General features: G+C 37.6%; 2 protein-coding genes across 12 annotated transcripts; both read right to left on the reverse strand.

Annotated features, from left to right (window-relative positions):
• Nucleotides 1–5,320: 5,320 nt before the first annotated feature.
• On the reverse strand, nt 5,321–122,674 carry DNAJC13 (DnaJ heat shock protein family (Hsp40) member C13). 9 transcript variants are annotated; one of them, XR_001625255.2, is made up of 59 exons: nt 122,334–122,666; nt 119,443–119,486; nt 110,187–110,267; nt 99,294–99,369; nt 96,379–96,528; nt 96,029–96,070; nt 94,120–94,320; nt 91,753–91,959; nt 91,563–91,658; nt 91,091–91,182; nt 86,919–87,085; nt 86,724–86,803; nt 86,474–86,643; nt 85,945–86,044; nt 84,888–84,995; nt 83,636–83,791; nt 82,764–82,820; nt 79,386–79,507; nt 77,685–77,760; nt 77,344–77,439; nt 75,316–75,459; nt 73,342–73,356; nt 72,635–72,717; nt 70,745–70,898; nt 69,163–69,266; nt 68,916–69,075; nt 66,970–67,032; nt 65,231–65,332; nt 63,255–63,359; nt 59,025–59,227; nt 58,033–58,117; nt 56,343–56,497; nt 56,073–56,118; nt 50,563–50,717; nt 49,723–49,924; nt 48,492–48,607; nt 44,829–44,907; nt 43,109–43,244; nt 41,513–41,697; nt 40,662–40,736; nt 39,448–39,567; nt 37,837–38,016; nt 35,667–35,834; nt 34,476–34,589; nt 30,799–30,915; nt 29,256–29,433; nt 27,072–27,163; nt 24,112–24,211; nt 23,794–23,868; nt 23,498–23,610; nt 21,924–22,093; nt 21,704–21,746; nt 20,909–21,082; nt 17,452–17,631; nt 17,058–17,198; nt 13,682–13,825; nt 12,837–12,936; nt 7,306–7,414; nt 5,321–6,215 (listed from the first exon to the last, which is right to left on the reverse strand). XR_001625255.2 is itself a non-coding variant. In XM_056800236.1 (59 exons), exons 4-59 carry the CDS (start codon nt 110,252–110,254, stop codon nt 6,118–6,120), a joined length of 6,738 nt encoding a protein of 2,245 aa, XP_056656214.1. In that variant the 5' UTR covers nt 110,255–110,267; nt 115,802–115,868; nt 119,443–119,486; nt 122,334–122,617; the 3' UTR covers nt 5,321–6,117. The 9 variants fall into 9 exon arrangements, 7 of the variants coding, with proteins under 7 accessions (XP_056656214.1, XP_016281917.1, XP_056656218.1 ...); XM_056800236.1 differs by lacking the exon at nt 7,306–7,414 and adding an exon at nt 115,802–115,868 and having other exon boundaries at nt 122,334–122,617; XM_016426431.2 differs by lacking the exon at nt 7,306–7,414 and having other exon boundaries at nt 122,334–122,674.
• A 71,600-nt stretch (nt 122,675–194,274) lies between these two features.
• Nucleotides 194,275–247,817, reverse strand: ACP3 (acid phosphatase 3). 3 transcript variants are annotated; one of them, XM_007505099.3, is made up of 12 exons: nt 247,549–247,723; nt 231,106–231,201; nt 228,528–228,614; nt 227,870–228,022; nt 220,912–221,010; nt 218,866–218,958; nt 215,588–215,720; nt 212,887–212,969; nt 211,467–211,570; nt 203,274–203,443; nt 198,256–198,415; nt 194,275–198,160 (listed from the first exon to the last, which is right to left on the reverse strand). In XM_007505099.3, the coding sequence occupies exons 1-11, from the start codon at nt 247,657–247,659 to the stop codon at nt 198,300–198,302; spliced, it is 1,245 nt and encodes a 414-aa protein (XP_007505161.1). In that variant the 5' UTR covers nt 247,660–247,723; the 3' UTR covers nt 194,275–198,160; nt 198,256–198,299. The 3 variants fall into 3 exon arrangements, with proteins under 3 accessions (XP_007505161.1, XP_056656221.1, XP_056656220.1); XM_056800243.1 differs by lacking the exon at nt 247,549–247,723 and adding an exon at nt 234,495–234,710; XM_056800242.1 differs by lacking the exon at nt 203,274–203,443 and having other exon boundaries at nt 247,549–247,817.
• Between the last annotated feature and the right edge of the window lie 17,828 nt (nt 247,818–265,645).

Here is a 265,645-nt window from a genome sequence, read left to right on the forward strand (position 1 = left end):
TCCCAGGCTGAAGGACCCTTGAGGGGGGCTTCTGGAGTTAAGCTGAGAGACATTGGTGGCTTTGTGAAGAAGAAAGATTTTAAACAGTTGTCCTCCATCTCTCTAATTGTCCCTCTGTCACAGTTGTTACTGGACTGATTTCCCAAACCCTCAAATTTTTACTATAGATTAGGAAAACTCTCATCCCTCTTTCCTCAGTTTCCCATCCTTTTGTTTCCCAATAAACCCCTTACCTGAGAAAGAAAAGAGTATCTTCCTAGCCCACTCAGGGGGGAGGGAGGAAGCCAAAGGCTTCAAGAAAGTGGGTGGTTAAGGGAGGGAGGGAGAAAGAGGGTAGGAGGAGGTTAGGAAAATATTGATCCATTCATTAGTCATCAGTAGAGATCAGTAGGCAAACCCCAGAGCATTCCCCTGTAGCAGCATCTCTCTCTCTCTCAGTATCTATCTCCATTGTAACTAAGACATCCTCAGGGTGTCCCCTACCAGCTGCTCTCTAGTCACAAGCCAGAGTATATACCAGTTACCATAACCAGTAATAGTTTAACACAGATTGCCCATTTATTACCCCACCCTCCACTGAGACTCTTCCAAAACTTTTCATTCCCCCCAAAGCTCCCAGCTCTTCTAGCTGAGAACCTTCTCATATTTTGCAAAGAAAGTTGAGGTCACTGGCTTTGAGGCCCCTCTTCTCTGTCTCCTGTCAGTTGGTGCCTTCTGTCACTCTTTTCTCTTTCACCCCTACCTCAAATGATGAAGTGATCTTAACTAAGGGCTTTTTCACCTCTCCCAATTTGGCTTTTGACTTTAACATTCCAGTGACACTGCTCTCTCCAGTGACCATGGATCCCTCTGAGGGCTCCTCCTCATGATCACCCAAATCTAACCATGGTGTCCCTCAAGGTTCTGTCCTGGGCCTTCTCTTCTCCCTCTTTACTCCTTCACTTGATGCACTCATCTGTTTCCATGGTCTTTATTACCATCTCTGCTGAGTCTCAAATCTACTTTTCCTGCCCCAAACTCAGCTAACTTTCCAGGATCATATCTTCAATTGCCTCATAGATACTTCAGACTAGAAGGCATCTTAGGCTCAATATAGCCAAAACAGAAATTGTGATCTTCCCCCCAAACTTCCTCTCCCATCCCATCACAATAGGGGGCAAAACCATCATCCCAGGACCTCAAGCTCACATCCTGGATTCCTCACAATCTCTCCCACCCCCTCAATCCAAACTGTAGCCAAGGTCTGTCTTTTCAGCATCTCTTGAATAGGTTCCCTTCTCTCCCGACCCTGCTATTCCCTGGTACAGGACCAACAGCTGCAGAGTCTGTCTTCTTCAAGTCTCTCCCATCCATTCTTCATTCAGCCATCCAAATGACTTTCCTGAAATACAGGCACTGATATCTCCCATATTCGCACTCCAGTGGCTCCCTGTCACCTCCAGGATTAAATACAAAATGCTCTGTTTGGCATTCAAAGCCCTTCATAATCTGGCCCCTTCCTACCTGTTTAGTCTTCTTGTACCCCACTTCCTGATCTGGACCAGAACTCTTTGAGCTAATGTCAGCTTTATGATTGCTCCTCGAACAAGCCCTTCCATCTCTTGATTTTGGACATTTTCTCCATCTGCCCTCTCAGTTAGAACATTCTCTCTTCACTAATCCAACTACTGACCTCCCTGGCATCCTCCAAGTCCCAACTAAAATCTCACCTTCTAAAGGAACCCCTCTTAACATCAGGGTCTTCCCTCTATTATTTCCTATTATCCTGTACATAGTAGCATGCTTTGAATATATTTGTTTGTCTCCCCTCTTAGACTGGTAACTCCTTGAAGGCAGAGTCTTATTCCTCTTTTTGTATCTCCAGGACTTAGCACAGTAAGCTTAAAAAATGTTTATCAACTGATTGAAAGAAACATTTATTTAAAACCCTTACCTTCTGATTTGGAGCCAATACCGTATGGGGGTTAAATGACTTGCCCAGGGTCACACAGCTATAAGTGTCTGAGACCATATTTGAAACCAGGACCTCCCAGCTCTAGGCCTGGCTCTCAATCCACGGAGCCACCCAGGTGCCCTTGAAATAAACATTTATTAAGCTCTTATATGGGGTTCACTTGCAGCAGGTACCATTTAGGGGTTTTCATTATTATCCCCAGGGGCCTAAAGTTATTCTGGATCTAGACAATCATCCCAGAGGGTAAAGTACTCTAAAATCAGGAAAGAATTCTTGGCTGTTCCAGAACATGGCTACCATCCTCCAGGAGGTCCCACCCAGGCCCTAGACTTTGAACACCTTTGATTTCGAGGGCCCAGAGGGCAAATTCAAGCTGTCTGTGAGCCCCAGGGAGAACGTGCTTGCTTTGGGGACAGGGAATGCAAAAAACGTCCTTGGCTGCTGTGAATGAGCAGCTCCCGGAGGAGACAAGGGTGCCAGTACTTTGCCAACACTGGTCTAGACCATTGGTTCTCCCTCTTACCACTCTATAAGATATAGGCTTTTCCACTTAGCATCCATTCCTATCATTTAGAGCTTGCCAGCAGATGTATCAGACCCAGCTTTGAGGAATTATGGAGGCCAACATACAGCAGGAGGACATTTCAGGGCAGACTCCAATGGCAAACCCTCAATCCTTACTCTTTGGCTGAATGGGAGTGATGCAATTCCTTTCACTTCTTTCTTTCCTCGGGGTTTAGGCATTGCTCCATCCATCCTAATGAGCATCTCCTGCTAATCCTCTTGGATATATCCTCTCCCAACTATCTTTCCAACTCCCACCAGGCTCCCTGGTGACTAACAACAGACTATGTCACTAGTTTGAAGATGCCAATATTCTTCAAGAAGACATCACAAACAGTCGAAAAGGGGAAGATTAAAGCTAGTAATCTCTATTGGCATTTATGTAGTTCTGCAAAAAACTAGCTAATACCTCTTTGTAACTGGAAGAATCAATTCTATTTCCTTTTCCTTTTTCATCATCCATTCTTAAAAAACTCTACAAACTTTGATATATTCAGAAATCTCTATTAAATACTAATTTAACCTAAATTCTTTTCAAAATTTAAAAGTATTATTCAAATATTAAGTGCCTTTTAGGCACAATGTATTAGTGAAGATGCAAACACGGGAAGGAAAAGCCTCATAACTAATTTCTTTACCTTAAATAAGCTAGCAATAAGAGAATAAGACAAGCGTATTATACATCCACGCTTAATACACAATTGTAAGGACACAGATGATGTCCAAAGAGGTAAGATTTGGAAAACTAAATTTAGGAGACATTTTAGAGACCAAACAGGCCAAATCCCTATTTTACAGAAGGGGAAAGTGAAGCTCAGACATGGCCAATTATGCAGTTGGTTAGTAGGGAAACCTAGTCTCAAATTCATGCCCGTTTTCTCAATTTGGTGCTTTTCCCAGCATACCACATTTCCACTAAAAACATGGCTGAGTTTCTCAGGCATGACTTTTGTCATTACTGTAAAACCTCCCTCTAAACAAGATTAAACATCTCTTACAGTTTCATGGTTGCCAGACATCATCTGGTCATTAAAAAAATCTATTCCTTTTGTGTGAATCAGCAGAATGGAGAACCGTTTCTTCTGATCCCCTCACGATTTAGAAGTTGTCAAGATGAAAAGGTGGGCTCACATTGTTATGCTCGGCAAGCACCATCTTAACAAGTTCCAGTGTTACAACAGTCTTTGACTTACCCAGCTCAAGTTTCTGCCAGAACCTTCTTGAATCAAAGGCTGATTCTTTGCCACCATATTCTTTGGAGATTTCTTTGTACACAAACTAGTTATTTACCTTATCATATAAGATACTGCATGTGACAGTATTTTGCAAACTACAGAAAAGGTTATTTACTACCTTTCTATAGAGCATGGCTAAATATCTGGGTTTCTTGCAAGTAATCCTCATTTGCAAATTAAAATACTTTATCTTAGTAATTATCAAGAATTACAACTGGTTTTTAATTTCAAAGTAAGGGGTGGGAGAAAAGGGTGCTTTCCTAACTTCAAGAGCCAGATTTTAGATTATGTCTTTTGTCATTGAGTTTGAACTACATGATCTTCTTTCAACTGTCATTCTTTCAACTTTCACTAAACATTTTTCAAAGAATTCCCATATTCTAGGTTTTGTGTGTAGCTTGAAAAAATGGTTTCCATCTGGCACTTGTGATTACACCATAGATGGTCCATGGGGCCAGAGCGGCATTCTTCCAAACTATTGGCAAGACAAAGTAGATCTGTGAACATTACAGGATGACCATTTGTCAAACTCCAGAAAGTCCTTGAATATTGAAATAAAATGAACCAGGTTGGGATCCTTTAGGGTTTCCTGGTGTCAATTATGGTTGATAAGCACAACTGATGACATCTCTGAAATCTGAGTTCAGTCCTTTGCTACATCAAGTGCATCTTTACAAAGGAAGTGCTAAGTCTGAAGCAAATGTCATGTTTTACCACTGTGAAAATGGGATTGACTCTCCCCTTGCCTATTTTTTTATTAATCAACCAAAGCTTGAACACATCTACTTGGCACTAGGTGGGGGAGTTTGCAAGTCAGAGAGTTCCACCCTTTCAACTCAACCAATCAGAAACTTGTGAATACTTTGATAAGAGTTTACACCCTCTACAAACACTGACTCACTGGGCAGTGCTAAGCAAATTAAGACTGCAATTGGTGTCATAAAGTGGAGGAAGTGACAGGAAGTGATGAATAAAAGGGACTATAAAAGATGATGAACTTCCTGTCCAAGAGGTCTTCATCCTGAATCTTGGGATTGGAGGAGCTTGGACTAGGACTGTGGCTCTTGGACTGCTTCTGGTAAGACTGCTCCTGGACCTTCTCCCTTTGGAGCTTCTCCTGGTGAGCGAAAAGTTGACCTTCCTTTCCTGGCTTCTGGAGAGATTAGTTCTGGAGAGGCCTCCCCTTCTTGGAGGAGGCCATGTGGGTTGAAGCCTTGTTTAATTCACCACCAAGTCCTTTGGCTGAGGGTTAATGAGCCCTGTGTGGATTGAGCTGGGAAGCAGAGCAACATTTAGGGTGATAAGCTAGACTTCTTACTTTACCCTCTTTCACATTTCTCTTTCACTTGTTCCACCTCTTTGTAAATAAAGGTACTGAAAGTCATTTTGACTTGGGCTGTATTAATTTTAAAATTGGCGACCACAGTATTATCTTAAAATTCTCATACATTTAGTCTAACCCTTAATTTAATTCCTTATACCACCATTCCATTTAGGACAGTGCAGTTTAAAGTCTGTTTGGTAGATAATGGCACTGAAAGGAAGAGATTAAGTGAGAACACATCTGTCTCATCAACAAGGCATCAATTCCCTTTATTTTTAAAATTTTATGTACACATCTGAATGATCTGTATAATGTACATTCAATATAGAAAGCTTTCTATGCGGGGTAACAGAGGGAACATTTCACAATCCCACCAGGCTCTTATATAACGTGTCGACAACGTCAGGGCTGGTTTTTGTTTTGTCTTTTCTTTTTTTTTTTTGCATAAGCTCATCCTTGTTCATTAATTTGGTAAAGCCAGGTACACAACAAACACGTTTACTGTGAGCTCTTGGGAACATAACGTTAATGATCAAGGACATCAGTGAACTGGTACAGAGACAGAACCTAATAATGCTGGATGAAGAGAAGAATATCACATCAGACTTGGTGCAGAAGGAAAGACCCTTTTATGGGAACAAGTGATTTAGCCCAATTCCTGTAGACTGCAGTTCAATACCACAGCTACTAATTAAAAAAAATATATATAAAAACTTGGGAAAAAGGTTTGTCTTTTTGATTCACAGTCTTGTAAACAGATACGAAGGAACAAAATGTGCTTTTGTACAGCAAGAAAAAAAATATTCTTGTGTACCCATTTAGGTTGATCCACAGAGTGCTTTCTTATGTTACAGCGTGATACAATTAGAATCACTGACTTTTCTCCTAAATAAAAATATATTTATAGAAAAAGGGATAACACTGTCATGAAAGAAGCAGAAAGGCAGTTAGGAGTTTGCTTCAATGTATCAGATGGAGGAATGTGGTTCTCATCACTGGCCTTTCTGCATTTTTTGTAATTCATGAATAGTTTGAGTCTCTTAGCCAATATCGCCCACTTCATGGTCTACTGGAGGTGGCATACTAGATAGTACTGTTGGTGATGCCCCTGCAGTAAGGTAGCCAGCAACTCCAGGTCCTAGTTAAAAGAAAAAGAAAATGTCAATTTTCTAAACACTGTATTAGCCAATGGAAACATTCTTTACAAGACAGTTTGCAAATGTTATGAACTCAGTTAAGTGTTCTATCATGTAAAACCTAAAGGTTTATTGGAATTCAGAATAATTTGATTATTTAGCTTTTAAAAAATGACTCCTAAGTCTTTGATAATGCCTACCCATAATAAGCCATTATTGCTAAAGAACAAATATTGCAAAATTAAAAAGTTCACTATCCCCAGTGTGTGTTGGTTAGGGGATAGAAACAAGACAGGAAAGAAATAACTCTGAACCTGCCCCTATCCCTTTTTCTGGAAGCTGAGCTTCTGAAAATACTGGGTAGGGAAAGAGGAAAAAAATGTCAAATGGAAACAATGAGGGCATATAGTAACCAGTTTCCTAATAAAGATATTTTTATAATCAACATTGAATCAGTGGAAGGGTATTATACAAACTGCAAATGAATAATGCCCTAAGTAGGGCTAATAATTAAAATGGGGATAGAAGACAGTTCTCCTTTGAAAATTAGGATTCTATAGACATAAAAGCCCTAAGTGAAGGGAAAAACCATCAGAATTACCATTGAGCATCCTCAGGCACATATGCAATCATGCCATAAGCCAGGTACAAATTCCCGTCAGGATGTGTGTGTGTGTGGGGGGGGGGGGCAGACCAATGGACAGCTGGGAAAATTTCTACAGAGTTTAGAAGTTCCACTGGAAAGGTCAGGGCTTGGTATAGATTCCTTGACCTCTAAGCCATCTGGTGTGACAGTATTCATTGGTCCTGAATACAGAAGTATGTTGAAGCAAACACTTCTCAAAGTTTCTTTTTTTCTGAAACACAAAATGGTTTCATTCTCCCTTATTCTAGCTGTGTATTCTTTTACACACTCAAAACCAGCATAGTAAAATACACTGTAATGCTGTCTGTGAGAAGTGCTCTGGTGATTATTAAGCAGTACTTCGAGATCAAACTATAGGACACAAAGGCAAAGAGCTGAGGAGCATTTGAAGGGTCGGGGCCAGAAATGCAGTGGAAGCGACATGCACTTAGCAAAATGGTATCTACCTGCTTCAGAGAGCTACACAGAGGTTAGCAAGCTGCCTGGCAGAGCAGATCTAAAGCCCACTTCTGAGATGAAGGGGACTGCTGCCAGTGAGAAGGGAAGGAGAGACACCTGAAGGGAAAAGAGAGATATAAGAAGCAAGGGCAGTGCAGACAGCAGGGCAGTTTGATGAAGGCTGAGGATCAAGGCAGGACAAGGCAGGGCTGTAATGAGGACTGCTGGCTTCTTGTTTGGTGTGTGCTTCTACAGAGAACGAGCACTGCGGCCCAGGTGGACACTGCCCCCTCCCCCCCAACTGTTCCCATCTGTGTGCTGCCACAGAGGGAGGAGCCTGGGCCCAGAATACTTGGGGAAGAGAAGTGAGCAGGAGCCAATAATTTATCACTATTGCAGGCTTGTGAAGAAGCTGAAATTCATTTTTAAAAGGCAACTAGGAGGCACAATAAATAGCTGTAAAAAATGGGGTGTACACTGACTTTCCTGGCCTTGTCCTCTGCCTTCCACAGACTGCTCACAGAAACCACTAACAAGTCAATGAATCATCTCTGACAATGGAATCTCAAGGCAAAGACACTACATTTTAAAGCAATTTACTGCAGCCAGACCGGTAATCATCCTCAAATGACAGGTAGACTACTTAAGAATTTAAGATTTCAGCATGTAAAATGTTAGCACTATCTCGGAGGCTATCACTGGAAGAGATGTCACCACCCCCAAATCCACAGTCATGCCCCTATATGTTCAGAAAACGGCATACTGCTAAGTTTCATACTACCAGGCCACTATGCTGGGACTTGAACATCATTCGGGGACTTTAATAAACTAGGCATTAACTCCAAACATCTGAAACCCAGAAGAGATCTCTAAAAGTTCATCTTGTGATGGGAAGTTCTAGTCTGCTGTTCTTTTTGTACTCAAGCTACTTCAAAATAAAACTGCTGATGAGCATTTATTAAATATCGGAGACTCCTGAAGATATAAATACAAAGTGAGGATGATACACATTCATAGGGACACAGCTGGGGATATCAAGGTTCCAACCCTACCTTGAAGACTTAGGAGTTGTTATTCAAGCAAGTCACTTACCCCTCTGGAAAGCTCAGACTCTAAAGCCTTTACTACAGAAGGGTGACAATATCCACACTGCCTGTTTCACAAGGTTTTTGGAGGAAAGAGCTTTGTCAAGGTCAAAAGGCTCCACAAATGGAAGCTGAAATGACAGCTAAGGGATATGTATAGGTTATGCTGAAGAGTCTGGCACATCCTAATGCCTTAAAAAAATATATCTTGTGCTTAATTTTTTAAATTGTTAATTTAAGTAAAATATTGTTAATTTAAAATATTAAGTTTAAATTTCCTTGATGAATAAAAATGTTATTTTATAATTGAGGTTTCAACATGTTCACATCTTAAAATTCTCTAGATGCAATTGAGGTTTTACTACATATTCATCTTATGAAAAATAAAAATCCGTATCTGCTTGCGCAAATGAAATGTGCTGGGCATGTCTATGGAAAGAGCACAGGCTGTCAGAACCCAGGACTGAAAACCACATAAAAGGTCAATGTAGGTTCACTGTCACAGAGGATCTTGCTAGGGAAAAAGTAAAAGTCCTGCCTGGAGCTCACTTGGAAAAATACTGTTATCAGAGGCAAGCACAGGAAGTACTTTGGGAAAGCAAGCTATGGATGCCATTTAGTTATCACTGACACCATTCAAGCAAAGCAACCACAGGGAAGGAAATGGCTTGGAGAAAGGTCAATCCTTTCATTGCTACAAGTTCTTTAACTATTCTTTTTTCTCAACTCTTCCCTTCTGTTTTAGAATCAATACTAAGTGCCAACACTAATAGAAACCAGTGCTAATTGATACCAAGTATTGATTCTAAGCTTCCTCAGGGTCACACAGCTAAGAAGTGTCTGAGGCCACATTTGAGCCCAGGACTTCCTACCTAAGGTCCTGACTCCCAATCCACTGAGCCATCCAGCTTCCCTCGTAACCTATCCTCACGCCTGTCATTAATGGTCAATGACTATGAACTTGATGCTGCACATGACACTTCACTCAGTACTTCTAAGATCTGTCCCTTGGGATGTGCACAATTCTACTCTCTTCTGAAGTCTCCCCGCAGTTCAGTCTCCTCTCCTATTGCTCTTTTGCTCTTATCTTTCAATGCTTAGGTGCTTGGAAACATTTGTTATACAACTTTGAATAGGACACCAATGAGTTCTTATTAAACATCCACTACTCTGTGCAGGGCACCCTGTGATCTTCAGAGGCTACAAACACAACCTTGTTCTCAAAGGGCTCACATTCACCTCACATATCCACAATATGAAAGTGCTTTGGAAATCTAAGGCATTCACATCCCAGGACAAAAAAAAGGCTGCTGTATCATGAAACAGATTTAAGTATTTTTTGGCTATTTTCCAACAGGAATTGTGGGCAGAGTAAAGCTGATTTCTTGGGGGTGAAGGGGAAAGTTGGAAGGAATGGCCAAACAGTTACTTCTTGTTAATCTTGTTATAATTCTCTACAATGCCTGTTTCTGAACAGGTGCTTTCTCCAGCCTTACCCACATGGTCTAAAAAGGAGAAGGTGGAAGGGTGCTAGCCTTTTTCTAACTGTTTCCTGACACCAAGAAGTAGCAGGTGCCCACCCTTCCATATTCTTCTCCCATCACCAATAAAATTCCTCAAAATACTTCCCCAAAGAAGCCACTTAGAAACTTCCAGGAGACAAGAAAAAAGGCCAGGGAGATCCCACAATTCATTCTCTTATTATAGTTCTCTTCCCTTTTGGGAACAAACTTCCCTATGTTCAAGTCTAATCCTACCTCAACTCACTTCTCATATGCTCCCCAACACATGTTGACATGTAAGTCAACAAAATGCCTTTTCTCTGTCATCAGCATCTTCCAGGAGGGTAAAGACTGTTTTGGTTTGTCTTCAGAATCTAGCAGTGTATCCACTTCACAGAGAGAATTATTTCATTCTTGAAATGAATTTAATCATAAACACTACTTTCTTCTTTGACTTAATCCCTCTTAGCACTTTCAGCTGCAACAAACTCCATTTCAATCTAAGGTTCTAAATTTCAAGTTAACAAAATCTCATGTCAACAAGCATTTCTGTTCAGGGGCTTTTATGTTTCATTTTAAGTATTGTCCACTCTGCTGCCAAACCCATGGCAGATGGTATAGTGATGGGAAAATTGAACATCCAAGTAGAAAACAATGAACAAGCCAAAAATAGAGGCCATGTAACCTAACCTAAAGGATCAGGTTACTTCACCGGTGTGAAGTACCTTCAAAGAGGGTAGACTTGCTGTCCAGTTTATCTTTCAAAGTTTAAACTTCTGTCTCATGGAAAGAACATGCCTGACAAGACCTCATTCCTGAGTGATGGAGCTGAGTGTCCAGTCCATAGCCTCATAATCCAGCAATCTGGTGAGCTACCTACTGACAGTCCTACAAGGCTGTACTGGGTGGAGCTTTGTCTTGACATGGGTCACTTAGACATAGGGACACCCCTATATTTGTTTTGATTACTACCAATAAAAATGTTCAGTTGTATATTGATTTCAAGGATGGGATACAAAATAATGAAGTATGGAGAAGAGAGAAACCCTGATCAGAACCAACCAACAGTGGTATGAGAAAGCAACAGGTAGGTTAACCTCAGGGGCTAAGGAAAAAAGGGCAATGGGACACCAATTGAGGACCAACTCTTGGCTTATACCAGTGGGTTGTCTCAGACTCCTAACTTTAGCTTTGACTACCCCAATGTTCTGTCCCTTAGGATTCTGCCTAGCATGTAGACCATCTGTGAAAGAACAAAGGAACTGCCATCAGTGGTGTAGCATGTGCATATTGGGGGTGGTCTCCTTTCCTAGTGTCTACCAAGTATGGATAGAGTCATTAGGAAGTCCTTAAGTCCTCTACAGCCAAGAAAAAACATTGTCAGTATGCTAAAGTAGCATTCTGTATTCTCCCAAAGAAGTGTTATTGTTATATAAGGTCTTTCAATTCGGTAGTACATAGAGAGTTGAAGCAGATCTCCCCACCTCTGCTACCATCTCAAAAATCTTGTTTAGAAAATATGATTACTATTGAGCTGCAGATAGATGTTTAAACTGATTTGGTAGCTTTAAATCTATACATTCTAAGAACTTCTGTCCTTAGAAGACCAGAAAGGATACTCAAATGAAGTGAGTATAGAGGCGTGCCTCTGTCTACCAGACAAGTTCATTAGGGCAGGGCCCACACATTTAATGTTTCTATTTCTGAACCTCTTGGTTCCCAATACACAACAGATACTTAACATATCTGTTAAAGAGAATTATAGGCTGACAATCAAAGCACTCTACTCTTAAAGAATCCCAAATATATTAACATTCACACTTTGCCTTACAAAATAAAAATGTATTAAAGAGTGTTAATGGTGGAGGGAAAAAGTAGCAAGTTCAACAAAAGGAAAAATTGCACTCATGAAACATTTTTCTAAAGTGCTTATTTCCTCAGTCTCTTTGCTACAGTCACTAAATCTGTATTACTGGAAGATAGACAATAGCTAAAACTTAATTGGGAAATACCATGGTAAAAACCAATAGTACATGCAACACTACATTGTCAGACTCTTCTTAAGGACTGGCTAATTCAGCTCGGCCAATTTTTGCATTTGAATGCCCCATGTAGATTTATTTCCACATAATGCAAGAAATAAGATGTGGTTTCAATATTCATTTCCATATGAGTAGAGAGAATCAGAGCAACAGTAATAATATGCATATCTTTGCATACCACATTTATGCAATGGAAGGAAGAGCCCATTCTTAAATAAATTCCCTTGAAAACTCAGCAAATTCTTAATACAAATTATGATCTTCAAACGCCACAAAATAGGGTATCAGCAAGTGACTATAGTAACATGATCTTAGAACAGACATTTCTAATAACTCTTTAATCTGTCCTCTAATGTGATTCTCATTCTGGGTATCTAGGTTTTCCATTGAATAGGAGCCTAAATCACAAAGCTTTGAAAAGCACCAACCAGTCCCTGGAAATTTAAAGTTACTATTTGTTTTTCTCATATCAAGAGATCTAGATACTGTGTCCATGTTCTTAATAACAGAGACCTTCATGTTTTTGATGTATCTATTGTTTCTTTGTGCCATTTTTTTCTAAGAAGTTCAGGGGGAAAAAACCTGATATTCTTACTTGAAACATGGTGTGTAAAAGTGCTACTTTATACATAAATAGTCCCAAACTGACCAGAGTATATATATTCTACTAAACATGCTATTTTCCCTTGTGTATTTTCACAATGTAATGTGCTGACAAAAACAATGACGAATTCTCAGCCTTAGTGGTTACATGAAAGCATCCTTGCCTACAATAAGGGGAGTTGCTGGGCAGTATAGGACTGACCCAAAACACGATTTTATAAATATTTTTGAGACCTAATTCAAGTGATGAAGCATGGGGTTTGTTGTTTTTGCTTGTTTGTTTACTATAAAGTCCAAAACTGCTGACCTGTGAGGTATCCAGCTGTTTGTGTCTCAGAAATGAACAAATCATGTTTCTGATCTTTGAAGGCGCTCCAAATGGAAGAACGAGACAGGATTTCATTTACCTACAGAAACGTAAAGGGCATTTATCACTTTATTTTGATTAAAACTGTCCCAGGGTAAGTTCTAATTAGTCCATTTTAAATCCATATAATTTTAATGGAGAAAAGCTATGAAATCATAGTGTATTAAAAACTATGAGGAATCACTGACTATAACAATCTCCAATAACTGAACCTTCTTTAAACCAGTATATAAAGTTACAGGACAAGAAAAATGCAAACAAAAACTGAAACGTGCCCTTACTGTGTGATAGTCAAACTACATAGTATATTGTAATTAAGTAGCAGCTACAAATTCTAATTTTTCTATTGCCATTCTGGCTAGAGAACAAGGCTTTAAAGTCAGGCAGAGCTGGGCCCAAATTCCACTTCTGCCCTAAATGGGCTGTGAATTCCTGGACAAGTAACCTTAATGTCTCTACGTCCAAGAGACTTTTCTAAGGAGAGCCTACTGAACCTTCCTGGCAGAATGAGGGAATTTCCTTATCCAGAGATCTCTACCCAGATTTATCTAGAGATGACAACACTAATGGTCTTCCACCAAGATCTGTGAACTTGGCCTGACCTGTCAGCTAGTTAGTTAGGAAAGAAGTGTATTACTATTTATTCATATTCTCTTCTCTAGCCCCACTTGTGACAATTCACTTGAGTCTCTAGTTACAAAAAAGAGAAAAATTCCAAAGCTATCTGTCCTGAGCCTCCAAACCAGGGCCACAGTCTCCTTGGAGCCAGGCACCCACACACTTACCTGTTCTCCATACTGCAGGCTTCGGGTCATCGATTTTAGGGCCTTAACAATTTGAGCCTTCGTGGCTGCTGGGCTTTCCAAATTTTCAAGGCCAGTGCCCTCTAGCAACTTTAAGAGATACTGAACCAAATCTGCTTTCAGGGCCTGTGGGTATCAGAAATATGTACTTTTAAAAAAGATTCTAGCTAAAGTTAAACCATGAAATCAGAGGATTTTCATTTGGTTCTAAGAGCTGAGGAAATGGCAACCAACAGCTAGGCTATTACAGAACAACTAAGTCACCTAAATAGACACTAAAATTCTCCTCGATGTGTGTGTGTGAGAGAGAGAGAGAGAGAGAGAGAGAGAGAGAGAGAGAGAGAGAGAGAGAGAGAGAGAGAGAGAGAGAGAGCGAGCGAGAGAGATATGAGCGAGAGAAAGAGAGACAGAGACAGACAGACAGAGAGAGAAGGAGGGAGGGGAAAGAGAAAGAAAGAAAACAAAAACCCTGATTTTTAAAAGATGGGTACAGCTAGGTGGCTCAGTGGATAAGGAGTCAGGTATTAAGACAAGAGGTCCTGGGTTCAAATCTGACCTCAGATGTATCCTAGCTATGTCACTTAACCCCAATTGCCTGGGGCAACAAGATAGTTATATAGAGAAGTAGTGCAAATCTCCATAGATGAAAAGAGTTCCACTTAAGAACTAAGGCAATTAAAAGCATTAAGTACGTTATTTGATAAAATTCAAAATATAAATTACTTGGAGATGGGGCTGTTTTGACAGCATCTGCTGGGAAATCTATAAAGCAATTTGGCAGAAATCAGACACAGACCAACATCTTACACCACAAGCTGCAATGAACTTGAAATGAGTATGTAACCCAAATATAAATTAATAAAAATTATATGAGAATTCAATTAAAATAAAAATTAAACAACTTTGTTTTTACAAGATTAAAAAGTTTTTGCATGATGGGGGCAGGTTGGTCCAAGCTCTGTCTCAGATACATCAGGTTAAATCAAAGACCCAGTCTAGTTCTACCTTCAGTAAATGTCTTTGCTTTAAACTTAAATGTATCTTTTGGCTGATGAATAAAAAGACCTCTTTCATGAACAAAATTAATAAAGACATAATCAGAAAAGGAACTGTTCTGTGTGGGGAAAATACTTATAACAAATATCATCAATAAGTTTGCTATCCAAGATATGCAAGAAAGTGACACCAAAAGTATTCCTCAATACATAATTGGTCAAGGGATATGAAGATATCATTTGCAAAAGAACTGCAAACTATAAATGAACAGGTTCCAAATGACCAATAGTAGAAGAAATGCAAATCAAAACCATACTCAGGTAGTTAACCTTCATCTTAGGCAATCTGGCAAATGACAAAGAATATAACAATCCAATTGGAGGGGTTCTAGAAAAACTGGCACATCAAGATAAGCTGTCTGTGATCTCTGCACATACCCCAAAGAAGTCAAAGAGAACAGATTGAATAGCTACCAACATACTCAAAAGAGAGCTCTTTGGAGTAGCCAAAAATTGGAAACAAAGGAGGTGACTCATGATTGAGGCAACTGAAAAGTAAAGTATGATAGAATAACTGAATACTATTGTGCAGTAAGAAATGACAAATTAAGAATTCAGAGAAACGTGTGATCGAGAATAATGACTTGATAAAGAGTAAAAAAAGCAAGAACCAAGAGAACAATACATAAGACAACAACATAAACGAGAAAAAAAATATTAGGAAGCTGAACTGTAAGCAATTTAAATAACCAATCAGGTACCTGAGAAAAGATAATAAAATATCTCCCTTTTCATAACTGAGAACTAGGGGACTAAACAGTGCACAATACTGTCCTTTTGGTATGGATGGTTTTTTGCTTTATGTCACTAAGATCTGAAGGTGGTGGCAAGTGGGTTTTGGTCAAGTTACAATGACTAGTGTTGACAAAAATATCAATATAACAATATGCCTAGAATTGGGATGAAAGCCAAATCTTTATTCTAATAAAGCCTTACATTCTAGACATAGGGTAAGTTCTGAGAAGTCATAGAAATCTATTTAGTACATAAAGCTGAAATACAGAGAAAGCATTAGCTAAAATCCTGGGAGTAGGGGATCAGAGAGTGTCAAGAAGACTCCTATGGGCAAAAATTCAAAATGACTCATTTAAATGGGTCTTTTGTTGGAGGTCGTCATCCCAAGATTGCTCTTCCAGGAGTCCTGTTCAGAGCACTTCCTAACATCTAATCAATACTCCAATCCCCTAAGTATAGGTATTTCTACTGGGCATTAAAAGATTAGGAGTAAACTGGCTCTTTTGAACTGATTACAATATTTCAGTGTGAGTCACACCTCAAAAATTTATTACCTTAGAAATTACATTAGTGCACACAGAATTTTTATTTGACATTTTCAAAACATTCATTTTTATGATTTAAGTACTCTGTCAGCTTAAACTTTTCAAAACTCTTGAAGTCATAAAAAATTAATGCAAATGTTACTTATATCATTAGAAAACACTGCAAAGAATGCTTAAAAGTGAATATACCTGAGGCTGATATTTTAAACTTCAACTTCACATTAAAAGCTATTAAGATTAAAAGGTGAATGAAAAACTTTAGTGTTTATTTAAAAATCACACACAGGTTACCTTTACAGTTCAATTTACTATACAGAAATCATGTTTTTATATTCAGTTAAATTCTGGATTGAGATGACAATATTATAAACAGAAAGGATAGTAACATTAATTCAGTTCTTTTTAGGACATCAAACTGAAATTCGTAGGTTCAGAAATTCAATTTCTATGGCCAAAAAAAAAAAGTATTTATACCACTACTATAAAACAGAGCTCAAGTTACTGTTCTGTGTATTGTCTAAGCTTAAGTGATTAAGGATTAATAATGCAGATTAAATATAAACATACATAAATGACTTCCATATGCCAGGTTATGGGGACATGTTTTTATTTGTTCTCCTGGAAAGCTAGGTGCTAAACACTAACAACCCTGGTAGAATTTAAGACAATGTGACTGATAAAATAAAAAATTGCTAATAGGAAAAGAGGTTGCTAATGCCAAGTCAAGCCAAGGATAGTTGGGAGTCTCTCCATAGGCCCTCAAGTTCTCTTTATATGCACCCTACTTTTCTTCTATTTTCTTAATTTATGAATTTTCTAAAACCTGTGCACCTTCAACCCAAAATGGTTCCCTTGCAGTGGTAGGGGTGGGCCAAGGACAACTTTTTCTAATATAAAGGTTATTTTATAAGTCAGTTGTTTATAAGAAAAGGATTGACTACATGTACAGGCACCAATAGGAAACTGCTCTACTAAGCTAGAATTGTTAGGAACTAATTTTACAATACAAATAGAACTGTTTACCTGGGCTACTAAATCACTTTGCTCCTTCTGAAACATTCGATTAATTGCTTCACAGGCTAGACCAACTGTGTCTGATCGCCTTTTCATTCCATTTATCAGTGGACCAATGGTGTCCAGAGATGCCATTGCACGAACACACAACTATACACATAAAAGAGAAATTGTATTATTATTAAACCCTACTCTTGTATAAGTGAATATGGTATTAAAGTAAACTTGAACATTGTGTAACAGATATATAGAGACCAATTTCAATCTATCATATTAAATGTAAATTTTCCATACCTGGTTAAAATGTTACCAGGACAGATCAAATTTGAGGAACGCTTTGAACTACAACTAACTGAACTCTACTGTATGTTAACACAACTGACTCTCTCAAAAAGGAAAATACCTCATTATCAGAGAGCGAATGTAAGACTCGAATGGCACTCTTAGGGACGGCATTGTTCTTGTGATTCATTGCTTGGATCACTTTAGGCAGATGACCCAGTGGTGGAATTTGATCTGCTAGCTGGGGCTGTGCACTGAAAAGACAGACTGCTGCTGTTGTTAGAGTTTCCAGGGTTTCTCCCTTGGGGGGAAAAAAAAAAGCAAAATTTCAAACATACAATAATAGGCTAATAATTTTACATTTATAATTAAGGATCATAGAGCTAAAGTATGAAATTAGACAGTCAATTCATAAAACTAAGGCAAAAAGCATATTTTTCCATTTCTTTGATTTTTAATATTTAAGAGAATATGAGAATAAGAGAATATGCACTTTCACTTAAACAACTATTCGCTAAAGTAGAGGACTATCACTAGAGGTTATTTTTTTAAAGTATAAGTTTTCAGCTAGTTTAGAAGTAATCAACAAGTGTTGTAGCAATTCTCATGTCAGGAGACATTGATAGCCTGAGAAAAGCTAACCTACTGGTTATTTTCTTTTTTAAAATTGTGTATGTGTTGTATATATATACATATATGTGTGTATATACACATATATATTTCAATGAGCAAAAATACATCTTTTCACTCCCTGATCCTTGCTCCCTTTATTAAAAGCAAAACCCATTACAAACACACAGAGTCAAGTAAAGAAATTCTTGCAATGGCCATGTCCAAAAAAAAAAAAAAGGTCTCATTTGTCATTCCGAGTTCATCACCTCTACCAGGAGGCTGGGAGTAACATTAGTCCTTTGGCATCCTGGTTGGTTTTACAATGATATAAGTTGCTAATTTGGATACAGTTGTCTATCACATTGTCACTGCATAAGGTGTTCTCTATGTTTTGTTACCTTTGCTCTGCAGCAGTTAATATAAAGTCTTCTCAGGGTTCCCTGAAACAACCTTTTTGGCATTTCTCACAGCACAATAGTATTTCATCATACTTATATCCAACAGCTTGTACTGCCATTCCCTAATTTATAAGTACCTCCTAAAAATTTCCATTTTCGGCCACCTCAAGAAAAAGGCTAACTCTCTGTATATCCACAAGTGTTCCTCTCTACCCAAGACTGGCAACCCATAAATGTGTATGGGCAATAAATTTGTTAATCAGTGCCAGCAAAAGGTCCCTAGTGATCTCCTAACCCTAACCCTTACAGTCCCTGGGCTGAGAATTCCTGAAGTTGATGCCTCCAGGATCTGCCATCCACCTCAGTGTCACAGACTTCCCCTTATGACCACTTAATTTGTCTTAGGCTGGAAAAAGATCTCATCCTGATGTTTTGTTGACTCTTGAGCTCCAAAATTAAATTTATGGCACTAATTTAAGGTTTTCTGGAAGGGAATGTTGGAAGTATTCAGGTCAGTGACTGCCTCTCCTCTGACATTTTGGCTTCTCTTCTATTTTTCCCCCAGTCTTTTGATGTTTTAATATTTCTAATTGTTAAGAGTCACTGGCTTCTTTTCCATTGATAGCAATTTTCAGAGAACTTGTTATTTGAATAAGGTTCTGTAACTCTTGTGCAACCTGTTAATTTGCTTTTCATTTTCTTTCATAATTTGTATTTTTTTCCAAAAGCACTTTTATTTCATTTATAAAAGTCTTAATTCTTGCTTTATATCTTCCAAGAATTCTTATTGATTTGTGTCTGAACTATGTTTTATTCTGAGGCTTCTATAGATGTTTTAAAATCATTTTTCTTCTTCTGGGTATTTGTCTTGAACCATCATAGCTTTTTAATGATTTTTTTTGCCTGTTCATTCTACTGGCCTGCTTCCTAATTTGGCCTTGATGTTAGGGCTGGGCTCTATGCACTTCTCAAGAAAAAGTCTGCACTGAGCTTGTCATTGTTTTCTGGGCACAATGAGTGTTACATTATTCTAAGATTTCAAGAACTCAGGCTAGGGATCTGCATGTTATCAGTGCTCCAGGGCAAACTCTAAGTAGTAGTCAATGCTAGGTTCAGTCATTATCAGCCAGCCAGGAAGCTCTGTTATTCAGTGACAGGGCTGCAGGTTCTTCTTTGGTCTGGGATTCCTGCCCTGGTTATGCCTTTGCAAACTTCAGAGTAACTGGAACTAAAACCTTGCCATCTTCCTGGTGTCAAGAGTCACACCACTGCTGTTTGCATCTGTACCTGATCCTCTTAGCTCAGTGCTTGTTGCTACCTCCCTAGCCAAAAGTGCCATCTTGGGTGTAAATCCCCTTTCCCAATCTTCCCTGGGTTACAGACAACAGAGCTGGTCATTGGCACCTATTCCTGCATCCCGCCGTGTCCCATTATGGGTTTGCAATCTTTTCTTCTTCTGGTACATGAGCTTTTGGAGTTCTACATGTAGAGCTATTCTTGGTCAGACCCATCTTCAGTATCCAGATTTCTCTGTCTCCCAATGCTGATTCTAGTTTGAAAAAAGACTCCTTGTGACTTTGTCTTGAACTTGACTCTTTGGTGCCTGTTCTAGAGCGTCCTGCTTTTTTACCATCTTTGTTTGCTCAACCCCTACCGCCCTATTACTTTCCATTTTTATCACAACACTTATTTGTTGTAGTTAGCAAATATGTATTATCAAGAAGACTTTCTGAAAAGGGCACTTTGTACTTCAGAAGTATATTAAAATAATGATTGGGGTTAATATATCCAGAAGGAAAAGTGGCAGGCCAAGGAAAATATAACCCTGCCCTCCTACATTTGTTAAGTTTTAGGTGCTTAATGAATATTTCCAGCATAAATAAATGTCAATATATAAGTTACAACATAGGTAAGTATAGCCCAATAAGGAAGAAAATGTATTGGTAGATACTTGTCTGCAGGGAGGGGGAGTAAGGGGAAAGAATGGCCATGGCCCAAGGATCATTCTGGTATAACACCAAGTCAAAGGCTTCTATCACACCCACTACTATAAAGGCCTTATTAAAAAAACATAAGCAACTTTTAAGGGGTAGTATTTGTAGTCCCTGTCAAATGTTCTTTACCTGTCTGTCCACTCAGTCCACTCTTTATTTACCTATAGAAGGAAAGCAAAGCAAATACCAACTAGATGAGATTTCTACAGTAAACTACAATGACTTTCTTATTCCTAATGTCAGCTCTCCCTCCAGGTTACAGCATTATTCTAGAGGAATCAAAACTTCCTTGAGGCTCTCATATTATAAATGAATCTTTTAAAGATGAATATTCCCTAGCTCCCTCAGAAATGATGCCAATTATATACCTCTACTTTTAAAGAAGCCATTAGAAGAAACATACTGAATATTAAGGTTTTTTTTCTTGTCCTGAAATAGAGCTCATCATAAGGTGGGCAAGCTGAAGCAGGAGCATGAAGATTTCATTTTCACAAATAAAAAATTTGATTTTTCAGCCTTTTACAGTTGGCATTCCTATTTAAATACTTTGCATGTTAGAAAGAGCAATGCTTACATGAGGGTTGTTCTTTTCCAGTAATTCAGTTAACTTTTCTAAGAGTGCAATAAGAAATTCCCTTGGTTTTCTAAGAACCCAGGCTGGTTGTGCAATAAAGATCCTCAGGAAGACTCCTCCAACAGCAAGCTCCCCGTCTGCTGCACCATACACAACAGCAAAGTCTTCAGGCAACTAAAATGGGAATGCAAATCAAGATCAAAGTCACAATGCCTGGGAATCTCAAAATAGAGAATGAAATTAAGAGTTTCTAATAAAGAAATGTACATGATAATGTAACTATTTGTCTACATTCCTTCCTTCCGGTAAGAACAATTACATTCTGAGAATGTGATGCCATCTTAATGTTAATAGAAAGTAAGAAAGTGATGGTTTTGATGAATTAGTATGCTTGTGTGTGTGTAGACACAGACATTATACCTGAGAGATATAAATAATAAAAATGGACTGTTACAGATATACAAATAAACCACTGTGTATTGACCTCACATGGCAAGAACACATTTTTAAAATAAAGGGAATTAAAAATTTCCTACTCCTTTAGTAATCTGATAACCTGAAGAAACCTGGGGTTACCAAACATTTTTAAAAGCCTCCATCTTTTCACAGTGGCAACATAGAATCAAACTCTCAGTATAAATATTACTTCATAAAATAGCAGTGTTTTGAAGCTAGCCAAACCAGCTTGTAGACTTTTCCCCCCATCTACAAAATGGGGATAATAAAAAATGTGCTATCCCTAGCCCACAGCACTAGAAATGTGAATCAAATGAGCTGTTAATAATTTTTTTTTACCTTCCAGTTTGTATCAGGGTTGTCTCTCTGATTTTTAAAGTGCCTTGAGGGAAAAAAAGGGGGAAAAAATCAAACTTTATTTAGAAAATGATATACACATTAATATCAAATTCCAGTTCAAAAGTATTATGGAAGAGATTAAGAGAGGTAAATGTTTTCCCCTTCCCAGTCACAAATATTTCATTTAAGGGGACAGCTATTACCATAAATCTTTACATACTCTAACATCATTTCTCGAACTGTTGTGGATACTTTATCTCTGGAGTTGTCATTCCAAATTAACTCTGGATTTTCATGAGTTCCTTCAAAAATGTGAACAGCAGCTTCAGGACTGTCTCTCATGGCATCCATGAATACTCCTGGTAGAAATTTCATTAACGTAATTCTAACCTGCAAGTAGACATTTGAGAAAGAAAAGAAAAATGCATTAAGTATCAGAATTTTTCTATTATAAGTTAGAAGTTTTCTTATAATAGAAAAATTCTGAAACTTATACTATAAAAATAATTAATTTAACATTAATAGAAAGCAAAGGTCACATAATGGGAGAAAAAACACCAATCAAAGGGTATGAAAATATCACCTTGAACATAAAGGTTATAGAAAGGAACTAATGGTATTAAATTTCCACTTAATTTATTTTTTTTAATTCCATACTTTCTATCTTAGAATTAATACTATGTATTAATTCCAAGGCAAAAGAATGCTAAGGGCTGGGCAATGGGTTACGTGATTTCCTCATGGTCACACAGCTAGGAAGTGTCTGTGGCCTGATTTGAATCTAGGACCTTCAATCTCTAGGCCTGGCTCTAAATCTACTGAACTATTTAGCTGCCCCTATTCCACTTAATTTTAAACAATACTTTTGTTACTTAATTTTTAAAAAGTTCATCTGTTTTGAGTTGGGTGGAGGGGACTTCTGCAAAACTTAAAACACTGGCAGATAACACTCAAAGTTATCACTCACTACCAAAGTCAGTTTTATAAATGTGTAACCATCTTAACTAAATTATGATTTAAAAATTGAGCTGTTTTGTTACTCTTTTTAAGGTTGAGGTTAGTAATACACTGATGAGAACAAATTAGGTTTTCTGAGCATGATTTTCTCTGCAATCCCTCACATCTGCATAAAAATACTGTTAGATGCAATTCCACAGGTATTACTTTGTACAAATTACATATGAGTCTATTCTAAATTATATTCTTTTAAGGTATCATTTTAAATTAATACCATTATTGGGATGGTTGTGTGTAACCGAGTTGAGTTTATCCTCCTCCTCCAATTTTGTTCACTGCACTTGGCAACCACACTGATAATCATGATACTCTCTTTAGCATATAGTTTCAACAATTACCTTCTTTCATGATTGTCACCAGGTGTCAACATTGACATTTCTGCCATCTCCCTTCCTCCCCCCCCCCCGGACTTAAAAGCAATATTAAATATTTGTTTCTTGATTTTTACTTCAGTGGAAATGGGAGAATGGTGTGTGACCATGCTTCAAAGACCACTTTTCCCTTTTTATTTAGATATTTTGATATATATTTAGTTTGTAGAAATATCTTGAATTAAATGCAAGTTCCTCTAATTATAATTTGCTTAAAATCACTATTCAGTACAAATGGATCATTTCAGATTAAATTTTCAACAACTCCATGATCAAGTTGTTTTCAGATCTCTTCTCATTTTGATTAGCTTTAGGAAAAATTATATGATTAAAAAATTCATCTGCTTTCCTTCCAGATCTAGCCCTTTAGTCATTTAACATGATTCTGGGTATTCAGGGGGCTTACCTTTGGCCCTATCAGCTTATCTGCTGTCATTTTGGCAAAAAGCTCAGCTGTCTGGGCTCGGACTTGTGGGTGGGTTGAATTGCAGAACATGTCCAGCAAATAAATGAGAGCTCCTGTGGGGGAATGGAAAATGAGTTCATCTATCAGAATTAGTCACCCCACTGTGTCATCAAGAGGGCAGCTTCAACCCCTCATTTATGACAAACCATGAATGTGTGTGCCCATTATTCAAAGGGGCTTCAAATAAGCTTTTCCACCGCAGCAGAGGGTATGGAGTCATGGAACGATGTTACTACCTTTGGCCATTGCCTCTTTGATTATTTTTGTACTTGATGTCAATGCATAGAGAGTTTCAAGAACAAGCTGGCGGCCTGCAGAGAAGCAGCAAGAATGACCAATTACAATTCATGCAGTCACTCATGAAAATATCTTGGCACTCTTTAGAACTAAGTGACGCAGCAGATGATAATTGAAAGTTTATCTGGAGGTCATGGGAAGGCCAGAACTAAACAATTTTCCAAATTACTAGCAACATGTTTCCACAGCCATTAGTATAAATAAGTAGAAGCTGACTATGCTCTGATTTAAAAATGTTAACAAAAAGCTATACGCACTTGATGGTAATGAATGCAGAAGGGCCAGTAAGTTGGACAACACTACTGATTCTGCAATATTGTTGACACATTCTTGATTAGATGTCACTATGTTCACAACCTGAAAATGAATTAGACTCAGTAAGTTATGAAGAAATGATGAAGAACTAGTTTTCAACAGAATACTTTAATATAGATCTGAAATAAAGTCAAGTAAAGACAGTAGTAAAATGGGAAAAGGGAAGATTATGTAACAAGTATTTAACTTTTAGAGAAATTTTTCATTTATTCAGAAGATACTTCCTGAGCTGTGTGATCCTTGGCAAGTCACTTAACTGTGATTATCTAGTCTTGCCACTCTTCTCTCTTAGAATTAATACTAAGAAGATAAAGTTTAAAAAATTTTTTTTAAAAGAAGTAACAAAGTTATAATATTTGTGAAGATTTAACAACACCATCAAACATATATTTATAGTACACATCCTAGAACTAATTTTTTTTTCTAAATTATAATTAAGGGTTAGTAAAGACATAAGTGGCTTCCAAATACACTAAAATATTTGAAATAACATGTGGTCAGTAGGCTAATAGTAACAAAACTGTTTTAATGTATTTTAAGGCCGACACCAAAGAGTCAGTACCACCTTGGTAAGTGACTTGAACCTATTGTAAGCTTTACCCAATTTAGCCAAGTGCTTTGCCCTTTTCAGTCTCCAACAAAAACCAATGTAGTTCGAAGAGTCATGGCTCCTAAGAATACTAACTCTGCAGTCAGGGGAGCTAGGTTTTAACCCTGAAGCACTTGCTACCCAAGGAACCCTAGGAAAGTCACAAAGTCTGTGAGGGAAGGGCCTGTTTCCTCTTCTGTAAATGGTAGGTTTGGTCTACAAGGCCCCAAGCTCCTTTGTAGCTCTAACTCTTAAGATTCTGTATCTAGGATATTAAGACTCAAGTAGGAAAAATATTCCCTCTTAGGACTAAGATCCTAGATGGAGCTAGAAGGGACCTCAGCAGCTGGTGTATAAACCCTTAATTCTCCCCCAGTTTCCTCATCTTCATTTATAATGAAGATTTATGTAATAAACACAAAAGGAAATACTTCTATGCCCAGAGAACAGAGAAATCATGACTTTCCATTTCATACTGCTAGTTTTCAAGAAAGAGAAGATAAATACACATTACACTCAAAAGAAGGGGTGGGGTGGGGGAAGCTGTGTAGCTTAGTGGATTGAGAACCAGGACTAGATGTGGGAGGTCCTGGGATTCAAATCTGGTCACAGACACTTCCTAGCTATCTGACCCTGGGCAAGTCACTTAACACCCATTGCCTATCCCTTATTACTCTTCTTCCTTGGAACCAAAACTCGGTATTGATTCTAAGAGGTAAGGTAAAAGTTTAAAAAAAAGGGGGGGTGGGGTGGGAGTGGAGGAGGAGATACTTGCCCAAAAAAGTCAATGAAAACAAATCAACCTAGCATCCAAATCTAAGAATGCAAGTGTTTTTCACATGTGCCATTGTCACTACCTGTCTACCAGAAAGGGCTTCCAGGCTTCATCCCGAGCTGAGTCCTCTGAATTTCCCAGAGGGCCCAAGCCTTTCCATGTTGTTTTCCTTCCTGACATTGTGATCCTAGTCAAAACAGGATTTTTATGAGGTCACTCCCTGGTTGTCTTTTATGGTACAGGAACGTCCCATGTCCCCTTCATTCAGGAATTGTCCAACTGCCCCTTGGGGTACCCTCATTCTGTCCTCAAGAAAGCTTTTCTTTCCTTCTTTAGGATCAGGATGTGTGTTCTGCTACTACAATATTGTCACTGGCAATTATGCTCCCTCCTAACCCCTCTTCCCATACCTTAACTTTTTACTGTTGAATGAGGTGTTTTTCAGACCAAATTCGTGTGTGTGTATGTGTGCATGCACAAGTGCACGTGTTTCCAATCGTTTCAGGAAAAGGAGGAGTTCTTTGGCTACCCATTCCCTGTACCTTTATCCATCACAGTTTCTCTTTCTCTCATCACAATTATGAGGAAGAGCTATCTCCCCCCCTCCCGAAGCTCCCAAGGCCTCAGTGCTTGTCCCGAGGGGGTCCCAGCTTTCTTGATATGAAGCTGTGCAGACCGTCCATGATGCTGGTAACCTGGGGAAGCAAACTTCTGCTGGAGCTCCTTTTTAAAAGCCCTCTCTCCTAATGTCCTTGGGCTTCTGGATAACCTCTAGAAAAAGTCACTTATGCAATTTCTCATTGGACTTCTTGAGCAGTATTCATCTTGCTAAGAACTCTGGGTTTTCCTCAATCAGGTATCCAGGAACTAGGTTATCTGGTTCCTGTCCAGGCAGCCTTCTTGATTGTTTTCCGCAACCCCTCCATTTTCAGTGAGGATACTAAAGCCCCAAACAACAAGGAACTGCTAGTGCCATAGTGGATAACATGCCAGTCCTGGAGTCAGGAAGATCTGAGACCAAATCCAGTCTCAAACACCTACTAGCTAGGTGTATGATGCTGGGCAAATCACTTGACTGTTTGCTCTCAGTTTCCTCATCTGTAAAATGAGCTGGGGAAGGAAATGGCACAAACCACTCCAGTATTTTTGTCAAGAAAATACCAAATGAAGTCACAAAGGGTCAGATATGACTTAAATGTCCAAATGACAACCCTAAGACACAAGGAAGTTAGAAGATTTGCCCAAGGTCACACAGCTAGCCAATGAAAGAGATAAAATTTGAAACCAGTTTCTGACTTCAAAGGTAGTGATTTTGCCACTAAATTATGTTATATCTTATGGAATGAAGCAGGAGGAAATTGAGTTTTCATTTTTTAAAAACAACAACAGCAGTCTTTTTATAACCATCCTGTTTTGGTAGGAAAAGTTTTAAACTCAAATTCTACTCTGCAAGTTAAAAGAAAAATGACCAATAGGCACTTGCATTAATAACTTTCTGTGAAGGAAACACCACATAGCATTAATGTGGGAGATGTTACCTCTAAAGCCAACTGCTGTACTTGGCCAGCTCCATGGACACGGAGAAGAGAAAATAGCAATTTGAAATGACCAACACATTCACACTCTGAACCTGCAGAAATAAGAATAACATTTTGATTCACACTTGGAAGCATTTCCTGAATTAAAGATAACTTTTAAAAAAGCATAATATCATTTATTACAATCTTGAGTCTAAACTGTTTTACAAACTAAGTGAAACATATCTCTGGCCATAAAATAAAATGTTTAATTTTAGGAAAAAATTGTAATCTGTAGTTGCTCACTGGTTTTCTGAGATTTTGTTTCTCTTTTCCATTTTTCTTCAAAGCAAGGTGGCTGTTGTCTGCCAAATAAATCTTGATTCACAGTGCCTTCAAAACTCAGAACATTCAATTAACTACCACCTCTGGTATCTCATGTCCATGAGACACCATGAGAAACCACTGAGGCTCCCTGGGTCTGAATTTCTCAAGGGTAAATTAAGCATTTAGATTAAGCCCCTTGAGCTTTTCATTTATGAAGTTCAAATTTAGTTCAAAATTTAAAGTATGGGTTTTAGTACTTCCTCTAAATTAAGGAGCCTTTCTTTTCAACAGCATTAAGAAACTTCCACTTGGATTTGGATTAAACTCATTTTGAGAGTCAGATATTCTTTTGGACATTAAGTCATCTTTAGTGTAGAACATAAGGAAAAGTTATCATGATAGCTAGTGTATAGTGTAGAAAGGGAGAAAGGGTGTGATAGAAAGAAAGGGGTACAGAGAGAAGAGACAAGAGCCAGAGCCCTAGCCAAAAAAAACCCCAAAACCTCTCTTAGAAGAGCAGCCCTGACCAGGAGCCCTGCCCCGAGAGAGATGAACTTCCTCAGACCTCCCATCCTGCCTACTTCAGGAAGCAATGACAGGAAGAGAGCGGAGTGCTGGGAAATGAAGTCCAAGGCTACAAAATTCTATTTACACAATAGCAACAAAGGCTATATAAAGAAAACATTCATTAGCCCTTTGAATAACTACGTAATGTTAAATTATCATGAATAAACTGAGTTTATGAAGTTCGAAAGCTAACAACTCCTTTCTATTTTGCAACACTATTGCCGATTATGGAAATTATTCCTTGTGAGGTTTAAGACCACTCCTTATATATTCCGCTGGTTTTCATTAATCGACTTATCTGTAAAGGGTTCTTTTTCAAAAGAAGAAAAGCCCCGTGCCAGTTTTAAGACCGACTATAATAAAGCTCTTTTTAGATTGACTTGGCTATGATCTGGGCCTGTTATCTCACTAATGTGGTCTTCCGGTCTTGTTCTCTCCCTCTCCAATTACTGGTTCAGATTGATATCTACGGAATCTTCCCAATGTATCTCAGCATTTCCTCCATTCAAAGTTTTCTGCCAACAAAGAATATATATTCTGGCTCTCATGGCCCTCGAATCTATACAATTTAAGGCTTCACATATGTTCTTGGCCAAGTCAATTTCAAGACTGAGAGAAAAAAGCTTACAAAAGTTATTTACTTTATTCACCTTCTAGTTAAAATTATATTGTTCTAAGGCAAATGTTTGCAAATTATGGCCCATGTGCCATGTACAGTTCACCACCTGTACATTTTTTACATGTTGTAAAAAGACACTCTTAAGTCATAGGCTATAGACAGACAGTGGGCCATATCCAGCCCATAGGCAAGTTTGCCAACCCCTTTTCTAGAGTAATGTGGGTTCCCTCTTCAACTGGAGAGGGAATGGAAATCTACTTCTTCCTAGGACTTTTAACCTCAAAGCTTGCTGGGTTGCTCTTTCAACAAACATTCCTAGTACCCAGGAGTCTGTGCAAGTTACTGCTGGAATAAAGAAAGTAGCTTCTGTCCTTTAGGAGCTCACAAACTGCATTTGATCTAAACCTTGTTACCTTTAATAGATCCTTTAGACCACTTTTTCTGTTCCAGGTTTGATCTGTTGTAGCTACTTTAATCCATTTAACTTTATTGTTCTTGAAATGCAGTGGACATTCCAGCATGATTCAGATTTCCCTCCTCCAACTCCCAAGGAATGGTCTACTTTGCCCCACCACTCACTGTGTACATAACCACATCATGTGGTAAATCTCCCCACAGTGTCCAGACAATCAGGGACTAATTTTTTCAAAAGTTACAAAAGCATCTATTAATTAACAAATACATCTCCACACCTGGGTTGTGTTTTATAACATTTCTCAGAGCCTCCAAAGCCATTTCAACTCTTGGTAACCGATCTCCATGCTGATCCGACTCCACTTTTGCAGTGTGGGTGATGGCCATGAAAGTGTGGAGGTACTGGGCTTGGGAACCTATGTAATCCAAAAGACTTGCAGCAAATGCTTTTGGAAGCTAAATTAAAAAATGAAATATTAAAAATTATGAATACTTTACAATTCAAAAGTATATAGTATTTCAAAGTAGGATTACAAAGAGTAATGGTTAGAAGCATCTTAATGATCATTTTAATTTGTTTTCCATAATTAACATACCTAGTCTTGTTATAAAATTATTTGTTTTTCTTATGTCATATAAAACAAAGTCTCAATTCCTGACTGTAATAACTAAAATTATGAGGCTGACAGTAGCTTAATAACTTTATTAAATCAAAGTAATAAGAGTAGTAAAGAGAGGGAATGGTAGGAAAGAAGTAGGGAGATACTTAGCTTTCTAATCTATTGGCTGCCATTATGGGCCTGTGGCTAAGCTCAAACAAGGATTCCTTCAGCTCTCCAATACTCCAGTTAAAAGACCCCAACAAGCTCCTGGTCTGACCTTATAAACCCTTTTCTTCACCCACTAACTCTCACACATCACATATTAGGGACCAACCATAGTTTCTTAATTTGCCTGCGCCACCCCGGGGTGGGGGGTGGGGGCAGTGCCTGTGGAATCAGTTTCCTGTCTGGTTGGTTCCTCGGTTCTTTAACTTCCTTTCTCTGAGGATTTATCTGTACTTGAATTTACTCAATGATATTTGACCTCCAGGTCACCGAGAGATGACGTTAAAAAAAGCAACATAACGGAGAAAGAAATTTGTTTTTGACATGAACAACCCCACACAAACAAGAGAGTATGTTTCCAAGTATGGAGAAAAAAACAAACAAACAAACAAACATTTCTTAGGTCTCTTCAGGGATTGGGACCCAAGTGGTATCTATATCCATTCCACCACCTCCATCACCTTCAGAAAAATCTTTTCTTGAGCTGGCATTATATTGCTAAATATAAAAAAGTCACTAATTGGTAACTTGTTTGTTAGTAATAAGGACTACAGATTAGACACTTAAGTATACCAGGTTATGGTATGATGGCTGGACAAACGAAATACCAGGGTCATTTGAGTCTCTGACTCCACTTGCATTCCCAAATAGGGTCATTTGGTGAGGCTAGGTTTTACTTATACCCATACCCACCCAAATATATTCCATAGATACTAAGCCCCAAACACAAGAAAGAGCTTATGTGGGTTTTACCTAGCTTTCTCTCTACTGTATGGACTAGAGAATCTGGGAAAAAATATATCTCTAACACTGCATCTTTTATTCCTATCTTCACCTCCCCAAACATATTAATGCTATAAGAATATGTATAAGATCTATAGCAATGTACTGTATTTTATTCTTTCAATTATTTCTATCAAACCAAACTGATTCCAAAATAAATGTTCTGGCATTAAACTAGATTCAAGTACAATGCTTATCATAGAAAACTTACCTCTAGTTGAAAAGTGGGGACTTCATTGTATACCCTGACAAAAATTTCTCCCACAATAAGTTCTTTGGCATGATCACTGTAGACAAATTCTGATCCATAAGTTTTGTCACAATCACCCTTTGAAAAGTAAAATGCTTTTTAGTTATAAGCATATGTAGATAGTTCTATATTCTTAGTCTGACTTCCAATTAGTTGAAATAAAAACATTAATAAATCTCTTCAACAAGTGGTTTTACCCCTATAATAATAATAACCTAAGGGCCTTTGGAATCAACTGTCTGTCCAATTTACTACATTCTTTTTTTCCACTTAGATCCCATAGTATCCTACATACAGATTATACTACAGAAGGTCTTTCTTTATACACCAAAGGACCTAGGGTAGATTTATAAGAAAACCCCATTCAAACGACTATTAATTAGTTGAAGGCTATAGAAGCAGAAGCTAAATTAGGGGATTGGGTGTTGGAGGAAGGTCTTAGATAAAAAATCCGATAGTGGTTCTTGGTGGTACAAGTAGATGAGATAAGGGGAACAGAAGTCAACTTGGGTTTGAAGAAAGGCGTTGAAGCCAAGGGATGCTTGCTACCACTGGATCTGTTGTCAGAGATCACATCCTAATCAAATGAGAAATTTTGATAAATAATTTATCTTTGTTTCTCTTGGCAGAATGCATTCAACACAGAAAAAAGAACAAGTTCCATGGGAATTTGGTGGAGCCAGGGGAAAGTGTTCTTGGGACCTCTTCTCTTTGCTCTATATTTCATTTCTCTTCTCTTCTCTTCTCTTCTCTTCTCTTCTCTTCTCTTCTCTTCTCTTTTCTTTCTTTCTGTAGTTTCAATTATCCTGTTATACCTCTATCTCCCAAATCTAGGTCTGTAACTTGAATCCTTTCGGAACTCCAGTCACACACTATTAACAAATGCAAGCTGAACAACAGTCACCTGAATGTCTCTTTTGTATCTCATACTCTACAGTTTCCAAACTATACTTTCCCCAACATTTCCTTTCTGATAATGAAGGCATCTTCACTATCACAGTCACCCATGTTTACAACTTGAAATTTGCTCCTAACTCTCATTTTTATAGAAATCTCCCTCTCCTTACCATATATGACCAGTTGGCAGAATCTGCTGATTTTTAAATACCATCTCTCACATTTATTCTGTTCTCTCCACTCATCTGACTACTACCCAAGTTTAGGCACTCATCAATAAACTGCCTTCTTGCTTCTGGTCTTCCCATTCCCAACCCAACTTCCAATACAGTTGTCAAAATAATCTTCCGAAGGCACTGTTTCACTCTTCTATTGAAAAACCTTTAGGAGCTCCCTACTGGCTCCAGGTTAAAATTCACATTTCTCAGCAGCCTGGCACCAATGCCCTCCACAGCCTGGCTCCCACTGTATCAGATTTAGTTGGCATTATTCTGCCTTACTGACTCTTCAGCTTCTTTAAATAGTTTCTTCTTTAAATAGTTTCTTCTTTAAATAGTTTCTCTTAGTTGTTCTTGGACCTAAATATTCCACAAGTCACTTCCAATGTCTCAAAATACTTCTGTCCTCATCACCATTTTTTAGAATCCTTATTTTCAAGATTTCTTCAAGATTTGGTTTAAGTGCCATTTCCACCATGAAGGATTTCCCATTCCCCTTAATGTCAGTGCTCTATTCATCCTCAAATTATCTGGCATTTACTCAGCTAGATATGTATGTGCTGTAACTCTCAGAAAAAGAAAGACCTGTGAAGGCAGGGTCAGCTTTATCTTCAAATTCTTATCTCCTTGAGAAATGCCTTATACAGACTGAGTTGAAATGAGCTGAGGATAAGAGACAGGGAAGGGATGGGAAGGAGGAAGAGAAGTTTGGAGTAGAGTTCCTATTGCCTCTGGTCATTCCAAGGTGCTATTTGTAAGCAAAGCAAAGTATGTGGATTAGGTGGGGACTGCCCTGTTATTTTGTTCACCACATATTAAGGCTGGTGAAGGTTGGAGTTATATGGTTGCCATCAATCTGAAGAGTATATATAATAAGGAATAAAAACTGAAAGAATTAAAATCTAAGCTCAGTCATTCTGATTAAAAAAAGATAAAGGAGATAAAGAACAATTCCCATTTCTTTTTCCATTCAGGAAAAAGGATAAGGAAGATGACAAGAATAAAATTCAACTGTAATAATGGTATTTAAGTTGGAAAAAAAACCAAAAACTTAAAATGTTGAAACACCGGAATTCATTTTTTAGTAGTGATACACCCTATATCCATGTTGGCAATCTATGGGCATGTGTGCCAGAGGGGGCTGCTCCCTTCTCCCTCTCCAGATGCACCTGAGGACATTTCTCATATTGCCTGTCCCTCTGCCCAGCAGCCCAATGGAAGCACTCCCTCCCTCCCTCTATACCCTACTATCTAGGGTAAGGTGGGGGGCTCACATGTAGCATGAGGGTTGTAGTTTGAGCACTTGGTTTCTACAAGGTTCACCACTACTGCCCTATATCACTGATTACCACTAAGAAATGGTTCATACTGGGTGTTCCTAATCTATCTTATTGTCAAGTTTTTGCATGTGTCAAAATTTGTAGGCTTCCCTGAAGTATATGGATGACTCTGACCAGCAAAGGATCAGCTCCAGCTGGTCCCAACAAGAAGTATAAGGTTCTAAAGCTTGTTATTTAATAAAGTTGTCTGAAGACCAGGCTCTTGGTCTGTCTAGGAATGATTGTCATCAGAGCATATACAAAGACCATTTACTATGGTTCAGAAGGCTTATGTGAACTGTCTGTTAGCAAATATTGACAAAAGGAGAAATTCTTCAAAGAATGGTATTTCCCAATGGAAGGGAGCACACGAAGAGAAACTAATCATGAAATTTTGGATTGATGAGAAAGCTATATAGATAACCTGAGTGACCTTAGAGTAAAAAAGATAGAAATAACACAAAAAATTAAAAGATAAAATAGATTTTGGTGACTGCTAAGAGGAAACTTCTGTTTTAAAGGGGCAGAGGCTAGAGGCAACAATATTTTTATCTCCATGAAAATCTAATTGGAGGGGCAGTTGGGTGGCTCAGGTGACAGAGTCAGGCCCAGAGATGGGAGATCCTGGGTTCAAATCTACCCTCAGACACTTCCTAGCTGGATGACCCTGGGGAAGTCACTTAACCCCATTGCTTAGCCCTTACCACTCTTCTGCCTTGGAACCAAGACACAGTATTGATTCTAAGACTGAAGGTAAGGGTAAAAAAAAAGAAATTAAAATTAAAGGAAAAGAAAATCTCATTAGAGTTAATAATTTACCAGAATTGACAGAATCATTGAAGTAGTTGATTTATCCTATTAACAATAAGTCTTTGGGGCAGCTAGATGGCTCAGTGGAAAGAGAGCTAGGCCCAGAGACAGGAGGGTCCTAGGTTTAAATCTTACCTCAGACACTTCCTACATGTGTGATCACACACAATTACTTAACCTGAGCTAAAAATCACTTAACCCTCTTTCCCAACCCTTATAAGTTCTTCTGTCTTAGAACCAATACATACTTCTGATTCTAAGATGAAAGGCAAGGGTTTAAAAAACAAAACAAACAAAAACAATTCTCCCCTCCCAACAAAAAACCAACAAGTCTTTACAGATTGTCCCTTCCAAAATGGTCAGTTTAACGATGATTTTATAAAAGATAACATACTTTTTTAATCATGCTTTCCTGCTGAGATTCAAGAAACTCAAGTAATTCTGCTCTTGTTGAATTATTCCAAATTAAATAGGGACTTTCTGTGTTGCTATTAAGCATCTTCAGTATCTAGGAAATAGAAAAATAATTTACTTTTTAAATGTAATTTTTAAAGAAACATACTCTCCTTATTTATAACAAAACCCAAGGTCTGAAAGTCATCTAAGATAATATAACTATTGATCCACGCCTATCAAAGTCAAATTCAATGCCAGCCAACTCTACCACCTGACCCTAGGAGAAAATAACCAGTCCTACTTGTGCAGTACTAATGAACCTTTCCAGACTTCTACGAAATGCATTTTTATGTAATGTAAATTTGCTTGTGGACATGAGGAAAGGAGGGAGGAAAACAGAAAGGAAGTTGTACACTTGTGAAGGGAAGAGGCCACCACATGGTTCAAGGACATACAAGAACAGGAGGAACACACAGGAATCAGAGCCATAACATGATGCAGACTTGACTGGAACCAAAAGAAAGAAACTGCAGGTGGCAGTCATATGGGGGCAAGACATGTACACAGAAAGGAAAGGATGGATGACAAGCGAGGGCTAGGAATAGACATGCAAAGACAGAGAAGCCAGACATGAGGGAGGGGAGAGAAGGGCCAAGGATTATTTAGGAATTAAATGAACAGAGCTGGGAACCAAACTCCTTAGGTCTCCTGAGTCGAATAAATACAAGTAAAGCATATTCTTTCTATTCTACTCCTAACAATAGGATTCTTCTTTCTTGATTCATATAGTCTTGCTTCTATCTAGCAGTTTAGGATTTGGGGGAGCATAGAGGGAGATCCTTTCCCTTCTCTTCCACACACTTACCACATACATATCCTGTGACTTATGTATGGCTGGCTAAGGCAAAAGGAACAGCTTATAGGTATGAAATAGTAGTCCCCAGCCCCAATAAGGAGGAGAGCTACACAGTCTGTTCAACACCATAATGTAGTAAACTAAGATCAACAGTCAATGAGAATATCCTCCATACCTCGTCACTCCTCCATGTGTCCTAAGCAAATCAGCATAGTTATGTCCCTTCGCCACAATGTCTCAAATGTGCTCTGGTGCATACCCAGACACCTCTCAAAAATTATTTAAATATCATTATAAGATAATGGACTCATAAATAATCCAAGACATACATACCTCAGCAGGACCAATCACAGCAAGTTTTCTAGCAACATATGGTGTTAGTAAACCAGTCAGACTTTTCCTTATTGTTGGATTTTCTGGAGTAGATTGTTCATCAGGCAAATACCCACCAAGGCGACTGAGAGCTAGGAGGCTTAATTTGGCAAGACTATTGGCTACTTCCTGTTGTGGAAAGAGAGTTGACATATTTAAATGCATTCATACTGTATACCATCAAGTAATATAGGTATATGCATATATATGAAAGGAAGTATGACATAATGAGTAGGATGACAGCCTTAAAGCCAGAAGACCCGAGTTCAAGTCCTCTGATATATATTTGCTGTGTGACATGGGGCAAGTCACTGAACCTCTTAGGGTTTCAGAGAACCCTTTTAAGTCACAGAGAAGGTGTCACATTACAACAGTAAAGGGAATTCCTTTATCTGAGAGTTTCCCATGTCAATGAATTCAAAGGTTTGGTCCTTACTACTATATTATACACAATAGCTTCATCTATCTAGAACTTAGTTATGTAATAGCTTTACTTGCTTGGAACACAGTGAAGAACCAAAAATAATAAAAAAGTAAATGAGTAATACAAAACTGTCCAAGTCAATGCACTAATGCTTATGTGCTCTACTTACAGAAAACTTTTTTGGGGGTAGCTGGGTAGTGGATTGAGTGGACTGAGAGCCAGGCCTAGAGATGGGAGGTCCTAGGTTCAAACTTGACCTCAGACACTTCTGAGCTGGGTGACCCTCAGCAAGTCACTTGACCCCCATTGCCTAGCCCTGACCACTCTTCTGCCTTGGAGCCAATACACAGCATTGATTCTAAGACAGAAGATAAGAGCTTAAAAAAATTTTTTTTTGTTTTCACATGCCTATTTGCTTTTACTTTAGATATAATTTTAATAAATCTGAGGATTCAATTTTCCAGGACTACAAAGAAGATGAGAATAAATCAGATGCTGGGAGAGGACTGGCAATAAGTATCTTCAAATCAAGGAGAAGAAAGTTGAAAGTGACAGCAAAAAGAGAGAAAGAATCTAAAATACAGACACAAACTAAAGAGCACAACATCCTAAAGACATGTGCTGAGGAAAACAGCTCCACCTCTGTCAACAGGTCTTAAGAAGCATCATTATGATATTACATTATAGGGACAATAATTTGTGTTTACAAAAATGATTCTAAATCAAGAAAACACACTTTAGCTTCATGATGAAGCAGAGTGCCTACTTCTAATTACAGAGACAGATACAGAGTGAAAATAGGCATACTTCTGGACATGGTCAGTGTGGGAATTTGTTTTGCTTGACTGCTCATGTTTGTAACAGGGGTTTTGTTTTTCTTGCTTTCTCAGTGGGGATGGGAAGAGTGAATCAAGAAAGTAAAACATTAAAAACTTCAAAAGATTCAATACTTAAGAGAGACATACATGTATTATTCTTTTACAAAGGGAGGCATGATCTGATAGTAGCTTGTCTGAAAAAACCTTGGAGTTTTAGTGGACTAAAAAATTCAGTGTGAATCAATAGTGCACCCAAGGCATCCAAAAGTGCTAATTCAACCTTGGGTGCTGTAAGGCAGGTATATATAGCTCATAGAAATAAGGAGATGGTTTCTCTGCACTCTACTTTGATTATGCATCATCAATTAAAAACCATTTATTATCTGAGAAGATATTTAGGAACTGAGGCAGAATGAAGTGACCAGAACCAGGAGAAGTCAGATAATAACAAAAATATTGTAAAGTCAAATAATTTTGAAACACTTGAGATAGTCACTGATCAGTCCAAGGATGAACCATAAATTCAGATTGCTGCATCTTTCCAGCCAAAGAACTCAAGGTGCAGAATGAGACACATTTTGGACACTGTCAATGTGGGAATGTCTTCCTTGACTATGTCTATTTGTCATAAATTTTTCCTTTCTTTTAAATGGAGGGATTGGGAAAGAAAAATGGATTTTTAGTAACTGGAAAAAAGCAAGTAAAATACAAAAAGATGTCTAAAATCTTCCTAAAATACATTCTATCAAAAAGATATAATAAAAGTGTTTGGTTCTTGAAATGGGAATTACTGAGAAAATATGACTATCTAAAATAAGGTTTCCAGAGGACTAGTTTTACTTAGTGGTTAAAATACAAATTCAATATTCCAACTAGCATGATAAATTACCTGCTGATTTGTCTCTTCATTTTTCTGAATGCCACTCTCTTCTAGAGTGTAATCATAGTTAAACAGATATCCAAGTAAATGCCACAAAATCCCTGCCTGAAACAAGTGAGTCTGTAGCCAGAAGTCCACTGCAAATGAACTGACACATTCTACTGCAAGAGAGGCCACTTTTGGTATGCTCTGAAAGATCAAAGGCAAAGAAATCAGTTTGGCTGCAATAAGAAAGTGAAATACCAAAGATTCTATCAGATATGGACACTATGTTGTTTCCTGTTTCATTTCTGATTTTAATTCTATAGTCACTGATGCTTGACATAAAAGGTGACTAGAAGAACAAAGACAGGATCCCTTGACTTTAATATCATCAGACTCAGAGACATTCTCCATAGGGAGAATGGCCTTAGAAAAGTAGCTTTCCTCTTATCATCTTGTGTGCTTATCCTTGAAAATCAGAGTCATGGGGGCAGCTGGGTAGCTCAGTGGGGATTGAGAGCCAGGCCTAGAGATGGGAGGTCCTAGATTCAAATCTGGCCTCAGACACTTCCCAGCTGTGTGACCCTGGGCAAGTCACTTAACCTCCATTGCCTAGTCCTTACTACTTTTCTGCCTTGGATTTCAAAACGGAAGGTAAGGGTTTAAAAAAAAAAAAGAAAGTCAAAGAGTCACATTTAAGCTGGTGCAAGAGCTGCCTTAAGGGATGTGAAGTTTAGGTGCAGCTAGGTGGCTTGATTAAGTGTCAGGCCTAAAGACAAAGATTTTGGATTCAAATCTAGCCTCAGATACTGCCTTGCTGGGTGACCCTAGGCATTTCTTGACTTCAACTGCTAGCCCTTACTGCTCTTCTGCCTTAGAACTAATAGTTAGTATTGCCTCTAAGACAGATGGTAAAGGTTTAATAATTAAAAAAAAAAGAAAAAAAGGGAAGTTTTACCATATTAAAAACTAAACATAAGTACTACACACATGACAGAGCTACTAAGTCCAGCCCATGTTCAGTTCAAGTCTCTCAGTTCTTGGTATCAAAAGCTTTTATTTGGTAGCCTGAACACAGGCTACAGATGACACCATTTATAAACTGTAGGTAAATATCCTGGCTACAGCAAAAACCAAGTTTCAATATATTCAGGCCTAACTAGGAGCTAGCTTTAAACAGTAAGTTTATGGCAATGGAGTTAGGTTCTAAAGGTGTTTTATTTTATTTCTCATCAGTGCTCATAAGCAAAGAATAGCTCAAACTGCATCAGGTAGTGATATCTTTAAAGATCAACACAGAATTGACCACAAACAGAACCCAACAAGAACTGTAAGCTGACAAACATCTGGAATATAAGTGGGAGGGTTTGGCTGCTTGGAATGTGAGTCTCAGACACTCCTGAAGGCCTTGCCCAGTCTGTCTCTATGGTGATCTCAGCCCTTAGGGACTGAGCTGCTAAAGGTTACCGTCTGCATGACTTGAGCGACTGAATAGACTTTTGTGGGCTAGCCTTGGGAAGGAGCCATGGGATCACTTCTAAATTTTTGTGGAGAAAAAGGGCCACTTAGAAAGCCAACACATTTGTGGAACAGCCTCTCCAGACACTGGGCAGACACACTCTGCTAAGACGTGCTCACCTTGCCATAGTACAGTATCCGACAGAGATCCTTGATGACGCTGGGCATCTCGGTGATCTTCTCTCGACACTCTTCAAACTGAGCTGCCACACTGTAGCACTTACTTATGTGCCCACACACCTGAAAGGAGAGACACAAGAGGACATTGGGCCCTGAATATACTCATATAAAGAGGGAAAAATCCAAATACTAGGTTAATGCTTTAAAGTATGCATAGTGGGGGCAGCTGGGCGGCTCAGTGGATTGAGAGCCAGACCTAGAGATGGGAGGCCCTAGGTTCCAATCTGGCCTCAGACATGTGACCCTGGGCAAGTCACTTAACCCCTATTGCCTAGCCCTTACCACTCTTCTGCCTTGAAAACAATACACAGTATTGATTCCAAGTTGTAAAAATAAGGGTTTTAGTTTAAAAATAATAACAATAGAGTATGCATAGTTCTAGCATGTAGAAAATCCTTACTAAAGTCACCTGTCCAGTATATTTGGGTTTTTTAAAAATTAGAATATTTAGTTCATGCTATTATTGGAGCAAGCATCTTATAACTCTGTTGGTTGGTATTTTCTTTTCTTTCTTTCTTTTTTTAAACCCTTACCTTCCATCTTAGAATCAATACTGTGTATTGGCTCCAAGGCAGAAGAGTGGTAAGAGCTAGGCAATGGGGGTCAAGTGATTTGCCCAGGGTTACACAGCTCGGAAGTGTCTGAGGCCACATTTGAACCCAGGACCTCTCATCTCTAGGCTGACCTCTCCATTCATTGAGCTGCCTAGCTGCCCCTGGTTGGTATTTTCTTAAGTGTTCATTTATAAATATTTTAGTTTTATTTGTATAATCATGTCAATTGTTATTATGTGTGCCTGTCTGATAAACTTTCATATTCCTGTTCTTTTTATCCTGGAAGGAAAGGATAGGCTAAGGAATGAATTAGGATTTTAATATCTAGCCATAATGTTCTTCCCCACAGCATTCTTCCTTCTTTAAAATTGTGTAAAAATTGTATAAACAAGTGTTCTATCACGTTACTTACTTAATAAGCACATACATTCCTCTATTACCATGCCTTGAACTCGTTTTTGTACTTTATAAACCCTCAGGTACACATTTTCTCACATTGTCCTCTAAAGCTCAGGTTTTTAAACTTCCAGTACTAGGCTATTTCTCCTCTCCCATGTCAATGAAGAGTGAATAGCCTGGAATAAGTATATTTGAGCCTACCTGAACAGACATGTCAGTTGGCTTACTAGAACGATTCAAGACTGCTACACAACGACTGAATGCCTCTTGTAGCACCTGTAGAGAAATGAATTAACAGTTAAGTATAATCCAACCTGAGAGACTAAAGTTTTCCAAGCAAAACTGTATGAAGCAACTTTTCATGCTAAAATTCATTAGATCAAATAAAAAAAATGAATGAATTCATTAGATCATTATTTTGGTTTTCTATGATAACAGCACACTAGCTTTCCTCCTTCCTTACTGAATCAAATTTCTCATTCAAGAAGGTCATTTGCAAGGCCACAATCTATAAAGATTAATTAACAAAAAAAGGCAATTAAAAAAATTATCCTTTTCATGTCACCTATTTAATTTAATGATTCTTCTAACTACTCATCAGGAAGAAAAAGGTGATGAATTTCCCTCCCACCAAAAATCCATATATTTTTCAAAAGCTAGACAGTACACATGGATGACTTCTGAGACCCAATGAAAACTGATTTTATTAGCTTTAATTAATTCTGATACTTCATTAGCTCTTCAAACTACAGAAGATCAATAAGTGCTGACTATGGCAGTTATCAAATGGTTTCTTTTGATCAACTTTAGCAATTTATTTGATAAAAACAAAACAAAACAAAAAGATCCACCACTGATGATAGATCCCTGATGTTCCATTTTGTTTTGGAAAGCATTATATCTGAGGAGACATTAAATGTGGACCCTAGTGTTTTATGCTAGAGTCAAGTATTTAAAAAAATAAATTAAAAATCAATAGGCCAACAGCATTTATATTTCATGATTTTTTTTGTAGAGGAAAAAATTCTTGCAGATAAGCATAAGGTCATCACCTCAATTCCATTCTCTCTTCTCAGCTCTTCTGCATTGAGTGCAGAGCAATTGACAGTGTGGAAAGCCAGCTCTGTGGCAGCAGGCAACAGTGGTGATTCTTTTGAAAAAAGGAGGTCATCTGAAGTTTCCATCGTGATAGTCCTAATCAACATGGGATACCCTGCATATTTGTAAGGCTGTAAATCTGAAATAACCAAAAGTTGGAAAGATTTTTAATGGGACTTTAAGGTGGTTTGGCATCCATGAATTATAACAGATGTCTACAAAACCAATTCTTCAAACACTTCACAATTTCAGTTTAAAGTAAAATAAAATCTGTTCAGTTTTCCTTTTTTCCATTATTGATTTTGCAGTTATTTCATCTAACAGTCCATACAAAGGTTCCTACCAGAAAAACGATCAGGTTTTCTACTAGAATTTAGTCCTGCAGTTTTAATCTTGACAGTATATTGAATTGTTACCTCATCAACCCATTAACATTTCTTACTTATGGACACCTGGATATAAAAGGATATTAAAGGCACTGCATTGTTTTTTGCAAGGTCAGAGAAAACCAGTATACTGTTTCATTTATCCTGAATTTTCATTTTAATATAATTAGCAAAATATTTTTACCACAGGCAAAATATCTGTAGTGATGCAAAAAATAAGCTATCCTGAAAAAAACATTTTAATTTTAAAAAGTCTTAAGATGTCTAAACATTTGCTAGTTATAAAATGTTCAACTATATTTAAGACCTTGTACCCTCTTTCAAACATCAAGATGCCATATCCCACTTTATATCTATTGCTCTCAAGGCTAACCTTTAAGAATCTCAAAACTTTAATCTCTTTCACAATGACTATCCTGTTAAAGATTCCCCCAGGCCCTTTCTAAAACTCACATTTTTATAACTTAGAAAATGTCAAGGGGGCAGCTGGGTAGCTCAGTGGATTGAGAGCCAGGCCTAGAGATGGGAGGTCCTAGGTTCAAATCTGGCCTCAGACACTTTCCAGCTGTGTGACCCTGGGCAAGTCACTTGACCCCCATTGCCTAGCCCTTACCACTATCACTTACCTTATCACTAAATTATCAGAGCTACAGTTTCTTCCTCTTTCAGGGTCCAAAGTATTTCCCTCAAAACTCCTCTAAGATAGGTGGGGAAAGCATCACCCTTATTTTAAAGAGGAAGAAACTGTAGCTCTGATAATTTAGTGATTTGGCCTTAATTACAGTAACTAAAATTTTTTGAAAAGGAATTTGAATAGTTATCCTGACTCCTAATCCATTATTCATTTCATTAGGCCACACTACTTTCTCTATCCTCTTTTAAATGACCATATTGGGGGCAACTGGGTATCTCAGTGGATTGAAAGCCAGGCTAGAGACAGGAGGTTCTAGGTTCAAATCTGTCCTCAGATACTTCCTAGATGTGTGACCCTGGGCAAGTCACTTAACCCCCAATGCCTAGTCCTTACCACTCTTCTGCCTTGGAACCAATACATAGTATTGATTCTAAGATGGAAGGTCTTATCATAAAGTTAGTTAAGAAAGTTAAGAAAACTCAGAAGAAAGTTTAGTTGGGGCATAAGAGGAACTAACCATGCATGCTCACCTTCTTTATGCCGATTAAACAAGATGCTCTGTGCTTTCAGAATCAAAATGATATTTTCTGGATCTGGGCCATCAATTATTTTAGATGATTTTGTACATAAGAATTCATAGGCTTTGTTTACTTTTTCAAACATGTCCTGTAAGGAAACAGATAAAACAGTGGAATGTGTCACAATAGTGGGAAAAAAACTAAAGTTAAACAAAAGAGACTCAAAAAAGGATCAACTAATGCCATCTTCATTTGTTAGAGGAAGTAGCTAAAAGAAACATACAAAATATTTTGCTACCAAAAAAGTGGTTGTGTTCTATGAACACTGATAAGATAATAAAAATACCTTTGCTAATTACATAAATCTTTAGCAGTAAGTTATTCTGTATCGTTAACATAGAAACTTGAAAAGTTAAAGAAATGTGTTGATCTAATTTTAAGGAATTTCATATGTAATACAATGATATATGTTACACAAATAAGTGCAATTTTTCAAGTTAAAAAAATTTTTATGTTTATGATATATATGTATATACATATAAATGAAGCACAGTGGTGTGGATCAGAGCTTTCTGCCAAGTCATGGAACTACAGGCACAAGTCACTTAAGTTCTCATTGGCCAAGGAAACTATGAGATCATAAACTGCAGAACAGGAGCTAATCTGGATTGGTAGTTTTTGTATCTGGAGTTCTCTATACCAAGTCAAAGGTCTGTCCAAAAAAGAAAAGAAAATATCTGATCCATATGCATATACACACATACAAACACTTATCTCTGTGTTTAGATGTGGCATTAATTATGTGCCACAAATATGATGCTGCTCCAAAACAAAGTTAAAACCATCTAAGCCATGAGCACCATGTATTATCACAATAAAGGGTGTGTGAGGTTATATACAGAAATGAATATTTTGTAAATTCATAAGATGTTTTAAAAGATCATTTAAATTTAAAAACTATTTTCATTATTAAAGGTCTGAACTAGGTAACAGCAGTAAGAAAAAGAAAGAAAGGTGACCTCTCCCATGGTGAGCATTGGTAGCCTTCTCACATGCCAGGAGTCTGATAAAGAAGAGGGGGGTCAGAGGAATGGGGCCTCATCTTTGCTCTGCTTTTTTAGTGGTCTGCTCACTCTCATAGATGTTTTGTAAAAACATCTAGAAAACCAAAAGTCACCTCAAGGTGGCAATGATTTTACTGGAAAAGTAAATTTACCTTTCTAATGATTCTTTTTCAGTTAAAGTGCTTGCTAATGAAAGTAATTGCAGGCTGATGCTAATAAGAAGAAAGGAATGAGAGTCCACAGATACTAGTCTCAATGATGGATGGATGAAATAATAAACATCGATTAAGTGCCTACTACATGCTAGGCACTGTACTAAGTGTCTTACAATTATTGTCTCCTACGATACAACCACCATGGGAAAAAGTGTCATTTTCATCCCCATTTTACAGCTAAGGATAATAAGGTAAATTGAGGGTTCAGTGACTCAGCTAGGGTCACACAACTAGGAAGTAATTTGTACTCAAGTGTTCCTGACTTTTAGGTGCAATGCTCTGTGCACTGTGACACTCCGCAGTGGCTTCTAGCAATTTTGCATGGAAATGGAAACTAGGATTAATGAATGTATAAGCTCCCATATAAAAGGTTCATCTACATTACAATGAAGAAATAACAAGCGTAGCATGCCTGAATCTGGAAACACCAAGCTTTGCTTCAAGAGTACATACCCTCCCTTCGGGATTCTTGTCAGGGTGGTATTTCTGGGCCAGTCTGAAGTAGGCCTTTCTAATCTTGCTCTCATCATGCCTGTAAAATGTTATTTGACAAATGCATCAATTTACAAGAATGGAAGAAGTCACCAACTCTATTGTCACAGGTTATTTGATGGAAATGTTTTTGTTGTTACCATTTCCATGAAGTCACAAGTTTGGTTGTGCAGGTTCCAAACTTTTTCATCTCTGACAGCTGTTATCTTTCACACACAGTACTGCTTCCCTTCACTCATTCACCGAAAATGGACAAAGTAACTGATGTGGAGATCTCTTCACTAAGGAAGGGAGACACATAGGGAGGCCTGCAGTGGCCAAGAGGAACAAGGAGTACTTCAACTCAACTGCCTTAACCATGAGGGGATGAGCAAAGGTACAGCTGAGGCTGGAAAGGGTGGCGGGGAGGCCTTGCCATCTGTGGTAGCCAGGGCTCCAATACAAGCTAGAGGAGGTAAAGAGGGGAGAAGACTTAAGGATGAAGGAAAGCTTATTATTTCTGGGACAGGTATTTCAGAGGCTACAATGGAAGGGCTGGTGGCATTTGGTTGAAACTTTGGATTGGGAAGGTTAAGGAAGAAGAGCATGAGGAATTGGATGATGGGAGGAGGGGGGGAAATGGGATTTGAAAGATGACCTAGGTGGCAGCTGGCTGGCTCAGTGGATGGAGAACCAGGTTGGAAGATAGGAGGTCCTAGGTTCAAATCTTACCTCAGCTACTTCCTGGCTATGTGACCCTGGGCAAGTCACTTAACCCCCATTGCCTAGCCTTTACTGCTCTTCTGCTTTGGAACCAATACACAGTATTGACTCTAAGATGGAAGGTGAGGGTTAAAAAAAAAAGGAAAGAAGAGAAAAATGGCTTCCAGGCATTCAGAATCATGGGGTTATGAAGGGAATGACCAGGTGTGAGAATATTCATGACTAAATGAAGGGCTCCTCTCTTTCCAACAAAGGCTAGAGATAGAATTGGAGCTAAGTGCATGATGAGATGGAAAGCATCCAGTCAAGCAGGGGGCCCTATTCCACTATTCCTTTTTCCTCTAAGTCTACAGGTTAGGGAGGAAGAGGGCACAGTACAGTAAGAGAAAGGGGTTGGGATAGATTTAAGAAGACTGAGAAGGTGGGGAAATAATGAAGGGCCCCTAATGTCAAACAGAAAACGAGTCATTAGATTTTACTAAGTAGGGAAGCAGGGTGGGAGGTGGGGTAAAATGGTCAGAAACCTAAGTCAGGGAAAGTAAGCAGCAAGTTCCTGGAGTAGCCTAGGCATGAGGTGGTGCAGGCATGCTTGGAGGAGGGGCAGTTGGGAAGGGGGGGGGAGGGTTGTGTCAGAAGAGAACAGAGCATGTACACCAGACATGTAAGAAAGGCAAAACCAACAGGCCTTAACAACAGACTTAGCAATACAGCAGGTAGGAAGTAATAAGGAGGCAAAGGTTGTGCATGACTGGAAGGATGGCAATGCCTAGGAAGAGAGGAAGGGTTTTGAGGAAAAGATAATGAGTTCAGTTGTGAGCACACTGAGTTTAAGGTATCTATGAGACATCTGGTTTCAAATGCTAAACAGGCAGTTGGAGATGTGAGGAGAATGGTTAAGGCTAGATAAGGCTGAGAATCACAGAAACAATTTAATCTACTAGAGCTGATGAGATCACTAAAAAAACAACAATACAGAAAAGAAAGCATAGGACACAGACCTAGTCTAACCTGGACAAAGATCCAGCAAAGGAGACTGAGAAGGAGAGGAGCAACATTACCTACTAGGAGAATCAGCGGTGTCATGGAAACCTAGAGTATCTCTGATGGTGTTAAAGGCTGCAAAGAAGTCAAGGTTGAGGATGGAGGAAAGGTCATTCAGTCTGGTAAATAAGAGATCTTGGACAATTTTGGAGAGAGAAGTTTCAGTTGAATGCTAATGCCAAAAGACAGACTTCAGAGTTAAGAAAAGAGTGAGAGGAAGCAGAAGCACATATGGAAGATGACCTCAAAGGGTTTTGCAACAAAAGGGAAGGAATAGAATGATATGCTGGATGGAATAAGGGAAGGTTTTTTTGTGTCTGTAGGAGGCAAAGGCATGTCTATAGGCAGTAGAAATAGTTAATAAATTGGGAAAGACAATCTGCTGGAGAGGATGAGATGCAATGGGATCATGCAAGCAGGTAGAGGGTTTGTCTTGGCCATCTATTCTGTGAGATGGGTTCAAGAAGAAGAGAGTGGCAGAAGCTACCGGTGATGTGAAATGAGGAGATAAAAAAAGGAAATTCTTGGCCAATGGCCACAGAGATATAAGAAAAATTTATCAGGTGAGAGGACTGGGAGAGGGGGACTACATGAAGACTGAGGAGAGAATGAAATTACTATGTTGAATGAGAGGTTGGTTAATTAGGAAAGTGTAAAAGAATTGCTGTGACATGGTGGGAGTCCAGTTGAAAATATGTAACAATTTTTTAGTGGCTCCTAAACTGACCCACTCAACACAGATTAAGGAGTTGGAAGGTCAAGGTATTTGAGAACCTATTAATACGTTTGCTTAAGTCTCCTAGGATGAGATCAGGAGTTGGGGTAGAAAGAAAGACTTTGAGCCAGGCACTAAACTCACTGAGAAAAGAAGTCTCAGGGACACCAATTGATAACGGATTACAATTTGACTAGGTGGTAAATATGGATTGAATGAACTTTAAAAAATGAGTGCTTAGGGGGCAGCTGGATAGCTCAGTGGATTGAGAGCTAGCCCTAGAGACGGGAGGTCCTGGGTTCAAATCTGGCCTCAGACACTTCCCAGCTGTGTGACCCTGGGCAAGTCACTTGACCCCCACTGCCTAGCCCTTACCACTCTTCTGCCTTGGAGCCAATACACAGTATTGACTCCAAGGGAAGGTAAGGGTTTAAAAAAAAAAATGAGTGCTTACTAAGTGACAGTGGCAGAGACAGCTAATGGGAAGGGAAGAGTCCAAGATACCTTCAGTATTGACAATGGTCATTAAACAAAAATTGAAGCCACTTTGCAAGAAAGGAGGGTGGATTAGCTAAATTTAGAACTTGTTCTCTTAATCTGAGTTATGAGCAGGAAGGCATTTTGCAAATTTGAAAGCCATATATGTATGTGTATATGTATGTGTATGTGTATATGTATAATGTATATGTTATTGAAATAGAGCTATCTAGCAGAAGGAAAAGGTTAAAAATGGAAATTTGGGAGTCATTTACATGAGTCTTAACACACAGAACTAGATCAGTTCCCAAAAGAGAAGCCAAATAACATACACTAATATTCTTTATGTGTTCTATCATAAACCATTCTAGAACCTAGACATGTAGCTACCAAATCTCATATTTACAAAGCTCAATATAAAAATTATCATCTATATAAAGATAAAAATTCAAGTTTATTTTTATTTGTAATACAAAATGTTATAGTCATATAAACAAACATTTCTGGTAAAAAAAAAAATCTCAATTGTGAAACCAGACCAATAATTTCAGATATAGGGCTATCTCCAAATAATCTGTTAGTTTTAATAAAAATGTCTTTTAATATTGTTTTATTTTTCAGAACTTATTTACAAAAAAAATTAGTGCTAAGAGAGATATTAATGATCAAAATATTAGTTATTAACTTACTGTCCTTGTCCATTAGGGAGGTTAAGCACTTCATAAGCATCATCTACTGACATTATAGGAGGTTTTTTTTCTACTTCCTTCTTCCATGCATCAAGGGTATCTTTCAGAAGCTTCACCTTGGAAACAAAATGTTTCATTTTCAATCTATTAATGTGTAGATAAAACACTAATTTGAAAATATGTTTATAAAAAATTTAATTTAACACCTAGTATGCTCAATAAGTAATCACAAAAATATATATTTAACAAATAAACAGTGGAGGGAAGGGAAGGAAGGAGAGGCAACAGTTCATCTGTTATGAATTAAATTCCTTTAGTTTAAAGAAATGCTATATCTCACTTCCCAAAAGAAAAGAAAATGTCATTATGTAGCTAAGGTACTTAAAATTAAAGAATTTTAAAATAGGGTAATTTTTTCCAGTTTTAATATAGATTGACTATGTTGCTATTAATTGTAGTTGCTTTGATAGTATTGAACTAATGTTGAATTAAGAACAACATATTATTATTTAAACTGTTCTTTTAAATCACTTATAAGATTCTGTATGCTATTTTTCATATGTACAAATAAAAATATATGCATGCTTAACAGGATTTGAAATGTCTGACTAAATCAATACTCAGTGTGAACATCCAGGGAACCCTGTAAAAATACAGTCAGATAACTAAGTGTCACATATGGCACTATCTTGACATATGCAATGAAACAATGAGGTCAGTCATCTTCATAAGGTGAGAATAGCTATAATACTTAAAGGACTGGGTCTCACCCAAGTCAGCAATATGCACCCTGCAGAGCAGGAGAAGCAGTCAGATGGGCCTGAGACTTGTCCAGACTAAGTTCTGTTCAAAACCACCTCTTGGCCAGCTCATGCAGTTGGGTGTGTGCTCAGGGGGTGGGGGCACTTTTTAAGCTTGGAAGCAGTTGGTTCTCTACCCGTGGGGACATTCAAATGGTAGAGCACCCATTTACCTAAATTATGCATGAAATATGATATCTATATTTTGCTTCTGTCATGATATTGTTATTGTGAAAACAAATGATATCAAAGGACATAAAGGCTCATTTAAAGTTGACCTTGAGACAACTACATTAATATAACAAAAAAAATGGAACAGAGCTGTATTTATAAGGAAGTTTCAAGGATATTGATTTACAGGAGGAAAAACCTTCACTCAATTGTCCAAAGGTCATGACTTTAAAGAGACATAAAATTAATCATTGACTTACTGGGTCTTTAATTGGCCAATCTGGAAATCGGAGTGTATCACAAAGATGTTTGAGGTAATAAATATTACAAAAAAGTTCATTTTCTAGCTGTGGATAGCTGATGATAGGAATAGGACAATACTGATAAAGTGCTCGCGTATTGCTCTGAAGGCGTGGAGTGAAATCAGCAAGGTGAGTGGCAATCTTCTCAATCATGAGGCGCCTGTAAGTTGAAGGAATTATTCAAAAAGCTCACAAGATTATTTTTTTAGAAATAAATATACCTAATAAGTATCATTATACACAGATCTTTAGCCTAAGCACATCAGCCTAAAATATGACTATGAAAGCCCACAAGTTAACACTCAGAACATCTAACACTGTGTCAACCCCAGATAAATATTATAATGCATGTCCATGTGCATGTATCAATGAAGGATGCTACAGAAAAAAGCCTCCTATAAGCCTCTACATAGGGGAGTCAAAGTCAGTAACTTTATAGTACTCTAGCTAAAAATCCCTTGCAATCTAATTCCTTAGGATGTATTAGATGTGTGACTATTTGCTTAAAAGCTGCATTAAGTAAACAATGAATTCACCTAATAGCAATACTTAAGATTGGGTCTGAGTAGAAAGCAGTTTTTGGTACTGCCAAGACAATAAGGTCTATTTGATTCCAGAGCTTGACGAAGTGTCTGGCACACAGCAGATGCTAAGAAAGTGGTTATGGACTGAGTTTAACCTATCACGGTGATTTTGAACATATAACTGATGGAAGCAAACATATTTCAACATGAAAAAAGATTGAAGTAGGCACCAAGCACACATGAAGAAAAAGCAAATGATCAGTGACAAAATTACCTCATTTCACTGCTCCAGATAGCTTCTGGAGTATCAAATTCTCCTAGAAAAATCTCAGAAAATTTTTCTGGTTCATAATTTTCTAAATAGCATACCATGGCTTCAGGGAGGATATGCCCCAGTATGCTTCTTTGGACAATATCTTGCCCTTTTGTCTAAGAAAAAAAAAAGATTCAAATACATAAGTAATGAATTTGCTTTGGAATCTTTAAACTTAAAAACTTGAAATTAGTATAAATTTAAGCACTTTAAGGTCTGCATATGCTTTACTGTATATGCATATATTGTATCTCATTTGACCCTTGCAATAACCCTGTGAAATAGTTGTTATCCCTATTTTACACATGAGTAAATTGAGGTTCAGAGAAGTTACTTCCTATGTGACTTGCCCAAGGATGTGTAACCAGTAAGCATCTGAGACAGATCTTGAGCCTAGTTCTTCCTTGTTCCCATCCTTGGGTTCTATTATGATACATTCTCTTTAGAGTATATGATTTGGCTGGAATCAGTTGCTTTTAAATTGAATGTTTACTTAGAACCACGGAAAACCCTGAAATGTTAACGTGTTTATTAATAACTGTCTACAGTCAGTAACAGATGCTTCCTCAGTGAGTTCAGTAGTCCCATCTTTACTCCTTTAAGTCAGCTTAGGGAGTCATTTAGTTCCTAAGGGTGGCTTGATCTTCCCGAGTTTGCATTTCATGCCCTATCTCTCTCTCTCTCTCTCTCTCTCAAAGCAATTAGCTTCTAAAAGGCATGAGTATTACAGCCTAATAAGTGCTGCCAGTTTTCAGGAAATGGCAGCTTTAGAAGTTCCAGGTGCATTATAATAAGTAAAATCATACTCCCATCTTCTATTTTAATGAAAAAGCCAAGGTCCATAGTCTGCTGTTTGCTGCCTAAGGGTATATGACAATGCTGACCATGAACCCCAGGTATCCATCAGGGTCACTGTGAACTTCAAACAGGGACACTTGCCAGCTCTGATTTATCCTATTGAAATTAAATAAAAAATATCCTCAAAACTACCTTCTTGTCTTCATGTTAACAACTAGAAAACTTAATTAGAAGCATTTCCTTTGATGGAAATTTTTTTTAAATGCAAGCAAGACAAAAGAGGCACAACAAAGGTACTGATAATTTCCTACTAATCCAAATCTTATCATACAACTGTTCATGAGGTAATGTTTTAATAAAATCTACAAAATTCAACATTTGTTAAGACTTTCAGATGAGAAATTACTTGCCCCACTTTTAGAGAAAGTGCTGCTCCTCTGACAAAATGTATGTTTATATCACAAGAGCTTCATGAGAAATGAGAAAACATTCAGAAACACAAATACTAAACACACAAATCCCAAATTCTTGTGTTTATGGGCTTGTATATACATATGTTTAAAAATAAAAAAGAGAAAGGCAGGTGGAAGCAGAGAAAAAACATAGAAGGGCAGGGAATGATTTTCTTATTAAAAATTCAGGATCACCACTAAGAACAATCATTCAGCAGATAAGCTAAAGGAGTGTATGACCTCTTTCCCAATAGTAAAGATTACTCAATGTGAGGCAGTTGTGGTTGTCCTTCCTGATCCTACTAAGACAAGCAAAAAGAATTCACTATGACAATTCTCTTACAACTTAACACTGGTCCAAGGAAGTCAGACTGCCACTCCAACAGTCTGAACAGAATAACACATACTACATGTTGAAGTTTCTTTCCGTAGTTTCTTTCCTGACAGCCCCATGGTGATGACACACTATTTTAAACTGTGGTTCAATGTGCCTTTGAAAAGAAAAGGCAAAATAGAGGTCATTGTTTAGGACTTCAAAGACAATAATCACACGGATAGTTAAGAGGTTTTATGTTGAGAAGACCTGAGTGATAGAGCTGTAGAGCAGACTCAAAGTTTTAAATGTCAGTCCTTGGTGAACCCTGGTCTTGGTCAGTAACTGCCCTGAAGTAATAGGTGAAGTCTGATGTCTTAAGCATCCTGATTGTAGGGTTATGTAGGAAAACTGAGGTGAGGATAAAAAGGAAAAATATTAAGAATTAATAGGGGTTGGGGGCACAAAGGGAATCTGCAGGACATACTTCTTTCAATAATGATTTATTAGGTATCTATTCTGATCCAGGCACTGGGCTAGGTGCTGGGAATATAAACCCAAGAATGGAGAAGCTGTTATCCTCAAGGAACTCATATTTTATGCAGGGACATGTGTATACAAACAAGTACAAAATATATACAAAGAGACATGTGATATGACCTATCATGTGATTCTTACTTAAAAATATGGGGGCAATGAAAGTTAATGGGGCTAATGAATTTCTCTTAGTACTAAGAATTTTAAAATTTCTTTCACATAACAGATCAGATTGGTTAGAAACCTAAGCCCAGGCACCTAGGTGGTACAGTGGATAGAGTGGCAGGACTGGAGTCAGGAAAACCCGAGTTCAAATACAGTCTCAGACATTTACTAGGTTATATAATACTGGGCAAGTCATGTGACCCTGTTTACCACAATTCCTCATCTGTAAAATGAGCTGGAGAAGGAAATGGCAAATGGCTCTAGGATATTTGCCAAGAAATTCCAGGTACAGAATGAAAATATGAGGGAAGATAAAACTGATTATGGAAGGGGGACAGCTGGGTAGAGAGCCAGGCCTAGAGACCGGAGGTTCTAGGTTCAAATCAGGCCTCAGACACTTCCCTAGCTGTGTGACCCTGGGCAAGTCACGTAACACTCATTGCTGAGCCCTTACTACTCTTCTGCCTTGGAATCAATACACAGTACTGATTCCAAGATGGAAGGTAAGGGTTTAAAAAAAAAAACTGATTATGGAAGGGAAATGAGATCTCAGGTTTTTTTTTTACTAATATAGTTCTGATAAGCTTCAAACATTAATCCACCTTTTTCATGAATAATGTATCTATATTTTGAACTAAGCTATGTATGCTAGAACAGGACATGTTTATATCTCCTATTAAGAAGGACAGGAAGGTTATAAGCATCTTTTCAGGTGTCCAGTGTGTGCCCAGCACTATGCTAATAAACATTTTACAAATATTACATATGAGAATTATGTCTAAATAAAATAAAAATAAAATAGCCAACAGTATTTCTACTATGGTTTTGCATGGAGTAAAAATATTTTAAGAAAGAAATTCCTTCAGATTTCATTGAAAAATAAAAATTATTCCAGGAAACTAGGTAGCTCAGTAAATATAGTGCAAGGCCTGGAGATAGGAGGCCCTGGGTTCAAATGTGGCCTCATATCTTTCCTAGTTGTGTAACTCTGGGCAAGTCACTTAATCCCCAATGCCTGGCCCTTATCACTCTTCTGCCTTGGAACCAATAATTAGTATTAATTCCAAGAGAGAAGGTAAGAGTTTAAAAAAATTTTGTTGGGGTAAATGGAACTTTGCTACTTTCAAATAATCGGAACACAAAATATAATTAATACTCAAAATATACCACACATTTTAATTCTAGATTTACTCATAATTAATTTTGACTTTGAAGGTGCCTTTAGCTCTTTAAATGTATGGAAATGATCATTAATAAAAGTCTTGTCAATATGAAGTAGCATACACTTCTATCATAATTTTTGTTGTATGTCCAATGAGTCAGAGACAAATGAGTAAAATTCAAATATAAATCAGCTGTGTAACTTTGGATGACTCACTCCATCTCCGGGAGCCCCATCTGTTGATGTTTCACACTAGAAGACAATACAATACTCATACTACCCACTGCAGTCTTGCTCGGAAGGAAGTACTTTTCAAGCCTTAAACCAGTCAACTCTTACTACTTCGAAAGAATGGTTGGATTGCCTTTATCTAGCTTTGTACTTCTTGGTGTAAACAGAACATCAGCCAGATTAGCAAAATTCAAAGAATTTCAATCTGTAATACCACAGGAACTCTCTGGTCTTAACCTCTTTTATGTCACAGACAGACCTTCTTCCTCATCCCTCTTCCCCCTTTCACCAGCCTCAATAGTCTGTTAAAGTTTCTGGATCCCTTTTCAGAATAATATTCTTAAATGTATAAAATAAAACATTCATAATTTGAAAGGAAAACAATTATAATGAAATAGTTATAGAAATATTTTAAAATCCAAGATCATTTGACCCCAGATTAAGAAACTCTGGATATAAAGGATTTTTAAGGACTTTCTAGTTTGAAAATGCTATGATTTGCCTATCTTGCATCCCCACTGAAAAAATGAACCTGTATGTGAATGGTTGAGAATTGGTACATAACTAAATGCCCCTTCTAGTAGAACCCTGCAATAAATGAGTATTACCACCAGTACAACTATGGCTTCTTTAATAATATTATAAATTAAATCTTCATAAGTCCTAATGGGATCTATAAAAATAATGCATATTGTGTAAATACAACTTAATTGTTAACAGAGTTTTTGTCTTTCTTGTTTTTTCAAAGAGGTGGGAGTGGCAGAGAAAGAATCTTTTCATAGATTAAAAAAAACAAAGAAAAGAAAATTTAATTAAAAAAAAGAAAATGGACCTTCTTTCTTTGCTTAGGAGAGGTCTAGGGGTAGAATATATATATTCTCTGATGTGGTTGTTGTGTTGATTGATTTTGCTGAACTGCTTTTTCTCTCCTTTTTCTTTTTATTCCTTGTTAGAAAGGATGGCACTGTAGTTAGGGGATGGCAGAGATATGTTTGGACAGGGAAATAATTTAAAAAGAAAACATTTCAGGGAGGAGCTGGGTAGCTCTGTGGATTGAGAGCCAGGCCTAGAGATGGGAGGTCCTGGGTTCAAATCTAGTCTCAGACATTTCCAAGCTGTGTGACCCTGGGCAAGTCACTTACCCCAAATGCCTAACCCATACCACTCTTCTGCCTTAGAACCAATACACAGTACTGATTCTAAGACAAAAGGTAAGGGTCTTAAAAAATGAACATATAAATAAATAAAACATTTCAAAGGGTGGGAAAAAAAATATACGTGTATATATATAAATAAAGCAAAATTATCTTACCCAATATGAGGTACAACCTTGGAGATGTTTAACTGTATTAATTCTCATTTGAGATATCAGTACTAAATTATTATACTGAATGAAGCAACAAAGCAACATTCCATAGAGAAAGTTAAGGAGATATAAACCCAATAAAAAAGTCATTGCAGGGACAATTAGGTAGCACAGTGGACGGAGAGCCAGGCCTGAAGTTAGGAGGGCCTTAGTTCAAATCTTGCCTCAGACATTTCCTAACTGTGTGACCCTGGGCAAATCACTTAGATCCAATTGCCTAGCCCTTACCTCTTTCCTGACTTAGAATTGAGATACTAAGAGGTAAGGATCTGATTTAAAAAAAAAAAGTCATTTCGGCCCTTTCTCAGTACTTAGGTTAGCAAGGACAAATATATATGTATGTATGTACGTATGTATGTATATGGTAAAAGCAATTTTACATAACCCAAGCTACTTCCATACTGTAAAGTTTTATATCCTGAAAATAACTAAAAGATCCTTACTTACCTCTTCAGATTTGAAGGCCTGTTTGGTATGTGTGTACTTTAAAAACCTAGGAAGCAAAAGCAAATAACCTATTAGATTTAAAAATTAAATTACATTTTTAGTTTCTAAAGGAGATTTGTTTTTTTAACATAGGGAATATGAGCAAAATTAACAGGAATGAGATCATAGTCAATTCATTCATTGATCCTATAAATAAATGAATTTCAAGTTAATTTGAGAATCTAATACACTGTTCCAATAATACATTCTGATAAATGTGCATCTTTGTACCTTGCAATAGGAAGTACATTGGATCCTGTATACATCATGATGAAGAAAAATGCTCCACTAAGATAAAGACGAGGTAACTGTGGATTATCTTGCATAATGTGGTATAATAAAATGGCCACCTTCTCAACAAGGATAGGGTCAAAAGTCATCAGTAGCTAAAAAAGGCAGAATTGTTTTAGTTAAGATTATTTTATTTATCAGATTCGTTTTTAAAAGCTTAAGAAACCCTCATAAAAGGGAATCTGTGAGTGGTCATTAGAAACAAGAGAAGCTTTGGAGATTACATTGGTCAATACGACTGACAGCTCTGTTGTGTTTCCTATAAATACCAACCAAGGCATCCCAGAAATATGTTTAGAACAAACATGCTTCTTGTTATCGTTTTCTGGACCTGTGGGTACAATGGTTCTTGCTAATTTCCTAATTAGACAAGGCAGTCAGGTTGACAAGAAACAAGAGGAAAGTAGTCCATCCAGGCACCAATTTTCCCTTCAAAATTATTGTAACCAGGAGGGTTCACTTTAGTTAACATATTACCCACTAGTTGATAGCCCAATCTGCAAAAGCAGGTAGTAATTTACTATTATAAGAGTTCCTGCTAGGAATTCTGAAGATAAGAAAGACTGTGAACTTTAAGAGTATCCTGAGTATAGGCCATCCCTGAAAATTCTATCCTACAACTATTAATATTTCAAGTTATTCTACTTTCCAACAATGGCAGAGTAGACACAAAGCTGGACTGGAGACAACATGAATGGAATCCAAAGTGTACCCAAGATTCTTATTAACAATCTCTCTTGGCCTCAGTTTCCTAATATGTAACATAACAGATGAAGCTGTTGTGAGAATCAAATGAAAGAATGTATGTAAAAGTGCTTTGTAAGTCTTAGAGCACAACAGAAAAATTGAGTTATCACTTAATAAACAAAATGTTCATTCATTTTTATCTCTGAATATATGACAAATAAAACAAGTACTTGTCAATTTGACTGTTAGAAATAAAATTCACTGATGATATATTTCAGAATACCCCCCTGCCCCCGTACTGGTTTCCAACTACCACTAACAAAATGGTAACAGGTCAACCAAAAAGCACTGGCTACATAGAGTAGGGCAATGGCAATTACAGGAAGCATTACTTGTGCCATGTTGCCACAGAACACCCAACTTCTGCGCTATCCACAGTTGACAATTAAGAAAGAACACAAATGCTTATTCTAATTCTTTGAACTCTGCATAGTCCTACTTCTTCAGAATGCTGATTATACATCAGGATGCACAGTTAAAACCAAATAATTAAACTAGTTAGCAAGTTGTAAAGTTATCTAGAACACCTTCAAATGTTGATGAAAGACAAATGTAATTTAGGACTCAGACTGTCTCCATACTGATTAATTAGTAAAATGAAGATTAAAAAGTTCATCTTTAAATATTCTAAGGGATGAAAAAGCTCGATGTTTTCATTTAAAAACACAGTATCTGCCTCTTGACAGAGAGGGGATGTACCCAACATGCAGAATGACAGCTACATTTTTGGACACAGTCATGCTAGAATTTGTTTTGCTTGGCTACATGGGAGAGACAAGAGTTTTGTTTTTCTTTTTTTCATTTGAGGTAGTGGGGAAGAAGGGAGCAGTGGAAAGAGAAAATAAATGCTTTTTAATTAAGGTAAAAATGTTAGAAAACTTACCTGAATTATATGGGGAAGGCAGGTACTGTCTGACAATAACCGTTTCACTCTGGGCAAAGGCCTTATAATGGCATTATCCTGATCCCTAAAAAGCATGTGCTGGAGTCAATATTTAATCCATTAGATAAAACTGATATTTACACCACATACATCACTGTATTAGGCAGAAAATATGTGAGCTTACTTTTTTTTTAAATGAATACTAAACTCTCATACAGCTGGAAACATGATCAGATATTTTGATTTAATCTACCTGGCTGCTTAATGGGACTTCATTTCCTTCCATAAGACTTCCCTGCAAAACAGTATCCTAGAAGAGTCAGAGACTCTTATTTATTATTTAACTGATTATTAAACTTAGTGCTGCCCAATAAACAATAAACTTAAGTGATTTTTTCCAATGGCTGTATCAGGGCCTAATGGCAAAATTAAACTATCAATCCTTGATATTTATTATTTCTCATTCCATTCATTTCAAGAATAATTTATATGTATAATTTAGGAAAAAAAAAGTAACAAGGACCTCAGCTATTATCAAGTGTGTTTGAAGTATGTTTCAACATTTCCTATCGAAAATGTCTAAACTGCCAAAAGAGACACATTACATTCATTAATCTAGGAGGGCAAGAGCTGAGCCAATATGTACTTGCTACATCAATGGTGATCAGTCTTGATCAGGAACAGGAGCAAGAATTTATCCATGTCAAATGATTGACAAAGTTTAAAAGAATTCTTACAAGTCAAGTTTTTATTTTCTTGCTAGTGTGTTAAGAGTATGTTGTATCTGTATGAGTGTAACTCCAACTTTTGCCCCTAAAAGGATGTTACTACTTTTTAGATCATGATACAATTTTTTAAAGCTTGCTTCAAAGTCTCAACACCAAGTTCTGAGGAACTGAGTGTGGCTCTAGACCCATACCCATGTGCACAAAAAAGAATGGCCAAGGTGTCACTGACTCAAATGTGGCAATATCATTGTACTCTTTTTTTACCTGCTTGGAAAATATCCGCACATCGTGATTAACATGTTGAGTATAAGTGTAGCAAGATCAGTTTCATTCAGCACAGCCTGTCCAGTGGCTAACACACACCATTTAAGTTGGGGAATAACTTGTAGTGGCCGCCATCCATCCATTCCCTGAGCCCAACATCGTGTTTTTGGGGTCAACTGTCCCTTGGTCCACAATTCTTGCATCTAAAGAAATGTTTTGTTCATTACAAATGGAAAATTAAAGCTATATTAAAATTGCTTTACTGGCGAATCAACTTGCTTGTTATCTCACACTAAACTATGACCAAAAAATATTTAGGTTTACCAATTTGAAAAATATATTCTTCTACTCAGATACAATATGATCTTTCTTGTTAAGAAGACATCTAGACTTTAAAAATGGAATTCAACTCATTCAATTAGTGATACTGGGATATACCCTGCCATTCCTTCCCCTTCTTAGTTGTCATGGCCATCATCCTGTTCTCCTGACCTCACTTTACACTTGTATTATGATGGTCTCCTGGATTCTAGGCTGTCACTTCTTCAGTTCCATTCTCCATCAATTTCCTAAACCATATTCATCACAATACTCTTCTAAAAAAGAAAAGCACATGTACAAAAGCCCACTCTTCAATGATTCCTAATTTCTTTCTTATAAAAATCTTGTTTACACAAATTCTGTCTGGATTTTCAGGCTTTTCAAATTTGGCTTTAAAGCTGAAGTTCCTGTTGTTGAGTTCACAGATGCCCAAGGGATTTGTGGAAAGATTTAAGGGTGGGTGGGTGTATAAACTTGGATGGGGGAAAAAAAAAAACAACCAAATCATTATTTTCACCAAACTGTAACAAATTCAGCATCTTGCTGAATTATGAATACAAGCAATTAATATAATTGAGAAGGGGGTCCACAGGCTTCACATGACAACCAGTGATCTATGCTTAAAAAAAAAAAATCACAAGGAGCCCTCTGTTATAATGTGTAATCATCCTGACTTCCTATGATTCTTCTCCAAGACTGCATGTTCAGATGAACCATATACTCTAGCTTTTAAAGCTCTTCACAATCAGACTTCAACACTCTATGAGCCAGTAAAAATAGTTTTCCCACTGGGCACTCCCACCCCCCTAGCCCAGTGATGAACCTTTTCGAGACCAAATGTCCAAATTGTAACCCTCATGCCACATGAGCCCCCTGCCTTACTCCAGATAGGGGAGGGAGGAAATGCTCCCAGTGGGTGGCTGGGCAGAGGGGCAGGTGATGTGAGAAACATCCATCAGGCATGGTAGAGAGGTAGGGAGCAGCCCACTTCATCATGCCACAAGTTTGCCAATGTGGCCCTAGTCTTTGCTCTGGATACTTACCTCCTCCTGAAATGCCCTTCCTTGGGGGTAGCTGGGTAGCTCAGTGGATTGAGAGGCAGGCCTAGAGATGGGAGGTCCTAGGTTCAAATCTGGCCTCAGACACTTCCCAGCTGTATGACCCTGGGCAAGTCACTTGACCCCCATTGCCTAGCCCTTACCACTCTTCTGCCTTAGAGCTAATACACAGTTATTGACTCCAAGATGGAAGGTAAGGGTTTAAAAAAAAATGCCCTTCCTTCTCACCTCAAACTTATTATATTTTATTTTCTTTGCCAAGCAGCTGGAGTACAACTTCCTTCACTAAGGCTTTCCTGATCCTCCCAACTACGAATGCTCTACAGCTCCCTAAATACTTGGCATTTTATTTGTATTTATTCTATAAGCATGTCTTCTGTGGTATAATGTAAACTCTTAAACTCGACATATCCTAAACTGAGGAGACCAATTTCCTAGTCCCTCAGGTTTACAATCTAGGAGCCATCCTGGACTTCTCCCTCTTCCTCTTCACCCATTTCCAGGCTGTTGCCAAAGCCTGTTGATTTCACCTCTGCATTCTCTCTCCAATATGTCTCCTCTCTCCCCCACACAGGCACTCATCTTCTCATTTGTCGAATGCTGGTAACTGCTGGTGGGTCTGCCTGCCTGGAGTTGCTCTCAACTCCAATTCATCCTCAGAGATTCAACCACCAAAGTAATTTCCCTAAAGCACAGGTTCTATCCTATCACCCATCTCCCCAAATTAACTGCAGTAGCTTTCAATCACCTCCAGGATCAAATATGAAATGCTGTTTGATATTCCAAGCCCTTTATAACCTACTCCCCTGCGATCCCTCTATCTCCTTACACCTTATTCCTTTTCATAGTCTTCAACCTAGATAATTAAATCATGAGTCAGATGATGTTCAGGAAGGTCACAGGACTTAGGAGCAGACCCTGAGTCACTTAACCTTAAGGAGCCTCAGTTGCCTTATCTCTAAAATGAGGGAGTTAGACTGGACAGCTTCTTAAGTCCTTTTTCCTGTGTACCATGTTCTTAACTTCCTGGCCAGTGTAAATGAGTTGCTTCTTTCCCTTATTTTTCACGTTTTTTTCCCTGAAATTCAGTAGCACTTATAATTCCTACCACATGATATAGCCCCCTCACTTTATATTGTCCAGTACCATTTCCCTAATATTTCACATATCTATCATGTCTGACAAAGTATCCTAGATAAGCTCCTTGAGAGTATCCTACCTTCTGTATCTCTCACAGCATCTAACTGAAGGGTGGAGCTAGAAAAGTCAGGAAAATGCATTAAATTTCCAATTTATATTTTAAATGTCAGTCTTCAAACAGAAGCACTGAAAAAATTAATGTTAAGTGAAAAGATTTCTTATCTATAAGGATAATATATATGACATGAAAGCTGGATTTCATAATATTAGAATGTATTAAAATGAGATTCTTTATCCCAAGGCAACTGGAACCTCCTTACAAGGTCTCTATGAGAAAGAAATAGCTAAGACTGGAATAAGGCTCTTTCTAATATAAAGTGTGAATGTACTTGTCTGCACCCCATAGTTAATTAAATGATTTTTAGACTACCACACTGCTTTGACTTTACCTGTTTATTTTATTAACAAATAAAAACCTGAGCATGTAAATTCTACTACCCAAATTTCAGATTTTCTTACTACTCTGATGACAGGCAAATTCAATTCCTTTCACTGCTTCTCTGAAGTCCTTACATATTTCCCTCTATTTCATATATCCTATTATGATAGTTCTTCATTTTTATTTTTCTTTCTTTCTTTTTTATTAAACCCTTACCTTTCATCTTAGAATCAATACTGGATATTGGTTTCAAGGCAGAAGAGTGGTAAGAGCCAAGCAATGGGAATCACACAGCTAGGAAGTGTCCGATGCCAGATTTGAACCTAGGACCTCCTGACTCTAGGACTGGCTCTCAATCCACTGAGCCAACCAGCTGCCCCCAGTTCTTTACTTTCTACTGGTATTCTAATTTGGAAACCAATGAGGCTTTGTGTCACTAAGATCTAAATGATAACTAACCCTAAAATATTATGGTCACAAATGAAGATAGAAAAGAGATTCCTCTTAATATTAGATTGCATATGTAGCACAGATCACACTCCAACCTTCATTCTTCAGTTAAAGAGGCAGAAAAATGGGGGCAACAGCAGTCATCTCCTATGAAGAGTGGCTGACGGAGTCTCACTTTCGATGATTGTTAGGGCTTGAAGACAAGCTAATCCTGAAAGGTGGCCTCTTTTTGTTATTCTCTCTCCACCAAGTGTTTGGTTAGGAGATCATAGAGGACAATTCAGTCTAAGGCTCCTCTGTTGAATTTGGGTTGAAAATCAAGGTCAGGGTTAGGGACAGATGATGGGTGATAGGTAGATCAGTAGCCAGTATTTTACAGTAAGCCTCAAGGATACCATCTACATAGTAACCAAGCACATACCGAGAACAGAGGAAAAAGGAGACTGGTATCAGGAGTGGAAAAGGAAATACAGTGAAAAAGTTCGTGTCCCAGGAGGATGTTTTCTATGGCTCTGTTCCTAAGGTGTGAATATGAGATTTATCTGAACAGACTGATTTTGAGGAGACAAGGACTTACCTGTCTCTAACATAGTGGCCTAACCTTGGTTCAGAAGATCACAAAATCTGTAGAACTTTTCAGTGACATTGAAACACTACTTTAAAAATCATAATTACAATGCAATTACATCATCACCCTCTCCACTAGTGACATGCAGAATATGAGGTTGGAGGTCAGGGTTTTGGGGTCTTGTGGGCAAGGACTGATGCTTGAAGTGCCCCCCTCCACCCCCAGCTATCTTTATAAACACCATCTTTATGCACCTCATGGAATCCATAGGGGCCACTCCTTTCTTTGTCTGCATTGCCAAAGTACCATTCCTTCTCACTCTCTCTCTTCATATCAGGAGCAGCCTCGAGCACATTGCTCTGAAATTTAAAGGGTTAGAGATTCACAGAATCAAAAAATGCAAGTCATAATGTTTTTAAAAAGTAGAAAAAATGGTGAAACCAATTGTGAGATCAACACTGCATTCTAGATGAAATAAAAATTCATTTAATACTCACATTTTCAAGATTTAAGTTGCTTTCAGTTTTCTGAGTTGAAACTTTAAGTTATTACTTTGGGAACACTTAAAGAAAAACAATTGTAGCCATCACATGGCTACAATTTGTTTCTAAATCTTAAGTTTCTTGAACTTACAGGTAATATTTGAAACTAAATTCAAAAGCAATAGTATTGCTTCAAGTGAATTCTTTTCTCTCAAGAAATTAAAAGTGCTTGTGGCAAAGGTTACTGCTTAGAGAACAGATATGACCTAGAACCAGTGTTTAAAGTAGTTTTCATCTCTGGAATATTAGTTTAACATTTTAAGCTGATAATTTACTTTAAGTGAAAAGTTTGGATGTTTTTGTACACAAACCTCTTTATTACTCTGACAGAAAATCAACACCTATAAAGTTTAAACCGGCAGCTTTTAGCTAATCTATGATGTGTCATTCTGTGGAGTTCTTATCCATCTTTAAAATTCTAAGGGTCCTTGGATCATTCATTTGTTATCTCATGGACCACCTATTTTACCTTCCTTTTTCCCATGACATCCCTTCCACCATTTCTCAAGCATTGGTCACCACTGGTTACACATTGCAACTTATGGTAACTCTCCTGTAACTCTATTGCTCTTTTGGCAATTTGAAATTTTATTTCCTAGGATGACATGAACTTGCAAAATTCACAACCACAGGTCCTCACTAACATTGCCTCTTTGGCTGCAATCACCCCTTGAATGTTAGTGGAGATTGGCAACCCCCAGAGTGGTAACCCTTCAAGCCCATCTTCTATCAGAGAGTAACACTTGTGAAAAATGTGCCTGCAGGTGCTATAGTACCCCAATCCCTTCCATCCACAACTCCAGCAATCAAACCAGCCGAAGACCCAGAAAACAATATATTCAGCAAAGAGACTTTGCACTTTCAAATGGTGCATTATCACCTATAGATTTAGTTTTACTAATGGAATTGACAGTAAAGATGACACATGACCATGTGAATTGTTGCTGTGACCTGAGGAAAACTGGGCCTTTCTATCTGACTTGTAGCTGAAACTCCCTAGTGCTGTCTCTTCCCATCCTTCCCTGGTGCCTAACACAGAGTTTTGTGTAAAATCAAGGACGTTTAATAGATGCCTTTTCATTCATTTATTTGTACTGAAAGGATAACTCTTCTTCAGGGAGAAATCTGTATTATTAAAAGCATTCTACCATTTCCCAAGCACAATTCACCCTCTCTCCTCTTTAGATTCATTTAAGGATACAATTCATTGCCCATCTTCTGTGCATTTTTAGACATATACTAATGTATTAACTCAATGCTCTGGGGTCAGTCAAATGACTGTCAATCTAGACCATGGACAATTTTATTGATTTTAGTTTTTGCTAAATGGATTGCTGACCCTTTTGAGTAAATATGAATCACAAGGAGGAGGCCCTGTAATATTCATTCTGGGGCTTGATATTATCAGCACAATGTCACCGGCAACTAGAACATTCAGGAGATCTCAGTATTCCAAAGGGAATTCATCTTCCCCTTTGGATTTTCTTTAAGATATTATCCATGAGAGTAGAAAGCATTAACACAAATGAAGAGCTGCACCACAAGGTCTTTAGAATTACTAGAGAAAAATAATAAATTCAGTTATTAAGACATTATCATTGTCATTAAAGATAGTCATTGGCCCTTATGGAGTCTTTTTAAGTACACTTAAATTTTAGTGATATGCCAGAGAATTATTACCAACATACCTGTAGTGGTACTGTGGCCCTATTTGTGTGCAAGTGGGCAAGAGTGAGCAAATCCACCAGGATTCTGATTCCATTGGAATCCATGAGATCCTTTACATTTTTCTGGGGAAGAAAAGAAATTTAACAAAAAAAAGTTTTAATAAAAAGCATTATAAAATCAGTTATAAGACATCTTTATAAAGGATTAGTATTATCTAAAAAGGAAACAAATTTTCTAAGAGGTATTACCTCATATCTATAACATTGGCCAATGTGACAGTAAAGGAAAGTGATAAATGTTGAAGGGGATATAGCAAAATCAGGACACCAATTCATTTTTCATGGAGTTGTGAATTGATCCAACCATTCTGGAGGAAACTGAACTATTCCCAAAGAGCTATAAGACTGTGCATAACTTTTGATTCAATAATACCACTACTGGGTCTGTATACTAAAGGGGTGGGTGGGGGTGGGGGAAGGAACAACTTGTACAAAAATATTTATAGCAGCTCTTTTTATGGTGACAAAGAATTAGAAATTAAGGGGATGTCCATCAATTAGAAATATCTGAACAAATTGTGGCATATGATGGTGATGGAATACTATTATTATGCTATAAGGAATGATGAACAGGATGATTTCAGAAAAAGCTAGAAAGACCTACATGAACTGATACATAGTGAAATAAGAACCAAGCAAACACTGTGAACAGTAACAGCAATATTGTGGAATGATCAACTGTGAAAGATTTAGTTACTTTCAACAATATAAATGATCCAGGACAATTCTGAAGGACTTATGGAAAAGAATAATATCTACCTCCACAGGAAGAACTGTTAGAGTTGGAATGCATATCAAAGCATACTAGTTTTCACTTTAGTTTATTTTGATTTTCATTTTTAGGTTTTGGTTTTGTGTAAGTATTCTTTATAGAAATATATTTTGCATGACAATGTAAAACCCAGATCAAATTGTTTACCATCTCTGAGAAGGAGGAGAAAAGGGAGATAATTTGAATCTTATAACTTCAGAAAATGTATATATGTAAAATTGTTATTACATGTAATTGGGAAAATATCTTTTTTTAAAAAATAGAAGAAAATGTTTCTCAGGTTAGGCCAGTTTTCAAACATAGTTCTAAATTCAATGGTAACAGAGAGCTCATGAGAGCAATTTTAGGAAACTAGGAATATTAGGGTTTGGTTTTTTTTAATCCAAGTTATTTAGATATGTAAAAACAACATTCATTTAACTATTACTGTTTATGAAGAAATAACTGGAAATTTTTTTATAATTTTGTAAATAATCTGTAGGACAAATGGAAAGACAAATAATGAATAATTTGGTGTTCTAATACATTAAGTTCATTATGGGCAATAACAAAAACTTCTATTTGTCAAGAAATCATTTCAAACACTTTCTAAAGGAAAAGTAGATCTTATTGTAAAGATGAAGGCGGGTGGAGTAGTTTTAAAATTCACATTATGGAGCTAGATCAATCGTTTCTAACTCTTTCAATATGAATATTTGTAAAATGAAATGTAATCCTTGCTCAAAAAGTAAAATATTTTAAGATTAGTTTTGTTAGGACAAAATAAACAGAGGAAAAATGCTACTTCACAGAATTTAGAATTGGGAGGGAAACTTAGAAGTTAATTATTCCAACCTCAAAGACACTAATCAAATAAATTCCTACTGGTAGTTACAAATTCAAAGAATAAATACATAGTTGAAAGTGATTTTTAAAAAAGAGGACATACCTTGTTAAGTATCAGCTTGTTAAGGAAAAGGATCAGCCTATCTCGTTCAAGTCTATCAGTGCACTATTGAAATAAAAGAGATTCTACTCAGAATTTATTAGAAAAGTACATTAAGATATCAACAAACAGTAGAAAAAACTAACTTGTTAGCAAACAAGAATAAGCAAGACAATAAAGTTACTTTTAAGCATCATGAGAAAATTATACCTAATTGATATATATAATATATAAACACCTTTCAACAATGTGACCTTCCATGAGTAGGTGAGGTAGTATACATAAAAACATGCAGTTAACTCCTTTGACCTATCTAAAATTTTCAAATGACCTTAATCTCATTAACTCAGTAAAACATTTTTCAATTACTGAAAGAAATCAATTTTTAGCTGCTATTTTTTCTTCTTGAGCCTCAAATTTTAAAGAATAGTTAGAAATGTTGCCAATTAGCTTTAAGAGTATATCATGGGGGGCAGCTGGGTAGCTCAGTGGATTGAGAACCAAGCCTAGAGACGGGAGGTCCTAGGTTCAAATCTGGCCTCAGCCACTTCCTAGCTGTGTGACCCTGGGCAAGTCACTTGACCCATTGCCTAGCCCTTACCACTCTTCTGCCTTGGAGCTAATACACAGTATTGACTCCAAGACAGAAGGTAAGGGTTAAAAAAAAAAAAGAGTATACCATGTTTTGGTGAACAAGTAAAAAGGAAGAAAAGATTACACTAGGGTTCACCTAAGTATTTCAGATTCACTGACATTACAGTGAATGTCAAATTAGTGAAATGCAGTGCACAAGGCAATGGCTAGAAGACATGGGGTCCAGTTCTGGCTTTCCTACTTACTATCCCTCGCATAAACCTAAAAAAGACTAATTGTATTATGATCTTCCCTATATCACAGGTGGCAGGGACCAAATGGGACAATTAAGAAAAAGTACTCTTGAAAACTCTGACACGCTAAACAATTCAACCCTAGCAAAAATATGTTTTAAAAGCTATTTAAGGGGATAGTTAGGTGGCTCAGTGGACTGAGCTAGGCCCAGATATGGGAAGTCCTGGGTTCAAATCTGGCCTTAGACACCTCCTAGCTATGTGATGCTAGGTAAGTCATTTAACCCCCATTGCCTTATTGATTCTAAGACAGAAAGTAAGAGTTTAAAAATAAAAAGCTATTCAAGAAATTTCTTTAAATAATTTTTAGGCAAAGATATAGTAGCAAATGCCAAGGTGAATGTTACTCTGATGGAAGTACAAAAATATGCCCTGAAAGGTAATGGGCCAGAAAATACAGATCTTAAATACATTAACTAACACTCAATCTCCCTAGTAACTTTTAGGTACAAATGCTACTAAAGAGAGTATACATATTAACCCATGTCAAAAAACAAAAACAAAAAAGATTCATCATCAACATATATCTCAATACCATCTTTTATCATTATACAGCGAGTTTTTGACAAAAAGGACAATCTTCCTAATCCTTTTGTCACATGAATCTGATAGAGGCAGCTCACCTTGGCATCAGAAAGATGGGCGCACATTCCTCCTCTTACCCTTACTAGCTTTGTGACTACCTCTTTTAGCCAAAGGTTCTTCACAAGTAAAATGAGGGGTTGAATAGGGTGGCCCTAAAGTATCATCTTCAAACTCTAAACTTATGAACCCCATTCCAAATGAACTAGCTTTTGAGTACCTACAATTTAGGGTTTGAAAAGAAGAATCCTATAGTTAATAAAAATCATCAATTCAAGAAAAAATGACTCAGATTTGTACTAATTAGTTACTTTTACCCATATCTACCTAACCTAAAAAAAGGGGCCACTTTATTTTATAAAATATTCCAGAGGATCTAAAGCAGAATATGATTGACCAAAGGAAAACTGCAATACGAAAATCTAAATCCAAGCACTAGATACCTTACACCAAGTTGCACTTTAACAATAACATTCTTACCCTCTCTAACATTCCAACAATATATCTGGTGTCCCCAAACGGTCCTATTTCCTCATGGCATCTGCCATAAACAATAGCCAGTGCTTGCAAACATAAACACTTCATGTTCACTTTCGGGGTGAGCAGGAAACGATGATAGAGCTCATTGAAAAACTCATACCTGAAATACCAAAATAAAGCTCACGATAAAAATAAGCATGAAAATGTAAAGCAAAAATAAACAAAAATGATATCAATAGTGGCTTACGATCGTCTGATTGATCCGCTTCCTTCATTTTCATCCTCCTCTAACAGTAATCTCAGGTAATAGTCTCCTATTTTTATCTCCTCTGCTAGGCAATCATATTTGACCTTTTTTAATAAAAACAAAGTATATGATTTCAGTTGGAATGAAAGGAACTCAAGTGACATCTGACTTTCAGTAAGTTCCAAAGAACTGCTTCTTGCAATTCTAACTAAACAGGGACAGTTCTCCTTTTGAGTGACAATCTCAAGAGAAACATTTAGTCACTTTTCAGAAAAACACCTAACAAGGCTTAGTATTTCAAATCATTTGGTATTCATTGGCAGGGCTTAAGGAATTTCAAACTGTGAAACTTATTTTTAAAATAATATATTTATACCAATACAGTTTCAGCCTAAATTTACCTATCACACTGTTTAATGAAATTCTTGGAAAAAAAAATATAAGTGGTTGTTTAAAAGAAGCTTCCCCTGCTCTTATAGGGTGTTTTACGGAATCCTGGATTAAAACCACTGCTCAAAGATTAAAAAAAAAAAGAGTAACTAAGATCAGAGTTTAAAAAAAACAAAAAGCTATGAAGAATGCATTAGTTTTAACTTTAATTCAATTGTTTCAGCATATCCAAATGATAGTAAAAATCATGAATGTATCCTGAAGCCTTCACTAGGATAACAGCCTCAGAACTCAAAAAAACTATGTGTATATCTAATGATGTCAAACACAACCGTCACTACTACCTTATTTCCTATTCTCCATCCTAATAACTGAAGAGAATATTACTGCAAAAATATGCCTTCATTTTGTAACCAAATACAAAATGCCATAAAAACTTAGAACAAGCCATGGGAAAGAGAGGGAAGAGTTAAAGCATGTTTCAGTGAAGAAGTCTGGATAATGAGGGAAAAAGGATAATGAAAAGAAAAAAACAAAGAGCAGCTAATTAATATGGCAAAAGATATGGGTGGTATATTTAAATTCTTATTGCCCCAAAGGCTGATTCTCATTCTAATTTAACTATCCAAATCTGAGACCTGTTGCATATAAATGCAGAAAGCATTTCAGCTAAAGCAAAGAAGGTAATTTGATGTCATTTCCTCTATAACTACAGTATTATATACTGCACTATAACTACTGGCAAATACTCCCTTAAGAAGAGTGGGTGTAGGGTACACAGTTATGCAAAAGCCTCTAAATAACTTCAAAGTATATTACATTAATTATTTTGGTACAATTAAAATCTCCAAAGAATAAAAGTTTACCAATACTACCCACAAGCAGAGGATAAACTGTGGGAGTAAAAACACCGATGAAAAGCAACTGCTTGACTACAGGGTTGGAGGAGATAAGACTGAGGAGAGACTCTAAATGAACACTATAATGCAAATTCCAACAACAGGGAAATGGGTTCGAGTCAAGAACACATGTGATAACCAGTGGAATCATGGGTCACCTATGGGAGAGGGAAAGCCGGGGGGTGGGGGGGGGGGGGGGGAGGAAAAGAAAACGATCTTTGTTTCCAGTGAATAATGTATGATAATGACCAAATAAAATAATGTTTAAAAAACAAAACAAAAAAAAAGTTTACCTCAAATTCATGATGGTTCCATGAGATCACATTAGCACTACCAAGTTCTCGGTCTATGTTAAATGCCCTCATTTCAGATTCAAGACAGTCTCTCAGTTCTTCTCGTGTTTTAAAGTTCCAAATTAAATTTGACCTGGCATGGTCTTGAAGAAACCTGGGGGAAAATTTTTTAAATAAGTTGGTAAATAATTAATATTTTGACATAAACACCACCATAAAATGAAATACTGCAACCAGTAACACAATACTGAACTTGATCTATATTGGTGTAAAAATTAAAGTTAAAAAAATTCTGTTAAACTTAGGTTAAGTTTAAAACCATTTAAAGTAAATATTAATACTATGCTTATATCAGCTGATAAAACACTTTCACAAAGCTACCAAATCTTACAAAAAAGTCTAGCTGCCAAAAGTAAGATTTTAGGTTGATACCAGAAATCCTGGTCTAAGTGCTATATGAAAACATAGCCTTGTCAAATGGATTTAAAACTGTTGTTCTGGTGTAACCTTAGATGCAAACAGGTCCATTACCACCTGAGTGCAATGTTTTTCAGAAAATCCTCTATCCAAAATAGACAGTACAACTATACTAGTGGGGGACCTCAATCTTCCCCAAAAGAACTAGATAAATCTACCCAAAAAAATAAACAAGAAGTAAATGAATGAAATTTTTGAAAAGTTAGATTTAATAAATATCTGGAGAAAATTGAAGGGGGATAAAAGGGAATATACCTCCTATTCAGCAGCACAAGGTACATACCCCAAATTGACCATGTACTAGGGCAAAAAATCTTCATAACCAATTGAAGAAAAGCAGAAATAATAAATGCAACATTTTCAGATCATAATGAATAAGATTCATGGAAAGGCAAATTTTTAAAAATTCTCTATCTAGTGTAAGAACCAGTTAATTAGAGGTTGATACAGATAATTGTCTGAAAAAGGTGTGGACAGGTTTGGTATCAGTATTCAGCCTCATGGAAGGGCTAGTACTCATCAAGAAGATACAAAGCCCAAGTTAATTTGAGGATTCCCTAATTGTAAAACAAAAGCTCATGTCTATGTTGACCTTCCCTCCCTAGAAAATCTCTCTCTACTGTGGCCCTGGGTCAGAGCTAAGCACTGAATTCTACTTAAACTCCTCAAACGGTTAGATCTCATGGGTACCAAGAGAAGACAGGAAAGGGGCACTGGACTCTCTCATCATTAACATATTGCAACTAACTAGCTACTTGATTTTCTACCTACTATTCATAGGATGAAAAGCATCTGAATTACTCTTAGTCGAATGATTATAAAACTACTTCATACTCAAATGTTTTAGGAAATCCTAACAGTCAAACTGTAGTCAGATAATACAATGAGAAGGCTGAGCTCTTTATTAGGTTATAATGTTTCTGGACTTTAGGAAGAATATTTCATTATCTTTACACAGCATTTCACCCCCAAAATTTAGCATACAGTTTGGCATATAAAAGGCATTTAAAATAATCTTCAGTTTACTGAAACTTTTCTCTCTTTCCTCCACCCTCAACAACATGGGCCATCATTGGCACTGACTAAAAATTAGTTAACTTGGATACTATCGTGGGATTGGTATTATTTACTGACCAGAGCAACTTCAGTTTCTCCACTTCTTAAAACAGGAAAACAATTGGTCATTTCCCTAATTGAAGTGAAGAGGGAGGATTTTTATAGGGCTAATAAATGCTGGCTTTATTATAAATCTCTGATACAGAAACTCCAAGAATTGATCCAATTCCTAGTTTAAAAAGCACTTTGATTTATTTGTTATTAAAATATATCTACAAAACAGTAAAAATATACGAAGAAAGTAGCATATACCAAGTGTTGACTTAATGTGTTCTGAAAAAACAATCTGAAACTTACCTATAATAGAAAAGATCCCAGTTTGCTTCAATTTTTATTCTCTGTCTTCTCTTTCTAAGTATTACTGGCTTTTGATTTAAATTCTGGAAGAAAAGGAAATTTAAAAAATTAAATCACAGTCAAATTTTATGCTACCTTAATAGCATAAGCTAAATTTTCCCAGAGATACACAATTGTACATATTTAAATGTACATTTTGTCTGAGCACTCAGCAAGGTGACCGTTAAGTAGTTACAAATTTTTTAAAGAGCATAATTTTAACAAATTAAAAAACATTAAAATGACAATTTAACCTACAAACAAGTATCACAAGTAAAACTATAACATGAATGGTTAACACTGTGGCAATACATTTTTCAACACAGAAATAGTGACTTAAAAAAAGAGACTATCACTAAAAACCGAAACTTTTAAGTTTTATTAGGCTGCTACTAATGAAAATTTGCATTAGTTTAGAGTAGCAAATTATGCACACATGTTTGCAAACAGTTAATAGGAAAAAACAAAAACTTGAAAACAAAAAGCTACTTAATTTTTGCCTGAGCCAAGAATATTTGAAGTTATGGAAGTGAAGGACCAATCTCTAGCAGACATATCTGAAGTGAGACTACACAATACACCAAGACAAAGAATACCAGAACAAGAAAGACTCCACATGCCAGGCAGTTTTAAACAACTGACACAAAATACGGGAACTTAAAACTCACCATATTGTTTCTGTCCTGAATATGTTCAGTAGAAAGAAAAAAAAAGAATATTTAAAAAAAATAAAAACAAGAAAGCAGGCTAAGATATGATGAGAGTAACAGCTATTATCAATATCAATATATAAATTAATTTTACTAGGAAGAACAAGGCCAATTATTATTAAAAGTAAAACTTGTTTGAAGTAGTTTAAGGAATGATGTGATCTCACTTTACTGGAAATTAAATCACACTAAAATCAATTTTCAAGATTTGTTTTATTTCTACACTAGACCAAAGTACTTTGTAGAGCATTAAAGAATGCTGCAGTCTAAATTTTGACATCCATATTTCCCATCTGTGCAAACTAAAAATGCAGCCCTGGGTATTGTCCTAGATTAATAAGTGACAGGTATATATTAAGATAATATGGAATTATTATATAGGTACATACTAGTATGAAATAACAACAAAACTAAGAAGTCAAACACTTTATTAAGAATTAATAGTCATTCACTAATCTTTCAAACTGTTACCAACTTTAGCTCTAATAAAGTTTCATTCTTTCCTACCTAAGTTTAAGAAATGTTTCATTATCCTATCTCTAGGTTTGTGTTTATTTCCCTCAATTTTCACAAAGCTGTGTGAAGTGCAAAATAAGAAATGTCTCCAGTCCTAGAGATGTTATGTCTCATATGTCAAACACAGAAAGTTGTCATCATCATCATCTTGATAAAAGAAAATTGCAGAAAGCAGTATGGTTCAAAGGGTAAAAAAGAGAAAGAAACAGAAACCAATAACATATATAAAGCAATAAAGTATAAATGAGAGCCTTGTAATATGGCCAAACAAGTATTTATTAGGTAATAGCTAACACATAGTGCCTACTATGTGCCTACCACATGCTTTACAATTTTCTTATTTGATCCTCATAATAACCCTGGAAGTAGGTGCTGTTGTTATCTCCATTTGATAGATGGGGAACTGAAACACAGAACAGCAAAGTGATTTGCCCAAGGTCTCATAGCTAGGAAGTGTTAAGAGTCTGTATTTACCTCTTTACATTTCCTAGGGAGAAGAACTGAAGCTGTCATTTCATAAGTGAAGTCACCCAGATGAAGAAACTCAATCTACCAGCATCCCTAACACTGTCAATTTCTGACCTTAAAGTGAGTGTCCTGGAGCCCTAAGTGGTCACACAATATTTAGGGATCAGAGGCATGACTGGAATCCAAATCCTCTTGACTTTGAGGCCACTTCTCTATCATACTATCTGGGGGCATAGGGGAAAGCTAGTTTTCTATAACATGAAGCATTCAATTAAGTCATTAAAAACAAAACAAAACAGATGATCCTCAGTTTAAATCTACAAATAAACCATGGATAGTTTCAGATTAGAACTATAAGAAATATTTTCGTCACATAGTGACAATGAAATTTAAATACATTAATATTACTTCTTACTGTCCTGGCAAAAGAACAAAAATGGCCACAAGGGTACAGCTTATCTACAAATAGACCATCTGCCTCTATGTAAGTGAAACCGACTTTAAGAGATATGGGCTAAAATCTAGAACTAATGGAAACATTGACATTCTAATCCAGAAACTAATGAAAATACTAAGATAAATTGTCTAATGAATTTTCAGAGTTTAATTTAGCTACAAAGAAAGGTAGCAATATAGAAATAGAGTCTTCCTTATTTACATGAGTTTGTATAAAATCTTATGGCTAGTGTAAGACTACCTAGAAGATAAACTACATGTGTTATCTTTTTATGACAAAAAGAAACCATACAAGTAGCTTTTGATTTCTAAATCAGGATTCAAGTTGAAAGAAAAGCAAGAAGAATAATGTAAAAATGGATTGACTAACTGAAATTCTATTTTAAGCCTGAGTAATAATCTCAAATATTTGACTAGCAACTCAGATGACAAAGTAGTCCAAGATCTCACTAAGAAGTTTGAAAGGATTAAGTGTCAAACTTTTTCTTTTACCTCTTTTTGAGCAATTCCCATTCTATCCCTCCAGTGCATCAAAACAAGATCTACTTTTTCTTTGGCAAATTTTTCAACTTCTTTAGCAGCTTTTCCAGCCAGTCTTTGCCACTCTGGAACTTTATTAAATTTTCCATACTGATCCTTAGAAAACATGAAATCCACTGTGTTAATATATACACAAAGATAATGATTTATAGATAGGCATATTTTTAATATAAATGTTCAATATAGGATAACTGCCTTTCAATGAAGAAAAAGAGAATTTTAAAACAGTTCTTCCCTCGGCGAGAGGACTATTTTTTAGACCTCAAAACAGGAAATAGTCATCTACCTCAGTCACCTCTACATCTTGATTCACATGCGTATTAGTAAAAATTTGTTGACCATAAACCCTCAATTTATATGCATATAATTATTCACAATATGTATACATTCTACTGAATTAATAATTACATATTTTAATAAGCAAAAACTGAAATTAAAAATGAGATAAGAATGAAGAAACAGTTGACCTCAGAATTAATGAGGAAGACTAAAGTTTAACAAGCAAAGGAGTGATGTGATCAGACTTGTTCTTTACGAAAGTCACTCTGGACACTATATAAGAGCATAGGAAAGGGGGGGCCTAGAGGCCAGAAAGTCAACTGGGAGGCCACTATAACAGATATGTACCAAGATGCTTACTAGGGTGGTGCTTGTGTAAGCAGAGAAGGAATTCTCCGTGAGAAATGTTGTGAAAATAGAAGTAGCAAACTTGGCAGCTATATGGGGGGCACGGCAGGTAAGGGAGTATGAGTAGAGAATATCCCAGATTGTGAATCTATGTGAATCTAAAGGAAGTAGAGTCCTTAATAGAAAAACCCCAGATGAGGGGGCAGCTGGGTGGCTCAGTGGATTGAGAGCCTGGCCTAGAGATGGAAGGTCCTAGGTTCAAATCTAACCCCAGACACTTGCTAGTTATGTGACCCTGGGCAAGTCACTTAATTCCCAATGCCTAGCTCTTATTGCTCTTCTGTCTTGGAACCAATGCATAGTATTGATCTAAGACAGAAGGTAAGGGCTTAAAAAAAAAATACCACAGTTGGGAAGTGTGATTGGTTTGTGGGGGAAAGATAAGGTCTTAATACCTACAATCTATACCAAATAATCTTGCCAATCACTTACTGATTCACCTAGGACATTGATGGTGAACCTTTTAGAGACCAAATGCCCTAACTGTAACCTTGTGCTGCATGTGAGCCCCACACCTTGCTACAGACAGGGAAGGGAGGAAGTGCTCCCAATGGGCTGCTGGGCAGAGGGGTAGATGATAAAGAGAAATGTCCTCAGGCACATGGAGAGGGGGAAGGAAGCAGCTCCCTTTGGCACATGTGCTACAGGTTCTCCAACACAGACCTAGAATATTAAGTGGGGAGGCAGGACCCTTAATCACCATTAGCTCCAAGGGCAGCCAAAAGGTGATCTTGGGACCAGGGGGTATATGTCTCAATGGAACCTGTGCAGTGGTTGCTTTAGGTGCCAGGAAGATAAAGAATGATTGTATGCTATGGGTCCAGTTATTGGCTCTCTCAGGAAAAGACCCATCTTTCTATTCTTTGACTGACTGCATACCTTTAGGATCAGTCATGTCTAAGTTCCCACTTTGGAGGCTACTATGTTAGATGAAGTGCCTTCTAGCTAAAGATTTCAAAGAATGATATCCTATTTATGATGACTTCCAAAATTTACTTAGCTGTCATTACACAGAAGGTATCATGTTAGGCTCTGAGAATATCACTAGGTATAAAGCACAGCTCCCATTCCAAAGACTTTTTCATAAAAAAGTGTCAACATAAAGCTACTTCCATTTTTTGCTATTATAGTGGGAGACTCTATCTAGATCCTGAAAAGTACATTACATACAGTTTCTATCTTTTTCTATAAATCTGAGTCTCAGAAACAAACTTACAGTAGCAGTCTTACATTACAAAAATTTAAGCCAAAGCTTATTTCTAAGATATTTACTTTTTTGTGCCTTATACTTACAGTTGCTATTTTCAGATTATCTCTAATATGCATCCGGTCTGCATCTTTCTCAGGAACTGGATCAGTGCTGTCCAGGTATGCCAGCAAACCTGGGGGCTAAAGTCACATGCATACACATACATACACACAAAAACAAAAAAAAAACATCTAATTTCAAAAGAATGGCATAAAAACAAAAGACAGAATGAAATACACTAACGAAATAAGACACTAAAGATAAAAATTATTGTTATTTCAAGTATTATGGCATTCTATAGATACCTTTATATACTTAACATACAAACTGTTTTCATTACAATTTTACTACCTACATATATCTTTTTAATTCTCTTCTGACTTACCAAAATACGTTTCAACAAATTTGTAGCAGTTGCATTTTCAGCTGTCCAGAGGCCCACTAAATGTCTACTTAGCTGTCTGAAAAAAGCAGACGTTGAAAAAGGTTTGCTGCTTTATCTCAGCTAGAACAGAAAGGAATTTTTAAGAACAAGATATCACATAATTATAAGAAATATGGCTATAACTTTTAAGTCATTAGTCTGGTGTTAATACAGCCCCCAAAAAGTTTATTGTTCTAATAATGTTGCCTTTCCTTTTAAGAAAGTAATTAAAATATCCCTACAATTTATAGTTTTCTTCAATAAACTAAAACTGATAAAGTTAAGGTTAGTGATGAAATAGGCTAAAGCTTTTCTATATGAAAGATGATGTATATATTCCTGAAAGAACAAAACACAAGCAATAGACTCAGAAATGAATGTAATTTTAATCCCAGTACTTAGTTGTAGATAATGTATGTCAGTAAAATAGCTTATCTGTAAGCTCAAATTCTGAAGTTGCTATATTGTTAAATACATTCATTTAAGAGTACTCCCTAATTTTCACTGTCAATGGCTGGGACAATTTTCCAGTAATTAAGGCTGATCCTAGAGGATGCAAATAATTAATTATGGTTTAGTACTTAAAAGCCAACAGACTTTTAGTATGAACTTTTATTAGAAGATTTACTTAAGATTATCTTTATATAGAGGATATTTAGCTTTTCTATGATACATAAGGGAAATACCTTTCTCAGCATTTTCCTTTCGTGCAAAATGGAAGTTAACTCTGTTGCTGATATTTGAGAGTGGATGTATAATTTTAGAATTCAACACTAGCTCATTAGTGGAACTATATTAAAGAAGAGAACATTATACCCCAAGAAGAGGTTGAGGGGGAAAGGATCAAAGGGAAATCAATCAAGTACTGTACACTAAATATGACATCATCAAAATATGCCTTCATTCATGATGCCATGCTAAAAGCACACCAAATGTTTAAGTAACCTCATTGTACCCTGTGAGACTGTCTAGCTGGGAAATGCAATTCATTAAAAAGGAGAAAGAAACTAGGAAGGGCTTTCACAAAAGGGACAAATAATGATTAAGAAGCTAAACACCAAGATTTTTAAATTAATATAGTAAGCACTTGTGTGCTAAACAGAGGTACTCAAAGAGAAAGTTTAGAGAAGCACAAAGCTTAAAGAAGCTAGGATTCTAAAAGCTTAGAGCAGATAAATTCAATAAATTGGTCTTCATGTATCCAAATTACTATTATATAAGGAAAAAGGTGCCTTAAGGGGCAAAAACGTAATAAAAATTTTTTATTAAAAGAATTTAACACCTTAACCACATTGGCAATATTTAAAATAGGAAAGGTCAAGGGTCATCAGCTTATGTGGACCACCAAGGAAATGAGTTTCCTAGGAGTAGACTGATTCTCTAGATACTGGGAAGCTTTTTTGAAGTCTGCTTTGTATGTCTCTAGTCCCACTTATTGTCACTGTAATTGACAACAGGTTACTAAAACACATATAAAATAAAATTTCTACCCAAAAAATCCATATGGCTGAGAAAAAAATCCTTTTGGTTCTAATACTTCCAGAAAAAAAGAGAAGGATAGGCAAAAAACTAAGAATGAATGAAATATTTGCTAAATTTTAAAATTTGTGATTGATTTAAGTTTATATCTTAGACTGTCACAGCAAATTTAATGAAACCTACCTATTTGTAAGCATCCTTTGATCCGAACTTATTGTAAACATTGCGGTATGCAAGTGTCGAGGTAAGGCACCTTCACTGAGTGCAAGTTCCTGCATTTTGGTAGCAATTTCTTTATCACCTTCCTTCAAAAAGAGGGAAAGAGGAATAAGCCACCAATATTAAGCTAACCAAGCCACCAATTTTTTTTTAACAATCGTAAATAAATTAGGTACTATATCGCACAGGAATACACGAACAAAACAAACACCTTCCTTCCAATGTGCTAAACAAACAGGAAGCAAGGGCATACATTCAATAATATTTTTTATTTTCTTTGGGAATACTATTACTTTTGAAGTACATTTTCACATTTATTCTTATCCATTCCCCACCCTTCCTTGGGCTATTGTCATCCCCTTCCTACCAGTCTCCACATTAGGAGACTTGGAATATAAACACTTATGAGCAATGATTAATACATTTTCTTCACACAAAGGAAGGTTTGAAGCAGAGCAATACTAAGTTTCATTTTGGTTCTTTGCCAGGTTTTTAACCCTACACATTTGGAATGTTTGTTCATTTTCACTATAGCTACAATCATTGATTCAATAAGACAAGTATTTATTAAGTGTTCACTATATTTTCAGTACCATGCCATCTACTAGGGAGAAAATATGCCCACAAATAAATACAAAAATGAAAACAAAGTAATTTGGGAGAAAAGGAACACTAAAAACTAAGTGAGTGAGGAAAGGCCTCAAATCAGAGAAAACAGAGTTGAGCTTCAAAGAAGTGAAGAAATCTAAGAAGTGGTGGGGAGGCAAGAGTGTTTCACACCTGGTACACAGTCCCAGCAAAGGCAAGGAGTCAAAAAATGGGCTGTCTTATGCACCCAATAGCACCCAACAGCTCTGCTAGAGCTGTAAAAAGCACATGAGGGTGGTGATAACATATGCCTGGAGACATAGTTTGGAAACAGACCAGGAAGAACTTTACTGGATCTTAGAAGCTAGAGATACACCAAAGCTCTCTGAGCAGGTGAACATGCTTTATAAATTTATGGATGTGGCAGCTCTCTAAAAGCTGAACTGAAAATGGAAATAAATGAGAAAGCTGATAAGAGTCAGGGAAGAGGTAATGAGGATCCGACCTGGAAGACAATCAAGTGCCTGGAGAGGATATAGAAGGATGTAAATGAGTCAGCAAGACCTGGCAATATGGCTGGAGGTGGGGATAAGGAAAAGTTGAGAATTAATCAAAGTGACTACAGGGATGGGAATACTGCTGACAGGCATGGAGAAATTAGAAATAAGACTCTGTTTTTGTTTAGCTTATTCTTTGTTTTAGAGGGGTAAGGAGTTCTGTTTTGGACGTGAAAAGTTTGAGATAATTATAGGTGGAGACACCCAATAGACAATAGACAAATTAGTGATTTAGGATTGGAGTTCAGGAGAGAGAGAGAAGAGCTCTGGGATGTCATTTGCATAGTGAAAAAAGTTGTATAGGACTTGATAAGATTTCCAAGAGTGTAGAGAGAGAATAGAAGTGGGCCCAAGAGAGTTGTTGGGTCTATCCATGCAAAGATAGAGAATTAAGTGACAGATCAGTTGAGAATTAGGAAGTAGTATAAACGACCACCAAAATCTGGGAGAAAGAAGTGTTCAAAAGTATCAAACACTGTAGGTAGGGTAAAGAAGAATAAAGAATAAAAAAAGTACATATTTAATAAGATCTTTGATGAACTTAAGAGATATTTCATTCAAATGATAGTGGCTTAAGGCCAGATTGCAAGAGTTGGAGAAGGAAATGGGAAGTAAGGAAGCAGAGGTGATGAACATAGCTTTTTCCTATAAGTTTAAAAATGAAGAGAAAGCTATAGGAGAGAGGTCAAAGAAACTGCAAGCCAAATAAATGTTTAGATAGAAACCACACCAGCTTGTTTGTAGGCAGCAAGAATGAGCCAGTGCAAAATTTTAAGATTAGAAAAGGAGAAAATGGGGTGAGGGGGGGAGGGGGAAGCTGGGTAGCTCAGTGGATTGAGAGCCAGGCCTAGAGATGGGAGGTCCTAGGTTCAAGGTTCAAATCTGGCCTTACACACTTCCCAGCTGTGTGACCCTGGGCAAGTCACTTGACCCCCATTGCCTAGCCCTTTCCAAGACAGAAGGTAAGGATTTTTATAAAAAAAAAAAAAGAAAAGGAGAAAATGAGGGAGACTGGATGACAGGGACAAATGAAGGGATTAATTAATTTTTGTCAAGATTAGTTTGAATATTACCTGTTATTAAAAACAAAAATCACAACTCTAGAAAGCATATAAACATTTAAACAAATATATAGTTGTCAAAGATCAGGACAAATCAATATCAGTGTGATAGCCAGACTATCTATGGCTTTTGTCAATGCACCTAGCAATCATTGTTTTTTTCTTCTTTTTTTCCTTTTTTATCCCCAAATTATTGTAATTTCCCCTTAGAAACTTCAATAGTGTATGTACCTCTAGTTAGAGATATTTAGAGATATAAGTTGGTTATGTGTACTGATTCACTGGGGAAACTAGGCATTAGGATTTGCTCCCTAAGGACTCTCTCTCCCAGCATCCCAATTACCATGCCAATGTAGGGAGGATATATTTTTGTGTAGCTCCTCTCTCTCATTCTTTTTTCCCCTGATTGTGTCTAGGAAAGTGGGTTTTACTCAGGCTTTTGCTTCTGTCCTTTTATTTCTTCTACTTCAAGTGGGATTATTAATAAATCTTATAAAATATAATACTTGGGAGTTATTGGATATTAATTTTAATCTTACACTCAGCATCAAAAATGAGGAAGTATTTGAAGGTGGTGGGCAGTAGAGTACTGGGCTTGAAATTAGTAAGATCTTTGTTCAAATCTGGCCTCAGACATGAATTAGTTGTGGGACCATGGGAAAAGTCATTTAATTGATAACTGCTTCAGTTTTTTCAATTGTAAAATGGGGCTAACAACATCACTTTCCTCCCAAGGTTGAGAGGAACAAATAAGATATTTGTTAAGTGTTTAAGCACAGTTCCTGGCACACAGTACTATGTAAATGCTAGCTGTCATTAATATTATATTGTTTTCATTGCCACATCCAAGCCTTTTCTACTATACCAATACCTCAAATCACTTAATACATGTTTTTTCCTAGGATTTGCTTTTTTTTAATAGCAGAAGAGTTAAATTTGTTTTGCTTGATCCTAGAGGATGAAAGAGCTAGAATCACTGAAGTTTTAAAGATAATGTAAACACTCCGAACAGTGCTAATAAAAATTAGGGTGACACACCCTGTTTTTCTATCACAGGTGGTTTCTATGAACCTACTAATCCAAAGAAGAAAATTATTTGATTTGTTTAAAACTGAAATTTCAAATTTTACTCTCACCTCTATTATTGCCTTCATAACCAAGCCAGCTCCTTTAACAATCGCCATGGAAGGGTGCTTTAGAAGGAGAGAAAAAAAAGAGTCAATCTCCAATCAAAGGATTTCTTCAATGATAATTAAGAGTTGGTTAAAAAAGTGATGAAATACAATTATATATTAATGAGTAACTTAAATAGAATTTACATATTGTTGATACATCATATTTTGATAAACATTTTCTGTAAAGTTACTAGTAAATTACTAGAACTAAATATTAATGAAATGCCTACAATTATGGAGTATGTGTAGCACTCATGCTAAGTAATAATATACAAGGCTAAGGAATAAAACTAACTTCCAAGAAAAAATGCTTGGTTTGATGTGGGGACATCATTTCTATAACTCATTTCATTGCAAAAACTTTGTGGAAGTGCTACTAGGAAAAAAGAATAAAGCAAGAAATTTTTCCTCCTACATAGTTGGTGACTGAAAAAGATCAGGGAGTGATTTATGGGGTGGTATAAATAGTTGTAGCATCCTCTCAATATGCTTTTGTATGGGAAAAGTAGCAAAAAAATCATCAAGATCTTGTTATTACTGAAAGAGGAGGCACATCAAACAAACGGATACCCAAAGATACTGCAAAGAAAACTTCACAGAAAAATGACCAAAAATATCATAGGTAAGATTGAATTATTTTACTGATGAAAATACTGAACCTATAATGTAGAAGTTAATTATTAATACTATTCAAGATGGGAATGGAGCATGACGTGGCAAAAAAAAAAACCCATTAGCAATAATCTCACATCACTAAAGAAAATACTTGCTAATTTTATTTACATTTCCCAACTAAGAGTGTCATCAAGTAAGTAAAAAAAGCCAAATCTCACCTGAAAAAGCTTAAAAAGAGTCCTCCCATTGGATGCAACCATTTCTAAAAGCATATCAAATTGCTGCCCTTCAGTCGTCTCACTATATGGAGCACAGAGGGCAAAGGTAAGGAAGTCCAAAAGTGAACTAATAACTAGGGCACCAGTCCCATGATCCTGAAAAACAAAAGTAATTCATTGTTTTGTGAACTTTTTCAAAGACTATGTTTAAGGAAAAATTCCTGATATTTAACTAAGCTGGCAGAAAATTTAATTTTTTAAAATTTCATGGTCATTATGAAGAGTCATTTTACACCATATAAAACAAAATCCAAGAAGTCTACAGATAGTGCAGAAAAATCAATATCAATATTAAGAAAATTAAAGCCCTTTGAACTTGGATAATTAGACCTATCCAAATAATTTTTTTAAAATTTAGTGAATTAATATCACTCGCCACAATTATGATTATTTATACATTATTTTTTCCTGGAATAGAATTTAAAACTAATACTATTTAGGAACTAAATAACTTGTCAATTCCTAAACTTTATGAGTCCTATTTTATGATAGCTAATAGAAGGAAGAGAAATTCATGCTTCTAGAATTTTAAAGGAAACCTGAAAACTTTTCAAAACTATTTTGTATGGGTGAATGAGACTGCAATGAGACTATTATATATAATGTGTCCTCTCAATTGCTATAATCACCTTAAATTACCTTCTTATATCTCCCTATGTGTAAACCTCAAAATTTCTTATCACATATGTGAGTATATTAGATCTCAACTCTCTCCACCCTATCCCCTGCTGTTACCCCACCCTCTATTGAATTTAAGAGAGGATTGTATTACTTTTATTCTTGCCTTCCCAATACCTCGCACAGTGCCTGGAGAGAGATAGAATGGGCAATTAAATCCTTGCTGAACTGAACTGAAACACCTTCACACAAATTGCACTTTGAAACGGTTTTTAACAGATGCCCACATTAGCCAATGGTAAACTTAGAAAAAGAAAGATTTGTGTTTGAGTCCTGACTTAGACGTTAACTTGTTCTGAATCCCTGGGCAAGTCACTTTATCTCCCAGGCTCAGCTTCCTCTTTTATAAGATAAAAGAAATAGCATTAATCTTGCAAAGTTGTGAGGTACAAAGGAAAATAGTATGTTAAATGCTTTATATAAGCTATATAAATATTGAAGAGAAAATTCATTTATATACAACCTTTCAAAAAGCATGATTCTTCCTTTTAATAAAAGTTTAATCATCACTTACCACATGGGAATTAAATTTTTCTAATAAGTTTTCCAGAAACTTCTTTGAAGAAAGAAGAGAAGCTTTGTTCAACTGCTCTTGCCTCAAGTCATAGTCATCATGCATAGGCTAAAATGATTTAAAAAAATCATTTAGAAGCAAACTTATTTGCCAATTATCTTATAGAGCTTATTCATAAACTTGTTATTTTTTAAACCAGTGACAGAAAATGCCCTAAATGATGATGATAATTCCCAAGTATGAGGGGTAGGGGGGAAGCAGAAGATAGGGCAGGCAGGAAGCAGAATGGATAGAGCAAAAGGCCATCAGCAAGACTCATTTTCCTAGGTTCAAATGTGGTCTCAAACACTTCCTCACAGTGTGACCCTGCAAAGTTACTTAATCCTGTTTGCATCAGTTTCCTCAGCTGTCAAATGAGCTGGAGAAGAAAATGGCAAACAACCTCAGAATCTTTGCCAAGAACAGTTCACATGTGGTCATGAAGAGTAGAACACAAGAGAAAAAAAAATCTTCTCTTAGGATTGTTAAGACTTCATGGAATCATTTACATAACACAGTGACAGGGGCCAATGCTACTAAAAGTAATTGTTTATTCTAACAATGAAAACTATGTTTACAGTCAAGTGAGGTGCTCATAGCAGCTCACATTTACACAATTTGTCTGTTACACTTTGGCACTTTTCTCACATTAATTCAGAATTTACAGAATGCTAAAATTAGCAACAAATTCTCATTCAAATATATTGTTTGAATTTCAAAATAAAACATCTCTGTTGAACTACTCAACATCTTTCCAAAAAGTAAACATTTTCTATCATGCTGCCAGTTCCTAGATGAACTTTTATTCTTTTTCATGAATAAATTCAAGATTATACAACAGCAAATAATTCTTGTATTTGCAAAGAAACACTTTGCTTATAGGAATCCATCTTAAACTATGTCTTCAAATTTACACAAAACTCAACTTTAGTTAAGAATAAAAAATTTCCATTGTACCAACATTGAAGTCAAGCTGATCAGTAACTTTAAAAGTTCAAAAGAGTAAAAGCAAACTCACACACATGAGGGCACACAGCATGTCAATGGAGGCATGGGTCACGCCATCATGGCTTCTCTTCAGTGCTTTTACCACCTTTACTCCAAGCCGCTCCCGAAATCTTTTGGAGAAAGGGAAAAAAAAAAGCCCCAGATGTCCCAGATTACCACCACCTGGTACTTTCTGGTTTTCATTCCTAATATAAATAACAGTGCTACTTCTAGATTTCTGCAGGATTATTTCAAGACTACAAAGCACACATTTCTATTGCCTAAAGGTCATTCACCATAAGTTGCTAATGTGTTAAATACAGGACAGGTGTCAATATGCAAAAAATAGAATGAGTCAGGAATGTTTTTCATTTTGAAATAATTTTTAATAACTAGAAATTGTTTTGCCATAGGGGAAAGAAGTTGCTCTATTTCAGTTTAACCTCTCTTGGTTTTCTCTTTAGATGAATTAGTCTTTTGAAGTTTTTAAAGAGTCAGAGACTCTAATCATTAGCTATCATTCTATGTAAAATAAATACAATGCAGAAGAGGTTACTCACTTGGGAAGTTGGGTAAAGGCCAGGAAGCCAGCCTTGGAAGCCACAAGCCTCCTCACAGCTTGGAACTGACTCTCAAGCTCAGCATTAGATGCAACCACATCGCCCTCCTGTGACAGTAATGCTGTGATGGCATTGTTTATCAGCTTCTCTTTGTTTTCTGAGAAGAGGCCCTTGTAAAGAAAAAGACATATTGAAAGATTTCCTCCTCACACCCACATATCTCTCAAAAATTCATGATATTTGCTCTTACATCCTGTGTTACTGCATGCAGTACTCCACTGTACGATATATTAGCATTGAACCTGAATACAGCATCGGCAAAGTTGCCATCTACAAAAAGAGAAGAAGGAAAAAAGGCTTAGGCAGGTTCCCATGGTTTAGTAAGGTATTTACAAAATAGCCAGCCCTCCCAGTAGAATGCAATAAGATCGGAAACAGGACTTACTTGGAGGTGTAGCTAAGAACCTGAGGTGAAGGCTTTCTACTTCCTCATCCACAGGCATGCTGAGCAGTCCCCAACGCTGACCCTTATGTGTGGATGTCATTTTTACACAAACATCTCGATTACCAGAGGCTCTTACTCCATCCAACAAACTAGCTAATAAGGAATCTCTGAGCAGAAAAAAGAAGGGGGAAGGGAGGAGTTCAAAATACCATATCCTCCAAAAAAGTAATTTCATTCTTAATAAGTACTCATCTTCAAATTCCAGGACATTTTCTTTGCTTCCTAGATAGGGCTCTAACACATTATCCTACCTTTCTATAATTAACCCTTTTCTCTGCTTCCTTCCTAGGTCCTTGTACTCATTCTGACTCTAAAATGGGACAAATTCTCTTCCTCAACCTATCCTCTCTACACACTCTCCCTTGGCAATTTAATTAGTTCTCATGGTTTCAACTATCAATTCTATACAAAATCTCTTTCTGGCTCTTCTGAGCTCTAGCGTTCTACCTCCAACTGGAAAAAAAGACAACTTCCCTAGCCTGTCAAATGAATAACTTCTGAGAGAACCTGCTATATACCAAACATTGTTTACATCAAAATGAAAAGTAAATGAAACACAAAATGGCCTTGGGGGCTTAATCACAGAGAAGGGCAGGGAGATCTCATGCAGTATGGCTGCTGAACCAAATCTGAAGCAAGCCAGGCATCACAAGAGGTAGAGCATTAAAGTGCATCCCAAACACTAGAATCATCTGGTTTATATGCATGGAGACTGAGATGTTCCATGACATGATTAACAGTAAAAGTACTTTCTTGGCTGAGAGGGAATAATGTAGCAGTCCACACCTATGTATGGACAAGGGAAATAAGTAAAATGTAAAGATTGTCTTAGGAGAGAGCATACTCAGTCTTGAATGGCAAGAAAGGCACTGAACTTTGATCCCAACAGGTTTAGGCACGAAATCAGGTTTTTTTGTTCTCACCAGGCTGAGAAAGGATACACTCTATCTTGTCACGATTTACATCTGAACCAATGACAATCCACTGTGTCTCCAATTAATATGCATCATGTATCTTTGCATATGAATGTCAATAAAAGATGAGCAACACAGGACCAGCCCACCACTTACCCACTTATCTTCCTTCCTTACTTCCACTTCTTTCATTCATCCCCCCCCCCCTCCCATGCTCAGTCTTTCAGTCTTTCTTATGTAGCTTCCTTTGTTTCTGTGAATCACCTTTGCTTCTCCAACCCCTATCATGAAGCAGTCCGTACTTAAAGCAGGGCTTTAAGGACTGTGGCTTTGCCCTCTCCTGGTCTCTAAACTCATTTCTGATTCCCATGGTGTTGCATTATAGTCTTCTCACTGTCTCATATCCCTGTGAAGTGGGAGGACGGAGCTAGGTCTGTGTAGCTTGATTTCCATATGATTCGGTGTCTGACTCTCTCTTACCATCCCCCACGGCTTCAGTTCCTTTCCCCCCAAGAGATAAACTTCTATCTTTCCTTTCTTGTGGGAGCTGTGGGCAGTTTCCCACAAATAATGTATAAGAAGACAGGTTGTGAGGAAGTTAAATTACCTAATGGTACACATGACATTGTTGGCTTTTGCAAAAAAAAAGCCCCCTTTCAAAAGGGAATGAAGTAAAAGATAATGGAGTGCATCAAGGAATTGTGAGATCTGAAGAAGTGGAGTCGCTTGGCAAATGGCCTAAATTTCCTCAGTAAAGTACAGGGCCAAGTCTTTTTAGCAGAGGTAAGGAAGAGTTCTTGTGGAAGGCTTGAGAGAAGAGGCTTAGAAGTGACTGGGACACTGTATATAGTGACAGCAATATTATAGAATGGTCAATTGTGATAAGACTTGGTTATACCAGCAAAAATAATCCAGGACAATTCTGAGGGTCTTATGAAAAGTAATGCTATTCACTACCAGAGGAAGAACTGTTGAAGTCAGAATGGAGATTAAAGTATATAATTTTTCAATTGTTTATTTGGGTTTATGTTTTAGGGTCTTGTTTTTTTAAGATTATTCACTTACAAAAATGAACAATATGGAAATGTTTTGTATAATGCATGTATAACCCAAATTGAATTGTCTGCCAACACCAGGAAAGGGAAGAGAGGGAGGGAGATAAGTTCAATCATATAACTTAGGAAAACCTGTGTGGAAATTTGTTATTATATGTAATATTGCAAAACAAACAAAAAAAATCAAAATTTAAAATTTAAAACCTAAAAAATAAAATAGACTAAATAAAAACAAGATGCTTTAAAAAAAGTTACTTTCAATTATGAAAGGCTGAAATGACTGCCCTGCTATGGTGAGGGTTCAGTTCAGATGAGATGAAAAGTTTGCAGCAGGCCAAACAGCTTATTGACATAACTTTTGCCAACTGTATTCCCACTGCGCAGGGTCAGACTCAATATGACCAAGATCAAATTTATCCTTCCTCTCAAATCTGTTCCTTACAACTTGAATATATAACACGGTTGCCTTATTTCCTATATTTTACTGTTATCCTTAGATATAAAAGGTGAAGGGAAAAGAAAAGTTTATTAGCATTACCTCTACTACCTACTCTCTCTTCCCTCCTATTACTACTATTCTAGCATAGGCTCTCACTGTCAGTAGTCTGGATTATTATCTTCCTGCCCCCACTCTCCTTCCTCTCCCTCTCCCTCTCTCTCTCTCTGTTCCCCTCCCTCCCTTGTATTACTACCAGGCTTATACATGTATGTGATTCTCTCCTTGACTCATGCCCATGGCTCATATATTCTAAATATGATGCAAACTCTTTATCGACCTAAAAAAGCTGAGTGCAACTTACCTTTCTAGACTCATATTTTATTTCCAGCCAAACTAGACAATTCATTTCTTCCCACATACACTCTGAGTCTTGAGTATCTCTTCTCCTTTCATTTCACTATTTCCTATGGTTGGACTCTCTTTCCATTTCTATGGTATACCCACCCATCTTTTAAAGAAACAAACATCATCTTTTCTAGGAAGTCTTTTCTGATCCCCCTGTTGGTAGTGACTTTTCTCCCCTCGGACCGTATATATACATATATATATATATATAGCACCCTTCTTATTCATTTGTCATGTGATATGCTTATTTGTGTATATTTTCTGCCTCTCTAGTAGATTGTAAACTCCACTTGTGTTTTTCCAAAAGAAACATTAAGGATTGGAGAAGATAATGTTTTTGAACTTAAAAATAGCTTTAGGTTTGTAGAAATGTGAACTTGGAAATTATTATAGGCTTTTTAGTTATTGAACTCTACCTAGAATACATTGCTACTGTTATTTGTTTATTTTCCTTTAAATTAAAGGAAATGTGAATTACAGAATAATAATTTTGGTAGATTTATCTTATCTTTAAATAGCTAGTTCTAAGAGTGAGGGTCTCAGATTAATATCCAGTCTAAAGAATTAAGAGATCTGAGTAAGACTATATAGACATACAGTAGGTTTTTTAATTTCAGTTCTGTTCTAACTCCTTAGCTGCAGCCCATTTGAGCAATGCAGACTGCCAATCACACCAACATATTGGTGCATTCTGGTGGTCTGGTTTAGGAGAATTCTATCACAATATATGCAAATGCAGCCAGTTAAGATACATAGAAATGATAGCAAACCTAGAACAGAGAAATGTTTCTGTCATTAATAAGCTATAGATGCCAACAGTTCTCATCTACTATAAAAGGTATTTCTTATGGAGATGTTATAGTTAGATGACAATTTATGTGAGGCTAAGCAATGCAAAATTCAATTAGTGTTTAATAGGCTTATATTAACAACAACAGTATTCACATGGCATTTTCTTGTTTGGAAAGTGCTTTTCATTTTATCTTATTTAACCTTCAAAATAATCCTGGAAGATAGATACTATCATTATACCCATATTACAGAGGAAGAAACTGAGGCTCAGACAAATTAAGTGATTATCCCATAGTCACAAAGATAGCAATTTCTACAGGAATTTAAACTGAAGCCTTCTTGACTCCAACTCCAACACTGTATCCACTATACAACTTAGCTACCATTCAACAAGTTATCTAGGAAAATATTTATTACACAGATTGGTATTAAGAAAGATCATCTACAATTATGGTATTGAATTAACATGAGAAATACTTTCTAGTCTTGAAACAATTTTATAAATACCTCTCTGTGGAAGAATATTTCCGTATTTGCCCCTTTATAAATTCAATGGTAAAAAGTTGCGGATTTTCAAAGTCGCAGACGAGTGCAAATACCTAATTTGAATAAAAAGCAAAAAAAAAAGATTCTTAAAATTTCATATAAAGAAGAATCCTCAAAAAACTCAACCAGTTTGCAAATGGAAATATCAACAAAGCTACTAAATACAGAAGTGTATATTACAGATTTCTGTGCATCCCAACATTGAAGAAAAGATAAATGTTTGTGAGCCAAATGAAAATTTAAAAAAATTTTAAAAAACTTATTTCTGCATTTAAAAAACTTATTTCTAAGGTGCTTAATTTTCTATGATAAAAAGTTAAAACTTAGTTTCAAGTATAAATTTATAATTTATAATTTACAAAGAAAATAAAGAAAAGAATGATTCTATGTTTTGCCAAGAAATCTTATATAAATTGGTAGTTTTGTTACTGACCTCCCCTAAAGGCTTCAGAGTTGCAATATTATAGGTTGCTGGATCACGTTCCACTAAACAAGTTTCTGTAAGAGCTAATACTCTCTTTACAGGTTCCTTTAAATAAAAGACACATTGAAAAGTTAATTGAATGATAATGATATGACTCAGATCATTATGAAATAATTTTTATATTCATTGCAAACCTTACCGAATGTCTAGGAGATATTTTCTGAACAACAAACTCTGCTAAGGATGTTATGGATTCATCACCACTGTATTTTCCAAAGCGAAGGTTTAAATACTGTTCAAATCCTAAAGGGTCTTTCCTGGTCCGCAGGGAAATGCCTATATAGTTGCCAGCATGGTCTATTGCACTTTTGATGATTTCTTCCCTTTGCTCAGATGCAAACAGATGCTACAATTTTTTTAATGTTGAAAAAATTAGATTTTTGGTTTGTTTTTACAAAAGCACTTATATGCATTTAACCAGCAAAGAAGGAAAAACAATACAAAAAAGCATTTCTAATAAAGTTGGAGTAATGCCTTGTAACAAGTTATTCAATCATACAAGCATTCTAATTTGTTTTTTAAAACCAATGGATTTTCTAAATATAATTAAAAACATAAAGAAACTCACAGGGGATCTAAATATCTCCAGTTTTTACATTTTTAAATCTATGTGTTTCTGCGATGTCATCAACCCACCAACTTCATGTGGGAAATTTTTCTACTAGATATTTAGTGAAAGTAATTAAGTAGTAGTAGAGAAACTATCAGGATAGGAATGTAGAGTTTCTATCAGAGGATCAAATTCCTTGAGGAAGAAAGAGAGTTTAAAGAGTGAAAGGAAAAAAAAAACATATAAAGTATGTATTCTCTAAACAACTCTCAACTCTAAAGTGCATGTAAACTACCCACTGGGTTTCATTTCTGCTATTAACTTCATAACTTTGGGGGTAAGTCACAGCTATATATTTCTTTTTTTTTTTTTTAAACCCTTACCTTCTGTCTTGGAATCAATATTGTGTACTGATTCCAAGGCAGAAGAGTGGTAATGGCTAGGCAATGGGGGGTTAAGCAACTTGCCCAGGGTCATGCAGCTAGGAAGTGGCTGAGGCCAGATTTCTACCTAGGACCCCTCATCTCTAGGCCTGGCTCTCAATCCACTGAGCTACCCAGCTGCCCTCTATATTGTAAACCTTATGAATGTTGGAAATTTCCCCATTTCCAACATTAGGTAGGGAGGGTCCTTCTCCTCCCTACCTAAGATTACTTTAGGACAGAAACCTTTTGCTGAACAATGGAAAGGGATTTGACCTATGCTTAAGCATAGAACAGGAAGTTCTTTGGGTCATGATTGATTTTAGAATTGATACAATCTCCACCCTACTCAGTCCTAACAGGATTTAGGAAGGGCTGCAGCATAGATCAAAATTTAATTATTTGAGAATATGACCTTCAACAGACATGTGCAAAGCCACAGACCTCTGGGCGGTCCTGGGTTAAGCTAGAGCCACCATTGGCACAGGGAAGACATGGACAGTGATTGGTAGATGTGAGAACTGAGGGGAGGGAACTTGGATGGTTTCCTTAAAGATAGCAGGGTCTGAGGACTGAGGGGTGGTTCGAGAGGTTTTGCTCTGAGAGGTGGTGCTCTGAGAAGCTTGCTCTGAAGGAAGCTGGAGGTGGAGGCCCCTGAGACTGTTTCTCCATTTTGGTCATGTGAGTGACAGGGACTGATCTCTTTTCTTTGCCTCAGCTATCTAAGGGCTTGGGCCTTTTGGCCCAGCCTAAACAGAGGGGGTATTTAAGCCCTATTCCCTTCTCTCCCCTTTCTCTCTCTCTCTCTCTTCTCTTCTCTCTCTCTCTCTCTAATATCTTTCTTCCTCCTGTTTGTAATTAAACTCCATAAAAGGTTGACTGCTGACTTGAGTTTTCATTAAGGAATTACATAGCTGAATTCCTTGGCGACCTTAAATTAATATATATCAGTCTTTTAAGTGATTTCCTTGTCACAATATACTTCTATATGAACAAATATGTGGTAAGTTCAGCTCTTATTATCTATTTGAAAACAGGTCAAATCAAAGCAGTTAAGGAGTCTGTTATAGTTAGAAATTCCAGGGTTGAAAAATGAATGACTGCCAGTGATGTTCAGATTTCTGAGGTCTCAAATACCAGAGAGATCTCAAAATCTACAAAACTCAAATAAAGCAAAAGTGGGAGAAAATCTTGACTTCTTTCTGAAAAAAGTTGACTTCATTTCATCTACTTCCTCATGATCAAATCAATAAAAACAGAAGCCGTTTAGTGAGTAACTAGAGAACCATCTTGGAGTAAGGAAGAGGTGGGGTTCAGTCTCTGCTTCTGTCAAGGTGTTAACCTGCATTGGTTGGGGGAATTCCCTCCTTCAATTCCTATACTAATGAAATCAAACCCTATGCCACCAAAACTATAAGTTAAAGAATTAAAGATGTGAAGTTAATATAAAATCATGATCAACTATTGTGATAGTCCACGTATAAAAAGATACTGCCTCCTCTCAATCTATGAAATTCTTTTTAAAAGAACTTACCAATCTACTAAATCCTCCATAAAGTATACAAAACCCCCCAGGATAATCAGCGAGGTCTGCAAAACCTTCAATATTTCTGTAGTCATAAGAACAAAGGACTCTGTTGGTTGCAGGATTAATTTGGTCAAAACCTCCAGGAGTCACTTCTAAAATGACAGGTTTTCTTGTATCACTCCAATGATGCTTAAAACAATTATACCTCTACAATAAAGGGAAAGAAGACTGATTTAAGATTTAGATTCTTAAACTTGCCACAAAATAAAGTTATAGCTCCAATTCATGACATTACTAGAGTTATCTTTCAGGTCTGTTCATATCTGACAATGCAAATTTAAGTTGAAAATAATTTATTCTTTTGTATGCAATAAAAACAGGATTTACAATGTAAAAAAGAAAGTTCCTAGAATAATACTATACTGAAAAGCTTAATCAAGAACATTGTTAAATCTTTTAAGGACATTTCTGGAAGCCTTCAAATGAAAAACTATATCTAGGTAATCACTAGCTAACACTTCAAGTATACTCTAGCATATAATTCAAATAACTAACTCAAAATAGCATATATTTTAAGGTAGCATGAAGACAAAATGCTAGCCCAAAATTTCAATGGATAATTGATTTGAATATTGGTTCCCAATAATTATAAAGCATTTCCTTAAAGGATATTTATGATGTTAAACAATCTAATCCTCACATACAACGTCCTTTCACATTTAGATAATCTTAAACAGATGCTTAAAAGTATTCATTAAAATGGCAAAACATAAAGTATCTATTAGTTAAATGACATAACTATTTACTCCCAAAAAGTTTCATCAATTGTAATTTTTATGGTAGCTGGTATACGGGCAGGAAATATTTACTTATATAAAACATGCACCTTTGACTGTTTCATTTGTTATTGCGAAGGACAACAACAGTGGAAACAAGGAGCTCACTAGTCACCAAAATCCATTAAAAAGTTTCTGCAGGTAAAAGGACCATAACTTGGCTATTGTTAACTAAAGGGGGCATGACCAATAAAGCAGGGGGGGGGGGGGGGGGGCAAGACTAACAGAACAAGACAAAAGCAGGCCACTGCTGCAGGATTTGTCTTTTGCAAAGTGCCTGGGGTGCTTAAAAAACTTGATATGCTAGGTCAAAAAGGCAGACTTGGAAGTTAGAATGTTCCTAAAGAACTAGGAAGTCTTCTAGGGCAGCAGAGAAGACTGTACAATGACGGCTCCCACAAGCTATATAAGCAATAGGCTTATAGACAATTATAGACAATAAACTGGTTCCATTACAAAAACATTTAAGTTTTGAAGAACTTTAGTGCAAATATTTGTGAAGATGAATAAAATGGAAATGTTTTGCATGATAATGCACATATAACCTAGACTGAATTGTTTGGGGGGAGGGGGGGATAGAGGAAGAAAATCTGAATCATAATATAACTTCAGAAAACTTACGTGGAAATTTGTTATTAAAATAAAAAAATAATAAAAGAAAAAGAAAAAAAATAATAAAATACTTCTGAAGGCCAGATCTTGGACTCAATTTTGAATTAAGGCTGCCAACATGGTGTTTTGTGTTAGCATTTTTATTGATATCCTCTTGATTAGAAAGTCTTTGTTCAGAAGCAGAGAAAGCTAACAAAAACTACTTTCAGTTGCACTTCTCTGATGAACTAACTACATTAAGTATCATTACATGAATGAGTTGCCTTATAAATGTACATAGTTTTATATTTTTGCATAACAGGAAGTTTATGGAGGTAGAAGAAAGAAATCTGGAGGCAACAACAACAGTTGTCAACCCCACCATGAAATGTATGTGTACATTTTTCTTTATGATTATATTCATGTATCACAGGGCTATACTGTACCAAGAAACTAACATTTCCATTTTAGACAGATAAAATACTTGCCCTTCCTGTGATTTTTCCTTCTGAAAAGTCAGTTCTAAATCTCTGAAAAAAAAAAAGTCATGAAAATGTGACAAAATTAGTAAAGAAAATTCCTTATTTACCCCCTTCCACTCATATTAAGCAAAAGCTGGACAAAAAGACAAAATATACTAAAACTACATAAAACTTTAATGTAGAATTATATTAGTCATATTATTTCATCATGCATACTAATATAATCCAAAGACTAATGTAATCACGTATGAACTGTTAACTTCAGTTCTTTGATTACATAAAAGTTTAAGTATCAAATTATAAAGTAATCTTGTTATTACTTAAATAAGGAAAACTGCTAAAATAGATTTTCTTACCAGTGCTTCTGTAAGAAGTTCTGTTCTGTGCTCTGTAGAAAACTTTAAAGTTTCTGACTTTTTCCCACTTCCTTTTCGAAATGTGAGGTTGAATTCTGTTCCCTGTCCCTTTCCAACAGGACTAATGCTACAAATATCTCCATAAGGCCACTAAAGTAAAGAAAAGTATTCATTTGACAGAGTCAATAAAATTCAATAGTTCAATATTTCATCATGGCTCTGAGATTCTTCTGATATATGCTGACTCCAAGATCAGTTTCTCTGCTGTGTATGAGTTCTTTGGGTGCTTTTTTAGCCCTATACTGTCATGATTTGCTGAGACGAAAGGAGAGGGCAGCACCAAGGCTTGGAGAGACTTCCTGGGTGTCAGGAAAGACATGGATACAAACACTGCTCTGACACACGGGTGGTGAGACACCTGACACCTCACCCCTCCAACCCAACTCTTTCAATGCTCCCAAGCAGCTCTCCAAGCTAAAGTGTAGATTGAGCACTGATCTATGGGATCATAAGTACCTTAACGAGATGAAATCACAAGGACACTTCAACCTTCAGCTCTTCTGTAACAGTGCACTGTTGGGGACCCCCTGATATTACTGAAGCCTTGAAGAAGGCTCTACTGCAACATGGGGGGGGGCGGGGCGGCGGCGAAGGTGAATAGACTGGTACAATGAGAAGAGTACTTGTTCAGACTTTTAAAAAGTCTGCATTTTGGGGGGCAGCTGGGTAGCTCAGTGGATTGAGAACCAGCCCTAGAGACGGGAGGTCCTAGGTTCAAATCTGGCCTCAGACACTTCCTAGCTGTGTGACCCTGGGCAAGTCACTTGACCCCCATTGCCTAGCCCTTACCATTCTTCTGCCTTGGAGCCAATACACAGTATTGACTCTAAGATGGAAGGTAAAGGTTAAAAAAAAAAAGTCTGCATTTTGGCATTTTCCCTCCAGTGGGCCTTTCACTGATAGTATCTCATCTATAAGGATCAAGCTGTTTGCATGTTGTCTCCTCAGTAAAATAGTGGCACCTTGAGGGCAGGGCCTGATTTACAGTGAGCTCTTAATAAAAATAAATGACGAGGGCAGCTGGGTAGCTCAGTGGATTAAGAGCCAGACCTAGAGACGGGAGGTCCTAGGTTCAAAACTGGCCTCAGACACTTCCCAGCTGTGTGACCCTAGGCAAGTCACTTAATCCCCATGCCTAGCCCTGCCCACCCTTCTGCCTTGGAACCAATACACAGTATTGATTCTAAGACAGAAGGTGAGGGTTTAAAAAAAATAAAAAAATAAATTAAAATAAAAATAAATGACTCAAATACATACATATGTAAGAGAATTTAAAGGCTACCTACCAAAGAGAAGCCAGCTAACCTTCAGTATCTCAGTTTTAAAGCATTAGGAAATTTATTACAATAGCAAGCAAAGAATGAAAGATGAAAAAGTACCAAAGTATTACTATTACCCATGAGATAGTGAATTCATAATTCTGTAAAAATTAAATATGGGCAGCTAGGTGGCTCAAAGGATGGGGCACTATCCTTGGAGTGGTAGATGTTGGGTTCTAATTTGACCTCAGATACTTCCTAGCTAGCTAACCCTGGGCAAGTCACTTAATCCCAAATGCCTAGCCTTTAAAGTTCTTTTGCCTCAGACTAATACTTAGTATTCATTCTAAGACATAAGATAAAGGTTAAAAAAAAAAGATTTAGTATCACTAAGCAAAAACAACAAAAATACACAATTATTGTAAAAACTAGCGTGAATTTGTTGAACTGAACTGAGAACTAAAATTCTCCTTAATTCTAGTATCTTCCCTCTAACATTAACTCCAATTATTCTATATATAACTTGTCTATACGTAATTGTTTTCATGTTGTTTCCTTCATTAGATTATGAACCCCTTAAGGGCAGGAACTGTCTTTTGCCTTTGTATCACCAGTGCTTAGCCATATGCAGGGTATATAGTAAACACTTAATAGATGCTGATTTGAATTGATATGATTAATCCTTTATGGATTCTTCATGCCTGACTCTCAATACAACTATGATCATTTAATTATGACTCCTAAAATATATTACTTAAGGGGCAGCTAGGTAGCATAGTGGATAGAGAACCAGGCCTGGAATCAAAAGAATTCAGGTTTAGATCTGGCCTCAGACACTTCCTAGCTGGAGGACCCTGGGCAAGTCACTAAACCGCAATTGCCTAGGCCTTGCTGCTTTTCTCTCTTAGAATTGATATTAGGATAGAAAGGGCTAAAAAAATGAGCAAACGTTCATTTATTAAGACTAATATAAAACAAGGTCAATTGCAACCATCTTTTTCTAATAATTTTCTATTTTAATCTTTGCATTAGAGATAGCACATATGAGTATAGCCACTATTATACTATTCCCATCACAAACATTGCAAAGAAATTATGGATATTTTATTGTTGATATGTACCATTAAAATTTCAAATTCAAGTTTTTAGAAGTCAAAACTACAAGTTATCAAGTTAAACTCTCTGTACTAGTAAAGTTACTACCCAAGAGATGACTGCATACATGCCCTTTGTATAAGAGGTGAGGAGACAAAAATCCATGTTAAATTCATGCCAAATCCACAATCTCTAGTTCTCAAGTCTATGGATTTCTGCTGTGTTTTAGATACAGGGTTTGGTAGATTTCTTTCTCAGCTGCCTTTCATACCCATTGTGCAACAAAACATTACTTTCAAAATACATTTCTATCATTGAGTCCCTTTTGTTCCCATTCTCCCATTAGCTATTCATGCCCAAGATGCAAACCACTCCAATCTGCTTTTCTGACTACTGGTCCCATTTGTTTATTTCTGGAGAGCACAGGATATATATGTTAATTGGGTGCTGACCAACATTCTAAATTATAACTGAATTATAAACAAACAACTTGACACATACCTGATTTGTAACTTCTAGGGTATTGGGATTATATGTAGTGATTGCATGGGTTCCAATTGAAAAGACTCGTTTGTACCTAAAATAAAGGAAATTCTTAATTTGTTTTTCCAATTCAACTAATAAACACAATTTATAACATTATGAATAATATCAAAATTAAAAAAATTTTATTGTGTTTACTATTGCTATTTCTTTTTGAGCATAATTTATTAACTTTAATAAAGAGATAAATATAGTAAGAAATTTGAACTCAAAATCTGTTTTGAAAAAAACTGGTGCAATAGAAAGAAGTAACATTGCTTTTTATCTTTAAAAGGTACAACTGTGTTAATAATGAGTACTATTTGAAATATCTATATATTGTATTATTGTGCTTTTTTTTAAAGTTCAAAAGAATTGCACTAGGATTGACAAAAAAGAAAAAAGATCTTGAACACAGAAAATGGATACTTTTGAAATTTATAGGACAAAAGATGAGAAGACATGGATGGCTTACAATCTCAAATGGTTAAATGAGTAACCATAACAATGGGTTTATGCATGTACTGTATCAATTAAAATAGGAGCCTTATACTATCCACAAGCAGAGGAGAAACTGTGGGAGTAAAAACACCGAGGAAAAGCAACTGCTTGACTACAGGGGTTGAGGGGATATGACTGAGGAGAGACTCTAAATGAACACTCTAATGCAAATACCAACAACAGGGAAATGGGTTCGAGTCAAGAACACATGTGATAACCAGTGGAATCGTGCGTCGGCTATGGGAGAGGGAAAGGTGGGGGGGGAGGGGGCGGGGAGGAAAAGAAAATGATCTTTGTTTCCAGTGAATAATGTTTGGAAATGACCAAATAAAATAATGTTTAAAATTTAAAAAATAAAAAAAATAAAAAAAAATAGGAGCCTTGTCTTAAATTTAATGAATTTATTATGAAATCATAGATAGACAGAAGAGGGAAGACAAAAAAGAGAATATCCTAGTCTAACTTTCCAATGTGGCTTATCATCCTGTAGCCAACTCCTTTGGCACTACCCCACATGCAAGTTACAACAGAGAGAGACCATGAATTTCCTGCTTACTCCTTTATATAACCTCCTGGTTCCCCCACCCCTGTCCTGGTGTTCAATGTTCACATTCAGGCTGAAGCCAGGTAGTTAATAGATGATGTCACCTGTCTGACCACAGAAGGGGGGAAGGGGGTAAATTTCTTTCACACAGTACTTAAGTAATTCTTATGTCTCTAAAATAGAGAATGCTTACTAGAGAGGCAGTATGGACTTGGAAATTGAAAGACTTAGGTTAAAATCACAGCTCTGACATTTTTCATAGTCACAATAGCTCTGAACCTCAGTTTTCTTATTCATAAACAATAAGGGTTAATAAAACTGTATATTATCTATTTCATGGGGTGGTTTGAGGAAAGTGCTTTGTAAATTTTTAAAACACTGCATACAAAACCAGTGAGTTCAAAACTAGAACAAATGCAGGGCACTAGGAAAATTTTATAGCAAGTTTCTCTGATAAAGGTCTCATTTCTCAATTATATAGATAGAACTAAAAAGATTTATAAAACTAGAGCCATTCCGCAATTGAAAAAGATTGGTCAAAGGAAATGAACAGTTTTTATAAGAAAGCAAAGTTATCAATAGTTATAAAAAATGTTCTAAATTATTATTAGAGAAAACTAAAACCACTCCAAGGTCCTACCTCACAACCATCAGATTAGCTAAGAAAACAGAAAAGGAAAATGACAAATGCTGCATGTAAGAAAATGGGTGCATGCTAATAATGCACTGTTGGTAGAGTAGTGAAGGAACTAGTTCAACCATTCTGGAGAACAATTTAGAACTATGCTCAAATAACCATTTGCAATACCACTACTATGTCTATACCTCATCAAAGAGATCAAATAAAAAGTAAAAGGATCCATGTATATAAAAATACTTATCATTTATTTTAGTAGTAACAAAGAACTGGAAACTATGGGGATGCCCATCAATTTGGAAAGCTAAAAGAGTTGTGGGTAAATGATTGTGACAATATTATTCTGCTGTAAGAAATAATGAAAAGGATGGTTTTAGAAAAAAAACCAGCACTTATATATAAGCTGATATAAAGTGAATGAGCAAAACCAGGAGAATAATGCACCTGTGTGTAACAGTAATTTTGTGACAATTATCAACTTTGAAAGTCTGATCAATACAATAATCCTTGCAATCCTTGCCAACTCAAGATTAAAATGCTATCCCACCTCTAGAAAGTGAAATGATTAATTCAGTGAGCATAGATTTTCTGGCTTTTGATTTTTTCCCTAACATGACTGATGTAGAAATGTTTTGTATCCCTTCATATATATAATAGGCATGGGATCTCTTGCCTTATCAATAGTGGGGGAAGAAGTGAGGGGAGAGAATTTGGAACAGAAAATTAAAACAAAAACTACTACATAAACAATTTACTATTACTCAACAGGTATGAAGTTTCTCCAAATGAAACTGTCACTTGTTATTGTTTAACGTTCTCACTACCACTTCCAGAAAAGGCTAAGACAAGAAGACACTTCTGTCAACAATTTACTATGTAAACATTACCAATACACATTACTGACAAACTGGAAGAGGATAAATATGATTCAATTTAAATATGACCTATTTTAAATGCATCTGTTTAAGTATTAGAAATTAGTGTATGATTAGTGTAATGTAAACTCACACAAATCTTAACTTTGAGTATGATTTATGGTAAAAGGTAAGATATGTGGCTCTTAATAAAAAGAGAGCTGGGCGGCTCAGTGGATTGAAAGCCAGGCCTAGGGATGGGAAGTCCTAGGTTCGAATCTAGCCTCAGATACTTCCTAGCTATGTGACCCTAGGCAACTCACTTAGGCCCCATAGCCTAGCCCTTATCACTCTTCTGCCTTAGAACTAATACACATTATTGATTCTAAGATGGAAGAAGAGAGGAAGAGAGAGAGAGAGAGAGAGAGAGAGAGAGAGAGAGAGGGGGGGGGGGGGAAGAAAGAGAGAGAGAGAATCTGAAACAAGTCTTTCCACAGAGGAGCAGAAAAACAGACATCTTTACTGATTTATCTTCTTTTAATCATTCTTAATTTTAATCTTTTACCATTAATTTAGGCAGAGGCTAAATACTATACTATTTATTGTTGTCATTAGGTTCATACACTAATGTGAATATTAAGGGAAAATTACACCCCCTCCCAGCTCACTATTCTTATTTTGGCAATGGGCCTTATATTTTGACAAAAAGAAAGTTTTCTTTTTGCCAAGAAGACAGCATAATTTGATCTTACTTTCTGTGAGGCAAGGTCAGTTTGGCTTGACTGAAGCATGTAGGAAAAGGGTTCATGTCCAATGGAGAAGGGAAGAGGTGTGAAGGGCCTTAAAAGCTAAACTGTGTATTTTATATCTGAACTTGGAGGCAATAGAAAGCCAAAGAAGTTTACTGAGATGAGAGATGATAAGATTTACACTTAAGGAAAAGAAGTCTAAAAGTAGTGATAAAGGACAGACAAAAATAAAAAGAGAAACGAGGCAGCAAGACCTGTTAGGAGACTATTTTAATAATATAGATCAGATGTAATGAGAGCCTGAACAAATGTGGCATCTTGATGAGTAAAACAAAAGGGTCACATAAGATAATCTTTAAAAAAAATTCAACATAGCCTAACCAATAACAAAAATAGATGTTTATCTGTATTAGTAGAAAGACTTTCTTCCACTACTGATTTGTGCACCAATGAAAATACAGGGTTGGCCTTGTGTGGGAGAAAGCCATTTGAATTGAGGTTAAAAAAACAAACAAACAAACAAACCAGGATAGAATGGACTGAGAAGAGAAAGCAGAAACAACAAGTGGAGGTGTTTTGTTTTGTTTTTCCCTCAGGAGCTTATTTAAGAAAGTGGTAAGAGAAGAGTCAAGTATCAGATAGATAGATAGATAGATAGATAGATAGATAGATAGATAAAGGTTTAAATGTGCCTGATTCATATTCTTTGAATTTCTTCAATGTAACATTGAGTTAAATAAGCAATAATTTCATTTAAATATAAAATTATAAGTTTGGGAGTCTTTTACTGGTTAAAGGGGGTTGAGTGAAATTATGAAATGCAGGAATAGTTTTTAACGGTATTTTTGGGCTTCCTTTTTCTGTCACTTGCATATGATGTTGCAATTTTCAGTAGCCTGAAACTTAAAAATGAGTCTGCACACTTAAGAGCCTCTGTTTTATAAATACTTAAAATATCTATAGAGTATGAAAGCGGCATCAAAAGGAAAGAGTAACATGCCTGAGATGGGAAGAAAAGGAGAATATGGCTCAAGAAATGTTGTATCCCCCGTCCCCCACTCATAAGTTGTTCCTTCTCTGTTCTGTTTCCTAACTATCCATAGTCTTGGGAAAATAGTAAAGAAATTAGTTATTAAATATATTTCATCAACCACATATGAATTAAATATGGATTAGAGCCAATGTGGAACCATAAAAAGAAATTATCTCAACTAAAATAATTAGCTTAGATAAGAGTAAGCCAATTTGAAATGACATATTGGTAAACTACAGATGGATTATTGTTTGTGCATATCATTACTGGAATGAACAAAATAAACAATCATTTGAATCAATGAATGATCAGTCTTTGGATCTACTTTCATTATTTTTAAGCCCCATGGGGGGAAAGCAGTCTAAGTCAAGTAGGCCACTCATATCAGAAGCTCTGTGGAAAGGAATAGGAAACTGGATAAAAGTGACAAGTCTACCCCATTTTTTAAAATTGCTGTGAAAACTAGAAATCAATCTGGCAGAAGAGAGGTTTAATCCAACATCTTCTACTATATTCTACAATAAACTCCAAATACATGCATAACCTTAAAGACAGTATTATAGAAAAATGAGAAGAGAAGATCATGTACTTTTCCCTTGCAGCTATGGGCAGGAGACATGTTCTTAACTAAACAGGTGGAGGTAATCATAATAGAGAAAACAGATAATTTGAATTATGTAAAATTAAAGTTTCAGTAAAAAAAAATATGTCTCGGATAAGAAGCAAAGTAGGTATATGGGAGGGAAAATCTTTTTATTAAACTTCTCAGATAAGGGTCTCATGTTCCAGATGTAACAGAATAATAGTCAAGATATCATACAAGTAGAACCAATAAGACTTGATAACTTATTTTTTAAATCCTTATCTTCAGTCTTAAAATCAATACTGTGTTGGTTCCAAGGCATAATTGTAGAAAGGGCTAGGCAATGGGCGTTAAGTAACTTACCTGAAGTCACACAGCTAGGATGAATCTGCGGCCAGATTTTAACCCAGGAGCTCCTGTCTCTAGGCCTGGCTCTCAATCCACTGAGCCACCCAGCGGCCCTCTTAACAACTTATTCTAACAGAAGATTAGGTGTGGTTAAATAGAACCAAGAACCCCATCAGCATAGAGATGATAATTAAATTCATGTGAGCTGATAAGATCCACAAGTGAAAGAGTAGAGAGGGAAAAAGGGGGGGGGGGGGGGGGAAGAAGGCAGGTAGGAGTACAATGGAAAGAGTACTGATTCTGGAGTCAGGAAGACCTAAAAGTTTGACCATGGGTAAGTGGCTTAATCTACTTGCCTCAGTTTCCTCAACAGTAAACTGGGAATAATAATAGCATTACTTTTCAAAGTTGTTATGAGGATTAACTGAGATAAAATTTGTAAAGCCTTTAAGTCCAATGCCTGGTACATAGTAGATAATATATAAATGAAGAAGTGGTAAAAGAGAAGCTCAACCTCTCTTTGCAGAGGTACTGGGGTATGGTATAGTACATATATTTTTATGTATTGATCTATATTCATTTTTTCCTCTCTTCTTCCTCTTTCACTTTTTTCTTTGAAAAATATTTGCTACATGAGATGGTTCTTTGAGATGGGGCAGAAGGGACACTAGGAGAAATTTTGGTGATGTAAAAACAAACAAATTTATTTAGCAAAATTTATTTAGAAAAGAAAGTGAAGATCTATACTTACATATATATTAAAGTTTGGATAGCAAAACATCCCTCTCCCCAAAAAGGAACTGAGTTGAAGAGATACTACCTGAGATAGACAATTCTATGTTAAAATGTACATGTAAAGTCTTTAATTAAAAAGTTCTGCTGGAGGGGGCAGCTGGGTGGCTCAGTGGATTGAGAGCCAGGCCCTGGGAGGTCCTAGGTTCAAATCTGGCCTCAGAAACTTCCCAGCTGTGTGACCCTAGGCAAGTCACTTGACCCCCATTGCCTACCCTTACCACTCTTCTGCCTTGGAAGACGGAAGGTAAGGGTTAAAAAAAAAAAAGTTATGCTGGAATGCAAAGTAGAACCAGACTTGGAAAGGTGTTGGAGGTGTTAACAAGCGTATACTAAATCTCAAATAGGACACAATCCAAAGGGCTTTTGGAACTATTCTACATGGTGGTGGAAAACCCAGGTGGATCAGATAAACATTCAAGCATAACATTAAGAATTGGGGGCAAACAAAGGAAAGAGAAATCAGGGTGGACTAAAGCAGCAAATAATTAAGAGTAAAAAATAGAATTAGAAGCAAAGTCAGAGAAATGGTAGTTTAGTGGATGAGAGGTACTTGCCAAGACAGCAGTTACTGGACCAGTAACCACCTGGGGTCTAAACAAGAATAGATTTAACTTATTCAGACACTTCTTATCCTACCCCCATATCTTTCTCATTCTCTGCAAGCCCTTCTATGCAGCACTAAGCCACTGTGAATTGGGCAACAGTCAGCAAGTCTGGGGCTCAAGGTCTGCCTTGGACACACAACTAGCTATGAGGCTCTGGTCAGGTGACAGTGGCTTCTCAGGACCCTAAACAAATCTCCAAGTTACAGAGAAGGTTTGGACTTGTATGGGTTTCTTCCTCTATGAGTTCCCTGTCAAAGAAATCATTGTTCCCATCCCTATCCTATTCTCTTAATTATGAACATGGGATCTATATTAACCATCTTATTTCAATTATCAGGTTTCATTATTACTATATATACATGTATATATGAGTCTAGTTTCATATATAATTTATTGGACTATATACTTAAGAGAGATATGAGATAATATATGTAAAGGGCTTTGCAAACCTTAAAACTATATAAATGAGTAATAGCTGTAGTTGAAAAAACATTCTAGAGCATACTTTTAATGGTTAATGATCAGATTAAACAGTTGTAAAGTAGAAAAAAAATCAGTACTACAATATCAGGAATACAATTCAGTAAGAGACTAAAATATGTATTTAATTGTATTTACATATACACAAATATATAAATAAGTATATATATTTATGTGCCTAACAACATTTTGTTCAAATGTCAAAATCTTATTCTTAAATTCTTCAGTATTAGTTGAATCTATTACTTAAATGTTCAAGGAAATCACAAGTGATGAAAACACAGGTATATTATTCTTACATTTACAAATCCTTTATAAAAGATAAAAGCTGGTTTTCTCTCTACACAAAGGAAGCTTTCTAGGGTGAACCTGCTCTTCTGCTTTCGTCAGAACATCTGGACCTTCCTTCCTGTCTGTACTCACAGGGAATCAGGATCCACATTTCTCAAAAGACTTTGGCCAAATCAGAAAATACATTTCAGATAATGAAAAAAAACTTTTTTATAAATCCGAGTCCCATTCTCCTTACAAAAACTCTACCTGCCACAGGCAGTGAAACTGAAATTTTAACTTTAAATTCATTTTTCAAATGTAAAAAATGACAAAGTCTGAAGATGGCTTCACCAGCAAAGGCAGAACTGACAGTGTATAAAGTGGAGAGCAATCTGATTCTATACTTGTGGTCTGTTTGGTTGCTGCAGAAAAAAAAAAGTGACTATGGAAAGGCTTTTTTGAAGTGATTGCTGTTAGCAAGTAGAAGTATAGAATTAAGGATAAAATTTCAAGTTATGGCTTCTTCTAAGCAAGAAGGCCCTGTACATCCTACCTAACACTTCTCTGAAACTTCAAGACACTTAATATTCATTTGAAAGCTTAAAAATCATTATGAAGAAATATGTTGTGTTCACAGTTCAACGAATGATTCAATTTTTATTTTCTCTTCTTAAGAAAACATTAAGGGGGCAGCTAGGTGGCTCCGTGGATTGAGAGTCAGGCCCAGAGATGGGGGTCCTGGGTTCAAATCTGACCTCAGACACTTCCTAGCTGTACGACCTCGGGCAAGTCACTTAACTCCCATTACCTAGCCCTTACCAATCTTCTGCCTTAGAACCAATACACAGTACTGATTCTAAGATGGAAAGTAAGAGTTTAAAAAAAGAGAGAAAAGAAAATATTATGTTTTCATTTTTTAGGCAGTTAGGTGGCACAATGGATAAAGAGCTAGATTTGGAGTTAGTAAATCTGAATACACAGAAACCTTCATGAGTTGTATGACCTTGGGGGCAAATCACTTCACCTGTCTGCCTCAGTTTCCTTATCTATAATCTATATTTCTAAATCTATATCTAAATCTATATATATCTAAATCTATAAAAGAGATAATAATAGTCCCTCACTTTCCAGGGTTGTTATGAAGGTTAAATGAGATAATATATGTAAAGAGTTTTGCAAATTTTAAAATTGTATTAACCTTACTTCAGTTCCAAATTTTAGATACCCTACACATAAAGTGCTTAAAATTCCTCGTGGGGGATGGGGGGGCAGCTGTGTGGCTCAGTGGATTGAGTATTGGTTCTAAGACAGAAGGTGAGGGTTTTAATTTAAAAAAAAAAATCCTAGAGGATCAAGGCTATTAAAATGTTTAGAGAAAGAAAAAAGTTACTGTCCACTGATGTGGTACAAGATATCAGGACATTGTTGTTTAAATACTGAGAGTCTTTCCCACAAGATAACTGAAGTTTTCTGTTATTTTAATAAAATATCACTCAACTTTTGTTAAGAACACAAATTTTTAAGAAAAACATTAATTGGTTCTATCACCTAACTAGAGGCAAAAAAATTAGCTTTAAAATGAGTCATATTTTAATCTGCAGATAAAAATATGGGCTAAATAAAGCTAATGGGTAAAAGATTTCAAAACAAAACGTTCCAAAAAGATTTTTTTAAAAAGGAATCCTAAACTTAGAACTATCAGTTGAGTTTTTAAAGGTACAGCCTAGAAAAACAAATGGCTTCTCCAGAACACCTGTCAAACTATGTCTGCCAAGTGGCCTAAGAGACCTAAGAACTACTCTTCCTTCCCTGACTTTTTTGCGATTTTCTTATTTATTCCTTTCCATTATTTTCCACAGGACAATGTCCAGAAACTCCAACCTCACCTTACTGATGCTTCTTGTTCCTGATACAAATTGTCAGCATAAATAGCCAGAGATGATGGGAAGAGTACATTCAGGAGGTTACAATTGTCTACTACTCTATCACTTTGTCTAGTCCTAGGTCCAAATTTACCTTGTGATATCTCCAGCCTCCAAATTCTCCAGTCTCATCTCAGAACTCCTACATCTACTCTAGTTTCCCCACTTTTGAACTCTAATTTGTCATATAAGATCTAAGTAAAAAAGGTAGTAGTAAGAAAGGGCCCAGCAAGAGATATTTATCCTCTGGTAGTAAAAAAAGGTGTTTTTGACCTTGGGAAGAAAAGAAGGAGGGAAATAGGGAACCAATTGAGAACAAATAAACATCCCTGAGATTTAGGGCAGCAGGAAGTCTCACTCTGACACCTTTATCCTCTGAATTCCTGTCACACTCCCCTTACATTCCAAGGTCTTTTATCCCAGATTATGCTCTACCAGAATCCTTTCCTGAAGTTGGAAGTCGGTAACAATAATTTGGAACTGGAGGATTCCCTGCTCCAATTGTCAGGCCAGTGCTGAGGTATGAAGGGAAAGAATTTCTCCTCCTACTGTAAGGGCATGTGTCCTTGGCACTTCAAGTTGGAACTCAGAATGCATGTCCCACAGCTACATTGTTAAAGATGAGTTTAAAACGTCTAGCATTGTATCTTGGGTGCATTTAAGGATTAAATAGTCTAAATTAAAAATGGAAGAGAAATTAAAAGATAATAGAATCATATATAAAGTTTCATCATATAGATCAGACATGTCAGACATACAGCCCATAGACTGCTATAACCCACTACACTCCTGAGTGCAGCCCAACTCTGATTAAAATATAATTTGGAAATACTTAACAAAACAAAAATGCAATAAAACATAGTGTTAATATGTGGTTTTCTAAGTCAATAAGTGGCCTATAGGCATCCTTATATACAATTTTAAGGCTCATTTCTAAACGAGTTTGCTGACAAATTCTTTTTGGTAAGCTCCAAAGGGATGTATACCATCATGCATTCAGTTCAATTTATAAGACATTAGCTAGTGTATGTACATATTAAGCCCAGTAAATAAGTAAACAACAAAACAAATAAACAAATTAGAGAATCTTGAGCACAGAAAAAAAAATGCCTAAGTGCAAAAACACAAATAATTAGATAACTTAGATAAAAAATGTGAGTTCAAGGTTCAGTTGCAGCAAAGCTAAATGAAGTGCCTTTACTTAAGTAATGTAATCAGAAAACATTCCTTTTTGTAAACATCAATTTATGTTCTTTTAATGGTGCTTTTCTTCAATTCTGTGGAAAAGGTTAGTAAGATTTGGGTAGAAAGATGAATAGAATTACATGCATTTAAAGTTCTAATATAAAGTAAAGAGAAACATCACTCAAAATTTAGGTAAACGTCTTCTTCACAATCAGAACTGAAAAATGAGTACCCCTTACTTGGGCTTCTGAGAAAAGAACAAGAGAGCACATAACTACTCTGAACTACATAGCATATACTAAAAAGGCAAATAAAGCATCTTTCAGTAGAAAATAGAAGGTAAAATAAACAGGAAATACTTACTTCCCTCTCCACGAATGTTTTGTTGTATAGAAACAGGCCAGATCTTTATTTTCCCTAATAATATTCATTTTGCACTGAGACCTGAAAGATACATTCAAACACAAAATTTAAGCAACTTTCTTCTAATTTTTGTAACACCTGTAATTTATACAACTTAATTTACAAATTCAAAAAAAGAACCCATATACCTTATATCAGAATTTTTTTACTAAGTCTCATTCAGTGGGTATACCAACATCAAACTAAATGCATTCCAATGAGGAAAGAAATTCCCTAAGAGACTATCTTATCAAATAGCAACAATATTATGCTTCCTACAAATAGTATTATATTCTCAAACCTCCTTGAACCTAAGCCAATGCTGATTATAGTTTCCCTCCTCCTTTTGTATATAGAACATGTGATAGAGCTGTCCTGAAAACAGACATTCTGCCAATGGGTGCTATATCAAGCTAGCCTGGAATTTCCTTTAATTTTAGCAATAAGTTAACTTCTAACTCTAATGGTTTGAATATATGTGTGTTGTGGACATACACACATTTATTTGTTTATTTCCTTCTTTCAGAAATATGTTAAACTGATAACTGAGCCAAAAAAAATCCTCCTTACTTTAGGTACTTGAAAGCTTTCATTCCTAAACTATCTCCTTAACTATTCCTTATTAGTAATATTAAAAAAGGAACACAGAAATTCCATGAGCATTTCCAATTGAAATCCACAACGTCCTATGAGGAACTCTCTGGTCATCTCCCATTCCTATTGCCAGACTATTGTAAACTCAGTAGGACAAAGGAAGAAAGGGGAATATGTCTAGAGCTATTCCAGATGCTAAAGCACCTCAACGGTATTAAAAGAGATGCAACACTAGTACACATAAACAATTCCTTCTCCATGAACTTTTCCTAGAAACTTTTTATTACATAACACCTAGAGGAATAAAGCATCAAGGAAAAATGGCTCTAATATTCTCAAAAATGGAAATAACATTTCAAGATATTACCATTATATTCTTTTAATACAGGGAAATAATGGAACCTAAAGATATTAAAATAGAAATCTTTAAATAAAGGTTAGGTTCTCAGGATAAAGAAATTTGAAGGACAGTTTTGAAATGTAAGTTTCTAAGCAGAACTGATAAGATTTCCTTATGGTTAAGTAATGGATGTTTTAGAACTTCATTAAAGAACTAAAATTTTTACAATTTAAACAAAAATATGCAAGGCATTATCTAGGCATTGTTACAAAAACTTCCAAATACACTTTTTACATCTGTAAAGAATAAAGCAACTTTAACTGGCTTACTAATGCTTACAGCAATAAACTTAAACAAGTAGCTAGATCTCAAGCATCATCCTTGCATGCAAATTATTTACAAAAGATAATTTGTTAGAGCAAATATATCAGTAACCAAACTTTGTTAGGATTTTAACTCTACAAAAGTTTTTGCAACTCCCACAAGTGCCCACTAAAGGCAAGACCTGTTGAATGATTGCTCGTATGTATACAATACTACATCAAATGAGCAAAGCAATAACTCTTAGTCCTTTCTCTCTAAAGCAATTTGGTTTGTTTCTGAGGAATCAAAAAATTTAACAATTTGTTAGACACATACATAGTTATGGAATGTATACTCTCTAGAAAATTCATTTGAACAAATTTTCTTTTTCCCTGCTCCAAACTTAAAAAAAAATCTCTTCTAAAAACAATGGTTGAATCCTAAAATGACATGTTTGAGTCAATAATTTCTTAGCTAACTATGAAGGGAAATAAATAGGTAACTTTGGTAGAAAATATTTTAATGTATATGCTGAAAAGAATTCAGGCAAGGAATCATGAAATACTGGCAATCCCCAACTTACAAATAAACAGAGTTTCTGTTAATTTGTAAACCAATTGTTCCCTCATTGACACAACGTTTTAAGTTAAAAGCTCACAAACTTATGATATGACTGAACTCTGAATTCATGGTATTAGACCTCCTCATTCTTTGGGAAAATGAGCCCTGAGATTGGGACCCAGGTGCCATATTTTCCTTATAAGAGATTCTCCAATCCCACTGATAGTAAAGAGCCTTCCTTCCCTATTTTGATGGTTAGAAGAGATTCCTTCCAATCCTCCCTTTAGAGTGAAAGTAATAGAAAGGAGTACTGCTACAATGGAAATAAGCCAGGGACTCCAGGCAAGGGCCTCTGAGAAGACATGGATTTAGGACAATGATTTCAATAATCCAATGGGGTTGAATTGAAAGTTATAGCTTCTAAGCATTCATGCATCACCCTTGTACCATAAATACACCATAAACTAAAAAATTAAGGATTTTAATATATCATAAACTAAATACACCATAAACTAAAAATTTTTAAACTATTTTTTAGTAAATACACCATAAACTAAAATTTTTTAATGATTTTAACTCCACAAAAGTTGTTTTTTTTTTTTAAACTCTTACCTTCCATCTTGGAATCAATACTGTGTAATGGTTCCAAGGTAGAAGAGTGGTAAGGGCTAGGCAAGTTGGGTTAAGTGACTTGCCCAGGGTCACACAGTCTGAGGCCAGACTGGAACCCAGGACCTCCGGTCTCTAGGCCTGGTTCTCATTCCACTGAGCTACCCAGCTGCTCCCACAAAAGTTGTTTTTAAAGGCAAACAAAACTTTATTCCTTTAAAAACTACAAGTTTTTTGAGGGCAGGAAATCTTAACTTTGTAACTCTAAAAGAATATCCACTTATTATAAAGGGAAGGAGAGAAGGTATCTGTGCCAACAGTGCTGGGAAATTATAGCAATTAAAGGCAGAGATATTTAATGTATATTTAATTTTAAGGTGAAGAATAGCAGAATGAGTTCAGACAATTAGTAGTGAGCCTCTCCTGGCAGTTGGAGTTAATTAAGCAAGATTAAAGCCTTCAGGATTAGGAAGAGAAGAAAGAAATTAGTCAAGGTAATCAGATTATAGCTAGCTCTTTAGGAAGTAAAAAGGACTGGTGACAGATTTAGGGAAAGAAAGTAACTGACTGTAGTGGAGGCTTACCCTGTCTCCACCTAGGGTAGCTTTTTATATATAAAGGGTATTCTTGAACAAAAATCCACTCTTTAAAATGGAGATTGTTGGGGATTTACAGAATTTGTAAAATAAGATATTACAGTTGTTTCAACTATAGTCCCACCTACTGCAAGAAGCCGTCTCCAGTTCCTCTTAATGCTAATGTCTGAGATGATCTCTGGTTTGCCCTGTACAGAGGTTGTTTGCAAGTTGTCTCCCTCATCAGACTGGGAGCTCCTTGAGAGCAGAGACAGTGTTCTGCCTCTCTTTGTAGGCCCAGCACTTACCAGAATGCCTGGCAAATAGGAGGCATTTAATAAATACTTACTGACTCGATTTCTGGCAAACTGGTTAAAGATCATACCACTCTAAATCTCAATATGTTTTGGATAAGAAAGCTATGTATAGAATAACCAGATAGAATCCTAACAAATGTAGAATTTACTTTTGTTTCCAGTCATTTGAATCCAGCCAAATATACATCACAACTGCAAGGGCAATGTTACAACATTAGTTGGTATCAGCAGAAAGTCAAGGAAGAGAATAAAATATACCAGAGCAAAGGGAATGATCAAGAAAGCAAAAAACAAAAAGACTTCCAGAAAAGTATCAGTTTGCTAAAACACATTTTAACAGTTTCAAAAAGAATTAAGGAAAAAATACTGTTCTACTACTCCTAGACTACATAGCATAGTAGCAGGTACTAAGCCAGTTTTTAAATCCCCTAGAGAGCCTTGTAACATAAGTGCTGAAATGATTTAAGGTGACAAAAATTTAAACTTGCATAGATCCCAAATCGTGATTTTTATTGCAATTACTTTAATGCCATGACTTTTTCTTTTGATCCAAATCTGTAATTCTATTTGTGTAGAAAACATTCAGTGTATATCAGCAACTCATTTATAATTTATCTTCTTCAAGAGTTGCCTGACCACTTGATTTTTCAGGAAGTTATTTTTTGACATTTGATCAACTCAGAATCTTTCAAAGTATTGTTTTTCCTTGGAGGTGATCTTCAAATATTGTTATCACTAGTGATAACTATCACTAATTATCATTATCAAAAGTACTGTTAACCACTCAGTGGAATTGTGAAAAGACTTATCTGATTTTTAAGAGCTGTTTCTATTTATCAACAGAAGAATTAAATCAAAAGGCTTTATTTTACACCAAGTTTTGACTAGAAGGAAAGTGTTCAAATCTTTGTTTTGTCTTTTAAATGCATTTACATTAGTGTCCCAAATAGCTCTACTAATGACAAAAGATACATCAATGCTTCTTAATGAAGACTAGTTCAATACATCAAGAATATGAATTCATTGAATAGAGTACTCCCTTCAAACCTGAAGACTTGCTGTAGCCAAAAAACTGAACACCCAATAGCCTCTCCAAACTCAGTTAATTAAACTGGTCCTCTGGTCATTATCATAATCCATTACTGGGTCTATGATATACAAAATTTTAAGACAAGAATGTCACATTTTATATTGCAGTATAAACGAAATAGATTAAATAGACCACATGTTGGTATGTATTTGTTTTGTCAAAATATATTTAAGGATTCTTACCTACTTACTCAAAAAACTTCAAACTACTTTTCTTAAAAATCACTTTACATCACATTTGCCCTGAAAACAGTAGTAACTCCTTCAAATTTGTCACTGGCATTTGATTCTGACATATATAGTACCATAACTTACAAAACTGAACTTTGATAGCACTAAGCTAGAGGAAAACTTTTCAGGAAAAAAAGGTAGAATCTATATGGGGCTGCCCCACTTCTTTGGTAGTCTCATAAATATCCCAACTATAACTATAGCAATATAAGACATTGAGAGCTGAAGAATCAAATGGAGTCCAAAGGAATGAAAGAACACATCTGCAGTGATCCTTACAAGTCCAAAGAGAATAGCCTGGCAAGTCTACATGTAGCACATATACCCAGAATCATGGTCCTATTTGGTAAGTAATTTTCTAATGTCCAGAAAGACAGGCAACCCAGGAAGACTAACTGCCATGGGCCAGGGTCCAGCCCCACTGGCTGGGTTGGGCAAGTCCATCCTGCCAAAGAGTCACTTTGTGACCTCTTGGTTACCACAAGTGACTCTGTCAAGTGTGTCATGACTTGATGGATCCCAGCAACTAACATACAGGAGATGCAACTTGGGGACTGATAATGTAGCATACATTTTTTAAAATCCCAATTTCATCTTTTAACTATTATAGTAGATTTAACTGTATCTACCTCAAAACTATGAAATTACTTTCCCTATGACTTTTATTTTTATGTGGTGACACGCTTTTCCAACCATTTCTTTGAAAAGTTATAACTACAGCATTTTATTCTTTCATTCTTTAGCCCTTGATTTAAATGCCATTCAACTCAATATTAAATGCAAACTACGTGCAAAGAGCACTGCACTGGGAGGAGTACATGCCAATAATTTCTATCTGTTGGTTAATTAAGCATCTATATTAGCTATTTCATTCCCAGACTTGCTCAGTGTTCTATCTAGCTTCCCTCATTTACCACTATTTAATTCAGGATTGAATGCAGGGTTTTACTGACTTACCAAAGCTTTCACAGTTGTGATCACATAAGCATTAAAAAGGATATACAAATATTTCCTGGGAAGAGGCCTAGAATAAGGAAAATCTCATTCACAACTTTTGAACAAAAATCTCATTAAGTTCTATCATTAGGATGAACATTTCCCCAAAGAATTTCAATTTAGCATTTGCCAATTTATTCTTAAAGCTTCCACTTAACTTCTGCAACAACTTGCAAGATTTCAAAGAAAAGGTAATCATTATGAGCCTGATTTAATTCCCTAGATTCAAATTACCTAATTTAATGAATATTCCCCTTATTCTAGTTCTGTCATGGATTCCCAAACTGTCCAGGTTATTCTGAAATAACCTGGTAAATGAAAGTCAGCTTTAATCAAGGCTGCTTGTCTTTTTTTAAGCCTATATTCTGCATGAAGAAGTGATTTTTATAATTAAGAGTCAAGTACTTTGTGACATCTATATTGAGATAACAGTAATCTACTGGAAAATGACAGCTTTTTTAAAAACCATGATTCTTTTAATAGATCTAAAATTTAAGTCTATCTTCATTAACCACTTTCAAGTATTCAAACTAAATTCTGTATTTTCCCCTCCAAAACACACACATTTATACACCCCCCATAAATGAGCTAACTCTAAATGAAAAAAACATAAATTATATTTAAGTTCCCCCAATTTTTTATTATAATTACACTTTTAAAATATTTTTCATTAAAATATTACATTCCTAAATGTTTTATTAGGAAAAAACTTTTTCTTTTGAAAAAATAGAATCCCAAATTATGAAATATGTTTTAAAAAAATTATACTGTCATACCCCACTCCAAGAGATTTTTAAAATATTTAAAAATTCAAGAGCTAATTTTGTTTCTAACAGAGTCTATGAAACTTTTTGTCTCAATCAATATAACAAAAATGTTAAGTGGTTAATGGCACAGTGGATTTTTATACAGGTAATAAACACTAGGCTATCTGTGCCATTTAGGTGAAACAATGCCATGAGAATTTTAACCCACTGCTTTATTTTAAATCTGACTTCTTAACTTGTAATATTTAACTTAGGTAGAAAAATCAACTGCTTCTAAAGAAATCAATGTGACTGTCTAAAACCATTAAAATTTTTTACTATTTAGGACTTCTACCTTCCCAAATATTGCCCTATAAGGAACTAAAATTGTAATGAGAACAAATTGGTAAGACTTAAACTCTTTTTTCAGAATGGATTTATGAACACTAAGATCTTTAACCATTATCAGTATGAAAACATTATTCATTATCTTAAAATACTCAATTTGACCAACTCAGTTTTTCATGAAATCAAGAACTATGCATTCAATATGAGGTATATAACGTCTGCCACACAAGCTGCTCTTACTAACAGGACAGTAGTCTCACTGGACTCTGCTCAGATTGTAACTGCAATAGTGGGCTCAACTCTCAATGCCACCATTTAAGAATATTCCTAAGAAGGAGCATGCATGTCCAGTGCAGGTCAAGGAGAATCATGAAAGGTTCTTGAATTGAATACATGAAGTAGTTGAAAGATTTGGGATGTTTAAGACTAGAAAAGCCTTAGGAGGGATATGCTATCTGTTTTCCAAATATCTGAATGGCTCTTATGTTGTCAAGAAGCATTTATTTAGCACTTGCATCGTGCCAAGCACTGGGGATACAAAGGCAAAAAGTTCGCAGTCTAATAGTCTGCAGACAATATATTCACAACTAGTAAAAACAAGACATGTACATGATTAACCAGAGATCATCTCAGGGGGAAGGCATTAGTATTAAGGAGGGCTGGGAAGAGATTTTCACAGAATATGGAATGTTAGCAGAGATGTGTAAGAAACCATGGAAGCTACGAGACAGAAATGAGGAGTCAAGTATAAGAAATATGAAAGAGAAATTAAACTCCTTATCTCTCAGGGCAGAAGCAAGAGAAATAGTAAGAGTCCCAGAAATAAACTGACTTGATGTCAAGAAAAACTCCATAGCAGGAGTAGAAACACAGAAGAAAAACATATAATTGATCACATGGTTCAATGGGGGTATATTGGGGATGCTGAGTTTAAATGATCACTATTGCAAATATTAATAATATGAAAACAGGTTTTGAATAATGATGCATTTAAACCCAATGAAATTGTTTGTCGGCTCTGGGAGGAGGGAAAGAGGAGGGTAGGGAAAGGACATGAATCATGTAACCATGGAAAAATACTCTAAATTAATAAAATTTAAAAAAAGAAAAACTCCATAGCAGTTAGCATGAACCAAAAGTAGAATGAATGAATGGGCTGCCTAAGGAAGTGTCACAAGTTCCTCTTAATGAGGTCTTTAAGTAAAATCCTTTCAGATGTCAACTGAACTAGATGGAAACAGAGGTCTTTTACATCTAAAATTCAGTGAATCTATGATTCAATCTTAAAATTATATCACTGACTGTTGTTTTATCTCCAATTGGCTACTTTTATTTATGAAAGAATAAAATAAATATAGGTAGATAGAAGGCTAGCAATGGCATAAAATTACTAATATCTATACTATAAATATCACATTGTAGCACATTACCTTTGTCAAATGCTAACCTATACTTTAAGAAAATTCTCATCATAGCTTTCAAAACACAAGAAATCATCACACTGTGGTGTCCACCAAATTTGAAATATCCTTTTTGTGAATTTCATTTCAAATGGAAATACTGATTCATGATATCAGAAATGTAAAAGTGACTCCAGACATGAAGCAGTAAGGAAGATAAACACAAAAATGAAAAACTCCACACAGTGGAGTTATCCTTCTTTATTTGGGGATAAGAAACTCCCCATGCTCTAAGAAAACATGCGCTGGTAGGAGCTTCCTCACATACCATCTCCCTAGTCTAATGAGATCAAAGTTCAGGCACTATCAAGCATATCCTAGCAAATCTCATAGTTTGTAAAGTTCTATTTCATTGAGTGTTTACTTTCCAACAACTGCTTATGACTTCATGATTCTAATATTTATGAATTTTGAAAATGCTTTCAAAATATCTCTCATGAATTTGAAGTCAATTTGAGTTATTCTATAAAATAAGACATCTTAACCATATACAATCATTCAATTTGCATATCACTGTAGCTTTCCCAAAAAATTTATATTTGTTATTTTATCTTCAGACATAATAGATTTGATGCAAGCATTCCTTTTATATGTATATACAAATTGCAAATTTACCTTCTAAGATATCTAATAAGATTAGTCCTACCTATGGAGAGAGGGGAAGAGGAGAGAGGGAATGAAGAGTGAGAACAGTGAAAGAGGGAGAATCCCAAGACACTTTATTCCATAGGGCAAATTTTATTTTCTTTAGCTATGCTCTAATCCATTACTTTTCTCCTTGCTAATATGTAATACCAGGCATGAAATTTTATAAGGTTATCAGGTACAATAAAGTTCTATGCTAATCATCCAAACATTGTTCTTTTCATACACTGTTTTAAAAAAAAAAGTTTAAATTGTTACTGTTTCCCCTTTCCATACTTTAAAATAGTAACAAAATACAAATTTATAGTCTGACTTTCTGATATACACTCTTAAAAGAGAAATTCAACCTTTTAAATAAAATTTCAGTTAAAAACCCAAAATGGCAGTGTGGGGGGAGGCCTACCTGTTAAAGAATGACAAGCACCCAAAAGAGACTGTGTATCATGCCTAGAAATTAAACAAAGAAGTACTCCTTAGGAATAGCAATAAAACAGAAGACTAAGAATAAAGATTTGTTTTTGCAGTTTAAATGAAGACAAAAACCAAAAGAAAAAAGAATTGCTCTAAAATAAATTATACTAACAATCTTAAATTCATAGATGTAAATTAGTTAAAATAATTATTTTAATTGCAATGATGGTACAAGTGTGAAGAGAAATAGTCTCTAACATCCAAGGTCCAAACCAATAGAGTTTTTGTTTTGAGTCAATACTGTACTATTAGCATATGCTTCAGGACACATCAACAAAACGTAAGGGCTTTGTTGGTTCGAGTAGATAGACTGATGTATAGACTACTGAAAGCATTTGTGGCCATTTTCTACATTAGTACCCTACCAACCATTATGTTCCAAAATATAGTCTCAGGTATAAAGACAGGTAACTGTAACTGGGTTAAAACAGACCACAATTATGTTAAACAGCTTTTAAAAGATTCTCACAATTTAAATTATAACAACTTAGTTTTAGAAATGGAAATAGTCCTATAAGACAAATCAATTCAATGCTGAGAATGTAGAAAATGAGTCTCGAGTTTATGACTTGTTCATTCAGTTAGTCATAACTGCAACTAAGTTTCAAACCTTGATCCTATGACTACAAATTTAGTCTCAAAATAAGATCCCTTTGGCCTCTTTCAACCATTACAACCAACACTTGAGGTTAATTCAAGCAGGTACAAACTTTTTTTTTGATGTTACTTTTCTCCACTGGCTGTCCACCTTTACTTTACTGAATTTCGAGGTATAAGGTGGGGAGGGGGGTGGGGGGTGGGGGAGACTGATGCTCATTGTGATTTGCTAAGGTTACACATGGTGGTATGATGGTAGAGGAACCAAGATTCAAACCCAGATCTTCTGAGTAAAAATCCAGTCACAACAAGGTACTTCCAATTGAGTTTGACTACTTTTTAGTACCTCAGAAGGTACTGAAGGTTTGAACATATTCTTTGCCGTAAGGGTTAATATGTGCAAACCTATATCATTAATTCAGCTACTTTAAGCAGATGTGAAAAACAAAACTAGTTGTGGTGGAAAGAGAAAACTCCAAGTGCTGTAGTTTTTAACTATAAATTTCACTTATCCATACAACCTTTTGCCCAAATTAGTGAGACTATACTTCTCTTGAGGAATTAAAATTGAACTATCCTATTTGAAAAGCCGAGAACTTCAAGTTTATCTTCAACCTGAAAATTTGACTTCAATTTTATGTTTTTCAGGGGATTTTTAGGCCCATAAAATGATTGTTTAAAAAAAATAACATGAGAGCAGTTTTCACTATCATAGATTATAATCCTGAATAGATTTTCATTAATTTCAAAATTGTCATGATTAAGCATTACTAATACACATAAAAGTCCCTGCTCATGGAGAGATATTTGCTACTTTACCTCATTTGAATAAGGAAAGCAATAATTTCCAGGAACTGGAGTAGCTCTCTGATATACTGCTGCCTTTCTCTCCAATGCTATTTCTCAGTCCTCCTACCCTCCTTTTCCTTTTTTCATTATCCTTTATTTCCTGTTTTCCACTTTATGTTAAAATACTTAATTTACAACATTAAACACACACTTGAAACATTCATTGTTAATATGCTATACTTGTCTATCATTATGACTTCAAAAGCATTTTAAGATTAGATTCCGTTTTGCATTTTTATTTTAACCCCTACTCTCTGGTTTAGTAACAACTCTAGGACAGAAGGGTAAAAGGGGTTAAGTGACTTGCCCAGTCAGGGTCATATACACAGCTCGTATCTGAGTCCATATTTGAACTCAGGACTTTCCCAGCGTCCTGCTGTATCCCCTAAACCACCTAGCTGCCCTTAAACACTTGAAATATTTATTGTCAATGTGCTATACTTATCTATCATTACGTTTTTTAAATACGTTAAGATTAGATTATATGTTGATTTTTATTTTGCTATTCTAAGTCTCTTAAGAATACGAAGCTAGTTTATGTAGCTGAGTATTAGTCGACCAAGCAATAGATTCTCAGCTCTGGTTAAACTGCTAAACATATGAGAACTGACAAAATGAATCTTTAATCCTCCAATTACACTGTTTTCCATTTATGAATGTGAATCCTAATTCACTTTTTCAAAAAGCATACTAGTAACAAACTTTAGAAAATTCAAGTGTAGTTTCCTGAAACTAACTTCAAACCTGGAAATCTGTCAAATAAAAAAAAAGGGGGGGAAAGTATAAAAAGAGATGAAAATGTTAAATATTAAGTCACTGAAGAAAACACTTGAAAACTTTTACTGTTTTGTGCAATGTATGTATGCTCTAATAATTTCCCCCAAGCACTTTAGCGTGAAGAAAGCAAGTACCGAGTAAAGATTATCCCGGGGATGCTGGAGACATTAAAAACCATCATACTTTATTTTAAACAATCCCGCCAAAGCCTTGGGAGAGATTGCTACACTTTTTTTTTTTTTTAATATTAGAATGAAACTATGAATTCACAAAGGAAAGAGAGGATGCACCTGGGAGTTCAGTGGTCTCCCCCTGGAGAAAGCAGGGCGAGGGGATAAGAAGTATAAAAAGAATAACTTCCCATTCCAACTCAGATAACTAGGCAAGCATTATCTTAAATCAATTAAACAACTGCATTAATCAACATCTATCCCTCTCTCTCACACCCAAAGCCCTGGAGGAGGTTTAAGAGAAAAACTCAGTTGAAGCAGCAGCGCTCTGCATGCTGTAGGCGGCAAGGGGAGCTGCAGATCCTGGGAAGGGAAGCCTCGGCCGTGGCCCCGCGCGGAGTTCCCGGGCGGAGGAGGGGAGCGGCTTTACCTGGGCAGGGCACCGAGAGGCTCTCCACGCTCCGCGCTCCTCGCTCGCCCGGCCGGGAGCCTTCTCCTGCTGCTGCCGCCGCCGCCGCCGAACCCAGAGGGTGGCTGAGGCGCCCGCCTTGCTCCCCAGCCCAGCCTAGCTCAGCCCCCTCTTCACTTCCTGCTCCCAGCCGCCGGGGGCCTGCCGCGGCCGCCGCGCTCTCCGCCCCCTCCGCCTCCTTCTCTAGCTGCCTCTCAGAGGCTCGCTCTGGAGGCCGCCATCTTCGCTCCGGCTCCGGGCGACCGCACTCGCTGCGCTTGCGTGGCCGCCGCCCGAGGCAGTCACGAGGTCGAATCAGCTGATTTCTACGCGACCAGCCCTTCTACTCCTCTGGTCACACTCCGCCCCGCCCCCCTCCCTGACCAACCCGAGGTTTGAGCCCAAGAGCTTCATCCCCGCCCCCTACATGCCTTCCGCGACTCATTTCTCCGCCCCGTCCAGGCCTGGAACCCACCCATGCCCAGCAGTGTCAGCCCGGTCTCTGAGGGCGCATGCGTGGGAACTGAGGAGGGGGCGGAGCAGAAAAAAGAGAGAGGGGAAGGATTGCCAAGGTCCAGGCGGCACGAGGGGCGACTCGCCCCGCCTCCGAAGGCGCATGCTTGTAGCCTTCGAATGGGTGGAGCATAAGAGGGAAATGAGAGGAGGGAGAGTGTCCAGGGAGCACGAGGCTCCCGAGTGCGCATGCCTGAGGCACAGGAGGGGGCGGGACAAAAGAAAAGGAAGAGTCCGAGTTCGAGCAGCACGTGGGGCGACACGCCCCTGCCTTCCCTGAACTGGGTGGGGCTCTTGGAGAAAAAAAAACTGGAAAGATGTGGAGTCGACTGCCCCTCACCCTTGGCTCCCTCCGTCTCTCTAGTTTGGCAGAAACAGAAATAAATTAAGAATGAGGTTGCAGCCCCTCTGTTTAAGATGTCAGAGGGCACGGAGGGGACCTCGGACCTCTGGATTTCGCTCTGGGCTTAGGGTTAACTTTGGACAAGTGTTTGGGAAGCAGGAATGCTTGGCGAGAGTAATAGGATCGTAGATCCAGAGTTGGAAGGAAATTCTGGGGCCAGACAATCCAACACCCCCTTTTTACAGGTGAAGAAACTAAGGCCGAGATGAAGGGACTTGCCCACGGTGATACGAATAGTGGCTAAAGCAGGATTTGACCTCGGGTATCCCAAGCCTAATGTTCTATCATCCCCTTAGCCATCTAGTTACCCAGAGAAGAAGGAATAGGTGTAAATTTGGGGGCTTTTTCTGGTGAAACTTAAGACAAGTCAACCCTTCTTGATTTGTTGTTGGAGACAGGAGATAGACTAATAGTAGAGCTGTCAGGAACAGTGTCTCCCAGCATCACTCTTCACCTAAGGACCACAGATTTCTTTATCATGTTAAGATGAATACTAGTTGTAAGCCATCAGGTCAAGTGGCCAATCAGATTACGAAGGTGTGGACATTCTGATAAAAAGGCTTTAACACAGCTCAGAGCAGATCAGATTTGGAAGCTGAAAGAATTTTTATAGTTGAACCTGTATTGGAACTTGGGTCCTCAAATTTCAAATCCAGAGCTGGTTTGGATATGCTGACATATTCCTTTTGCTCTGACTAAACTGTCATACATTTGACATGCACCTCTACTGTTTAACTACTGATGTTTTTAAAAAGCTCTGGCCATGGATATAACATACTCAGAACAACAAAAGAGAAACGCTGTTCAAATTTTGTAAAAAAATTTTTTTTTGTTTTTTACATCTTGGATTTTGTAAGCAATAGTCTGATTTGTATTATCAAATCTGATAAAGTATGCAAAGTGCATTTTAAACTATGAGGCCATATAAATTTAAATTATCACTTGTTTATGTTATTTATGTACATAGGGTTATAAAGCTATAACTGGAAAAAAGTGAGGACAATCTAATCCAGTCCCTTCATTTTATAGATAAGGAATCTGAGATCGAGTGATGTTGACTCACCAGAAATCAAGTTAGAATTTGAATACAAGTTCTCTCTGACATTAATCCTCTCTTCTCTGCATCATACTGCAACCTCCTTATTTGAGGAAACTGAGGTCCAGAGAGGCTAATTCACTTGCTCAATATTACACAGGTAGGCCTACATTACAAGGCCTACATTGGTAGGCCTTGAACTCAGGTCCTCTACTTTCCAATGCAACATTCTTTCTCTTGTGCTGTGAGAAATGAATGAAAAGAGATGAAAAACTGAATGATGAATACAAAATTGGGAAAGGTCATTCTGACTTCAGATCCAGTTCGCTTTCTACTCAGCTCTGCTCCCTCCTTATGTCTTGTCTCTTTTTTTAAGAACTACCTCTTGCAGGGCAGCTGGATGACTCGGTGGATTGAAAATCAGGCCTAGAGACAGAGGTCCCAGATGTGAATCTTAAAATTTCTCAGACTCTACCTTGGAACATTATCTTAAGGTTATTGTTAAGGTTATTTCCCATTTAAACAATGGAGGTACTTGATCAGGAATGCATTGGGAACTTTAAAATTACTCCACCCATACTTAGGCATACTTTAGGGGAAAATAAAGTTGTAAAACTCCTTAGTGAACAATGAAAGTACTTAACTCATACTTATAGTGAGGCAAAAGCCCTTAAGCTAAGTCTGTTTTTAGATCTAATACAAAAGGGGGCTAAGTACCTATTAAGGTCAAATTAATCACTAAAAGGTCAGGCAACTTGCAAGGGACAAGTTTAACAAACTAAAAACTAAGAATGGGCTGTCCTAGGAAAAGCGTCTACTATGATTGGTAGATGTGAAAATTTAGGGGAGGTGACACGAGAAAGTTCTGTTTAAAAGGAGCTGTCTGAATCAGTTCAAGTGTAAAAAATAGACTCGAATACAGGACTACAATCCCCACGAGTCTTTGCTCCACTTCCCCAGAATGCTTTGTAATCTCACCTGGGCCGAGATGGAGAAGGTATTTAAGCTGATTCAAAGGCTTTTGAGGGCTCTCTCTTGGACTTCCTTTTGGGGCAGATGTGGCTCTTTCCATAATGTAGGTGAGGTTGTATCTAGGCCTCTCTGTGGCCTGGACACGTGTTTTCTTATCCTGTATTTTCTTTAATCCTTAATCTTCAATAAACCTCTAAAAAATATAATACTCCTTGCAGAGAAACTAATTTCTACCTGCCTCAGTCTCCCCAATATTCCCTAATTTTAATCTTTACACAAGGTAGTTTGAGTTAGTTCAGCTTTGGTAGCTGATTTGGAGGTCAGGAGTCAGAGGAGGCTGCTGGGTCTCTGAACACTAGAATTTTGCTTGGAAAGATCTTGTGGTGAGTGATTAAAGACTGACTTAGTCTTTCTCTTATAGAGAAAGGCCTAGGCCCTAGCCTTTTCCTACTATTTCCTCTTACTCTGTCTCTTTCCCTTTCCTTAATTCGTTCATTTATATTAATTAAAATCTCCATAAAACCCAGCTGACTTGGGTATTTCATATTTGGGAATTTTTCCCATGGCGACCACTTATTTTTGATATAAAATCAAGATGCTAAAAATTATCTTTACAGTTTGGGCAATTCACAGTCTTGAAACCCATATTTTTGCAGTCACACAGACTTCCTCAGATCTGGCCTCAGACACTTCCCAGCTGTGTGACCCTGGGCAAGTCACTTAACCCCCATTGCCTAGCCCTTACTGTTCTTCTGCCTTGGAACTAATAAACAGTATTGATTCTAAGATGAAAGGTAAGGAATTTTAGGGGGAAAAGAATGATCAATGCTAGCTTATCAAATGGTTTGGCTGTGGATTTCAAGAAGTCAGTTATAAAAAGAAGCACCTTAACTGAAGTACTTAGTTCTTTCTACAGCTATATTTCACCTTCTACTCAATATCACCTGACCCTGCTGCTCTAGTTGACTTTTCTTCTGTTGACCTTGAAAAACAGAACTACTAAAATAGTCAGAAAAACCAAGTCTTTAATCAGGAAAGATATAAGTCCAATGATCAGTGGCTATCACCCTGGGGATCTAGTGAGGCATTCTTGGGAGAATGCATTCACTGGGCAAGATGATTTTCCAAAGAACAATAGAACTTGGGGAACTTAGATATCATTTGGGGAACTAAGGACAGGGAAGTATGATTGATTGGCATTACCATGGCTACAAGGAAATGAGAAGTCCAAGACAGGATTATCAAGGAGAGGCTGATGCTTTACAAAGGATATAAAAGGGAAGGTCTATCTTAAAGTCTATAGTTCAGTCTGAAATGTGTGAGTCTGGAACTTTGTTTGGGGTAAATTCTCAAGGGACAGTGGCAGACTTGGGGTCTTCAGATTTCAAGTTGACACTCCATCAAACCATATATTGGGGATTTTGTCTCCTCTCAAAATAAGTGTTTGCTCCATCCATCTGTCCCAGTAAATATCAGTCCTTCTTAAGGAGTTTAGGTCTAAGTCCGTTTCATTGACTTTTATTGCAAGACTCATTTAAAATATTTCTACATTAAGTAAAAGTTAAGAACCTCAAAGACGTATAGGTGGGTTTGTAGTTGGACAACCAGTTCAGGGAAAAGAAAGCTCCATTTGGAGTCAAAGAACTTGGGTTTGAATCTGTAATATTTATTGAGAAAGGAAATAGGATTGGAAAAAAGGGGGATAATGGGAGGTTTGTATGGGGTATGGAGGAGTTGAGGGGAGAGTCTTGTTTCCTTTCCACAAATCCTGGTAATCCTGAGCTCAATTCCTTTATCTGTAAAAGGAGGGAAATAGACTAGATCTAATATCTCTTCTAGTTCTAACACCATGATCCGATTACCAAAACAAGTGCCATGCAGGATGAGAAGGAACAGATGAAGAGCCATTTGCACCACTGAAGGAATTTGATGAGATCACAGATCCATTAAAGCATGTAAAAATGATTAAAATAACTTGCTGAAGCAGCTGGATGACACAGTAGAGAGCAAGTTGTGCCCAGAGTTGGGAAGATCTGGGTTCTAATATGATCTATCCCTCTAATGAAGAGGAAATTAAGGCAATCATTAAAAACTATTTTGCCCAATTATATGGCAATAAATATAGCAATCTGGGTGTTATAGATGAATATTTACAAAAATATAAATTGCCTAGATTAACAGAAGAATAAATAGAATACCTAAATTACCCCATATGAGAAAAAGAGGGGGCAGCTGAGTGGCTCAGTAGATTGAGAGCCAGGCCAAGAGATGGGAGGTCCTGGGTTTAAATTTGGCCTCAGATACTTCCCAGCTGTGTGACCCTGGGCAAGTCACTTAACACCCATTGCCTAGCCCTTATCACTCTTCTGCCTAGACAGAAGGTAAGGGTTTAAGAAAAAGAAAGAAAAAAGAAATTGAATAAGCCATCAAAGAACTCCCTAAGAAAAAATCCCCAGGACCAGATGGATTCACAGATTAATTCTATCAAACATTCAAAGAACAACTATTCCCAATACTATATGAACTATTTGACAGAATCAGCAAAGAAGGAACTCTACCAAATTCCTTTTATGACACAAATATTGTACTGATTCCAAAGCCAGGTAGGTCAAAAACAGAGAAAGAAAACCATAGACCAATCTCCCTAATGAACATAGATGCAAAGATCTTAAATAGAATACTAGCAAAAAGATTCTAGCAAGTGATCATGAGGGCTATTCATTATGATCAGGTGGGATTTATTCCAGGAATGCAAGGATGGTTCAATATTAGAAAAACCATCCACATAATTGACCACATCAACAAGCAAACCAACAAAAATCACATGATTATCTCAATAGATGCAGAAAAAGCCTTTGATAAAATACAACACCCATTCCTATTGAAAACACTAGAAAGTATAGGAATAGGAGGGTCGTTCCTAAAAATAATAAACAGTATATATCTAAAACCATCAGCAAATATCATCTGCAATGGGGATAAACTAGAAACCTTCCCAATAAAATGAGGAGTCAAACAAGGATGCCCATTATCACCTCTATTATTTAACATTGTACTAAAATCACTAGCAGCAATTAGAGAAGAAAAAGAAATTGAAGATATTAAAATGGGCAAGGAGGAGACCAAGCTATCACTCTTTGTAGATGATATGATGTTTTACTTAAAGAATTCTAGAGAATCCACCAAAAAGCTAGTGGAAATAATCAACAACTTTAGCAAAGTTGCAGGATACAAAATAAACCCACATAAGCCATCAGCATTTCTATATATTTCCAACACAGCTCAGCAGCAAGAGTTAAAAAGAGAAATTCCACTTAAAAAGGGATGGAAGGGCCGGGAAAGGAGATTTTTCCAATGAGCTAAAGAACTTGGGGTCTTATATACCTTTTGGGGAATATAGGGCAGCAAAGTTCAACTGATTGGCTTTACAATGGACACTAGGGAAGGAGGAGTCCAGCCTCTCTGGCTGGATTTACCAGTGAGAGGCTGGTGCTTTACAATGGATACAAGGAAAAGATTATTCTAGCCAGGGACTGAACCACCTGGGAAAGGCCTCTGATAGAATGGGAGAAACTGCTTAGACAAAAAGGTACTTGAGATTTGATTATGTCTACTAATTCTATCTAAACTGAGATTACTGGGGACTTTAAGGTTTATTGTTCAGTCTAAGACTAGATCAGTCTGGGACTTCCCTTAAGACAAGCTCCCAAAGGACAGGGGCAAACTTGGGGGTTCCATAGACACAGATGACAAATCTCAGACACTTCCTAACTGTGTGACCCTAGGCAAGTCACTTAACTCCAGTTGGTTGCCTAGCCCTTATCCTTCCATCTTACAGTTGTCATTAGGATAGAATGTAAGAGTTAAAAAGAAAAGAAAAGAAAAGAAAAGAAAGAATTATATATTCTTCCTCCTCAATTTTTGCAAAATTTAAAGTCAATGTTTATGTAAATTATATCAGACTTCTCTCTTTTGAGATCTCATCAGAATCCAGTCGGAACACTTGACTTTGATTTTAATTTTGCTGGAGAGTATTATGGAAAGAATACTAAAGAAAGAGTTATAGACTCTTTTTCTTTGCTTCAAACTATCCCTTAGTTCTACAAATTCTGTGGTATTTATTTTAGCTTGTTCTATTCAGAAAGAAATAAATGCTGGTCTGGCTTATCCTTGACCTGATCTTTCTTCCCCTGAACACTTGTAGTCTGTGAGGAAAGGGCAGTTCCTCAAGGAGAGAGGACGGGGGAGAACAGAAGAGAGAGGAAGGAAGTTGAAGAAAGATTAGTTATGCTGCAAATATGATACACTCCACTTGCTACATTACTGTAACTTCCTACTGACTTCTATGTAAACTTACGGCAAGACTGATCTCCTCTTCAAGTCTTCATTTCCTCACCTATAAAATGGGAGTTGAACAAAATAATCTAATGTTCCTCCCAGTTTATTCTTGTGCAAAGTAAGGAGAATTATTGGAGTCATAAAAACTGAGTAAGAAGAGACCTCTGAGACAATCTAGTACTATCCATATCTAAATAGGAATCCCTTCAACAATAGATCAACAAAGAAGTCTTATAGCCTGTGCTTGACTACTTCCACCAATGGGGATCCCATTAGTTCCAGAGAGAGAGAGAGAGAGAGAGAGTTCATTTAATTTGTAAACATAATCATTAGGAACTTTTCTGGTAAATCTTGAGCCTATTCCTACAATTTCCAGTTGACTCCTAATCCTGCCCTCTAGATCCAGGACAGAATCAAGTATCAAGTATCCTGAATAGGAGTGATAGAAATACTCAAACCTTAATCACTCTTTTTGTCTTAGAAATTTCCCCCATGTATCTTAGGCTACTCCCTGGTACCTCAACCTCTGGCTACAGCCTCTTTCCCAGGCCTGCTTGTAAACAGTCAGTGTGTGTTTTCTGTCCTTAATTCCCTAAAAGGTATATAAGATCCCAAGTTCTATTGCTTTTTGGCAGTGCATTCTCCCAGAGACACTGTTCCCAGAGTCCCAGAGTTTTGACTCTGTGTGGTATTTAGCGCTTGGCTCTGTGTGGCAGTTGAGTATTAAGAACTTGTCTCTTATCCTGATTAAAGATTTGGTTTTTCTGACCTTTTTAGTGGTTCTGTGTTTTCCAAATCAACAATGGTGAAGCAATACTATTGTGCTGTAAGGAATGATGAACCACTTGATTTCTTTAGGAACTAGAAAGACCTTCATGAACTGATGCAGAGTGAAATGAGCAGAACCAGGAGAACATTGTACAGAGAAACTGAAACATTGTGGAATGAATGATCAAATGAAATAGGCTTTGCTACTAATAGCAACGTAATGATCTAGGACAATTCTGAGAAAGAATGCTCTCTATACATTAGAGAAAGAACTGTTGGAGTAGAATATACAGAAGAAAACATGATTTATCACTTGTTCATATGGGCATATGATTTGGGGTTTTGGTCTTAAAAAGATTATTACAAATATGAATAATATGAAAATAGGTTTTGAGTGATAACACACATATAATCCAGTGAAATTGCTTGTCAACTTTGGGAGGGGGAAGGGAAGAGGGGTGGGAGACTCCATGAGTCATGTAACCATGGGAAAAAAATTAAATTAAAAAACTAAAATAGCATGCCCAGAAACGAATATAGTGGTTCAGATGTGATCTGAGCTAGAGAAAATACTTTAAGACTATTCCTGTTTGAATATTCTGCATCCTAAAATGGCATTAGGTCCTTTAGTTATCATGTCACAAAGTTTGTTTTTAAGTTTGCAGGCCACAAAAAACCCAAGATCTTTTTTTCATATTCAATGTTTTTCAATTTGTGCTTCTCCGTCCTGTACTTAAGCAGTTAATTTTTTTTTAACCAAAGCTAAGGATTTATATTTATCCCTATTATAGCTAATCATTATACTTAGCTCATCATTCTAGCCTATCAAGAAATTTTCTATTCCAACTTTGTTGTCAAACATTTTAGCTGTCCTTCTCAACTTTAAATCATCTGCATGTCATCCATGCCTTCATTCAGTTATTGATTTTTTTTAATAGCTGGAAAGAATAGTGCCTAATGTTTCTCCCAGTTTATTCTTGGGCAGAGAAGGGGGAATTACTGATGTCACAAAAACTGAGTGAGAAGAGACCTATCTCTGAGACTATCTATATCTATATCTATATCTATATCTGTATCTATATCTATATCTGTATCTGTAGCTGTATCTGTATCTGTATCTATATCTATATCTATTATCTGAGCCTTATCTATATCTAAAGAGGAGAGATCTCTGGAGCATTCTACCAAAGACTTTGGTCCAAGTGAATGTTGTATAAGTAATATGACTATCCTTGCAGTTAAGTAATTTAGGCACTTCTGAATAACTGTCTTGAAATCTGAGTCAAACCTGTTCATGCAAAAAAAAGTATTTGTCATATGCCTTTCTGAAATCCAGCTGTACTATATCTATGATATGTTGTTGACTTTTTTGATCTAGAAATTCTGTTCAATAAGGCAGCATGTTTAGTTTTCTTTACTTGTTCTTAATGAACCCATCTTGGCTCTTAATGATCTCAATTTCTATTTATAAATGCTCACAAACTTTCATTTTAACAACACCTTCTAAAATTTTGTTAGGAATCAAAGTCAGTATTACCAGTCTATCATCTGAAGGCTCTACCCTCTTCTTCTTCTTCTTCTTCCTTTTTTTTTTTTTTTGGAACACTGGGTCAATAGTTGGCCTTCTCCAGATCTGTGTCACATTTCCCATTCCCCATGCTTTTGTCATAAAATACTAACAACAAATAATCCAGACATTACTACTGCCATTTTCCTTGGACTGCCATAAGATGTAGTTCATCTTGCCCTAGTAACTTGAATTCATTAAAGAAAACTAGCCTGTTTTGAACTATATTCTTCTTAATATTGAATATTGACTCCCTAAAATCTGTTTTTGTTCTGTCTTTTCCAGTCTAAAGGACCATTCTCCTTGGTAGGAAAAAAACAAATAAAATCAGTCAAATAGTTGTTTTCCCTCCCTTTTCTTTATCATCCATCTACCCTGAACAGAGGTTGTAACCCTTCTTTAGGCATTCCATTTCTTATAATTTAAAACATCCCTTTTTTGGTTATCTTTAACTTCTTTTATAGGATCATACCAAACTTCTGTAATCATCCTCTTTTGCCTATTTTTGTTTGTCATTTCTGGACATCTTTAAAAATTTCCCTGTGCATCTATATCACACTCTCTTTAGGCAATTTCCTTTTTTCTTCTTCATTTAAATGATTTCCTTTTCTTAAGAGCTTTTTCTCCTGAACTTATTTCTTCTGTAGGATTTTAGTTCAAAAGATTGAATGTGTTCTTTCTCTTATCCTTTTGGAATCTGTTTTCTTAAAATCTAGGCAATGTCCAGCTTTTCTCTCTTCTCACAAATCCCAAAGTCACTTCCCTGAAATGTTACCCCTAGTAACCAGTTTCTCCTTTTTAATACAGAGTAGAATTCATTCTTGTTGACTTTTCTGAAGATAAAATAATCATTAAGGCAGATCATGAAATTATTAGTTGCAAAGAAATTCGCCAGGCTATAGGTAAGAGTACACATTTTATGTTCCATTGTACATACCACTAAAATATTAGTTTACTCTCAGACGGCTCTTCTAATTGATGGCTTAAAAACTCACATGACTGATAAGGTAAGAGAACCACCAATCTCTTCAGACATCTGCATACCAACTAACAAACCTGCCAATCTGATATGTTGACAGATCTGAGTCCAAAACCCAGAAGCCCCTTCTGGGTGACCAATCTAATAAAAGGTCTGGGGAGCAGTCCTTATCTGAATTGGAGTTCCTAGTTGGCGAATGCCCTGTTGGAATTTGTGCCATTCCATGTCCTGGAGTTTAAGAATCCTGCAACCCAGAGAAAACTGTCGAATAATTAGTGTGTTTCTTGGCTCAGACTTACACTAGGAGTGTCAGCCAACTAATACAATTGGACCAGATGATCTCCAAAATCTTTTACAACCCTAAATCCTGTGTAAAATCAGCTCTTTGTTTTCATAGAGATTGCAAATAAGGAAATCTATATTTATGCAGCATTTACAAAGCCTTGTATGTACATTATCTCATTTATTCCTTGAAATAATCCCATGAAAAAGGAAGTGAGAGTATTGTCATGTTCATTGTTTTCTTCCATTGGTCTCTTCATTTCAATATGGAAAACTTCCAATGAGGAAAATTTCCCCCATCAATACAGATCAGCATCTGCTCTGCAACTTGTAGCCCTAGAGAATTGCCTAGGGCAATGAGAGGCTAAGTAGTTTACCCTGTAGAACCAGAAGTGTGATTTGAATCCAAGACTGCCTTTCTTACTACCATGAAACACAGCCTTCTGAGGTTCATTTGTGAATGAAAGAAATCAAGAAGTCCATATCCTGGGGCAAAGAGTGGAAGGAAGTGTGAAAACTCATGACTAAGCAAAGAAAAATCTTTCAGTGTCCCTTTCTATTATTATCAGTTTTTCAAAATCTCAGCAGTAGAATTTTGCTCATATGCTTCTTTGTTACTTTAGGGGAGGATTTTCAGATTCTAATGTTGAATGTTGTCAATTTGAAATATTTTGTGCAGCCGGATTCTAGATATTTCCAGAATAAAATGAAATTTCTTAGCATACAATATCTAGAATTTGGAGGCAACCAAGATTTCCAGTCTACTACTAAATTATTAAGATTGTATAAGACTTTCTGTCCAGGGCAGCAATTCCTGTGTCTTCAATCCTTTAAGTGTGTCTGAAAACCAGAACTGGGTGGTAGGTCATTGGTTATTTTTCAGCTGACCCACAACAATTGACAAGAGTCAATTTTTAAAAACAATTGATGTGGTTAGACGATTCAAAGCTAGAAAGAATCCTTGCTTTTAGATGGCATATTTCCTGTGTTGTATAGTGGTCATGAAAGTAATAATGTCAAAAATAACAGTATTTCTGCACTCTCTTCCAACAAAAAAAAGCAGGGCAGCCAAAATGTTTATCCCTGAGGCTCACATTCTTGCCATGTATTCATCCCACAGTACTCTGTGAGCTGAGCAGCCTTTCATCTTAGAGCTCAAAGTGCCTCAGGACCAAAAAGGTATCATTATTTTTGGTTCTTACAGAGGGGCCTAAGGGGGAAAATGCTTTTCCAAGTTGCTATGGAAATAAGACCTAGATTTCCTGATTGTCAATAAGGTACTCTACCTGTCTTCAAAAAATCTGCAATAGCAAAGCATTTAAGTTATATATTTTTCTGCACACCAAGAATTGGATTTTCAACTTTCAACTTTCCCTCCACCAGTGCAAACTGCAGTTCTCCAACACCTTATTAGAAGGTTTTCAAGAACTGTAGTGTTTCTACCATAAGCAAGTTAGGGGAACATGGAATAGTTTACCTGTCAAAAATATGGATGAGAGAAGAATTTATCACCAAACGCAGGGGAGAGAGCATTATGACAGATAAGATGGATAATTTTGATTACATTAAATTAAAAAGAGGTTGCACAAACAAAACCAATGCAACTAAGATTAGAAAGAAAATGGAAAACTAGGGAAAAAATTTAGAGGAAAAAAATTTAGACAAAGATCTCATTTCTCAACTATGTAGAGACTGAGCCAAATTTATAAGAATACTAGCCATTCCCTGACTGATAAACGGTTAAAGAATATGAACAGGCAATTTCCTGACAAAAAAGTCAAAATTATTGATAGTCATATGAAAAAAATGTGCCAAATAACTACTGATTTGAGAAATGCAAATTAAAACAATTCTGAAGTATCACCTGATACCCATCAGACTGGCTAATATGACAGAAAAGGAAAATGATAACTGATGGAAGGACTGTGGAAAAACTATGTAATTCTAATACACTTTTGGAATTGTGAGCTGATCCAACCATTCTGGAGAGTAATTTGGAACCATGCCCAAAGGACCATAAAACTGTGTATACCCTTTGATTCCACAATATCAATGCTAGGTCTATATCCCAAAGGGATCTAAAAGGGAGGGTGGGAAATTATTTGTACAAACATCTTTGTAGAGGCTCTTTTTGTGGCAGCAAAGAATTGAAAATTGAGGGGATTCCTCTCAGTTGGGTGATGACTGAGCAAGTTTTGGTAGATGGTTGAAATAGAATATTATTTTGCTATATGAAATGATGAACAGGAGGATTTTAGAAAAACCTGGAAAGAGTCAGTGAACTGATGAAGAGAGCAATAAGCAGAACCAGAAAAACATTGTACACAGTAACAGCAATATTGTACAATGATAAACTGTGAATGACAGCTATTCTTAGCAACATAATGATCTAAGACAATCCCAAAGGACTCATGATGAAAAATGCTATCCATTTCCAGAGAAAGAACTGATGGAGTCTGAATGCAGATAGAACCATGCCATTTTTCACTTTATTTTTTCTTGCTTTTTAAAATGTGTTTTCTTCCTGTAAAAGTTAAAATTAAATCTCAATAATAAAAATATTATATTTGAAGAGATTTATTAATGATCATTAGAAATCAAGGAATAAAGAAGATACAAAATAAAGACCATGGTGCCAATGGCTGATCAGCCAGTTCAAACACCTGCCTTACCAACACCAAGATCCGACTGAAAGTAAAGAAGTGGGACTTTCCACGTCCCCACCTAATATCCCCTATCTACAGGAAGTACGTATGTAATGACAGGAAGTCAGTGGGCTCCTGGGAAATGTAACAGATTTAGGGTAACAGATTTTTAATTATACACTGAACAAATGATCCCTGCATAGGGGAAATTCTTATTGACTTCCATTAGGTAATGTCATTTCAGTCAGTCAACAGGCATTTCTTAATTATTTAATATATGAGAGGCACTATTAAGTGCTGGGAGTTCCCATTCCAATAGACTATCAGTAAGAAATTTTCCAAGTATGAAATATCCCAATGGTGAAATTTCCAACATTTATAAGTCTAAGGAATTTTGAGGTTTACAATATACAAGCAAAGACGTCTTTGCCCTTATGGAACTTATGTTCTAATGAAGAGGACAATAGTAAAAGGAAGCTGAAAAGGAGGTAGACGGAAGGGAGCCAGTGTCTGCCATGATGGGGTGCAGCCTGGTAGGAAATGAAGTGACTTTGTTGAGTTGGGTGCCTTCCTTATATGGAGGTTCTTGGAGGAGCCCCCAGCCCTCTCCAATCAGAGGGAAGGGTCCTAGAGGCAGAGGGTGCTTCTGAGGAGTGAGTTCTAGAACTGACTGTGTCTTCCAGGATGAAGAGTCTGAAGTTCAGAGCAGTCCAGCCTGGTGGGAAATGAAGGAGTATTCTGAATATAGATAAAATCTTATTATGTAATTTTAACTATCTCAGGGATAAAATATCAAAAGTATCAATCTTTTTTCCCCCTTTGCAACCAGCAGTAAAAGCAATTGTGGCCTCTTTATAGATTCATAGGAAAACAAATAGAAGAAGCCATATTTCAAGCTCAGGGAAGATGTGAAATGACTGATTCTTAAGGCTATACAGTGAACTTCTTTTCATATCAAACTAGAATCAGAAGAATTGTGTTCAAATAATATTTCTTTCACTTGCTAGCTGGGTAGCCTTGGGCAAGTCATTGTTACTCTCCAGTCTCACTTTACCCATCTGTAAAATGAGAGGTAGATCAGATGTCTGCTGAAGTCTCTGCTCTAATAAGTAAGTATTAAGAAACAAAGAGTAATTAATAGGAAATTAGAAATATCATGAAGTCATTATCATTTCCAACATTTAGAGACAAACAAAAGTTACCAGCTTAATGTAGTTATTTCATTACCTTTTTTTTTTGTTAAATCATACAAGTCTGAGGATTATTAAATGCATGGGTGTTGAGTCAATCTTTACTGAGAACAGAATATCCATTTTCTCTTTTACCTACCAGGAGAATGTAAATTCTGTAAGGTCTGGGTTGGTTTTTTCTATTGCCTTCCCCTCCAAGGTTATCTAATGTCTGCTTTAAATGTGCTTCGATATAGTTAATTGGAAGAATATTAGTGTTTAAAAGATGAGTCTGGGGGCAGCTGGGTGGCTCAGTGGATTGAGAGCCAAGCCTAGAGATGCGTGGTCCTGGGTTCAAATCTCACCTCACACACTTCCCAGCTACGTGATCCTGGGCCAGTTCCTTAATCTCCATTGCCTAGCCCTTACTCCTCTTATGGGGAAACTTAGAAATAATACACAGTAGTGATTATAAGACAGAAGGTAAGGGTTATTTGAGGGGGGAGATGAACCTTTCTTTTGAGAAGATGCTTGGGATCATTTGCAATTTCCCAAAAGCAATTCAAACTGCTATTTTCCTGTTCAATTTTTTAGCCAAGCTCATTGTGCATTTGCAATGGGTATTCAGAATATCAGGACCAAACATGGGTTGGTGGCTTGTGAAGTTGCATATTATATTATAGGCTAGACATTAAGTGTTCTTCATCCACTTGGTTTTTCCTTTGTGGAGAGTTAAGCTAACTTTTTTATTTTTAAAGCCTCCCACTTTTGAGTCATTATGGATCACTCTGAAGAAGCTCTGCATTATTTCCAGGGTTGGTCCAGTCAGTGCGCTGCCATCCACAAAAAGGAGTATCTAAAGGAATTCGCTGTTTATGGGGAGCAACACTTACAACTGGCGGTTACACTGAAGAGAGTATTGGGCTTGGTTTCAGGAAGATTAGAGTTTAAATCCTACATTAGATATTTACTAGCTGTGTGACCCTGGGCATGTCCCTTAACCTCTATTCCTCAGTTTCCTTAACTGTAAAATGAAGATAATCATAGCATATGCTTTCCAGAATTGGTTTAAGGATTAAACAAGATTTGTCAAACACTTAGCTCAGTGCCTGGAACATGGTGGGTGTTTAATAAATGAAAACAAAAAGTTTTATAATATGTTTTATATGTTATTTGATTTGATTCCTATTACAAACCTATAGGATATATTCTTTTTTTTAACAGATGAAGAAACTGAGGATGAGAGAAGTTAAATGGTTTGCCTGCAAGAACACAGTTGTTAGTAGGTGTCTGAAGCAGGATTCAAATTCAGGTTTTCCTGATTCAGAGTCCATCATTCTATGGACAATACTAGCTTCCCCCATTCTTTTACAGGTCACATTTTTATATATTAGATTTTTAAAAAACCCTTACCTTCTATCTTAGAACCAAGTTTGAATTCCAGCTGTTGTCCCATAACTCTCTAGATAACCTAGTGTAAGTAAATCACGTCAACCCACTAACCCTCAGGCTCCTTATCAGGCAAAGAAGAGGCTGGATTAGCCAGGTGGGGCTCCCTTCCAGCTCCTCCAGAGTCCACAGATCCCTCCCATTCAGTCCTATTACATTCAAAATGGTGCACTCAATAGGGAGTTGATGTTTATGGAACCTGGATTTGCCCAGTGTTGTGAACAGTGCAATATAAAGGGTCTAGGACTTTGGGAATTCCTGGTGTGCAAGGTCCCTCAACAACATAGTTTGTGTCCCATCTTTGATTCAATAGATAAATCTTGGGCAGTTATCAGAGCCACAAGGTGGTTAAATGTCTTGCCTAGGGTCACAGAGATGATTAGTAGCAGAAGCTGAATTTGGAACTGGATTTTCCTGATTTTGAGTCCAGCTCTCGGTTCTCAAAGCCTCACCCAAACCATAAAAAAATAATAGAGCACGAATACCAATAATTATGCTAATTATTAATCATCAGTTATGATAATTTGGACAGAATTGTTTTAGTGTCTCTCTTACTGGCAAGATAAGGAAATAAACATTTATTTAATGACAACTAAGGTACCAAATGCTTTACAAATATTATCTCATTTGGTCCTTACAAGAATCTTGAGAAATATGTGCTGTTATTATCCCCATTTTACAGCTGAGGAAACTGAAGAAACTGATTCTGAGGTTGGATTTAAATTCAACCTTTCCCCGCTGTATCATTGTGCCACCTAGTTGCTGCAATTAGGCTAATTAATATAAAACTAATACAGGGCTGCTGGAGTGTTGGATTGGGAGAGTTCAAATTCTGCTACAGAAGCTTACTGTGTTGCCTTGAGTAAGCCACTTTACTGTGAGGTCTCTGAGCCTCAGTTTCCTCATCTGTAAAATGTAAAAAAAAAGCACATTTACATTAAGTAAAATAAGTAAAATGCTTTGCAAACTCTAAAGAGCTCTACAAACATGAGGTATCTATCGTATAAAGTAGGAACATTTGATGCTAAATCTGTGTTCTTCTAATTCCCTGAACACATCTGAACTTTCCATCCACTGACAATTCATAAATATCTCCCTTATACACTGACCATTATTATAAAGCCAAGGAAATTTGGCACTGCATTGACCCTGATCCCAAGAGACTCTCGAGGTCCTTCTTTAGTATCACTACTTCTTGTCCTCTTGTCTTCTGTCCAGCTTTCCTCCTCCTCGTGGCTCAGAGCATTGTAACTGTGTTTCCTCAACTTGGCCACAAACTTTGTGACATGATTAATGCAAGATGTTACAGAAGCTGGAACTGCTGACTTCGCACTTGGCTGCAAGATAATAGGTTGTTTAATGGAAGTCCCGCGTCCTTTTCAGTTCAACCAGCAAACGAAAGCAAGACTCAGTATTTGCTGATAAAAAGCAGAAATAGGATAAAGTAAGGCTGAAAATTCTGCTTCTAGGAAATTGACTGAGCACATTCTGTCTTCCTGGCTTTACCCTTCTGTTCCTAGAATCAGGGGGTCTTAAGCCAGAAAAGCTGGAACTCTGTCTTTGCTTTAAATTAAAAAAAATTGCTTTTATTTATTTAGTATTTATTGCTCCTGAGCCTACATGGCCCTTCCAATTTTGTGCAAGACTGGAAGGATAAAGTGCAGTGTGTAACATTAGTGCTAGTGGGAGGAGTTTCCTAGCATAACAGCAGAGAAGGGTCATGTTCCTCCCAAGAATGAAGCACATTATCCTCTCCTCTACAGTCGTCCCAGACTTTCCTGATGATGCTTTGATCCTCTGCTCCTGGAGAACTTAGTTTTTCACAGGTGATGGAAGCTTGTTTGGTGAGGATAGAACCCAGGACCAGGACCGTTAGACAGAGCTTTCCTCCTCATCTCTTTTTTGTTCCTGTCCCTCCTGCTGCCAGAATCCATCTTTCCTAGGAAATCATTCAGTTCTTCGTGCTCCAAATTTCTTGTGTGACCCTCAGGGATAGACTCTGGCCCCTCTGCCTTTAAGGAAATGAGAGATAGCATAACTGTCTGCCTCTTGACACCGTTGGTGGTGTGATTGTTGAGAGTTGTGGGGATCTAGTCTGTTCAAAAGAAATCCAAACCACGTGAACTATTATTAGAGCAAAGGTAAGATCCTATAGTTGGGTCAGCTCATATTTTCGGGAAAGGGGTTCGAGGCACATTCAGGAGGCAAAGAAATAGTGTATTTTCTAAAGGATGTTCCTTAGGCTGCTTTGTTTGAACTCTGCTTCGTAGGCTCATCGTTAGCTTGTCTAAACTAAGGAAATATGAAAGGGTTTCATTGTTCACTTCTTTCCCCCCCAACTTTTATCACATGGCACCATCATTGTGATTTCTGGCCTTCCTGTTTTTAACCTCTGCAGTCCTTCCGCCATCACTTCTGGTGTCATCTTTGTCATTGCTATCTCTTTTGGATCTTCTCTGACTTTCTCCTACTGACATTTTCATTTATCTTTTTTGAATAACTTGATTCTCTCATGTGCTGTTGAGGACCACTTAAAACCCTCCTGAAGGAAAGAAAACCAAGTAGAATAGGTGTGATGACGCTACCACGAACAAAATTCTGGCCACTCTTTGACTGGGATGCTCCCAAGATCCTCTGTACTCTCCTCATCTAAACTCTTCTTCCCACCTTCTATTCCTGTCCTGACTGCCATTCAGTGAGTCAGTCAAACAGCAATTACTGAGCCCTCACTATGTGCCAGGCATGGTGCAAAGGATTGGGGATAGAAAGGCCAAAATAGTCTTTGCCCCAAATGAGCTCCTATTCTAATAGGGGCTGGGGTGGAGGGGGCAACATGAAAATTCCTAGGTAAATCCAAGATATCTTCAGAGTAAATGGGAGGTAATCTAAAAGCCAGCAGGGTTGTAGAACCTTGAAGGAAGCCCAGGAAACCAAGAAGTACAGATGAGGGGGCAGGACTTTCCAGGTATGAGGGACAGCTTGTCCAAAGGCAGAGAAGTGGGAGATGGAGAGTTGTGTCTGACAGACTGTAAGGTCATTGTAGTGGAATCATCGAGAATATAGAAGAGTGCAATAGGACTAGAAATGTAGCAAAGGGACAGGTGATGAAGAGCTTTGAATGACAAATAAAGGAGCTTATGTTTGATCTTGGAGGTCTCATGGAATAGTAAGTGACATGATCAGAACTATGCATTAGAAAAATTGCCTTGGGGATGCCCATCAAATGGGGAATGGCTGAGCAAATTGTGGTATATGTTGGTGATGGAATACTATTGTGCTCAAAGGAATACTAAAGTGGAGGAATTCCATGGGGACTGGAACAACCTCCAGGAAGTGATGCAGAGCAAGAGGAGCAGAACCAGGAGAACATTGTACACAGAGACTGATACACTGTGGTACAATCGAACGTAATGGACTTCTCCATTAGTGGCAGTGTAATGTCCCTGAACAATTTGCAGGGATCCAGGAGAAAAAAACACCATTCATAAGCAAAGGATAAACTATGGGAGTGGAAACACCGAGGAAAAGCAACTGCCTGACTATAGCGGTTGAGGGGACATGACAGAGGAGAGACTCTAAATGAACACTCTAATGCAAATATTTTTTTATATATATATACATACACATGTATATGTATTTATGCATGCATATCTCTATATACCTATTTATGTCTTGTCCTTTCATCCTATACAGTTTGTCACTGTTCCCTCTGAGTGTAGTTCTTCTAGCTGCTTAGGTGATAGCAACAGTTTTTAAGAGTTGCCAATGACCTCTTTTCTTATAGGGATACATATCATTTTAACTCTAATGCAAATATTATCAACATAGCAATGGGTTCAAATCAAGAAAACATGTAATGCCCAGTGGATTTATGCGTCGGCTATGAGGGGTGGGGGGAGGAAAAGAAAATGATCTATGTCTTTAATGAATAATGCTTGGAAATGATCAAATAAAATATAATAAAAAAAAAAGAAAGAAAAATTGCCTTGGCAACTGATTGGATTGGAGTGGCATGAACCCATCCAACTAGATGGCCTGAATTGAGTAAGGGCACACCTACCTGCCATCCTCCCTTCCACCTCCCCCAAGGAAGTTGGGGCAGCATCCTAGGTGACAGAAGAATGACCCAGGGGCAACTAGGTGGCTCAGTGGATTGAGAGCCAGGACAAGAGATGAGAGGTCCTGAGTTCAAATTTGACCTCAGACACTTGCTAGCTGGGTGACTGGACAAATCACTTAACTCACATTACGTAGCCCTTACACTCATCTGCTTTGGAACCAATACTTAGGATTGATTTTAGGACAGAAGATAAAGGTTTTTTTTTTTAAAAGAATAACCCAGGGATTTGTCTAGGGTATGAAATATTAAACTGAAATAATAGTTGATTTTAAGATACCTGATGATAATGGGTTTTAGTGGGTCAAGGAATGATTGTTTGGGACCAATATCAGAAGGACACAGGGTTTGGGAAGGCCAACAGGATAAAGCTTATAGTATACCAAATATAATTAAACAGGATTTATTTAAAATAAGGGAAGGAAGGGAAGGGAATTGGGATGATCTATCTAAAATTATGAATAAACCTCCCACCAAATCTAGTTGGTAACTTCAGAGAGATGGTATCTACACTATCAATTACCTCTCTACCTAAAAGTCCCAGTTCCTATAGTACAATACATTTCACTAACCCAAATCCCCTCTTGGATGGTGATAGAGATGGTAAGATAGGAAGATAAGCAGGAACAGGGCTCAAAGGGAAGGTCTCAGTGACAGATGGCTTTAGGTGTCTCAAGCAACTCTGTAGGAATATCTCTCAGCATCAACAGGATACACAGGAACAGGTAGTTGGTAAGATGGATCACAAGGAAGGCCACAGGAGAGAGAATAGCTAGTTCACTAGGTCCACCCTAGGAGACTAGACAAAACTCAACCTCCTGCTTCACTGTCTGTTAGAAGTAACAGTCCTGTCATTTCTCCAGAATTCTGGAACCCTCCTGCTTCTGCCTTTTCAGCAGCTCCTGTTCCTGCTAATTTCCTTATAACAGGGAGCAACAGTCAACTAATACTTTGGCCCTTGATGTCTTACTGGGCATTTTATTTTTTACTTTTTGAAATTTTATTTAATTAGTCAATTTAGAACATTATTCCTTGGTCACAAGAATCATATTCTTCTGTCCCCCCCCCCCCAACCCCTTCCTGTAGCTGACATGCAATTCCACTGGGTTTTACATGTGTCCTTGATCAGAATCCATTTCCATGTTGTTGATGTTTGCACTAGGCTGATCATTTAGAGTCTACATCCCTCATCATATCCCCATCGACCCATGTGATCAAGCAGTTGTTTTTCTTCTGTGTTTCTTTTCCCACAGTTCTTTCTCTGGCTGTGAATAGCATCTTTCTCATTAGCCCTTCAGAATTGTCCTGGATCACTGCTTTGCTGCTAGTAGAGAAGTCCATTACATTCGATTATACCATAGTGTATCAGTCTCTGTGGACAATGTTCTCCTGGTTCTGCTCCTTTCGATCTGCATCAATTCCTGGAGGTTGTTCCAGTCTCCATGGAATTCCTCCACTTTATTATTCTTTTGAGCACAGTAGTATTCCATCACCAACATATACCACAATTTGTTCAGCCATTCTCCAACTGATGGGCATCCCCTCATTTTCCAATTTTTGGCCACCACAAAGAGCGCAGCTATGAATATTCTTGTACAAGTCTTTTCCCTTATTATCTCTTTGGGGTACAAACCCAGCAGTGCTATGGCTGGATCAAAGGGCAGACAGTCTTTAAGTGTCCTTTGAGCATAGTTCCTTACTGGGCATTTTAAAAGAAGTTAACAGTTAAGAATAAAATCAATAAAAGTTTCTTTTGTACTTTCCTCAGCCATTCAGTCAGGATTATAAAATTTTCAGCCTAAACTTGGCAGGATGGAAGTATGATTTAATAAGTTAATTTTTGTTCTGCATTGAAATCTTGTGATATATAAAAATCTTTATGATAAGAGAAAATAACTAGATTTCTATAAATAATTTGACACTGTTATCTTAATCAATGTAGTTGGCATGAGTAATGAGATTAAATTTATCACTCAAAGGACATGTTTTAACAAGTGGAAGAGTCTTGTTTTTCTTATCTTAGAAGATCTTCCATATTGTTGGGATGAGGGATAAATGATTTGGAGCCCTTGATTTCTTATATTTAATTTTGTTCAGTTCTTCACTCTGTGATAAACTGATTTATTTTATACCTGGCTATTAGGAGTATTTCTAGAGCTATTTTTTTCCTGGAGCTACTCTTGGTTGAAAGAGTCTATATATATAATATGAGGCAGAAATTTTTTTTAGCTTAATAACTTTATTAAATCAAAGTAGTAGTAGTAGTAGTAGTAAAGAGAGGGAAAGATAGGAGAGAGGTAGAGAGATACTTAGCTTTCTAATCTATTGGCTGCCATGATGGGCCTGTGCCTAAATTCCAACAAGTCTCCATGCTGCAGTCAGACGACCTAGACTGGCTCCTGGTCTGACCTTATGAGCTCTTTATTCCACCCACTAACTCTCACACACCTCAGGAATCAATCACAGTTTCTTAATTTGCCTGGGCTGCCCAGGGGGGCAGTGCCTGTGGAATCTGTTTCCTGTTTCATTGGTTCCTTGGTTCTTTAACTTCCTTTCTCTGAGAGTTTATCTATACCTGAATTTGCTCAATGATCTTTGACCTCCAGGTCACTGAGAGATGATGTTTAAAATCCCCCCATGATTCTTTTGGGAGACAAGCATGTTAAAATCTCCCCACTTGGGTTCTTGGGAGATTAACATGCCTTGTCTCTCCAGTGAATCATTCCACATAACTAGGTTATACCTCTAAAGATTCTCTTACTAGAGGTATATAAAATATTACACGTTACCTAGAGGGAATTACAACAATTTGGGTATAAGAAGGAAAGAAAAGAAAAAGAAAACAAACAAAAATAGATTGACAAAAAGCCAATTAGGGGGCATTCCCCTTTGGTGCAAGAGCTTATGTTCAGAGCCCATTCTGATGCTTTATCATTGCATGGAAATGATTCTCACTTTTTTTTTTTAAATCCTTACCTTCCATCTTGGAATCAATACTATGTATTGGCTCCAAGGCAGAAGAATGGTAAGGGCTAGGAAATGGCGGTCAAGTGACTTGCCCAGCGTCACACAGCTGGGAAGTGTCTGAGGCCACATTTGAACCTAGGACCTCCTCTCCCATCTCTAGGCCTGGTTCTCAATCCACTGAGCTACCCAGCTTCCCCCTGATTCTCACTTCTTAAAGGCCATGTCCCTTGGAGTTTGAACTACAGACCACAAAATCTCAGCTTTGGAATGTAACTTTAGAAGTTATCTTGTCCAACCTATACCTGAGTAAGAATGCTCTTGATGACATTCTCAAAGACTAAATACTCACCTGACCTTATCTTAAAGCCTCTTATGAGATGGGACCTACTATTTCCCAAAGCAGTAAGTTCTACTTTGGGAAAGATCTGTTGAGAAATCTGTCCTTATGAAGTTCAGGAATCTGCCTCTTTGTAACTTCCACCCAAGGTTGCTACCTTGGCTTTGTGGTTTCACATAGAACAAATCTTTTAGATGACAGCCCTATGAATGTTTTGAAGATAGATAGTATGCTGATACTCTCTTTCCCTTATCCAGATTAAACATTTCCATTTCCTTCAACTGGTTCTTGTAAGGCAATATGGTTCTCCAACTTTTTGTGGGGGGATCCCTTTATGCTTTAAAAAAATTATTGGAGACTCCGCAAAGAAGTTTTGTTTACATGAGGCATGTCTATTGATCTTTATCATATCAGAAAAAATATTGGTATTATTATGAAAATAGTTATGATCTCACTGACTGTCCTGAAAAGGATCTCAGAGACCAACAGCTATCCCCAAAGCACACTTTGAGAACCCTTGTTGTAAAGCATTATCTTAAAAGCTGTGGTCAATTTGGCCATTCTCTTTTGGATGTTTGCCATCTTGGCAATATTTTTTCCTGACATGTAGTGGCTAGAGTTAATCCCAATGTTTCTGATGTCAGTTGACCAGGGCAGAATGTGGTGGACCCACCATCCACTCTGCCTCTGCTGGACACCAGTCAGGAAAGGCTTCAAGATTGGGCCTGATGATGGACTATGTGTCTGCCATCCAAAGACCAACATAATTAACTCCAGGATACCATTCACCAGATTGATGACAGGATGATGAACAAAGTTATAAAGGGTTTCAATCTGAGTCAGTGGAAGGAGTACTTACACTAATGAAAGTGAAGATCCTGAAAGCATTAAAGTATAAATTAATGAAGTCACTGTGAAGGTTTCCTGTAGATGGGTCATTCCATCCATGGAGCTTCTATCATAGAAAGTGATTTTTTGAGACCTGAGTGTCCTATCCCATTTCCAGTTTTTGTCACAATCATTTCTTGTTTTAGACAAATCAGAGGCAGCTGGGTGGTCTGGCTGATATAGCCCATGGAATCCTGAAGACCTGAGTTAAAATGATCACTTCAGACACTTAATAGCTTTGTGATTCTAGCAGGACACTTGACTTTTCTTTGTCTTAATTTCCTCATCTATAAAATGGGCATTAATAATAGCAACTATTTTACAGGATTGCTGTGGAGATAAAATGATAGTATTTGAAAAGCAGTTTCCAAACCTTAAAGCACTAATATGAATGCTTTACCTTGTCCTCAGACACCTTCATCTCAACCATTTCTTGTCACATTTGGAAGTACAGTAGTGTGGAACAATGGGGAAAGGGATGGATTGGAATCTGGGAAATGAGGTTTAAATTCCAGCTCTGCTGTTTACCAACTCTGTGACCTGAGAAAGTCATATAAGCTCATAAGTTTCCTTATTTGTCAAAGAATGAGAATAGCATTGGTCTAGATCAGTGATGGTGAATCTTTTAGAGACCTTAGAAACCGAGTGCCCAAACTGCAATCTTCACATGGCATGTGATCTCCCTGCCTTACCCTAGGCAGGAAAGGGAAGAAGAGCTATCATTGGGCTGCTAGGCACAGGAGCAAGTGATGTGAAAAATGTTGTTAGGCATGAGTAGAGAGAGGGAAGGGAGCAGCTCCCTCCAATGTACTCTAGCACAGGTGCTATAGGTTCAACAACATGGGTTTAGATGATCGCTGAGGTCCATCCCAGTCCTAAGACTATGATCCCAGTTACTTAGACCCATAGACCTTGTTTACCTCCTTTCTACTTCTTGTCATTCTATATTTTCTTCTCCTAAGTAGGGCAGAAATGTTTCTCTCCCACTTATATTTAAGCTATATTCAATTCTCAATGAAACCTTATGTTGGAGAGATTTTTAACACATTGGGTCTGGAGTCAGGAAGATAGGTTTAAAATCCATCTCTGAGGCTTACTGGTTGTGTGGCTATGGCTAAGTCAATGAATTAACTGCTCTGTTACTCATCTCCCTTGGACTGACCTATTAAGTCAAATGAATTACTGTGTGAAATTACAAATCTTTTGTATATGGGGAAAGTTTTCCTAATTTCTTAGTCATTCCCTCTTTTTTTACTCTGAAGACAATCACTTATGATCAACTGTTATGTAGATTCTGCAGAAAAAATTCTTTTGTAATGTTCTTTTGGTTAAGGTGGACCCCAAGACTCTGGGAATTATATCCCTAAGGATTAAAGTAAAGGATTTATCATTGAATCATGACTTGAGGGCTGAATGTTTATGTACTTGAGTTTAGGCACTCTCTGGACAGGAATTTGAAAGCATAGCAGGAGAGTCAGATTGGGGCTCTAACCTTTCCCTTTCCCTGGCTCCCAGTGGTTTATTAAGACAATTTAGCCCAAAGTGATTGAATTCTGGCCTCTCTGAGAAACCACTGGAACAATGGTGAATTTTCCCTACTTCTCTATATTCTTTTATTGTCCTAGTAATTGGCCAACAAAATTAATTACTGAGTTTCTTTGATACTTAAAAGGTTTGCTTACTAATTTTTTACATTAATGTTTGCTAAATGGAGATAAAAATGATTTTAATTGTATGCAGAATTTGAGTTTTTGGAAGAGGGAAAGAGTATCTGCATATTTTTGATTAGCTAATTTCAACTAGCAGGGAACTCACCCTCCCTTCTTGGCAATAGAGATTGTATAGGGCAATGATGGTGAACCAATGACACAGATGCCAAAGATGGCATGCAGAGCACTCTCTGTGGGCACTCAACCTCTCTTTCCCCACACCCCAGTTCATTACTAGAAAGGCAGAGTGTCTTGGGCAGAGCTGCTCCCTTCCCCACCTGCACTGCAACTGATGACATTTTATTTTTACATCACCAGTCCTCTGTCCAGCAGCCCAAAGGGAGAGCTTTCTCCCTCCTCTGTGTGGGGTAAGGGGTGGGCAGGGCACATCTGGCACTGGGTGAGGAGAAGGGGCACAATACTCAGACTGGGGGTGGGGTGGGGCCCAGTACTCTGTCTCTAAAAGATTCACCATCATTGGCAAAGGGTCTCAAACCACATTATAAAATCTATTTGGAACTTGTATTTTTCAGTTTTGTTTTGTTTTTAAGGAGGAAGAAAATCAGAAAAAAGAAAATAGTCTTCATTACAGATCAGAATCTTCAGAAACTATTCTTCTGATCACCAAGTATCTTTGAGTTTTTCTCCACACACTGAAGAGGGAGGGAGGGAAATAGAAATCTCAAGAGAAAGACATATAGACACACATAAAAGATCATTCCCTGAGCCAGTCACAGTGGTCTTTGCTGGTCAACCCTAATTTCAAAAGGAAAATGAGGTTTTCTTGTTTTCTTGTTTTCTTGTTTTCTTTCTTTCTTTCTTTCTTTCTTTCTTTCTTTCTTTCTTTCTTTCTTTCTTTCTTTCTTTCTTTCTTTCTTTCTTTCTTTCTTTCTTTCTTTCTTTCTTTCTTTCTTTCTTTCTTTCTTTCTTTCTTTCTTTCTTTCTTTCTTTCTTTCTTTCTTTCTTTCTTTCTTTCTTTCTTTCTTTCTTTCTTTCTTTCTTTCTTTCTTTCTTTCTTTCTTTCTTTCTTTCTTTCTTTCTTTCTTTTCCCTCTCTTTCTCTCCCTCCTTCCCTCCCTCCCTTCCTTCCCTTCTGTATTAGTATCAATTCCAATATAGAAAGGCATCTAGGACTAGGCAATCAGGGCTAAATGATTTGCCCAGGGTCCCACATCTAGGAAGGGTCTGAGATCAGACAGGTTGTCCTGACTCTAGGCCTATATACATTGTCATACTGAGGTGTCCCAATTACATGATTTCTCAAGTCCCTTCTATCCGAAAGGCCATATGAAACTCTATAAAATCTTATGATAGGGAATAATATTGTTGCCCAGTCCTCTCATTTTGGTAGGTTTTTATAGGATTCTGCTTAGGAAAACTTGTGCATGAATATAGTATTCATTGGTGGGTTCTATGGTTAGGGTGGCCAAAGCCTTTGAGAAAATGCCTTATGATTTTAATTCTCCAAGTGTGGCCTGCGGGCCCATGTAGGAATATTTTGTATGACTGCAGATTTGTTACGAAGGATTTCTTTTTCTTTCTTTAGAGTGAGCTGAGTGTGGAGGTGGGGGAAGAGACTAAGATTAAGGTACTTCCTCAGAAGAGAAAGTAAAAGAGAAGAAAGAAAAGGCCATTGGATCATTAAAAAAATGTATCTAGAAGTAAACATGAGGACCAGAAAGAATTGCTGACCAGCAGGACAGCTTTGGAAGTTACATGTTGATTTTATTATATATTTAAAAATGAAAGGCAAGCTCTACAGAAGAGATTTGTAGTTTCACCTATTTATAATATATATATATATAAATACAACCCTATTTTTTCTGTTTTTAAAAAATATATAGATTACCCATTTTATTTGATGCTTAAATTTAGAACTGTAAAAATATTTATTTATTTATTGATTTTGATTTGAAAATTTTAATTAATTGATTTAGAATATTTTTCCATGGTTACATGATTCATGTTCTTTTCCTCCCCTCCTTGCACCCTGCCTCCCATAGCCAAAAAACAGTTCCACTGGATTGTAAAAATATTTAAATGGAAAAAACAAACATGTTTCCTACTTCTTATTAGAGTTGATAGATTACAGGTGCAGAAATAGACATTCTCAGAGATGGCCAATGCATAAACTTGTTTTGCTTGATTATACTTGTTACAAGGGAGAAATTGAATTTTTTATGGAGAGGGATATAGGGGATGCAGATGGAAAGTTAGAAATAGGATTGTAAAAAAGAAAGACTAGAGATATTAAAATGACATAACAGAGGGGCAACTATGGAGGTCCTGGGATCAAATCTAGCTTCAGACACTTCCTGTTTGTGTGACCCTGGGCAAGTCACTTAGCCCCAATTAGTTAGTCCTTACTGATCTTCTGCTTCAGAACCAATACTTAGTATTGATTCTAAGATAGAAGATAAGAGTTCTTTTTTAATGACATAGCAGAGAACAGAAGCAAATTCAGAAAGGGCCACAGACAAGCTTGGCAATATTTATCCTAACTGTATAAATATAATACATATTTCTCCCTTCCCCACAAAGAGATCCCCAGTATCATTTACAGTCCTCATCTAACCACATTTTACAGATGAAAAAATTGAGACCAAAAGAGATGACATAACTTGCCCAAGGTCACCCAGGAAGAAAATGGAAGAAGAGGATGATTCAAAGGCAGGTCCTAGAACTCCAGGATTTTCTCATTAATATTTTCTCGTCCACAGTTTGTACAGGAAACATTCATGTTGTAACCAACAAAACAAAACAAACCCCCAAACTCAACAGCTTGCCTAAAATAACTTTCCTGAGTGAAAGAGGAGGTGGTTCTCAAGAGAAATCAGCATCTGGCATGGAAAGTCAACCATAACTCATGACATCTGTTGTTATTAAATTCCAATGGACTCACAACAGTATAAACTGGACTGGAGTCACTGACGAGAAGATGAGGTAGGGTTTTTCTTTAGTTTTTAGTAAGATAGACCACTCAGGAAACAGATTCCTATTGCGTTGCCTTACCTCCCTTTGGATGACCCCCAAACTTGGGGGGGAACTAAGACAATTTGCTAGATATCAGCCTTTGATCAGAATTATTTTAGACCAGATCTGCTGAAGAACTTGCTATTTCAATGCAATCTGGGACCTTTTATGCCCCTTAATCATAGAGATTTACCCAGAGCCCCCAGAAGTTAAGTGATCTGTCCAAAGTCACATAGCCCTCTAAAATGGTAACTTTTATTATTAATAAACAATAATCTTTTATCCGTGCCACATAATATATCTGTTACAGAGGTAATAGTGATAATAATTAGCATTTATGTGTCACTTTAAGATTTGCAAAACACTATACATGTCATCTCATTTGATAACAACAGAAACTACAGGTATTCTAACCCTACTTTATAGAATAGGAAACTGAGAGATCCATATCATTGAACCCCCAATCTTGAACTGTAAAGTACTGTAGAGACTATTTCATCCACTTCTTCCATTTTATAGGTCAAGAAGGTGATCTTTAGATCTTTAGATCAAACTCACCTAGGAGATCAGTCTTACAAGTAGGATTCAAAGTCAGGTTCCCTAACTCCGAAGCTGGCTCTTTCAAGATGCCCTTTCTATAGAAAATTTCCTTATTTTCATTTCACAACAACTCTATTGGGGAGGGGGGGGGGGAGTCATGATGGGTATTATTATCCTAATTTTAGAGAAGAAGAAACTGAGAAATGCCAAAATGTCAGTGATTTTAGTTGACGATGGGATCACAGAATCTTAGATTTAGAACTGGAAAGAGTCTTGGAGACTGTGAAGTCCAGCATCATCAACCTAGGCTTTTCTGATTCCAATATGCCAAATGTCTTGGTTTGGTTTAATATACCTCAAGTGCTACCTCCTATCTGGAGCCTTTATTGATTCCACTCCCAACTCCTAAAGTTCCCCAAAACTGTTGGTATTCAGTTGTTTCAGAATCTGAAACCCCATTTGGGTTTTTTGGTTTTTTTTTTTTTGGCAGAGATCCTGGAGTAGTTTGCCATTTCCTTCTCCAGCTCATTTTGCAGATGAGAAAATGGAGGCAAACAGGGTTAAGAGATTTGCCCAGGGTTACCCAGCTAGGAACTGTCTGAGTTCAGATTAGAATTCAAGTCTTTCTGATTCTAGGTCCAATCAACTGAGCCACTTAGCTACCTATAATAAGCATAGTACTTAGCTGAAAAGAATTACTTAACAACCTGGCCCCTTCCTACCTTTTGGATCTTTTTATGCTTTATTGTTCTTTATGCATTCTATAATCCAGTGACACTGGCCTCTGTTTTTTTCCCTCACACAACTCCCCATCTCCTATCTGACCATTTTCACTAATTGTCCCCCCATGCCTTGAATATCTTTCTCCTTGTCTCCAATTCTTGGCTTCCTCCAAGTCTCAGCTAAACTGTTATTTCTGCAAGAAGCGTTTCTCAGACCCCCTTTAATGCTTAGTGTCTTCCCTCTGAGATTACTTCCAGATTATCCTGTATACATTTTATTAGTATTTCACTGTTTGCATGTTGTCTCCTATCATAGATTTATAAACTTGAGAACAGAGACTATTTATGCCTGTCTTTGGATCTCTAGAATCTAGCACAATGCCTGGTACCTAATAGGAATTTAAATGATTGTAGACTTGACAACTTGTTGACTAGTAAGTGCTTTTTTAGTTAATTCCATAATTGAGGGAATTTTTAGTTTAACATTTCCACAAAAGAGTATTTCAATTTGGTCTGTGAAGTTAGGATTAATTCTCCCCTTGCCTATTTTTAGCTAATCAAATTAAGAACTTAAAGTACCCCTACTTGAACTAAGTAAGAGGGTTTGCAAGTCACTTGTTAAAGTGGGTGACAACTCCAGAGGCAACCCCTGGGTAGTGCTAGGAAAATTGAAAGACTCCAATTCGTTCCTGTAAAGTGGGAAAGGGACAGGAAGGGACATGGAAAAAAGGACTATAAAAAGTCCTGAACTTCCTGTCCAAGGATCTTCTTCTCCTTTGAATTTTATCTCCTTTGGAGTTTGTCTTTAGACACTCTATGTCAGTGAGCTGGGTTGAAGGAGGAGACTCTTTCCCTAGATCCTGTATTGGCTTGCTGGGTGAGTAGCTGGTCTTCCTTTCCTGGCTTTTGGAGAGATTGGTTCCAGAGATTCCTGTCTTGGCTTTGGAGGAGGCTGCATTGGTGGAACCCTGGCTGAAGATACCACTGAGACTTCTGGCTGAGGATAACTGGGAAAATCCACAGGGAGATCGAACTTGGGGAAGCCCTACTGGGACTGAACCTAGCTTCTCAGGAGAAGGGCTGGTAGGCTTATTAGAATCCATCTCTTTATCTACATTTTTCCACTTTCACTCTTTCTACCTCTTTGTAAATAAAGCTACTAAAAGTCACTTTGATTTAAGCTGTAATTTTTTAAATCTGTGACTACAATATTACTTTAGAACTTTCATACTAGCATAAAAGCTTAATTTAAATTCTTGTATATATCATTGCCATAGATCTGAGACATTGGACTCTAGGTCCTAGTGGCATGTTGGTAAATGTTTCAGCTCCTCAGGGGGAAAAATGTCAGAATACACCTTTACGTTTAATCTACATGATTACTTTCTACCATCATCCTCTTAAGTCTCTTAAGTCTAAACAAATAAGAAAAACAAAAACGAAGCTTTGATTTGTAGCATTTGCAGATTTCTGAGGTACAAATAACACTGAAAATTTAACAATTGGCTTTTCCAGCTCCAGTCTATCTTTTTAAAAAAAGATATTTTATTTTACCAATTATATGTAATAGCAATTTTCTATATAAGTTTTCTGACATTATAAAATCCAAACTGTCTCCCTCCCTCTCCTTTCCTGGAGCTCGTAAGCAATTTGGTCTGGGTTACACATATATTATCATGCCAATCCTATCTCCATATTGTTCATTTTTGTAAGAGAATACTCATATAAAACCAAAACCCCTAAATAAAAACCCAAATAAACTAACCTGAAAACTAGTATGCTTTGACCTGCATTCTGACTTAAAAATTCTTTCTCTGGAGGTGGACAGCCCTCTTTGTTGTAGGTAGGTCCTTTAGAATTGTTCTGAATCATTCATTGTATTGCTGAGAGTAGCTAAATCTTTCACAGCTGATCATTGTACAATATTGCTGTTACTGTGTACAATGTTCTCCTGGTTCTGCATATTTCACTCTGCATCAGTTCATGGAGGTCTTTCCAGCTCTTTTTGAAATCATCCTGTTCATCATTTTTTACAGTATAATAATATTCCATTGACATCATGTACCACAGCTTGTTCAGTCATTCCCCAATTGATAGACATCCCCTCAATTTCCAGTTCTTTGCCACCACAAAAGTAGCCATATCCTTTGAGGGTCTTCCATATCTAAATTGTTCTCTTGGAATGTGAGGGACTTAGGGTTATGTTTTTACTATTCCAGATCATTCAGGGATCATTTAGGATATATAGTCTTTACATATCTATTTTCCATCAGACTATATAACCCTGGATCCTTGTCTTTAGTTATAAATTTAAATGTCTGATGTCTAATTTCTTAGCAACTCTCCTCTGTACTTTTTCCATCTTCTTCATATTTTTCTTGTCTTTCTTAATATGTGGAAAGAAAATTTGGACATGATGCTCAAAAAAGTTGAATGTTTTTTGCATGTCAGCACAGTCCTTTAAAAGGCATATCTCAATACATCTTTCCATTCAAGTATGATACCTTCATTCCCTAAAGGGTGGCCAGATTCTGCCTCGAGATTCCATCCATATTTCTGGATACTCTTTATGCTCTTTTATTCATTTTTTACTTCATTTCATGCAATTAATTTTTAACACTTTTTACTTAAGTGTTTCATTATACCTTGTTGCTTTTAAGTGTCTCATTTTATTCTCTTTGTATATATGTCTTTAAGCTCCTTAGTCCTACCTCTCATTATATACTTTCACACTGGAGCTTCTTACAAATTCTATGAATGCAAAAATATTACGTCATATTTATTGTTTAATGCTGAGGATTAAAAATGACTTTATTTTGTCACATTGATGATTGTCAAGAAAAGTGAAGGGAGAAAAGAAATCAAAATATGAACAAGAATTAAAAAAATATATTTTTTTATTTATTCCCAATTACATGTAAAAACATTTTAACATTTTGTTTGCTGAAATTTCAAGTTTCAAATTCTTTCCCTCTCTTGCTCCTCTCCTTCCTTCCTGAGAGAGAAAGCAATTTGAGGTAGGTAACACATATGCAATCATATAAAAAGTATTTCCGCATTGATCATGTTGTAGAATAAAACATATATAAAATACAAAGAAAATAAAATGAAAAACAGTATGATCTGAATTCAAACTTCAGAACCAAATTCAGTTCCTTCTCTAGAGATGAATAGTATTTTTCATCATAAGTCTTTTGGGATTGACTTGGATCATTGTATTACTGAGAATAACTAACTTATTCACAGTTATTCATTATAAATTATTGTTGTAACTGTACAATGTCCTTCTGGTTCTGCTTACTTTACCCTACATCAGTTCATATAAGTCTTCCCAAGTTTTTCTGTAATCCTTTTGCTCATTATTTTTTACAGTACAATAGTATTTCATTACATTCATGTGCTACAATTTGTTCAGTCATTCCCTAGTGGATGGGCAACTTTAGATCTCTGTCTGTAAATAAATCTGTAAATATAATAGACCTTTTTCCTCCAGGTTAATAATGGATCAGAGTCTTGTCATTAATTGGTTAAGAAGGCTTTCCATATAACATAGTCACCCACTCCTTTTGGAGTTATGAAAATGAGTCATAGCAACATTTAATTTGTTCTCATCAAAAGATTAAAACATTAAGTATGAATATGACATTTTCTTTAGGGGGATCTAAATTGTCTTCCCCCTTATTACTTAAAAAAAATCCCAGTGGTGTCATTCCCATAAACCTTTTTTTCTTAAATGATAAACAAATCTTACACATTACAGCTGAGAGAAGAACCTGCTTCAAGTAACTATATATCCTTTCAGCTTCTTTATATAATAAATGTCAATTTTGCTCCTAAAAAAGGCATTTGCCAATAGTGAAATCCAGCACAAGCTGCTGCCATAGCTTATCTACTTTGAAAAACTGCTGTGAAAAAGGGAAGGCTAGAATCTTGGGGGTGGGGTGGGGATGTGAGTGGCAGAAGGGATACTCTGATCTCCACAAATTATTCTGTTAAAAAAAAAAAACCCTCAAATTACTCTAGTTTTAGCTAACTCTTTTAAAAACATTTCAAAGAGTTTTTTCTTTATTATCTCTTTTGCTGTTTTAGTTCTTGACATCCAGCAAAAAATAGACACTTTCTCTCTTCCTGTGTGTCAGGAAAGAGTTAATAAGTTTGTAGTGATTTATGACTTCATCTCCTGTTTTGTCTATATTAGGGAGGAATGAGAAAAAAAATGCTTTACTAACAAACTTCTCTTTTTAACTCTTTCTTTACTTACAGAACCTACATATTTCAAAACTTTCACACTGCATTTCTCCCAATGGATTTCAATCAAAAACTCCACAACTTTCAAATATATTTTGATAGCATCCGTAACAATCTGTATCCTTGATTTTTCAATGTAATAGTCTATCACTGACTTGTACTTGCTTTTAAATTTAACCTCAAAACATTTACACGTTTTCCCTTCAAATCTTTGCTTCAAGCCAAATCAGTATTATCTGTTTTTTCTCTCTTCCTTGCTTTCACTTTCACTCACTTACAAGGAGCTGGCCTCTTTAGTAAGCTGACTTTCTCTCCATGGCTGTTACAATGGGTTTAACCCCTGATTACCTGATTAACCCTCAAACACCCAGTCATTCATCCACCTGTCACTTATCATTTAGGGATCTCTTATCACTTACCATCTGGCACCCAAACGGTGAGCCTTTAACAATTCATATATCCCAATATATTACAACAATTGTTTAGAAATTCCTTTTTGTAATATTTCAAACTCTTAATGCCTGTGCCATTTAGCATTTGCAGATTGACAAATTTAAAACTTCCTCTTCCCCAATATTCATTATATAGTCACTTGTTGCTTGCTTTAACAGTACATATTAAAATAACACCTTCACATTCTCATTTTTCACATTTCTCAAATTTTTGATCATACAGAATTTTCTCTATATTACATTACAATTTCTTTCAAAAGCTGGTATTAATTCTTATGCACTTTACACTTATTGTATTAGATCCTATCTTCACTTAAGTGGCTAGAACAGTTCTTAAAAGGCATCTCCTCAATTTCCAATTCTTTGCCACCACAAAAAGAATTGCTATAAATATTTTTGTACGTGTAGATCTTTTTCTTTTACTTAAAATATAAATCTTCAGGATACACACCTAATAGTGGTATTATTGGATCAAAGAGTGTGCATAATTTTATAGTCCTTGGGGCATAGTTTCAAATTGCTCTCCAGAATGGTTTTTGAATGAGATGAACAAGAGTTTTTGATAGCAACTCTATCAGCAATGGGAAAGATCCATTTTGACTCTGTTTACTTAGGACCATAGGGAGAGAGACTGGGTTATCATTTAGTTCTTGACTATTTTATCTTTATTTTATTTTAATAACAAATTTCCACATCAGTTTTCCAAAGTTATTTGATTCATGTTGTCTCTTTCCCTTCTTTCCTCCATCTTCCCAGAGTTGACAAGAAATTCAATCTGGGTTATACATGTACTATTATATAAAACACATTTCCATATTATTCATTTTTGTAAGTGAATAATCTTAGAAAACCAAAACTCCCAATCATAAACTCAAATAAACAAGTGATAAATCATATATTTTCATCTGCATTTCAATTCCCGCAGTTCTTTCTCTAGAGGTGGAGAGCATTCTTTTTCATAAATCCCTCAGAATTGTCCTGAATCACTCTATTGATGTTAATAGCGAAGTTTATGGTTTCCGACTATTTAAAAAAACCAAACATATCAGTAATTTTACTGCTGTAGGAAACTCTCCGAAGGAAACTCTCTCCACTAATGCTGAGCAGTGATTTGATTTAAGAGTCCTTGAGAGATGCCAGAGACACTGAGAGGTTGAAAGTGTCCTGAGAGTAGGCAATATAAGACAGAATTTGAATCCAGGTCATCCTGATTCCAACTTCAACTCTATCCATTAATAAAGACAACTCAAACAGGTAATTTAAGGCAAAACCCAACGCATTTTTATTTAATTTGACTATATACTCGGATCAATAAAAGGATACATCTCTTGCCCTTATTCCTTGCCTTGGTTGGTGCCTAATCCATTAACATTCTTTCAAAAGCCTTAAAGCTTTATGAATTGTAACCCCAGGAAGCAACTCTATCTAAACAAGACTTGCATGGATGTAAACACAATCAGCTCAGTGCTCTGTTCACCTGGAACAAGTTTCCCTGATGGAAAGTCCAGCACAGGCTTGACTACTGATGGGAATCAAAATAGCACTTCTTTCAACCACACAGCTGAGGTGCTAAATGATTTTTCTGTTCATGCATCTTGAAAAAAAGACATTAAACATAACAGGGCAAGTGGAAATGGAAGGAAACCAGCCACTTTGATGTTCTCTAAAGACTGTCTGCTAGACTTGAAAGAGCAAAACCAAAACCAAAAGCCTAGTCTTGCTTCATACACATAGAGTAAAACTCTAAAAGGCCATTGCCTGATTTCCCCCACTTCCTTCTCATCTGGCATTTTCACTTCCATATCAGGGGAAGACATCTAACATTTCCAGGGTAAATGGGAGAATAAAATAGATTGTTTGAACTAAGCAGGAGAATAGAGACAAAACCCTTTTATGAGCCTAAGCCATTATAGGATGGCTCCACTCAATATTTTATAGTTTGGAATCACAATTTGCCAAGACCAAAGCTCTCTTCTCTAACTACAATTCCTTTTTCTCTTATACTCATTCGAATCAGACTTATCCCTCTGACCCTTCCCTTCCATTGTGTCCTCTGGAATTTCTTTTTTTATTATTAACAAACTACTTTTCTTCCTTCCTTCCTTCCTTCCTTCCTTCCTTCCTTCCTTCCTTCCTTCCTTCCTTCCTTCCTTCCTTCCTTCCTTCCTTCCTTCCTTCCTTCCTTCCTTTCTTTCTTTCTTTCTTTCTTTCTTTCTTTCTTTCTTTCTTTCTTTCTTTCTTTCTTCCTTTCTTCCTTTCTTCCTTTCTTCCTTTCTTCCTTTCTTCCTTTCTTCCTTCCTTCCTTCCTTCCTTCCTTCCTTCCTTCCTTCCTTCCTTCCTTCCTTCCTTCCTTCCTTCCTTCCTTCCTTCCTTCCTTTCTTTCTTGCTTTCTTGCTTTCTTGCTTTCTTGCTTTCTTGCTTTCTCTCTTGCTTTCTCTCTTGCTTTCTTTCTCTCCTTCTTTCTTCTCTTTTCAAATTAGTTCTGTGACTGCCCTTCTCCTCATTGGAAATTCTTGAAATTACTTTGTATATATTTTGACATATATATGTACATATGTATACTTCTATATACACATACACATTCACACACATATTGTGTCCTCCCAATAGATTTAAGGCCCTGGATTGTTTCTTTTTATTCTTAGCACTTAGCACCATGCTATGTACAGAAAAAGTGCTTAATAATAAATAATAATAATAAATAAATAATGATAAATAAATGCTTGATGAATGGAATAGAATGGGGTTCTTTCCTTTTTGAGTTAGAGGAAATCACACAGGTTGGGGAAAACACATTTAAAGGAGGCTTATTTTCTTCCTTGAGAATGTAGTAAGGTTGTTTTTAATTAATGAACCAAATTAATCAACAAGCATTTAAGAACTTCCAATGTGCTAAGCACCATTCATGGGGACCAAGTATATGAAAAAAAAGCAGTTTTTGCCTTCAAGGAGTTTACATTTGATGGGAGAGGGGAGGGAAGATGTACAATGTATTTTTAGACAAATTAATACAGGATATTTTTAAAAATTGGGTTAGGGGCACAAAGAACTGAAGGAATCAGGAAAGGTCTCTTGAAGGCAGTAGCCCTTAAGTTGAATTTTGAATGGTGGAGATGGGTTCCAGGACTTGGAAGTGAGGTGAGATAGCAGATGAGAAAATGTCAAAGGATGCCTAACTGATTCTGAGAGGTGAAGACTATATTTTTCAAACCACAAAATGGGCAGAGAAAAATTGAATCCTTTTGCAATGCTTTAATAAAAAATATTCTCTTTTCTTAAAATCAGTCATCCCAGAGAAATCTGTCAAATCAGCACTTGATCTATTTATTTTTTGACAATCTCTGAACATGACATTTGGCTAGATATTAGCACTAGGAATTAGGCTTTTGGCTTTTAATACAATACAATAATTTTAAAATCTTTACTTCATGAGTCTCTGAGCCCTGGTTCTCTGTCCACTGAGTCACCTACCTAGCTCCCTTTCAATACTATTTTAAGGTTGTACTGTATTAAGTAGAATCCATTTTCATTCACAGTATCAGAACCTTGTGAAATCACAGAATTTCAGATCAGGAAGGTATGTCAGGGGTCATTTATTGTGGTAGAAAAGAGTTCTCAGTCTGGAGTCAGAGGCCCTGGGTTCAAGTCTTCACTTTATCACTGTCTGACCTTGGTCAAATCACTTTTTGCCTCTCAGTAGATGATCCCTTCTAATTAAAAAATCTGTGATCCCATATTCCTGGTCTTACATACCTCTGAAAAAGAACTTCCTACAATGTTTTCAATAAGTTTTCTAGCTTTTGATTAAAAACTTTTATTAGCATTTATAGAGCATCTTAAGATTTGCATAGAGCTAGTACAGATACTGTCTTATTTTATCCTCACAACAACCCTGAGAAGGAGGTACTATTATTATCCCCATTTTACAGATGAGGAAACTGAGACTGAAAAGTATAGTTTCTCTTACCTGTGTATTTGCCAGCTTGTAGCTTATATTGGTTTTTATTGTCTTAGGTGCCTTGGTTCTATTCTAGCGTTAGTTTCCTGAACTAGTTAAGTCTCAAGGATGAATACATTGTCTTTTAAAGAAAAACTAATGGATATGATAGAGGTACTTAATATGCAATGTAAATGAAGTAAGAGATGCTCATTTCCTATGTCCAAAATAAATGTTTAATACAAATGGTTACACAAGCTATAGTGACAGAAAATGTACCAAGCAGAACTTGATGATATAAGTATTGTTATACTCTTCTGGGAAGTTGAGACTTAAAAATCAGAATATGAAGCTGTTTGCAGGATTGTTGAATAGACATTTGGTATTTCATCTTGTCTCTCCACTGTCCACACAACCTATGGCCAAGTCTTCTGGCAAGCCAATCAGAGATCTTCTCCAATGTAAAAACTCCCCTAGCCATCTCTTAGTTCTAATCAAAGCACCAGACCTTTCAGATTCAGAAGTCTGCCTATAAGGCTAGATATATCCATCTTGAGATTGTTGTTCAGTCACCTTTGATCAGGCAAAAATCTCCTCAAAATCATAAAGCAGAAAAGGTGTCCAGAGCATGGGCTCAAGTTCATTAAGCTGTGCCCCAGCTCTAGTAACTATGTTGGAAAAGTCAATACTATGTGATCTGGGTGAGGTACATGTTATTATTTGGGAGGGTGAAAGAAGAAAGAGTCAGATATGATGTTATTCCCTTTTTAAAGGTCCACTAAATCCCCGTGGAACACCTGATCCATTCAATGACTAAAAAAGGGATTGTTTGTCACCCCCAAAGTGTCCCAGAACTCAATCACACATGGTGAGCTGGAAGCCTTTGGGGACTTCATCATCATCCCCAGAATGACCAAATAGTGAGCTAGCACAAAACTGGCCAGAAGCAGGCAAGACAGCTCTGTGCATGCTCTGTTAAACTCCAGTTATAGCATTATCAAAGGTAATAAAATAGACATACAAAATGAGGAATGAAATTCTACTCAAAATCTTAGCCTTTTGCAAAGAAATAATGAATGCCAAATAAGATGCTTTTGCTCTATGCCCCCTTCTAAGTTTTTCTTCCTATATTTCAGAGTCATAGACCTAGAGATGGAAGGGGTCTCAGAGATCATTTAGTTTAACTATATCATCTTATAGATGGTGAAACCAAAGCCCAGGGAGGTTAAGTCGTTTGCCCAAAGTTATAAATATAGTAAATGTCACAGGTGGAATTTGAACCCAGGCCCTCTGGATCTAGACAAGTGCTCTTTTCATTGAATAACATTGCTTCTCTATTTATTCCACTCCCACCCCCATATTACTGATATTTGCACTAGGATGATCATTTAGAGTCTACATCCCCAATCATATCCCCATCGAATCATATGATTAAGCAGTTGTTTTTCTTCTGTGTTTCTACTCCCACAGTTTTCCTCTGGATGTAGGCAGTGTTCTTTCTCATAGATACCTCCAGGTTGTTCAGGACAGCTGCATTGCCACTAATGGAGAAGTCCATTATATTCGATTGTACCACAGTGTATCAGTCTCTGTGTACAATGTTCTCCTGGTTCTGCTCCTCTCACTCTGCATCACTTCCTGGAGGTTGTTCCAGTCTCCATGGAATTCCTCCAGTTCATTATTCCTTTGAGCACAATAGTATTCCATCACCAACATATACCACAATTTGTTCAGGTATTCCCCAATGGAAGGGCATCCCCTCATTTTCGCATTTTTTTTTGCAACCACAAAGAGTGAAGCTATGAATATTTTTGTACAAGTCTTTTCCCTTATTGTCTCTTTGGGGTACAAACGCAGCAGTGCTATGGCTGGATCAAAGGTGTGACAAGGAAATCACTTTAAAAGACTGATATATATTAATTTAAGGTCACCAAGGAATTCAGCTCTGTAATTCCTAAATGAAAACTCAAGTCAGCAGTCAACCTTTTATGGAGTTTAATTACAAACAGGAGGAAGAAAGGTATTAGAGATAGAGAGAGAGAGGGAGAGAGAAAAGGGAGAGAAGGGAATAGGGCTTAAATACCCCCCTCTGTTTAGGCTGGGCCAAAAGGCCCAAGCCCTTAGATAGCTGAGGCAAAGAAAAGAGATCAGTCCCTATCACTCACTTGACCAAAATGGAGAAACAGTCTCAGGGGCCTCCACCTCCAGCTTCCTTCAGAGCCAGCTTCTCAGAGCACCACCTCTCAGAGCAAAACCTCTCCAACCAACCACCCCTCTAGTCCTCAGACCCCGCTATCTTTAAGGAAACCATCCAAGTTCCCTCCCCTCAGTTCTCACATCTACCAATCACTGTCCATGTCTTCCCTGTGCCAATGGTGGCTCTACCTTAACCCAGGACCACCCAGAGGTCTGTGGCTTTGCACATGTCTTTTGAAGGTCATATTCTCAAATAATTAAATCTTGATCCTTTGCTATAGCCCTTCCTAAATCCTGTTACCCTGAGTAGGGTGGAGATTGGAATAATTAAATTTTGATCTATGCTGCAGCCCTTTCCATTGTTCAGCAAAAGGTTTCTGTCCTAAAGTAATCTTAAGAAGGGAGGAGGAGGAACCTCCCTTGCCAATGGGGTTCACATTCCAATGGTGAAATTTCCAACATTCACACGTCTAAGAAATTTTAAGGTTTACAAAGGGCAGACGGTCTTTTATCACCCTTTGGGCATAGTTCCAAATTGCCCTCCAGAATGGTTTGCTTCCCTACTTTAAAAATACAAAACACACATACATGTGCACATACACACATAAACATATGTATTTGTATTCAGTGAATGTATAATTTTGGTAATTCCAATTTCATTCTGCATTGATTTTCTATAGTTTCATATGTATTAAATCTAAGTAACACTTAAATAGCATTAAATTTTATTAATGCATTCTAATTTATTCACTCATTCTACAGGTTGTTTTTGCATTTTACTCTTACACATTTTTTACAAATAGGTCTTTTTATTTTTCCTTTTTATGTTTGTATGACATTGGACAAATCATTTTTTTGACTTATTTGTAAGAATGTCTTCTGCAGGAGAGTCCCCCTCTCTCCCCTCCATTTTGCTGTTGGTTTTTGACTCCTGTCTTTTTGAGGTGCTTTTAAAAGATTGGTTTGGAAGGATTCTCAGAGTGGCTTCAGCTTTTGCTGCTACTAAGCTGCCATCTTCTGGAAGAATTTCTTAACAATAGAAGCAATGAATCAAAAGAAGATGTGATCCATTTTGTAAGGCTGGGAAACTTTTTTTTTTAAAACCCTCACCTTCCATCTTGGAGTCAATATTGCATATTGTTTCCAAGGCAGAAGAGTGGTAAGGGCTAGGCAATGGGGGTCAAGTGACTTGCCCAGGGTCACACAGCTAGGAAGTGTCTGAGGCCAGATTTGAACCTAGGACCTCCCGTCTCTAAGTATGACTCTCAATCCAGTGAGTCACCCAGTTGCCCCCTGGGAAACTTTTTTTTTTTTAAACCTTTACCTTCCATCTTGGAGTCAATACTGTGTATTGGCTCCAAGGCAGAAGAGTGGTAAGGGCTAGGCAATGGGGTTAAGTGACTTGCCCAGGGTCACACAGCTAGGATATGTTTCAGTCAGATTTGAACCTAGGACCTCCCGTCTCTAGGGCTAGCTCTCAATCCACTGAGCTACCCAGCTGCCCCCCCCCCCCGAAACTTTTAAGAGACCTGAGTCCAAATGTGGCCTTAGACACTCAGGAGCTGTATGACCTCGGGCAAGAGACTTACTCTCTGTTTACCTGAATCCACTGGAGAAGGAAATGACAAATCACTCTAGTATCTTTGCCAAGAAAGCTATGGTCTCCAGGGTCAACTGAAGAGCAGTCTTGAATGTGGAGATGATTCCAAAGATGCCGTTTCATTTCCTCATCTGATACTTAAACATGTGTTTCCTATTTTGCATGAGAGGGAGGGTTACAAGATGGACTTCGAGCCTGGAAGACCTGTTTGACTCCTGTTGCTGACATATTCTGGCTGCATGACTTTGGGCAAGTCCTCTCATTGCTCTAGGCAACTCTCTACGGTTATATATTGCCAAGAAAGGGCAAACCTACATTGGCAGAGAGAATTTGCTAGTCAGGGAGTTTCCTGGCCTGTACCAGAAAAATCACAAGTCCTGTCCTTTCCCCCATATATATATATTTATTTATTATATTACATATAATAATATAATATATATAATAAACTATAATAAAATAATATATATTAAATCTACCTAGAAAAAACTACCCCCCCAAAGCTACCCCCCCATATATATATATATTTTTTTGGGGGGGGTGTAGTTTTTTCTAGGTAGATTTAAAAAACCTTTAAAAGCAAGCTGGCAAATCTGGCCAGTAGATGGCGACCTGTACCTAGGAACCAGTTGTTTATTCCACCTAGCAACTGAAATTCACAAGAAGCAGGAACCCACCCTCACTGTTGGAGGTGGTTTAGATGAGTCTAGTGCTGCAGTGAGAATGCTTTACCTTCTGACTGGCCTAACTCATTGCCTGGCAGTAAAAAAAGCTTTGCTGTCTGCAAAGATCCTGCAGATGACTGGTAAGAGTTCTCAAGGTTGGAAGTTGGTTGTGGTTCAGTTTTGGATGAAGGGATGGATCAATCCCTGACGGTTGAGGATTATTGTAAGCAGCATGACCCTCCTGATTGACACCAGTTTTAGTGAGCTTCCTGAGGAAAAATGGAAAGGCAGACAGGGATTGGAAAAGCAGATAGAAGCTTGGATGTTTATCCCAAGTTTGCCTGAGCTAACTAATCCTGCAAAGTCTCCAGCAATAGAAAGACTTTCTCAAAGCAGGCTTTCTGTGGTATCTTTGAGAAAAAAAAATTTTTTTTACATCACTGACAAGAGATTCTTATTATACAAGTGTGAAGGATTAAGGGTAGGCTTATTAGGAAGAGCTTCAGTCATTTGGTAAGAACATGAAAGGAAGAGTCTGAGAATTTGAAACTGACAGCTAGGCAAAGGGAAGCAATGAATGACATCAAATTTTTGTGCTGGAGGGGAGCATGAATGTCACCGGCATCTGGGTGAATCCCCATATCTGATGCCAAAGCCCTTTCTCTGAATTGCCTCTATTAGACTACAAATTTCTTTAGGGTGGCAACTGAGACAATTTTCATCTTGGTATTCACATCAAAGCGCCTTACTGTGGAGTATTTAGGTTAAAAAAAAAGTCAGCCACAGAAAGGTGGTGAGATTGGTGAAGGGGAAAATCTTGGGACTTTCAGGAGACTGAAGACTCTGTATTAGGTGACTGTGATGTGGGAGTTTACAAAAATAGTTCACATGGTCTCAGGTTATATTACAGCCCTTCTGTCATATCTATTATTGACCAAAATTTCAATGAAATGCTTAAAAATTACAGAATATATATGATCATTTAGAAATATTTATTTGCCACCATTTTGTTTCAAACCTAAATACATTCTAATATTAGATCTCTGATTTCCTTGGCATAAGAAACTCCCCAAATGAGGAAAATCCCTCTACCAAAGGAAGTCATTGTCTTCTCTGCATTATGGAGTTTTAAGAGTTGCCCTTGAGAGAGGAAGTAATTTGTCCAGGGTTATGTGGCCCATATGTAACAGAGTTGGTCTTCCTGGTTTTCTATCCACTATGCTATCTTACTGCCATTGATGGCAGAACCATTAACAAATTGAAAGTTTATCCTTAAAATGAATAATAATAATAGTAATAGCTAGCATTTTTAAGGTTTGCAAAACTCTTTCTATAGTTTCATTTCTTTCTTACACAACAACTTCTAGAGGTTGCCCATTTTATGGAAAGCTATGTTATCGAATGCCATCTTCTTTTTCTTTTATTAGTCACAGCACCTTTTGCTGAGCACCTTCTAAGATGAAGACGAGATATAATCTGTTTCAGTGGAAGAAACATCCACACAGACTAAAACATGGATTCTTGAAGGACTAAAGTGAATTTCTATCCTTCATAGCCCTGGGCACATTGTGTGTGCTCAGTAGTTGGAAGTTTGGTGGTGGCAAACTGCAGACTGAAGTGCGTATAGAAGCCATTGCGTTTTGATTATCTGATGGGAGTTTTCCAGCCAAAAGGCATGCCAAGAGTCCATTTCTAATCTTTGGGCTAGTGGGTAGGTCTAGAAGACTGTTGCTGCTCTGGGTCAGGCTACTCCAGAATGTCTGGTGAATTAGTTCTAGTGTATTCTCAGGGATAATGGTCTACCCAGAAGAAAGATTTGACAGGGTTTAGGAAGAGCTCTTATCATTGTAAAATTAAAATCTTGCCTCTGATGTATATTAACTGTGTGACTCTGGACATGTCATATAACTTCCCTGGGTTTCTATTGCTATTTCTTAAAATGTAGTCAGTTAATAGCATTTGGGATTTCTTCCAACCCTAGAGTTATAATCCTCACATCTTCTAGAACTCCTACAAGTACTTTGAACCCTGAGATTCCTCTCAACTGATGACTGCCTATAAATTAAAATAGTTTGGGCAGAACAACTTAGTATAGTGCCTGGCACTCAGTAGGCACTTAATAAATATTTACTCTTTGATTAGTTATTGACTGATTGAAGGCAACTATAGGCACAGCTATATGGTACCAGGAATTATTTTTCTTTTTTGGAAAATTTTATATAATTAATTTAGAATATTTTCCCATAGTTACAAGATTCACATTCTTTCCCTCCCCTCCCATAGCCAATGAGCAATTCCACTGGGTTTTACACGTGCCATTGATCAAGACCTATTTCCATGTTATTGATATTTGTACTAGGGTGATCATTTAGAGTTTCCATCCTCAATCATATCCCCATTAACCCATGTGATCAAGCAGTTGTTTTCTACTCCCACAGTTCTTCCTCTGAATGTGGATAGCATTCTTTCTCATAAATCCCTCTGAGTTGTTCAGGATCACTGCATTGCTACTAATGGAGAAATCCATTACATTCAATTGTACCACAGTGTATCAGTCTCTGTGTACAATGTTTTCCTGGTTCTGCTCCTTTCGCTCTGCATCACTTCCTGGAGTTTGTTCCAGTCTCCATGGAATTCCTCCACTTTATTATTCCTTTTAGCACAATAGTATTCCGTCACCAACATATACCACAATTTGTTCAGCCATTCCCCAATTGAAGGGCATCCCCTCATTTTCCAAATTTTGGTCACCACAAAGAGTGCAGCTATGAATATTCTTGTACAAGTCTTTCCCCCTATTATCTCTTTGATACAGGAATTTTTGCAGCTGATATAAATAGCACAAACATTTCCTGGGGCAAAAAAGTTGAGTTTTATGAGGTCCAGAGAGGTAGGAAGATAGATAGACTGGAGGGGGAAGGAGTTGTAAGAGAAGTTCATTCATTTATATGTGCGAATCTCTTGTTTCTATAGTGTTGAAGGACTGAAAATATTGCCAATACTCTCTGAATGTGATACCCCTGGAGCAAAGCTCCATATGCCTCATACTAGTTGTGGCTCTAGCTACAAGGCTTCTAGGTCCATTCTAGTGGAGCTATCCTGAACATGGCCAGGGGTGGCTAAGGGGTTGGGTAGGGAGTGGGAGAGTGAGGGGAATATATCCTTAGGGATTTTTTGAGCCATTTCTGACTCTAGGCACACAAGTTCAGGGGGTATTCATGCTAGGCTATAAGAGATGCAAAACTGGCAAATGTCTTAGACCTGCATTTAAATGTCATGTAATCAGGGAAGCACTACTTTAGAGTGCAATACATGAATTTGTTTTTCAATTTGCTCATCATTAAAATAGAGGCACTGTGACATCCTACTGCATGGGCTATCTTAAGAAGTCACACAATCATGATGATGAAGCATTCTGAAAAAATAAAATTCCATATGCTTATTGAATAATAAATGAAAAGATGCCTTTGGAGTTCTTTGGGAAAAAAGGCATTACATCCACTCAAGAGTTTTGCTCTCAAGTCTGTCCTTTAATATTTAAACCAGGTTTCATTTCAGAGAAAGAACAGAAGAATTTCAATTACTTGAATATTATTCTGACCCAAGTTAGGCTTAATTCAAATTTTTTTTCAAAAGTTAAGTGAACCTCTAAAATATTATGTATCTTCCTTTGTTCATATGGAATTATCATTTTCCTTTTAAGAAATAAAATAATCTTAATGTTAGAGTGACATTTTAATTTTACTGTGTGTGCCCAGACCTCTGGTTTCATTGATATAAGGGTCTTTCCTTACCAAGCTCATCTGAGATTTGAGGTCCACTTGCAGTGTCTAGTATATTGGACAAGGAATCTGGAAGCCCTGAATTTAAATCCTGCCAGGAATATTTATTAGCTGTGTGACTCTGGATAGGTCACTTAACTTCAGCTAGCCTCATTTTTTTCCCCCTCTAAAATGGGGATAAGTAATAGTACCTTCTCTTGCAGAGTTATAATGAGGATCAAAAGAGATAATATTTATAAAACACTTTGCAAACTTTAAAGCACTATATAAATGTTATATTGCTTGTCTTAAGAGAATTGCCCGTGTCTCTGATAACTAAGGGCTTCCAGTGCTCAACAAAGTGCTTGGCACATAGTAGGCATCGCAAGGTCCCATAGCCAATATACATCAGATGAGAAACTCAAACTAAGGGGGTCTTGATTCCAAGACTGGTCATTTTATCCATTATATCATGCTTCCTCTCTCTTAGATTTAAAATCAGAATTAATACAATTATACCTTCTCTATTGTTGGGGGGTTAAGGTAGGGTGTCCCATGATCTGGAAAATATGCATAATTTTGGTTTTTTTGTGTTCTTTTTGCAGACTTTAACTTTAAAAAGAAATTGTGCATATTTATGGTATTAAAATATAAAATATGTTGATGATATATAATATCATGCATATATTTTATGCATTTCTGAGTTTCTAAACTCTTTTTGTATCATCTGCTGGCCTTTGCGTATCAAGGGTAGCTTTCACAAAACCTTGCCATAATTCCCATTTAGTTTCTTACACCAACCTATAATATATTGAAACCGTGATGGGGAAAGCTGCAATGTGGAAGGGATACCTGTATTTGCATTCTAATTTTGAATAAAGATTTTCAAACTCACCTCCCCTAACTTACCACACTGATGCTTCGATGGGAACATGGAGGTGATATTCTCTGGAAAGTTTGTTGCCCAGCTGTGTCTGACTCTTCATGACCCCATTTGGAGTTTTCTTGGTAGAGATTGTGAAGTGGTTTGCTATTTCCTTATACAGCTCATTTTGCAGATGAGTAAACTGAGGAAAGCAAGATTAAGTGATTTGGCCAGGGTCACCCAGCTAGAAAATGTCTGAGACCAGATTTGAACTCAGGAAGAAGATGAGTCTTGATTTCAGGCTCAGCATTCTATGCTCTATGAAACTATGGCGACTCAAATCAAATTGGCAAGTCTTTGGATTTTGGGATCAGAGATTCAGAGCCAGGAGAGCACATAAGGGTCATTAAGTTTAAACCTCTCATTTTATAGATGAGACCACAGGGTTAAAGTCAGCTGCTGCTGATTGCCCAGAAATTAGTAGCAGATAACTGATCTGAACCCAGATCCTCTGGCTCAAATTATGCCTTTCAGCACATGCCCCAAACTAGGGTCCAGGCTTGGACTGTATGTCTATCTCTTGTTTGAGGGCCACCTTTGCTCGTTTCAGAGAGACCCATTATCAAGTTAGGCAGATAGCGATGAATTTTTATTCAGAACTTCTACTAAGTTGGAGTATCAGCCCTGAAGTCAGGAAGACCCATCTTTGTGAGTTCAAATCCAGCCTCAGATGTTTACTGGTGATTGATGTTATCCTGGGCAAGTCACTTAACCATATTGGCCTCAGTTTCCTCATCTGTAAAAGGAGCTGGAGAAAGAAATGGCAAAGCACTCCAGTATCTCTGCCAAGAAAGTCCCAAATGGAGTCACAAAGAATCAGACATGCTTGAAAAATAACTGAACAACAAAATCTACTAAGTTTTAGAGGTTGTGGTCTGCTTCAGTGATGGGGAGGAATTTACTCAATGAAATTACAGATCCTTCTTGTAATAATGTTTCTAAACATGGTGGGTTTTTTTTCCTAACATGACTGAACTATTTTTAATGTTAATATTTGATATTTAATTATTCATATTTTTAAAAATAGTAGCTTAATTCTCTCCTACAAACTCAGGCAACATATACAGTACAACAATTGGGCCACATTGAAGAGAAGGACCTTATTTATTTCCTTTTTATTTTCAGAGAAGCCAGCAAATTCCTGTCAAATCATACCTTGGGATTATATTCTTAGTTATATGCACTTGGGAATAGTTGAAAACAATTGGCTGTACACTGTACAAAAGCACCAACTGTTCCTGTTCTCTTTTCAGGTTTCATCGCTAGATTTATATTCATGTCTGTAGCCAAAGTATAAAGAAAGACATTTATTGGGGGCAACTAGGGTGGCTCAGTGGATGGAGCTCCAGGCCTGCAGAAGGGAGGTCCTGGGTTCAAATATAACCTCAGACACTTCCTAGCTATGGTCCACTGAGCAAATCACTTAACCCTAATTGCCCAGCCTTTACTGCTCTTCTGCCTTGGAATTAATACTCAGTTTTGATTCTAAACCAGAAGGAAATGGTTAAAAAAAGACATTTATTTCCAACATAGAAACCTATATATAGCATGGAGATAATGTGATTTGGTAGATAAATCAATTAACTTGAAATAAGGATGTCCAATCTGATGCTTTATAGCTTTGTCTCCTTGGGCAATTCATTGAACTTCTCTTTGCTCTTCTTTTCCTCAAATATGCAGATAAAAACATGGTTGTTGTAAGTGAGATAATATATGTCTAATGGGAGTTTGGCACATCCCACAGACCACAGTTATCACATGGAAGATGCTGGGAAACTGTTCTTCTGAAACAAGGGGATAGAAGCAGGCTGGACATTTTATATTGGCTCACTGTGTAGTGTTGGGATTAAAATGAATGGTTTGGCTTAATATATGAAGATTACAAATAATAATGGTGGTTGCCAATTCAAAGTATTATTGCTCAAAGTTGAAATGACTTTAATAGCTTTTATTTACAAAAGAGGGGGAAAGAGTGAAAGTAGAGAAATAGAAAAGAGTAGAGAAGACATTAGCCTACCTAACTAAATATTGCTCTGATGCCAGGACTTGTTGACCTTCAACTGGAATTAAACTCTCTCCAGAAGACGGAAAGAGAAAGCCAGAATTCCCTTTTACAGTAGCTGGGAGCAGCCTTTTCCATGGACCACATGGCCAGAACTTATTCATCTTTAAAATTGCCTGAATGCCATTAAGATTTTTCCTGCATTTGTTCTCAAAGTGACATTTCTCCTCTTGACAGAGAGGAGAATAACAATATTATTCTCCCCTTGGGAGTCCACTAACATTACCAACTTGAAGGCTTTCTTCACTTGATTTCACTGGCAGATATTTACTGAAGAAATCCCAAATTTTTTCATTGACCATATTAAAAATCAAAACACAAAATCACATAATTTTAGATACATGTTGGAGATTTTAGAAAATGAAACAAAATATACTGAAGGAACTGGTAAGAATGGGAATAAGTGGATCTTTCCCTAAAAAAAAAAGGCACAACAAAACTCACTCTTTCATTTGCAAAAAATATCATGGGGTAAGAAAAGAGACCATTTCCTCTCTCTTCTTTAGACTATGTAGCCCTTTCCATTAGTGCTTTTCCATTATATGTGAAGAGAATGGAGTCTCCTACCAGGAAGCTTGAGTCATCCAGTCCAGATGTTGCAACCAGTTCTGCATCAAAGCCCTGAGGAGAAAGGATCTAGGACATTAGTCCAACAAAGCTTTGGGCTTGAACTTGGTGGAGCTAATGCTATGTAGGAACTGAATGAAACTGAGTCTTTCCTTTCCAAAAACCTCTGTAGTGTAAATTATGCCACAATTTGTTGATGGAAAAGTTTGTAAGTTTGATCTTGCTATATATTGTATATTGATTCATGTACTTTTCCTCCTCTTTTCCCCTACCGCCTCCCAGAGCCAACAAGCAAGTATATCTTTTCTAAAAATGAATCTGATATTAAGTAAAATTAATTAAAAGGAATTGGGAGGGCAGCTGGGTAGCTCAGTGGATGAGAGCTAGGCCTAGAGATGGGAGGTCTTGAGTTAAAATTTGACCTCAGATAACTTCCTAGCTGTGTGACCCTGGGCAAGTCATTTAATCCCCATTGCCTAGTCCTTACTACTCTTCTGCCTTAGGACCAATAGCCAGTATTGATTCTAAGCCAGAAAGGTAAGAGTTAAAAAAATAAAATAAAAAGAATTGGAATAGTAGGTTTTTAAAATGGGGGGGCACAATGGTGGGGAGTGGAGCAAATGGCACAGGATGGAGATCACCCTAATATCAGTCAATCAAAAGTCATGTGCCTGGCACTGTCCTAGTTCCATAGTCATTACTAGAACTATTGGAATGTCTGCAACAAGATTGAGTCAGAGAAGTTGCCCATATGGGTCACATGATTATGCAACTAACCTAGTTCTGAGAGCATTATTTCCTCTTACCAGATCTCCTCATTGACTAGGTCAGAGATGGCTCCAAAGAAATTCTTGAGAAAGGACTAAAAATAAAGGACTGGCTGGCTTTCTACCTCTACTTTCCTAGCCTTGGTGTTTTTTTTTTTTTAAGAAAGAGCAGGACATTTATTTTTACATGACTATGTGACCTTGAATATTATCACCATTTGTATCCTCCCTCCTCCTCCATGTCTTCACCTTGATAGCTAACATAATGCGTCAGTTGACAGTAGTGTACAATTCACCAAATTAAGCTTTTTTGGTGGTTGTTCTTTGAACATTTGAACCAATCATTTACTTAAAAAAAGGTTGATTTATTTAATTAATTAATTTAGAATATTTTTCCATGGTTACATGATTCCTGTTCTTCCCCTCTCCCTCCCAACCACCTCCTGTAGCCAACGAGCAATTCCATTGGGTTCTACATATGTCCAAATCAAACTTTTCAAGGTGAGACCTACATATAGAAAGATGAAAGAATCCTTTGCTGATAGAGGGAATCAGGGAATATTTTATGCAGGTGGTGATAATTAAATTAGAAGAAACAGGTTGGTAGCATAGAAAGGGCAATGGCTTTGGCTTTAGAGGACCAGGGTTTAAATTCTAGCAAGCTGGAGCATTGTGAGAGAGGAAGAGAGAAGGATGGATTGGCTGGAACTCAGATTTTCAGAAGGAGAGGGATGTTCAATGAAATTGGGAAGGTAAGGTAGGATCAAGTTGTGTAGACCTTTAAAAGCTAAACAGAAGAGTTTATATTTTATTTCAAAGGCAACAGGAAGTGCCTAGTGTTGATTGTTTATCTGACATTAACAATATATTATAGGGTAGCAAAGAATTGGAAAATTAGCAGATGCCCTTCACTTGGGGAATGGGTGAACAAATTGTGGTATCTGTTGGTGATGGAATACTGTTGTGCTCAAAGGAATAATGAACTGGAGGAATTCCACAGAGACTGGAACAACCTCCAGGAATTGATGCAGAGCGAAAGGAGCAGAACCAGGAGAACATTAAACACAGAGATTTGATCATAATGGTCTTCTCTACTAGTAGCAATGCAATGATGCAGGACAATTCTGAGGGACTTATGAGAAAGAACACCATCCACATTCAGAGTAAGAATTGTGGGAGTAGAAACACAGAAGAAAAACAACTGCTTGATCACATGGGTCGATGGGGATATGACTGGGGATGTAGACTCTAAATGATCACTCCAGTGCAAATATCAATAATATGGAAATAGGTCTTGATCAATGACACATGTAAAACCCAGTGGAACTGAGTGTTGGCTACGGGGGATAGAGGGAGAGAGAATATGAACTATGTAACCATGGGAAAATTTTCTTAATTAATCAATTAAATAAAAGAATATATTACAGGGGCAGCTAGGTGGCTCAATGTATAGAGCACCATGCCTAGAGTCAGGAGGTCCTATTTCCCTGCTGTGTGATCCTGGACAAGTCACTTAACCCCATTTGCCTAGCCCTTGCCCTTCTGTCTTAGAGTTGTTACTTTAAAAAATATATATATATACATAAATGTACGTAGATACATATACTATATATAAATAATGTATTGGAAGAGGAGGGAATAAATGTGGGAAGACCTTTTTGGAAACTACAGCAATATTCCAGATGCTAATAAGGGTCTGGTGGGGTGGAAGTAGGATTAGAAGAGAGGTGGGGGGGTGAATATGAGAGTTGGAGGAGGACTAGAATCAGTAGCAGTTGATAAATGATTATATAGAAGTGAGGTAGCAGGAAACATCATTGATTAAACCTGAAACATTGAATAGGGGAGCCTATGTTAATGATGACATCGCAGACAGAAATTATATAGTCAGAGAGAAAGATAGGGAGAAAGATGATGAACTTGGTTTTGGACTGATTGGGTCTGGAGGACTGGTGGGATGTACTGGTGGAAGTGTTATATGGGTAGTTGGAGAATGGGGTTCAGAACAGGGGTTGGGAGTGGAGCCTGAGTATCATAGATCTAGTAGCTTCTTGCCTTTCTGTTTTTGGTTTTATCCTTGGGATATTGAGATCATCAAATCAATTGACATGATACCTCATGGTGTTGTGGAGGGGATCTTGGGTTCTCCAAAGCTCTGCCAGTGGGACACAAGTTCAATAATGCAGAAGAGCCTTAAGAAAAGGCTTGGCAACAGACTGTCTGTTTTGTGAGGAAGACTTGAGTTCAAATCTGTCCTGAGACATTTACTAGCTGTTTGACCCTGGGCAAGTCACTTAACCCTGTTTGCCTCAATTTCTTCATTTGTAAAATGAGCTAGAGAAGGAAATGGCAAACCAGTTTAGTATCTTTGACCGAAATGACTGCACAACAAAGCTAGCTATAAACACAGATGCTTATCATCTGTAGGCTGGCTATTGGGTGATGAAGTCTATGGATGTGGCAATCCATAAAACAAAGAGAAACACGGACAGGCATGGATGGGTTGGGATATGTTTCACTGGAAGGAACATTTATATTGATAAGCTCACAGATCCATTGCTGTGTATAAATGTGTGATCAGGAAAGTTACTGGCATTTCCCCTTCAGTTTATTTCTCAGAAAAACAAGAATGAATTGAAACTAGATAGTATATGAAACTGTGCCTCACTTTAATTTGGAAATATGAGTTTTCCCATTCAGACTGAACTCATTTAGCTTGATTAATTTCACTGCCATGTGCTTTGGTTGCTGGAACAAACTCAAATTGGTCCTTATGTTTTTTTCTTTAATGTATTCTTAATTGGAGCACTCTTAAAAATTTCCTAGGCTTTCCATAGTCAGAGAGAAATATTATGGCAGCGGTACAGTGGCTATAGGGTTTGGTGAAAGGAGATTTGGCATCACTCATTCATCTAGTTAACCAAACTGGATAATTCAGTAAAAGACAAACAAACAAACAAAAAAACCAACCACTGATCAGGCGACCACAAGTTCCCAAGTCTCCATTTTACTTTGAATCACATAGAAAGCATCTGAGATCACATCTTGAAATGCTGTTACAGAGTTTGATTTTATTTAAAAAATCCAGTTGCTTCAGGAACTTTCTGCATCAACCTGTGAGCAGTGAGAACCATCTTAGCAAGCCAAGATGGTGGCTATATTGGACTCTATGGCCCATGCTTGCTTGAAGGGCAAAAATAGCCTCTCCCAAAGAGGCCACTACAATGAAACCAAAAAAATGTATAAAACGGCAGCTGCCCCTGCAGTGACTCTATTCTTATCACATCCTCCTCATTTGGCTTCCTCATGAAAGTGATTTTCCTTTGAAGCATTTAAGAAAAGAGAGGTGACACCTAGATGGCCAAGTTGCAGAGTGGATAGTCAGGAAAGCTCTAGAGTTCAAGTCCAGCCTCAGACCTTATTAGCTATGGGACCTGGGCAAGGCACTTAACCTTTGTCTGCCTTAGTTTCCTCCTCTGTAAAATGGAGATAATCATAGCATTTACTTTTAGGGTTATTGTGAGGGTAAAAAGAGATAACGTTGGATGTTCTAAGTAAATACTTGTGGAAAGGAGGAGTGGATACCATTTATCTCTACTGGTGGGCAGTCAGTAGCTACAAGACCCTTTGGGGTAACTGCATCAGAACATGATGCCAAGCCAGCTTGGCTCTGTAGCATAGCCTTTGGGCACAAATGAAAGGAGTCTTGCACAAATAAAGGCAGGAGCTGTGTGACTTTGGGCAAGTCCCTTAACCCCGTACCTCTCTTCTGCCTTGGAACTGATAGTCAATATTGATTCTAAGATGGAAGATGAGGGTTAAAAAAAAAAAAAGGCCTCGTGGATACTAAGGGTCAGGGATGGGATATGAATCCCTGCCCTACTGACTCGAGAGTATTCAATATTAAATATGTATTTTAATTGATTATGTGGCACAGTGGATAGCACTGTGGTCCTGGAAATAGTGTGGGTTTTAAAATTAATAATCAATAACTAAGATTATTAATTCTAATCTTTATAATAGGAAGACCTGAGTTCAAATCCAGTCTTAGATATTTACTAGCTTTATGACCCTGTCACTTAACCTCTCTGCCTCAGTTTCCTTATATGTAAAATGAAGACAATAATAATGAAGATAAAATGAGAAAAATAAAATGAGTAAAGTTCTTCACAAACTTATATAAATACTAGCTTGTAATATTACTTTCTTTTTGCAAAGATTTAACTTCCTAAGAATTATCTGCTTGCAAACCTCCAAAGAATTTAAGAGGGTAAAAGTATTATCTTCTTGCAATAGAAATTCACTGAAATTCAGTGCTGCAAGCAAATCAAGGATGAGAGTTCTGGTATGTGTCAGCACTAGGGGTTACTCTATCTAGATCTGGAATATTCAGCTGGGGTGGCATTCTCAAGGAGGCTATTCAAAGCATTTTGAAAACATTCAAAACTTCATTCCCTTTCTGCTGGATCTGCAGATCCCATTCTAATCTCTCTGAATTTATGGGTTTCCAAAACCTTTATTTAACCATTTGGCTTCTTTCTTAGTGCTTCTCTTCCCATGTTCCCTCCTTATCTTGCTATGGAAGGATCTCCTACTGAACTTGACAAGCACCCCAATCTCCTTCTTCCTTAGAACTTTTCACAAAGGTTCCTATCTTCTCACCCTCTCATATTGATACCATGTCTAAAATCTTTAAACAAAACTCTTCAAAATTTTTACTTTTTCAATGAACAAACATTTATTTTTCTCTCCCTCTTGTCTTCCCTCCTCATCCTTATGGGGGGAAAAGAACACCCCGCCTTTTTAAAAAACTCTTAGGAGGGGGTGGGGGAAGGAAAAGAAAATGATTTTTGTTTCCAATGAATAATGTTTGGAAATGACCAAATAAAATAATGTTTATTAAAAAAAGAAAAAAAAACAACTCTTACCTTCCATCTTAGAATCAATACTGTGAATTAGTTCCAAGGCAGAAGAGTGGTAAGGGCTAGGCAATGGGGGTCAAGTGACTTGCCCAGGGTCACACAGCTGAGAAGTGTCTGATGTCACATTTGAACCCAGGACCTCCCATCTCTAGATCTGGCTATCATTCCACTGAGCTACCCAGCTGCCCCCCAAAACATTTTAAATAAATATTCATAGTTAAGAAAAACAAATTCTGCAATTATTAATATCTAATATATTTATGAGGTATACATATATGTATATGTTTGTGTATCTGCCTACCTGCCTGCTTATCATCTATCTATCTATCTATCTATCTATCTATCTATCTATCTATCTATCTATCTATCTATCCATCTATGCATGCATCCATCCGTCCGTCCATCTGTCTATCCATCTATGCATCCATCCATCTATACATCTCTCTTTCTCTCAGTTTCTATCTATGAGTCTATCTATACATGTAACTATATAGGTTTCTATGTATGTATCCATATATACATGCATGTTTACATACATACATGCATGCATGTATCTATCTATCTTACACCCTCAATCCATCATCTATCAAGAGGTGAATTGCATGTTTGATCATGAATCTCCTGGATTGTGATTAGTCATTGCATTGATCAGGGTTCTTAAGTCTTTCAAAGTTGTTTGTCTTTACAGTGTTATTGTACACATTGTTCTATTTTTATTCAGCTCATTCTGAATTATTCATGCTAGTCTTTCCAGATTTCTTTTCAACTGTTCCCATTTTTATTTCTTATGGAACAGTAGCATTATATTACCTTCACATCCCATAATTTGCTCAGCCATTCCCCAATTGATGGGCACTCTCTTAATTTCCAGTTTTCTTTTTTGGCCACCACAAAAGGAGCTGCTCTAAATATTTGTGTGCACACGTGCCTTTTCCCTCTTTCTTTGATCTCTTTGGGGAATAGGCCTAGTAATGCTTATCCAGAACTCTTGACACATTCTGCCCCACCCAGCAGCTGGAAGCAAGAGGCATTTCGGGTCAGGCTTGGACATTCAGCATTAATTTGGGAGAGGAAGGCAGGTTTGTGGTCATTGCAGAGCTGCCTCACAAGCAGATACAGGGCCGTTCTGTTGGTCTCAGGACCTCAGGGCACAATAGTGGGAATGAATCAGCAGAAATCCAACAACACTTTTGGGGTACTTCACTTTTCTCAGTATTTGTGTGTCCTAAAAGTTGGTGTGTACAGTTGATTTTTGTAATGGTGTTTGCTTGTTTAAAGGTTTCTACTGCTAAAACAAGTTCTCATAATTGGATGAATGTATTTATGCTGTCAATCTAGATTTTCCTATACTGGATATCTTTAAAAAATATAGATTTTCCTATACTGAATATCTTTAAAAATCTAGATACTGGAAATCTTTAAATTAAAACAAAGACCATGTTTATTTTGGTAAATAAAAAAAGAATATATATATATATGTATATATATGTATATATATATATATATATATATATATATATATGGCTTACTTCTCATATTTGCAGATGAAATTAAACTGTGAGGAATAAATAATCCTAAGGGCAGCTAGGTGCCACATTAAATAGAATCCTGGACCTAGAGTCAGGAAGACTCATCTTTGTGAATTCAAACCTGACCTCAAACACTTCCTAGCTGTGTGTCCCTGGGCAAGCCACTTAACCCTGTTTGCCTCAATTTCCTCCCCTGTAAAGTGAGCAGGAGAAGGAAAGAGCAAACCACTCCATTACCTTTCCCAAGAAAATCTGAAATGGGGTCCCAAAGAGTCAGATGCCACTGAACTACCACAAATCAATTTTTAGAATGATAGTAGGTAGGGATAGATAGCTTGGTTAGACATCGAAGAAGCTAAGGTCATTCACTGTATCCTGGGCCACCATCAGTCATACTGACTTTTGTCCTGCCACTGCACTTCAATGATGCTGGAAAAGTGAGGCCAACGACTTTTCCTAAGCTCACCTTTCCTATATCCAACATCTGAGCAAGTCAAGACATCACTCTTGTGATGTCATTGGTGTGGCGAAAATTTATCACATCAATACAGTCTCTGAGCTGAATCATAAGTTTATTTAATTTTTTTTGAAATTTTTATTCAGATGGGAGAGGTGGTGGGAGGGAGGGGAGGAAGAAAATGATTTTTGTTTCCAATGAATAATGTTTGGAAATGACCAAATAAAATAATGTTTATTAAAATTTTTTTTTTATTTAGTCAATTTAGAACATTATTCCTTGGTTACAAGAATCATATTCGTTCCCTCCCTCCCCTTCTCCCACCCTTTCCCATAGCTGATGCACAATTCCCACTTGTGAAAGGTAAGTTTATTGAGAGATGGCCAATTTCACAATAAAGCCAGACTCTGGTCAGGCTCGAGACCAAAGACCCCGAGCCTCCAGAGAAAGCCTTTTTTTGTACATAGAAATCTGATGACATAAAAGACAGACCAAATACAGAATTTTTCACATGGACAGATTGAGCAAGTGCTGAATAAGCCAGAAAGTGTAAAAAACATAATCACTATGGGTGGTAACTTTATATCTATTATTACTGACCTTTCCAAAACCTTTTCAGGAAAGGGTTAGGATCTAATGTTTTTTTTTTCTGCTGACAACTAGGAGTCACCAGGTAGATGGATGACATTTATGACTGACATTTGCACCTGAGACACATTTGGACCCCAAAGCATCCCTCTACCTCCTGTCTTATGATTTTCCAGCAGGGTGTGGTGGGCTTGGTTCAAACTTTTGGGCTTCAGGCTTCAGGTCAAAATGCTTGTCAGCAAGATTTGATGCTGCCCTTAAATTGTATTTTGTTTAAATTTGTATTTTTCTTAGCTAATGTTTATGATTCACAGGAAGCAAACTCTATTATTTGTGTTATCATCATGAAGGCTAATACTTTTATAATCATAAAAGGGGGTAGGGGGCTTCACACTCACGTGGGTCCTCTTTGAAGATGAAGGACAAACAACAGCAAGGATGCCAGAACCAGGATCCAAGAAGACCTTGACTAGCCCCCAAGAGTTTTGCTGCTGGGACCAGACTTGAACTGTCATAATGAACTGAAGATTTTCCTGCTGGATTGCACTTTTGAAATCAGTGATGAGTGAGAAGTTACATGGGACAGATAAACCCTACAGTGACTAGCCTGGCCCAGAGCTATAACTAGAAATGTTTGCACCTGGGGCAAGTAGAAGGAGGAAGGAGGATGAGTAAGACTGGAAATACAGCTGCTGGGGGAGGAAGCCCACCCTGGGAGGATGGAAAGTTTTTATGCTGTTTCTGAAGGAGACTGTATCATGTGGGAGAAATGTTCATGCCCTTAACCTTGACTCTATTGGGGAAGGGGCAGTCATGGAAGAAGTGGACCCTGGACCACTTCTGAGAACCAGATAGTTCAGAGAGGGAGCACACACCAGAATGATGCTTTTGAGGTCTCCGACATTTTCTCCTGGAGGACAAAGCTCTGTTCTGGTTATGGTCTTGCCTTGGCATCATGGGCAGTTGGGCACCAATTTTGAAGGCTGACCATCTGTCCTCCTGTTTATGAACTGTATAATAAAAAGAAGGAAGTGGAGACCACCAAAAACCACAAAAGAATTTATCACATCAGATTCTGGAACTCTCGCTACCACCTAAATTCAACATCATTACTCAATGTGTGAAAGACTTTTTATTGTTGACATCTATCTTCATTAAATCAAACTGACTTCTGGTTCAGCACTAGATCCATTCTCACATTTAATTGCTAATAACTTTGACACCTTAAAATTGACTTTCTATGGGAAAATCTCTCTTCATACATTTTAAATGATATGTAATTAATTTTAGCATTATATTTGTGATTACAACTGCCCTTTAATTTATAGATTCCATTGCTTTTCTCAGATCAAGTCATTTCAGTTCAATCTTCTCAATCAATATTTGGTAGCCTAAAGAAATTCTCAATCAAAGTCACAGTTTTAATAAGCTCTCTAGACTTTGTTTCTCGGCCGAATTAAACTCCTTATCATTTTTGTAATAGTCATGATTTCAAGATGAAGTATACAAAAATGGTAAGGAATAGAAAAAATAACCTTTCACAGCCAGCAGAGTACTAATGAAAAATACTTTCTCTCAGTTGTTTCTTTAATTTCATATTGGACAGCATATTATAGTATAAAGAATATGCATTAGCACATTGTACAGTGGATAGAGTGCTGGGGAGCCAGGATTACTCGAATTCAGATCTAGACTCAAATACTTACTAGTTGTATGATCCTGGGCAAGTCACTTAACTTTTGTTTGCCTCAGTCTATAAAGACAACTAGATGGCACATTGGATAGAGTACTGGACTTGAAGATTTCTCTTCCTGAGTTTAAATCTGGCCTCAGACACTTACTAGCAGTGTGACTCTGGGCAAGTCACTTAACCCAGTTGGCCTCAGTTTCCTCATCTGTAAAATGAACTGGAGAAGGAAATAGCAAACCATGCCAGTGGCTTAGCCAAGAAAATTCAAACGAGGCTATGAAAAACTGGAAGTGATTGAACAACAGTGACAAAAAAGAATACAGTCCTTAGAATTAGGACAGACCCAGAGTTTGAATTTTATCTTTGAGACTTATGTGCTAGCTGTGTGACTATGGGGGAGTCACTTTGCCTCTATTATTTCACTTTCCTTATCTGTAAAAGGGGGATAATAGTAGCACTTACCTCACTCACAGGGTTGTGAGAATTAGATATATTAATAATTATAAAGCACTTAGCACAGAGCCTGGCATATGATATGAGCTATGTAAATATTAGCTATTATTATTAGTAGACATCAGACACCTACGACCAGCCAGCTAGCTAGAGAAGCCCTTAAGTATCTTGAAGCCTGACTTTTGAATATCTTTTCTCCTGATGCCAGCTGGAGTTATTATGGTTCTCCAATTCCTCTTCGTTCTATGTTACCATGAGGTCAGCAAGTTTAGGCTTCCTGACATATTTCTGAGAATTTCTCTTAGGAAAATGACAAAGTTGTTAGATGGGATTGTAACAGACTTGTGCTTGGGATCTTGCTTGCTTTCGGTTGGATTATGTTTCTCAGAAGGTTTTGGGTACTGAAAACGCATCTAGCTAATTTCCCAGGGGTTGTGTGAGAGGGTATATAGGCTGCATTCACTTGTGGATTTTCAAGGTGACTCTGTCTGTGTCTGTCTCTCTCCCCCCTGTCTCTGTCTCTCTGTCTGTCTCTCTGTCTCCATCTCTTTCTCTGTCTATCTGTCTGACTGTCTCTGTCTGTCTGTCTCTCTCCCCATCTCTGTCTGTCTCTCCCTGTCTCCGTCTCTTTCTCTGTCTGTCTCTCTTTCTCCCTTTCTCCATCTCTTTCTGTCTGTCTGTCTTCTGGTTTCTGTCTGTCTGTCTGTCTCTCTTTCCCTGTCTCTCTGTCTGTCTCTTTCCCTCCCTGTCTCCATCTTTTTCTGTCTGTCTGTCTGCCAGTCTCTGTCTCTCTCTCCCTGTTTCCATCTCTTTCTTTGTCTGTCTGTCTCTCTGTCTGTCTCTTGTCTCTCTGTCTGTCTCTGTCTCTCTCTCTGTCACTGTCTCTTTCTCTGTCTGTCTGTCTCTCTCTCTGTCTCTGTCTGTCTCTCTCCCTCTCTCCTCTGTTTCTCTCTGTCTTGACTAGAAATCAAGATATAATGGGGGTTTCCTCCATCTTGGCTTGCCTTTGTGACTGGCAAAGAAGCTTCCTTTTCAGGATTTTCTGGTGCTCCAGGTTTGGGTTTGCAATGAAGCAAGTCTCACAGACCCTCTCTCAGTTAGAAAGGCCAGAGCACGAGAAAGTAAGGAGACAGGACGGGTCCAGGCAGATGGCCCCTCCTTGTGTCCTCTCAGCAGGATGGACCCGGGACGGTGACTCCCATGGTAGAGAGACATCAATTGCATTTGAGGGGGCCCCTGACCACTCCTCACAGGCTGGGCTTTTATGCCTCAGCACACTGTAACAATCAACTTTAGAGCCTTGGACTAATCAAGCCTTTGGGATATCTATTATGCCTTTTAGAGGACAAAAAAGAAAACTAGCCTGGCCCACATAACAGATATTGTTCCTCCTCCAGGAGATGAGCCAAACCTTAATGTGGGTCGTGGCTGAGGGGAGGGTTATCCAATGGAGCCAGAGAGTGAGCAGCAAGGAGAGGCAACATGAATGAACCCAAGGGGTTATGAGGCTCTTAAAGTCATGAGAAAGATCTATGTCTTCCAGGCAGTGTGAATGGCAGTATCAGTGGTGGACCGAGCCTTGAAGAGCATCTATAAAAGGGAATTAAAATACAGGCAGCCGGGTGTTACAGTGGACTGCGCCCTGTGTTAGAGTTAGGAAGACCTGAGTTCAAATCCAGGCTCAAACATTTACTAGCAATATGACCCTGGGCAAGTCACTTAACCTCCATCAGCTTCAGTTTCCTCATCTGTAAAATGGGGATAATAATAGCATCACCTGCTTTCCAGGGATGTCATGAGGATGGAATAAGACAACATTTGTAAAGCTCCTTGCAAACTTTAAAGTGCTACATAAATGTAGTTATTATTATTATTAATATATTTAGTATCTACAGCACAGGGTCATTGCATCAAAGGTGAAACTGTATATATGTAAATGCTTTGTAAATTTTAAAATTCTCTATATATCCACCATGATTCAAAATGATGAACTTCTTAGCTATGAAAGATGTCACAAGTGTATTGAGCAGTGACTCCTCTGTGGTGTATGGATCATGCATCTGAGCTAATGCTTCTAGCAGTGCAGAGATTGGATGAAAGTATGTCCCATGAAATGTTTCAAGTATGCAATCCCAGGCTTGTTTGCCTCAGTTTCCTCATTTATAAAATGAGCTGGAGAAAGAAATGGCCAATCACTCAAGGATTATTGTCAAGAAAACCCTAAATGAGGTCACAAAGAGTCAGATACAACTGAAACAAGGAACAACAACAGTCATGGAATCCCAGGAACCTGTGTTTGTGTGTGTGTGTGAGAGAGAGAGACAGAGACAGAGACAGAGACAGAGTGAGAGAGATAGTGAGAGAGACAGAGACAGAAAGAGAGAGAGAGAGGGAAAGAGAGAGAGATGGAGAGAGGGAAAGAGCAAAAGATAGAGAGACATAGAGACAGAGACAGAGGGAGAGAGAGATAGTGAGAGAGAGGGGAAAGGGGGGAGAGGGAGAGAGGAAGAGAGAGTAAAAGAGAGAGAGAGGGAGAGGAGAGGAGAGGAGAGGAGAGGAGAGGAGAGAGAGAGAGAGAGAGAGAGCGAGAGAGAGCATGTGTTGTTCAGGCTGAATATTTCTTGACACATCCCCACTCTTCCACTGCATAGTAGTGGGTGGAGGTTTAGCTTTGGTTTTGAGACAACACTGCCTGATCTCTGACTTTATAGAGATAGTAATTAATAATGACATTTGTGATTAAACATAATTAGTAGGAATGGAGGGAATGAACATATCTGGGGCGGGCGTGGGTATAGACCAAGTTATAATCTAAAAGGGGAACTAGGGTATAGCTCCCCATCCTCTTCATGAAAGGAGGTCAGAGCAATAGCACAGAACTGGAGGCTGGGGTGGAGGTTCAGGATGGAGTAGTTAAAAATAGAGGGAGCAGTCTGAAGCAACAGGAAATGACCATTTGTCTTACACAGAGGCCCTGGCTAAGATAAAGTCTCTTTATGGTGGCACAACTTATCCCCATCCTTGTTCAGGTGCATAAGTACCACTCTGGGCACAACCACTCTGTCCTTGGTGTAGTACCAAGAGCATTTATTGATTATTCAGCCATTTCAGTTGTGTCTGATCCTTTGTGTCCTCATTTGGGATTTTCTTGGCAAAGATGTTGGTCCAGATTACATAAGGAAAATGAAAATGAGTTAAGTGGCTTTCTGGTATGGATGCAAGAACTTCCTTATGTATTGTTACATGCCTTTGTTCAATTGAGTCTGACTCTGTAATTCCTTCCGGGGTTTTCTTGCAAGAGATACTGGATTGATTTGCCAGTATTCTTTTCTAGCTCATTTTACATATGAGGAAACAGAAACATTCAGGTTAAGTGACTTGACCAAGGTCATACAGCTAGTAAGTGATTGAGGTCTGATTTGAACTCGAGTCTTCTTGACTCCAAGTCCAATATTCTATCCACTATGCCACCCAGTTGCCTGAGAGCAACCATAGCTATTCTCCATTTTTTTTTTCCAAATTAACTACATACAAACAAGATCTAAGTTATTTATTTGAGGTTAATTTAGAAGAAAGATTTAGTGTAGCCTCCAGGGGACACTGTGGGTATGGTCTTATCCTATTCATCAGTATGATATGGATCAGGTACTATATATCAAATGTTATATCAAATTGTTAGAGCACCTACTATCACTAGAAGGAACTATTGGTTAATTGCCAAACCCTCAGAGTCAGAGAGCTAGCTGTCATCCTCCCTGAGCTTTACCCCTTTTTTACTTGCTAATGTTTATCTATCCTTACTCTAAGGCAGTGATGTTAAACTCAAATAGTAAGGACGAGGGAGTGCTAAACCAAACATAAAGATCCCTGGAGAAGAATATTAACTTAATAACCACATATTAACATTATCCAGGCTTTGTTGAACTTGTATTTATTTTGTTAAGTATTTTCCAAATATATGTAACTTAGAAAGCTAGTTCCAATGATACCCTGAAATAGTGTGGGCCACATGGGGTGGGGCATCAAGTGTTTGATATCTCTGGTCTAAGGGTTGGGTCAGATTACTTAAATAAATTATTAGCTCAGCTCCCATCTTCCTGGCTCCTCCTATTATGACACTGTGTGGTTCATTCATTCATTCCATAGAGTTTCCTACAAAATTTAAATAAGAATTCTAGGACAGAACAAAGTAGACAATAGTCATACACTCAATACAAGTAATTCTTTACATGATTCATTTCACACCAGGCAGCCATCATTCTTTCATAAAGAAGTGTTGTACAATTTGGGGACAAATTTTATTTATTTGATTATGAACATTTGAGAATTTGATGACTAGTTATAAGCTAAGTTCCTATGCAGAAGACCCAGAGTCTGAACCCAGGAAAAGGAGAGAAGAGAGGAGAAAAAGAAAGGAGGCATATTTTCAGAATAGCATGAACTAAGTTTGAAGTTAGAAGTGATAGAATTACAATTGGAATTGATTAGTAAGTCCATTTAAGGAGAGTACAGATTACCAAGCAGAGACCCAGAGACATCACTCACAAGATCAATTAGTTTGCCCAATTCAGGGTTAGTTACAGAAGGAATATGAAATTGAGTTAAATGGTTTTCTGGTATGGGTGTATGACGAACTTCCTTATGTATTGCTATATGCCTTTGTTTAATTGAGTCCAACTCTATGACTCCACTTGGGTTTTTCTTGAGAAAGATACTGGAGTGATTGGCCAATTTTCTTATTCAGCTCATTTTACATATGAGGAAACTGACACATCCATCACAGGGTGGATCACCTTACCAGGGTGGAAGAATCTTTTGAATATAGAAGCTACATTTATCAGGGAACTTTTAAGGACAGTTCCTGAGACAGAAGTAGGACACCAAAATTTATTCTTCTAGAGTTGTGAGTTATTCTGAGTGCCTGTTTTTTTCTTACTCGGATGCCACTTTGAACAGATTCTTCAATAAATGTATGCCCACTTTACCCTACAAATACTGAGCATATTGGTGAGATTGTGAACCCAGGTCATGGTGTGTGTGTGTGTGTGTGTGTGTGTGTGTGTGATATTATAAGAATTTCTTTGCCTTATTTTTAAATAAATGTTTTTTTAAGATATAAAACTGTCACTGTGAGTCATTACTTGTATAAATAGAAACACCCAGGTTGGGGCTTAAGAACTAGAGTAGTGACTAAGGGGAGTGTATTTCCTCTTAATAGGTTTATTCCTAGGATCCTGAAAGAATTTAAGTGTAACTCTGTGATCATGATCTTAATCTAGGTACCTAGACTGATCAGTGTGAATATATTTTGGAGTGTAGTAACCAATTCAGAGACCAAGTATGTGTCCACACACATAGGTGAAAGATATGAGGTATTACAGAGGGTATGGATTCCCTACCCACTAGACGTTACATAAGATTTGCAGCAAATTGTAACTGGTACTGTCCTCTCATCCTAGTTACCATGATCTTCAGTTGCTGCCAATGCTTGTTTCTATAGATCCACTCAGGATTAACCCATCCATCCAACTCCCCACTTGTAAGTTAAGAGACTTTTAGGCTAATGCCAAGTGGTTGTGCCCCAATAGTCATAAATTTGGCATCCACAGAAGTGGATGAGTTGTTCAATATTCTGTCCTTGTCTTTTGCCTTTAACACTTCACTCTGTCCCTCAAACTGGTAAAAGATCTGATATTTCCTAAAGAAGATTCTTTGGACGATGATATTAAAGTTTCCAAAAGTCCCAGCAAGGAAAATAAAAAGAAAGATAAAGATATGCTGGAAGATAAACTTCAAAGCAATAACTTAGAAAGGGAACAAGAGCAAATCGACCACATTGTTACAGAATCTGGAGGAAAGTTGGCCAGAAGGCTTATAAAAAGTCAATATGAGTTCGAAAGAAGAAAGCTTGCTGGAACCAGACTAGTACTTCTTTATTCTGTAGACCAAATTGGAGGAGAATCTGGCTGCTATCCGATAAGACTGGAAATGACACCTGGAAGGTGTTTTGAGTTAACATGTCACAAGGGTCAAAGAAGACAAAAGGAATAAAGTTACTCTAGTGTTATTCTTGAATTATCATTCTTATGCACCAAAATATAATTCCAGATAATTTGCAGATATCAGCAAGGATGATTCTGATTTAATCTACAAACTTTATGAGGATGATTCTAATCTTTTAGGTAGTTTCCATATCCATGAGGTTTTGGTGACATAAGATTAGTTACATATTATGGCAAATGGTTTATAGGATGTGCTAACAAAGGGAGGACACTTTCAGTCTCTCAGAAAGCTTGTATGCCAGTACTTGAGATGCAATTATTTGAAGGTGAAGTCAAGAATGATGGTTTTCCAAGAGCAAGAGACATGGAGGTTACAGAAACAAACTCAGCTGGTGCTTTGGATTCTCACACTAAAAGGGATAGACAGAGCACTCCGACTAAGATTTTTGACTCTCTGGGGGATATGAATAGGCAATTTTCAGATAAAGAAATCAAAACTATCAATAAACACATGAAAAAGTGTTCTAAATCTCTCATAATTAGAGAGATGCAAATCAAAACAATGCTGAGGTACCACCTCACACTTATCAGATTGGCCAATATGACAATAATAAATATTGGAGGGGCTGTGGCAAAATTGCGACACTAATGCATTGCTGGTGGAGTTGTGAATTAATCCAGCCATTCTGGAAGGCTATTTAGAATTATATGCAAAGAACTTTAAAAGAATGCATACCCCTTGATCCAGCAATACCACTGCTGGATTTGTACCCCAAAGAGATAATAAGGAAAAATACTTGTACAAAAATATTCATGACCACACTCTTTGTGGTGGCAAAAAATTAGAAAGTGAGGGGGTGTCCATTGATTGGGGAATGACTGAACAAATTGTGGTATATGATGGTGATGGAATACTATTGTGCTGTAAGGATTGATGATCTGGAGGTTTTCCATATAAACTGAGAGAACCTTCAGGAACTGACGCAAAGTGAAATGAGTAGAACCAGAAGAACATTGTACATAGAAAGTAAAACATTGTGGAAAAATCCAGTGTTACAGACCTTGCTACTAGCAGCAATGCAACAAGCCAGGACACTTCTGAAGGACATATATAAAAGAATGCTGTCCACATTGAGAGAAAGAAGTATGGGGGTAGAAATGCAAAAGCAAAATATATGACATCACTTATCATATGTACATATGGGTATGTGATTTGAAGCCTAGGTTTTTAAAAAATCACTCTATAGCAAAAATGAATAATATGGAAATATGTATTAAATGATAGCATTTGTACAACCCAGTAGAATTGCTTGTTGACTCAGGAAGCAGGAAAGGAAGAGTGGAAGGAAAGAAAATGAATTATGTAAACATGGAAAAATATTCTAAAAAATAAATTAATTAAATTAAATTTTAAAAAGAGAAAAAAAAAGATTTCTGATTCTCAAGAGACCAAGGTTTTCCAGAGGAAATTTAATGAAACCACTGAATTAGTGGTTTCTTGAATTACTCCTAAATTAGTAGGTTCTTGAGTTACCACTAAATTAGTGGGTTCCTGAGAACTCCGAGAGGCTCAGAATAAATTTTTGAGTATCAAAAATCCTTCTTATATGATTTGTCTTTTGGGACAAGTTTATAGAGATGCATTTGGCTAAACAGGTGACCAATAACCTAGTGGACCAGTGGAACAAGGAGCAGTGAAGAAGCTAGTGGATCAGTGGATGAAGGGCTAACCAATAAGCTAGTGGAGCAAGAGGCAACCAGAAACCTAGTAGACTAGTGGACCAAGAGGCAATGAATAATCTAGTGTATCAGTGGACCAAGAAGTGATCAGTAACCTAGTAGACCACAAGGTGACCAAAAACTTAGTGAATCAGTGGATCAACAGGCAACCAATAACCTAATGGACTAGTGAACCAAGGATCAGTGAAGAAGCTAGTGGACCAGGGGATTAAAGGTTAACCAATAAGCTAGTAGAACAAGAGGTGACAAGTAACCTAGTGGACTAGTGGACCAAGAAGCAACAAATAAGCTAGTGGACTGGTGGATCAAGAGGTGATTAATAACTTAGTTGTCTAAGAGGTAATCAATAAGTTAGTGGACTGGACCAAGAGGTGACCAATAAGCTGGGTGACCAATTACTTAGTGGTCCAAGAAGTCCAAGACAAGCAAGAGGCAACAAGTAACTTAGTGGACCAGTGGACCAAGGTGCTGATTAACGAACGTAGTGGACCAGTGGGCCAGTGGGCCAACCAATTACCTATTGGACCAGTGGATGAAGGGCTAACCAATAAACGAGTGGAGCAAGAGGTGACCAGTATCCTAGAGGAATAGTGGACCAAGAGACAACCAATAGGCTGGTGGACCAAGAGGCAACTAGTGGACTAATGGTCCAAGAGGTGACCAATAAGCTAGTAGACCAGTGGAACCTAATGGACTGGTGGAAAAAGAGGTGACTAATTGCTTAGTGGTCCAAGAGGTGAAAAGTAACTGAGTGGACTAGTGAACCAAGGGGTGACCAATAATCTTGTGGAAAGACCACTATACCACAAGTCAACCAATAACTTAGTGGACAGACCAGTGGACCAGAAGAAAAAGAGGTGGCCAATAACCTAGTTAATTGATGAGTGGACTGAGAGGTGACCAGTAAGCTAATGGACCAGTGGACCAAGATGCAACCAATAAACTAGTGAACCTGTGGACCAAGAAGTGACCAGTATCCTAGTAGATGTAGCAGTGGACCAAGAGGCAACCAATAACCTAGTGGACCAGCGGACCAAAAGGCAACCAATAGGCTAGTTGACCACTGGATCAAGATGCACCCAATATGCTAGTGGAAAGATCAGTAGATCATGAGGTAACTAATAACCCAGCGGATGGACACTGGACCAAAAGGCAACCAGTAACCTAGTGGACAGACCAATGGACTAAGAGTTGACTAGTAACCCAGTGGATGGACCAATGGGCCAAGAGAAGACCAAAAACCTAGTGGACCAGTGGATCAAAAGAAGACCAAAAACCTAGTGGACCAGTGGACAAAGAGTTGACCAATAATCTAGGGGACAGACCAGTGTACCAAGAGGTGACCAATAATCTAATGGACATGCCAGTGGGCCAAGAGGCAACCAATAACCTAGTGGACCAGTAGACCAAAAGGCAACCAATAGGCTAGTTGACCACTGGATCAAGATGCGCCTAATAAGGTAGTGAAGAGACCAGTGGACTAAGAGGTGACAAATAACTTAGTGGACCAGGGGACCAAGAGGTGACCAATAAGCTAGTGAGCCAGAGGAGTAAGAGGCAATCAATAAGCAAATGGATCAGTAGACCAAGAAGTGACTGATAACTTAGTGGTCCAAGAGATGACCAATAAACTAGTAGACCAAGAGGAGACCAATAGACTAGTGAACCAAAAGGTGACCTATCACCCAATGGGCCAGTGGACCAAGAGGTTACCAGTATCCTAATAGAGCAGTGGACCAAGAGGTGACCAATAAGCTATTAGACCAAGAGGGGATCAATAAACTGGTGGACCAGTGGACCAAGAAGTTATCAATAAACTTATAGACCTGTGAACCAAAGGGTAATCAATAAGCTGGTGGGTCTGTGGACATTGAGGCAACCAATAAACTAGTGGACAAATGGACCAAGAGGTGACCAATAAACTAGTGGACCAAGAGGCAACTAATAACCTAGTTCACAGACCAGTGGATCAAAGGGTGACCAATAACCCAATGGATGTACCAGTGGATCAAGAGACAACCAGTAACCTAGTGGACCAGTGAAACAAGAGGCTAACAATAATCTTGTGGACCAGTGGACCAAGAGGTGACCAATAGTGTAGTAGACCAAGAGGTGACCAATAAGGTAGTAGCCTAGTGGACCAAGAGGTGACCATTATAACTTCTAATAGGTGACTAATAATCTAAAACAAAGAGTTATTTATACAGAAAATAGCCCCAGTAGACTTATTGATTAAATATGGAATCCAAAAAGAAATGAGAATTTCTGTTCCTTCTCCTGTCATAGGCAATAGCATCATAAATTTAACAGAAGATCTTGAAGAACAACAAAAAATCAGCACCACTGAATGTGGTGGGTCTAAATGGAATTTGAAGTCACAACTGGTATTTGATTATATTTAGTACCGAGGAGCAGCAAAGGGGTGGTCAGTGGAGAGAGAGCCAGGCCTAGAGACCAGAGGTCCTGGGTTCAAATGTGACCTCAGACACTTCCAAGCTGTGTGATCCTGAGCAAATCACTTGATCTCCCTCACAACATGGCCCTTACTGCTTTTCTGTATTGGAACCATTACTTACTATTAAGAGTAAGAGTAAGAGTTTATACATATATTCCCTTCCACCCACCAATTCTTTACTTGAAAAATTTTTCAGGGAACATTAAATATTTGTAAATTGTGTTTTTAATGAATTAAACTTTGGAATAGTCAATTTTAATGTTGCAGAGGTAAAGCACATATTAAAGTAATAAATCTGAACTTTGAGTTAAAAAACCAATCATGCCTGTGGGTGGTTGAGCCCATTTCCTCCTCTTCTCACATTCTATCATCCTTCAGTGTGTGTGTAAAGAGGCATTGTTAGTCCTCTGTTAAGGTAAAACAAGGAAACAGGGCCAAGAAGGAGTCTTAAATTAGGTTGCAGTGCTCAAGACCTATGAAGTATTCCAAGGTAACATATCCATTACTCAGCAAAGAAGATACACACACATAAGACAAGACAAGAAACATACCATTTTATTCCTTCACTTCTATAGATGGAAAGTGACATTTTACATTTAACAAACTATTTTATTTATCAAAGTTTGCTTCTTCACAAAGAGCAAACTCTGTCTCAAAGGCATTTGGATTCAATGGCTCAGTTTATTTGTTTGGAGTGGTAGCTAGATGGTACAGTGGATCGTATGGGATTTGGGTTCAGGAAGACCTGCGTTTGAATCTAACTTGGTAGGTGACCCCAGAAAAGTAGCTTAAATTCTTTATCAGTTTCATCACCAGTAAAATGGGGAACAGTAGCACCTCTCTCCCAAGCTTGTTGTAAGGATCAAATGAGAATATGCATGCCAATGCTACCGTGATACTTCTTATTATGACTTGGAATCTTCCTAAACACAGAAGAGAAAGAAAGGGGAGCTAGGAAAAAAAAAGGCAGAGAAAGTTCAGAAAACTTAGAGAGAAGACGGCATTATTTTGTTTGATGACATTTGTTATGAAAGTTTTCTTTTTCTTTTCCTTTTTCTATTGGAAGGGAGAGGTGAGAGGGAGGAAAAATGCTTGATAATTAAAAAAAAAAGAGGATAGAAAGAAGCAAGCCCCTATATGCTTGTCACTGTGTTAAGAGCGTTAAAAATACAATCTCACTTGATCCTCAAGATAAACCTAGGAGGTAGGTATTATTATTATCTCCATTTTATATATGAAAAAAGGAAAACAAACCTGAGACAGAATAATTAACTGATGTCCAGGGTCATAGTCACATAACTGGTAAGTAAGTGTTTGAAACTGGATTTGAATTCAGGTCTTTCTGACTCCAAAGTCAGTGCTCACTCTATCTATTACCAAACCTAGCTGACTCTTAGAGGAGAAAATAGGGAAGGTGCTAGCAAAAAGGGTAGTCATGGGCTTGCTATAGACAGGTTTTGTAGAGCATGATTAGGAATGGCAAAATTCAAAGAATGCTTGAAATATCCTGATACCCTTGAAGATACAAATGGCTCTTTCCTATCAGCAATCATTCAGGTCTCGAGTAGCATCATCATGGACTAATTGTCTAAGTCCTCACTTAATTCTTTTTCTCCCAGAAAAATTTCTATTTCGGGCAAGCCAGCCTCCTACGAAATCTTCCTGTCTTCCTTTGGACACTCTGCTCTTCAGTCTTAATCAATCATCTATCTGAACTGTTCATAAAATGGGTAATTATGCTTGCTTAAGTTCTGAGCAATGTAATCTAAGTAGTATTTATTATGATGGCAGAGATGGAAGACCAGTATTGCAAGGACCTTATCATCTTGGTCACATTTGAAAAAAAGTCACTTTCATGAGTGCAGCCAATTTAGCTAATCTCACAGAGTCTGGATCTTGAAGCTGCATGATTAGTTTCTCTCCTGACAAATGTTACAGGATGCATTTGTGTTCTCTGATTTATTGTTATGGATCATTTGTCACCATTGGTTTTTCATTCTGCCACAAAACTTAAAAAATAATTATAGTATTTGTCAACATAGTATCTCCCAGGAAATGACTCAAGGCAGACCTAATTTTCATCTTTGGGAGGGTAAATTGGATTTTGGGGGAGAGAAAATAGTAAATAGAATTTTTTCCTTATTATTCAAATGAGACAGTTGAGGAAAACTGGTGCCCTCCCAAACCCCTGGTATTTAAGAATCATTTATGCTTTAAGGGAAAATGATAATAGTTATCATCTATGCATTAAGTTTGTGAAGCACTTGGCAACAATATCTCATCTGATCCTCACAATAACCTTGGGAGGTAGATGCTATTTTATGCCTATTTTAGAAACTGAAATAGAGGTTAAGTGACTTGCCCAGAGTCACACAGCTAGTTAGTATCTGAGGCTGGATTTGAACACAGCTCTTCCTGATTCTGGGTTGATGTTCTATCATGGGGCCCTATAGCTACTCCAGGTTCTAAAGCTGTCATTAACTAGCTGTGTCATCTTAGGCAAGTTACTTAACTAACTTCTTAGGACCCCAGTTTCCTCCACTCTAAAACCTCCTATGGGGTTCCTTCCAGATCTAAATATATAATTCTATGAATCCATTGTCTTTTGGGTTTTCTTTTTCTTTTCTTTTTTTTTCCAGTGTGAGGAAGAAAAAAATGCTTGACAATTAAACAAAATTACAGTAAAAACAAATAAAAGAGAGATAGAGGAAGGAAATGGACATTTATTTAAATGCTTACTGTGGGCTAGGCTCTGCTAAGCACTTCACAAATATTTTCTCACTTGAGCTTCACAACAGTCCTATGAGGTAAATGTAATTATTACATTCATTTTACAATTGAGGCAGACAGATGTTAAGAGGTTTGTCCAGGGTCACATAGCTGCTAAGTGTCTGGGGCTGGATTTGAATGTAGATTTTACAGATCCCAGTTTCAGTTCTCTAGCATCTTTGCTTTTGCATCTCTAATTGTACTAACCAAGGATGGACTTGTATATGTGTGTGTGTGTGTGTGTGTGTGTGTGTGTGTGTGTTGGACCTGTGATTTTATCAATGTGAAGAGCTCCCAGCAAGGTACTTCTTTGAACAATGCAGACCAGTACCTTTGCCTCTTAATATAATCTTAGGGATTTCCCTGGAGCACTGAGGGTTACATAGGCAGAATAACTAATAGAGATAGATCTGAACCCAGGTCTACTCCAAGCCCAGGATTCTATTAACTATATCACTGTTTCTCATGAAAAATAAAGACATAAAAATTTTGACTATCATCCCTGAGGTAAGAAGGATATTATATCTAAGTATCCTATTATCTACCATTCAAAAATAATTAACCAATTCATGAACAATGATTTCATTCATTGTTCAAAGCCAATATTTTATTAATATGAGCTCATAGGATCATAAATTTAGAGCTGGAAAGGATCTCAGAGTCCATTGAGTCCAATCCTCTTAAAGATGAAGAAATTGAAGCCCTGAGATGTGTCACTAGCAAAATAATGGCTGAGCTAAAGACATGGCATGAAATGCAAGATATGAAATTTGTCCCTCCCTCCCTACTTTCCTTCCTTCCTTCCTTCCTTCCTTCCTTCCTTCCTTCCTTCCTTCCTTCCTTCCTTCCTTCCTTCCTTCCTTCCTTCCTTCCTTCCTTGAACCATGAACCATGATTCATGAATTTTCTCATTGTTTTCCCATTGTAGACATTTTCAATTCTTAGTTCTACTTGTTTTTTATTTCTAACATCATATGCTGGAGAAGGAAATGGAAGTCCACTCCAGTTAGTGTCTTTGTTAAGAAAACTACAAATATGGTCATGAAAAATCCAACAACTGAAAAATGACTAAACAACATTATATTGGATGGATCTAGAGCTAAAAAAGTTACTGTTATAAATTAGGGAATTTGAGTACCTTCCTCTTTGGATTTTGAAAATATTCTAGCTAGAAGTCTGTTGCTAGAACTCAAACCATATTTTCCATTTCTATATTCTAACTACATCTTAGTTGTTGTTGTTGTTGTTGTTTTAAGATGATCACTTATAGTTTCTGACTGGTCCTTATATCTTGAAGGCTATACCTTATGACGCTAATCTTCCATATTTTCTCTTCATTTAGCTTCCTTTAATCTTAATCTTTGTTCAGTCCCAAATGCCTTCATTCTTTTGGGGAAACAGGCAATCTAAAGTTGGTTTCCTTTTGTGACCTACTATACTGACCACTCTGATCTCTTGGTGAGATGGGCATAATGAGGATACCAATATGGGACTCAACAATCCTTTGTCAGAGAGCCACCTCCCTTATCCAGCCAGATGACACTGTCAGCCTCCATCCACAGCTGAGGTGACCAATGAATCCTAAGAAGGTATGCCTTCAGCTGTCAATCTGGTGGCAGTTAGTTATTGAACGGCCGTGATTTCATTCCAAGACCTAAACAAATTTGAACAGATTAGTCTAGGCAGAAATATCCCCACTGGATGAATACCATTTCTCTGTGGGTTGCATCACAAACAGATATGTCATACCAGGAATCTCGTACAGCTTCTCTGTCCTTGCTTTAATCATCCTTTTAAATGGACTGATAGGGGCTCCTCTTTCTGCAGGGTCCATAATGGAAGAGGATAAACAGCAACACCAGCAAAACACCAGATGAGAGGCAAAAGGCAGTCAGTGCTATCCTTAGAACTTGGAAAAATAGAAAAGGATAGATAAGCAGATTTTATTAAGAAGGTCTAGAACTAGGTAACAGTGTTAGTTTTCTGCCCTCCCTTTAAATTTCAGATGCCTTGAAACTGACAACAACCCATGAATCCTAGGAAATCACAAAGGGCCAATCATGAAGCAATCAGGCAGCAGGTCTAAAAGGAATGGAGCATATCCTATATCTCCCTTCCATCTCTTTGGGTTGGGTTGGGTTTCGTGAGGCAGTTTAAATTTTTTTAATAAGCATTTATATTCCTTGAGAAGCTCTTAAGTCATCCTTATTACATAAAGGTGAATAAATTATATTTTATTTCTAATAGGCCCTCTCATTTCCACCATTGATAATCAAGAAATAGACATTAAGCAAAGGAACATCTTTTTAAACTGCTAATTAAATGTTTTTCTCTATAAACCTCTGATAATAAAGAAAACCAAGCTTATATATAATCATTTATTCCTTTCCTAAATATACATTCTTCTTATTTATTCATTCATTTTTAAAATAAACCCTCACCTTCCATCTTGGAATCAATACTGTGTACTGATTCCAAGACAGAAGAGTGGTAAGGGCTAGGCAATGGGGGTGAAGTGACTTGCCCAGGGTCACACAGCTGGGAAGTGTCTGAAGTCAAATTTGAACCTAGGACCTCCCATCTCTAGGCCTGTCTCTCAATCCACTGAGCCACCCAGATGCTCCTCCCCCAAATATACATTCTTATGTAGATAGGGGACAAAGTTATTCATTATAGGAAGAATCTTAGATTCATAGATATGACAAGTCTTGTGAGCACATCAGAAACCAGAAGACCCAGGCTGGAGTCTTGTTTCTGCCTTGGTGACTTTGGGGGTAAGTTACTTAGAGAAGGGAGCCCATCATTGCAAAATGAGGGTTAGACCAAATGGCCATTAAGCTCTCTTCTAGTTCTAATTCATGAGCCTCTAATCCCACTCCCCTAGCATCTCATTAGACTTTGTTTATCTCAACTGTGAAGTGAGGAGGCTGGACTCTAACATGGTCTCTAAGGTTTCTTTAAACTCTTCATCTTATGGTCCTAGAGATAATCCAATCATCTTATAATGCAGTTAAGGAAACATGGTCCAGAATGGTGAAATGACTCTCCTAAGGTCTTAGAGTTAATGATAGAACTAGGATTAGAAGCACCTAGTCTAGTGTTTTGTCCATTATACTCTGCCATCTCTTAGATACTATCATAAAATGGACAATGGAATTATGGGAGTTGAGAAATGTAGGATAGTTGGCATAGAATATGCTTGTTGAACTAATTAAATTTGGAAGGCTGGATAGAATTGAGGCAAGGGGGAAGATAATAGCTTTTAAGATCTATTTTATGATGATTTATGATTTTTTAAACCCTTATCTTTTGTCTTAAAATCAATACAAGTATCAGTTCTAAGATAGAACAATGATAAGGTCTAAGGAGTTGGATTAAGTGACTTGTCACACAGCTGAGATCAAATTTGAACCCAGGACCTTCCAGCTTCAGGCCTAATTCAATGAACTACTTAATTGCCCTTTATGATTTTTTTTTGCATTTAGTTTTATTAGTTTTTTTTTATGATAAAGTGGAGTAATAAAGTATTAGTAAGATGAGACAGATATTACTATCACCACTAACTCTCCAAGTAAAAATGCAAGTTATAGTAGCATACAGATTAGAATACTTTGCATAGATAATCCATTTTATAGATTATCAGTAGTCTATGTCTCCCCCAACTATTGCCTAGCAAGGTGCTGGGCTTATGCATGAGAACTTTAAAACTAGGCTCTAAGGGACAAGTGACTATATGAGCATCTATGTCATATGTATGTATGGGACAAGAGCTTGGACAGATTTTGGGAGATAGAGGAGGAAAGAAAGGCCTGGCATGCTATGATTCATGGGGTCATAAAGAGTTGGATATGAATGAATGAATGAATGAACAACATACCCAATGGTATACTTTCTATACTTATACTAATCTATACTTCTAAAACATAAGAAAAAATCTTTATATAAATAGTAGATCCTCAAATTTGGAATAAATTAGGGATGAAGGGGATGATGCCAAATCCCACCAGAACTGGTGAAAAATTTGAATTATAGAATATTTTTAAAAGAATCATGTTTTATTTTTCTTAAGCATTACATAAAAAAATAGGCTTGCCAAATGTTCACTAGCAGAAGGACTGCTTTAATGAAAAGATAAGAGTAGTTTATAATAAACATACTATTCTAAAATAGCATTAACTTCTATTTATAAGCCAATTACATTAAGTATATGTCATTGTACTTTTCTACATTCCCCTTCCAATATTATTCTTGTCATTTACTTAGCAAACCTCCTTTTCCCCTGACCATTTCCTTTTTGGGACACTAGATAGTGCAGATGCCAACTTATGCTCAGACCCTTGAGAATGATCATAAATTATTAGTGAATTAAATTAAATGCTTTCTTCCTGGTAAAATGAATTTTTTAAAACCCATAACATATTTTTTCCCTCCAGTAAGATTATGAGATCTAGACCCTCTGTAAACTGAAGGAGTTTAATACTATTTAAAGAAATATGCATTCATGTACATACACTACTTTGAGAAATCCCATTTTAAAATTACTTTCTGAATTTCCTAATAATGGCTTTCTATCCTGCTCCCCATCCCTCCATTTCATATATGACTCCCTGAATGACTGGGAAAAGTCATGTGTACCATTGAAAACTAGGATCTAGATCTGTGGCGGATGCCTCCTTTATGTCCCCCAAAACATTATTTTCTAATTATTGTCATATTTGTTATTTTTGGTAAGAGAGGACTGAAGATGTGTCCTTTGGAAGGTAGTCCAATTTTTCCCACATTAAATTGTCTTAATTTGGAGAAACTTGACTTGTAATAACTAGCATTCAGTTGGAACCATCCCTCGGTATTCTCTCCCTTTTGCTTTCAGCAATTGTCTGGAGAACGATAGCCTCTAGGCTTTTTTGCATCATTCACATGTCAAATTCACATTAGCTTTTATTCTCTGATTCCTTTGGGTAGACATTCACTGAAACATCAGTTTCTGCAATTACTTCTTAGGTAGAGAAATCTGCCCATGGCAGCCTTATCATTTCCCACCTGGCTTCCCTACTGGACCTCATCAAGATTTCCAGAAACTCATCCCCCTATAAGATCACATCTACTCTGAAACTCAGACCTTCTCAGTACCCTGCCTCCCTCTGACAGGCAAGGGTGATTGGGGAAATATCAGAAAACTCTTCCCAGATCCCCATTTAAGGAGGTGGCTCAGGAATAACTTCCTACATGGCTGCTCTCGGAACTTCATAATGCTTCTCAGTTCCTCCTATGCCATCCTTTCTAACTTCTTTTTAGACTGTGATTTCCTTGAGGATGGGGACTGTCTTTTGCCTTTCAGTGCCTGGTATAAAATAGGTGCTTAATAAATGTTTATTGATTGACCTCTTATTTTGGAGGTATCTGAATTGGGAGATACATCTTTCTCAGGTTTATCAAACATAATGATGCCTCTTCTCTTACACACTATTTCAGTTTTTATATCCTTTGGGACAGTGGCTTCTAGAAAGAGTACCCACTTAAGTTTCTCATCTTTTAGGCATATTTCTTGTGCCAGCACACCGCTTCTCACTTTCCTTACCTAACATCTCTATGATGATCTATCTTAACTCCCCATCTATCTATGTATCTTTCTATCCCTCTATCCATCCACCTATCCATCTATCTATCTATCTATCTATCTATCTATCTATCTATCTATCTATCTATCTATCTATGTATCTATCTATGTATCCATCTATGTATTCATCTATGTATCTATGTATCCATCCAACCATCTATCTATCTATCCATCTATCTATGTATCTATGTATCTATCAATCATACAGTATTCTCTGGCAGGTTGTTTTCACTTCTCAAGATCAATAAGAGCTTGTTTTTTCATTTCTTTTTCAGCAAACCTTTTTCAGGTCTTCAGAAGCCAGAGGGATCAAAGAAGTTTTTATTTTTTCTATTCTGTTAGTCAGGATTAAAAAAAAACCCCGACAAACCCATAACAAAATTCAAAACAAGATACAACCTGCTTCCCAGGATGGGACAGTCCAAGGGAAGATTTAACTTTATCCTCCTAGACCTACTTATCAGCATCTCAGCCTCATCCTTGCCTTTATGCTATTTCTATTCACTGACCTGATATAAAAATTGCACCCTATGTGTCTCACTTCTTTTACCAGCTCTTCTGCTCTATAGTTACCATCTTGGCATTTTCTGTTAGGAAGATGGGAACTCTTAGGAGTGGGAGGCTTGTACTCTTGCCTGTCCAGTTCTATTTATTAGAATTCTATTCCCTCACTGGCATCTGATTATTCATCCCCTTAGAACCCTTATGAGTTAATGATAATCGGTTTGAGTCAGACATATTCTTCTAACTGTAGTTTAAGGGATCTGGTGCTATTAATCTGGATTCAAGGTGTTCTTAGAAAGTATGAAGACTGGTGAGGTCAATATAGTATATACATGGCTTAGATGAGCCCCATGAAACTTGGAAATCTTGTAATGTTTTCTCCAGTTTTATCCCCAATTACATTTTAAACATTATCTGACAAACGTTACCCTTGTGTACAAGTGAAGGTAAGTTTGTTGTGAGTGAAGGTAGTGGTAGATGGAGAGGTCTAAGCTTCATAAGAATTGGAGTTCCCTGAAACACATCACCAAAATCCATTTTCCCCTAGTCACTGAGAATGATGGCTAAGGCATGATCCCAAAGCTGTGAATGACTCCTAGGCCTTCTTGTCTGTTGCTTCTTCAGAAGGGACTAACTTCCTTAGTACCTTGGTCTTCACTAATTCTGAAACACTCCTTTGACCAGTCTTCTGTCATTACAGGGGAGACCAGCTCAACAAACTGCTTCAGTGGACAGCTGGCCGTGCATCCTGGTAGGGTGAGGGGGTAAGGATCCTGCTGTGTGTCATTCCGATAGTACATTTCAACGTTGTATTGCCTGGTTTGTGGGATATAAAAGAAAGCAACTTCAGTTCCTGTATTGCTCAAGTGCCTCTAAATTTGTCCCTAGATGGAGTCTAACACAGGAAGTGAAAAGTTGGTGTGGCTGAGGAGACTTTCTTTGGCTACCTTGGGGTTAAGGAGCTGGGGGAAATCTGTTGTGGCATTGATGGGAAGGGCAGACCCAGGGAGAAAAGTGTTGCAGGCAGTGGGTAGAAGATATCGGCTATTAATGGAATAGGGGAGGAATTAGGGCTATCTCACTGGAGTAAGGGACTATCCCTTGTTGGGTTGGGGAGTGATTTTTGGAGAGCTGTCAGAATAGAAGGTGGAATCAATCGAGGTTTCAGGAGCAGACAGAGGAGGTGCTGAATTTCAGGGTAAAGAGAGCAAGGAGCAGGAGGTGCTGAATTTCAGGGTAAAGAGAGCAAGGAGCTGGCCTTTCCCTCTCCCTCAGGGTAATATTTCACTCATTCTTTTTGACTTGTCCAAGGCCAAATATCTAGCAGAGATGGGATGTACCCAGTTTCTCTGACTCTAATTCCAGTTCTCTTTCCACTCTACAAAAGTGCTTCTCTGAATTTGCTGTCAATCCATAAGATTAACTGGAGACTTGCATCTGTGTAGGAGTGTAGTCATCAGCGTATGTGAGCTAGAGCAAGCCACTTAATTTCTGTGGGCTTCAGTTTCTTCATCTGTCAAATGAGGAAGGCTGGACGTGATCACTATGGTCCCTTCTGGCTCTTAAATCTATGAGCCTATGACCCAACCACCATGTTTCTGCTCTTTATTTCCCTGGATGTTTCACCCTTCCCCTTTCTCCTCTTTGTTCCTTGATTTTCTCTCCCTCCCTTAGATGCTTTAAAAACAAAACCAACCATTATCTCTTGCTTATATAGAATTTCACCAAAGTCCTAGTCTTTGGAGTTCTGGAAAGCTATATTAGTTTGGGCTAGAGATAGGGTGACCTTCCTTCCCTCCTCTCTTTCCTTTTCTCTAGAAGATATCCTGTGGTGGTCATTCACTTACTTTGAACTTGATGCTCTCCTCTAGGCTTTGAGGGCATTAACCTTTGTTTTAAAAGTTGACTTTGGGGGGCAGCTGGGTAGCTCAGTGGATTAAGAACCAGTCCTAGAGATGGGAGGTCCTAGGTTCAAATCTGGCCTCAGACACTTCCCAGCTGTATGACCCTGGGCAAGTCACTTGACCCCCATTGCCTAGCCCTTACCACTCTTCTGCCTTGGAGCCAATACACAGTATTGACTCCAAGACGGAAGGTAAGGGTTTATTAAAAAAAAAAAAAGTTGACTTTGTTTCTTAAATCAGTAAAGTTTTGATTAAGAGAAATGCTGAGCTGTGGCTATATAATTTATATAAGAATATATAATTGCATATACACACGTGTATGCACGTATGCTTACAAATAGAAACAGAGACAGCAGATTTCTCCTTCCACAGTGACAAAAATTGTTGGTTCTGGTTGAACCTCTAGACTTAGAAGAGGGGGAGAATGCAGGAGAACAATATTGATCCAATATCAGCCTAACATAGGAATTTAGGATTCATATACTTTTAATTTGGGAGCTGATAAAGCATTTTTCCATTCTGTTCCTTTTCCATTTTCTTGGTCTGACTCACTGTCATTCCAGGTTTTGAAAAGCTGGATATATTTTGCGAAGAAAAGGGACTGAGTTGTTTAGAAAGTAAAAGCCAAGTCCCTGAAGGGGATTGAATTGTCAGGGAGGTTCCATCTACAAGAACACAGGGGGAACCAGTTGAATGAGCTTGCTCAACATTTGTTGGCTTGGTGAGAGATTGCTGGCTTAGCCTACCTATCTTCCTAGTGGTACCTGCTGTCTACATCTATTTTAAAATATTTGTTATATATGTATTTGTTTTATACATATATGTAAATATATATGTATTACATTGAAATAATATATAAATAAATGTTTTATATTACTGGGGTCATAGTTGAGAGTTGGAAAGGACCTGAAAGGTCTTCTAGTTCATTTATATCATTTTACAGATGAGGAAACTGAGGCCTCAAAGAGTTAAGTGATTTTCCCAAAGTCACATTGGGAAGTCTCAATGCTAGGATTTGAACCTATGATTTTGGCTCCAGTCCAGAACTTTTTCCATTAGAGTATATGCTTTTATCCCTAGTTCTTCCATATGAAGTGGAAGAATTTAGCTTTTTATGTTTATTTTTCTTTTATCAGAAACATAACCAATAACAAGTTGATTTTTTCCTCCTATGTTTGTGGTCCTTGGTTAATATTTTTCTGTGAGTCATCACTTCCAAGTAGAAAAATGTTTCCCATCTTTGGTTTAAAAAATGTATTCAGAGCATTGAAAGGAGAAAGGAAGGGAGCACATGGCAAGAGGGTGGTAGTAGTTGAAGAATGGAAACGAGACTGAATTCTATGTGGACCAGAGTGAAGGTTTTCTCTTGTTCTCATTCCTCATCTGAGTTTGGCATTGTGGCTTGGGCTGATGCAAGAATTCTGATTGCCCAGACTGCCTCTAGACCAACCCCCTGATTTTAGAAATAAAGAAGCTAGAGAGGGGAAGAGAGTTGGCCAACGTTCCATGAGTAGTGAGTGGAAAAGCTGGGATTTGAAACCAAATCCTCTCACAAAAAAATCCAGTGTTCTTTTCATTGCATCAATATGTAGAAATCTGTGTCACTGTAAGCCCTCATGTTGATGTAATTTAATTTAGTATTTATTAATCACCTATTGTATGAGATATGCTCCATTATTATTATAAGAATCTCTGATAATTTTATAGGGTCACACTGACGGAAGGGGCCTCATGATTATAATAACTAATAATATATAATATTTACAGAGCATCTACTATGTATCAGGCACTACTATGCTAAGTGCTTCACATTTATCATCTCATTTGATCCTCACAACAACCCTGGGAGTAGGTGCTTTTGTTATCCCTATTTAATAAATAATAATTATTTGTTGATGAGTTGTCTCATCATCTGACTGTGTATCTGACTGTGACTCAACTTAAAAAAATTTCTTGGCAAAGAGACTGTAGTCATTTGCCATTTCCTTCTCCAGCTCATTTTACAGATGAGGAAACTGAGATAAACAGGGTGAAATGACTTGCCCAAGGTCACACAAAAAGTGTCTGAAGCCATATTTGAACTCATAAAGATTACAAACCCAGTGCTATCCACTGTGCCACCTAGCTGCCCAATAATAACAATAGTCAACTTCTATAGCTCTTGCTATGTTTTGGGCTCTGTGCTAATGCTTTACAATTATTATATCATTTGTTCTGCACAACATCCCTGAGAGATAGGTGCTATTATTATCTGCATTTTATGGACAAGGAAGAGATGAAAGGATTTGCCCAGAGTCATATAGCTAATAAGTGTCTGAGGCTAGATTTGAACTTATGTCTTCTTATTTCAGATCTAGTATTTTATTTGCTGTGACATCTAGCTGGAGGGTCTGACTAGTTTGAGGAAAAGAGAATTGGTTTGTGTCCATTAATTTTTCTGAACAATTAAAAAAAACCCAAATAAAACATTTATAACAAATATACATAGTTCAGCAAACCAAATTTCCATATTGGCCATTTTGAAAAATGCATGTTGTGTTATGCATTCTATGTGTATTATCTTTCTAGCAAGAGGTGGGTGGTATGTTATATGTTCAGTCCAATCCTTTCATTTTACCAATAGAAAAACTGTAGCCTAGAAAGGTTAGGTGACTTATCTAAGACAACCCAAGCCATTTGAATGGAAATACCATGCCTTTTGCCTTTTAGCATGTTTTCTCCTTTTCCATAAGAATCTTCTCTCTATTTTTTTTAGAACTATTTTCCTTTTAGGATATCCCTAGGAATCAAAGTAGATAGATGCCCATCAACTGGAGAATGGCTTAACAAGTACATGAATATAGTGGAATATTACTGTGGTTTAAGAAACAATGAAAATGATGAATACAGAGAAGTATGGAATGACTTACATGAACTGATACAGTGAAGTAAGCAGAGTCAAGAAAGTGATATACATAGTGACTACAACAAAGTAAATGGAAAACACAATCACAGTAAAACAATTGAAAATGAATGTCAGAGAATTACAAAGAAAAGTCCCAAAGGAGAGGTAGAAGACACCACCCCTCACTCATTTGCAGAGGTGAAAGGTCTTCAGTGTGTAACTGCATATATCTTCAGACTTTTTCAATGCATTAATTGGTTTTGTTCTTTTTTTTTTTAATTTTTCCTTAAAAATATTCTTTGTTATGTAGGATGGCTTTCTGAGAGGGGAAAAAGAGGTGCTGGGAGATATGTAAGTAATATTTAAAAAAAGATTTCAATAGAAATTTATTTTTAAAAAGAATTTCCAGGGTCAGATCTATGTACTGTCAGGTACTAGTTGTGTACCAAATTGTATTTGTCATTGACTAGCTATATGAATTCCATCACATGACTTCTCTGTCAAATGAAGTAGACTAGAAGATCTCAAAGGTCCCTTTAGGTTCTAACCATTGATTTCATTCATTCACAGTGTCTTATGCCTATTTATTTCTCTTTCTTCCCTCCCCCCAGGTGGCATATTCCTTTACTCAAAGGAATTGAGCAATTAATATTGGTTAATTGATTTCTTGAACATTTGTGGGTACATCCTTCTTGGATTGTGACTATCTGGCTTTCTGATTGAGCAGGGGGTGGGGGCCATCAAGGAAGGGGATGAGCTTCTTCACTGGCCACTAGGTCCTTTTCACCCCACTGGAAGACATATAGTTAGCCAGAAACACGTAGGGATGGTAGAACTCTGAGGATGCTCTGGAGCAAAGAGATTCTTACTGCCCAGTTCCATTTAGGAGTGATGAAACATATATTTGGCACAAATGGTTTAACTTCCTTCTCTCTGAAATGACTTGGTTCTCCTCTTGCTCGCCTTTCTGCAGTCCTAGCTCTGATCCTTGAATCTCAGGAGAAATAAGATCCCTGAATACATACCTGAAAGCCTTTACTTTTGCAAATTCCAATTGCTCTTGTTTTTCATGCTGGAACCCTAGTGGCTTCCTCCAGGGAGAGATGGCTCCTTGGAGTGATCTTGGTGTCATTGGTGGATTCAAGGTATATAGCTGGCATTATAACATCTCAGCATCTCTAGCACCCACTGAACCATCTCCTTTCTATAATATGTTTAGGGAATGGTCATCTAGCTAGTAGTTTGAAGAGTCAATAGTCATCTAGCCAGTAATGCCAGTGGGGGAAAACCAACCATCCCCTCAGGAGTACATTTTACTCCTGGAAAGCTCTGTTGGGAACTGTTTCTTTATGTTAAGAAACAAATCTGCTTCTATTTATCTTTTGTTCTTAGTTCTGCCCTCTAGAGCCAAGCAGAACAAATTGAATCCTTCTCCACGGCAATCCTTAAAACACTCGGTGTGTTTGGTCTCCAGACACTTTTTTAGGATTCTCAATATCCAGAAGCAGTAGCATGGCTGCATTAGCATAGTATTTTTTTATTCTATAACCTGCAATCTTCTTTCATAATCCATACTCAGTCTGGTTGTTAATATTCTTCCTAGATGCCTGGAACTGAACACAATCTTGACTTATAGTGAGATGGGGTCTGACTAGGGCATAGGGTGATAGTCAAATTAGTTTGAGGAAAAGGGAACTTGTATGTGATGGGCTCATTAGATTTTTTAGAGATGAGAAGTCTTGGGTTCAAATCTGGCCTCAATTACTTCCTAGCTGTGTGTTCCTGGGCACATCAGGTAACCCCTATTGCCTAGATCTTACTGCTCTTTTGCCTTAGAACCAATTCATAGTATTGATTCTAAGATGGGAGAAAAGGACTTAAATTTTTTTTTTTGAAAGCCCCCAAATAAAACCCTCATAGCACATAAGCATAGGCCAGCAAAACAAATCCCCACATTGGCCATTCTCTGGTCTGAGGTGGGTGGTATGTCATATCTTCAGTCCTCTAGATGTGTCATTTATCATTTCATTGATCAGCACTTTAAAGGTTTTTAAAGTTATTTTTCTCAATATTGTTGTCTTTGTATCATCTGTTCTAGTTCTCTTCATTCTGCCTTTCTTCATAGAAGACTTCCCAGTTTCCTTTGGAATGATCCATTTTGTCATTTTTCATGGCACAAAATAATATCACAATTTGTTTTGTTGGTCATTTCAGTTGTGTTCCATTTATTGTGACCCCATTTTGGGGGTTTCTTGGAAAAGGAGTGCTTTGTTATTTTATTTTCCAGCTCATTTCAAAGATGAGGAAACTGAGGCAAACAGAGTTAAGTGGTTTGTTCAAGGTCATACAACTATTAAGTGTCTGAGGCCAGATTTGAACTCAAGAAGATGAGTCTTCCTGATCCCAAACCCAGCACTTTATCTTCTGTGCCACCCAGCTGCCCACAATTTGTTTAGCTATTCCCTAATAGGAGGGTACTCTCTTAGTTTCCTGTTTTTTCATAGTATAAAAAGAGAAGCTGTGAGTATTTTGGTACATACAGGTCCTTTTCTTCTTTCTTTAATCTCTTTAAGGTATAAGCCCAGTAGTCTCATAAATGAATCAAAGAACACATATGCCTAGTATAGAAATTTTTTGGACAGTTCCAAATAGCTTTCCAGAATGATTAGATCACAACTCCATCAATGGCATATCAATGTGCCTGTTTTCCTTCAGCCCTTTTAAAACTTCTTATTTTCCTGTTTTGTTAACTTTGTCAATATGAAGGATGCATAATAGGACCTTGGATTTGCTTTAATTTGTATTTCTCTAATCATTAGTGATTCAAAACCTTTTTTCACATGGTTGTTGATAGCTTGAATTTCTTCTTTTGAAAACTTCTTCATATCCTTTGACCATTTATTTATTTGGGAATGACTCTTGGTCTTAATTTGAATCCATTTTTTTCCTTTAATATGAAACCTCTATCATAGAAATTTGTGGCAAAGATTCACCCCCCCAACAGGTTTCCTTTTTACTTTTATCTGCATTAAATCAGTTTTTACAGAAACTTTTACATTTTATATAATAAAGGCTATTCATTTTATCTTCTATGACCCTCTCTATTGCTTTTTTTTTTAATTCTCACCTTCCATCTTGGAGTCAATACTGTGTATTGGCTCCAAGGCAGAAGAGTGGTCAGGGCTAGGCAATGGGGGTCAAGTGACTTGCCCAGGGTCACACAGCTGGGAAGTGTCTGAGGCCATATTTGAACCTAGGACCTCCCGTCTCTAGGCTTGGCTCTCAATCCACTGAGCTACCCAGCTGCCCCCTCTATTGCTTCTTTAGTCATGAACTCTTTCTTAATTTTCTAATTTCCCCAGCATGCAGTTCTAATGAAAAAGTGAGTCTATAAAGTTTTCTTAGGTTTTTTCCACCTCCAACATTCTATGCATTGTTGATTACTTTGTTTCCCAGTTTCTTCTTCTCCAATGGTTAATGGAATCAATTATTTTAATTATGATTATTATAGATCACTATATAGAAGGAGTGCTTTAGGAATCAAGGACTAGTGAAAAGTCACAGCTTCAAATCAACTCATTTGTGTTATCCTATATGTACAGAAATATTCTCTTTTTTTGTATTTAAGTTCAGAATAAAAACAAAATATTTTGAAAGCATCATGTCAGCCACATATAACTTATCTCAAATTGTTTACTGTCTCAAGGAGGGAGTAAGAGGGAAAGAATTTGGAGCTGAAAATATTAGAAAAAATGTTAAAATTATTTTTATATATAATTGGTAAAAATAAAATATTACTGAAAAAATAGAAGGCATCATGACTGGGTTAGTATACTACTTTTTCCTTTTAGATTGTTGTTGATTCTGATTTTGGAAAATTTTTATGTTTTTTTCCAATTACATGTAAAAACAATTCTTAACATTTGTTTTTCGAATTTTTGTTTTTTATTCTGAACTTAAATGTCAACAAAGAGAGTATTTCCTCCTAGAAAAGGCAAGCAAATTGATATAGGTAGTGATTTTATTTTGAAAAGGATTTAGAAATACTCACCCATTTTCAAGGTATAGTTCCATTATGTGGCAGGCAGCATAAGGCGGAAATTTTCCATTAAAAACATCAAGTGCCATCTGCAGGGCCCCAATAGTAGTGTCATGCTGAAAGACAGAAAAAACACTTTCCAGGCTTACCTGTGGTTTACCCTTTTCATTAGCTTAACGAATAATCATATATAATATACATATAAAAGAATGAATAATCATAAAGTTTTGGAGGAACTTTATGCCCAATTATGGAGGAATAACAAACTTTTTGTATGGTTTTGTGCCACCTGAGGATCAAGTTGGGGATAAAATTTCATGAGACTAGAGAGGGTTACTGACATAATTATTGAAAAAGAAGGAAGTTATTTCAGAATATTTAGAAGTTTTAGTTTGGCTTTATATACTGCTGGAATTTAAGATAAAATCTAATTCACTTTTCAAATGAGCAAATGGGTAAGTGACCTACTAAAGATCACACAACAAAATTTGGAAGTAGATTGCATGCTATAACAACGAAGACTTAGCTTTCTATTCCTGTGCTCACTGTCCTATGATAACCTGCTATCACCCCTCCCCCTACTCCTTTTGGTCCATTGATTTCATTGGTATAGGGAACTCTGGGTGTGGAATCTCCCTCCACTGTTATACATCTGTAATTTATGTTCTTTGAGAGTTGCCTGGGTTACTTGAAAGGTTAAGTGACTTTTCCATGGTCATATAGTATAAGAGATAGAATTTGAACCTAGGTCTTCATGACATCAAGGTCAATCAGGGCTCTAGCCTCATCCTAGGAAATTATTTTGTAGTTACTTTTCTGCATGCATGCCATTTCCCTCTAATATGAAGCACCTTGGAATTGTTCCATTTTTGCCTTTCTATCCTCAGTGCTGAGTCAAGCCTAACATTTATTAAGTGCCTACTATGTACCAGACACTGTGGGTTAGTTACAAAGAAAGGCAAAAGTCCTGCTTTTTAATAGCTTGCAATCGAAAGGGTGAGACCGTATGAAAATAATTACACACTAACAAGACATATATTGGATCGATTGGAGGCATTTGACAAGAAGGCACTAACATTAAAGGGAATTGGGAAAGGCTTCTTCTGCAGAAGGTGGGATTTTAACTGAGACTTGAAGGAAGTCAGGAGATTGCTTGAGACATAGTAGGTGGCTAATAAAAATGCTTGCTGAAATGTTGAGTGAGATGAACATTCCAAAGAGCCTCAGTGACAAAACTAAAGCGCAGAAAGGGTTTATAGAAATTATCCTGTTTCAATGACATTCAGGACATCCGTACAATTAGGCGGCATCTGTCTAGTTCATGCCTTTGGACTTTGCTGGCTTACGGAAGGCTTTCTATTTAGGAGATCAAGTTGTATTGCTTTGTACCTGAATATTTTTGCTTCAACTCAGAAAAAAACAACATACTTACCCCTGAGTAGATGATGAATTTTTTTGCATTCAATTCATTGGCTGCTTTCTGGAAATAATCAACAATTTTTTTCACCAGAACACCTTAAAGAAGAATCACAAAAGGATGGGGATGAATCAGACATCTGGTTAGAGCTAACCTCTTAATTCACAATTAGGTTTTTGTGTGCCTCAAGTGGGAGAAGAAGAAATTTGTTTTAAAACCCAAATTAGGAGACTGCTGACATGAAGACATTGTAAAAGGCTTTTGGGATCACCCAGGATTGTTTTCAATGCCATTTTTTCTGTAGCAAAGGCTTATAAGATGGGCTGCTAGCTGCCTATCTGCTTGCATCTCTCTGACTTTATTCCTTCTTTCTATGCTTGTATAATATTCACAACCTAAGATCAGTCCTAGGGAATAAACTGCTTTTGAATTCAGCTGTAATGCAGACTTTTCAGATTTTTGGGGGGTTTAGCTACCTCTTATTAGAATTCTTATTATTCCCGTGCTCCTTCATGGTGTGCTAGAAGGAGGAAGGAAGAGATCTTGGCTTGGTTGTTATACTGTGATCACTATGCCATAGATCTTTGGGTAACTTGACACATCCCAGGGCTTAACTTTTCTCTTCCAAAGAAGGAAGAATTTGAACTAAGTGACCTCTGAGGTCCTTTCTGGATCTGCAATTTAGTGATTTTACTATTCAGGTATGTGCTGGATCATAAAACAGTTGTCTTATGAGAAATGATTGGTAAGCTTTCAGTGTGACCATTTACATCATGGAAATGGGCAAATACTACAAATCAGGACTTGATTTATTATTTTGTTGATTGACTAGACTTAATCAAGTAAAGGGGATATGTTAATAATGTGGATTAAACTGAAAAGTGTCTCATGACACATTTTTTGGGGGAGGAGGTAGGGAGTCAGGTGTTAAAGCATGCCACTACTAATATGCCTAGCCAGAAGCTAAGTGGCATAATGGATAGAGCACTGAGTCTTGGAATCAGGAAGACCCGAGTTCAAATCCAGATTCAGATAATTCCTACCTGTGTGATTCTAGGTAAGCCACTTAACCTCTGTTTGTCTCAGTTATAAAGGGAATATAATAGTATCCAACCTCATAGTTATTTTGATAATCAAATGGGAAAATATTTGTAAAGTGTTTAGTAGCCTGTGATATAGTAAGTGCTTAATCAAGGTTTATTTCCCCCTTTACTTCTCCAGTGTCCATCCATTAAGAGCACACAGTGATCTGGCTCCTGTTTAAAACGTTAGATGCTGCTTTGTCCATTTCTCACCTGTGTTCCTGTTAAAAACTGTGTGTTGCCACTGCAACTATTGTTTTCAGGATCTGGCTTTTTGGAGCTGGACACAGTATTCTCCCAATGGGAGCAAAGATCACATAAGCCCATCACACTCACTAGAAACACTGACAGCACTCTGCTCTGAGGAGTTCTCATCCCTCTGCCTAAGATGACGAAATCTATAGCTGCAATGTGAGGCTCGTTTAGAAATGGCAGCCCAGAGTTCTGGCTTCTCTTTATTTTTATATGCTGCTTTTAGGCAGCTTCAGAATGAGAGGGAGGGAGAGATATACAGAAAAACAGAGAAAGACAGACAGAAGGAGAGAGGGAGAGAAATTGAGAGAGAAAGAGAGAAAATGAGAGAGACGGAGAGAGAGAGAGAGAGAGAGAGAGAGAGAGAGAGAGAGAGAGAGAGAGCGAGAGAGAGAGCACTTGTTGTTAGGTCTGTTGTCAGCAGCTCCTGCCTTTTTGCTCCTGAAGGTCAACTGGCCCACCTCTTGTTTGGGGGAAATTATCAAATGGTGGAGTCAATGAATACAGTGTGGTAGCAGCCTTGATTCCTGTATTTCTCTTCTATTTCCTATAGAGTCATGATTGTATCTTCTGGGCTGTATTATGCCCCAAGGATACATTATCATTTATTGAATATCTCTGTGGAAAAATATCTGAAGTAATAATGATAACTGACATTTATACAGCACTTAAAGGTCTGCCAAGTTCTTTAGGCACATTATTTCATTTGATTCTCATTGCCACCCTGTGAGGTGGGTCATACAAATATTACTATCTCCATTTTTATAGATGAGGATGATTGTTAACTACTCCCATTTACCCAGATTTAAAAGTATTGGGCTTATGGGGGCAGCTGGATGGCTCATTGAATGGAGAATCAGGTCCAGAGATGGGAGGTCCTGGCTCAAATCTGACCTCAGACAATTCCTAGCTATGTGACCCTGGGCAAGTCACTTAACCCCCTTTACCTAGCCCTTACCACTCTTCTGCCTTAGAACCAATATTGGCTCTAAGATGGAAGGTAAGGGTTTAAACAAACAAAAAAGCACTATTGGGCTTATCTTTGAGATTGAACCAGGCAAATTCCTATTCACATCAGACTTGTTCTAGAAATTATAGAGCAGCAAGCCACTTCAGTCAATTTTCTTGGAAATGTGCAAAAAGGCCATTCCATAAATTACCAAATTAATTATTCAAGTGCTCCAGGTTTAGTCCAATCTTATTTACTCAGGATAGATGCTGAACTCATTGTTCAGAATCCTGGGATGACTGCAATTTACCAGAGCAAGGCTAGACTACATCATCATAACGTCCCAGTTCATCTTATATACATGCTTACATATGTGTATACACATGTATATGTAAATGCACACGCACACGTGTCTGTGTTTTAGCAACTGTACCTCCCTGAAGTCGAGCCTTTTCTTTCTGCTTATAAATTCCAAAGGTTGACAAGAGAGATAATTTGGACAGCTCCTCCAGCTTTGCCATGGTGTCTGCAGTGGCCCAGGAGGGTAGAGTAAAATTGTGAACTCTCTGCAATAAAGGAGAAAACAGAAAATGAGCACTGTAGAGTTTCCTTTTTCCTTCTGATTGGCCTGCTTTTTTTGTTGTTATCATCCTATGTTCCCTCATCATCCCAGACATATCACTCTGTTTGGACCTCACTGATTTGGGGGCATAAAATATACCAAATGGGCTCTTTCTAGGAATGTTTCATTTTGTGGTAAGCAGCTGTAAAAATCAGCCTAGGAGCCCCACAGAGGTTGATTTCTCACCCCCTTCGTGCATGGTCAAAGCTTTTGACTTCAGATTCTCAGTGGCAAAAGGAATTTTATATACAATGAAGAAGGGAGCTTCAGGACAAGAATCTACCTAATCTGGAGGGATTTTACAAACCACCCTTTGCATTTAATAGGAAAGACAGATGCACTGGCAGAGAAATTCCACTTGAAGATGAATTAAATGCTTAAAACAGAACAAAACAAACCCCCAAACACCCGGGTTGCCTGAAAGGTAAGAAGAAAAGGGGATGATGCTCTGAAGCCTTGGGCAATATGTATTAAAAGGTTCTTAAAAATGAGTCCAACTGGTAGCCAAGGGAAAGAGCTTCAACCTCCAAAGTAATGCAGGTAAAGACCCCACACTAGTCCCCTCCAGTCAAAGAAGACCAACAGTTCTCTCAGAAGCAAACTCAACTGTTAAAAGCAGAGATTGAAGCACAGAAAAAAGCAAAGATCTGCAATGAAAAGGAATGGAAAAAGAACAAAACAGGTGAAAGATAGCTAGGCTATATCCTCATGTGGCTAACTGGCCCCTGAAAAATGAAAATTAACAAGATCCCAATGGGATCCAAGGGACTATAAGGAAAGTGATTGAGAAAGTAGCATAAAAGGGCAGTCTTCAATCTTTCTATGGAAGAATCTCTTACGGAACTAAGTGGTTGGACATATTTGGTGAAGTAGATGATAATGATAAAGAGAAATAGGAATTTAAGACATATCTGAGCCAAGTCACTCTACCCAAGCTAGACAAACTCTGCCACTTATTATGGGGGGATAACGATGATACCAATTCATGCTCCCAGATCACAGGGTCTAGGTCTGACAGAGACTTTATTTGTACAAAATCTTTTAAATTTAATATAATCAAAATTATTCATTTTACATCTTGTAAAGTTCTCTGTTTCTTGCTTGGTCTTAAATTCTTTCCTTCCCCATAGACCCGACAGGTATACTATTCCATGTTCACCTAATTTACTTATAATATCACTCGTGATGTTTAAATCATGTACCCACTTTGACCTTATCTTGGTATAGGGTGTGAGATATTGATCTAAGCCTGATTTTTGCCAAACTATTTTCCAATTTTCCTAGCATGGCAGAGACTTTAATCAAGCAACCAGCAAACATTTATTAAGTGTCAGGTGCCATGCTAAGCACTGCTGATACAAAAAGAGGCAAGAGACAGTCTTTGCGCTTGAGAAGCTTATAATCTAATGGTGGGAGACAATATGTGAACAATACAAAGCAAGTTATGTATAGGATAAATAGGAAATAATTAACAAAGGAAAGCACTGAAATTAGATGATCTAGTCCAATCTCCTCATTTTACAAATGAGAAGACTGAGACTCAGAAAGGTATGTAATATATAAGATATATATAATTTTTAATAATTTTGTATATAATTTTATTTTTTATTTTTATAATTTATATATATATATAAATATGTAAAATGTTTATAACATATAATTTCTCCAGGGCCATTTTGGTAAGTAGGTAACAGCTTGAATTTGAACCCAGGCTCTCTGATATCAAACTCAGGTGTCATTTTTCTACCTTATCCAGGCTGAAGCACTTCACGCTTGTGATAATTTCAAAATGAGAAACAGCAGTAAATAACAGAGGGCAACAATTACCCAAAAGACTTCTCAAAGATGTTTTCCAATTATAATAAAAGTGGGCAAGTTTTCAAGCAGTTTTACCCAATTACACCTCTCCTTAGACTGTATTCTCTTCTTATTTTGGTTTTGTAGAATTCCTAGCTTCCGTCAGAATACAGACCTTTTAAGAGGTCTATACGTAGAAGCCTTTTTTGATCCCTTTGGCCAATGACCCTTCAACAAAATTACCTTGCATATTTTTTTTTATATAGCTATAAGCATAAAGGCTATTTTCCCCCAATAGATTGTAAACTCTGAGATTTGGGATTTTTATTTTATCTTTATATCTCTAGTACCTGGGCAGCTAAATCACAGTAGATTGAGTGCCAGACATAGTGTCAGGAAGACTCATCTTCCTGAATTCAAATCCAGCCTCAGATACTTACTAGTTGTATGGCCCTGGGCAAGTCACTTAACCATGTTGGCCTTAGTTTCCTCATTTGTAAAATGAGTTGAAGAAGGAAATGGCAAACTACTCCAGGATCTCTACCAAGAAAACCCCAAATGGGGTTACAAAGAATCAGACCCAATTAAAATGAATGAACAACTTCTCTGGTACTTAGCAGGTTTCCTGATAAATAGGAAGAGCTTAATAAATGCTCACTGATTGTCTCATTTATTAAATGAGTCTTGTGGAAAATAGGCACTCATCATATTTTTCTTCCTCTCCTGAGCCACAATGACTCAGAAGTGATACACAAGAAGGCTGGCAGGACTCTTCACCAGCTGAAGAAAATATCATTTTGAAAAGCTATTATAATTCATTGAACTACAATGAGAATTTGACCTTCATAGGAAAATGGCTGTTGAGGCTTTTTGCTGATAAGCCAGTGCTGATACATTTGGCCTACTTTTTCTTGCTTCCTTGTATCTATAAAATTCAAATAATATTTCCCCCTCCAGTAGAAAGGCATTTCTTTTTTAATTAAAGCACATACCAGGGGCCCAGTATTCCTGAGTGAATGAAAAATCACTAAGTGGCAAGAGATGGACAAAAAGCAATTTTGCTCACAATTTTCTAAAGGGTGAGAATATTAATAACGAGAGAAAAGGAAAGATGGGAGGATTTTCAAAGTTAATAACAAAAGGAGTCCTAAATTATGTTCTCCTGTCAAAGGAAGGAAGAGTAATACATCTGGAAAGGGAAAAAAAAAACCCAAAGACTGTGTTATATAAGTCTAAATAGGCATATTTCAAATAATCAGATTGGAGGAGGTTAGTCTTTTTTCCCCTTGTACCTCACAAAATAAAGGATCATAGATTTTATTCCAAATTCCATTAAGGTCCTTGATTTCGAGTCCTGAAAGCGCTGGTAAAGTACTTATAAAATCCTGAAAAACATACAAAATGACATAAAGAAAAATGACAGTGAATTAGTTGCCAGGAAAATACATGGGGGATATTGACTATGCTAACTTTTTAAAAGATGAAGTTATTGGAGCTAGGTTGTGCAGTGCATAGACAGATATGAGTGCTGACCCTGGTATCAGGAAGACTCATCTCTGTGAGTTCAAATCTAGTCTCAGACACTTATTAGCTGTGTGACCCTGGGTAAGTCACTTAACCCTGTTAGCCTCATTTTCTTCATTTGTAAAAATGAGCTAAAGAAGAAAATGGCAAATGTTTCAGTATCTTTGCCAAGAGAAAACCCCAAATGGTGTCATAAAGAGTCAGATACAACTCAACAACAAAGAATCAAGATTAATTGAAAGTCAAGATTAGATCTCATTATACTACAAGTATGGAGGCAACCTGGAGTGGACAGAATGTTGATCTTGGAGTCAGAAAGCCCTAAGTTCCGATACTGCTGCCGATATTTGTTATCTATCAAATCTTATTATCTAACAGATCATTTTATCTTAAAAAAAATTTTAAACTCTTACCTTATGTCTCATAATCAATACTGTGTATTGGTTCTAAGACAGAAGAATGGTAAGGGCTAGGCAATGGGGGTTAAGTGACTTGCCCAGGGTCACACAGCTGGGAAGTGTCTGATGCCAGATTTGAACCCTTGTCTCTAGATCTGGCTCTCAAACAACTGAGCCACCCAGCTGCCCCCATTTCTGAAATACTTTAAAAATGGAAATGAGTATCTGGGGGAAGGTTGGCTCTCCTCTTTGGCTGAGGTTCCTGTTGGGTCTGATGCAGTGCTAGACACACTGTGATTGGTATAACCATGGGAAGACCTCTGCTAGGTTATCTTTAGTTAGGAATGAGAAAATCATCTTGATTCTGGGCTAGCTGAAGGTCAAGGAAGCAGTTTGGATTCATTAGCCAAGAGTACAATGTACAATGTTTCTTATAGACAATTACCACGATAACATTAAAGAATGGGACAGACTCATGACTATTCTCATCTCTGATGAATCAACTATGGAACCTGATGATGGTGAACAAAGACAAAAGAGCAGCAACAGTGAGAACTAGGAATGGGGGTAATTGATGTGTGCCATGGAAGCTCAGCCGATGACAAATAGTCTTGAGCTAAATCTGGGAAAGTGCATGGTGGAAATAGGAGGAAAACATGAATGTGTAGTCTATTTTATAAGGTTTCCTAATATAACTTGGAGAGAAACTGGGACGTGTGATCACATAATCCTATGACTAGAACAGAGAATCTTTATTCAAGAAGTCTACTGGTTGAATTCTCCCATGACCTAAACACAGGCTATGGGATTCTTAAAGTTGAAAGATAATAATGTGCTTTCCTTTCCATGCAAAAGTGATATCAGCCCACTGCTCTCAGTTAGGCTTGTATTTTGGATTGATCTCAATGAAGTATATTTATATGGAATCATGTTCAGACATTAATAATCACATTAGATATACATTTTCAGATCACCTTAAAAATACAGGGAATTTGACCTCAGACACTTCCTAGTTTTGTGACCCTGGGCAAGTCACTTGACCCCCACTGCCTAGCCCTTACCACTCTTCTGCCTTGGAGCCAATACACAGTATTGACTCCAAGATGGAAGGTAAGGGTTTAAAAAAAAAATTTTTTTTTAAATACAGGGAATTGTCTCATTTGCTCTAAGTAGGTCTGTTTTTTAAGAGAGCAGATTAATTTTGGGAATATAGTCTATGGCTTTGGCATGGTGTTAAGTTAAATGGTTCAAACAGTGGTTACAACTGTGACTTTGACCTCGTTAATTGTTTTAAAACTATGACACTCATAACAAACCTGGGTGGGGTTGAGGTGGGAAGGGCCCTTTCCCATCCCCAACTAGAGTCCATTATACTATTCACAGAATGGTAATGCCAAGTTTTGTTTGTTTTTAAACCTTATATGGAGACAGCAAGTTTTGATATTCCTTTGACCTCAAAGTTTCTCCCTGAAGCTCTTGAAGTCGAGGGCATTTTATATCAGGAAGGTACAGCAACTGAAAGAATAGGAACAAAAAAATTCATTAGGCAGAAATTTGGGGACACGTTCCATTTCTAATCTATAATATGACATGAAAATATTAGAAAATGTATAGTCACATCTCAAACTTCAGTTAAGGAAACTGACATGAAGAAAACTCCCAAAATTTAATTGAATTTTGCTTTTGAAATTAGATTTTAAAAAATAAAAATTTTTTATTTGAAAAATTAAAATTTGTAAAATTGAAAAAGGAATGGGGAAAGCAATGTAGTTGAGAGCCTTAGATAGGGAGATAGAGATATTATAAGGCCAAACAATATCTCATTCTTTTCAGGAAGAGACCAAAAGCCCGTGATGAAATACTTGGTTATTTCCTCCTTCTGTACCTAAAATGTAACATAAATCATTCTATGACCTTCCTCCCTCTCATTTCCAACATAGATTATATGTATAGCCAGTACCTCCAACCTCCATATTTCACATAGGTCAGAAATACATAGAAGTTATATTTTAAGTCTTATTAGTGGCATAGGTAGTGGTGAATGGTAATTCGATGGTTGGTGTCTTTTGTACCAGAAGAGGACCAAAATGGCATCACTATGTTGATGTCAATGTTCTTTGTGTCCAGTTGTTGCTAGTTAGATCAATATGAGCTCTGAATGCTCTACCATATGTTAGGCACAAATAACCCCCATGAACATTTAAGATGGCGATATCTCTAAATTTGTGAATTGCATGTTTCTTTTGAGCTACTGTAATTCTGCTTTGCTCATACAGCACAGTGATTTCTTTGATATACTGGCTGGTCCTTTTCCAATGTCTTCTGTCTCCTCTGTCTCATAGTGGAATACCGAAACATTTAATAGTTGATACCAAAGTTCTTCAGAAAGACCGTGTGAGTATTCTCAGGTAGCTTCTTCCAACCTTTGTGTGAGTTCTCAAAAAAATAGTCTTTTAGGCAAAAGGTAATCTGGTATTTGAATGACATGGCCAACCCATTGGAGTTATGCCATAGAGTCTAAATGCTTGGCAGTTTCGTTCAAGAAAGTACCTCAGAGTCTGGTACCTCATCTTGCCAAGTGATCTTTGGAATCTTACTAAGATCATTCAAAAGGAAGTGATTCAGTTTCCTGGCATGGTGCTGGTATATTTTCTAGATTTCACAGGTATTCAACAATGAGGTCAGCACAATGGCTTTGTAGACCTTCAGTTTGGTAGGCAGCCTAATAACTCTTCTCTTGCACTTTCCTTCAGAGCCTCCCAAACATTCAGCTAGCTCTGGCAATGCATGCATCAAATTTATCTTCTCTTATTCACCCCTGGAAGTAAGTAAAATTTTCCACTGCATTCAAAACATCTCTGATTACTGTAATCAATGGTTCCACTTGTCGATGGTGTGATGTTGATTGGTGGAGAACCTCTCTTTTCTTGGTGTAAACTGTCACGTCAAAATTAGGACAAGTGGCAGAGAACTGATCTATGCTCAGTTGTAGCTCAGTCTCAGAGGCACAATCATCTGGGAATAAAAAGTTGAGTACTAGCTCTCCCTCCTCTTTAGTCCTGGTTTGTAGCCTTTTCAAGCTAAATAATTTACCATCAGTATGATAGCTGACTTCGATGTCACTTTTATTCTTAATGAAGGCACCCAAGGAAATCACTAAAAATATTCAAAAAAGGATAGGAGCAAGTACATAGCCCTGATTTACTCCACTGGAGACTCAGAAAGTGTGAGATTGTGCAAGCATGCTGTCATGAAGCTGGTGTATTGACAAAGTTCTCCAGGTAACCAAATTTTGCCATGATCTTCCACAAGCCATCATGACAGACAGTATCAAGGGTCTTGGTCAGATTGATGAGTGTTCTGCTCTGTTCTGGTCCTGGCATTTCTCCAGGAGTAGTCAGGCAGGAAACACTCTATTGACTGTTACTCTGCCCTTTCTGAAGCCAAACTGGCTCTTGGGTAGGTAACCATCCTCCAGATGAAGGATTAGTCAATTAAGGAGGATGCTGGCAAGAATCTTGCCTGTGATGACTAAGAGAGAGACCCCTCTGTGATTTTCACAGGAAAATCTATGTTCTTTTCCTTTATAGAACTAGCCCATGCAACAGCTTGACTACAGGGGTGGAGGGGATATGATTGAGGAGAGACTCTAAATGAACACCTTAATGAAAATACCAACAACATGGAAAAGAGTTCGGACCGAGGACACATGTAATACCCAGAGGAATCATGCATTGCCATTGGGAGGGGTGGTGGGAGGGAGGGGAGAAACAGAAAATGATCTTTGTTTCTAATGAATAATGTTTGAAAATGACCAAATAAAATAATGTTTAAAAGGGGAAAAAAAAGATATAGAACTAGACCATGGAGACATCCTTGATCTCCTGGAGGTTAATCAACTCTTGTCATATAACCTGGAAGATCTCAGTCTGCTTTTGTATATGAGCAGTGGACCTTCTGTCTTGTACATCTCTGCTAGAGTGGAATTCAGCACCAGGAGCTTTGCCATACAAGAGGAGACTAATGGCATTCAAAACCTCTTCTTTAGTTGGAAGTTTGGCTGGAGAGGGATTTTGAGTATTATGGTTAATGGCTTCAGCACTGGTTAATGATGGTTTTATCTCTGATCAATACAGCTCTACCAGTACTGTGTAGTTGGGGTACACCAAAGGTCTTTGGCCTTCAGGTCATCTGGCATTTGGGTAGGTGACCATCTTCTAGATGAAGGATTAGTCAATTAGAGGATGCTGGCCTTCAGGTCATCATAGAGCACTTAAGGTTATTTCTGACAGTGTAAAACTGAATTTCACCTGCCTTCTTACTGAGCCCAGAATCCTGCATCTCTTTAAGCTTCATCTGCACTTTACTTTTGATGGAATTAAATGCAGCCTTCCTAAGAGATGGATGAGCTATCTTGTTGGACAACCTTGAGGAATTTACATTTTTCATTGAGTAGTTTCTGAAAGTTACTGAACAATAACAACAGTGGTATAATGAAACCACTCATTTGGAGTTGAATCCTGGCTCTGATATTTATCCCGTGTGACTTTGGACAAGTCACTCAGTATCCCTGGGCCTTACTTAGTCTCCTCATCTGTAAATGAAGGGAGTGTTTCGGATAATCTCTGAGGTTCTTACCCTTTATGCTCTAGCTCTCAGAACCTGCAGTCTGGAACCTTAAAAGAAGTCAACCAGTTGGTCCTCTTCTCTTCAGTTAAGACTTAATCTTTACTTGGCTAATCACGGCTGAATGACTGTGCCATGATGATAGATGAAAAGCATTTTGTGAATAATATCTTATAATATATAATAATATAACATAATAATATTTTTGTCCTTTGATGCAAGTGTTCAGTTGTTTTTCAGTCACGTATGACACTTTGCGTGACCCCATTTAAGGTTTTCCTGGCAGAGTTATTAGAGTGCTTTGTTCATTGTATAGACAAAGAAATTGAGGCAAACTAAGTTAATTGACTTGTCCAGGGTCACACAGCTACTAAGTAGTATTTGAAGCTGGTTTTGATCTCAGGAAGATGAGTCTTTCTGCCTTTTGGCCCCGTGCTCTATCTAGCTACTCCATGTACTGTGATATTTCTGAGTTATTTTCTGTCTGTTTCTTGTGTTGGTGCTGAAGCCAGAGCTGCAATGAGTTCTGAGGAATAAAACATTACTTTCTCCAGTAAGGCAGCCCTGCAGTAATATACATGGATGCATTTCTCAATAGGATTTAGGGACTGGACATTTGTTAATAGAGCGAGAGAGGAGATTTTAGTTTCTGGAAATTCAGACTTCTATTCTCTTAGTAACATAAGTTCTTTCTCTCAAGTATATCTATCATGATTTGCCATAACAACTTTGTGGCTACCAAAAGAGAAGAGTTTAAAGGTTTCCAGCTCATTTATATTTTGGTTGATTCTGTGATCACCTCTGTGTTGAAGATTCCCTGTTTGAAGTCTTTATTTGCAATGGTGATTGCACTTCTACAACTGAGTTCCATAAGTTCCAGCACTTTAAAACATTAGCCCTAGGATCAAAGAATCATAGCATTTCACAGCTGCAAGAGGCCTGTTGGTCAGCCTGTTCAGATGAGAATGGAAGCTGGAACTGAGATTCTCCTGGGGTTAGAGCTGCACCTTGCTTCTGTATTTGCTCTTTGTTCAGCACACAGCTAAGGGCTTCCAACTGCTCCTTACCATCCCACCCCTACTGAGAGATCAACTCCTCAGCCTGGATCTACGACCTGGAATGAGGAAATGAGCAGGACACCTGTCAGATGGCACCTGTTCCTGTTCCCTGCACAAGGTCAGGCACTTCTGTGTGGGTTTGGGACTTCTTGTTCTGGTGGGCAGATGCTCATTCAGAACCAGCCCTGGAAATCTCTCCATGGTGTGTCCTGACTAGATCCCGTCAACAATGTCCAAAGACCTCACTTTCTGTCTACCTATAATGACCTGGGCTGGAAAAAAGACTTACTGTGATTTTTTTTTCCTCTTGGAATTCCCAATCAGGACTTGGTCTGGGCATTTTTAAAATTCTGTATAGAGTTCTGGTGGAGAGCTCAGCTGTCCTCTCTTTGATACAATTTAAACCAAAGCACTCTATCCACACTGTCTCTCCCCACATTTCCTGAAATCTGAACATTTAATTTCAGTTGGATTAGGGATTTCTCCCCTTTCTCTCCCACCTCTTTACAAATCTTCTTAGAAAAGTTAGAGGAATATCTGCCATTCACAACCAAGTGTGGATTAGTTGAATGCAATCACTTTCTCCTTAATGTCTATGGAAAACCTTAAACTCCAAAAAGTATGGGGATTTTGATAGGAGATTAGGGAAGAAGGGAGAAATAATTCTGGAGTATGGAGTAACAAGGAGAAGCTAAAATAAAGTAGAGAGAATTTGGGGGCAACTGGAGAGGAGTAGCCCCATTTTCCTCAAAATCATATATAGTCACTCCAGAATTAGAATACCCTCAGTAGGGTCAGTAGAGGGTCACATCCCAACTCTGGACCTTTATAATCCACCATACTCCCAGTAGTAGCAAAGGGCAAGGTCCAGGCTTGCTCTTCTTAGTTATGCCTCTTAGCTTTGTTGCTTCATGATTTCAGTTTCTTCAATTCCTGGTTTGAACTACATCTTTGGCACGATCCATGAATTCCTCTGCTTGGTCTAGGGACTTCTATTGATTGGTTGAAAAATTACTTTCATTCTGTTGCTGCCAATATACTTTTTGACTTGTAGCTCCCACTTGGTCCAGGAACTTTCCACGATTCTATTATTGCTTCCAGTTGCTATTATTCTTGGAGTTGGATGATTCCTGAGAGGGGTGTCCATGTCTGCGTGTAGTTCCTTTCTCTTTCTTCTCCAATTTTTTTTTCACTTTCCAGCTCTCCAGTCCTGAGCATTGCATGCCTATCCTCCCTTTGAGATCCAAGCCCAAGAATGGAGCGCAGCTTATACATACTGCTGTGGACTTCATGACCAATGTAGTGTTAAAGGAACAAGTACCAAGCACAGAGAAAGTTTAACTCGTGTCCAAACATTGGATTTTCCATCTGCACGCCTCCTACCAGAAATTTCATATTTTGTCCAAGAGAAAAGAGAGGGAAGAAAATACTTGGTAACATTTACTCTTCTTATCTCATACTCTGTCATGTGTGTGACACATAATAGGTGTCACCTGTAGTGTACTAGGTGGCACCATAGTGTACCAAGCGTAGGACCTTGAATCAGGAAGATTCATTTTTCTGAGTTCAAATCTGGTTTCAGACACTTGCTGTATGACCCTAGGTGAATCATTTAACCTATCTGCCTCAAGTCTCCTCATCTATAAAATGAGCTGGAAAAGGAAATGGCAAACCAGCCAGTATCTTTGCCAATAGAACCCCAAATGGGGTCGCAGAGGAGGACACAACTAAAAAATGACTGAACTATCTATCATGTACTTCATGTTCTCTGATAGACTGCCTAATGAGCCCTGCACACAATCTGCCCTTTCCAACTTTCATTCCTTGACTTTGAATGTCTTCTTACCCTCTTCATTTTCTGAATTACTATTCTGCCTTGGAAGCCCAGATCAAATACTAACTCTTCCATAAAGTCTTCTCTGATTCATCCTCTAGGTAACAACTTTTTTCTCCTCTGACCTCACATAACACTTCATATATAACATCTCTGAAGAGCTGTGGGAGTAGAAACACAGAAGAAAAACAACTGCTTGATCACATGGTTCGACAGGGATATGATTGGGGATGTAGACTCTAAAGGATCACCCTAGTGCAAATATTAACAATATGGAAATAGGTCTTGATCAATGATAATGTAAAACCCAGTGGAATTACATGTTGGCTATGGGAGGGAGGTGGGAGGAGGGGAGGGAAAGAACATGAATCATGTAACCATGGAAAATTTTTCTTAATCAATCAATTAAATAAAATAAAACAATAAAACATATATACATCTCTGATCTAGCACTAATAAGATATTATTCTGTATACACTAGACTGTAAACTTCATGAAGGCAGGCATTGTATCTCATCTAAAATTTGTTTTTTCAAGTCTTGATCAATGAGACATGTTAAACCCAATGGAATTGTGCATCAGCTATGGGAGGAGATTGGAGGAGGGGTAGGAAAGAACATGAATCTTGTAACCATGGAAAAATATTCTAAATTGGCTAATTAAATAAAATTCCCCCCAATAAATAATAAAAAATAAAATAAAATTTGTTTTTTCTTTAGCACCTAGCACAGCCCTGAACACAATAAGCACTTAGTAAAAGTTTTTTCTGAACTTTTAAAATGACTTTAATTAGTAGGATATCTTGGCTCCTTCAGATTTCTACTTAATCTACTACTGGCTCTTTAGTCTTACTGACCTGATCTTCAGAAGTTGGCACTGTATGAACTGGAATCGGCTGCCAAAGGATTTGGGGGTTCCAAATACTTGGGCCTTCTGGTGGAAAGAGGGCAGCAAGATTGGTCATGGCACTCATCAGGGTCCGGTCAACATCTGTGCTTCGGACATAAACCTAGAAGAGGAAAGAAACAAACGAACATAATTCCTGCAATTAGGACCAGTCATCAGTACAAGGTCTCTTCCCAAGTAGCCCTAGCACAAGTAGTTCCCAAGAAATAAGAAAGCATAATCCAATTTAGAGGAAATGCAGGTTTTCAAAGGAACTAACAAGCCTTGTGAAAAAGGACAGATACAGCTACATAGGAAGTTTACACAAAAGCAGGATGTCATCAGTTGTTGGGCTCATTCTGCTTTTCTCCAGCAAGAGGTAGCAATATGAATGTACGTCACTTTATATAGAAAAGGGGCAGCTAGAAGGCACAGGTGATAGAATGTGTAAAGAATGACCTTATTTTCATTATTGAAAATATGGCTTTTTGCAGTATAAATAATAAGTCCTATAAATTGAATTTGACCTCCTGTAAATAAAGATAAGTACTTTCCCATATATAATGTTTAGCTTGATGTTTAAACCTTGGCCAGTGAAATTCCCCATCCCGCCCAATTGGTCCACTTGCCTCATTCCGATTGTAAGTGGAATTCAAGAATTTGGAATATCTTTTCCTTAAATATGTTCCAAGTTCATAGTGCTGCTCCATCCCAAGCTGTGGGAATACAAGAAGGACAGAGGTCAAGGTTAGTGGTCTGAATGCATGATCTAGTTCTTTATAAATGGTGGCAGTTCTGACAAAATCCAATACCACAGATTTCACTGAAAATAAGCAAAGAAGAAACTTAATCGGTGGCTCTGAGTCAGTCCCTCAACAAGCATTTATTAAGCACTTACTTTGGGCAGTAACTGGGTGGTTCAATAGATAGAGAGCCAGGTCTAGAGACAGGAAGGTCCTGAGTTCAAATCTGACCTCAGATACTTCCTAGATATGTGACCCTGGGCAAGTCACTTAACTCCTATTGCCCAGCCCTTACTGCTCTTCTGTCTTGGAATCAATATACAATATTGATTCTAAGATGGAAGGAAAGGGCTAAAAAAAATTCAATCAGATTTCGCTGACTGTTTATTTCATCTCTACCCTTAAATTGTAGAGGATGATGCAAGGGGAAGTTGGAAGACATGTAAATAAAGTGTTGCCTTTTGATTTTAAAGCAGAGAAGGACTTCCCTGAGGGCTGGGTGACCCTGGTATTATTTAATATTGGCACAGAATCAGAGGGGATATTGTCCTGGCTCCTGCCATTTCTTTTTTCTCATCTATTTGCTGTCATTCATCTCTATCTACCCTGATCCTTAGCTGCCAGCTCCCTTAGATGAGAAATTAGAAATTAAATTGCCTCATAATTGGGAGTTAGTGAAAAGGGATGGATATGTTCTTGTACACATATTTGTGACAGGCTCACTCAGTGACTTGGAAAAGCTGGGGGAAGCAGGGAGGGACTCTAGGTGACTTTCTAATTAGTAGTGGAAAGGCTGCTGGGTCTGGAGATCCATTTGCATGGAGATCTAGGTTCGAATCCAGACTGAGTAGTTACTTACTATGTGATCCTAGGATGCAGGTGACTCACCTAAATTCTCTGAGCTTGTTTCCTCATCTGTAAAAATGGGGTTATACCATTAACCCTATGAATACTCATGGAGTTGTTCTAAAAGAAGCAATCAGAAATCCTTGAGGTAACAGAGGTAGATACTAGTTATTGTTATGCCACTCCAAGGCTGCTGCTTTTGGTCCCTGGGGCTTTTTTTTTCATCTTAAAATGCAGAACTGGTTGGACAATCCCTTCTCTTTTGAACAAATAAAGGTGTGTGGTTCAGGGCTGGGAAGTGAACTTGAGGATGCTAGCCCTCTACAGAAACTCACAGTAAATACTTCTAACCTAAAAAAAAAAAAGCTTGAAGAAGCCTCTTATTCTACTGTGAAGATCTAACAAGACTGGGGAGGGGGGGGAGGGTTAAGAACAGGGAGTCTCTGGAGAGACACAGGTATTAATTAGCAAGTTAATCTGAGCTTTTCTAACCCAATTCAAATGAAAAGGAAGAGATGATATAGGAGAGTAGAAGGGTAAGAGATAATAATCATAGCTTGTTGCTTTGTTGTTTCAGTCATGTCCAACTCTTGGTGATCCCATTTGGGGTTTTCATGGCAAAGACCCTGGAATATTTGTCATGCCCATCTCCAGCTCAATTTAGACATGAGAGACTGAGGCAAACAGGATTAAGTGACTTGCCCAGGGTCACACAGCTAGTAAGAGTCTGAGCCTAGTATTCTATCCACTGTGCTACAGAGTTGCCAATAATAATGGTAATAAGTAATATTTATTTATATGGCACTTAAAATCCATACAATCTCTTCCTTAGGCTATCTTATTTTAGAAGACACAGGAGAAAAGTACTACAGGTATTATTAGAGACTGAAAGGACCAACAAGCCCAATCCCTTATTTTATAGATAAGCAAACTAAGGTTCAGAGAAGGTAGGTAACATAGGATCAAAAGGATAGGGCTAAAAAGGACTTCATTTGACAGATGAGGAAATTGAGGCTCAAGGTAGGTAAATGACTTGTCCAAGATCATACAGATGTTGCATATCAGAATCAGGATTTGAGTCTCTGTTTTATGAATCCATAGCCAGTGTTTCTTGCACTATAGCATATTAGTTCTGAGCATAAGACCGTGCATTTCTAGCCCTGTTGACCCATTGCATAAATCAGAAGGCTAGTGTTCTAAATGTAATTACTCATCATGAACACTATTATATTATTTTGTACATCTTGTGTTTTCTTAACTCTCTAATAACTTTGACTTATATTGCTAATAAACAATTTTTCTATCTGTTTTTTTTTTAAACTCTTACCTTCTGTCTTAGAATCAATACTAAGCATAGGTTCCAAGGCAGAAGAAAGGTAAGGATGAGGCAAATGGGATTAAGTGACTTGCCCAGGATCAGGCAGCTAAGGAAGTGTCTGAGCCCACATTTGAACTCAGGACTTCCTGTCTTTGGGCTTGGCTCCCTAGCTACTTAGCCATCTAACTTCCACTTCCAATCTTTCAACCTTAATATACCCAACAGGGAACAAAGTAAATCAGAGCAATAAATGAACTTCTTGTACTTCATTGATTGTACTTATCTGAAAAGCTAACCAACCAGACTAAGTTGTCCAAATCCCCGAGGCCAAGCAGATTCTTGATAGGGATCTTTCGGAAAGGTTTCAATGGGACTCCGGTCTCCATGCCGAAATAGCTGGAAAAACAAATGGGAAATGAATAGTGCTAATTTCACTTGGCGCTTCCCATTTACTTATCTTGATCCATTTCACTGCAAATCCAGTTATTGCCTCTTCCTCTTTGTAGTTCTTTAGGCAATGCAGAAGCATGGCTAGAGAGCATAATTAATATTTATTGATGGATTGCAAGGACTGAAGTTAACAATCACAAAATTTCAGATTCGGTATCTCCAAGATCAGGTTCCATCCAGGAATCCTCTCTCCTGGCTAGGGTAGTTCTAACTTTTAGGAAGTTTTTCTTCATATCAAAAGGATATCTCTGTGTGCTACCTCTGCTCTTTGATGTCCTCTCTCCCAACCCCTTTACCTTTCTTTGGGCTTAATCAATGTTGGATGTGACTTGACTTTTTTTTCAAGTAAATTACTGTAAATTAAATCAATTTGTTTGCTTTTCCAAAATTTTCTACACCTCATTATAGCATTTACACATAGCATGGATTCTCTCTGGTTTCCTTGAGTACTCTAAGGTTTTATCACGAGAAATTAATAAAACACACAGCATGGCATAATAGATGGAAGGAGATGTGGTGGAGTCAAGAAGACCAGGGTACAAGATCTCCCTCAATCTGGCCAAGATCCTGGGCAAATCACTCAATTTCTCAGTTCTCCAGGCAACTCTAAAGTTAAAGAACAGTTCTGGCTCAGCAATACTGGTGGGGTTTTCAAGGCAGAATTCATTATTCTGATAAAATCACATAAAATTCTGATAAAATCACTGGATCTCCCTTTCCTCCTCTCCCTTAGAAAATGGATAACCATCAGCAAGCTATTACAGGCCTTGGTGGAACACACCTTTGGCTCAGTCAAAGACACAATGGGCCTGAATGGGTGTTTTCTCCTAGAATATAAACAAAAGAGGGATAAGGTATGGTATTTAAGGTCAGAGCAAAAGAGAGTTTGGGTCCACCCATTTCTACCTTATTTTGGTTGGTTTATTCATTCATTCAACAGATATCTATGGTTGCAGAGGTGAAGACAATTGGAATGAAATCATCATATGATCCTAGCCCCTAAAGGTACCAGAACTTCTGGGGGTGAGGAGGGCTTCAGACTTGTAGCGCTACTTAGGGATTATGGTTTTTCTAGAAAGATCCCTCATTGTTGAATAATTAAGAGATTTTTTTTAACACTTTGTTAGAATTCCTACAATATAGAAAACTTGATTTATCTAGAATAGAGCTATCTATTTTAAACTGATTTGTTTCACATTGAATTTTTTATATCATTTGCATTCTGGGATGTTTTGCATAGATACTCAACTCAGTGAGAACCATTGAGAATGAAATGTTATATTTTTACATTTGCTAGCTTGCAATATCTGTTCACAGGCAATGGACTGGGCTATGATTATTAATAAAATGTTTCCACGTTCACTGCCTTTTAAGTTGCATTGCCATGTCCCACATGCTATTAGGCCTAGTAGTGGAACGGTTGGTTTCTTCCACTGACAGAGCCTTAGTCATATTTATCATGTCAGAAAACTCTTTAGGATAATAGAAAGAGTAGTTTACATTTGTCTAGTGCTTGGCACACATTGGTGAGAATGGATGCTGTGCTAAATTTTTATACACATCTCAATGGATCTTCCTTCAAACCTGAATCTCCGAAATGTTTTCCGTTGCATAATGCATAAGTTGTTGCCATCCATTAAAGGTCTTTCCCTCCCTCTAAGCATTTAGAAAACCCAGTTAGTCCCCAGCTACTGGTTGAAGTAACAATGACAAGTTGGTTCTGAGCCAAAACTAGGTTTCACGGGAGTTTTTCTGCAGAAGACTTTATAATTAGAAAACAATGAAGTGGCCACATCCTACATTTAAGTGCACAATAGACTAGAAGGAAAGACAAAGGTTTTGTTGTTCAGTCATTCAGTCATGTCTGACTCTACGTGACCCCGTAAACATTGTTCTTGGGGCTTTCTTGGCAAAGATACTGGAGTATGGCCCTATGGTCACTCAGCCAGGATGTATCAGAGGCAGGATTGGAAGCCAGGTCTTCTTGCCTTGAAGGCCATCTCTCTAGGTACCATACCACACTGCCTCCTATGTCCACTGCTGCGTTATTATGGGATAATAAATTTAGATCTGGAAAGAACATTAGAGAACATCGAGTTCAATCTCTTCATTTTATAGATGAAGAACCTGAGGCATGGACAGGCTAAGTCACACGTCTCATGAATGTTTGAAGCAAGATGTGAGGTCTTCCTGACTCCAAGTCCAGCTCTCTATTCCCTACTTCTCTCATGTTCTCTCTTATATTAGTAAAGACTCAGTAGTTAGTACTTGGGCTCTGGTCAGACCACAGCTGGAATACAGTGTACAATTTTCAGCAACCCCTTTTATAAGGACATTGAAAAACTGGGTCTTGTCCAGAGGAGGGTAATAAGGGAGCTGAGGGGCTTCAAAATCATGATGCATGAAAGGAAACAGGAGCATTTAGATCAGAGAAAAAAACTGAGGTAAAGACGTGGTAGCTGCTTCTGAGTGTTCAAAAGGCCCTTTATATGGGAGATGTGTACTGTTTGGCTCTATAAAATGAATTAAGAGCTTAGGGTCAGAGAGGTGGAGTGCGGCTCCTTCTATACTTCACAACTCTGTTGGGTTTATGATCTTGCTAATATGGGTACTCACAGATTACAGTCATATGATCATGGATGGAGAGTTGGAAGGGACATTAAATGTCATCCAGTTCAACTCCTTCATTTTACATATGGGGAAACAGAGGCACAAAGACATTAAATAACTTCCCTGGGGTTTTCATGCCAGTAGGTGTCAAGAGGAAGGATTTGAACCAAAGTCTTTTTGGTTCTGATGAGGGCAAGTTTCTATACTCTATGCTAGGTTGCCTGTTCTCCAGAAAAATGTAGATGGGGATAGGAACTGACTGTCTCCATGATATGGATGAGATAGACCAATGCAGGCTAACACCTCCCCTGTAAAAATGGCCTTAGGGAGTTGTCCAGGGTACTGAGTGTAAGTTTTCTAGGATCATATGGACAGGAGGTGTCAGAGTGGGACTAGAACCTGGGATTTCCTGACTCCAAGGTCTGCTCTCTTTCTACCTTGCCATTCTAGCCCTTTCCATAATAAATAAGGAATAGTTGCCTTTCTAGTCCTTTCTTTAATAAATCTGGAATAATTGTGTTGAGTATAACCAGGGAGCATTTTAAGTTTGTTGACTTGGAAATGTTTGGGTTTTTGTGAACCTTAGGAAAAAGGATCATAAAATGTTATATTTAATTAAGTTCATTTACCTTGTCTTCCACCTGGGGGCTATCTCGGTTATCCTGCTAGATGCTTGTGATGCTTTCTGATAAGAGGCAGAGGCTTGTAACCATGGGAATATATTGTTCTAGATTCTTCCTATGAACTCGTTACATTGAAAGGTAGCAGAGCTGTGTGACCCTGGGCAAGCCACTTAACCTCAGATGCCTTACCCTAATCACTTTTCTGTCTTAGAGTTGATACTAATACAAGGTAAAGTTTAAAAAAAAAAAAAAGAAAGGCAATGCAACATAATGAACAGCACTGGTCTTGGAAACCTGTATTCAAATCTCAATTGACAGTTACTAACTCTGTGACCTGGGGCAAGTCAATGAACATGTCTGAATCTCAGTTTTCTCATTTATAAAATGGGAATCCATCCTTGTAGTATCTATTCCATAGGAGTGTTCTATGGAAAGCATTTTAGAAATCCTAAAGTTTAAAGTTAAAAATTATTATTGGGGCAGTGAGGTGGCCTGGAGTCAGGAGGACCTGGGTTCAAATCTGGTCTAGGATACTTCCTAGCTATGTGACTCTGAGCAAATCACTTATCCATTTGTCTAACCCTTAATGCTCTTCTGCCTTAAAATCCCTAAAGACAGAAGGTAAGGGTTTAAAAAAAAAAAAAGAAAATCATCATACTGCAAATAAGCCAGGTACCATGGGAAATTGTAGTAAACCCTTAGAGAACACTGAGCTGTGATTACAGGACCTCATGACGACCCTCCTAAAAGTCAGGGTGGAGGGTTGTTCCCAGCTAACATTGATGGGGAGAGATTGACATTTATGGGGAGTATTTATATACCGTACTACACATTTATGACTCCATCGTGTACTCCATTAAGCCTCAAAAAGGAGGTGCAAAGATGTGATATAATCAAGAGTGATGAAGGACATATGCTTAAGCAGTAGATGACAGTGGGAGAGGATTCACTGAAGTTTTCATTGGTGAAAGGAAGCTTTTTATTCATAACAGAATGCTAGGTATCCTGTGCATTATAGACTGTTTTCTCCAACTGCTATTTCAGCAAGGTGAGTGAATAAATCCATCTGGTATAAGAGAGTGAACACTAGACTCTTGAGTCAGAAGATTAGGGATTTAGATCTTTTGAGGCCAATTTAGTCACTCACTAAGCTATATGACTAGTTAAGTCCATTGGTCTGTCAGTCATTTATTGAGTTTTTGCAGTGTGCCAGGCACAGTGCTAACCACTAAGTCATTTCCTAGAAGTCATTCCATAAACTCCTAGAATCAGAAGAGCTGAGAAGGACAGTAGAGGTCATTTAATCTGACCAATGTGTGTCTAGGAATCCCTTTCACAACATCCTTGGTAAGTCTTTATCCAATTTTTCCTGAGAAAACTCTAGAGATGGGGAGCTTGGAACATCTTTAGAAATGGCCAGTTTTGCTTTGCATTTCATGCCTGGAATTCTCTCTATCCTCATCTCTTATCTCTTGGTTTTCTTGAATTCTCAGCTAAAATCTGATCTTCAGCAAGAAACCCTTCCCAGTGTCCCTTCATGCTAGTGCCTTCCCTCTTGAGATGGGCTCCAAATTCATCCCCTATACATCCTATTTATGTACTTGTTTACATGTTGTCACTCTTATTAGAGTGCAAGTTCCTTGAGGGCAGGGACTGTTTTTGTCTTTGTAGTCCAAGCATTCAGCACAGTGCCTGACAGAGTAGGCACCTAATAAATGTTGAATTGGTGTTTTTCGTCATCTCTAACTGCTAGGAAGTTTTTCTTTGTATAGAGCTTAAAACAATCTTGTTCCATTCACTGATATTACTTGTATCTGATGAAGTCAAACAAAACAGACTGAAGTCCTTTTCCACATTTTAGTAGATATTTATGTTTCCCCTCTACAACTTTTCTTCTCCAGAGCTAAGGATCCTGCAGCTGACCCTCACTGAGATCATTTCGAAGACCCCCGCAGCCTTGTTGCCCTCCCCCAGAAAGCTTCCATTTGTCATTCAGTGGCTTGCCTAAGAGTGGCACCCAGAATGGAACACGGTATTCCCAATGTGCTATGTGTATGGTAGAGAGTAGACTGAGGCACTCTCCTGCTCTCTGATGATGCCATACTGCCACTCTCCATGGTATTATCCTAGTGCTAAGTAAATTACATTAGTAGTAATACATGCTGACTATTGCTTTTTATTTGGACTGCTTCATAACACTATAGCACATCCACTCAATCTGGCAGATCTTTTCACATGAAACAGTTTCTTTCTTGGGCAACTAGGAGGTTGTAATGTATAGTGTTGGCTTGGAGTCAGGAAGAACTGAGTTCAAATCCTGTCACAGATACTAGCTAAATGATCTTGGACAAGTCATTTAACTTCTGTCTGCCTCTGTTTCTTTGTCTATAAAATCAGTATTATAGTATTCACTGTCAACGTGGAAATCTAGTCTAGAAGTCCCCAGTTTATTTAGTTGGGAGGTAGAAACCCCAGGTTTTGACCTTGTCACAGAGTTTTCTCCCTGAGGAAAGGTCCCACTTCACCAGACAATAGACATCCTGGTAATTTGGGTGGGAATAGCTAATCACATCTGATGTTAAGTATCTCTTTTGTCCCAAAGGTTTCTCCCACTAGGCTAAAGCCCATTACCAAGATGGTCCAGCCCTGGGCTGAGTCTTTCCCTTTTGTGTTCATAGTAAAGCATCAGCCCTTCACTGTTCCTGTCTGGAACTCCTCATTTTCCTTTCTTACCATAGAAAAGTCAATCAACTGTCCCTCTCACCCTAAGCCCCCAGGTCATCTAGACTTTAATGGCTCGCTCCTCTGAATTGTCATTCTCCTGGGAATTGGCATTTCCCAGGGGTCAGTGACTAGGGTGGCCAGAGTTCAATCCTCGGACTCTGTGCAGCCCTGTTGTCAAGGCCTACTAGCGCTGAACCCCTTTTGCGCTTGACTAAAGAGTGATTTTGACTATTTAATAGTTCTGTGTTTTTTTCCAGTTAACATCAAATTGCATATATTTTGGACTTTTCCAATATTTTGCCAAATTTTATTGTCTCCTCTTAAAAAAAAAAAAAGCTGTTATATGGATGGCTCCCTGAGAGGGAAGAAGAGATTCTGATGATGTAAACAAAAAAGATATAAATAAAAATAATTTTAAAAATATCATCAGGGTAGCTAGGTGGCTCAGTGGATAGAGTGCCAAACCTGGAGTCAAGGAGATCTGGGTTCAAATTTGGCCTCAGACATTTCTTAGCTGGATGACCCTGGGCAAGTAAGTCACCTAACCCCAATTGTTTAGCCCTTACCACTCTTCTGCCTTGGAACTTGGAATTAGTATGGATTCTGAGCCAGAATATTTGGGTTTTAAAAAAGTAAAAATTATATCACCTAGCTTACAGGATTGTTGTGGAGATCAAATGAGGTAGTCTATTATTAGTTTTTCAATTTTAGCCATATTGCCAGTACTTGGAAAGTTGATTATTAAAACTGAAGTTGAAAGTTATCCCCATTAAGCACCATCTGAATAGATTTAGCCCATCCTTCCAGATCTTTCTTGATTCTGTCACTTGATATCTTCTGGAAAGCCCTCTCAGCTTTGTGAAATCTATTCATTTGATCAACATGGCATCTCCATAGGTACCAGCATCCTTGATAACAAAGCTGAATAGCAGCACATGGTCAAGGACAAATTCCCTGGGGAGCTTCATTAGAAATCACCTACTAGGTTCACATTGATTCTTCCTCTTTGGGTCCCATTCAAACAGGGATATTTACATCACTTACCTCACAGGCTTCTTGGGGAGAAAGTTCTTAATAGAAATAAACTGCTAACCGATACTGGATTTTTTGTGTCTGTGGTGTGTCAGTTTAAGTAACTCTCAGTGCAGAAACTCCCTTCCTTCATATGGACTAGCAATTGACCTATTCATTAGAGCCTTAGAGAGCTAAGCTGTTAATGAAATGACTTAGCCAGGTTCACACAAATCTTACAGGTTCCAAGTTCAGTACTCTAACCACTACACTATGCAGGCTTTCATAGACTTCACAGAATCATAGATTTAGCCCTAGGAAGGATTTTCTAGGTCTTTTCACCCAAATTCCTTATTTTAAGAAAAGGAAGGCCAAGGAAAGTAAAGAGACTTGACCAAGCTTTGAATAAAAAATTTGCCATGAATAAAGTGATTAGAATTCTCACATTAGTCATCAGAAAGATAGGTTCCCATGGCTTCCCAAGAAAGCTTCTAGGGCAGAGGAGGAGATCTAAAATATCTCTTTCATAGAAGAAAATTCTTGTTTATCTCCTGAGGATTATACAAAATTTACATCTCAGTAGATAATGCAGTTAGATAGAAATCACTGGGCTGGAATGACCCTTTCCAGGTTACCAAGGAGACAGAGACTGATGGTGACAAGAGATTAAATGATCCCCTACTGACCTAGTTGAAAAGCACATATCCTTCCTTATACGCTTAATATCCTGGGTGATTGAGGCATGGGACAGCCTCTGCCATCTTACTATTACATATTACAAAGCCTCATAGTTACATTGATGTAAATGGTGGAATATCTCCTTTAATCCTGGGGCATTTCCCACAATATTTTCCTGGATCCAACTAATAGACTCACTGATAATGTTACACGGTTTTGTAATAAAAGAGTGACAATCACATATGAGACAAGAGGTTAAAAGAGAAAAATTGTTAATAAAATAGCCTACATTAACTGTAGAACAGGAACACGATATAATATCGCTGTGTAGTGAGAAACTACGACTATGAGGAATCCAGAGAAACGTGGGAAGATTTATATGAACAGATGAACCAGAAGAATATATACAACAGCTGCCATGAAGTAAATGAAAAGATCTTTGTCAGGAAGATGAATTATCAGTAACTAAAACCCCTCCAAAACAATAATAGACCCAGAGAAAGGATAATGAAATGTTTCTCTAACTACATGGCAGGAGGGTGAAGGACTGCTACAGCGAGATACATAGACTGTCAGACATTGTCACTGTAGCAGATATTTTGGCTTAATTGTTTTTCTTTGTTAAAAAAGCAGGAGGGGGGCAACTGGGTCACTCAGTGGATTGAGAGCTAGGCTTAGAGACTGGAGGTCCTAGGTTCAAACATAGCCTCAGATACTTCCTAGCTGTGTGACCCTGTACAAGTCACTTAACCTTTATTGCCTAGCCCTTACTGCTCTTCTGCCTTAGAGTCAATACATAGTAAGGTAAGAGTTTAAAAAAAAGGCAGATCATTTGAAGGAAAGGGATATTTCCAGAAACTGATCTAAAAACCAAAGTATCATTAAAATGGATTTTATTCATCCATCCATTTATTTATTTATTAGTTTATTTGTTCATCCATTCATTTGTTTGTTTATTAATCTATTTAATTTATTAATTTGTGTTTGTTTGTTTATTATTTAAAAACCTTACCTTCCATCTTGGAATCAGTACTGTGTATTGGTTCCAAGGCAGATGAGTGGTAAGGGCTAGGCAATGGGAGTTAAGTGACTTGCCCAGGGTCACACAGCTGGGAAGTGTCTGAGGCCAGATTTGAACCTAGGACCTCCTATCTCTAGATCTGGCTCTCAATCCACTGAGCCACCCAGCTTTGATGATTTCTGGTGAAGTCTCTAGGCCTGTCTTAAAACTTATTTTAAAAACATTTACTTAGCTAAACAGAGTTATGGCCCCTCTAGGCTAAGCCATCAATTTAGAGTTTATCAGTTTGGTTGGGGAAGATTTAGGGGCTTTTCTACCAATTCTGTTGAGACTTCATCTTCAAAAATCAACACCTTAAGGTTCCAAGACTGATAAAAACATACCAATAAGCAAAAATCCTGCTTTTACAAAATACAGAAGTCACTGGGGGAGAAAACAATTATTTTTCAGCTTAAAGAGCTAGGTGGCTAAGGTGGGCGGAAGTTTCCACCATGGAATTCTGGGAAATCCACCTCTCCCTTTCCTTAGAAAGGCAATGAGGCATCATAAAAACAATACTGGTTTGGGAGTCAGAAGTTTTAGCTGGATAATTTGACTAAGATGATTTACTTTGAAGAGTCTCTACTTCCTTACCTGTAAATAATAATAGTCATCCCATCTGTCCTCCAGGGTTGTTGCACAGGATCCAGATACTGTATGCTGAGCATTTTATCAATAAATTTAAACTCTTTGTGAACAGTAAAACATTACCCAAATATAAATTCTAAAGCAATATACAATTGTAAGGCTTTATATAAATGTAATCAGTGGGCATAGATAATGAAACACCCTATAAGAGAGTTGGAAGGACTTCTAGGGTTAATTCTCGAACATATGTGCCATTTCTAGAAAATACTTAATAAACACAAACTAAGCCATTCTCAGTCTCTGGACCTGGGAACCAATTGCTTTGTAAAGGCTATAGATCACAGCTCTACAGCTGAGAGGGCACTCAGAGGCTAGCTAGTCCAATCTCCTGAGGGGCATTCAGAGGTCTGTCTGTCTCTCTGTCTGTCTCTGTTTCTCTGTCTCTGTCTCTCTCTGTCTCTCTGTCTCTCTGTCTGTCTGTCTCTCTCTCTCTCTCTCTCTCTCTATATATATATGTATATACATATACATATATATATATATAGTCTAATCCCTCATTTTCCAGATAAGGAGACCAAGGACTAAAGGTTAAATGGCTTTCTTAAGGTTACACAGGCAATAAGGGTCAGAGGAAGGATTTGAAACTGGGACTTCTGGCTCCAGGTTCAGCATCCTATCCATTGGAGGCACACAACTGAACTTGAATAGGGTTACTTACAGGCAGACCTCAGAGATATTGTGTGTTCTGTTCCAGACCATCACAATAAAGTGAATATTGCAATAAAGTGATTCACATGAATTTTGGGGTTTCCCAGTGCATATAAAAGTTATGTTTTAGTCTACTAAGTGTACAATAATATTATGTCTAAAAAACAACGTGGATACGTGAATTAAAAAACACCTTTTTGCTAAAAAATGCTAACCATCACCTGAACCTTCAGCAAGTTGTAATCTTCCTGCTGGTGGAAGGTTGTGCCTCAGTGACTGCTTAGGGTGGCGGTTGCTGAAGGTTGGGGTGATTGTGGCAAGTTCTTAAAATAAGACAACAATGAAGTTTGCCATGTAGATTGCCTCTTCTTTTCACTTGAATACTTAGAGGTCATGGTAGGTTATTAATTGATCTAGTTTCAGTATTATTGTGTCTTGAGGAATAGCAAGACCCAAGGAGAAGGAGAGAGATGCCAACAACTGAAATGTGACACAGAGACATGATGTGAGAACCCATTGTTGGGAAAATGGCATTAAGAGGCCTTTTCTTTTTTTTTTTGGAAGGTTTGCAACATCTGTGAAGTGCATTAAAGCGCGGCCCAACAAAATGAGGAGGCTTGTACATTTTTGGGAGGCCTGGATGAACAAGTCTTGGGTTTTCCCTAATGATCTTGCTCCAGTTTCAGAACCAGTTGTTATAAAATGGCACTTCATGCATTACTTATGCATATCACCAGATAAAAGCTCTTAAGTCAACACCATTCGGAATTGGGCCACCTTCAGAGCCCAGGGCTTTCCTTTTCATGGCATTTTCTCATTTCACAGATAAACATTTTTCCCTATTTATATATATTGATTCCCACTGTCCCCACCCTCCACTCCGTCTTCCCTTAACCCTTTCATTTAGAACCAAGGAGTAGGCTTCCAGGTTCCACCACCTCACTATTATTGACTTTCTATACTGGTGTTTGCATGGATCCATAAAATTTAAGACATCCTGGGCTTCCTGAAAAGGACACTCTTCTTGACATGGAAATTCTATCCCCAATTAAAATACTAATATAGATGTTCACAAACAGAACTCCTAACAAGGTAGTCCAATTGAAGGGAAGAATAGGAATATCCCAGTTGTTAGTTATTGCTTTCACGTGGGCTCTCCAAGTTACTTTCTTTGCCTTCTGCATTATTTCCCCCCAGAAAAATGTAAGTTGTTTTTGATGAAGGAATGGTCATAGTGCCTGGTGGTGGTAGTTGTAATAGCTAAAATGTTTATGGTACTTGCTATGTAGTAGACACTGTGCTTAGCATTCTACAATTATCTTCATTTGGTTCTCACAACAACCCTGTGAAGTAGGTGTTATTGTTACCCCATTTTATAGAGGAGGAAACTGAGGCAAACGGGCATTAACTGACTTTTGCAGATTCACATAGCACTGTCTGAAGTCACATTTGAACTCGAGTCTTCCTGAGCACTGACTGGACCTAGAATCAGGAAGACCACCTGAGCTGAATTCCAGCCTTAGATACTTATTAGCTGTGTGACTTTGGGCAAGTCTCTTAACCTTGTTTGCCATTTAACCCCGTTTTTCTTGATACTGGAGATACTAAAGAGTGGATACTGGAGATACAGATACTGGATGGGGTTTGCCATTTCCTTTTCCAGTTTATTTTTACAAATGAGGAAACAGAGGCAAACAGGGTGAAATGATTTGCTCCAGAATCACACAGATATTAAGTGCCTGAGGTCAGATTTGAATCTTCCTGACATCAAGCTATCCACTGTACACTCACCATTTTATATATTTTACAAGTGCCATAATAATGATAATAATAATAATTAGCATTTACATAGTGCTTCAGAAGTTTGTAAAGGACTTTTCATAAGTCATCCTTCTTGATCATCACAACAACCTTTGGAAGTACTATTATTTGTTCCATTTTACAGATGAGGAAACGAAGGCAAAGAAGCTAGATGATTTGCCCAAGATCACAGAGCTAGAAAGTGTCTGAGTCAGTATCTAACTTAGGTTTTCCTGATTCCAAGTCCAGTGCTAAAACTAGGTCACTGTCTTATAATTGGCATTTATATAGTGCTGTAAAGTTTGATTATAGTGGGGAGAAGTCCCAGACTAAGTAGTGTCCATATTGGATTTTTCTATTAGTATTGCCATGAATCCCAAAGAAAGTAGGTTACGCAGTTCTGGGTTATTGTTTTCTCCTGAAGGCATGACACCACATACCCCAAGAGGGAGGAGCTCTTGGTCCCACATGACTCAGAAGCAGTTGTCTCTGGGTCCTGTAGATCCTTGCAGTAAACCTTGTCTAAAATTTCAAATGTGAATGCCTCATGTGACCACTGCTTGCACCTCTGGACTAGAGATCAAAGCTCAGATCTGCCTGACAGTGCTATGCAAGAAATTAGACTAAAGTCACTGTGGTGTTGATTCCACACTAATAATCCTTTGCTTTCTTCTCCAAACTTCCTTTTACATGTATCTATATTATAATTAAATTTATCAAAACAACCAAGAATAATTGGTAACAATCCAGATTTTATCTAAAAAGAGAAAAGTTTCCATCTTTATTCCTAATGATTCAATAGTTGTCCCAATTAACCAGGCAAGTCATCTTAGAAGCAGTCGAGTTCTTTATCCTTGCTTAATAAGATATGGAGAAATAAGATGGATCAGAGAAATACTGGACTACTCTTAGAGACTATTACTAGTGGGAGAGCTTTTGTTTTTTGTCTTTTTCCTGGAACAAGGAGGCAATGATGGGTATCCACCACCTCTGGAAGCTGATTCTTGGCCTGGGATCATTGGGGTTTGTCCAACTACTTTATGGAGGTAGATTAAACCTGGCCAAGAAGTCTTGTGGCATTATTATGGCCAAAGATGCCTTAAATGGAAATTCTGCCCTAACAAGGCTGAAGAATTAAATTTACAGAATCAGAAGAGTTGAAAAAGACCTTAGAAGTTTTCTGTTCTAAATCATACTTAAAATATACATCTTAATTCATTAGTTTGGTTTGTCTTCGAACCACAAGGGGAGAAGATGGAATTCCTTTATACCTAAGATCAATGAAAAATGCAAACTCCTCAAGGGCAGGGGTAATTTCATTTTCATCTTACATTACCAACACTTAACACAGTTCTAGGCCCATAATACCTTTGCTGATTATATGCTTCATTAGCCACTTGGTTCCCCAAGTAGTCCTGGGAAGGAAAATGTTTAAAGAGAATGTTAAAGGGGGCAGCTAGGTGACTCAGTGGTTTGAGAGTCAGGCCTAGAGATGGGAGGTCCTGGGTTCAAATGTGACCTCAGATACTTCCTAGATCGGTGACCCTGGGCAAATCAGTTAACCCTAATTGCTAGTCTTTACTGCTCTTTCTCTTGAGACCAATACCCAGTATTGATTCTAAGACAGAAGGCAAAGATTTAAAAAGAGAGAGAATGTTAAGACTCTGGTCATAATATAAAATCAGGTCTGAAAAGATTTCTTTCTTCTTTCTTCTAAGAGTAGGTACTTCCACAGAAGTGGCATTGACTTATTTTTCTTGGCTCCCCTCCATTTCAATTCTTCCAAGACTGTACTGTCCTAAGACTTGTATTCATACAACACAGGAAGAATTTGGTATTTAAAAGGTGGGCCTTTGTTTCAAGAAATAACTTGGCATCATTAAGTGATCTCTCAAAAGCAATCGAAGACATTCTCCTCCTCTTCAGTGTTAGATTCAGCTCATTCTGTTTTCAGCAACAAATATATTTTTGTCCATCTCTTTATATCTATGTATCTATCCCTATGTATGAGTAACACAGGCTGTCCATCCATCTAGTTGTATATCATTGTCTGGACAACAGTATTCTTCATCTATTTGGTTTTTCTTATGTTAGTCCAAGCTCCGTTGAATTATTATGGATCTCATCCAAGAGTTTCACCAGTGTTTTAGTGTGTGATGCAATCATTACCATGCCACATATAAATAGGGGCATCTGTTTTGTTAGCATGGACAAAAATTAAGAGGAGAAATCTACTGTCCCCTCACCCAAGGATTTTGTATGGATATTTACTCAAATTAAAAATTACCCAAAGGGCAATGGAGTAGCATGGGATGGGCATAAAAGCAGGTTGCAACACATCATGGAAAAGGGATTTCTAAGGAGTAGAGTAAAAAATGAAGGATGTCATTTAAAAAAAGACTACAAAAGAAGTCTTGAGTTGGTCATATGGCAATGATAGGAAAAACCTGATGGATAGTCCAACTCAAGGGAGTTTTCCCCTCCCCTTGGAAAGGTGGATGGGCCTCCTAAGGCAAACTTAAATGAGGCAATGGCTGAAAGTTCAGGATATGCAATCATGTATAGGTATCAATCATCATTACTGGAGTCATACCTATTGAGGTCAGTGATCTATTTGAATATTGATGAAATCATTTTCCATTTCTTAAACATGTATCAACGGGGGGAAGCACCTTAAGTGAGGTTAAAAGTAGGGGGAAACCAAGTCTGGGAGTAGAAAGATCACTCACAAACTGGAGAATACAAATGTAGTTAACTAATAGTTGTTGGTAACTCTTGGAAAAGCAGCAGATTCCATGCATTGGTGATGTGAGGACTGTGAAATCTTAACATCTAGGGCCATTCTCAGAACAAAGTATTTTTTTTAAAGTGCCACACACATGCCAAATTGATAATTATAGTATAATATACTATGTACTAATATGCTCAAAGGCTTTAAAGAAAAAGTCTAGCGTGCATAAATCACACCCATAAACGGTAGTTGGCATCACAAGAGTTTTAGAGAATGGAAACCTGGAAGTTGTTTGTCAGTCTAAATCATATGTTTAAACACCTGAACTTTGGCCTTTGTCTGCATTGTTAACTCATGGCCTAGTGGAGGCTTACTGGAATAGGCAGCAAGATTTTCATAATAGCCATTGTACCAAAACATGCTTGGCTATAGCTGATCCACAGATTCATGAGATGAGAAACTAGGAGCTTCAGTGTAAGTTCAATGACATCTTTGGGCTCCTTTAAATGAGAAAATTCATTTTAAAGGAGCATTTACAGAAAGATGTTATTCAAAGACATCTGGTAATCCAGATGACACAGTGGTCAGGTGAAGGGAGTAGGGAAGACCAGAGGACAGAAGAGGGAGAAGAGAAAGGGGAGAAGAGAAAACCTGGAGAATTAAGACCAGATAACCACAGAAATTCTTCCTTATCTAAAGTCTTAGATGTCTCTGAGAGAAGAGGGAAGGAAGAGAGAGAGAGAGAAAAGAAGCCAGTAATACAGAAGAGAGGAAGTAAAGATAGGAATGAAGAGGGAGAGAAGATAAAGAAGAAAAAGGAGAGGGGAGAAAGAAAGAGAGAAAGAAAGAAAGAGAGAGAAAGAGAAAGAAAACGAGAAAGAAAGAAAGAGAGAGAAAGAAAGCAAGCAAGCAAGAAAGAAAGCAAGAAAAAGTCTAAGGAGAATAAAAGGAGATCAGGATAGAAAGGAAAGAAGAAAGGAGAGGAAAGATTATATTGAATCCGTATGTAAAGGAGATTCCCCCTGTACCCGGTCGGTCACTCTTCCTTGCCCCTCTCCATCGGAACTTCCCTACCTGAAGTAATGTGGTTGTCTTTTATTCGATGACCCATTTCCTCTGCATTACAGAGAAAAAATAAGTGAATTATTCTAAAGGCAAAGGAATTGGCAAGTTTCGAGGGGCATCCCCAAAATCCTGAATTTCACTTTCAAGGGTCAAAAGTGCATTCCAAATGGGTCTTGAGTTTCCAGACGTCCCCCCGCTTCCAGAATGGGTCCTGCCCCTCAGTCCAGCTGGCCGGGCTTGGAGCTGGACAGTGGCTTGGCCCCAACCCCTACCCTACAGCTAGGGGTGCTGCGTGGCCACTTCCTCACCAAACTGCTTCTCAGCCCCAGGCACGGTGGTTCAGGGCCGCGAGGACCCTGGGTTTGATGCAATGGGGAGGTGGGGAACAAAGACGGGCCGAAATTGGGGGAGGGGAGGGAAAGAAACCTTCCTGTTTGCCCAAGTGTCGGGACTTGTTTTGGCTTCCAGGCAGAAAAACTTGCGAAACTTGCTTATTCACTTTGGACAGTAAACTGGGAGCCCGGCGTGGGCAGCTGGGGCGTCCCGGGGGGGGGGGGGGGGGGGGGGGGAGAGGAGGGGGAGAGACAGTCCGAGGGAGGAGATGTGAAACCTGACACCGTCTCCCACCTGCCCCTTCTCTCTCCCGGGGGGCAACCAGATGGAAGATAAAGCACACTGGAGGAAAGTCTACTTACTACCAAGGCGAACTTGAGCTGCTTGGCTGCTACGGCTTGGCTGGGCCAGCTACAAAGCAAGGAAGCGAAGGCAAGCAGCGAAGAGAAGGAGCCTGGGCAGGACACCCTCATCCTGGAGAGCACCTGTGAGCGCCGCAGCTTCCAGCGAGGAGGGAGTCCTCGCCGGGGAGCGGTTTAATCAAAGGATGGGAAAGGGCGGGGCCAGGGTAGTGGATATTAAACAAGGGGAGGAGCTGGGACTCGGCCGGCTAGGTTTGAATTCGTTCAATTTCATGTCTTTGAAGTCAGTCGGAGCCTGCTGGTCTTGGATTTGAATGGCATCTCCACCTTGCCACTCTTCTCTCTCTCCGGGATTGAGACATCTCCGGAGAAAGAAATTCCTGAATTTAGCCTTTGGTCAATGACTCCTAAGCACTGTGAAATTCGTAGGGGCACAATTTCATGAGATCCCGTAATTTCATTGTTGGAGACAACAATGAATGAATGAATGAATGAATGAATGAATGAATCAATAGGCATTTATTAAAGACTTACTAAACCAGTAGACAATGGACACACGATTGTTATTGGCTTAACGTTAAGATAGAAAGTCATAGCAATCATTCTGTTAGCAAGTTTTAAGTGCCAGGCAATGATTAATGCCCTTAAGGAGCCTGTATAAATAGAAACAAGGAACCAATTAATCAATAAACATTGATTAAGATTTTACCAGGGGACGGGTGGGAAGCTCAGTGTACTGACAGCCAGGCCTAGAGATGGGAGGTCCTAGATTAAAATCTGACCTCAGACACTTCCTAGCTGTGTCCCTGGGCAAGTCTTAACAGAGGGAAGACACTAAAATTAGGAGGGGTTTGGAAAGACTTCCTGTAGAGGAAGAAACAACATGACTATAGTTATTCAAATAAGTCCCAAATAAATAGAAATCACATTATTTTAGTGAAAGGGCCCAGATAGATGGGGACAGTGTGCACTGAGAAAAGGTGTAGAAGATGGAATTTGGAAAGCAGGAATCCTAAGAGGTGTAACTGAGAAGATAGCTAATGCAAAGGTATAGGGACAACATGTGGGATTCTTTGTGAGAGGATCAGCAAAGAAGCCAGTTTGACTGGATCTGTGAGTGTGGGGAAGGGGAATAACATATGATTGGAAGGGGAAGTTTGGGCTGGGTAAAGGAAGGACTCTAAGCAACTCTCTTTGTGGTGGCAAAGAAGGAGAAATTGAAGGGATGCCCACCAGTTGGGGAAAGATTAAACAAGTTGTGGCTTTTGATTGTGATGGAATACTATTGCAGGTTCATTTTGGAAAAACATGGTAAGATCTACATGAAATTATGAAGACTGAAACAAGCAGAACCAAGAGAACATTACATACAGCAACAGAAATACTCCTTGAAGAATGACTTGTTTATGTTCACCTCCAGAGAAAGAACTGATAGATAGAAATAAGTAAAACTTAGTTTTATATGGACCTGTATAAATGTCAAATGATGCTTTCTCTAATGGTGGGAGAGAGGGATTTCAATGGATATTTTAATGTGACAAACTAATGAAAAAATAATAGCTAAGTAGAGAAGCTGATATTTCAACCTAGCATCAATAGGGAACCATTGGAGTTAATGGAGAAAGGTTTGAATTATTTTTGGAACAGTTACTAGACTAGAGTGAACAGGGCTTTGCCCTGGAGTGCCAACATAGCCTAGGTTCATAGGATCCTAGATATAGAACTGGAAGGATCCTTAGTAATCATCTAGTTGAACCCATTTATTTTAAAGTTAAGCAAATGGAGACCCAGAGTCTTAAATTCAGTATTAGATATTAAGGAACAGACTCACTGCTTTGGCCCTAATGTCTTTACTCTAGATCCATTTCTCATACTATTGTATCACTCGGTCTTAGAAAGACAAATCTCCTACTGTATTAGAAATTTTTTGAGGGCAAGTATCATGTCCTACATTGTTTTTATTTTCCATAGTTTCTAGAACACAATACTTTATACATAGTAGGAACTCAGTTAAATATTAATTGAATAAAAAACTGAATGGTTCCAGGAGCCACCAATTTGTATATAAAAAGAACCGCTCTTTTGTCTGTAACAGGATCTCAGTTCAACTACTGGTGTCATTATTTCATGTGGGACTTTGGACTGGTCATGCATCCTCTCTGGATCTTACTTTCTTCATCTATAAAATGAGGGTATTGACCTTTAAGAACTCTTCCAGCACTAAATTTATGATCCAATGAAGTCCTTTATTAAACAGAGAGAAGTGGGGCAACTGGGTGGCTTAGTGGATAGAGAGTCAGGCCTGGAGATGGAAGATCCTAGGTTCAAATTTGGCCATAGACACTTCCTAACTGTGTGATCTTGGGTAAGTCACTTAATCCCCATTTATGTAGTCCTTAGAGCCAATTAGTATTGATTCTAAGACAGAAGGTAGGGTTTTAAATCAAGAACAAAACCAAGATGAGCTATTAAATGGACCACGAGAAGGGGAAGTTGGATAGTCATTGGCCTCGCATCAGAAATATTTTTGGTACCAGGGTAAGAACAGATGTAGAAGATAGTGGAAGATGCTTGGTGGAATGGGTACACCATTTGAGGATATTTGAGGAGATAATAGTGGCAGCTCCTCGGTCCTCACTCTTTGATTATTCTACTGAAGACTCAGATTGGTATCTAGTTGGGAAAGGGGGAAAGTAGGAAAGTAGTGATGATAGGCCTAAATAAATGAAATGATAGATGAAAATAGTAAGGTGCCCTGGTAGGCAATATCCAGAATTTCAAATGTCTAGGCTACTATGCAATAAACAAGTCTATCTGGGCTAGTACCTTCCTCCCAGTTCTTGCCTGTCTTGGGACCACTCCATCTGTCCCACCTAAGCAAACACAGGAAGGGACAGGTTGTTTCTGCCCCAGGGCAACTGCTCCTTCAGTACTCCTTATTTCCTCTTCAGAGACTTTAAGTGATGGGATTCCTATTTATGGTTCTATTAATTGATTTGTTTTAAAATACCAGTGAATTTCAGTCACTTTGATTTCAGGAGTTTTGTGACATCTCTAGCCCAGGAACTCTTGTTCAAAATGAAAAAAAAAAAAACTAAAAAAAACCCAAACCCTTGCCTTCTGCCTTAGAATCAATACTAAGTATTGGTTCCAAGACAGAAGAGTGGTGAGGGTTAGGCAACTGGGGTTAAGTGACTTGCTGAGGGTCACACAGCTAGGAAGTGTGAGAGATCATGTTTGAACCCAGGACCTTCCATCTCTAGTACTGATTATGAATCCACAGAGCTACCTAGTTTCCCTAAATGCTTTGTTTATGTTTTTTCAGTCATGTTTGACTCTTCATGACCCATTTGGGGTTTTCTTTGTAAAGATACTGGAATGGCTTATCGTTTCCTTTTCTAGTTCATTTTACATATGAGAAAACTGAGTCCAACAGGATTAAATGTCTTGCGCAGGGCCACATAACCCAGGGCCCAATTTGAATCCATGAAGATGAATTTTCCTGACTCTAGGCTCCATTTTCTTTTCTTTTTTCTTTTTTAAAATCTTTACCTTCCATCTTAGAATCAATACAATATAATGGTTCCAAGGCAGAACAGCAGTAAGGGCTAGGCAATGGGGATTAAGTGATTTACCCAGGGTCACACAGTTAGGAGATATCTGAGGCCAGATTTGAACCTAGGAACCTCCTGCCTCTAGGTCTAGGTCTGGCTTCCAATCCACTGAGCCACTTTCAGCTGAATCCCACCCCACCCACCCCATTTTCTATCCACTACATTTAAACATTTTTGTGTCATAGACCCCTTTGGCAGTGAACTCTCCAAACCCTTCTTGGGGTCATATTTTTAAATACATTAAGTAAATTAAATTATTAATTAATTAGATTAAAATTAAAAACATAGGATTACAAAGGAAAGCAAATATATTGAATTAGTTGTCAAATTATTTTTTTTTATACAATAAGGACACAGATTTCAGGTTAATAATTCTGGCTCTAATTGGGGACATCCTCTGACTACAAAAACCAGGGTTGGGAACTATGGCCCTATAATGAAATATTTTTTTTGAGAGACTAGAACTGGCAAAGATTAGCCTGTCAGATTATCAAGTCTCCTTACTCTGGGTGTGTCAGGTTTCCCTTCCTTAGTTATGATCTCATATGAGTGAGGCTTTGAAAGGGGAGAATCCAGAATAATGAAACTTTGCCCTTGAGTTTTTATTATTATTATTATTTTAAGAGACTAAAACACACTGGCTTAGCCTGAAAAATGGGGCTATTTTTGTGCAGACCTTCCTGGAGGTGAGGCTATGTGAAGACAGAAGCTTTGACTCCAAGCTTGGATACTTGGGTAAGCAGAGTTAGGGATGAAGGCTCCCCTGCTCATTGTGATGATGGATCGCCATGGAATGTGTTGGGTGCCTCTCTCTTGAATTGTGGAAGGGGAGGGAAGAAATACTTCATGTGATAGCAGGTGTTTCATAGAATTGGGACTTTCCTCTTCCTCTTCCCACTGGCCCATTGTTCTCCACCTTTAGAACAGTCCCTCCTGCCTAAGTCTCACCTCATTCCACGGAAGGAGGAAAAAGAGGAATTATGTGGATCTGGTGACAATGAATGGTCAACAGTGTGTTCTTCTACCTCCCTTCTCCTTTTGTCACCAGGAATAAATTGAACATAAATAGAAGGGTCTTGAATTTTCTCTTCTAATGATGAAAACCCAATCTACTATGAAATTCATTCATTTTGGGGGGGGGGAATTATTCCAAATAACCTTTTTTTTTTAACTTTTAAACATTATTTTATTTGGTTATTTTCAAACATTTATGAAATTCATTCTGAAAGATACTCAGAACAGTTTGGGGAGACATGAATAAAAAGCCATTTATTAATTCCTTATGATGTGCCCAGCATTCTGCTAAGTATTTGGAATATAAACATCCAAGTGAGAGAGTCTCTGTTCTCAAGGACCTTACATTCCAAGGAGAGGGAGGGATGGGGAACAACATGGAGGGAAGTAGTAGCCAGGGAAGGGGATTTAATTCTGGAAAATTCACAGAGATCGAGAGGAGCTATAGAAGAGTTTATCAACACATTCCCTTCCCAAAAGTAATAGTAGGTGTTGATTTGATTCTGGCTGCTCTGAGAGAAACACAGTACAGGATAATGGATCTGAGAGTTGGCCTTGGAACCAAGAAGAGCTCACTTCAAGTCCTGCCTCTGGGTGACCCAGAGAAGTTGCCTTTTCAGTGTTCTGGAGACTTCTTTAAGACAATGAAGTGTAGTAGGGGGTCTCCACAGACCTAGTCCCTGGGTCTGTTAAACAATAACGAGAAAAACCTCCACATTAGCCAACCCAACCCCATGAGAAGATGAAATCCCACTGGTTAATAGAGCATATACATACCAACTCAGGTTCCAGACATGACCTTTGCTGGAATGAAAAAATACTAGTTTAGAAGATTGGGTCGATCTGTTCCTCCTTAGTACAAAATGTACTGGAAGATACAGGATCTGGGATCCTGTGAACCTTGAATTAAGCATTAGCCTCCCTATACTCCCCCCACCCCCTTTTTAATGGCTTTTTCAAGGGGCTTGACCTCCAGGCATGACTCTTTTCACTGAGTTACCTGGGGCTCAATATTGAGGATCTAGGGGGAAAAATCTACTGTGACTTATATTTTCCAATATTATTTAAAGATGAAGAGCAGTATTCTTTCTGAAGAGAGGTAATCTTCCTGCCATTAGAAGGCCTGGGTCCAAATCTTCCTCTCATACATAGACTGTGTGTCTCAGTGAAAGTTACTTAATTTCCCAGTGTTCCAGAAGACTCTAGATCAGTCATACTCAAACCTTTTGATTTCAGGATTTCTTTATGATCTTAAAAATTATTGAGAACACCAAAGAGTTTTATATTGGAGATTTAAATGGATCAATTTTTGAAATGTATTTATTAGTTTATTTAGAAGAACAATAACATATTACATGTTAATATAAATAACATTTTGGGGAAAAAAGGCTATTTTCCAAAACAAAAAACTTTGATGAGAAGAATGGCATTGTTTTATTTGGTGTTTTATATCTAGGAGCAATAGATAGAAAGACTGATAAAAGGAAAAGCTTCTTGGCAATGATGTTTAAATGTCTAGTTGGTTTTCAGTCATGTTGGACTCTTCATGACCCCACTTGGGGATTTTTTGGCGAAGATACTGGAGTGGTTTGCCATTTCTTTCTCCAACTCATTTTATAGAAGAGGAAATGGAGGCAAACAAGGTTAAGGCATTTGCCCAAGGTCACACAGCTAGTAAGTATTTGAGGCCAGATTTGAACTCAGGAAGGCCCAACTATGCACTATGGTGCCATCTAACAGCTAACAAGGATTTCTCTCCCCAAATGGAATGCGCAGTGTTAGGGACAGTGGATAGATAATCTAGAGATGTTCATGCAAAGGGTGAATGCCTTTTTTGTAAGGGATAATGTCAGTTAATCAGTTAACACACATTTATTAAATACTTATTATGCTCCAGGCTGCACTAAGCAGTGGACATATAAAGAAAGATTCTTGTCTGAGGAATTCTGTTACAGAGATGGTGGCTTCTTGAGGTCCCTTCCAACTCAAAATTCTATGAGTGAGTCTGTAATTCAATGGAAAAAGATATGAGGGAAATGGATGGATTCCAACCCAAAGGAACCATCCAGGTTCTTCCTCCGTAATCTTTCTTGGCAAGATCGAAAATGATGCTGAAGATTTGTTTGCAGCAATAGTAAATGTTCTTAAGATGTTGGGCCATACTTTGAAACCTCATTGTGAGATGGAGAAGATCCTAGGGCCTGGGTTCTTGAAGGGTGCAAGAGATGGAAGGTTTTGAGAGATATACTAGAGACAGATTCTGCTTCCTGAGGACCAGTCTCACTCATCACCTGTAGGCTGCCCACTTAGGGATGAATTCTTAGGCTATGACACCCCCCAAAATAAAATGTAATGGGGGTCTGGAGCATGGATCAGCTGATGTAACCTTTCCCCATGGAAGATTTAAGGAAGTTTGCTTCAGGGAGATTTGTGATGGTGTATAAGAAAAGTGTGGAGCGATTGCTGGACCCTAGTTTTTGCTGGCTAACCATGGGATAAAAGGGAAGTCTTTGATGGGCTTTGTAGGTATTCAAAAAGGCCAATCAGCATTAGCTCCTTCTTCTATTTCAGTTGTTCTTGGGGGATTTGGAGATTCCTTCACTTAGAGTATCCAATGAGAGACTATCCAGTAAAAGGAAAAGACTTTCAACTTGCTCTTCTCTGAGGCCATGTGGCCCCAACTAGATGTGAGATTTAAAATGGTTTAGGTCTTAAACTGTAGTTAGTTAAAATGGTGGAAGATATAAATTGTGATAGATATAAGAGAGGGTGAGTAAATTTTGACCGCAGAAATATGTTTCACTACAGTGTCTTGGCTTTTAAATCAAACATAAGGTGGTCGCCAGGGAAATATTCCCAATTATTCAAATACCCAAGTCAATTGGGTTTTATAGAGATTTTAATTAACAATACAATGTGTAATCAAAGAAAGAGAGAGAGTAAGAAAGGAATAAGTATGAAGGGCCTCAAGCCAATATGGCCTAGACCTGAGTTTTAAGAGAGAAATCAGTCAGTTTTTTTAACACTCACCACAAGGTCTGACTAAACAAGGATTCTAGTAACACCAGGCCAGCTCCATCTCAGCTGACTTCACCAGAGAGCCTTCCAGCCAGATACTGTTCCAAAGGGCCTCTCTCCAGAGCCTCCAGAGGGACAGAGTCCCCTTAGAGGAGCTCCAGCGAGACCTCCTTAGAGATTGTCCTCTAAAAGCTTCCCTTCTCCAGAGCCTCTCCCAAGAGATTCTTCCCAAGAGATCCTCATCAGAGATCCTCCAAAAGGATTTCTCCAAAAGAATATCCTCAAGAGATTCTGCTTTTTCTTATATAGGGGTTTTTTTCTCCCATGTCACTTCCCCTAAGTCCCTACATCTACCAATCACTGTAGACGCTTTCCAAAGGACTGCCCATCTGAATTCCTGCTAAGTCAACCAATCTCCTCAGTAAGTCTGAATCAGAAAAAATGCTGCTGTGTAGACCAAATCTCCTCAGTAAGTCTGAACTAGAGAAAACATAGCTGAGTCAACTAATCTCATCAAGAGAAAACTTGCCCGACCCTTTTAGGTACCTAGCATCCCGTTGTATCAATTCTAAAAACAGACCTGGCTCAAAGAACTCCTTGCCCCACCATAAGCATGGATCCAAGTACTTTCATTGTTTAGCAAGGAGTTTTTTTCCCCTTAAAGCAGTCTTAAGTATGGTTGGAGTAGAGGTCCTCCCATTTCTGATCCTGGCGAGTTCTCACATCAAAATGGGGAATGTTTCTCAGTAGGGAATTTGTTCCAATTAAGAATTCCCCAATGGGGAAATTTTTAACATTCACAAGTCTGAGAGATTTCAAGATTTACATAGACCTTGATTTTTCACTTTTTTTCCTTTTCTGTTCAAGATGAATCTTCCTTTATGAATCTGTGTTTGCTCTAGCTACTTCTAGAGTTAGGATTCTTAATTGGGAGAGTGTATGAACTTTAATATTTTTCTGATTGTATTTTAATAGAATTAATCTCTTTTATAATACCATTTTTACTTTCCTACATTTAGAAACATTATTTTGAGAAGAATTCCATAGAGTTCACCAGAAATCATCAAAGAGGCTCTATGAGGGGGAAGCTGGGTGGCTCAGTGGATTGACAGCCAGACCTTGAGATGGGAGGTCCTAGGTTCAAATCTGGCCTCAGACACTTCCTAGCTGTGTGACCCTGGAAAAGTCACTTAAACCCCATTGCCTAGCCCTTACCACTCTTCTGCCTTGGAACCAATACCCAGTATTGGTTCCAAGATGGAAGGTAAGGGTTTTAAAAAAAAGAGTCTCTATGATACATTGAAAAAGTCCAAGAATCCCTGAAGAACTAGAGGAAGTTCCAACTGGTTTTTCATAGAGCCCTTGTGGAGGATTTAGTAGAAGATCTAGACAAGGGTTGTCTAGTGAAGTGCTTGGAGGGAACACAATGTGCATCTTTGGAGGGAAGTGGGACTTTAGTGAGACAGACCTCTTCATGATTCAAGGAAGAGCCATATAAATGCTTATTTCTTTGCTACATCTTCCCCTTGCCCACTTCTAACACCAGGTATAACAGGAGCATAGACAGGCAGGAAGATGATGCTTTGGCTTGACCTAAATGACAGATGGAGAAACTGAAGCTCCATAAGGGGAAATGATTTGTCCAAAGTCACACAGCTATTAATTAGACCACTTCCCAGATGGCCTAGATGTGGACTGACAAAGAATTGAAAGCCCCCCTAACTAAAAGTTAAGAAAAGCAGCTGCCTTGCTTAGTGACTAGTGATGGTTCCCAAGGCAGGAAGGTCTCAACTCAGACATTCACCAGCTGTTTGACTCTGACTAAGTCAGTAGACTGGTTCAGCTTTTGTTTTCTACACTGTAAAACAGGGGTAAGAAGAATGCTATAACCTGCAGCACTGACCTCATAAAGTCATTGTGAAGAACTCTTGAGGTAATCCAGATAAAATGCTCTGGGAACTTGAAAGCACTTTATATATGTCAGTTGAGATTCTCCTTCTGTTCTCCCTAGGCTGTCCAAATCAACCTGATGTGGGCAAAAGTGTGGCATGAAAATAATAATCCAGTGATACCTTAGGGGCAGGGATTTTCAGGCACACAAACCAGCAGAACAATCCTTTTTTTTTTTTAAAGCTTCCCCAAGTTAGTATAAATCCCCTTTCCAATTAGAGGGAGGAAAGAAGGGTCTTCTAGGGTGTTTCATCTGGATTGAATGGAGGGATTGAGGAACAAAGCTGTTTAATAGACCTAGTTAATATCTCAGGAGGATCATGAATGCAAAGAAGGTGTCAACTAATTCATAAAGTCATTAATTTAGAACTAGAAGGGATCTTAGGGGTTATCCAGTCTGCTGGGGTTCCCTAGAGCAGACTTTGAGAACCTGTTATTTTATCTAGACCATTCCCCTCATTTTATAGAAGAGGAAACCAACACAACTGGAAGTAAAGTACCTTAACTTGTTAATAGTCTTTTCTTCTAAAATTACTTTATATTTACTTATCTGTCTATATATTGATCCCCTGTGTAGAATGAGAGCTTCTTGAGAGCAGGGGCTGTTTTTGGGTTTTGTCTTCATATTTCTAGGGCTTAGCAATTGTCTTACATAGTAGGTGCTTTAATATTTGTCACAAAGTAAATATTCAAGTTTTGGGGATAAGAATTAAGAATGGTAAAAACTGTTGGGAAAACTATAAATCAGTCTGGCAGAAACTAGGTATAGACCAACACCTTACACCATTTACCATGATAAGATACAAATAAATACATAACCTAGATATAAAGGGGGATATCATAAGCAAATTAGAAATGAGGAACATATTACATATATTTATGGGCAGAAGAATTTATGAATAAGCAAAAGACAGAAAGCATTGTGAGACATAAAATGGATAATTTTAATTACATTAAATTAAATGTTTCTGTACAAATAAAACTGATGTAGCTAAGATTAGAAAGAAAGCAAAAAATTGGAAAAAAATTTTAAAGTTTCTCAGATTGACATCTCACTTCTAAAATATATAAAGGATGTTGTCAAATTTATATGAATAACTTGAATTTTTGTTCACCTCCAGAGAAAGAACTGATAGAAACAAGCAAAACAGTTATAGATATATGTATTTATATATATATATATATATGTATATGTCAAATTATGCCTTTTCTAGAGTGGGGAGAAGAGAGAAGGAGGGAGATACCTGGGAACTCTGACAAACAAATAATTAATTTTTAAAAATCCATATTTGTCAGGTGGTATCAAAGAGTAAGAGAATTCAAATTCAAATTCAAACTCTGGTCATATGATTCCAAATTCCAAATTTGTTACCCAATGGGATTCTTTCACAAAGGGGAACTCTAATCATGTATCACCGGAGCCTCTGCAGATGACAAATATAATTCACATACCGGACTGGTTAATCATTGAGGTGTATGGAGAGAAGGGAACCTTCCTTTCATTTGAACTGACTGATATGAGGAAGGATCTCATTTAATTCTCTCAATAGTTCCTTAAGGCAGGTATCATCATCAACATCATCATCATCATCATCATCATCATCATCTTCATCATCATCATCATTCCCATTTTTCAGATGATAAAATTGTCACAGAGATGTGAAGTCACTTGGTCAAAGTTACACAGCTAGTGAAGATGATCTTTCCACATCTAGTGGTCTTTCCATACTATCTACCATTACAAAGGCAGCAAGCTTCAGCTGACCCAAAGGTACCCAGTTAGAAAGTGACAGCATCAGAATTAGAACCCAGATCCCCTAACTGCAAAATCATTACTGCTCTTCAGCACACCTCAAGGCATATGCCTACCACTTATAAATTGTGAGTATACTTCTGGAAAATTCCATACAATTATATGTTTGAATAGAAGAAGCATCTATGTGGGAGCTCCCTTTTTAAAAGAGATCCCAATCCATCTCTGACTTAGTCTTTAAGTCTTAGAGAGTTGCCTGAGGGGAATAGAAGTTTAAAAAAACTTTCTCATAGTTATCCAGCTAGAAGATAGAAAAGGCGGGAAAAGGGGACAGCTAGATAGCTCAGTGAATTGAGAGGCAGGCCATAGATGGGAGGTCCTGGGTTCAAATCTGGCCTCAGACACTTCCTAGCTGTGTGACCCTGGGCAAGTCACTTAACTCCCAATCCCTTATTGCTCTTCTGACTTAGAACCAATTTGATTCTAAGATGGAAGGTAAAGTTTAAAAAAAAGAGGCAAGACTTGAAGACTGGTTTGATCTCTGACAAGGTTGCCTCTAATAGTTGTTCATATAGGTTAGATGGGTACGGTGATATATTCTGTAATCTCTGCTCTTGTAGAGGCTGAGGCTGGTGAATGACTTGGGTTTGTGAATTCTGAGAGGCAGTTGGTTAGGCATGAGTGGGTGTCCAAATTAAATGTTGTACCAATATGGCGAACCCTTAGAAGGGGAAGAGGGTGCATCAGGGTGCCTAAGAGGGGTGAATCAGCTCAAGTCAGAAAGGGACTAGATCACAAGCTCCTGTACCAAGCCTTGGAAATGGCCATCATTTGATGAGATGAGATAGACTCAGTAAAAAAAAAAAAAGTCAGAAGAGTCAGTCAAACACTTCTGATTCTTGAGAAATATTAGAGAAGGGACAAAAGGCTTTGCATACATCTTTAATTGGCTTCTATTGTTTAACTGGTATAAACAGAGCATCATTAATTATTACTAATTACTAATAGTCACATTCCTCCTATAGGTAAAATTAGTCTGGTCATATGTCAGCTTGGCCAGTGCAGTGGTATTCCTCTTGTTGGCTGATGAACTAAAGAATGGCTTATGGCTTCATTGCTATGCTCTCCAAAAGTCAACAATCTTGTAACCTCCAGATATTTTCCATTGAACAAGTTCTTAAATTTTTATTGCTAGAAGGATCTGGCTTTAGGATAGCCTCAACTATAGGAAGATACAAGGTTGAGTCATACTGGAGAGGGGCCAATAATAGTTGGCTACTGAACATTAGGTCAACTGGTTTCTCCCTTTCTCTGAATGGAAGGAACTTATTTTGGAAGATGACTGAGTAAGTAGAGGAACAGAACTTGGGATATATAGATTCAGTCCAGAGGTTTGGGGCCCAAAGGAGTTGCATCAGAATGATCTCGAACTGGACAGAATACCCTCAAAAACTTTGGCCTCCCGGAGTAAATCTTTCCTCTAGCATTTCTAAACACTTTCCAAATAGCATCAAGTGACTATCTTTATGCCCAGACAAATGTCTAAGGAAATGAGACATTAAGAGATTGTAGCTTGCTGCCAATTTGGATGGTAAGCAAATGGAAGAGTAATGGGCAAAATCTAGATCTCCAATGACCATTTTGTTATGCAAACCACTGAACTATGTGATCCTTACTGGACATTCTATTTCCTTCTAAAGTTCTTTGATGTTATTTTTATTTGGCTCTACAGGGAACCTAATAGGGTGACATCCTACAGAGCTCATTCCAAGCACTAGGACTTCCTGCTGAGCTGGCTTAACCACATCTCTCCAGTAGGAATAGGGTGTAACCATTTACAGCTGATCTCTTCACAGAGAACAAATTAGAATTAGATTGTGTAGATCATTAAGGACTTTTCCTCCCATTTTAGGAGAATTAGATTTTTTTTTTCAAAATTAACTTTTACATTTTATTTTTACTTCACTGTCATTCTTTAACATATAAATCTTTCTATATCCCCTTACCTAGTGAACTATCAATATGGAACAAAAGATAAAAAAGAAAGAAAAAAAAGCAGTTCAGTAAAACAAAGGTGCACACCTACCAAATCTGAGAGAATACCATAGTACCTTAGTACTTGGCATTAACATTCAGAGGATTCATTTCATAGTTGTTTCTGTTTCTTTGGTTGTAGTCATTGTGAATAGAATTTTCCTGATCCTGCTCATTTCACTCTTCATCAATTCATACATATATCTTCTCATGTATCTCCAAATTCTTCTCATTGTTTCTTACGGCACAATATTCTATTAAAATCATGTGCCATAATTTGCTTAGCCATTCCTCAATTAATGGGCAACAGTTCTGTTTTCTATGGCACCAATGGGTTACTAAGTTAGTATCCTAAGGAGAATATGCCTGGTCTGAATCCATGTTCCATTGAACTGGTAACCATCCATTGTATTGCTTCTGTTTATTCTTAGGGTGTTTTGGCATAGTGTGGCAGTTCTCTTGTTTTGAATGCTGATCTGTGCTAAATTTTTGTGAACTTCCTCATTGGTTAGTCCTCTTAGCAGATGGCTGGCCTAATTCTTGTGTCATTTCTAAGTTTCAGAAGGATGATAATATTGTTGCTGCTTGTAGATATGCATAATGAAGCCAAGAATGTCAAATAGAGACAGAGGCTGATGACTTTGTTGTATTGTCTTAGCTCTTTTGTCCTTGTTCCTCAATATATTTATATAGCATTCAAGCCTAGACTTTCTAGAACTCCTGTAGATTTTATTAGGTAGAGTCTCTGAAAGGGTTTTGGGGACACAGAATATTACTATTAGGAACTGAAAGGTGTGAAAAGGGATTTTCTAACTCTAAGTCAGTAACAGGGACTGTGACTAAGTACTAGGAGAAAGTTGGCCAAAAGAATAGATTTAATTTTTTTTTGAAAATTTTATTTAATTAGTCAATTTAGAACATTAATCTTTGGTTTCAAGAATCATATTCTTCCTCCCCCCTCTCTTTCCATGTGTCCTTGATCAGAATCCATTTCCATGTTGTTGATGTTTACACTAGGATGATCATTTAGAGTCTACATCCCCAATCATATCCCCATATGATCAAGTAGTTGTTCTTCTGTGTTTCTACTCTCACAGTTTTTCCTCTGAATGTGTTCTTTCTTGTAAATCCCTCTGAGTTGTTTAGGATCACTGCATTGCCACTAATGGAGAAGTCCATTACGTTCAATTGTACCACAGTATATCAGTCTGTGTATAAATGTTCTCCTGGTTCTTCTCCTCTCACTCTGCATCAATTCCTGGAGGATGTTCTAGTTCACATGGAATTCCTCCAGTTCATATTACTTTGAGCACAATAGTATTGCATCACCAACAGATACCACAATTTGTTTAGCCATTCCCTGATTGAAGGGCATCCCCTCATTTTCCAATTTTTTGCCACCACAAAGAGCACAGCTATGACTATTTTTGTACAAGTCTTTTTCCTTATTATCTCTTTGGGGTACAAACCCAGCAGTGCTATTGCTGGATCAAAGGGTAGACAGTCTTTTAACATCCTTTGGGCATAGTTCCAAATTGCCCTCCAGAATGGTTGGATCATAGATTTAATTTTAGCCTGGGTGTTTTTGCTAGCTTTTGTTGGTTACCTGATTGGGTATTGATGTCATGGGCATTGTATCCCCAGAAACTCAGGCAAACTATTTTCAGGGAAATTCCTTTGCTCCCTTACAGCCCCTGACTCCAACCCAGAACCTCTGACCCTGAGAGGATTATCCTCCTTTGATTGTCCCATTGATTTGAGATGGACAAAGAGACACACCTCATCCATCTGTCTTTCTAATCATGAGAACCACCCCTATGCCTTTGGGAAAACCTCCTCCCTAACCCCTAGCCCCAGAGTCAAGTCCTCATTGCTGTAAAAGAATATAAAAACCCCAGAACTGAGGCATTCTGGGAGCAACCTCCCAGGTTGCTCCACTTATGCTGTCTTGCTTTCCAAAAATTCAAGATTACTAATAAATCTCTCTTTACTTTTAAGTTAAGTTTCAGAGTCTTGCATTCTTGCAAACCCCAGGGGTACACCTCTGTACCCCACAACATCACCACTCAAAGCTGTAGATTATTCACTTAAAGAGCTTTGGGTCTCTCTTGCCAGGGAGAGGCTTACACTATACCTCAGAAGACACCAGCAAAGAGTTGGTCCTAGAAAGATGCATAAATTGATTCCAGCAGATAATAATTGAGAGCCCTGAAACCAGTGGAAATGCCTAGCAGATGAAGTAATGGCTATTGGAGAGTGTTCAGCAATATCAATGCAATGATATCACAGAGGACATTGTCTATATTGGTGGAGGTATGAATTATTCAGTAATTCATATGCTGTGACCACATCTAGCACTCGATGTCCTTTTATATATATCCTTGGACACATGGGTTCCCGGCAAGTGTGCCCCTTCACTGAGTGTTTTCTGGACAATCTTGCTCTGTACGTATGTGCCCTCCATGAGTGTTTCCATGTCATGAATATGCTCTCCTTCACAAGTTGTATGGTAACCTATGAAAAGGGTGCCTCACATGTGCATAGTGGAAATCTTTTCTTTAGTCCTCAGTTTGCCCTGAAGTTTGATCAAATATCTTTTACTTTGAACTAATGTGCCTTCTGGTTGTTTAGAAAAAACACATCATCAAAGTGATCAAAGACATGAATGATTTTTGAAATAAGAATCGCAATGATCACATGACAAATGTCTCCAACCAAATTAAATCAACTCAGATTTTACTTCACAACCAGCCAATTAGAAGAGATTATAAAAATCATATATAGTCAATGTTGGCAGGATTTCAAGATGAAAATAACACTCATACATGGTTGATAGAGCTGTGGATTGGTCTAACAATTCTTGAAAACCATCTGGAATTATGTTGGCAAAGTCACTGTTTGTATCTTTTAAGCCAGAAATTTCTCATTTGGATATGTGCCCCAGGGAGCTCAAGTATTAAAAGTTCTATTATGCATATCATCACTTTTTGTGTTAAAAAAACCCAACAACAACTAGAAAAAAGTGGATCTCTATTGATTGGAGAATGGCTAACCAAACTGGGACATTTAGGTGGCACAGCAGATAGAGTGCTAGGTCTGGAGTCAGGAAGATCTGAGTTCAAATACAGCCTCAGATACATATAAGCTTTGTGACCTGAAGAAGTTATTTAACCTAGTTTGTCTCATTATTGAATTTGCTGGAGAAGGAAATGGTAAACCACTCCAGATTCTTGGCCAAGAAAATCCCAAGTAGGGTCATGAAGACCCGGACACTACTGAAATGACAGAACAACAACAAAAAATGAATTGTGGTTTAAGCATATAATGAAATATAGTTTGTCATTATGAGAAATTCAGAGAAACTTGGTAAGAAAAGTATGAACTAATGCAGTGAAGAAAATAACTATTTATAGAATAGATTCAATGACTATTAGAATGTAAATGATGATAAGAATAAAAGGAAGCCCAGAATTATGTAATTAAAATGACTAGTTTGGCTTTGGATAAGTGATATGGAAATGCACCTCCTTTCTTGTATCAGAGACCTGGGGGACTATGTATACAGAATGCGGTATTCATTGTCAGACTCATTTGTTGAATTGACTGTTTTTGTTGAATTGTATTTCTTTGTTTAATATGTGAATAATAATAGTTAACATTTATATGGTGTTTATTTACTATGTCTCAGGCTCTGTGCTAAGTGCTTTTACAGATACCATCTCATTAGGTTCCCCCCCCCCCCATAACCCTGCAAAGTAGGTGCTCTTCTTATATTCATTTTACAGTTGAGGAGGCTGAGGCAAATGGAGGTAAGTGATTTTCCCAAGGCCACACAGCTAGTAAGTGTCTGAGGGGCATATGAACTCAGGTTTTCTTGACTCTGAGCATTTGAAAATGACTTATATTAAAAAACAACAACAACAACAAAAAATAAAACTTTCTTTAAAAAAATAAAAAAGTTAAGTTTTGGGTGGATGCTGACCCACAGTGTCCCTCCAATCTTAGTCATCTTGCTAGGACCCAGGTGTTAAGGTGTATTCTAGGTACAAAGGATCCTATTTCTCTTCCTCATTCTGTCTGTCCTGGTAACCTAATTATATATTTTATTTTATTTTTTAAAAAAGCCTCATTTTTGAACTTAAAATCAATACTGTGTGTTGGTTCCAAGGCAGAAGCATGGCAAGGGGTAGACAATGGGGTTAAGTGATTTACCTAGGGTCACACATCTAGGAAGTATCTGAAGGCAAATTTGAACCCAGGACCCCCAGTCTCCAAATCTGGCTTTCAGTTCACTGAACTACCTAGCTGCCCCTGATATATTTTAAAATAGCACATTCTGAACACATAGCTATCTAAGGGCCCCTTTCCTTCCATCCCAGGCTTAGTGTGAGATCATAAATCCTGGGAAGGAAGAATGACAAGACTGGAGCTTTATGCAACTGCCTGGTGGTGGAGATGGTGGTTTTACAGCTCAGACAAATCATGAAGGAAGAGCAAGGAATGAGCCTATTCCTGAACTTCCTGCAGCCTTTCTCCCTTATCTCCCAGGCTTTTAGACCTGTTGTAATACAACTAAGTAGGTACTTCCCCAGGGCTTCTCCCCTCCTTCAAATCTCTTCCTTCCCCTCCTACACTTTCCTCATTGTTAGCGTTGTTCTCCTCCCCTCCAAGAACTATGTGTTCCTAGTCACCCTTCCATAGCCAACCATCTTAT

This window comes from Monodelphis domestica, chromosome 5 (assembly GCF_027887165.1).
Source record: "Monodelphis domestica isolate mMonDom1 chromosome 5, mMonDom1.pri, whole genome shotgun sequence".
NCBI classification, from domain to species: Eukaryota; Metazoa; Chordata; class Mammalia; order Didelphimorphia; family Didelphidae; genus Monodelphis; species Monodelphis domestica.

What these genes read in the sequence shown, in the direction of transcription:
- DNAJC13 (XM_016426431.2), bottom strand. Translation starts at nt 110,254, where the DNA reads ATGAATATTATTAGGGAAAATAAAGATCTGGCCTGTTTCTATACAACA. An exon ending in AAACATTCGTGGAGAGGGAA is followed by an intron (nt 99,370 to 110,186) that starts GTAAGTATTTCC and finishes CCTTTATTTTAG; the next exon opens with GTACAAACGAGTCTTTTCAA. An exon ending in GGATACTGTACTATGGCAAG is followed by an intron (nt 38,017 to 39,447) that starts GTGAGCACGTCT and finishes TTGATCTTTCAG; the next exon opens with AGCATACCAAAAGTGGCCTC.
- ACP3 (XM_007505099.3), bottom strand. Translation starts at nt 247,659, where the DNA reads ATGAGGGTGTCCTGCCCAGGCTCCTTCTCTTCGCTGCTTGCCTTCGCT. An exon ending in GATTTGGACAACTTAGTCTG is followed by an intron (nt 228,615 to 231,105) that starts GTTGGTTAGCTT and finishes GTATTCCCACAG; the next exon opens with CTTGGGATGGAGCAGCACTA. An exon ending in AAAGGCTCGACTTCAGGGAG is followed by an intron (nt 212,970 to 215,587) that starts GTACAGTTGCTA and finishes TTCTTCTTTAAG; the next exon opens with GTGTTCTGGTGAAAAAAATT.